General features: G+C 49.8%; 2 protein-coding genes across 25 annotated transcripts in view; both read right to left on the bottom strand.

Annotated features, from left to right (window-relative positions):
- The window catches only part of DNMT3A (DNA methyltransferase 3 alpha), a 115074-nt gene extending 2536 nt beyond the window's left edge, over nt 1–112538 (bottom strand). The window contains exons 1-23 of one of the 4 annotated variants that reach the window (XM_045580644.1): nt 112434–112538; nt 71309–71571; nt 62882–62986; nt 47192–47462; nt 40257–40300; nt 39691–39837; nt 15621–15836; nt 15204–15362; nt 14705–14812; nt 14298–14454; nt 13831–13980; nt 13676–13720; nt 12591–12670; nt 12036–12148; nt 11708–11891; nt 11368–11452; nt 9281–9426; nt 8475–8565; nt 8157–8305; nt 7165–7250; nt 5368–5437; nt 4334–4452; nt 1–3659 (exon numbers count right to left, since the gene is read on the bottom strand). The exon at nt 1–3659 is cut by the window's left edge and continues 2536 nt beyond it. In XM_045580644.1, coding sequence (XP_045436600.1) covers nt 3518–3659; nt 4334–4452; nt 5368–5437; nt 7165–7250; nt 8157–8305; nt 8475–8565; nt 9281–9426; nt 11368–11452; nt 11708–11891; nt 12036–12148; nt 12591–12670; nt 13676–13720; nt 13831–13980; nt 14298–14454; nt 14705–14812; nt 15204–15362; nt 15621–15836; nt 39691–39837; nt 40257–40300; nt 47192–47462; nt 62882–62986; nt 71309–71371 — 2730 coding nt within the window. In that variant the 5' untranslated portion in view covers nt 71372–71571; nt 112434–112538 and the 3' untranslated portion in view covers nt 1–3517. Of the gene's footprint in view, nt 3660–4333; nt 4453–5367; nt 5438–7164; nt 7251–8156; nt 8306–8474; nt 8566–9280; nt 9427–11367; nt 11453–11707; nt 11892–12035; nt 12149–12590; nt 12671–13675; nt 13721–13830; nt 13981–14297; nt 14455–14704; nt 14813–15203; nt 15363–15620; nt 15837–19477; nt 19614–39690; nt 39838–40256; nt 40301–47191; nt 47463–62881; nt 62987–71308; nt 71572–98206; nt 98391–98840; nt 99007–112433 lie in introns of those variants that run through there. The other 3 variants (XM_036435031.2, XM_036435030.2, XM_036435033.2) reach the window with 3 other exon arrangements.
- A 10900-nt stretch (nt 112539–123438) lies between these two features.
- DTNB (dystrobrevin beta) lies at nt 123439–269768 on the bottom strand. 21 transcript variants are annotated; one of them, XM_045580622.1, is made up of 21 exons: nt 269631–269768; nt 252172–252239; nt 250398–250478; nt 245404–245617; nt 239207–239292; nt 233725–233879; nt 221981–222086; nt 216104–216270; nt 200598–200722; nt 177927–178004; nt 170173–170262; nt 166775–166862; nt 157906–157991; nt 157017–157130; nt 155240–155336; nt 149707–149727; nt 133456–133615; nt 132362–132451; nt 128738–128791; nt 125297–125329; nt 123439–123608 (listed from the first exon to the last, which is right to left on the bottom strand). In XM_045580622.1, exons 2-20 carry the CDS (start codon nt 252236–252238, stop codon nt 125325–125327), a joined length of 1884 nt encoding a protein of 627 aa, XP_045436578.1. In that variant the 5' UTR covers nt 252239; nt 269631–269768; the 3' UTR covers nt 123439–123608; nt 125297–125324. The 21 variants fall into 21 exon arrangements, with proteins under 21 accessions (XP_045436578.1, XP_045436580.1, XP_045436584.1 ...); XM_045580624.1 differs by having other exon boundaries at nt 128738–128788; XM_045580623.1 differs by having other exon boundaries at nt 123595–123725.
- Nucleotides 269769–288358: the final 18590 nt, after the last annotated feature.

The following is a 288358-nucleotide window of genomic DNA, read 5'->3' as shown; positions in this document are numbered from 1 at the left end:
CCCCACGAGTCCCCCTACGGGTGGAAGTGCAGGAAGAGCGTCCGGGCATGGCCAGTGGGCATGTCCGCAGGGTCCGCTGCACTCACCACGTTCTGCTGTGGGGCTGAGCCCACAGGCTGGCTGGTGACGAACTCGCATCCCTGCGAGGGGCACCTGGCCCGCCCCAGGGCCCCGCTGGGAGGGACAAGCGCTCTTAGGGGTCAGCACAGCGCGCCTCCCTGAGCAAGCTGGCCGGCCGCACCGGTCCTGGGGCTTGCCACGTCCTTGGCTTCCAAGCTTCCTCCCACCCCGCCCCCTCGGGTGCAGCTTGGGCCACTGGGAAAGGCGACCGCCTTCGCAGGAGCCGCGGATCTAGCCCCAGGAGCGCCCGAAAGGCTGCGAGTGTTTGCAGAGGGAGGCCTGACCCGGGGGCTGGGAAGACCTAGCGCTGGCCGGCGGGGGAGGGAGCACCTTGGGCTGCGAGACAGCCCTCCTCCCCCAGCCCTCCCCGGGGCGCTGGTGGCCTCCAGGGGCAGAGAGAGCCGGCTGGAGCGCGAGGGGACATGCAAGCACCCGTCAGGACAGGGACTCCAGAGAGGGGGGGGCAGAGGGAGCCCCTCCTGGCCACTCCAGCCCCCTGGGGGCCCACCCGCGCCACTGGCCACCGCGTCAGAGCTGGCGTCACAGAGCTGGCGGGATGCAACTGGGTATGACCTCCAAAGCCAATCTGACAAGGAAAGGAGTCGATGGGGGTCCAGAAACCACGCACCCCTCCAAGGGGGGAGGGGGGAAGCTGACTCCTGAGCCATGAGCAAGGGATCCAAAGCCTCGGTTTTAATTTTGTCACCAAATTACGGATTTGCTTAATCCAAACGTGAGGTTCACCGTCCCATTTTTTAAAAAATTTTTTATTTATTTTTTTGGAATGGAAGCCCCTTGGCCAAGACGGACCTGGAGTGAATTGCATTTTGGTGAGGGGAGAATAGGTAGGGGGAGTTGAGGGCTGACTTGACTGGTGCCTGGAGTTGCAGGTCAGTATCACAGTTGCTAACAGAAGAGTCTTTTGACATCACCAGGGGGCAAAAGAGAGAGAGAGAGAACGCTACCTGCTAGAGGAGAGCACCTGCTAAAATAAAACCTCCTCCTTTTCCTGCCTTCAGCACCGAGCAACTTCTGGGACTGACAGTCTAGCTGCGATCAGGGCAACAGAGGTAAAGAGCTGCAGGGCCGGCTCCACACAGTCCTGACTCCCGGGGGAGCGGAGGGCGCCCCCTGGCTGTGAGTGCCTCGGACAGCACTGCTCCTGTTCCTGCTCCTGTGTAATGCGTGTGGGACTGACCGGCGCGGGGCTTCCGTCTGCAGCGGGGCCTGGAGCTCAGCGTCCTGAGCCCCCCTGCCTCCCGCCCCACTCCATAATATCTCTTTTACGTGACCCTATCTATTTATATAGCGCCTATCACCGTAGGCCATTTCTTTCTAGGGATGCGAACTCGGGACCATGTGCTTGGCAGCACACCTCCCAGCCCTGCCGGTCCCAGGAGGTGCCATCCCCCCTCCCATTATAAAATATATATCTCTATATGCCACATATCTACACCCCATCTACCCAGGCGGGCATCGGCCCCTGGGCCCTCGCCCCGGAGCCGCCAACACGGGGCCGCTCGCCGCGGTGGCACCCAGTGTCGCCGCTGCCGCCGCCGGCTAAGAGCACAGCCGCCACCAGACCAAAGCACTAGAAAAGAACTACACACCACTCCAGCCACACAAGCGGGAGGGAGACACCGGCCGCCCTCCGGCCCTGACACGCGCACACACACGGCTCCAGAGGAGGGGAAGGAGAAGAGAAGAGGACGCACCGGAACGCCCGCCTGGTGGCCCACCTGGCCCGAGAGGTGGGGGCCAGGGCACCGGGGCCACCCCTCACTCAGAAGCACCCTGCTCCCCGCACCTTGGTTTGAAACCTTAAAGGGGAGGGAGGGGAGGGGGGGGTTGGGTTTTTGTGTTCTTAACGGAAAGAAGAAGGAAAAAAAAACAACACAAAAATCTGGAAAAACAAACAGAATTAGAACCAGAACCATAAGCATAAGGATTAACAGAAGGTGTCGTCAGCCTCCCAGTATAAAACTGCAGCCTTTGGAGATGACCAAAAACATCGCGTTCCAGGGCCGAGGGGCCGCCTGGTGCACAGAGGGCGGATGGTGGGGCCTCATAAAAGAACACACAAGAGGCGACTTTAGACAGGAAAGCACCAGTACGCTTTGTATGTTTTTTTATTCGCTCCAGGTGGGGCTCTGAGCGGTCACTTTCCCGCACTCTGGGCTAGCTCTGATCCCACCGTGAGGAGCCCTCGGATAACGGGAGAAACGTGGAATGAAGACCCTCCACCTCATCCTGCCATCCTGCTGAGAGGAGTCTCCCTTTTTGGAAAAATAAAAATAAAACATCGAAATCAAAAGGTGGTTATTGCGTGATCCCGGATGAATCCCGCTCTCAGCTGTCCACGGTCCTGACCACCTCGTCTCACCCCCTTTTTGGCAGGGACGCGAGGCCCCCCAAACTGTCCTTCGCCCCGTGGCACAGCCAGGGCGAGAGCCACCCTCTCTCCATCCTCGGTTAAAACCCTTTGCACATAAGGCAACATGGAAGCTGATGTTTTTACTCATCTCGCTGTTTGAAAGCACCATTATGAAGTCAGGATGTACAGTAGTTAACAGTACCTTTTATATATAGAGCTCATATCTATCATATATATATAAACTGTAAACAAGAGGTAACAGCGGCTTCTAGAAACTGGTTTTTCTTCAAGGTTTCCTGTGTGGTAGGCACCTGAAATACTGTATAAAAGGGTCTTGTGGTGTCCTCGTCTCCCTGCTGCTAGTTGGGTTCTGCTTTTCAATGACCGGGAATGGTGCTGGCAGGACAGCTCAGTGGCTGGGAGGGGTTTCGGCCTCCTGAGTGTCTCTACTTTCCGTCCCCTGCTTGTGCTCCTATCTGATCAGGCTAGAGACAACAACAAAAAGATATATAGTAAAAAAAAAAAAAAAAAAAAAAAAAAAATCCAATACCAATATATAGATTTCCATAGAATTTCCTCTTTCCCTTCTCTCTTATCTTTCCGCTCAGCAAGGTATCGCTAGTATGTTTTGTTATTATTTTTTTTGCTGCAATAAATCCTCTTGTTTCAGTCACAGCAAGAAACAAAAACCCAAACAGAAAACCCCTCTGAAAAAAAAAGAGTGGAAAACAAAAGATTTGACCGAATAAAGGAGGGGAGGGAGAAGGGGAAGAGGGAACTCGATGTTGTTTTTAAATAGGACTCAAGATTAACATTGAAAAATCAGGAGATGATGTCCAACCCTTGCCACCAGGCCAAGCCCTCGGTGTTTCTGCCTCTGGTTTTTTGTTTTAAATTCCTTTTTCTCTTCTGGGTGCTGATACTTCTCTCCATCCTCATGTTCTTTGTGTTTTGTTGTGTTTTTTTTGTTTTGTTTTGTTTCTGTTTTGTTTGTTTAACTACCTCAGTTTGCCCTCATGTCCCTTACACACAAGCAAAATATTCCTTCAGCGGAGCGAAGAGGTGGCGGATGACCGGCACGCTCCACGACCGGCCCAGCAGTCTCTGCCTCGCCAACCGGCTCATGTTGGAGACGTCGGTATAGTGGACAGGGAAGCCAAACACCCTGGGGAGAAAAGGCAGGGGGCAGGGTGAGCGCGGGCGCAATCTTCGCTCCTCTGTCACCGATTCAAGACTCGGGCGGCCCGCTGCTTTCTGTGGACCTGAAGCTAAGTGAGAGGACTGCAGCCTAGAGATTTACTACACAGTGGAAGCACCTCCAGGACAGGCAGCCCCCGAGATTTTAGATAGACGGTGGGTATCTGAGGTCTGAAAGTAATGACTATGCATCCCAAACACCTTCACCCCCCAAGAGGGAGGAGGGCTCTCGCCTGACTCCACACCCCCAGGAGTTCCCGCTTGCTCGTGGCTTGTGTTAAGTGGTCCGTGTGGCTGGCTAAGTGGCAGTGACAGTGAGAATGAAGAGGTAATCTAGTCCCCCAGTCCAGTTTGTACCAAATCAGGGGGCTCAGGCTGGAAGGCCCCCCTGGTCCTGAGCTGCCCCGAGATCAGATGCTCCTGAGCTGCCGTGTTTCCTGGAGCTCCGCAGGACCCAAGGACCCGCGCACTGACCCCTAGATGCCTCGCTGTGGGACCATCCCCAGGAATTGGCCACGTCAGGAGATGCCTGCGTACCCACTGTTCACGTGGCATCTGTGCAAGACGCCAGCCTGGCCGAGAGACAGGGACCCCTCCCGCAAGGACAGCCCGAGACCCAGCCCCGCGACCCCAGCCCGGTACCTTTCCATTTCAGTGCACCATAAGATGTCCTCTTTCTCATTCATGAAGACGGGGAAATGCTGGTCTTTGCCCTGCTTTATGGAGTTCGACCTCGTGGTAATGGTCCTCACTTTGCTGAACTAGAAGGGGAGGAAAGAGGGACGAGCGCTCACTCGCTGGTCATGCGTCTGCCACGTGCTTGCCAGGGACCGGCCATACGGGCCTCTGCAGACCCCGCCGCCTTGCTCTTCCTCCTACTCTGCAGTCGCCCACCATCCTCAGTCCAATCCTGATGGCTAAGGGACTGAGATACGGCAGCTGGAGCCGCTGTCCTTCCTAAGCCCTCCAAGAAGAGTGGCTTGCAGGCAAAAAGACGCCAAATTACTCCGGCTCAAGATATAACATTGCCGGCCTCTGCTCTCGGGAACCACTCGGGGTGATTATTACAGAGAGAAATGGGGCTTCCACATCACAGGAGAGTCTCTGCTGTGGAAACTCCCGCAATAGGTCCTGGCCCAAAAATGTACGCACCCTTGCAGAACTAGGGACCTTGGCAAAGGCTCCTTCGCGTCTGCCTCCTGTGGGGCACCAAGCAATGCTTAACAAGGGAGGGCAGAAGGCCAGCAATGACTTCAGATCTCTCTCTCTGCCTTCTAGACCTTCCTCTAGATCACATGTGTCAAACACAAGGCCCGCGGGCCAAATCCGTCCCGCCAGGCCTTGCAATGTGGCCCGCACCGCGCTGTCATCACTGCACTCCGCTGCGTTTCCATCACAATGACAGTTTATGACTGTTCAGTAAACCATTCGGCCCGCGATTTAGGCTGGATTTTGGATTTTGGCCCCTTCTCTGATTGAGTTCGACACCCCTACTCTAGATCCTCCCCTCAGGCCAACTACATGAATGACCCCGTATCACCCCTAAATCACACACCCCATGCTAGCCGCACCCAAAGCCCCAGAGGGCAGGCTCACAGCCCTGGTGGCTGCTCTACTGCATTCCGCCCTCTGCCCTTCTTCCCAGTGGCCAGCAGAGGGCTCCGAAGCGGGCTAACCTTGGCTATTCTGCCATGCTCCAGACACTCCTGCAGCTCCAGCTTATCATTCACAGTGGATGCCAACGGCCTAGGAAGCAGAAAGGAGAAGGTGACAACGCGATCCGGGAGATGGGCAGGGACATGCCCGGCAGTGCTGACCCAGCGGCCATCTGGCTCCCACAGGTGAGCAAAAGGGGGGGGTCCTGTCTCCCAGCGTGCTGTAAGCCCTTCAACCGCCTCTCCCCCCAGAAAACACACATACACGGCAGCCACCCACGGACACAAATCCACCAGGTATTAACCCTGAAAAGGTCAATTCAAAAGTGGTCTCCAGCTACAAATAAGCAGGTCACACCTGCCCAGAAAGGCAGAAACCCAAATGTTTTTATTTTTATGTCGGTCATTTTAACTGAGTTTTAAAGGTACCCAACCAAGCAAGTCTGGGGGTGACAGAATGCTGGGCACCTTGGTTATAGTGACAGTTATGACATCTCAATTATGGTGCAAACTGGATGAAATTCACTAAACTGTGCACCTTAAATGTAAATTAAAAAGACAAGCTCTGCACAGTCCCCTGAACACTTCCTGACTTCAACCTTTCAACTGCCTTCAATCATCACCAGATCACGGAACACGGCCGCCAGCACAGGCCTTTCCTGACATTTAGAAATCCTCAAGGAGGGCTTCACTGAGGTCACTATCTCCGTGTAGGAACCACGGGACCCGCATCCAACCGCGTCTCCAGGCTCCTCTCAGTTAACGCGTGCACACATACATGCACACACATGCACACGCTCACACATATGCGCGTTTCTACCTGGTCCCACCTGGTCTCCCTGCTCCTCCTGGAAGCTCCGAGTTCTAGAATTTTGGAGTTGGAAGAAGCAGATGGGAATAATCCCCTAGGATCGAGGTGTGTGGCTTCATGGAAATGCTAGACTGTACAGTCTGTCCATTTTCCCAATGCACACATCCATCTTGGGAAGTTTAGGGGGACACTCAAGAGTTTTCAGATCAGCTGCCTCCCTGGCCTATCTCCTCCTCATCCACAAACCCTTGCAAAAGACAGCAGCCTTGCTGAACAGGGATGGGACCGAGGAAGTTCCTACAACTTCATGCCAATGACAGAGAGGGTGGTTACACAGCTGAGGCCAGATCAAATGATGTTTCCAATTTTCAAATAAGTACTCTCTGGGAGGCTTAAAATCCACACTCAGAACATTCTGGAAAATACTTCCCTCTGTCATAGATGTCCGGAGTGGGTGGGCCTCATGCTGCTTTTCAAGTGCCTTCAACCAGAATTCCTCTCCTCACAGGCCATTTTTGTAGTGCAATTATTGCACAGAAGAAATGAAATTTTCTTCATTCCTGGTTATTAAAACCTATCTAGATGACCTGATGCAGCATCCTTCCAGCAAAAGACCTGAAGCCAACCGAGTGCGGACAAGTGAGGTGGGGCTTCAACCCTGCACGGAGCTGCTTCCAGATTCCCTCCCTGGACATGGTCCTTCCCATCCCCAACCCCTTTCTCCACAACCTGACCTCAGACCAAGGGCCAGCTGACTCTAAAGACATCACCACTGGAGAACCAGCACTCCACTCGGCAGCCCGCTGGTTCTCCCTGTGCAAAAGGGGGTGCACTTTCAAAGGCCCCATTTCCCACCGCTCGGCGTTGGTTTCTCAGGCAAGTACGTTCTCTCCCGACTCCCCTCCCTCCAGAGCAGGCCCGTGCGGGCCCGAGAAGCCCCCTCTCCGGGCTTTCCTGCCTGCAGACACCAACCCGCAGCCGCCCCGGGCCTGGGCGCTCTCACCAACCTGTTCATCCCAGGAAGGTTCCCCCAGAAGTAGCGGGCCCTGTGTGCAGCGGACACTTCTTTGGCATCAATCATCACAGGGTTGGACTGTGAGACAGGAGAGAGTGCACGGTGAGCGAGAGAGGACTAGGACAGTGCCGGGGATGTGTGCGAGCCTGGAAGCTCGAAGGCTTGGCCTTCTCTCTGAGGAGGCCGCACACGGGGCGGCCTGAAGCCAGCAGGAAAGCCAGAATGAGACATAGCCACGTCCCACCGGCTCTTACCGGGACCTCCGAGACCAGCACGCCCAGCAGGACATTCTGTGACGGTGACAGGGTCCTCCGTGTGCACTGCTCACCAGCAGTCCCTCCCTCCCCTCCCGCCTCGGGGGCTAAGGAGCCCCCGATGTGAGAGGAGTGTGACTGAGGGGTTTTAACGTGGCCAATGGGGCTCTGTGAGAGAAAGTTCCAGCAACGGTGCCGGGGTTTGCTGGACACCCTGACTGTGAGCCAACAGACAATTTGCAGTGACAGTTCAGCGTCCCGAGGCCGGGAGCGTGGGCTTGAGCTCCTGGGCCGCCCACCCCCGAGGCTGCCTCCGGGCTGAAGCCCTCTGTGCATGGCTCACACCGGGCTCAGTGCCGGCCGGACCCACGCTATGAAACAGGTCCTGTGTCCTTCCCAGGCGCATAGAGCGTCTGTCACGCTGCTGAGCAGCGAGGCTGAACCATCGATTTTGGCATCTCCTAGGTTTCCCCCCCGTGAAACACCACACAGAACCCACCCCGAGTGGACCCTCCCACCCTCTTTACACTCCGGTCCTTCAAGTCCTAAGCCGTACGCCTCCCCGGAGAGAGACAGACCCGGAGTTCTTTCGGGGCGGGCCTCTCACGATGCTTCCTCCCAAGCTTCCCAAACGGAAGTCCCTTCGCAAAGCACAAGTCCCCTGCCCCCGGCTGCATGATGCAGAGGAGACAGACAAAGCGGCCGCCCAGACCAAGGGTGCCGGCGATACCTCGAGAAATCGTGAGATGTCCCTCTTGTCACTAACGCCCATGGCCACCACATTCTCAAAGAGCCAGAAGAAGGGGCGGTCATCTCCCTCCTTGGGCCGCGCGTCATGCAGGAGGCGGTAGAACTCAAAGAAGAGCCGGCCAGTGCCCTCTGGGAGGCGGGAGAGAAAGCCGTCAGCGGGGCTGGCTGCAGAGACAGCGGCGTGGCTGGGGCGCGGGGTGGGGGAGGGAGGGCAGGGCCGTGGGGAGTGGCCGTCCCAGGGCAGAGATGACCGGGTAGGAAGCCCACGTGCAGAAGCGCCGGCCGGGGAGGCACCCACCGTAGAGGCCCTTGCGGGCGGGGTTGACGATGGAGAGGTCGTTGCACGGGCTGCCCCCGATCACCAGGTCGAACGGGCCCCACTCCTGGATCTGAGCGGACAAAGGGAACGGAATGGGCTGACTGCCCAGAGACGGAGGCAGAGAGGAAGAGGGAGACTGTCTGTGGACTTGACATGGGGAGAGGAGACCCTGCTTTGTACACTCACCGCCTACACACATTCACACACGTGTACCATGCACACGCACACGCACTCTGTGCAGCCCTGGGCCGGTCGCCCAGGCCCTCGGCTCCGTTTCCTCCACAAGGAAGTGAAGGGGCGGAACCGGACCACCCGAGGCCGGCAGGGTGGCCAGTGCTCCCGGCAGGGGAGGCAGCCGCCGGCGAGAAGGCCGAGCGTGGAGGCACCCTGCACTCTGCGTGCCCTTCGGGACTCCCGCGCGCCCACAGCCTCAGGGGCAGACACAGACACCAGAGGGGCAGAGGGGGACTCAGTCAGGACCCCTCGGACACCCTGAGGACCGGAGGCTGGCAAAGCTGCCGCCCGAAGGGTGAGGACTGGCACCTCACCCCCATCCTGAGCGCTCACCTAAAAAGGGAGCCAGAGAGCAGCCTGAGCCCCAAGTTCCCATCTCACTCTGCCCACCAGCCTCGAGACAGGGAGGAAACGGAAGAGGGACAGGGAGAGAGGCTGGGGGAGACATGGAGAGGAAAATAAACGAACGAACAGAACGAAAGGGGGCTGGTGCTGAGTGTGAGATGCAGAGAAGGTGGGACGGGATGGGACCCCAGCACGGACTGACATACATGCTTCTGCGTGACGCTGCGGACGTCCCCGACGTACATGATCTTCCCCTGGTGCCGCACCATGCCCACCGTGATGGAGTCCTCGCACACCTCCGAGGCGATGTAGCGGTCCACCTGGATGCCCAGGTCCTTCAGCACCAGGAGCCCTGCGCCGGCCAGGGAAGAGCTCGGTCACCGGCCGCCTCTGGCAGCAGGGCTGTGCCGGGAGCCCTCTGCCAGCCCTCGGGGCACACGGTCAGCGATGGCCTGAGCCCTGCCCTGCCCAGGAAGCTGCCTGAAATCCCCCGAACCAACTGGACATCCACGGCAAAGACACCAAGGCTGCTTCACGTCTAGCTCGATCTCCTTCAAAGGCAGTCAAGGCCAAGGCCAGGACAGACCACCCGGACAGGAGGCGGCTTCAGGATCCGGGGAGAACAGCAGCCGAGTTGCGGTGGCCTCCTCTTCGCTGCTTCTCCATCTTTCACACACTGGTCCCTCCTTATCGCTCCTTTCCCCAAAACAGCACATCCTGCTTCAACTCCCCCCGTCCTTCAAAACCCAACGTGAGTGCTACCTGCTCTAAAAATGGTTTACCAACGCCCTCCCCTCCTCTGTAAGCCCCCAGCACTCTGCGTCCCTCTCCACCTCCTTGGAGCAGTGAGTATTCCTAACTCAGCTTTCCTCTTGGGCTACAAGAGTCTTTAAAAAGACAGAGTAAGAGTATGAGGTCTGCCGAAACCGGTGTGGCTCAGTGGATAGATCATCAACTGGACTGAAAGGTCCCGGGTTTGATTCCGGTCAAGGGCATGTACCTGGTTGCGGGCACATCCCCAGTAGGAGGTGTGCGGGAGGCAGCTGATAGATGTTTCTAACTCTCCCTCTACCTTCCTCTCTGTAAAGAAAATCAATAAAATATATTTTTTTTAAAAAAAGAGTATGAGGTCTCATCCAAGCGTTTCCTCCTGAACTCACTACAGGTACATCCTTACCACCCCCGCTCCCCCTGGTGTTGCTAAATTAAGCCAAGGAAACAATGAGAACAGACCCCGCAGCTCCAGGAGAAAGGGGCTACTGTGCGGCCCTTCCTTCCCCGAGGAGCTCGGACAGCCGCTTGAGGTGCCACAGGGTCTGAGGCGGCCTCGGGGGTCCAGCCTGCAAAGCCACAGATGCGCATGAGCCTCCGTAGGTTCACAGAACATCGGCACCGAGATGAGAACGTCAGACAGACGTCTGGCCTGGTGCTATGCCTATACCAGCCCTCTGGCCAAGGCCCCGGGGCCGGGACCGTCCGTCTCCCTCGGGGCACGTGAAGGCAGGTTCCGAGGAGAGTGTGTCCTTTCTGAAGGATGGAGCCCAGCCCAGGAGCAGCCCGGAGGGGGAGGGCGTCAGCGCCCCCTTCTGGCAAGGTCCAGAACCCCATGAAGAAGACAGTACCCGCACAGGGGCCCAGCGCCCCCCTCACAGAGAACAGCTAAAGTACAATATATACGAGTGTGCACAGGGAGGCCCGTCACAGCACAGGATTAAAGAATCATGTGCTTTCACGCAATAGCATCCTACGCGGCTCTAACGGATAAAGAAAGTGGTCCTACGCTGACTGACATGAGAAAGTCATCCCAACGTCCTGAGTGAAAAGGCGCGTTGCCTTTCACCATCCCTTTGTTTTATCTACGTGTGATTATATAAACACACTCACGGAAACCTAAAACCACGTTCACCAAAACACTCATCATAGGCTTACGGGCCTTCTAAATAGTCTCTGCTCTCACTCACCGAGTTTGTGTCTTTACTGCGACTTAAAGTGAAAACACACAAGTGCCGTGTTTTTGTTTTGGTCGCCGTCTCGTGAAAACCACCTCAATCATCTCTCAGTCACTCCGTCCTCGGCTGGGAAGCTCCCTGGTTCAGACAAGCCCCCCGGGGGCAGGCTGCCCTGCCCCTTACTTTACTTCCCACGGAACCTGTCCCTCCGGGGCGATGCTTTCGCAGCGGTGGCGATGCTCACCGACTGCAGTCTGGTCCGAGTTGAATACCCGCATTCCCAAACAGGCTGCCCGCCCCCCAGAGGGGGGGTGCGGCCTCGCTAGGACCCGTGCTGCTCTCACCTGTAGCGATTCCGTCAAACAGAGACAGCACCCGGATAGGCTTCCTCTTCTCGGCCGGGACAGGTGGGTAAACCTTCGGAGGGTCCTAGGCAGGGAGCACAACAGGCCAGGTGAGCAGCCGGGCATGCCCTCCAGCCCCGCACGCCCTCCCGGCCCACGGTGGGCGCCATCGGTCGGCTCTCTGACCCCGCACAGCCAGCGCCCCGTGGCTCGGGCACCCCTTGCTCATCATCGCCCGGCCCCACGACCCACGGAGGCGGCATGGTGGGCCCGCCCTCCAGCCCCGGCGGTGGGGGTGGGCGCACGGGGTCCCGGAGCAGGCCCAGCCGGTGGCACTCACAAACTCCTGGTCGTGGTTGTTGGCGAAGAACATCTGCAGCCGCGAGGGCCAGTCGTCCCGCCTCCGCAGCAGCCCGTAGGTGCCCTTGTGCCCGCACATGTAGCAGTTCCAGGGGTCTTCTTTAATGGCGGCCTGGGCGGCGCCGGGCCCCACCAGGAGGTCCACGCACTCCACGCAGAAGCACCTGAGGAGGCCCAGGGTGGCGGTGGGACGCCCAGCCCCGGCCGGTCCCCGGTGGAGCAGGGCTGGGCGGGCGGGCGGGCGGGCGGTGGCGGGAGCCCAGGTGCCCACCCCGGAGGGCGGGCGGGCCCAGGCGGGGGCCCCTCACCTGCAGCAGTTGTTGTTCCCGCACATGAGCACCTCGCGCCCCCCGCAGCAGATGGTGCAGTAGGACTGGTAGCCGTCGTCGTCGTACTGGTACGCGCACTCGAGGAAGCAGTTCTGGAGAGCAGGGGGCCGTCAGGCCCTCCCTCCGCTAACCCGGGACCCCCGGCTCGGCCCTGGAGACACGCCCCTGCCACCCATCCGACCAGGGTCCGGCCTAAACCACAGAGCAGGGAGGGGCCGGCAGGTCCCCTGATCCCAGCCGCGGACAGCAGCCAGGAGGCCTGGGCAAGGGCTGGGGAGGGAGGAGCGAGGCACCCTTTGCCCCTAGCTCCTCCCCTGGGCTCTGAGGTGCAGCAACCCACTGGCCGGTCCGCTGTGTCCTCCCCTGGGGACTGAGAGGGATTGTACAGGGGTGGAACTTCCAGGAGGAAGAAGAATGGCAAGTCAAACACTTGAAGCCAAAGGTCTGTTTTATCTGAACTTGCTGCTTCCACTGCTAACATGAGGGGGTGGGGGGTGGTCAGAGGTCAGCAGGTGGCACCCTCGACAGCCCCACCTTGCAGTTTTGGCACATTCCTCCAATGAAGAGAGGGTGTTCCAGCGTGACGTTGAGGCTCCCACAAGAGATGCAGATGTCTGGGAAGCAGAGAAAGTCGAGTGAGCGGCACTCTGGGGGAGGAGGGGAGGCGCACTCCCCTTGCCTTCGACCAAAGCCCGTTCCAGAAAAGCTACAAAGAGCCGAAACCGGTTTGGCTCAGTGGATAGAGTGTTGGTCTGAGAACTGAAAGGTCCCAGGTTCGATTCCGGTCAAGGGCATGTACATTGGCTGTGGGCACATCCCCGGGGGGGGATGTGCAAGAGGCAGCTGGTCGATGTTTCTCTCTCATTGGCGTTTCTAGCTCTCTCTCTCTCTCTCCCTTCCTCCTCTCCGTGAAATATCAATAAAACATATTTTTTAAAAAAAAGCTACAAAGAGGGGATGTGCTGGAGCCGCCTCAGGCTACAGGGAGGGCCCTGTGGCCCCAATCTCAGAAGCCCTGTCCTCTCTGAGCATCGATGCCACCATCCAGGAGTGGCAATCTGACAGAGACAGGAACCCACCCAGGAGAACAGGGCCCTGCCGTCCCTGGGTCTGGAGGTGGTCCTTGGCAAGAGCCTTAAGTCCTGGGCCCCTGCCCCCATCCTCTCAGACCCCAGGCCTGAGGGCTCTGAGCTTGACACACCATCACTATGGAAAAAGGATTCCATAGGCCTGGCAGGCGGACCCTCCGCCCAGGCCCAGCATCGACAGGCTTGGGATGCTAATGGCCACTGGCTGAGAGAAGGTGATGAGAGATGTGAGGCCCAAGGGTGAGGTTCGGGCAAATTCAATCAAATACAAGAGGGGCTCCCCTCGGGAGTGTCACCGATCCCAATGCCAGCCGACACCATGGATAGGTCAGTCGGGGCAGCCGAAGGCAGATGTGTATGCGCTGCCGACCGGAGGTGGTGACACGGGCAGGCTGACCCCGTGACTGCGTGCTGATGTTCCACGCCGTTCACACCTTTCCCAGGAGCCATGCTCTGCCCCAGGCAGCCCCCTGCGAGCCGGCCCACCTGCCCGTCCCAGGGAGCCGGCGCCCGGTGCCCCGCTGGACTCACCCTCGATGTTCCGGCACTTCTGCCGCACCTCGTACACCAGCCGCTCTGCGGAGGGAGGGAGGGAGGCCCAGCATCAGAGGCGGCGAGGGGGCCTCCCCCACCTCCTCTGAGTGCCAGCCTCGCCACGCCACTCTCTCCACAGCCGGGCTAACTACCTCTTGTGCGTTCGTCGATAATCTCCTTGACCTTGGGCTTCTCGGTGGTGCTCTTCCGGGGCTTTTTGGCTGGTGGGGGCGGAGCGTAGGCAGCTGCCTCGGGTTCCACCCACATGTCTGTGTAAACTTCTTTGTAGGGGTTCTTCTCCTCTGGATGGCAGAAGCAGGGAAGAAGGTCACGGTGCCCAACCGACAAGGGAGTCCCAGCTCCCTCTCCTCCCCCGTTCCACCCGTTCATCACGGGGTGCAGCCTGGTCCCCGACGTGCTCCTTGCTCTCCACTCTCTGGAGCCAGCAGGCCAATGGGGAGCGAGTTATTCTGAGTCCCAGAGCAGGACAGTCCCTACCCGGCCCCAGGGGAGGGAGACCATGGCCCATGGACGGAGGCCTAGGCAGCCCGCCCTCAGCATGGCTTTCCCAGGCCTGGCTGGCAGGGGTCCAGGAGGCCAGGCTGGGCCCCCGCGTTACCTTCTGGTGGTTCCAGGCCCTTGGGGCCAGAGGGCTGGAACCCTCCCAGGGCCCATTCGATCATCTGCTTGTTCTGCACCTCCACGGCCTTGGCAGTGTCGCTCTCATCGCTGTCATGGCACGCTGGGAACAGCTTCCCGGCGCGGCTGCTGGCCACCTGGGGGGGGGTAACATGCAGGGGGGGTTAGAGGGAAAGGCCAGGGGGCAGACTCCCCGTAGCGAAGGTGGGAGAAGGTGCAAGGAAGGGGAGGACTGGAGGAGAACACGCCTGAAGAGTGTAGGAAGGAAGCGAGTGAGATGGGGAAAAAGGAGTCCGTAGGCCTGGCAGGCGGACCCTCTGCCCAGGCCCAGCATCGACATTTCGGCTTCTATGCCGCTGGCGGTCCGGACCCACGACAGGCACTCACCTGCAGCACTTCGTAGATGGCTTTGCGGTACATGGGCTGCTTGTTGTAGGTGGCCTGGTGGAAGGCGCTGCAGAAGGAGCTCAGCGGCATCAGCTTTTCCACGCACACCTGGGGGGACGACCACGGCCCTCGTTGTCCCTCCCACACTCACCAAGAAGCCCCACCCGGTGCCTAGCAACAGGCCAGGAGGCACCAGGAATGGCCGCCGTCCCTGAGAGGACCAGATGCCTCACTAAACAACTGCCTGATGCAAAGGACCTGAAGGCCAGTGGGAGGGATGCTGGGGAAAGGGTTCCCGGAAGGCAAACACTCGGCAGGCATCCCAGCTGTGAGGCACCAGTGCCGCCTCCTGGGCTTCCATGGCCACACACACAGCGCGGGGGCCAGCAGAGCCCGCTTCCACCACCCAACCCCACACCAGGCCCCCCGGCCAAAACTGAAGGCCTGGGGACCGAGACCCCATCCCCCCGCAGACTAACCGCCAAACCCCGAAACTCACCACCGAGAACTTGCCGTCTCCGAACCACATGACCCAGCGGGTGCCTTCCGCCGCTCGACTCCGGCCGGTCATCCACCAGGACACGATGCGGCCGGGCCACCAGGAGAAGCCCCGCAGCTTCCCCCACACCAGCTCCCCAATGCCAAAGCCCCGGCCGTCCTGGATCCCCGAGGAGCACAAGTCATTACACGGCAGTCACGAGGCCCTGCCTCCCTCAGTGCCCCCGGCCCCCACGGCCACCCCAGGCCTGGGCATCTGAGGGTCAGGACAGCCGGGAGGGAGCTCCATCCGAATGGACCGAAACGGAGCAAACACTGGGGGTGCGGAGAGGCCCCCAGGGATCAGGTGGGGAGAAGCCGGCAGTGGAAGGACCCGGGGCAAAGCTGGACGAGGCAGCGGACGAGGCAAGCCGCTCACCTCGTACTCCGGCTCGTCATCGGCCGCTTTGGTGGCGTTCTTGTCCCCCGTGTCGGCCCCCACGGGCTCAGGGGTGGTGGCCACGGTGGGGGACGCGGGGTCGGTAGGCTGCTGCACGGCGGGAGGGCTGGCCTCCTCCACCTTCTGAGACTCGCCGGAGCCCTGGTTTTCTTCCACGGCGTTCATCACGGCGATCACCTTGGCTTTCTTCTCAGCCTGGGGACACAGGAAGCGGGCGGTTACCGGGCCTCTCCAGGCATCGGCAAGGCCTCCTCACCCCGAGGGAGCTCCTCTCAGCCTCGTTCTGGCCTGGAGACCGTGGTGGGAGGCCAAGGGCTGGAGAGAATTCTCCCCTCATCCACTCAACTGGCCTGCCGTGGGAAACAGAGAGATGCGAACTTTGAGAGGCAAACTCCAACCATCTGGCTCAACTCCAGCCTTCTCCCCTGCCTCTTCGGAAATCCCCCTCCCTGGGCTGATCTCTCCCGGTCTATCACCATTATCACTCGCCCACCCTCTGACGTGGAAAGAAAGTTCATTCTATTCAGATACGAGACGTGCTCCTTCATTTAGGCTCCCTCCTCTCCCATCGTATTTCTAAGTCAGAACTGGGCTTCTCACCCTTTTCCCCACAAGTTCCCTGGGTAGCCAGGAAGATCTGGGTGGCTCCTAGACCACGACGCTGGTTCTGGGGTCAGGTCTGCTACGAGGAAAATCACTGCTGTGTTTCCTTCCCCACCTGCTGAGCACCATGAGAAGCCCCATTCGAGCTTGTCTGCTTCCACGCTGGAGTTCTTAGGATTAAATCCACTGCACATTCTGTTACCAGATTCACCCCTCCCTTCGCTGTGCCCCTTTCAGACCCATATAGAAATACACTTATTCTTCCAACACTTACTTCCTGAGCACAGGTCTCTCTGCCATCCCACCAACAAACTCAACCAAACCCAATCCCTGTCCCCGTTGGACAGCCTCCATCCTCTCGTCATTTCAAACTTCACTGTTCAGACGCTGCCCCGTTCCTTCTCACAACCTGCTCCAGGCTTCCCTCCACCCTACAGAGGACCATGGGATCCTTGAGACACGCTCTGAGGGCTGGCCAACCTCATCTCACCCCAGCGACCGAATCTACAACATGCGGCCCTCACACGCAAGGCTCCGCACCCATTTCCGCCACACCAGATCCAGAGAAAGGAAATCCCATCCGTATGCCTTTCCCTAGGAAGCTCCTCCCCAGAGCTTATGAAAAAGGGAAAAACCTCAGGAAGCAACACGGAGTCCCAGAGCCCTAAGCTGGAAGGCAGAGCATAGACCTCTCTTTCTTAGCCTCCACCTCACTCACAGCTGACTCTGAAGCAGCCCCTTCTCTTCTGAGCCGCTCCAGCCGAAAAAGGCGCTAAATGGAAGGGTTTCGGTTACCCTTTTCTGACTATCAAGAATTCCAGCCGGGACCGGTTTGGCTCAATGGATAGAGCCTCGGCTTGGGGACTGAAGGGTCCCGGGTTCGATTCCGGTCAAGGGCATGTACCTTGGTTGCGGGCACATCCCCAGTAGGGGGTGTGCAAGAGGCAGCTGATCGATGACTCTCTCTCGTCGATGTTTCTAACTCTCTATCTCTCTCCCTTCCTCTCTGTACAAAATCAATAAAATATATTAAAAAAAAAAAAAAAAAGAATTCCAGGGGTGCGCCAAAGCCCGATAATGAGCCCCCCAGATCCCGGGGTTCCAGGTTAAGAACCTTGGGTCTTAAAGGCAATGGTCTATGCTTGGCGGTTCGTTTCATTCAATCTTCAAGTCTCCGTTTCCAGGCCGATCGGCTTCCTGTAACGACTCCTAAAACACCAACGGTGGAAGTCCTAGTTCTTTCTCTGACTCAACAAACTCTAAAACGGGATCATTTATCCTTTGCCCCCAGCCCACAAACAGCTGGGAGAACGAGGCGGGAGAATGCCAGTCATTGCTCATACCATCCTAGCCCCGCTCCCACCTGGCACCTGGCGGAACTCGGCCCCTCCTTCCTACTACCAATTACCCACACCGCCTCCCCACAAGGTGTGACTAGGTAGGCACTCAGCCCCAGGGGGGAGGAGGACTCTCCTCTAGAAGCGTCAGCTGGGGCTGCCTACCCCGGAACCAGACCCCTTCGGATGAGCAACAGGGCGATAGCTGTTTCTGCTCCCTTCCCTCTTCCTCCTCCAGCTTCAGTCACGTTGGCTGATCTAGACCAGGGTGCCACCCTGGACGACCCAGAGACCCCGTGCATGGGGGTGACAAGGCCCCTCGGCCAGAACAAGGTGTGTAGGTCGCAGAGGGCAGGAGGGAGGGAGGGAGGGAGAGAGGGGCCTTCTGAGGGAAGGAGCTGAAGTCACTTCCACAGCGAGCACCAAGGGGGTGGGGGAGTGAGGGGGCAGGCGCTGGGCTCCCCAGTCTAGTCTCGAGGTGAGTAGAGAAAGGGTGAGTAGAGTCGTGCCTGACACCACCCTTCGTCCTCCCCCACAGCCCCTTTGTCTCTCTTCTCCATCCCTCCACAGTCGGTTCCTGAACACGCTTCTTCCCCCACAACTTCCCCCGGCGTGTCAGATGCCGCTGCTGACGCCTAGGAAGCGCCCCCAGCCCACTAGGTGCAAGAGAACATGCACCCCTCGCAGTTTCTTGGCAGGCGGAGGAGGAGGAAGGGGGCCTCCATCGTGGCACCGCCGGCTGGGGCAGGGGAAGGAAGAAGGGGTGGGTTCGCAGCAGGAGGCGAGAGAAAAGGGGAAGAAGGGGCCCGGACGGTGGCTGGGTGGGGGAGGGGCCTCACTAGAGGAGTCTGCCCAAGGTAGTGAGGGAATGAATGCCTGTTTTCCCACGTTCACTCAAACCCATCTCCCCCGGGCAAACAATAGGAGAAAGAAGGGTTAACTCAACCTTGGCATTGGGGCTAAAGGCTCCTGCCCTCAGCTCAGAAGACCCCACTCCAGGTGGCCTAGAGATTGGGCATGATCAGAGAGACACTACACTCTCCCACCCCCACCACCACCACCACCACCACCACCACCACCACCAATGTGGCTCAAGGAAGCCACTTTGCCTGGAGTTTTGTCCAGCCTGGAAAGCCACTGCTAACTCCACTCTGGGGGAGCCGGGCCTCCTCCGGATCCAGATCTCTCTCCTCCGGCAGCTGTCCCACTTCCACCCCCCTCCGGGTTGCTGCTTCCTGTTCCAAAGGTCAGAGGTCTGGGCGCCCATGCGGACACCCTGCTGCTGCTGCTGCTGCTGGTGCAGCAGACCCTGGGCTGTCCCAGGAGCCTCGCGGGCCCGAGTCAGGCTGATCCCCGGGTCCAGGCTGCACCGCTCCCTCCATCCCAGCACCACTTCTCCCTGGCAGCCTGCCCGGCGGCTCCCAGGGACACGCAGGAGAGGAAACTATCCCTTCTCAAGAGGCTGCGAGGTTGGCAAGGCCGGAGGACAGCACGGCCCACCGGCCAGGAGCACACAGGTCAGCAAGGCAATGCCAGCAACCCATCTGCCAGCCGGCTCAGCAGCTGCGTGGCTCCCAGCCCGACCCCTAGGCTCCCTGCGCCTCGGGCGGCCAGGGCCTGCTCCCGGGCAATCACAGCCGCTGCCCCCGGCTCTTCCCGGCCCCTGAGCCCCAGCCAGGTCCCCCGTTTGCAGCGAGGAGCGGGGCTGGGGCTCCGGAGGAGGGAGTGGGTGGGACGCAGGAACTTAGCATCTCAGCACGCGGGCCAGGCAGGGGAGCCAGCCAGCTCGCGCGGGCCAGGGACGCAGCACACTTGACTCTGCCCAGCCCAGCCTGCAGCGGGGCCCGGGATCCTCCCCCCCGGCCGCCCGCCCCCGGCCTCCGTCCAGGAACCTACCCATAGGGCCAGGTGCAGCCCCTCCGCGGTCCGGCTCAGGTGTGAGCCCCGGCCCGCAGCTCCGTAAGTAGCCGCCCGCCCGGGGGGAGGGGAGGGGGCGCTGGGGCCGGGGCGGAGGGGGCCGGAGGGAGGGGGAGGGGGCAGGTGGGGGGGAGGGAGGGCTCGAACATTTTCTTTGTCTACAACTCCGGGTCACGTGGGCCCCGCTGGAGTGCTTGGTTGGCTGCGAGCGGGCCGGGGGAGGGGGCCGGCCCTGCGACGCTGGCGGCGGGCCAGCCCCTCTGCTCCCGGCCGGGGGCCGCGGGGGCCCGGGGCGCGGCGGGGCCTCGGCGGGTTCCCAGGGCCGGCCCAGCCGGTGGAGGCGGGCCCGCCCCTTCCTCCCGCGGCCCGCCCCGCCCCCGCCCCCCAACTCCGCGGGAGCTCCGATCGCGGCTGGGGGGGCCGGGGGGGGGGGGCGGAGGCGGGGAGCCCCCGGGCAGCGCTGCAAGGGGAGGAGGGCAGCCGGGGGGTCAGGTGGGAGCGCAGGGGAGAGGAGGGAGGGGGTTCCGGACCGTCTGAGAACCAGGAGAAAGTTGTTAAAAGTGAGTCTCAGAAGCACAGCAACAAAAAAAAAAAAAAGGAAGGGAAAGGAAAAAAAAAAAAAAAAAAGCTTACAGATGAGCGAAGCAGCCCAAGAAGTTGTAGGGAAACTCCGGGCGCACAGAGGTGGACGGAAGGCGCCTGCACGGGACGTGACGGGGTGGGGTGGGGTGAGGGCTCCCCTCACACTGCAGGTGGATGGAGGGGGGCGCCCTAAACAGCTGACAGCAATGCAGGCTTTGAAAGCCTCTTCCTGGCCAAGGCACTGTGACTCCTAGGTCACTCTGTGCGTTTGAATTCCTCCCTTTCTTGTTTGCAAGGTGGGGGGGGGGGGGTGCTGGTTCAAAAGTAGAATAGTACCACCACCACCCCCACCCCCACCCCCGTTATGGGAGTTGCGGAACTTTGTCCAAGAGGAAACCTCCACCCCCCACCCCCATTGGTGCCTGAAACCTTGGATAGTACCCAACTATGTATACTGGTTTTTTCCTATACGCACATGCCCACGATGAAGTTATAAATTAGGCCCAGTAAGGCATTAACAACTAATAAAATAGAGTAATTATAGCAACAGACTTGTGAATGATCACTGCAAAGATACTGGCCCGGCCGACGTGGCTCAGTGGTTGAGCTTTGACCTATGAAGGAGGTCATGGTTCCATTCCCCATCAAGTGCCCGGGTTGAGGGCTTGATCCCCAATAGGGGACATGCAGGAGGCAGCCAATCAGTGATTTACTCTCATTATTGATGTTTCTCTCTCTCTCTCTCTGAAATCAATAAAAACCTAATTTTAAAAAGCAATATCACTGTATGCACCCTTTTCCTTGTGATGTAGATGGTAAAATGCCTCCATAATGAAATGAGGTGAGGCATGGTGACATAGTGGTAGGCCACTACTGACCTTCTGACCATAACTATGTCAGAAGGGGCATCATCTGCTTTGGGTCATGGAGCTATGGCAATGTGGACGGTTGGGGAAATGTATTATTTTTGGACTGTGGCTGACCTTGGGTAACTGAAACATAGAAAACCAAACCCCAGATAAAGGGGAGAACTACTGTACAGCAATTCCTCCCTTCTCACACATCTGCAGCCCAAGACCACATTCCTCTTCTCCGGGAGCCTCTAGCTGGAGCCTCACGGCACGGTCTGAGCCGTTTCCAGCTCCCCCCTCCTCAGCAGAGGCCCCAGGAGGACAGATACGCAAGAGGTATGGACAGATTCAGCTAGACTTGGAGAGACAGGAGAAGCCATTGAAAAGCAAGCACCCGTGAAGATGACTATCATTGGTACCAAGCTCCGTGGGCCAGGACGGGTTGGAAGCCAGCAGACACTGGGTAGTAGGGATGGTCAGTGAGGTGAGAGAGGTTGGTGCAGAGCACAGATGGGATCGGAAGGAGGAATCAGATTTGGAATGAGTTAGGATAGGCAGAGAATAAGAGATGTTAGTGGAGGGGCGGGGGGGACTTGTCTACCTTCCCCTCCAACCCGACTAAAGCTGAAAGGTGCAGGGAAAGGCCAATGGTTAGATCCCACGGCCGTGAGGAATCACGGCAGCTTTTCTGACAAGAGGAGATGAATGGGAAGTCTGGGAAGGGGGGCAGCCGGGGGGTGAGGTGAGTCCGTTGGCAAGACAAATCCGAAAGAGCAGAGGAGCCGAAGGTGCATGCTCCCAGTGGGAAGGCTGTCTGGCCAGTGGCCCCTGTCAGAAGGTCTGGACTTGGGATATGGTTCCATCATCAGGACCTCAAACAAGCCAGGTAACCCCAAGAAGTCTGCTTTCCTATTTGCAAATTAGGAGTGATGACACCTGCCCTCCCAGGACCTGGGATAACGGCAGCTCTTAAAGAACACCAGCATCTCTTAAGGATCACCGAATTCCCCGGGATGCCTGGCTTCCAGCCACAGTCAGCTGGCACGTTCCAGCTGGAACCGGTGCTAGTAGGATGAAGTCAAGAGACCTGCTGTGAAGGAGAGCCCTCCATCTCCTGGGGCTCAGCACCGTTCTGAGCAAGCACGCAGCTCTGAACAGAGAGGAGGACTCCACGTCCGAGTGCCTTCTCCAAGTAATTCTTGGGGAGCACAGACTTCCCTCTCCCAGCCCCGCTGAGACCCATACAGCAGGGAGGAGCCATTACAAAACACAGATCCTCCTCTGTTCCAACGCATCCTTCAACCGAGTCAGAGTATTTGCATCGTACACTGTCCCAGGAGGATCCCCAAGCAGAGATGAGCAGCCCCGAATTTAAGCCTCTTGCCTGCTCCCATACTTTCTGGGATGGAATATGACTTGGTTATTAGCCGCTTCTCTCACAGCTGCCTCCTCAGCACCCAGGCCACTCAGACCTCACCCTAGGCCTCCGCTCAGCATGAAGTCCGTATTCCGGCGTGGCCGGCTCTCGTGGATAACACTGCCTCCTCTATGGCATCTCCTTTTCCATTAGAAGGCGAAACACCGTAGCTTCTACATCCTGGGGGTGCTGGGACGGCTTCACCCGGGGCACAAAGTGCCAGCCCAGACCAGACCACAGCCATCAGTTTCACTTTCTCTTGGCGGACTTAAAAAGTAGCCTCCCTCCCGCTGCCAAACTTCCTCCTCCTCCTCCTTTATTTATTTATTTTTTTAAATATATTTTATTGATTTTGTACAGAGAGGAAGGGAAAGAGACAGAGTTAGAAACATCGATGAGAGAGAGAGTCATCGATCAGCTGCCTCTTGCACACCCCCCACTGGGGATATGCCCGCAACCAAGGTGCATGCCCTTAACCGGAATCGAACCCGGGAACCTTCAGTCCCCAAGCCGACGCTCTATCCACTGAGCCAAACCGGTCTCAGCCCTCCTCCTCCTCCTTTAAAGCGAAGCTCGCCTCTCACGTCTACGGCACAGCTCCCATCTTCAGCAAAGGGAAGCCCAAACTCAAGGGTGTCCCCTCCCAACCTAGGGTACCGCCCTCTCCTGTAGCTATCGGGCAGGAAAGGTTACCCTTTCCTATTTTTGTTAAATATATTCTATTAATTTTTTTTACAGAGAGAAAGGGAAAGGGATAGAGAGTTAAAAACATCTATCAGCTGCCTCCTGCACACTCCCCACTGGGTATATGCATGAAAGCAAAGTACATGTCCTTGACCAGAATCGAACCTGGGACCCTTGAGTCCGCAGGCCGACGCTCTATCCACCGAGCCAAACCGGTCAGGGCTGCCCTTTTCTACTCTATCAGAGACGTGTGCCTCTGTGCTCAGCAGGCAGAGACAGGGCCCGAAGCAGGAAAGATGCCAAGATCTAGGGCAAGGGGAACGTTAGTAAAAGGTCAGGAAAAACCCAGGGCAGCCTGCAAGGACCTTTAGGTCACATTTGTCCTCAACCTCCCAGTGTCACCCTCCCAGGCTGACAACGGGGACAGAGCTTTTGACTGAGATAAAGATAGTCAACCTAAAAAAAGCAGGGCCGTAAAACAGCCAAGTTCTTGAAAATGTCATAAAAAGTATGCTGAAAGGAGGAACTCCTGGAGGAAAAGAGGATCTGGTGGATGTCAAGAGCCTAAAAGAAGTGCTGGAGAGGAAGCATCCAGCGTGGTCCAAGAGAGGGTGACCGAGGGAGAGGGCACATTTCCTGTTTGGCAGGCAGGGAGCAGTGACTCAACAGGCCGGCTGAAAATGTCTCTGAAGGACACCTGACTCTTCGCCCTGAGCCTGTATTCATCAAGCAAACTTCTAATTTTAATTACATTTTCCAGTGACTCTGATATCAGTGAGTTGCCAGAAACGGCAGGACAAAAACAAACAAAAAACAATACAGCAGGACAAGTACGGGGATCTACATGTCCTGCCCATTTAACATTCTGGTATATCTGGTATGCCTCCCACCTCTCTGAAGAGCATGATGGTGATAAAAGTTGATCTGACTTCCCAGCTCTCAGAACTGAGGTGCTACACAGCCATGATCCCCCACCAAAGGGCAGTCATTTCCCCCGGTTCCCCATTCCCCAGGTGGGAAGGCCATGACTGCCTGACTGGTTTTAACTCCAAGTTCAGCGTTCAGCGTCTCACGCTCTCATGAAATCCCGGGTTCACAGGATGTGGGCAGGTTACCATATCTGACTTCCATCAAACTGGGCATTCACCAGCTGGCTCCCTTTACTCAAAATCAGAGAAGCCACAATCCCTACGAAGCCATCTGCAAAGCCACACACGTTGGGAAGACGCTGTGTGTCTTCTGCCCCACAGATATTCATACTGACCTCAAGGCCAGGGGACCTTATCCAGACAGAAGACCATGAGATAACTAGGGATGTCTATTCTGATCCTGTCCTCCCACCGACAGCTGGACAGCCTCAAAGCTACACACTAGACCTCTGACTACCTCCTGATTACGTCAACAGTCTGCAGGGCATCCCTGGCCCCCACAACCCACAGCACTTACGTCATGTATCACACTCCCCACACTCTGTCTGCCTACTTGCTATCCCCCAAATATGTGGGGGTTCTGTGCCTTTGCTTGCCCCCTTTCAACTCCCATCAGCCCAAATCCTACCTATCCTTCTGGCCCACTTCACCATTACCTCCACCATGAATAGTTCTCTAGACCTGAACTGTCCAGTAAGGTAAAAATAATTCAGTTCCTCCTCTGTGCCAGCCACATCCCCAAGTATCCAGAGCCCCTTTGGGGATGGGGGCTCCTGTAGGGATGGCACAGGTTTCAGAACATTTCTATCACTGCAGCCAATTCCTCCAGACAGTGCTGTGCTGCTCTGGTCCTCCCCCTCATCCTCGCCTGCTGGAAATGATCCAGGCCCTCCTCCTCCTCCGTGTTCCCACAGCACTTTGTAATGCCCTCTTTGCACCTGCCAATCTTTGCCCGTGCTAAGGTGACTATGTACTCATCTTTCTCCTCCACTCGATTAAAAATCCCTGGAGGGCAGGGACTGGGTCTTATTCAGCTGCGTGAGGAAGCGGTGTGGACCAGCACTCCTTGCACACTTAGGGCAGCAGTCGCCAACTGGTGGTCCGCGGACGAGGTCCAAAAGGTTGGCAAGTTGAGGATCCAAGACGGCTGCACAGGTAAATACCTAACCGCAGCCGCACACAAAAGGTTGGCAAGCCCTAACAGGTTTGGCTCAATGGATACAGCATTGGCTGCGGATAGAAGGGTCCCGGGTTCGATTCCAGTCACAGGCACATCCCAAGTTGTGGTCTCAATCCCCAGTAGGGGGTGTGCATGGGGCAGCCGATCAGTGATTCTCTCTCATCATTGATGTTTCTCTCTCTCTCCCGCTTCTCTGAAATCAATAAAAAATTAAAAAAATAATAATAATAATAAAAAGGTTGGCGCCTGCTGCCGCGGAGGACTAAATCAGTCCTGTGTGCCGATGAAACCAACCTTGTCTCATCCAGAACCCACTGTGCAAGTTCCTGCCTGGGGACAGACACTTTCCACAGCAAAATGCTAAAGGGGCTAAGAGGTCCGGCCTAGGGCTCCCCAAGGGGAGGGAACCTTTGTTTTCCTATTCCCCTGCAGTCCACATGGAGGCTGCAAGCAAATGACCAGGACTGAGCTGCTCCTGGTGAAGCTAAAAATAGCCACGGAGCCAACACGGAGTTAGCAGGACTTGTTGCTAAGGAGACCGGTGGCAGAGAGAGCCACCAAGCAGGGAGGAAGTATCAGACCTGCACCCAGAGAACAGAGGCCATGGGAGGGGGCTTAGGAGGGGGCACTCGAAGTTGACAGGGGCCCAAGGCTCCCACCTTGAGATGGCCTGACTCCTGGCAGCTCCTGACGAATGCTCTAAGTGGGGCAAATGTTTCCTCTGTCCCTCAGTAACCCATCTCCATGGAAACCACCATGACTGGGGTGAAGTACCAGCCCCTGGAAGGAAGGCCTCTGCCTAGAGCTGGTTGTTATGGCAACACCCCCCCTTTCCGTCACTCTTTCTCCGCTGGCTTCCCCTGTGGGGGAAAGGTGGGGCCTGGCCTGGGCTCAGCCAGCATGACCGGGGACACCTGCTTTCTGGCAAGAGCAACCTGCACGGGGCCCTTCAGAAGCTCCTGGGAACGCAGAGAGGCCAGTCAGGGCAGAGCTTTCGTCTCTTCCCACGGGGCTTCACGGAGCCTCTGGCCAGAAGAATCCCAAACTCACTCAGGTTTAAAGGTATCAGGATCGCCCCAGGAGGTGTGCAAACACACGGATTTCCTGGTGGGCAGGCTTGGGTAGGGCCTCGGGATCTATTAGAACCGCCCTTAGAGAATCCTGCTACTGGCCAGGTGTGGAAACCACTAAAGGCCTGGCTGTCTCTGTCACAATGAGGAAACTGAGGCCCAAGGGGGTTGAGCCCACCCAAAGGGGCAGAGCCATTCAGTGAAGAAGGGGTGAGTGGTCTGGGGAGAGGGGGTGTGGGCAGGGGGGATGCAGAGGGAAGCTCCTTCTGTGCCCGAGCCCAAGGTGAGACCCCATCTCCTGGGCCTTTTCCTCATGCTTCCCCTTCAAGCCAGGACATGCTGCTGCCCTGACACCGGATTGTGATTTAAAACCGGGCCTTTTGACAAGCTGTCCCCTATGGCAGCGGGTGGAAGGTAGAGAGAGGGGCTGGGCGGGCAGTCTGGTTCCCAGAGTGTATAGAATGGTGGCAGCCCAGGCAGATGATTTGGGCTGAAAGAGAAATCCATCCTCTTTTTGAAGAGAAAGCAAAAGGGTCACCATGGCAACCTGCAGTGGGCTAGCCTGGCTGGGCTCCTTGCCATCACCCAGGAGAGGTGCAGCCTTTAGGCGAACACCACGGGCAGGGGGGCCCCACCCACCTTGCCAGTGGCGTTTTAGAACCCAAAGGGGCCATGCTCTACCTTGGAGGGCACCTCCGAGCCCGCCTGAGACACCTCAGCTCCAGGATCCGGGAGCTCGAGGCAGCACGAGCTCCTGGAACAGCCAGGCGGGGGGCGGGCACTGAGGAGGTGGGGGACAGGGTGCGGGAGACCGGCCTCGCCGTGTGCCCAAGACCCATCCCACATGGAACCAGCCCTCATTCGAGACAGCGTGCAATTAGGCAGTAAATTATGTGTTCTCCCAGTGCGGAAGGAGAGCTGGGGAGGCCAGGATCAGCAAAGGCGGGGAGACCCAAGGGAGGGAGCCGGTAAACGAGGGATGGTGCATCTGCTTCCCGGAGGATAAGAACACAGGCCTGCTCCACCCAGGGGAGGCCTCTCTGCGAACCCCACTCTGCCCAAAGTCCCTCCCCCTGCCCCCAGCCTGGAGCTGCTGGGCGTGCACCGTCCCCGTGAGTGAGGAGGTGCAGGCTGGGCAGGGAGTGGGGTAGGGGAGAGGGTGAGGGTGTTGCATGTCCCCAGGCCTCACTTGCTTCTAACCAGGAAAATCAACAGAAGCAGTGGCTGAGGTCCCAGGCTGCTCAGGGTATGGCAGCTGGTGACAAAACCTTCACTAAGGGCCTAGCCTCTTTGGATCGGCTAATGGGACCACAAATATCTGCCGAGTATCACAGATAAGATCAAAGGAAGTCAGCGAGAGGTGGAAAGAACCTTATGACGAGTTTGCTTGAGGACACGTCTCCAGGGGAGAAGTGATCATTTCACACCTTCAGGGGGAGGGGAGATGCCGTCCAAAAGAACCCTGTAAAAACCCCAATGGCCCCCTTGGGCTGCTCTCCCCTCCCCCCCTCCTCCACCCCGTTGCCTGGCTCCGAGGGTCAAAGGAAGGGGCTCAGGGACCACCATTCAGATGCAGGCCTGCAGACACTCTCAGGTTTCAGGGTCCAAAGAGAAGACTCCGGAGGCGCTCAGCCCACGAGCATTGTGCCAAACGAGGCTGAGAACAGCGGGAACGCCCGCCTATCATCTCCATCCCAAAGGAAACATTTGAATTCCTGCACCCAGTCTTTTCCGGTCTTCTGCCCCACCCAGGCTGGGACCGGTCCCCCAGGTCTGCCTGCCTCCCTCCACTCAGCACCCAGCCTTAGATTCCATTTGGAGGAACACCTGGGCCAGGGCCCTTCGCTAAGCTCCAGACCTGAGGGCTAGAGAGCAGGGCCCAGGCCGTCGCAATGACAAACCCCCCGGAGGATGCCGGTGTGCAGCGAGAGCTTCACTGTGGGTGACAGTCATGGCACCTTTGGGGGACTCTTTTCTGTGCCAGATCTGGCGTACTTCAAATCACCCAAAGCTTAAATGTTCTCAAACTTTCACAAGAATCATCTGCATGGGGCAGCTACCTTCCCTGGCTACAAAATCAGGTTTCTCAGGACCCACTCCCAGATTCTGGCCCCACTGGTTCGGCCTGGGGCCTGGGAGGGCGCCTTTCAGTGCACTGCCCAGAGTGATGGAGCAAGACACAAACTCCCCTCCCCTAAGAAGCACGGGATTCTGGGGGACCTTCGGTATGTGTGAGACATGTCAACTCCATTTCAGTTTTGTTGATTTTTTTTTTTCTTTGCCCCACAAAGTTGCCTTGTAAACAAGCGTCTAGATTCAAACCTAGAAGCGACTGAACTGCTTTATTCCTATTTTTACTTAATCCATCTGAGTTGGAAGTGAAACTATGTATACTGCCCACCATTCATGGACTAAAGGTGAATGGGGCCAGGAGTCATATATGCATGTGTGGAGGATATGAAAGAATGCCAAGTGGGAAGAGGGGTAAAACTCACGCACGCACACACTCAGTTGGCCGCGTGGGGGTGGGGGTAGGGGAGGGGGGGTGATAAATTGAGCGGGGAGGGGGTAGAAAGGGCTCCACCGACAGGTGAAAGAGGGGAGCTTTCGTTCAGGAACTCCTTTTGGAGTCTCTCCTGATCGCCAGCTGCTCCCAGACCCCCAAGCCTCTGTCCTCCTGTCCTGCCCCTCCCCATGCGGGCTGCTCTCCTGGCTTCAGCAGGTCCCTCCCTGCACACAAGCCTGCACTTGCCCTCCGCGTCCATGACTCCTTTTGAGCTGCCCGCGCACCCTCTCCCCGAGGACAGCCGACCCGCTGGCTTCTCAAAAGCAGCTTGTCCAAAACCCAACCCCAAGCCCTCCCCATTCTAAGAGGACATCTTCATGATATTGAGGTAGGCAGGGAATTCTTAGAGATACACACACACACACACACTAACCAACAAAAGGGGGGGAAGGGTAAATTAGATTTTACTAAAATTAAAACCTTTAGCTCATCAAAATACATCCTTAAGAGAATGAAACGTCCACGTTACCTTCCTGTCCCAAGCCTGCTTTTCCTCCACGATTCTCTAGTTCAGGTCATGATACCCTCTCCTACTCCACAAATACCAGGCAGGTTTCCCCCTTTCCTTCAACCGGAGACAAGATCTACCCTTTCTAGCAAGCCTGATTCCCATGACCTGGGCCCTGACAGCCAGAGCAATGCCCTCACTGGTCCTCCTTCCACACGTTGCCTCTCTGGGCCTTCACAGCCCTGCCAGGGCTGTCCTCCTGTTATACACACTCAGTGCTCTCACACTCCAGCTGCCTGCTGCACAGCGAGGCCTAACTTTCTCCCTAGGACAATCTGACCGAACATCTTCCTTTGTAGTGTTAGCTCTTCTTCTTATACTTTCTCCCCAACGCCCACACCCTCATTAGCAGATCTCTTGCTGTTCCTAAACAACCCAGAAGTCTCATGCCTTCTCCTATGTGAGTCCTCAGTGGTTCCTTTCCCTGAAATGCCTTCCTTATTTATCCCTATTGGAATTCCCAAAGGACACGTACCCCATAAGTTCTCTGGCCCTCTGACAGTGCAGCTCATGGTGAACACTCCCACCTCCTCCACTTGGCAATGTGTGCCTCTCGCACAGCGTCCAGCGCCAGCACCGTGCTGTGTGTATTTAGTAAGTACTGAATTCAGGTCTGTTAAATCCTTCATCTCGTGTCCTGGCTCCTCACAGAGTCAGAGGCCAGCCTCCCACCCAATGCATGAACACCCCAGGGACCTCCTTGACAAATGCTCAGGTTTTGAAAGCAGAGAAAGCATTACCATTGAATCTTTTCCGTTGTCTGCCTCCTAGAAAGCACCATGAGAATGCTTCTAAAAGCTGCACTAGCCCAGTAGATAGAGTGTAGGCCTGTAGACTGAAGGATCCCGGGTTCGATTCTGGCCAAGGGCACCTGCCTGGGTTTCGGGCTAGGTCCCCAGTGGGATGCGTACCATTCGATAATTCTCTCTCATCATTGATGTTTCTATCTCTCTCTCCTTCTCCCTTTCTCTCTGAAATCAATTAAATATATATATATATATATATATATATATATATATATATATATATATATAAAATATAAAAGCTGAACTAAATATGCAAGAAATCTGAAGGTGCTCTAGGCTCCAAACTCTTAGACAGTTTCTTGAACCACCTAACCTTAGGGTCCCCTCAATGCCCCTCCCTACAGTCCCTCTCAGGCATGATGTCCCTTCTCTGGCAAGCTTCCCCAAGGTCCTGGGCAGGGCTGGTCAGTCGCTCCCATGGCCCCATTCCTCCTAGTCCTATAACAGCTCTTTCTGGGTTTCAGCAGCATCATTTACTCACCCACCTGGCATCCCAGGGTGGGGTTCTGAGTTCCCTTTACATTTGTTTCACTGCCCAGGAGAGACCCAGACACTTCCCGTGTTATCTTGAAGCCCGAGCACACAGTGTTTGCTCAGTTAGGGTTCAAGAACTCTTTGAAAGAAGGAACAAATGATGGTGATTAATGAGAAGAAAACTGGCAGGAAGGAGCAGATCCAAGCAGATCTTTCCTGACCAGAGCCGGAGGCAGGGCTGCGGATTCTGGAGCCAGGGAAACGCCACGGGAACCTGTGTGTGCGGGAGGTTGGGCGTATGTTGCATCGCCTTTTCAGTGATGAATTCGAGCCTTTCCCTCAGGCTTAGACCTAGTGACTAAAGGTGAGCACCATGTTCACCTTTCTGTCCCAGGCACAAAATGACAGGAAATGGGAACAGTAGTGAAGAGGAAAGGAACACTAGGTTCTAGCAGCAAACGTGAATTTTATGAACTCTCCCTCCCCAAAGAATCCTTATAAGGATGCTTTATGCATGTGCCTCTAGAAGAGGCATTTAGGAGAGGTCTGAGATTGCACTTAAATATTTAATTAAGAATTTATGGACAAGATAGTGAAGGAGACAAGGGGAGCCACGGGCCAGGATTCCAGTCCTCTCCCCTCAAATTAGGAAATTCTAGCATCTCCGGGGTCTTCTAGCCTATTTCTGTCACATTACTAGTGAGAAAACTAAAGTGCAGAAGGACTCCCTCCGATTGATCAGGGGCAGAAGCGGAGACCAGCACCCAGGCCTCCTGAATGTCATTCCAACGATACTCGTAACCCAATCTCACAACGTCAAACATACACTCGCATGAGAAATCAGCAGTTCAACCCCCAGGGCTCGGGACCAAACAAGTGGAGCAGGGGGACTGTGCCGAGAGCTTTTAAGGACCCAAAGCTGGCACCCAGGGAGCAGCAGGAATACCTGCAGCCAAAGAGGAGGCACCTGGCGGGAGGGAAGGCCAGCTCCACCCTCTTCCAACCTCCTACCTCAGCTTCTGCAGAAGCAGAGGCTGCATGCCAGGAAGATTTGGTTCTTGTCGGGTGATTTGGGTGCAAAACAGAAGCAGCACGAGACCTGGAGCCCAGATCTGCCCACGCGCAACCTCTCCACAAGGACCTCCCTGTGGCTCTTACCTACTTGCCTCCGGAGAATCTTAGTTTCCTGATAGTAAGGTTAGGGATAAATGCAGTTCTTAGAGTCATTCTGGATCATGTGTCAAATGACAAAATTATACAACCTAACGATGCGTTTGACGGCAAGGGAGAACAATCCAGGAATGTGGGGGGAGGACAGGGCCTCCCCAGCAGTGGAACCTTCTCCCAGAGGGGTTTTGGGGGCGCTAGCAGAGGCAATGGGGAACCGGGCAGGGCTGGCTGGGAAGTCGGGATTTCCTTATGCGGCCAGCAGGCCTTAGAGTGAGGTGAGCCGGCTCACGCTGAGCTGGAGGGTTGTGATTGGTGTATGTTCGGTTTCCCTGTCAGGTGTCCCCCGTAAGTGACTGTGACGTGGGCCGGCCTCCGTTTCGTGGGCCCCAAAAGTGTGAATTAGCTTGCTCACAGTCTGGGATGCTGGCGAAGGTGGCGCTCCTGGCACAGTGCCCGCCACGCGCGAGGCCTTCCCCTGCGGCCCCGTGCAGGCTCCGCTGTGGCCAGCGGCCGCATCCTCCTCGGTGAGTTACGGCCACCCTCCCGCCAGCCACTTGTTTACTCACCACCCAAACGTGGGGGTTGTCCTAAGAGCTTTTCTCCGAGATGAAGTGATCACTCCGGTGTGCAAACAGCCCGTCCACTTAAGAGACAATGGGGCGCCTCTCTTCCCCAGCGATCCCGATCCGAAGGGCCGGCAGCCCTGCAGGCACCGCTGATTACAGGCTGTCACCGGGGCGCCCTGACACGCATGCGGCCTTCCGGGGAAGGGCACCGTGCTGTCCTGCCTGCTCCAAACGGCGCCGTCTCTATGAAGGCTGGTGCTGTTTTCTGAGGCCGCCCGATACTAACTACTGTGTTTCCCCGAAAATAAGACATCCCCCGAAAATAAGACCTAGCGCATGGAAAGATAAGACATCCCCTGAAAATAAGACCTAGCACAACTTTGGGAGAAAAAATTAATATAGGACACTGTCTTATTTTCGGGGAAACAGGGTAGTTCAGGTTTTCACTAGTTTACATGTGGCGAGTGGGGGAAGAAGGCCTGCCCGTCAGAAAACCCTAACGCTGCTACTTTACATATTTTGCCGATAATCTGGTTTTAGTCCTTCATGGTCTGCTTTGTGCTGCCATGTCTCGTGCCTCCTTCCTTATACTTTCGAAAGCCGCAGGATATCACACTTAATTCATCTATTCCTGAAGCCCCCTTCCTCCCCCCACACACAGTGCCCCCTCCGCAGCCGGGGGTGGCGAGGGCTTATTAAATGGGATATGGCGCAGCGGGGGACGACCCGCTGGACATTCCCAGGCTGGCTCTTCCCAGGGCCGACAGGAAGCACGGTCTGTCGAGACTCCAGGGCCATAAAGCGAGAGGAAGCAACATTTGCTCAGCTCACAGAAGCAACAGCGCAAATGGCCAATAAACATATGAAAAGATGTCTAGCCTCACTTATTATCTGGGAAATGCCAATTAAAATCATAACAAGATGCCATTTCCCACCCATTAGATTAGCAAAATATTGATGCTGGCCAAGGTGGGAGTCTTCTCGCACCCGGTTTATGGGAGCGTAAATTGGCGCTGCCCTCTGGGAGGGCAATTTGGCAGGTTTCATAAAGAGCGAAACGCACGTTCCCTGGGACCCCGCATCTCCCTTCCCGGAGAAACGCAGATGCACGGAGGCTCGGCCGAGGATGTTTACGGTTGCAACGGTTACGCAGTAAAATACTGTCAACAGCACAAATGCCCAGGCAGAGAATGGTTAAATAAAATCATGGTAGTCCATATGGTGGGAGAGAACGGTAATTACGTGGCTAGATTGCCCAGACGCATTGTAAGTGAAAAAAAAAAACAAAAAACAAAACCAAGCTGTAAAATGAAACTACGGTGTGGTACCCTTAAAAAAAAAAAAAAAAAAAGGGGAAAACAACAACTGTGAGCAAAATTATATATTTACACACACACACACACACACACACACACATACACGGATGGAAAAAAAAATCATGTCATATGTACACCACACTGATGGCATCAGGTACCAGTGACGGAGGAATTAAAAAGGGAGGGATTTTTACACTAAGGAATGTATCTGTGTAAAACTTACAGAATTTAAAATTATATTTTTTAAAGAAGTATCAAGCGGCTATGACATGCTAGTCCTGTGCTAGGAGCTTTAAATGCTAGGAATTACACCTTATGAACCCACACCACTCTTCAGTCAGCACCTCTCTACCCAGTCCCTCCCAGCGCCAGCCCCCGGGCGGAGGGGGCCGAGGGGCGCAGGTGCCGCACAGAACAAGCGCGGGCTGGGGAGAGGCAGGGGACAAACAGTGAGCGCGCTCCCCCAGGGGGAGACGGGCCTGGGAGAGGACAGCCGAGCCTAGCCACGGCGGCTCAGTGACACCTCTGGCCCCACCGCTGGGAGAAGGCGAAGCCCGCATTGGAACTCGCCCCCAAACGCCCCTTCCCTTCCGGACTGTGAAAGCTCGCTCCCCGCTGGGCGGGAGGGAAGGGGAGGCTGGGTCTGAGTGTTGGGGGAGGGGCGGGGAGAAGAGACGACACTGGGGTCACGTAGCATTTGTTATCATCACTGCTGAATTTGTGTTAAGCATCTAATGTGTGTAAGGATGCATGAGTTCCTCCCTTCAGGGTGGGAGCTAGGAAAGAGGCCGGTTCCTAGATCCGCAGGACATGGGATCTAGACTTGAAATAATTCAGAATCAGTCGTGTTGGGGTGCAGACATCGCTGAGAGAGCCGTTCCATCACCGGGCTACGGCTGAGTCCTAAATCCCTGAGTGGACAAATGGAGTCCACAGCCCCTCCCGCTGGCTGGATGGCTGGTCCGGCTGCTCGGCTAGGCCTCTGCTCGCAGTCTGAGGACCAATGAAGTAATACGAGCGAGAAGCCCTTCCTGAGCCCTGAGCACTCCCGCGGGTCCTTCTGTGCTGATGATTAGCAGGAGCGGGATCCTAGGACTTGCCTTCCTTCGGGAGGAGGTACTGCCTCACCTCTGCCCTCCCCCCTGCTGGGGTCTGGCCAGTTGTCCCAGTCCAGGGAAGGCTCTCCCGGCTCAGGCCCAGCAAAAGCCCCACCTCACCTGTGGGACCTGCCCACACAGTCCCCTGGCCCCGTGCTAGTCTCCGGTCCAGCTGCCAGCACCCCTGGAAACCAAGGGCTGAGCTCCCTGAGAAGGTGTCCCACATTCACCAACCTCCCAGCTGCTTAGCAACCAGTAAGTATTCGTTGAGCCTATTCTCTGTCCAGTACCAGGCTGGGTACAATGGGATAAGACATGATGAACACATTAAAAAAAAAAAAAATGGCGCAAAGCTACTCTATGAAACTGTATTATCAGTGAGGGCTACAGGGCTGCAGAGAGGGGAAGAGGTCACTGGAGACTAGAGAAATCCCGGAGAGCTTCCTGGAGAAGGCAGCAGCTCTTCAACTCAACCCCGAAGAATGGATAGGAAAGCACAGTATGAAGAAAGGCAAGGAGGAGGGAAGGAGCATGGCCAATATAAAGGGGAGGCTGGTCTCTCAGAGAATGGTGGTGAAGTGGGGTGGGGTGGGTGGTTGTGGGGATCACGGTGAGGGCTGAAGCCTAGAGGAACCCCCACAGGATTTCTGACGTGAAAGGGGAGACAATAGGAAGCCACTGTCTTCTATAGCAGGGCCTGGTCATGATTAAAACAGTTTGATCCTTAGAAGAATGAGCAAAGAGGTGCAAAGAATAAGAGCTGGGACAGACAGAAGACAGACAATAGCTTCCCTGCCCCAACAAGAACTCCCTCTGCAGCCTCAGGAAAGGAAAAAGTGCCCCGTTTTCCTCCCCCACTTATTTTAAACTTCATTCATTTTGTGATACTCCATGCTTTCTTTAAAAAAAAAAAAAAATTTTTTTGGGGGGGGGAGCAGGAGAGTCTGGGGAGCAGGTAATCTTAGGTGGGCAGAAAAGTAAAGAGTAGCCCTCACCTAATAATTGTGGACTAACTGACAAGGGTGCCCACTGGAAAAGGAAACTGAGCAGAGGAAGAAGACCCCAAGGGGAAGGGGCAGGTGCAGGCCAGAGTCTGGTGGGAGCCCCAGAGCAGGGCACACAAGCCCTGGCCCCAGCCCCCATTCCCTGTGTCCCACCACCGCCACCTTCCTTTCTTGTGTCTTAGATCCTGCAGGCCGTACACCTCTTGCTGCAATGCCCGCCCTCCCCTCCCTACCCTTCCCCCAAATCCCAACGCATCCCTCAAAAGCCAAAAGCCACCTCTTGCTGATGTATGATGACCCCAGGCAGAGTAAGTCCGAGTCTCTTGGGGCGTTGCTCTTCTGCGTACCCCGAACCCTCATCCTATCCTGGGACAACTAAGAGTCCTCTCAGTGTCCGAGCAGCCTGGTATCTGGCACAGCACTCGGATGTGGGGGGCCTCTGGGAGTCCGCTCAAAACTGTGCTCTGCAGGCTTTGAAGAGCAGGTGTCTGGTTCCGAGGAGGAAATGCTGGCTGGACCTGCCAGGGACACTGCCTGGGGAACAGCAGGAGGGGAGCTGCTCTGGGGGGAGGAGGGAAGTCAAAGCGTCTATGAGAGCACAGGAGCAGCTGGGGCAGAGATGGGGGGGGGGCAGAGATCTGGGTGTGCCAGGGCGGAGGGACAGAGGAGGACCCTGAGGAGACGCCGCTGAGGAACTGGGGAAGAACCTCAGGGTCAAGGGCAGGAAGGCCCTTGGAGGCAGTTTCGGAAGAAAGGGTCAGATGTCAAAGAGCCACCAGAGACGGGGGAGGGAGGAAGGATTCACCCTTGCTAAGTAAGCCACTTCGGAAACGAGACCAATGGGGACAGTGACTACTCTTTAGTCTGAGGGGAACCTGGGAATCTTGAAAGCTACCTGTGTCCCCCCAGCATCCTTGTTACCTGCAGCTAGTCCTCCCCCAGCCCCTGGCAGAGCCCCAGAGGGTAAGTGTGGTCTTCCACCCCGCCCCCCGACGTGGCAGTAGGAAGCCTGAATTCTAATCCCATCCCGTCCCATCCCATGTGCTGCGTGAGCTTGTGGCCAGCGTGCAGTTCCGCACCCCGGACTCCTGGCCTGAAAATGAGGGGATATCAGTTCCGACGCTTGTGTGAGAAGTCATGCAATTGTTTACAGACACCTCTGGTTATAGCCTATGAATAGAACAATTTTGCTAGCAGAAATGTAGTCGAACATACCTAAAACATTTTAAATTAAATCAACTTTTGAGGTTTTATTCTTTTTTTTTTTCTGTTAATACTCATTGGTTACCTATACTGGCTGGGTTTAAGATTTTCTAGAAAAACTTCTGATGACCGTTGAAGCTGGGTGATATAGGCTCATGGGGGATCATTATACTACTCTCTCCTCTTCTGCGGGGGGGTCAGAAAAGGTTCATGATAAACAAGTCTTTAAATTTTGTAGAAAAAAAAATTTTAGTAGAAAACAAAATTGAGAAAAATGTATCTATTAAATATTTTTCCAGCAAATTGAGAAAATACTTTTTTTATTTTTTATTTTTATTGCAATGGAGGGCCTTCCAGGTAGCACAGTTTGAGGACTGGAGAATTTCTAGAAGCTTTCTTAGGTCTAAAAATTATTAGGTCCCGGCTTACAGCCCAAGGCTAAGGAAGGCAGAAAAATCACCATGCATACATAACAAGGGGTTGGAACGCAAAGCCCCACCCCTGGTCCCAGGGGGCCGGGAGGAGGGCCATTGACCAGACAGGTGGAATAGCCCGTCCCCAATTTCCATCCCAAAGATCGCACTTAAGGCTGGGGGCAAGCCCCTCTCTCCCCCAGACTGGGACTGGCAGCCCTTTCTAGGCTCTTCCGGGGAAAGTAATCTCTTCCTTCCTGGGTCCTGAAAGAACTGGGAACAATCGAGTCGACAAACCCCCCACCCTGTTGTGACTTTCTCTAGAGCAAACCCTGGAACAATGCGCTAAGGACAGTGCCTTCCGCGGTAGGCCCCGGGGCCAAGGCAGTGAGAGTGAAGGTGAGGTGATGCCCCAGGAGGTGAGGCCCCGGGGCCAAGGCAGTGAGAGTGAAGGTGAGGTGATGCCCCAGGAGGTGAGGCCCCAGGGCCAAGGCAGTGAGAGTGAAGGTGAGATGATGCCCCGGGGGGTGAGGCCCGGGGCCAAGGCAGTGAGAGTGAAGGTGAGATGATGCCCCAGGAGGTGAGGCCCCGGGGCCAAGGCAGTGAGAGTGAAGGTGAGATGATGCCCCAGGAGGTGAGGCCCCGGGCCCAAGGCAGTGAGAGTGAAGGTGAGGTGATGCCCCGGGGGGGGGGGGTGAGGCCCCGGGGCCAAGGCAGTGAGAGTGAAGGTGAGATGATGCCCCGGGGGGGGGGTGAGGCCCCGGGACCAAGGCAGTGAGAGTGAAGGTGAGATGATGCCCCGGGGGGGTGAGGCCCGGGGCCAAGGCAGTGAGAGTGAAGGTGAGATGATGCCCCAGGAGGTGGCGATTCACCGCCTCTCACGTTTCCACGCCGTTCTCTGCCAATCAATCCCAGGAAGAGCCAACTGCGCTTCCCTGGGTCTCTCCCTCCCCACCGCCTCCCCACCGCTCGCTGCTGCAGCCCTCCGCCACCTGACCCCCACCGAAGCTTCTCTCAGAAACGTCACCAGCCACCTCCAGTTCGTCAGATGCAAGGGGCACGAATCAACGAATTCAGCTTCCGCAGGGCAGGTGGCCACTCTCCCCGGAAAACCTTCTCTCTGAGACTCACACTCTCCCCCTGGCTTCCTCCCAGGCCCCTGCTCTGTCCCCACCCGCCACCCTTCTCCAGAGGACCAGAAATGCAGGGGTTCCTGCAGCCAGACCTTCCTCTGCCCGGGACCCAGGCCCCTCAGAATCGCAGCAGGAACTCTTGATTCCCAAACCTGTTCCTCCCTAGTCTTCCCTGTCAGAGGACAGGGTGCAACCATCACGGCATTCAGTGAGGCCAGACCCCTGGGGGCTGTCCTCGAGTCCTTCCATCCCCTCCTGCTCCCGCCCACCCATCGGCACACGCTGGTCCCATCTCCAGCATCCAGCCCGGATCTGTCCTCGGTCTCCACTGCTGCCCTGAACCCACTGCACATCTCTCCTCTGCACAGAGACCGTCAGTGGCATCCCAGTGTGCTGAGGACTCAGCAGCTTTCGGAGGTGCTGATGATTGGACCCCCGGTCATCTCTCAGCCTCAGCTGGCCCCACTTTCTCCTCTGCTCATTTCACTCTGGGCGTACTGGTCTTTCATTTGGCCAAACAAGTCAGGGCCTTCCTTGCCTGTGCTGTTTATCTGCCTGGAACTGTGGTTGGCAAACTGCGGCTCTTGAGCCACATGTGGCTCTTTGGCCCCTTGAGTGTGGCTCTTCCACAAAATATCGGCCTGGGCGGGTCTATTTCGAAGAAGTGGCATTAGAAGAAGCTTTAAAAAATTTGGCTCTCAAAAGAAAATCGTTGTACTGTTGATATTTGGCTCTGTTTGACCAACGAGTTTGCCGACCACTGGGCTAGAACGTCCTCTCCCACCCAGATCCTCACAGAGCCAGCGCTTCCGTTCCTTTCGGTCTCCACTTAAAGCTCACTTCCTCCAAGAAGCCTCTCCTGGTTACCCCACCCACCAGAGCAGCCCCCCCCCCGCCGTGATCCTCTACCTCAGCCTGTTGACTTCTTTTCTGTCCGTCTCCCCCATCAGAATGTCAACTCCATGAGGACAGGAAGCACATATGCACAGAGCCTAGCACACTGCTTGATACCGGCTAAGCATTCCACACACATTGTGGAGAGAACAGAGGAACCAGTTACCAGCTAAGGAGCACGCAGTTCCCTGCCAGCACCAGCGATGGACCCGAAGGGGACACGGAGGCTCAGCCAGGGCCTGACCACAGCTGCAGCGGGTGGCTGAAGCGGGTGTCCCGTTTCCCGGTGACGTGGGGCCAGCCGGGGCACAGACCAGAGGGCTCCTCACCTCCCTTTTCCAGCGTGCCAGCCACTCGTCCCGCTTGCGCTTGCTGATGTAGTAGGGGTCCCCCGCCTGGAAGGTGAGCCGCGGCATGGGCCGCTGGCGGAGGCTGGACTCCCAGCCCAGGCCCCCCCGGAGCCGGCCCCGGGAGCCCTAGGACAGAGAGAGAGACAGACTGGCATTAAGATGGGCCCCCCCTGCTGCGTTGGTTCCCGGGGAGGGGATGCTGAGGAGGCACTCGCCTCCAACAGAACACAGGAGCTCTGGCTTCTGGACTGAGATGCCACCCTGCCAGTGCTGGGCAAGCCCTGGGTGGGCTGGAGACGGAGGGACTGGGGGGTCGGGGGGAGACTCATGGGCATAAGCCAGGAGGGGAGGGGGACTAGATGGCTGCCTTGAGGGACTTCCAACCTCCACGCCCACTTCCTCTCCTGCTCTCAGAGGGATGGGTAAAGGAGGGGCCGCGGCCGCCTCAGGCTCCCCTCACGCACACACGCACGCTCGCCACGGCTGGCTTTCTCCTCCTGGGATCGGGGTCCGCAGAGCCCCCGGGGGCCGAGGAAAACACTTGCCTCCATTTTCATAGACTCGATGTTGGTCTCCTTCTGCTCTTTGCCTGTGGAGAGAACACAGGGGCTGTGGGCAGAGTTACGGGAGAGGCTCCGAGGCCCCGCCTCGCGCCTGGGCGCCTGCTCTGCGGACAGGAGTCCTCCGGCCGCCGAGCTGTTCCAGGGTCCAGCCTGAGGCCCTCGAGGTGCCTGGCACCGTGCCGGGCCGGAGGACGCGGAGCATGGCCAGAGCGGGAAGGGCCCGGGCCAGACAACAAGGGCCGGGGCTGCGGCTTCTAGCCCAGTGACCGTCAGTCCCGGGCACACAGAGGGGCCACCTAGAAACCGCCCCACAGTTCCTCCCGGGAGGAGGGGGCAGGCGGCACGGCCTTCCTTGGCCCTGGAACGGAACTGCTTCTGTGCGTGTGTTGGGGGGGGGGGGGAGGAGGGAGACAGCAGGGAGCAGTGGGGTGGTGCAAGGCGGTGGTGGAGCAAGTTGGTTTCTGTGAGACCCGGTTTCCTCGTCTGGAATGGAAAGCTGCCGGAGGTGATTTCTAAGGTTTTCCCGCAGTTCCCGGGATGATGGTTCTGTTATTCATAGATGCCCCCGTACCCCATTCCCCTCCCCGTTCCAGGTCCCTGAGCTCAGCCTTTATCCGGTGGGATCTCTGACCCTCTCCCAGCCTGCTTCCTCACTGAAGGGAGGTAGATAATTAAGGTGACCAGACATCCCGATTTGGGGACAAATTGTTAAAAAATTGTCAAAAGTGGGACGTCTTGCCGAGACCGGTTTGGCTTAATGGATAGAGCGTCGGCTTGGGGACTGAAGGGTCCCGGGTTCGATTCCGTTCAAGGGCATGTACCTTGGTTGCGGGCATATCCCCAGTGGGGGGTGTGCAAGAGGCAGCTGGTCAATGACTCTCTCTCATCGATGTTTCTAGCTCTATCTCTCTCCCTTCCTCTCTGTACAAAATCAATAAAATATATTAAAAAAAAAAAAGTGGGACGTCTGGTCACCTTATAGATAACCTTTCTAAAATTTTTAGGTTCCTGGGAACGTTAAATGTCTAGAGCAAGGCTCGGCATACAGTAGGTGCTCAATAAAAGCTAGCTTTGCTCCCCTTCCCTGAGGCAGAAGTTCCCTGTCATTCCTCAGCTGGATCCTGAGGCCAGTGGCTGGAGGAAGGCTCCCTGGGGGCAGCAGCCCAGCAGGGCTGTCTGTGAGAGAGCCCTATCCTCTCCCTGCCCTGCTCCTGGCCCCAAGCAGAATAGCCCTGCCCAGCTCCCCTGGTCCTCCCGGGGTCCTCCCCTCCCAGGTGCCACGTCCCAGCCCAGCCCCACCGGCAGCGGCCCTGGCTGTGGCGTTGGGTTAACTATGCCTTCCTGAGCTTCCGGCAGGAGGAGGGCAGGGGGAGTAGCTGGGCCCAGAACGCCTGTCTCTGAAGCCAAGAGCACTGAGTGCGGGCCCGGAGGCAGGAAGGTCACTCGGGCTGGTTCCTGGTGGCTGGGGGGCGGGGATGGGGGCGGGCAGCGGCGGAGGGGGACACAGCCCAAAGCGGAAAAAACAGCCCGGACTGCAGCTCCGGGCTCCGCTCCGAGGCGGAAACCAGCCACAGCTCTGCAGGCCCGAGTCCTCAGCTCCCGGAGGAGGCTCTGTCCCCGCCTCTCCCCCGGAGAAGACCTGGGATATGTGTCCGCGTCTGCCCCAGGCAGGGGCCGGCCGGCCAGCTCCGGGGTCCAGGGACCCAGGGCCCTGGGGGAGGGGGAGGGGCGGCGGGCCCGCACCTGCAGGAATGGGAGCGAGGGAGGACATCCCGCAAGCACGGACACCCGGGAGCACCGTGGGCCGCTGCACCCGCAGGGCTGGGGGCGGGGGAAGGGGGGGGGGCGGAGGCGCGCAGCCTGCGGCGGGGGCGCGCGGCGGGGCGCGCACGTCCTTGCGGACACGCTTTGCACGCGGCGGGCCTCGGGAGGCTTTTCTCACCCGGACACTCTCTCTCCTCCAACGTGGTTCCTTCTGGCCCTACGGTCTCACCACTGCCCGCTCCCCAGCATTCCCGAGGGGCTCCCCATCCTGCCAAGCCGCTGGCCCTCCTCCCTTCAAGGCCCTCCTCCCTGAAGTCCTCCCTCCGCCCTCTCCGACCTGCACAGTTTGCCCGGCGAGGCTTGGCGCTGCCGGAAGGGGGCGCCCGCCCTCGGAGCGGATGCACCCTTAGGACCTCAAACAAACGTTTCCTACCCGGGACATTGGATCTACGGAAAACCGTTTGTGCGTGCAAATGAAAGGGAACCGGCCGCTGAAAGACAAGTAATGTGAGGATAATGGAGTCAAGCTCCCGGCCCCTAGGTTTGGTTTGGCCGCTGGGGAAACAAGCCTGGGGAGTGGGCTACGAAGACAGCCAGCCCACGCACTGCACCATCTTTCCAGATGTTCCCTCTCCCGTCACCCCCGGCCCCATGGGCCCTATGCTCCCCAAACACAATGATTCTTCCGTACATAAGTTGCTAACTTCCTTCTTTCTGGAATTTTTCTCCCTGGCGGCCTCTGCGCATGCCCAGCTGAGTGATATCACACACACACACACACACACTTGAGCCCACAGAACAACACCCTGGGCCGCCTCAGAATGCTGCACTTGTCCCGAGTCAAGGAGGGGGAGCGGCTCCCTCAGCACTCCGCCTCAGTGTCCGTCTGCTCCTGGCCCAGACCCAGGCCCCAGGCCGCGCCAGGTGGCCCTGTGCCTTCCCGGGTGGCCCTGGCAGGCCTGGAGGCCAGGGTGCTCCTAACACTCCTCTGTTGGCCTGGGACTGTACTCGGCAGGGGGCCACCCCAAATTCCCTTTCCAATGCACCTAGGTCTCAATCATGGAGGGCAGTCGCTAGCCTGGCATGGAGGAGGGAGGAGCTCTGTGCCCACCCTAAGCTGGTCCTTCACCAGTTGTATCCACTCGGGTAGGTAACTGAACTCTCCGAACCCTCAGTCTCCCCATCTGAAAAGTGGGGATAGCCTGGCTGGGTGGCCCAGCTGGTGGGAGCATCATCCAGTGCACCAAAAGGTGGTGGGTTTGATTCTGGACAGGGCACACCCCCAGATTGTGGTTAAATGTCCAGTCGGGGTGCATAAGATCAATGCTTCTCTCTCACATTGATGTTCGTTGTTATTTTTTTTTTTCTCTCTCTCTCTCCCTCTCCTTCCTCTCTTTTCAAACAAACAAACATATCCTCGGGTGAGGATTTAAAAAAACAATGGTGGGCCTAAACCGGATTGGCTCAGTGGATAGACCATTGCTCTGCGGACTTAAAGGTCCCAGGTTCGATTCCGGTCAAGGGCATGTACATTGGTTGCGGGCACATCCCCAGTAGGGGGTGTGCAGGAGGCAGCTGATCGATGATTCTATCTCATCGATGTTTCTAACTCTCTATCCCCCTCTCTTCCTCTCAGTGGGTCTAGGATGGGGCCTGCGAGTCTGCATCCCTCACGTCTCAAGTGATGCCAGGGGATGGATGGACCACTTGGGAGGAGTGAGGTTACAGCACACTCGACACAGTGAATCACAGAAAGCCACGCTGGCACCGTTCCTGGTAGCACCACGGTGTTCACGCCCGGAGGGCAGGCGCCTTCTGAAGGCCACCACCTGTGTGTCCAGGTGGCTCTTGTCCTGATGACGCATCCTCTCCCCGGTCCCTCCTCCTCTCTCCTGGCTGTGCTCTCAGGAGCTGGGCTCCTGCGGTACATCCTGGAGGGGGCCCAGGCCGGAGGAACTCTGTGTGAGAGCCTTCCGTTTCTCCTGTATGGGACCTCAGGAGAGGGGTTCCAGGAGAGACAGATGGGGTCCCCTGAAGGGAGACCTAGCATGAGGGGAACTGAAAGAAGACCACAGCCCAGTTCCTTCCTTGCTGGGGCCTTAGTCTCCTTTCTCCTCAGAACCAAGCAACCAAGTGCGTATTCTGTGTGGCTGATGCAGGAACAGTGGCCAAGCCCCCAGGAGGCCACTGCCCACCCCTCTAGGTAACTCCCCACCAGGCTCAGCATCAGGCAATGCCCAGTGCCCTTCAAGGATCCTACCAGCTGTAGCCCCTGCTGCCAGCACCTCCCTGCCCTGGCTGCTGCAGCCTCACAGGAGTGCTCTGAGGCCAGACTCTGGAGATCAAGGAAACGAGCGTCTTGCCCACCATGCTCAACGCAAAGCTTCCGAAAAGATCTGACTGCCGAAGTCACCCCTGAGCATCTGCCCCCTTTTCTCTCACGTTCCTGGCACGTGTCTGCCTCTATTCAGTTCTGCTACCTCCTCACTCATCAGAGCCCCGCGCCTCCCCTCTCTGTCTGTAGCATCTGCAGTAACTCCTAGGCCTCATCCTGCCTCTGGCCCCTCTGTTCATTCCGTTCCAGGATCCAGATGGCAAACTGATCTTTCCACAGTGTGCAGCACATTATGTCAGGGAGGCCCTGCCTGCTCTCTCCTCACCCCACGCCAGCCTGTGGGTTTCTGTCAGGTCCCTGCTCCCTCCCACCTGAGGGCCCTATTCCTGTTCTCCTATTCCTGCGGAATCTTCCCCTTTAGGTGGGACAGCCAAGGCTCCTCGGTTACAGTTCCTCATGGAACCATGTTCATTTTCCCCTAGAGAACGTAACTGTGTTTAATCACACCCTCTTCAGTGCGGATGTCTCATGAATGTCTGTCTCTTCAGAGGACTGGGAGGTCCTTAAGGGCAAGAGCCAGGTTTTTGTTCATGAGGATTTTCCCAGATCCTGGCACAGACCAGAGGGGTGTTTAATAAATACCTGTTGACTGACTGAGGAAGGAGCTCCTGGAAACAGATAGAAAGGGAGGCAGGGAGATCCCAAACCAAAGCAAACCTCAAGGTGAAAAGCAGCCCGAAAGGACTGCCGGGGCCTGGGGCAGCAGCTGGGTGCCATGATGGTGGGGTCCCAGGAACCGGGGAACCAGCCAAGACACGCCCTGGGGACCAGCACACGTGGTGGGAACGGCTGACGGGTTCCGTTCTGCACACCTGGCCTTTCTCACAGGAGGATGGGAGCTACTCCCTCCCCTCCTTTGTTTTACTCCACGTGGGCCCCCTGAACACTCCCACCAAGTGTCAAGACCCAGCCCAGGAGGCACTGGGGTGAGGCTAGGGGCCCTGGACAGGTCAGGGTGCAAGCCTCCCAGCCGCACTGCAGAAGAGGAGGGAGAGTGGATGGGCACCCCGACTCTGAAGCCAGAGACTAGGACAGACTAGATCCTGGACCTGCCACGTACAGGTTTGGTGCTTCTGAGCAAGTCACCTCTTCTTGGCAAGCCTCAATCTTTTCCACCTTAAATTGGGGACAGTGATTCCTCGTGAAGGAGACTGTTTGGAGGAGTAAGACACTGAACAGACTCTCAGAAAACGCTTTGCACATAGTGGGAGCACCGTAGACATCAGCTGAGTCATAAACGCCCAAAGGATTCTTTAGTGAATCTGGAGATCTCTTCTGGAGATGCTCTCCACCCGGCATGAATGTGAGGTTTGGATCCGCGCAGGAAGAGTGATGCCAATTAATCAATTTACTCATTCCATCACACACACACTTGGAGGGGAGGCTTTTTAAAATTGAAATGCACATATGCAAAGCGACCTGGCAGGGCCCTGGGAGGATCAAATGTGATAATGTATGAGAAAGCGCCTTGTAAACTGTGAGGCCCTGTACAAATGCTAGTTGTGCTCATTACTAACGTGTTTACAGCTCGGTTGGCCCCAAAATCGCTGGCTTAACCTGAAAGAGAAAAGTGGGCGGCTCTCCAGGACTCCGGGGCCAGGCCAAGAAGCCCTCGGAGGAAGAAGAGGCCTGGACCCCGCAGTGCCCCAGCCACCTGCCCCTCCCCGTCTGTCACAACCACAGCGCCGTCCAGTCATCTAAACTCTGGCGGGCCCAGGACATCTGTGCTGGGAAGGCTCACTGGCTTTTCATGCCCACAGGGCATCTGCTGCCCTTGGGCACCCATGCCAGGGGGCTACAACACAGCCATCCCCAAGAACTGAGGTCTCATGGGCGAGCAAGTAGGCCAGGGGGGGCTGAGGGAAACAGGTGCACAACCAGCCTGATTGGGAGGGAGGGGGTGTGCACAAAAAAGGGGAACAGCCATCACCCCAGTCCAGCAAATGTTGGCATTCTGTAACCCACTTGGTCTAGCTGTTTTATTTTCTCACAAGAAGCCAAAACTCCAGATTTTTTATGTGAAATGTCTCGAGTTTAAATATTGGCAACTAATTAAAAAAAAATGTTTAAGCTTCACAGTTGGCAAATCTGGATTACAAAAGAAATAGTGAGACACACTCATTAATGTAATCTAGAGAAATTTTCCTCCGTGGCAAAGTCAAATGCTAGTACTAAAAGAAAGCATTATTTAGGACTTATTAGTCCCTCAACCAGAATAGTTGAAGTAATAATGGTTCATTTTAATGTTTACCAGATCAAATGTGCATTTCTAAAATCAAATGCCATTACTTACTGACTTCTTAAGGAGTGATATTTAAATGAATGTCATAAATCCAATAGAATATGCATTGGAACTATACAAACATTAATTGCATTAGTACATTATTTATGTGTCTTTAGAGGTATGATCATTTTAATAGTTCTCACTGTTATTTTCAAAAACCACATAATAAAATGTCTCATAAATAAGAAGTGAGGCTACATATGTGATGGTCCAAGGTGTTATCTTGAAATTAGCTTGTGAAAGTTAATGGTCAATAAAACTTTTTTCATTCTAAAAAAAAAAAGTTTAAAATACGACATGGGCCAAATAAAACCTGTGGGTAGGCTGCATCCGGCCAGTAGCCTGCAGGGCACACCTGGGCGAGGAGGCCTTCAGCTACCACGTCCAGCCCCCGCCTCCAGAGACCCATGGGGCCCCGAGTCTCCAACATTCAGGGGAGCCCCAAAGAGGTGGCCCCTTGAGCCAGGGACTCACCTTCTTCTGGGGGGGCTCCTCGGCCGTCCTTGGGGGTGCAGCAGCCGTTCTCCACGGCGCGGGAGGCTTCGGGCGGGGTCTCGGCGGCACCCTCTCCCTCGGCCGGGGCCCCGCCCTTCTGTCCTCCGGCAGGGCTCCCCTCCTCTGGCTGGGGCTCACTCCGCTTCTCCAGGTCCCCGTTGGGTAACAGCTCGGAGGGGCCTGAGTCCTGGGCCATGGATGGGGACTTGGAGGTCACCGCAGGGTCCTTCGGCGTGTCACTGCTCTCCACCTGGTCATGGACAGACACGGAGAGGGTTAGTCCAGGGGAACTCTGGTGGAAACGCTCTGTCCGGATTAATTTTGTTCACATAAACGTGCATGAGGTTTTGCATGACCTTCATGCATTCGAAATTTTGCTCCGTTTCAAGGGGTTTACGGGCTTGATCTCCTGAAGTCAAGGGATCTATGGACTCCAGCTGAAGAAACGGGAGAAGAATCCAGCCAGGTTTGCCAGCTGGTTCCACAGCCCAAGCTGCACCCCCACACACACACTCACTGGGGTGACATAGGGCCCCTCCCCCAGCCTTGTGCAGCCTCACCACATCCCTCCTTCGGAACTGGACCAGCCTGGGCTGATCCGATTTCCCTGCCTCAGCCTGCCCAGCTTTCCCCTGGGTCTGTAAGCCCAGTGACGAGCTGCCGGAGGGTCAAACACCCCCCGCCCCCCAACTCTCCAAAGAAGCATTCCTCTGAGCCCCAGAGTCCAGCACATTCTTTCCCTCAGCTTTGGCCTCCACGGGTCTCCCAGGTGCTCAGACGCCAGGACAGCCAAGGCCCCACCAAGCAATTCTCGGTTCATACAGCACACCCTCCCAAATGCAATGCTTTGTTCCCAAGCATCTGAGAACTCCCTACAGGTAAACTATTAACCGTTTGGCAGGTACCTGTCCTAGACTTTTCCCCTATGTCTCTACCATCACGTGTAAGTTACATGTTTATGCATATGCACACACTGGTCCAGAATTGTTTTTTCTAAAGGAGATCATGCTCTCATCCTGTTCTGCACCTAGCATCTTCACTTAACAAAGCAGGGTGGGCGTCTCTCCCTCCCTGTGCACATGGTGGGCCTTTGGGCCGATTTGATTTTTATTTTTTTAATATATTTTATTGATTTTTTTACAGAGGGGAAGAGAGAGGGACAGAGAGTTAGAAACATTGATGATAGAGAAACACCGATTAGCTGACTCTTGCACACCTCCCACTGGGGATGTGCCTTGCAACCAAGGTACATGCCCTTAATCGGAGTCGAACCTGGGACCCTTGAGTCTGCAGGCCGACATTCTATCCACTGAGCCTAACAGGTTTCGGCCTATTTGATTTTTTTTTTAACATATATTTTTATTGGTTTCAGAGAGGAAGGGGGAGGGAGAGAGAGAGACATCAATGAGGAGAGAGAATTATTGATCAGTTGCCTCCTGCACACCTCACACTGGAGACTGAGCCCGAAACCCAGGCATGTGACCTGACCAGAAATCGAGCTGTGACCTCCTGGTTCATAGGTCAAAGCTCCACCACGGAGCCACGTCGGCCGGGCCTGATTTGCTTTCTGCTGAGAGTGAACGCTTGCCCGGAGAGCTCGGTGCATCTGCGGATTCCTGCAGGCCGGAGTCCCAGAGGTGGGCTGGCTGGGGTGAGGGCGGGCCGGTCTTGGTGTGAGTGGAAACGGCCAGCCCTCCCATGTGTTGCTCCACTCCAGTGCACCCAGAAAACCTCGGGGAGCCCCGGTTCCCGTCCCCCCTTCCCCTCCCCCACAGTCCTGCACCCTCCACCGTGGCTTCTGCTCTTAGGGTCTCTGATCTCAACTCGGAGCCTGCTATTCTTTGGTGACAAACCCCCACGGGTGGCAGATAGAGCCTGGGGCCTTGGGAAAAACAATAAAAACAAAGACGAAAAACAGGACTACACCAGAGTCCTCCCTGGGCGAGCCTGCAGACGCAGGGAGCAGCGTGAGCGGAGGGAACTCCAGGCCCCCTGCCAAGCTGTTCTCCTGGCCGTGCGGCAGCCGGCGGGCGGCGGGCGGGCGGTGGGCCTCCGGGAGGAGCACCTCCCATGGAAAGCTGCAAAGGCGCGCAGCCCGCAGCACGGGGGCGGGGACGCTGCAGCCAGGGGGAGAGGAGGCCTTCGGCGGAAGCGGAAGCTAGGAGTCCACCGCGAGGTTTGGGCACTGAGGGCCAAAGCCAGCAGAGCCGGGAGGTCAAACGCGGGAATGCAGGTGGAGCCAGAGGCCCTGTCTCTCTCCTCAGCTGCCGTCCCACGTGTCGAGACCCACACGCTCTCTGCAGGGCTCGGACAGAGTGTCCCACCTCCCCGCTCAAACCTACGGGGCCCCCTGAGGAGGCCCCTCCCTGGTGGGAGTCCTCTTCCCCCAAGGCTTTGTCGTAGGCAAGGAAGTCAGGGGGCCCAGCAGCTGGAGAGGGGGGCACGCCTGGGCCCCCACAGCCACCCGGGTCTGGCTGTGCCAGGCGCCACCGTGCTCCACGCGGGGCACTCCGGGGAGGTGGGCGTGGGATCCCGCAGGCCCACTGTGTAGGTCACAGCCCATTCCTGGGCATGGCGGCGTGCTTCTTTCCTAAGCCTCTTGCTGCCCCACAGCCCTGGCCCCCAAAACTGCTCAAGACAACCCCGCTGCTGTTTACTTCCTGCCTGGGAACCACGCGGCTCCTTCCCACCCTGGGACTCACTTCCTGTTGACAGTCAGGAGCACCTGCTCCCAGACCTCACCCACCCAGGCTCCTGCCCGCCCCCTGAGCAAGCTCCCCTCCCAGGCAGCCCTGCAGGACCCTGTCTGAGGCAGTGCAGACACACCATCCCCTCAGAGGCAGGCGGAGGAGGCGGAAGGGGGGGGGGTGCTCTGCACAGCTCCAGCCCCAGGGTTAACACTTCCCTTCCCACTCGTCCCAACTGGGCCATTCCCCATGCCCGCCCACTCTGGTCCTCGGTGAGCCTGCATCACCCAAAGCTCTGGGATTAAGGGGAGCCACTGACTCCGGCTGTGGACCCCTCGATCCACCTTATGCATTGAGAACCCACCCTGAGCCCCTCACCGCCCTCTCTGTGGGGCCCAGGGTCACTGGGCAGATCACCAAGAGGGAGGAAGGAGGTCCACAGGCAACTGGACTGAAGCAGTTCTTCCAGTCTCTGAGGGAGGAGCTGGGTGCTCCCTACAAGGGGCATCTCAGGCGAGAAGAAAGCATAACCCACACCTGGAAGCTCCTAAGACAGGCCATCCCAGCCAGGCCCGGGCACTCCTGCCCCCACCTCCACGCCTTCCTCGCCTTCCTCGCCGCTGCCTCCTCTGCTCTCCTCCCCTCCCCCCTGTCGCCATTAGCTTGTGCCTCTCGGAGGCAGGACCTTTGTCTGGTTAGACTCAGCGTGGAGCGGGCACCTGGCAGGTGCTCAGGATTCACAGTGGCTTCCTTGCGGCTGGAGGCCGGGTGCGGAGCGAGAGCAGCCTGCTCCCACACCGAGGGAGCCTCGGCTTTGCTGCACGCCCTGCCTGACTGTTAGAGGCTCAGCATTTGTTTGCTTTCATTTGCCTTGAAAGGGGACACAGCACACCCCGAGGCACTCGTTCCCACGGAGAGAGGAGAAGGAGCAGTGGCAGGCGCTGGCCCCTTTGGAAGGCGCCGCCCACCTGCAGCTGGAGGTGACAAGTTCATCTTCCTTTGCTTCTCACCTTGGGGCTGGGGCCGGAGAGGGGCATGGCAGCCGTGAGCTCTCTCATTTCTCTCTTGGGTGAGTGGGGGCCACAGGTTTGAGACAAGCTTGATCTTGTCACCCATTGTGCACCTGCCCATGCCCATTAGGCCTCACTCTGGATCTTTTTTTTTTTTTTTTTAATATTTTATTGATTTTATTTTTATTATTATTTTTTTTTACAGAGAGGAAGGGAGGGGGATAGTTAGAAACATCAATGAGAGCAAAACATCCATCAGCTGCTTCCTGCATACCTCTAACCAGGGATGTGCCCGCAATCAAGGTACATGCCCTTGACCGGAATTGAGCCCGGGACCTTTCAGTCCGCAGGCCGACGCTCTATCCACTGAGCCAAACCGGCTAGGGTGTCACTCTGGATCTTCAAACCCTGCCCGCCGCCTCCTGGGAGCCCTCAGGATTTGTTGACTTTTGCCTTCCCGGCAAGACCCCTTCACGCTGAGACCACTGCCTCCTGCTTCTCTACCCCGCTCCTCGAGCTTCCTCTGTGAGCAGCTTATTCCAAGCTGGTGAAGGCAGTGGTTCTTAACAGAGGGGGGCGGGGGGGGGGTGTTCTTTTGCCCCAGAGAGCATGTGGCAACGTGTCTGAGACATTGTTGATGGCCACACGGGGCTGAGGCAGATGGCTGGCTTCCTGTGTGTAGGGGCCAGGGGAGCTGCTAAACACTCTGTACGATACAGGATAGCAACAAAGAATCATTTATTCAGGTCAAAATGGCAACGTCAACACGTGCTGTTGTTGAAAAGCCCTGGTCTGAAGGGAGGAGCACTGACCAGGGGCTGCCTCTTCTCTAAGGACCATTTGAAAAACAACTTTAGCCCCATAGGAGTGGCTCAGTTGGTTAAGCTTCCTGCACCGAAAGGTTGCTGGTTCGATTCCTGGGCAGGGCTTATGAGTGTGATTGTGGGTGTGATCCTCAGTCGAGGAGCATACAGATAGCAACCCTTCCATGTATTTCTCTCACATCGATGTTGATGTTTCTCTCTCTCCCTCTTCCTCCCTCTCTCTCAACATGTCCTTGGGTGAGGACTTGTTTAAAAAAAAAAAAAAGTTAAAAAAAATTTTTTAAAGAAAATACCGTGGTAGCCAAAACCAGTTTGGCTCAGTGGATAGAGCGTCGGCCTGTGGACTGAAAGGTCCCAGGTTCGATTCCGGTCAAGGGCATGTACATTGGTTGCTTGGTTGCCGGCACATCCCCAGTCGGGGGTGTGCAGGAGGCAGCTGGTCGATGTTTCTCTCTCATCGATATTTCTAGCTCTCTATCCCTCTCCCTTCCTCTCTTTAAAAAAAAAAAAAAATCAATAAAATATATATATTTAAAAATACCATGGTAAAATATATATAACCCAAACTTTACCATTTTAACCACGTTCAAGCGTACAATTAATCCAGTGGCACCAAGTCCATCCACACTGTTGAACAACCATCACCACCACCATTCACCCATCTTCAGAACTTTTCATCATCCCAAACAGAAACTATGTACCCACTGAACAATTCCCCACACCCCTGCCCCCAGTCCCTGGCAACCACTGTTGTACCCTGTTTCCCCGAAAATAAGACAGTGTCTTATATTAATGTTTTCTCCCAAAGTTGTGCTAGGTCTTATTTTCAGGGGATGTCTTATTTTCGGGGAAACACGGGTACTTTCTGTCTCCTAAGGAACATTTTAAAGCCACCTGCCTGTCTGCCTCCCTCTCACACGCACAGGGGAGGGCTCTGTGCTAGGCCCTGGGCTTCCGGGACCTCAGCCTCCAACTCGCACAGCCCCAGGGGGCTGGCAGGCAGGCTGCTGGTCCCCCGCCTGGCCCCAAGGAGAGGGGTTAAAGTCCAGGGTTCCCTGCTCCCAGCCCCCTGCAGCCTCGTGTTTACAGAGCACATCCTCTCTCACTGGAGCACTCCCCACACCGCTCCTGATGGTTTGTTTACCGTGTGTCTCTCCCCTAGACAGCGAGCTTTGCCTCATCTATCTTCTCATTTCTCTCCTTTCCAGCCATGCTACCTACGGCAGGCTCACAGTACGGAGCGCAGGACCCAGCATAGATACGCTTACACGATTAGTAGATTTAATGACCACAGTTCTCCTGGTGGGGAGTGTCCGGCTGCCTTCCCCCAGGACACGCGCTCCGGGGCTTACCTCGGGTCACACACCTGCTCGGCGGGGCACGTCCAGACGGACCCGGGGCCGGGAGAGGCCTCGGGAAGCCGGCTCTTGCTCTGGGCCGAGTCTCCGGAAAAGCCGGACCTCAAATCCCCAGGGCTCCCGGAGGAGAGGAGGCTCTGAGGGGCCTGAGCAGGGCCGGGGAAGGCCGCCGGCTGTTTTCCTGGCAGCGGCCACGGGGAGGCGAAGCCAGCGGCGAGGCGAGCGGGAGCCTTCCGCCTGAACCTGCCCCGGCCGAGGCCGAGCCCCCCGCCACCCCTGAGCTGCCAGTCTGGTCTGGACCCCCAAACCCCCATCCGCCCCTCACAGGGGAGGCGTTGTCCCCCCCAAGGCAGGCAGAACACGAAGGTTCCAGACAGGGAAGTGACTTTTGAGAGGCCCTTCACTGTGGCTATATTTACACATAAACCATGAAAGCCTGGCAAACAAGAGGTGAGGGGGACGATGCACGGGGAAATGGAGGCCAGGCATTTGGGGGTCACCTGGGTCCCGTTGTAGAGGGGGAGGCCCGGAGCCCCTGCAGGCAGAAGCCAGGGTCCTGGGTTGGTTCTGGGCCCCTGGTGCCCCTTTGACCTCGGTGATGGGGGACTATGGCCGAAAGGGGTCTTCTTCCTCTGACCCCCAGGGGCCAGCAGACGCAGGGATGGCCCTTCGCCTGCCCATCCTCGGCCTCCCCTGCCCCACCCCCACGATGCTGCCACTGTGCCTTTAAAGCCCTCGGCGGTGCTCAGCTCTGTGCCAGCCGGGAACCCTGGCGCCAGGCCAGCATCGGCCTCTTGATTAAAGCCACACACACACACACACACACACACACACACACACACGTGGTGCACCATCGCCCAGAGGTACCCGCCCACCCCACTGGACCGAGAAGCCACAGAGGGATGTCAACACAATCACAGTCCGCTTCCACTGATCCCAGTTCCTTGCCTCCTGCAGGCCCACCGGCTCCCCCGCCACCCCCTCCTCTGCAAACCCTGGGTTTCCCCAGCTTGAGTCCAGTTTCAGGAAACAGCCATGCAGCCCCGGAAGCAGGGCGGCCCTGCCCCACAAGTGTTGGTGCTGGGCCCCAGCTGCCCCCTCTGCCCCCTCCCCGCTGCCCAGACCTTCCTGCGGCCCGGCCCCGGCAGCCCTCTGATCCGACCGGCCAGAGGGACAGGGAGAGCCGGCGAGGTCCACCCACGGCTCCTTCCAACAGAGGCCCCAGAGGCCTCCCCACTCAGCCTCCGGGAGCGGATGGAGCCAGGCCCCAGCACTCTGGAACGAGGCATCTGACCCCTCCGACGTCCTTCTCCCTGTGGAGCCGCTCAAAGGGCCGCCAGGGGGTCAAGGCACCAGGGACTACCGAGCAGAGACTGAAGGGAGCCAGCCCTGGAGAAGGTGGCCACAGCCGGGCACCTCCATGTTCCACTTCCTTCACCATTGAGCCTGGGGGCTGCCTTCCCACCCGCCCCCAGAGCTCTCTCCACCGTGCTCCATCATGCACGCGTATGCCTGTGTGCATGCGTGCGTGCGTGCGTGTGCGCGCGCCTGGGTGTGTGTGCGTGTGTGCGTGTGTGCGTGTGTGTGTGTGTGTGTGTGCCTGTGTGTGTGTGACTCACGTTCAGAACCTCAGGGCCCAGCAAAGCTTTCGGAGCCGGCCACCCAGCCCGTGCCCCTGCGGGCCGCAGCGAGAAGGCACATGCCTAGCAAGTGGCCGGCCCGCTGGGGGTTCCGCTTCCGGCGGGGACACCTGTCCGCCTGGAACGGGGCCTGGCTGTGCTCTTTGAAGTCAGCCTCAAAGGGTTTCGGGGTGAACTGAAGGCTCCCTTGCAAAAGCCATGGTGTAGGGAAGATGCACGCACTTAAGTAAATCTCGTTTGAAATGCCCGTTTCCAGCCTCTACTGTCCATGCCCAGGCGGCCGGGGTTGTAAGCAGGGCACACACAGGGAAGACAGCAGCTCCTTCTCTGTGCTTCGGGGGCCTTTCTGAAGTTCCTCCTGGGCGCCTACCTCCCCCGACCCCCACCCCCACCCCCACCCCAGCTCTTCCCGCCCCGCCCCGGGGACAGGACTTCATGGCTTTAATCACCCTCCTCCTCGGCCTTTGTCTCTGCAGACTCCAGAGTCCTAATCTCTCTCGTCTGTCCTCGCTTGGCAGCCTTGCTCCCCCTTGATCAATTTAGCTGCCCTCCTCTGGAGCTCTTCCAGCCTGGTTACATCTTCCTTAAGGTGGCAGAACGAAACACACAATTCCCTGGGTGAGGATGATGAAAGGACCCGTGTCAACAGCCCTGCCAGAGGCGTGTGCTGGCGAGTACCTGCCGCAGCAGGAGGTGCAGGTGCAGCTGCTCCAGAGCAGCCCGGAGGCTGGGACCCAGGGGGAGGCTGGGACCTGGGGGGAGGCTGGGACCAGGGGGGAGGCTGGGGCCTGAGGGGAGGCTGGGACCAGGGGGGAGGCCGGGACCAGGGGGGAGGCCGGGACCCGGGGGGAGGCCAGGACCTGGGGGGAGGCTGGGACCAGGGGGGAGGCCGGGACCAGGGGGGAGGCCGGGACCCGGGGGGAGGCCAGGACCTGGGGGGAGGCTGGGACCTGGGGGGAGGCTGGGACCCAGGGGGAGGCTGGGACCCGGGGGGAGGCCAGGACCTGGGGGGAGGCCGGGACCAGGGGGGAGGCCGGGACCTGGGGGGAGGCTGGGACCTGGGGGGAGGCTGGGACCAGGGGGGAGGCCGGGACCAGGGGGGAGGCCGGGACCAGGGGGGAGGCTGGGACCCGGGGGGAGGCCAGGACCTGGGGGGAGGCTGGGACCAGGGGGGAGGCCGGGACCTGGGGGGAGGCCGGGACCAGGGGGGAGGCTAGGACCTGAGGGGGAGGCTGGGACCCGGGGGGAGGCCAGGACCTGAGGGGAGGCTGGGACCAGGGGGGAGGCCGGGACCTGGGGGGAGGCTGGGACCTGGGGGGAGGCTGGGACCAGGGGGGAGGCTGGGGCCTGAGGGGGAGGCTGGGGCCTGAGGGGGAGGCTGGGGCCTGAGGGAATGACTGCCTTTAGCTGGAGGTGGCCCTGGAATGTGTGACTGGGGAAGGGGCCAGGGAGGGATGAAAAGATACAGGGATTTTTTGGAAACAATAAAACAGGGACTTGGGGATTTCACTGAGATGCCCCTCCCTCTGGCAGTCTGGAGTGGCCTTCGAAAGGGCCCCTGACGAATCTGCTCCCTTCCGACGTCTCGCTCTCTGACAATAGCTCTGGCGCCATGTCTGAGGTCTGCAAACATCTGTTCTCACCCCTTCCTCTCCCTCCTCTGGAGCAGCCAATGCTGGCCCAGCGCCGCCGCCCCCAGCGGGCTCTGGGGGTGTTTCCTGGCATCATCCTATCTCCCTGCATTCTTCTGCGCTCAGCCCGTCCTGCTCAGGGATGCCAGAGCCAGCTTCCCAAACACGCCTCCCCTCACTCAGCCCCCACCCCCTCAGGAACCTTCCAGCATGCTTTGCGGGGGATACAGCGTAAACCACTCGCTGTCTGCGGACTGCGTCTCTGGCCAAGATGGACACCCCCATTCTTACAGGAACCCTACTCCACTCAGCCTTCGGGCCTCCCCACGTGCTCATCCCCCTGCACATGTCCCTCAGGAAGGCCCTGAGGTAGGAAAGCCTCCCACTTTCCCACTGATGTCTAAGGTTTCCCCCGACGAAGGCCAAGTCCACATGTCTCTGCACTTGACGCCCAGCCCACGGGCCAGGAGCGGCGGTGCTGGAAGCCATTAGTGGCTGCGGATCTGCCTGATCGGGTGGGGGACGGGCGGGTGAATCTGCAGGGCACAAGTCTCAAAGCCGGTGGGAAAGACAGCCCCATTTTCTCCACACCTCCAGAAACATGGCAACGGCAGTGGGCAGCCGGAGCTGATGCAGGTTCACTGTGTGTGTGTGTGTGTGTGTGTGTGTGCGCGCGCTTAAGGTTTATGAAGGAAATGCAAGTTAACATATCAGCACCAGCCGAAACCGATTTGGCTCAGTGGATAGAGCGTCGGCCTGGGGACTGAAAGGTCCCAGGTTCGATTCCGGTCAAGGGCACCTTGGTTGCGGGCACATCCCCGGTGGGGGGGCGGGGGGGGGTGTGGTGTGCAAGGGGCAGCTGATTGGGTGATTCTCTCTCATCGATGTTTCTAACTCTATCCCTCTCTCTTCCTCTCTGTAGAAAATCAATAAAATATATTAAAAAAAATAAAATAAAAAACAAAAACAAAGAAACAAAAACATATCAGCACCAATACCGCAGGCAGAACTCAGTCGGCTCCGTTTTCACTTCACAGACTGCCTCACACGGGTATTTGTCGGGTGAAAAGTCACCATCTTGTGCCTGACACTGCGCTCTGACTCACATTTCTTCAGATGCCCCCCGGGCGCTGCCCAAGGCGCGGGGCGAATGTGCGGTCATCCTTGCACGGGGGCCGAGCTAAGCCCTCCCGCATCCTTATCGTGTCAGTGTGTGCGCGCGGCCGGACGAGCACGCTTCCAGGAAGTTTTACAAATAAAAACGGGAGGGCACCGCGTCCCCCGGCCAAGGCTCCGGAGTGAGCGAGGGAGGAGCTGCTCTCACCCGGACACAGAGGGGCTCGAGCTCCATCTTAACTGGTAGACGGATCGAAAGGTCATGTCAGGCCATGCAGACTCCCTGCCGCTGAGCTACCCGGTCCCCGGCGGCTCAGGGTCCCTGCCTTCCCACCGTCCGTCCCCGGTCCCTGGCTCTGAAGCGGGGCAGCTTTGCCCCCTGGAACTCACTGGAACCCACTCCCTCGGGCGTCACGCTGGAGGCTCGGAGGGGAGTGAGTAACCGCTGGCTCTGGGCCGGCCTGGCTGAGCTCGGCGCCTGCTCCCAGCCCCTCCCGCCCCTCCTCCCCGCCCCCGCCCTCCCTTTCTGGGTTATTCTTAGCAAGAGGTGACCTCAGGGTGCTCCCACTGAGCAAAATTAACCCTGGAGGGAGGTGGTGGGTATAAATCTTCAGTGAATAAATACACAGCGCTGGTAAAGGGGCCCTGGAGCCCCGAGGGCCGGCCATCCCCATGGGTCTGGCGGGCCAGGGCGGGCACCCTCCCTCCCGGTGCCAGGGACAAAGGCGGCGCTGGGCTTGTCTGGGCTTGTGACCAGGCAGGAACCTGCTTCGGACATCTTCACTGCTGACTCCGGGACGTCCCTGGGAGCTGGCGAACAGGAAGATGCCTCTTCCGCCCGCCCCCGCCGCTCACACCCACACGCGGGCTCACGCTCTCGGCCAGCAGAGACCAGCCCGGCATGCCGCCGTCCCCTCCTCCCGATCACAGGCACCGCCAGCCCGCAGGCCCCGCGTCCAGGTGCCAGCTCCCTCCCTAAGCCCCGCCCCGCCCGGCAGCGGCTTCCTGTTTCCTGTTGCCGGCTCTGATCAAGAGTATCTTGGCTCTGAGGCCAGTGGTGCAGCCGACGCCAGGCCCGGTCTTAGCGGGCCCGCCTCTCACGCCTCAGACCACCACCGCCTTACCCGTGGCCTCCCGGGCTCCCTGGTGTGTGGGTCAATCATCCCCCCCCCCCCAGTTACATTTCCTCTGTATGCTTCTTGGACCAGATCTACACACGTTTTCAAACAGCCCTGCCTTCACATATTAACAATGAAAAATGCTGGAGGGACAAGCACGGTGGGCTCTGCAGATGGGAGGTGTGAGCCTCAGCCTCCTCGTCTGAGAGCGAGGAAGGTAGTAACAGCGGTCCCCACCTGCCCCTCCCGGGTCTGCTGCTGTCAGGGTCACACGTGTCACTGTTGGGAAGGCCTTCGTAGGCATCGCGTGTGGCACAGCGCTGGGCATTTATTCACGCTCTCTGTCCTCAGGGAGGTGGGCACACAGTGCCAGAGGCTCAGCTCAGGGACCACCATGCTGGTGGCACATCTCGTGGGAAGGCAGGCCCTTCCCACCTGCTTTTCCAGCTGGCGGGGGGGGGGGGGGGGGGGGAGGGGGGGGGGGGGGGAGGGGGCCGAGAGGCTAGGTGGTTGCCTTTGCTTTTGCTGTTTTCATTCCCCACACATCAAGAAATGTAACTTTTGCCTAAACCGGTTTGGCTCAGTGGATAGAGCGTCGTCGGCCTGTGGACTGAAAGGTCCCGGGTTCGATTCCGGCCAAGGGCATGTACCTTGGTTGCAGGCACATCCCTGGTGGGGGGCGTGCAGGCTGAACGATGACTCTCTCTCATCGATGTTTCTAACTGTCTACTCTGTATCTCTCTCCCTTCCTCTCTGTAAAAAATCAATAAAATATATTTTAAAAAAAAGAAAGAAAGAAATGTAACTTTTGTGAAACACAAAATCATGCGCTTGGAGGTGGACGTAGGATCAAACGGATATAAACGTTTCTAAACACTTATTCTCAAATTGGATCCAGACAGGGGACGGTTTTGCAGACCGGGGTGAGCACATGCCTTTACTATCTTGGTGTTCATTTTGGTAAATTTTACCAACAGTCCAACAGGGAGAGTCAGTGTGGTGCGTGATGGCGGAGCTGGGCTGCCTTTGCAAGCCAGGCTTCGATGGGCTGGGCTCTGGGGCAGGCAGAGGAAAGAGGCTGTGAAGCGTGCTTGATGTGTTCAAGGAGCAGCAGGAAGAGAGGGTTTCTATGTGTCTGTGGCAAGAGGTGGCTACTGAGCACCAGGACAGGGGCCGGAGAGACCCCGTGGCGGGGGGCCAGGTGGAGCATTCCAGATCTTGTCCCCTAAGAATCCTGGAGATTCTTTTTTTTTTTTTTTTTTTAATATATTTTATTGATTTTGTATAGAGAGGAAGGGAGAGAGATAGAAAGTTAGAAACATCGATGAGAGAGTCATCGATCAGCTGCCTTTGCACACCCCCTAATGGGGATATGCCCGCAACCAAGGTACATGCATGCCCTTGACCGGAATCGAACCCGGGACCCTTCAGTCCCCAAGCCGACGCTCTATCCATTGAGCCAAACCGGTCTTGGCAGAATCCTGGAGATTCTTGATCGGAGATGTGCCACGGGCTGTAGAAGGTGGAATTATGTGTGGTCTCCTTCCTAGCAGCTGCCTCCGCCCCAGGCCTTCTCTTTCCTAGGTTGAAAGCTAAGTCTTGTTGATCTGTGTGGCCTCCCCCACCCTGGGAGCTGCTCGGCAGGAATGAAGTATTTGTCCTGGGGGAGGAAGGGCTGGGGGTTGGGAAACCGTCCTGGGGTCAGGCCTGGGTGAGGGTGCAGCCAGGAGGCAGGTGCAGGCGCAGGAATGAGTGGAAGGCACCCAGCACAGATAGGCCTCGGGGGCAGAGATTTCCTAACCTCGAGGCCCGGAGGGATATTGAGGACACTAACAGATGTAGCTCAGGCGACCTTTGCACAGACAAAGAGCCCAGCCTGAAGCCAGGTTTTCCTCTCCTGCTTTCCAGCACGTCTCCTTCTGTTCCACCTGTTGGGACCGGAGCCCAGCTCCCTCCCCCTTCCAGCTTAGCTGGCTGACACACACTCAGCTGCTTAAAGCTCCCGGCCAGTGGTTCTCAGGGCCACAGCTGCACCAGGTCCCCAAGAAACCTTCCCTGCTGTGCTCCCCAGCTGGGGAGGGAGGAGGCCAGGTCAAGCACTTGCTCAAGCACGAGTGACCCAGATGGCCTCCAGGCAAGGCGACCATGGGTGGACTGGCCTCTTGCTGTAGCATGGATTTCCTCTTCTGCTACCCAGTCCCCTACCCCCGCCCCGGGGCCTGATGCCCAGGAAGGGCTGTGCTGGCTGCTCTCTTTGGGGTCCGTCTTTCTCCGCTTCCCCAATGTGCAAGGGGTCCTTTCACAGCAGCTGCCTCGGCCCCAGGCCTTCCAACCAGCCTTGCCTCCCCCATGTTCTCTCTCCTCTCTCCTGGGGCCTGTCGTGAGGTGTCACCTAGAACACGGCCTGCGCGTTTGGACTCACTCTGCTGAGTGGCCAGGGCAGGTGTGACTGCTGGTCACATGGAACCAGTACGCAGAAGCTCAGGGTTGTGTCCGTAAGGTGCTCAGGACCACACAGCTGGGATACGATCAACCCAGGGCTGTTTCTCCTGCCAAACGGAGGTTGCTGTGGCCTCCTGAAGAGGAGAGGTTTGGCCAGCAAGGACAGGGCTGACCTCTGCTGAGCACTAGCTCTTTGGTGGCGGAACCCATTGAGTTCTCACTGGGTCTGGGAGGGATGCATGCGTATCATTTCTCTTTTTTTTTTTTTTTTGGAAGGGGGGCCCAAGGCTCCTGGTTACACGGGGGGTGAGTGGTGGAGCCGGATTTAAACCAGGTCTGCCGGACTCCAAACACAGAGCTGTTCTTTCCACACTGGGCCCTGCTTCAGGCTGGGAGCCTATGACGCGCACTGCCCCTTCCCCCTCTCGCCTCTCACATGCACATCTCTGGACACGTTTCCACACACCTCCCTCCTGCCCCCGGGCCTGCACCCCACCTCTCAGCGATGGACCCTCCCGCTGGTTCCAGGGGCTCACAGGAGGGTTGCAAGGTCTTTATTTGCTATTGGTGGGGGCTCTTATCCCCAGCACCCAGTTCGGGGACGGTGGGTCATGGGCACACGTGCAGGTGTGCAATCACCAGTGGTCTCTGACTCAGCCTGCCTCCCCACCCACTCCAGCTGGTACTGTGCCCCCCCCTCCTTCTCCCACAAGGTGCCCTAGGGGTGGAGGTGAACGGAGGGGCACGCTGAGAAGGCACCCCAGGATGCAGCCTGGAGTCTGCTGCGAGGTGGGCATTCCTTTAAAGTCCCCTGCTTTGACTTTCAACGTCATGTGAAATTTTCATTCCAGGCCATAAAAGACTCATGTTTGCGTTAATATTAAAATGCCTAACATTAACAGATAAATGCCCGCTCCCATCCCCTTCCCCTCCAAATCTTCAAGCAGAATTGGGGGTGGTGCCCTCCAGTACCCGGCAGGTTCCCAAACCCCGGGCTCAGGGAACCACCCAGGCCCAGCTGTTGCGGCCCTCCCTCCCTCCCTCCCTCAGCTGTCTCCTTTCACTCCGGCCCTTCACCCTGGCGCTGCCCAAGGGGGTGGGGGGGGTGGGGATCTGCCCTGCTGAGAGCATTTCCTTGAAGGGCAGTTACAAATCCAAGCTCTGGCTCCTCTCCTTACCTTCCTGCCTCAAGTTTCCCATTCTCAGCTGGAAGGGGCTAAAAGAAAGGAACCAGCTGTCTTCGGTGCTGGCGGATAATCACTGCTCTGTCTCAGTTTAAGGCACAGGGAGGCAGGCTATGCCCACAGGCCTTGCCCTCCAGAGCACTCCTCCTCTGGGCAACCCGAGCCCTCCTAGACTCAGGGGCAGCAGCGCCTAGCTGCCCGGGGGGGCTTGCGGGCAGCCTGTGGCCTACACTTCCATGGGACTCAACCAGGACCCAGTTCTCCCCCTCCCTCACAAAGGGCCTTCTTAGCCGGCATGTCTTCCCTACTCATCCTTGATCAGACCCCCCATCTCAGTTCCCTTCCTCAGGTCCTCCGAGTGGGTGTGTGGATGGGTAGGGCGGGGCCTGTGCAGGCAGGTTAGGCAGAAGCAAATGCTGCGCTGTCAGGGTTCTTGCTGCCCTTTCAGAAGGAAGGCAGGAGTCAGGGGCCCTGTTCGAGTCCCTGCTCTGCCCAAACCCACAGTTCCGTGTAGAAAAGGGAAATCCTGGGAGTGGCCGAGGGGCTCAAAGAACGGGGAAGCGAACACATTCGCAGCGTCTTCACGTACCCAGGGGCCCGCAAGACACCCGTCACGGCCTGTGTGTGCGTGTGTGCTGTGGGGTTGCCACGACACTCACCAGCGGGTGCTTGCGCTTCCTCCCGGGCCGCCCCACCTTCCGGGCCGTGGTGCTGGGCTCCTGCCGCTCCTCCTTGCCGCGCGCCTCCTCCTGCTCCTCTCCCTCCTGCGGGCACAGACACAGCCAGTGAGGCCACGGCTGGATCCCACAGGCCTCCTCCCCGCCCCACCCCCGCCACAGCCACACTCCCGGCCAGCGCCATGTGGTCCCCCCATGGCAGGGATGCACTTCATTTACCCCCTTCGGCCTGGAAAAGCTTGAGCCACCCTGGGCGGGCGCCTCGGGGGACTCGGGGGCAGACCCAGATACACCCCCACGCACCGGCAGCCCTCCCTCCTGGCGGCCACATTTCTGAACTGCAGAATCACCGCACGCACCGACCAAGATGGTGTTTTTTGGACGTGAGTTTATTTATATGGAAGAAAGTCTTACGCAGCACAAAATGAAGTCAGGCGTCTATTTAACGAATCATCTTTATTGAAAAAGAATAACATCACAAGGAAAGAAGTATTAAATTTAGTAATGAACATTGGCAGTGCGTGCGACACTTGGAGTGAGGGCTGGTGGGCAGGGGATGTACATATAAAATATATCCTGAAGGGTCTGCCACGCGGTGCTAGCATCGCATATGCCTGTCACCTCCCAGGAGCATCTCAGGGTCGATGCCTTGGCTCACCTTGACCCCCCTCAGCTATTATGATGAGGTCCACTCGGTGGCCAAGGGAAGAGTGACTGAGATCAGACAGAGCGGGGCTCTGGGGGGCCGTGTGGAAGGAAGCATGAGCATTTGCCGTGATTCCAGTGCCACCGGGTGCAATGTGGCCGTTCACACCATCAGCCTCTGCCCTCCCTGCCCCTCATCTAGCAGCACACCTGCTGGTCACCTCTCTGCAGGCCCCGCCTGGGCAGGCCGGGCATGCGGGCGTGTGTGCGTGAGAGTGTGTATGCGTGTGTGTGAGTGGGTGTGTGTGAGAGTGTGTGTGCGTGTGCTGTGCGGGGCCCTGTGGCGGTCCTCGGGCGGTCCTGGCCGGTGAAGCCAATCGGTTTCACTGAGTTTCACAATCACAGGCAGGCCCTGGGAGGCCGGCCAGCCAGCTGGCCAAGGCTGTGCATGCTTCTTGTCCCAGGGGGCCCGGGCAAGTGTCTGGCTAGATGCGTCAAGTTCATCCCCTCTACTCAATCCCCAACTTGAGACATCTGCTCAGCGGATGTTGGGTCGGTAGCATCCGGTGTACGTTCTGAAGGAGCACGTACGTCTGGCTGGCTGGCTTTGGGGGAGGGCTTGGTGGGATGCATCTCTCTTGGCGAGATGGGCACCGTGTCTGGGGGTGAGGCTCCTGGGACAGCTGTGTGTGGACGTGTGCACGTGGGGTGTACCTTTACCGTGGTTTGCCTGCATGCTTATAACTTCACTGTGTGTGTGTGTGTGTGTGTGTGTGTGTGTGTGCGCGCGCACTCGCTCACACATTTGTCAGCAGCACACTGCACAGTAGGGTATGTAGTGGAGAGACCCATAGGCTGGAAATCAAAATATTAAAATTTTTATTCTAAAGTCCTCACTTCCTGGCTCTCCGCTGGTTAGATAATCTCTCTGAGCTTCAGATTTCCCGCCTGCCTAATGGAAAAAGAACAATGCCATCCCTGCTCTCTGTAAAGTGTAAAAGAATAAAAATGAAATAACGTATGTGAAAATGCTTCGCTAATTACCATGGACCACACATTTGAGAGATCATTATCGCCGCAGGCCAGCTTATCAGAACGAGAAGTTGTATGTGACTTAAAATAATCCACCCAGTGAGCGGAGTTAAAATGTAGGTCAAGGCGTAGCCTCAGACGTTGAGAGGGGCCAGTGGTGGCTACCTAATCTAACAAGCCACCGAACGTGGAGGTGCTTTGAAAGCCGTAAAAGAGCTACATGTGTAAATGTAAAGTGACATGCTTATATGTAAGCCTGGAGAGTGCATTGGAGTTCTAATGATCAGAGTGGCACAGGGGCCTCAAGCATGGCTGTACTTGTGCAGGTCGGTGGACTGGCCTGTGTGCCTCTGTGCGAATGGACTCACTTACTGAGCACCTACCACGTGACAGTCACACCCCAAGTGCTGCTGAGCGCCTTCCCTATGTCAGGTGCATCGACCTAGGCACTGGGGATGCCAAGGTGAACAAGACACAGTCTCTTACCTCAAGGAGCTGGTGGCCTGGCTAGGACAGTAGCTGGCAGTTGCAGTGCTGGATGGTGGGCGCTAAAAGAGAAGGACCTCTGAGTCCATTCTACATGGGGGGGATGGGAGGAGGCCCAGGAGAAGGGAATCCAGGAAGCAAGCTGGAAAATTAAAGGTCTGCTGGCCAGCCTGAGGGGAAGGTGGCTGGGACAGAAGGAAGGGTCCATGCCAAGGCGCTGGGGAGGGAAGCAGCCCGCTTTCACACCTGGTGCGGTCTGTTTGCACTCGGGTGGAAGGAAGGCAGTGGAGAGAGGGGGCCTAGGCTGCTGGACAGATCCTGAGGGGCCTTCCCTCACACGGGCTAAGGAGCTTGGCTTGATCCTGGGGGCTCCTGGGAGCCCTTCAGCAGGGGCTTAAGCTCTGCGAGGGACATAATCAGCTTTGCACTTTGGAAAGATGGAGGAGCTCCAGGGTCCCTGAGTATCTCCCTGCAGCAGTCCCAGCCAGAGGCTGGGTGTGTCTGTCGCCCTGAGCTGGGATCTGCACGGGGCAGGAGGGAGGGAGGACGGGGAAAGGAGGGGGCGAGGCACTTTTTGAGAATAATTCTGGTGAGGATGTGCTGTGGGAGCGGAGGAGGTTAGCGATTCATGAGTATCACATGTCAGCTTCCCATGTCTATTACCTCATTCGATTGTAACGTGGCTGCGAGACAGCTATTCTTAGCCCCATTTTGTAGGTGAGAAAAGCGAGGCCCGGAGCGGTTACAAACATTCTTGAAGTTGTTTGTGGTCAAGGGCAGAGCCAGGAGTCCAGCCCGCCTCTGCCCTCCCCAAGCCCACCTAAGTAGACGCTCAGCCCCTCCTGCCACTTCCCAGAGGGAGGATTGACTAATTAGTTCCCTTACTTGACAGATGAGGAAACCAGCCTGGGCTCTCAGATCTGCTCCTGCTGAAGGCCTTACTGGTTTCCAGCTGCTCCGAGGCCCTTGTGGATCAGATTCTCCCCTCTCAGAGTATTAGCGACGCTTCCTAATTCGGCGCTACTTGCAGATTTGATAAGCATATTTTAAATTCCTTTGCTCGGCAAAGATATTGAGGGAAACGGGTCCCGTGACAGATTCGAGAATGAACCCCTTGCTACGCCTCGCCTCCTTGAGGGACGCGGCCCCGAGCCACCTGCTCACCCTCCCCAGGGGGCCAGCCCCGCACCGGCCGGCCGGCCGCGTGAACTCAGCCAGGCCCGGAGCACCAGGGGCCGCTTTCTTCCCTCCTGGCCCTGTGACTCATGACTGCATCGAGGAAGAATGGTATGTTGACCGAGAACAACATGCTTTTCACAAAGCTGTGCCTCGGGGCCTGATGGGAAGGGCCTGGCGTCACTCAGACCCGGGTGCGAGTCCTAACCCAGGCTCTCTGGGACCTTTGGTTCCTTAAGCACAGCCCTGGGGTGCCCGAGGCCTGAATGCTGGACCAGGCATGAAGCACCCTGCCCTGCAGGGGCCCGAGGCACAGGCTCGGCACACGGCAGCCTCCCTGGCGATCCCCACATTCTCTCAACCAGGGCAGGCCCTGCATCAGGGCACTCCACCCCTTCCTCCTGGGCTGAATGTGGCCGAGAGCACATGTGGCCCGAGGTGAGGAATAACAGGGAGGCACATGGCACAGGGCCCCCCAAGGGCTTTCTCCACATGCCAACCTGGAAGCTGGGGCTTTGCTGGTCCTGAAATGTCAAGGGTCTTTGTTGGGGGTCATTTCTGTATGGTAATCGTGGTTCCTTCTTGCTGATCAGATTTTTAAAAAAATATATTTTAATGATTTTTTTACAGAGAGGAAGAGAGAGGGATAGAGAGTTAGAAACATCCATGAGAGAGAATCATCGATCAGCTGCCTCCTGCACACCCCCTACTGGGGATGTGCCCACAACTAAGGTACATGCCCTTGACCGGATTCGAACCTGGGACCTTTCAGTCCGCAGACCGAAGCTCTACCCACTGAGCCAAACCGGTTTCGGCTCGCTGATCAGATTAAGTGGTAAAAATAATAGTGCCTAATTTATAGAGCAATTATAAGAATGAAACAAGAGAATGCAAGCACAGAGCTTAAAAGAGCACCTGGCAGATCATCAGCACCGAATGCGTCTTGGCCAAAAGGGATTGGGAAGCAGCAAGACCGGGACCCAGCCCAGGGCCTTGGATTCCTGGCCAGGCACTGATTCATAATATGGGTATCTGAGGAGGTCCTTCCAGCCCTAAGGCTTGGAATGCTCTTGGTCCTCTTTCCTGTTGCCTCTGCCCCTCTCTCTCCCCTCCACACAGGTGCCCTTCCTCCCTAACCCTCTCTAAGCCAGGACAAAGATTCCTGGCCTCCCTGATGCTCACCTCCACCATCTCCCCTACGGCTAGCTCCCCTCCCTCTGCTGTGGTCCACATGTACTCAACTGACCCACCTTGGCCAGAGCCTAGGAGCTCAGACCCCCCAAAGCTTGCATACTCCCAGCTTCCCCAAGAAGCCCCCCATATGGCTGGGAGGCTGCAGGGAGAAGGGGTGCTGGGCAGATGCCAGGGGGGTACCACATACACAGACCTCTCTGTGCATGCCCAGCCACGGGGTGGCCACCTCAGCCCATCACCCACTGCTCTGCGGCCCACCTCCTGATCCTGGGCTCTGGGATTATTCTCCTGGGAAGGGCCCTTACCCACTCTCATTTTCTTTTCTATCTTACCCACGAAGTATTTCCTGAGCACCTATTCTGTGCCAGTTAGGCCCGGGGGCCCTGCCCTCCCCGGGCAGCAGTGGGGATGGCTTTATCCACACCAGTATGTCTCAAACCCCCTACAGAGCCGGTTACAACATAGAGATGGCTGGGCCTCTCCCCGGAGTTTCTGAGTCAGCAGGTCTGGGGTGGGGCCCAAGCTTCTGCATTTCTAACCTTTCCAGGTGCTGGTGCGGCTGGCTTAGGAATCACATTTTTTAAATCTATAATAATAAAAGTGTAATATGCTAATTAGACTGGATGTCCTTCCAGAAGATCTTCCGGACAAAGCCGGGGCTGTGAGGAAAGCCCAGTCCCGGGTGCCAGAGGGAAGGGAAGCCAGTGCCGGCAGCCAGGGGAAGGCAGACCTACTCTTGCATGAATTTCGTGCATTGGGCCTCTAGATATTATATACGTTTCAAGTGCACATTATAATACGACATCTGTGTACATTACAAAACGATCACCCCCAAACGTCTAGTTGCTACGCATCACCATATAATTGACCTCCCCCCCTCCCCCACCCCGCATTCCCTTTTGCCTAACCCTCAACCGTTTTATCCTCTGGGAACCACCAATCTGTTCTCTGAGTTTGTTTTTGTTTCATTTCGTTTGTTCACTTTCTTTTAAGATTCCACACGTGAGTGAAGTCCTATAGTTTTGTCTTCCCCTTTCTGACTTATTTCACTTAACATTATGCCCCTAGTTCATTGCGGCATTATGCACAACAGCTAAAAAACAACCTAAGCGTCCATCGATGGGCGCATGGATAAGAACCACGTTCTGAGAACCACTGGTTTACAACAAGCTATAATTCAAGGCCGATGAAAGCGAGGGTTTTGATCAGAGGAAATTAGGAGAAGGGCACTGCAGGCAGAGGAAACGGCATAAACAAAGGCCTGGCAGCTCCAGGAAGTACAGGAGTGAAAGGTGCCTGGGGGTGTGGCCTGGAAAGCAGCTGGAAGGGCACGTGGGGCCAGGCGGCGAAGGGGCCAGCGGGTGGCCACACCCCTTCCCTCTGGCTCCCAAGCAGTTGCTTTGTGCCAGGTACCCCTGGCAACTCTGCCAGGCTCCTTGGGCTCCATGCCCATCCTCCCCCTCTGCAGCAACCAGGCACCCCTGCCTACGGCCTGCTGGGGCGGCTGTCAGCGTCTCTACCCGCCGTCCCCAGGCAACTTCCTGGAGCTTCAGGAGCCAGCCCGGAGGTGCCAGGGAGGTGTGCCAGGCGAGCCGGCATGCGTGCTATGGGCGTGCTCCAATCCCAGTCTACCAGCTCACTCTATCTGCACCGGGATCTGGGGCTGGGTATGTGTTTGTTGCCGCTGGAGCCAGAGCAGTCACTCTAGGTAGATAATAATAGCAATCCTAATCCCTCATAATTGGACCAGACTTTGCTGTCTGCAGGGCACTTCCATGCCCGTGACCTCATCTGACTTCCACAACACCCTGCAGAACAGGCACAGCTAGAGTTACCATCCTCGTTCCACAGCTGAGCAAGCGCAAGCCCAGATGGCCTCAAGTCACATCTCCAGGAAGGCAGACTTGGGGCTGGGACCTGGGCCTGCTGACGCCTCCATACCGTGAAACCTCTCTCTGTTCTGAACTCTCTTCACCGAGCGCCCCACCTGCTGCTCTCCCCAGAAGGACCAGCGGCTCTGCTGCCCAGGGCAGCCTGGTCCAGTACCGGGAGGAGTTGGGCCCAGCTGTCCCCACCTTCCCCACCTGGGGGGGCAGCTGACCATCAGCCGCAAGTACATGGACACAGGCTGTGCCAGCACCAGTCAGGACATCAGACCCGGGGAGGAGGGCCAGGGTCCCCTCATCCACCAGAGAGGCAGAGCCAGGCTCAGGGAGGACAGGGAATTACTCACAGCCACAGCTGCCACTCAAGAGCACAGGTGGCCACAGATGGCCCGACCCTACAGTGGCCGGTCTGGGCCTGCTGCTGCCTGAGTCCCGTGGGTAACCTGGACTACCTGTCCTTCTTCCGTGGGGACAGCAGGATGGAAATGACCTGCAGCCCCGAGGAGCCTTGCCCGGTGGGCCGCACAGGCACTTTCTCTCCAGCTTGTTGGGGATGCGCTCCTCCATGGCATGCAGCAGGCTTCCAGGCTGGGAGGGCAGGTGTCTGGGCTTCATGTTCCGTGCATGTGTGTGCACGTGTGTGCGTGCGTGCCTGTGTGTGTGACCACACCAGGACCCACGCAGGCAGGGCCCTGTGGGAAAGGCTCTGATCCAGGAGGAGGGAGGGCAGGCTCCCATCTGGACCCACCACTGAGCTGGGCTCAGCTTCCTCATCTGTAAACTAGGGCCATCTGTCCTTGCCCCACTTGTTCAAGGTTGTCCCTAAAGGACCAAATAGATGGAAACCACCCAGAAAACAGAAACACCCTATAAAACGAGCGAGTCCAGGAAGGAGGGAGGTAGGGAGCAAGGGGCAGGGAGCAGAGCTGCCCCGACAGGGCCGGCAGAGCGGCCACCCCTGAGTGCTCAGGGCCCACACCAGCGCCAGGTGTCCACACTAATTCTAGAAAGATGCCTGTGCTTCATGAATATCCCGGAGACCGCCAAGAACCACCATCCCTTACCCCTGCGCAAGGAAAGAGGGGCAGGCAGAGGGAACTGTGGGGACCACGGCATGACAGACAGGGCACCCCAGGAGGGCCCGTGGCTGAGACAGCTTTCCCAGAGGGTGGTGGTGGGGTTTACTATTCCACTGATGCCGCCGGGGGGGGGGGGGGGGGTGAGGGGAAGGAAGGGGAGGTGCCTGTGGGTGACACAGCTTGGTGAGGTCCCAGGCAGCCTGTCGGGACCTAGCAGGGCCTCCCACCAGTTTGCTGGGAGCCCCTTGATCTGATTGAGGCCCATCCTCGAGTTTGGCAGGAGGGTGAAGAGGTCACCCCTCGTGGAGCTCTGAAAACAAGGAAGTCACCAACTCCATGGGCAGAGGTGCCACTTGCTCAGAGCCTGGGGCCGGGGAGGGGGGACAGGAAATCACTGTCTCCATGACAACCAGTGTCACTCCAGCATGTGCACACCGCCGCCCTGTGCCTGACTGCCTGTGCCGGAGAGAGAGCCCTCCCACGGTGTCACATCTCCCAAGACCCTGACCTTGGCTTTGGCCTTCGGGAAGCTAGGGGACACCCTGGGGAAACAGGTGAAGTGACCCACCTGATGACATAGCTGGTAAAAGGCCAACCCCAAAAGGAATCCGGACCTGAGGCCTCTGCCAGGCAAACCCAACAAAGGGTTTGAACCTCCTGGGATTTGAACCTCCGCTCACATGCCACGGGCCGGGGGCAGAGGGGGTGGGCTGGTCCTGGATCCTGACTACCCGGCTCCAAGCCCCACGCTGCCCCCAGGACCCGGCCTCTGCGGGGTACCAGCCCTCAGCCAGGCCCCGGGCTGCGTGGCATGGTCCAGCGCCCAGCACGTCGGAGCCCTTGTGACTCGGAGGCGGGCCCTCCCCGACCTGGGCTGGAAGGTTCCCGGGCGGGCGGAGCCCGCTGCTCACCTTGCGGTCCTCCTCCCGCTCCAGGGCGGAGCTGCTGGTGTCCCCGGGGCCGCTGGCGGGCATGGCGGGCAGCTGGGCGGCGGGAGGCAGGCTGGGGCTGCACGGGGCTGGGGGGCGGCTCGGCTGCGGGGAAGAGGTGGTCGTGTGGTCTTTGAAAGCGAGGCTTAAAACTCAGACATAGATCCGGGCGGGCTCTGAGGGGAACAGTCGGTGGAGTCTCTGCCTCAGGCTGCCGGTGGGTTTGGGAGTTGCGATGGCTCCACCTGTTGGGGAAGAGAAGAGGGGTCAGTGGGGCAGGGCACCCCAATCCGGGCCCCTCTGGTCCCACCCGCTCCCTCCTCAAGGCTGGGCCCAGATGCTGGCCTGCGAGGACTGGTCCTCCCAACCTCACTCCCCTCCCCAGCTCACCAGCGGCTCCGGCAGCCGAGCCCCGCAGAGAAGGGGAAACGGAGGCACAGGCCCGGCGCTGCCTGGCTCCCGTCGGTCGGGCCCCTCCTGCCTCGGAGGCGGCACCAGGGGGAGTCGCTTCTGGGACTTGCAGCTGCCTCCCGCCTCCTCCCTGCTCTTCATTCACGACTGTTCTTTCCTTTGAACGCTTCCCACACCCCTCCCGCCCCAGCCAGCCGCCCCCTGGGAAATCCCAGAGGTCCCCAGCCCAGCTACATTTTCCTTCTCTTCATCGGTCCTCCCAGCAGCCACCCCCACACCGCTCCCACCCCACGTGGAGGAAGTGAGCGGCCGTCACAGGATGTAGCGAGATGAATGTCACCTTTCGGGAGGGCCCGGCGCGGGCCTGCAGAGAAAGCCGAGGCTGATGCGGGCTGCGGGCCGGAGGCCTAGGCCTGCGGTGCTCGGGGCCAGGACGCGGGGCGGGGAGAGGAGCTGCCCGCAGCCCACGGCCACGTGGAGGGGGGCTGGGAGACTTCTCTCTCTGCCCCCCCATCTGCCTTTCAGACGCCCCGGCCTTGAGGGGGGCCCTCTGAACCCACACTGCTGAATTTTAGGGGATTTTCATCCTCCCTGTCTCAGGTGTGGGCCTCAAGCCAGTGAAGTAACAAAGCCACAGGCCTCGGCTGGGGGTGGAGGTGCAGCAGGCTTCAAGCCTCCTCGCTTGCTCAGACGGGGTTTGCCTGCTCCCCACCCACCAGAAGACGACGTGGGCCAAGCCCCTGCTCCAGAGCCAGCCGGGCCGGGGAGGGGATTGGCAGGAGGACAGGGGAGGCAGGCAGGCGGGATCTGGGCCCACCCACACCCTTCCCCTTCCAGTTCCTGCTCTGCCGCACTGGGCTCCCCCTCCCTCTAGGGCTTCTCCTCCCTCCCCCTCCAGCCAGGCTCCCTGCCTGAAAAAAACCAGGAAGCAGAGAAAGCACAGGCTTGGGTCTCTCTCCAGGGCACAGCCCCTTCCCCAGGGACAAACACCTGGCTGGGAGGTGGGAGCCCAGTCTTGGCTCGGCCCAGGGTGTGGAGGGGAAGCTGGAGCTGGAGGGGGGGCCTCTTAGGACCAGGACAGGAGGGGCCCTGTACGTTACAGGTGAGTGAGGTGTAATGCGCATGTCCAAGCTCAGCCCAGAGCTGGCGCAGTGAATGTCTGCTGCCCCGGCCCAGAGGGTGCCGATGGCGACAGTGAGAACAACTCCATGCCAAGCACTGACAGCCATTGCTCCCTTGGGCAGCTGCTGGTATTATTACTGTCCCTCCACTACAGTTGAATTTAGGCTTGAAAAGGTTAGGACCTGTTCATATGCAGGGTCAAAGCAGAAGCTGGAGCCCAGCCCTCTCTTTAGAGCAGCTCCGTCCCCCAATTTACAGCACCCACGAAACAACTCTTGAGAGTCCAACCCAGAACTCGATGAGACTTCCCTCCATGATCAGCCAGCCAGTCCCCTCACACCCACTCGGCTTATTAGCATAAACATCCCCTGTCGCCCCCCCATCAAACCCTTCCAGAGCGTGAGGACGCTGAGAGAGGCAGCGTCTGGTGAGAAAGAGCACGGAACCTGGAGTCGGCAGGTGTGCGTTCCGGTCCTGACTCAGTTTCTCCGGCTTGTCACCGACCGCACCCCTAAGCTTGGGCAGCTGGACTGGATCTACAGGCCTCTACTGCAGCCCTGCCCAGCGGAGCCCCGAGAGCCCCAGAGTGGGGTGCATGGGGTACGAGGCACATCGTAGCCCCCTGAGGCCTAGAAGCATCCGAGGGGCTTCTGCGAGAACAGCACCTGCAGTGGACCTCTGGCTGCCTGTGAGAAGGGGAAGGACGGAGGGAAAAGCAGGGCATGGCCAGGGGTGGACCCCGACCATGGGGGACGCTGAGAAGGAAAGGAATGCTCCTTCCTCCTCCCCGCCCTCCACACCCCCGGCCTCCCATCTGAGCTGCATACACTGTCCTCAACACGAATGCAACGGACACGGGCCAATCTTGAGGTTCCTCTGTGCTACTCAATGGGGCAGACCTATCAGTCCGTGTCAGGCATAATCACCCAGTACCATCTAAAAGCGTCCAGCATGTGGCCAGGCAGCAGGCACTGCCTCCTCTTCAGGGCCACCCGCTGGGATGGCCTGGGTCCCGACCTGGACACGGTCCTTCCCGCGTGGCCTGAGGAGCTCCCCTTTTTCTCTCACCCCTGCCAAGGGGAGGGACCCGCTCCTGGTCCCACGGTCCCTACACGGCGGCCTGTGTCCACCATGACAGCTCTTCGCCAGGCACGGCCCTGCCGCTCCTGGCGCCGAGGCCTCCTCCACACCCACGCCCAAGGCTGCACCACAAAAAAACGCCACCAAGGAAACATCCTTGCCAAGACCCTACCACCATGAGAGGCCGCTTTTATTCCCTCGCTCATGCCTCTCATGTGCCGAGTGGCCATGAATGATGCTTATGACAACAGCATAAAAACAATTTTTTAAGGAATCCTGTCATGAATATATCTTGGTATCACTCTCATCGCTGGTTCAATCCTAAAACTCCTGTGGAAAAAGAAGTGGGATTTTGACTCTACACACCCAACGTAGTGGAAAGGGTTTTGTTTGTTTGTTTGTTTGTTGTTTTTAATATATTTTATTGAGTTTTTACAGAGAGGAAGGGAGAGGGATAGAGAGTTAGAAACATCGATGAGAGACAAACATTGACCAGCTGCCTCTTGCACACCCCCTACTGGGGATGTACCCGCAACCAATGTACATGCCCTTGACCGGAATCGAACCTGGGACCTTTCAGCCCGCAGGCCAATGCTCTATCCACTGAGCCAAACCGGTTTTGGCTGGAAAGGGTTTTTAATAAGAGGTAAAGTCACAGCGTGGGCTGAACGGAGGGGAGACACCACCATCGGAACTCCGGAGTCTGGAAAGCAGACGCGCGGCGGCCAAATCTCAGGCAGCCCATGAAAACTGACTTATACCCGAGTCCGTGAAAGACACCTGGTGTGACAGCACCGGCACCTCGGGGACCGGGGGTGAAGAGGACGTGTGTGTGTGTGTGTGTGTGTGTGTGTGTGTGTGTGAGAAAATAAAGAAGATGGAATAAAAGAAGTAGAACCCACCTCCCCCAGACCTCCGAAGGGTCATTCCCTGTAGAGCACAAAACAGAGGGTCGTGGTACAAAATGCCGACCAGCCAGGTGAGAGTAAAAGGCAATGGACCCAAACCAAGGAGAGGAAGGTTAGAAAAGGGATGCTGTGTCCTGCCGGCTGCTCCCCCATGGGTCTCCTAGAACCCCGGCAGCAAAACCCGTACCTTCTTTTCAGCCGCAGCGGGAAGGCACCCTGGACCCTCCCAACGAACCTCTTTTCAACCCGACAGGTGTCGCTCGCTGTCCGTGCCTGGCTACCTGGACACAGGACCCAGATGGGTTTGGACACGACAGATGTCTGTCCTGGGTGATGTGCTCCAAATGGGGAAGCAAACCAAGCAAGAGGAAGACACAGGATCCAGAAAACGGGAACTCCAGCCAGAAGGAGGGCAAAGGGAATGGTCAGGATGACCACAAAAGGAAGTCACCAAACAGCAGTGACAACGTGCAGAGAGCAAGAGAATGGGTAACCAACGAATGGAACTGAAATATATAGTACTTGACACGTGTGTGTGTGTGTATTATACAAACACACACACACACGTCCAGTACGTGTGTGTATTATACAAATACAAATATAGCACATGTGTGTGTATGTATGTAGGTGATACTACATAGTATATTAATTTTCTATTTGCTGCTGTTACCAATTAGCACAAAATTAATGGCTTAAAACAACACAAATTTGTTATCTTGCACTTCTGGAAGCCACAAGTCCAAAATGTTTCTCTTCACTGGAGTCTCGGGGAAATCCACTTTCTTGATTCTTTCAGCTTCCGTTGGCTACTCACACTCCTTGGCTCATGGCCACTTCCCACCCTCACAGCCACGATGGCCATCTTCCTTCTCTGCACTGCTCTGGCCCTGCTTCCCTTTCATCTCTTTCGCTGCCTCTCCTGCCCCTGTCTTCCACGTCTAAGGGTCCCTGTGACTGCATTGGGTCCACCCAGATAATCCAGGATAATCTCCCATCTCAAGATCTTTAATTTACATCCACAGGTTCAGGGGATTAGGCTGTGGCTGTCTTTCGGGGGGAGGGGCTAGTCTCCTGCATGCTTACCTATATATTAATATACGCATAAAACATATTCAAAAGAACACTGCCAGGTCCCTGTGAATAGTATGCCTAGGAGAACTACGTAGGAGGATGGCTGGAGAGTGGAAAGGGTGGGCATGTAAGAGAACTAAATTCTTATTTACTAAATAGGAAATGGGGTGAAAAGTATCTAAAATGGAAGAGTCAAAAGATAGACACATTACTCTGCAATGTAAGCGCAAAACTGCTAGAAGAAATGGTTAAAAGGAGTTGCCTCAGAAGCGGATGAGGGTGGGAGTAGGCAACGAACAACTGCATTTGGTGAAGAGGTGTCGGTACTACCTGACTTCTCAAATTATGCGCATGGACTACTGTGAGGAAATGAAAATGGTTTTCAAAAAGAGAGGATGGGGGTGGGAATGAGGGCTCACAGCCAACGGCAGTCCTCGAGCACGGCCTCCAGCCTCCACGAGAGTGCAGCTCAGGCCCTGCCATCTATGAAACCATCACATCCCACAGAATAACCATCATCAGCGCCTCACACCCACACCGAGTTCCGTCACCAGCTATAAAAGTGGTACCTCCTTCCCCACCCGCCCCGCCTCCCCCCTCACGAAATATTTAATTCTTGCAATACGTCATTTCCCCTCAGTCCAGCCCCTGCACAGCGGGATGTGCCTCCCTCACATCCCTCCCAAACTGCACCTGTGCATGCCATGGCTGCCTACATCCCTCACCATGACCGACCGTGACTCACTCATTAGCCCACCTCAGACCAAAGGCCCACACAATTCAGCCATCTCCTGGGGCCTCCAGACAGCCCCTGCCATACCAGCTTCCCCGACACTGTCCCTACATAGTCCCACCTTCCTCATCAACACCGACCCCATCAGCACCCCTCAAGCGGATCACCCTAAGTCTCAACTCCAGGCATACTCCATCCAGCAACAACTCGATTGGCACCCCACCGTCTTACCTCAACAAGGGCTTACAGAGAATTATCTTCTTCCAGAAACAAAAACCGTCACTGCCCACAAACTTGAGTCCTCGCTCCATCAAAAGCAGTCCTGATGTTATTACCATACGAGCCTCTTCCACGCCATCTCAAGTCCTCAATCTGAACTGCTGAAAAACGCTGACCATCGCTTAGCAGCCCCTCTTCTTCCCTTTATCCGAAGTCCACTTTTCTCACAGCGGACTTGGTTTGTTTAAGTCTATCTAGCCACCTTCCCCGCCTTCCCATGGGGGTGTTGGTTTGTTTGTGCTGACCCCAACCCCACTTCAGTCAGAGGGAGCATGCGGCCAGGCAGGGCCAATCAGAGGCCTCCCAGGGAGACCTTGGCACAATGGAAAGATGCTAATATGGCAGGATGTGAGTCAGGAGCTGCTGGCTTACCTGAGAACAAAGGGATGAAGACAGAGGGGTGGAAAACTCAAGTCATTGTCAGGTCCCTACAGCTAGCTGTACCTGGGAGGCAGGGCATCTGTCAACCTCTCACGAAGTGAGTGAATCTGTGTCTTGCAGCGGACAGTCCTGACTCATATGCTAATCTCAACCTCCAAAAATCCTTCCTGGGAGGCCCACTCTGTGGCTTCAAGTCCTGGCTGTTGTGTGATTAGTTATTACCGGTGTGACCGGAGACAAAACTGTGCCTCCGTTTTCTCAGCTGTAAAATGGGGGAAATAAGAGGAGCCACGTCATAGGACTGCTGTGAGAATGAAAACGAAACGCATGGAAACTGCTTACAAGAGAGCATGACCAATAGCACACTGCATACATCTGAGCAATCAGTAGTTCCTGACTGACCAGCCCGCAGTGTTCCCTTCTTTCTTGAAACCACCGGAGCACCACGCGTGCACGCTGCTCCACCAGGAGTGTCTATCGCACTCCCCGGACATGCCGGGTCCTGTGAGGAGCGTCACAGTCTCAACATCTCGCTCACACTCCTGCCAATCCTCTGGAGTGGGCGCTATTTTTATCCCTGTTTTCCAGATGAGAAACAAATGAGGTACAGAGAGGTTAACGAAGCTGCCTAAGGTCACCCAGTGAGTAAGTGATAGAGCCAGGTACAACACCAGGCCCGTCCCTCCCCAGAGCCCAGTTTCCCCTCCACCGTGATCTCCTACAACTAGCATGGGATGGTTGCAGCCATTTTAACTTGCATGGATTGGTCAGAAAACAAAAATTTTCAATTAGTCTCTCCCTTTCCTGGTTAGGTCTGCCATGGGGGCAAGAGCAGGGCGGTGATAGGCACACAACCTTATCATCAGTGCGCAGCCCAAGGTGGGAATCATCCATTCTTTTACTCATCGGCCCACTTACTGAGCGCCTACCAGGTGCCAGGCCCTGTGCTAAAGGGCATGCTTTGTCCTATTTCATCCTCACAATCCTATGATGAGGCAGGTTCTATTGTTATTTCATGGGAGACAATGAGGCTTGAAGAGATGTATTACCTCTCCAAGGTAGTCCCAGTAGGGAAGTCCCAGGGCAGGAGAAGGAATCCAGGTCTGCCTGACGCTGGAGTCTTTACACACGTGTCAACCCTCATCCATGGGTAAGCATGCTAAGCACAGACCCCAGCCCGCAGATAACAGCCTCCGGGCTGAATTTCCCATTGAGCTTGGCAGGAGTGACCAATGAGACCTGTGGGTGGCAGAGGCAGGAGACTATCTGGTGCCCTTGTCACCCAATCATCTGCCAAGGCCTGGTGAGTGGGGGCCAGCAGAAAGCTGAGGGGAGACCTCAGGGCCTCTCAGACAGAGATGCCTATCTGCCACAGCCTCTCGGTCACAAGACGGGGGCTGGATAAGGAGGAGGAAGAAGTCTCAGAGACACTTTCCGACAGCTCATTCTCTCTCAACACGAGTGAGAGGCTCACCATCATACCATCACTCTGACTCCCAGAAACATCCCTTCTACCCAAACCACCAGCTGCCCATACACCGAAGCCAGCCCAACCATCCTGCCATCCTCTGCCCACTTCAAAGCCCATCTGTCTGGCTCCGGAGTCACAGTAGGATGACGTGTGGTTCTCCCACCCCCCTCGAGGCCAGGGCACTGCCAGCGTGAGTATTTTTGGTCACACCAAACCTGCTGCTGCGATGCTGGCCGCACTGGCAGAGACGAGTTGAATCAGACTCTTCCGCTCACGCTAAAGGTTACCGTGACGCAGCCCCAAAACAGGAGAGGGGAGAAAGATGTTTAAATCCAAAATAGATGCCGGCGAGGAGTTGACGCTGTTCTCAGGAGCCAGCGTGAGTAATACAGCCTTTGCGCAGGGGAGCATGTGCTGTTTCTGAGGGTGGCGGGTCAGGAGAAGCCCTGCCATGTGTTCTGTGGCAGTCAGATGGGCTTCCCACACCCTGGGGATCAGGGGCACAGGGTGGCCAAGCGGGCAGCCATGTGAGAATCAGCCTTGTGGACCCTGGTGGGGCCTGCTGTCTGAGGCAACCCATGGTCTACCCCTGTGCGTTTCTCTGCTTTTCCTGCGTTCTTTAAAGAATGGTCCACCCCCGCCAGCTGCAGAGCCTCTTTACTTACCCTCCCCTTGATCCCTACCCGACCCTATATCTCTGAACCCTCTAGGGGCACTGAATGTTGTAATCCCCAAAGGGGATACCACATTCACTTGGCTTTTTTGGCCCTCTAATGCCACTGAACCAACAGACAAAAACAGGAGTTATGCCACCGGCTGGAGTGATTGATCCTGGTTCTCAAGGAGAACTGGGTTGCTGTACACACGAGAAGCAGAGAAGATGGTCTGGAACCAGGGGACTCTCTCAGCTCCCTCTTAGAACGTCCATGCCCAAAAGTAACATTGGAAAATGGAAAACTACAGAATAAAATAAAATAAAATAAAATAAAATAAAATAAAATAAAAATAAGGAGCGGGGGACAACTGAAGATTCAGATCCTTTGAGAATCAAGGTTTGGTCACTCCACCAGGTGAAAGAAGCTAACCTGCTGAGGTCCTGGCTGAGCACAGAGGAAAACAGAATGGGTAATGGGAGAGGGAAGCCCGATACTGAATGTGCCCTTATGAACAAAAACAAAAATGAGAACTGTAGTAGTTTTGCATATTTTCTATTTACTTGATATACACTGAGTGGCCAGATTATTATGATCTCTGAACGCATAATAATCTGGCCACTCAGTGTATATCTTACATAATAAAAGGCTAACATGCAAATTGTCCCCTCGACCAGGAGTTCTACCAGCAGGCAGGCCAGCCAACTGCCCATATCCCTTCCCTCTGGCCAGACCCCATCCATGCAGGAATTCATGCACTGGGCCTCTAACACACACACACACACACACACACACACACACACACACACACACTTAGTGGCCAGCTTATTATGCGTTCAGCAATCATAATAATCTGGTCACTCAGTGTATATGTGTGTGTTTATTTATACATGGTAACTGTTTTCATTTTCCTCCTTCTTCCCATTATTTTATATATGTTGTTGGAAGTTAAGTCTATAATTGGGTCGAGGTAGAATATTCAGTGGGGCTGTAGCTGAATCTGAGAAGTTATTCATGTAGACAGAGATTGACATAATGATTGGTGAGACTCCTCATTTAGGGAAAAGGAAGTCAGAGTGTCCTTCAATAAGAATAGCTGTGTCTTGACAGGTAGAAATATAGCTGTTTTGCAGTTACAGGGGTGCTCACATGTGTGTAAAATGGTGCTGCGGAAGCTGTGTGCCAAAGCAGGCTGTACCAGTTATTCATTCACCCTTCATTGCCTGCTCCGTGAACACAGATAGGCCCTGTGCAGATTTCTCCTCTGCCAGCTGGCACATGAAATGGGCAGCAGAGGGAACTTTATCCAGATCCAGTGTGCTCTCTTGGAGGGCTCCTTCACTGTATACAGCCTCTCCGGGAGCCAGATTCTGCTGCCTCGGTGGCTTCCCCAGTGCCCTGGCCTGGCCTGTCGCAGTTTCTCCAGCACCAGGCCCCTGTGTCACACACGGCTTCTCCAGCGCCAGGCTCCCATGTCACATGGCTTCTCCAGCGCCAGGCTCCTGTGTCACACACGGCTTCTCCAGCGCCAGGCTCCCGTGTCACACGGCTTCTCCAGCGCCAGGCTCCCGTGTCACACGGCTTCTCCAGCGCCAGGCTCCCGTGTCACACGGCTTCTCCAGCGCCAGGCTCCCGTGTCACACGGCTTCTCCAGCACCAGGCCCCTGTGTTACACGGCTTCTCCAGCACCAGGCCCCTGTGTTACACGGCTTCTCCAGCACCAGGCTCCCGTGTCACACGGCTTCTCCAGCACCAGGCTCCCGTGTCACACGGCTTCTCCAGCACCAGGCCCCTGTGTTACACGGCTTCTCCAGCACCAGGCTCCCGTGTCACACGGCTTCTCCAGCACCAGGCCCCTGTGTTACACGGCTTCTCCAGCGCCAGGCTCCCATGTCACACGGCTTCTCCAGCACCAGGCCCCTGTGTTACATGGCTTCTCCAGCGCCAGGCTCCCGTGTCACACGGCTTCTCCAGCACCAGGTTCCCATGTCACACGGCTTCTCCAGCACCTGGCTCTTACATGTGATAGCAGAGGCTGGCATGTCACCCAACCACCTGCCTTGAGTAGTGCAGTAGCAGTGTGCTCCAGCGACATACTTCCTCATGAACAACTTTCCTTGGGACCCAAAAGGGTGGATTTCCAGTGCGTTCCAGAGGACAGGTTTCCAGTAAGTTCTGCCACATGGCACCACAGTGCCTTCCCTGTCATGCAGGCAGCCATGGCCATGTCCTCCCCATTAAGGTCAGGATCTCGGGCCAGGGGAAGGGCCTCTTCCTAGGGCACTCCATGGCAACGCTGGGGGTAGGGGCTGTTCTCATATATGCCGCTTCCATATTCTTTGCCACTCTTTTTACTTACCAGCCGATCGCTCATACACCAACTGCCTGTTACAGTTAAGACCCTGTTTCCCTGAAAACAAGACAGTGTCTTATGTTAATTTTTGCTCCCAAAGATGGGCTAGGTCTTATTTTCAGGGGATGTCTTATTTTTCCATGAAGAAGAATATGGTACACATTTATTGTTAAATGAAAATAAAGGAAATTTATTACCTGTATACAGTATGGTAGTATGGTAGTTGTCAATACAAACCAGACAAATGTGAATCCTACAGTATCAAGAATTTACTCATTTATTCAGTGACAATCATGTCATCATCTTCTGGAGCATCATCATAACAATCCAATTCCTGAATTTCCTGGTGAATTTCTTGTGACTCCATTTCTTTCAGAATCAGTGGACCAAATCTCTCATGTTTAGCCTGGGGGGGGGCTTATTTTTTGGGGGGATGCCTTATATTTCACTCAGAAGGAAACCTGTAAGTAGGTCTTATTTTTGGAGGATGTCTTATTTTCGGGGAAACACGGTAAGTCTTTATATTAAACTTTTCCTGTTCAGATCGCCATGTGGTTTCCGTCTCCTGAATGCACCCGGGCGGATACAGTCACCCACGGCTTCAAATGGCCTTTTTCCGTCCGCAAGGTCCTTGAGCTCAATTCAGCATCCTTGCCAGATAATCACAGTCTGCTTCAAGCACGCCCTCAGCAGTCACGCATGGCGTGCAGCTGCGGAGCCGGGTGCGGGGCGGAGAGACCCCTGCTCCCGGAGCTCACAGCACGCGGAGTCTCTCTCTGGGAGTCCCTGGCTCTCTCCCGCTGGGACTCCGTTTGGCTCCAGGCTGTTGGTTCTCTCCTCCCGTCGGGCTCCTCTGCTCCGTCTTCTGGGCTGGCTTCGCTCTTGCTCCCACGACGGCACAGTGGGTGCCCCTCACAGGTCACACTCTGCCTCCAGCTGTACCCTAAATTCTCCTCTGCTGAGTCATGTGGGCTGACATTCATGCAGTCCTCCTTCTGCAACACCTCCATCTGTATTTCTGGACATCGCCAGCTGGGCGACCTGCAGTCACCGAAAATCCTCTCTCCTAGAACCGGATGCCTCAAGTCTCTGCTGGCTTCTCTCTACGTGGAAGTGGTATCACCCTCCCGAACTCTAGAGAGAACTAAGGTCCCACCTACCCCTCATCCCCTCCTCCATCAGACACCTGGTCATCCGGCCTCTGTCCCGCCCCTCCCACAGGCCCTGAGCACTGCAGGTCTAGAGCTGGCAGTTGTTCTGCCTCTGGACACTCCACCTGCACCCAAGCCTCTCAGCAAGCTCCCCTGCACACAGCTTCCTCAGGCAGAACCCAGGATGCCCGGTGAAGTGTTCTCATCGATTGTGGTGGCGGTTACACAACTCCGTGAAGGTGCTACAAACAATCGAATTGCACACTTTACACGAGTGGATTGTATGGTATGTAAATTATATTTCAATAAAACCTTCGTTTTTAAAAGAAGTGGGGGGGAACTACGGTGCCAAAGATGTTCAAACACGGTAAAATCTAAACTCTGGCCTGGCCCCGCACCCCTGTCCCAATGGCCTCAGCAGACTGCTCAGACCTTGTCCCCCACCTCTCCCAGATGACCCCGTCATTCCGGGCCAGTCACAGTCCCCAGCTTCCATCCCTTCTTTCTACGCTTGTGTCTACACTCACACCATCCTCTCCTCCAGAGGGCTCACCAGTTCCCTCAGGCCCCTTCCTTTAGCCACCCCATCCCCCTCCATCATTTCTCCTCACCGCCCACTGCCCCCCCGCCCAGGGCTCTTTAATCCACGCAGTCCTGTGGTCATTTAGCTTCTCATTTGTATGTAGATGTGTCTGTTTCCCCACACAGATGAGATCAGAGTTCACGTCTCACACCTTGCTGCCTCTGAAAGCTCAGTGCTTCTCCCTCGCCTGCCCTGTCCTGGGTGACCCTGGAGGCAGAGGGGACTGTGTGAAATCACTCCCAGGCAGCTGCAACATCCCCAGCACAGTGCTGCGGTGCCCAGAGTGACTGCCCACAGCCCCCATTCTAAGGGCCGCCTGGTAGAGTTCCCCGAGGCGCCACTGTGCCAACGGAAAGGCCCTAGGCCAGGCTGTCCACCTGCTGTGGGGTGTGCAGGCCCCCCAGCACCAGATGTCCCAGCAGGAAGGGGGTCATGAGGGTCCTAGGTCAGGTGCCAGTGGACCAGAAGAAGCAAGGGGGCTGGACTCCCCCCTCAGGCCTTTTGGGGCTGAGTCCCTGACCAGCCTGTGGCCACTCTCTCCCCACACCATCCCCGCATCTGCTCCCCACACCTGCACCTTCTCACCCTCTTCCCTGACCCAGTGACCACCAGCTGACCCACTCCCAGGCCAGGACGAGGAGGTTCCCCAAAGGGTCTCCAGGACCCGGGAGTCGCTGTGGGAGCACAGCCCTGCCCTGCCCTGCCCACGGAGGCAGGAAAGAGTCTGCTGCCCTCAGAATTACCCCTGGCTGCCTTCCTCCTCACCCTTTGCCCCAACACAACCAAACCCGACCCAACCCAACCCAACCCAAGCCAACCCAACCCAACCAAACCAAACCAAACCAAACCCAACCCAACCAAACCCAACCAAACCCAATCAAACCAACCAAACCAAACCAAACCCAACCCAACCCAACTCAATCAAACCAAACCCAGCCCAACCCAACCCAACCCAACCAAACCAAACCCAGCCCAACCCAACCAAACCAAACCCAACCCCAACCCAACCCAACCCAACCCAACCAAACCCAACCCAACCCAACCAAACCAAACCCAACCCAACCCAACTCAACCCAACCAAACCCAACCAAACCAACCAAACCAAACCAAACCAAACCCAACCCAACCCAACCTAACCCAACCCAACCCAACCCAACAAAACCCAACCCAACCCAACCAAACCAAACCCAACCAAACCAACCCAACCAAACCCAACCCAACCCAACCAAACCCAACCAAACCAAACCCAACCAAACCAACCAAACCAAACCAAACCCAACCAAACCAAACCAAACCCTTGTGGAGGGGTCAGGGGAGGAAGAGCCCCCGGGGACTGGGCAGCACATCCCAGAGTCAGAGCCGCTGGCCCGGCAGCCCTGGTGCCGTTCTCCTACCCCTTCTGCCCTAAGGAGGCTCAGCGGGACCCCACCTCAAGCCCTGGCTCCTCCGCTCAGAGATGCGGGCCTTGCTTTCCCAATCTGTACAATGGGGTGAGACGTGGACCTTGCTTTCCCAATCTGTACAGTGGGATAAGCACCCAACTCAGAGAGAAGTCTGTCTGAGTTGGGTGCTTAGCACAGTGCCTGGCACATCTAAACATCAGGATTTTGGTGTGTGTGTTTTTTTTGTTTTGTTTTTTTTAATATTATGTGATTAATCAGGGCAGAAGGCCAGTCAAGTGTCCTCAGGGAACCTAGACTCGAGCTCAGACCGCACCCAGGAGTGGCTCTCGCTCGCTCCTGGGAACAGCTGCTGTGGCCTGGCCCGGAGTCCCCTCTCTTAGCGAATGCCCAGAGCCTCCTCCTCTGACGCCCCAGCCCGAGGCCCCTCGCCACCAGAAAGGGCAACCTCTTCAGTTGAGCCCTTAACCTGCCATCATGGCCGCTAGGGGCTCTCAGAGCCACACACACACACACACACACACACACACTCCTCCCCTCCGCTCCTGCTCAGGCTCGGGCTCCAGGGGAGGATTGCAGGCAGGGCCTCCCGCACATGCGCCGCACATCCCACCTACGGCATGGGACAGAGAGGCAGTTGGAAGCCAGCTTGGGAACCTCATAACCATTCATAACATTGTTCTGAGGGAAAACACAAAACATCCCCCTATAAACAAAACATTTGCAATAGAATTCCTCCAAGACGAGGCATCGCCTGGGCTAGGAAACTACCGGAGCAGGACGAGGAGAACCACATAAACTTCGTTTGCCTTTGAAAATTAATACCCATTGCAAAAAACATTTATGTGAACGGCTTACCATTTACACTTAATTACCATGCAACACAATTATGTATACCATCAGAGTACGCCAGATTAATTAAGCTGTGCATTTTGTTTGATGATACCCCCACGCCCTCGGTCCATATACGCCCAACTTCCAGAGGGCTGGCCCTATAACGGGTATGTGGGCAGGTCTGTGCCAACCAGAGAAATGGTTTTCACACTCAAATCGACAGTGGTTCCCCCCAAACCCGCACCCACCCACCCAGGGGCGGCCTGATGTGGGCCCAGGCCTTCTTGCCAGCATCACCACCACAAGAGCCCTGGTGGGAAGCCAGCTTCCCCCAGGCCTCCTCTGGAAGGCAGAGACACTTCAAAGGTCTCCCCAGGGGTGTGGCTCCATGTGGCAGGAGCCACCCTACAACCCAATAGCCACCACATGTGCCCACTCACAGAGGAAGCTGGCTTCACTGTTCAGACCAAGGTAGACCCCAAGCTCATTTCTGAGACCCCTCAAGGGCCCTGTACCCGGTTCTCCAGTCCCTGGCCCCATCTTTACCTGCCCCATTCCTCTTCCTTGATGCCCTTGATGCCAGCTATGGGGCAAGGTACCAGCTGTGGTCCACCCAGGATTACGGGTTCAGGGCCTCCTCACCTCTCCCTCTGCTCTCCACACTGCCTTAGATGGGCAGCTCTGCAAACACCACCCCCTTTGTTAAAAAAAGGAAATGATCCCCCCCTAATTCCCATTTAGCTTAGCAGATGCTATTCAAATACACGGGGTTATCCAGGATCGGGGAACAAGAGTCAATGCCAACATGACAAATGGACCTTCCCAGGAAGGAGTCGCTCACTGACTGAGGGCCAGGCAGGTCAGGCCTCCCGGGAGGCAAAGCAGGCAGCAGTTCAGGGAGAGAAAGAAGGGGTGTGTGGGTGTGCGCCTCCTCAGTGCCAGACGGGGAGCATGCATGGCTGAACTGTAATCCGCAAACACCTGTGAGGCCAACTGCACGAGGATTCTTTTAAACGAGTGACATAAAGTATCCGGGGTTAGCGCAAGAGGCAGTGTTTGAAACAAGCACACGAGCAAAAACACCAGCCTGGGAGGTTGCCTCCACTTTGCAGATGGCAAAACTGAGGCTGAGAGAGGCTAAGTGATCTGCCCAAGGATACGGCTGGGAGGGGCCAGGGCTGAGGGGCCATGCTGTCTCTGGTTCCAGTGATGCTGACCTGGCTCAAGCCATTTTTCTAGAAATTCTTTCAAAACTGCCTTTCCTGCGTCACTCAAGAGACTCATTTCTATTTTAGGGAAACGATCTTGTTTATTTCTTTTCCGTTTGCTTACCCAACCTGCTGCCCTCAGCGTCATCCCCACCTATCTCAGTGGACCTGCCTATCCATGGAAGGTGGACATCCGTGGTCATTCCCATACCATTCTCGGAGGGTGACAGGACGTGCCCCAGGCCATGCAGGTGGCGGTCCAGGCATTGCTCCTCATTGCGGGGAGCCCCCGAGAGGCCCCAGCTCAGGGCCCCAAATGATCAGCCCCTCTCCTGCCCGTGGGACAAACGCCTGCTTAAGTCACTTCCCTGCTCAGAAACCTCCACGGGCGGCTTCCACTTAGGGAACAAAATGTGCCTGTCTTTCTCAGCCATCACGCTGGATCCTGCCCCTCCCTGGCCTCCACCTCCAGGCCTGGGGACAGGCTCTCTCCTCCTGCCAGCCTGGCCAAACCCAGGCTCCATGGGCCAGCCTGACTGCCCGCAAGTCTTCACCCCACGCCTTCCTCCCAGTGTGAAGCACGCCCAGGTTCTCGAGACTCCCCCCGCCATCTTGTACCCTCACCGTGGATGGCATCTCCACCCAAAAGCTGGTGAGCCTCAAACCAGGCCCCATGGGCAAACCCTCACTGCCTTCAAGTACACACTTCACTCCCCCCGACTCACTGTATCCCCACTCCGCCCCCCAGCTGTTCCTACAGCTCTGCGTCCTATACGCCTCACAGCGCACCCCTCCTCCATCCCACACTGTCGCTCCCTGGACTTCCTGCTCCGGCCTTCTGCCTGGGTTCCAGGCCCCACCTTTACCTGCCCCATTCCTCTTCCTTGATGCCCCAGGATGACCTCTCTAAGTTATAAATATGAGCATGTTTCTCCAAGCCCGACACCTCTCAATGGGTAACATCCCAGCCTTCCATAGTCCAGCTCTGGCCCAGCCCCCCAGCCTCACATCCCATCATTCCTCAAATGCCATCACTCCAGCCACATCAGGCCAGAAAATGCCCTTGGCCACCTGGCTGACTGCTCCCCACCCTTCAAGACTCCACTCAAGCGTCCCCTCCTTTAGAAAGCCTTTCCGGATCTCCCCTTCGCCCTGAATGAGATGGCCCTTCTCAGAGTCCCTATCCCCCACCCCTCCTCTCCCCTCCCACGTGCTGCCGGATCTCTCCACCCACCAATGATGTAATGGCTGCCCTCTCCAGGCTCTCGCCTCTGCTGTGGGCTCCTTGAGGATCAGCTAGTCCCTTTCACCTTTGTAGCCAGTGCCTGGCACATAGTAAGTCTTTAGTTAAAAAGATGAACTTTAGCCGAAACCGGTTTGGCTCAGTGAATAGAGCGTCGGTCTGCGGACTGAAGGGTTCCAGGTTGGGATTCCGGTCAAGGGCATGTACATTGGCTGCAGGCACATCCCCGGTTGGGGGTGTGCAGGAGGCAGCTAGTAGATGTCTCTCACTCATCGATGTTTCTAGCTCTCTATCCCTCTCCCTTCCTCTCTGTAAAAAAATCAATTATATATATATATATTTATTTTTATTTTTATTTTTTATTTTTTTAAAGATGAAATTTATTTGTGGGTTTGAAGCAAGGGACCTCGCAAGAGGAAACCAGAGGGCTGCCAGGCCTGCCGCCTCACTAGCGGAGTCCAGGCTGCGTGGAGGGTGTTGACAGGAGAAAATGCAGAGGAACTGCCCAGCCCCACTGGGCTTCCCAGTGGAGCTTCCAGTCCCAGGCAGGCCCTCAGGCCACCCGCGCGAGGCTGGGACCCCCCGGCCTGAGAGGATGGCAGCAAGCACCACACTGCTGCTGGAAATAAAGCCATCGGGAACCGGTGCCGTGTTGCCAGCTGCCAGCTGTGGTCTGGACCCTCCCATGCCTCTAGGCCAGGGGGCAGAGCCAGCCCTGCCAGCAGGCCCAGAACCAGAGGAGAAGTCACTGTTGGCTCCGGGCCCAAAGAGACCAGAGGGCAGGGAGGGGGAGGGCTTGGGGCTTGGGGGACCTGCTGGGTCCCCAGTGAGAGGCTGAGGAAGCACATCAGGATGGAAGGCCCGAGATCAGATGGCCAGGTCTGGGGACTGTGATCAGCCAGCCAAACCCTGGCTTCACGGAGGCGGGAATGGCGGCTCCAGGGCTCCTAACGAGTGAGGAGAAGGACAGGCGACATTTGTAGGCTCTTACAGTGCACAGGGGCCTTCACGGGGCCATCACACATGGTCCCTAAAGTCACATAAGACTGAACAAAAACTGTGCACCTATGGATGAGGACAATGGGGGGTGGGGAAAGGGCAGAGGGTGGGGTGGGAACCTGGTGGAGGGGAGCAATGGAGGGGGGGGGGGGAAAGAGGTACATTTGTAATAATCTGAACAATAAAGATTTATTTTTTAAAAATAAAATAAAGTCACCTGCCTGCAGTCCTGTCATGTCCCCATTGAAAGAAAAGGAACTCAAACTGCCCGAACACCTACTATGTGCCAGGCAGAGCGCTGGCTGTTTTCCTAACATATTTCATGTGACCCAGGTAAGATGTGGATGCTCTTCTTATCCTCGATGGAAAACCTGCAGCTCAACGATGTTTGTCTCCAAGTGATTAGTAGTGGGGAGGTCCACAGAGAGGCCAGCTCTATGCTTGCTTCCATGCTCCTGTCCTTTTATTGACTTTCCTACCTTATGCCAGGGCAGGGCCAAACAATGATACATACCCTTCCTCATGTCATATTCGACAGGGGCAGCCCCAGAGGGGAAAGCAAGCTCCCAGAGAGTACTCTCGGGTGGGGACTGGGCTGGGGGAGGGGATTGTGGACGGGGAGGTGGATCAACAGGCAGAGGAATTACTCTCTGTCCCTCCTCACCTCTCCACCCTGTCACCTGGGTCTCTACCACCTGCTCGTGGCTCCAGGTCACCGAGCCGGGTACAGCTTGAGCCCACACGCCCGAGAGTTCCCCAGGCCTCCCTTCCACTCCCGGGTGGAGCCTCCTGAGACCCCATTTGGTCCCCCATCCATCAGCCTATGCTCCGCACCTGGCCCGGGCCCTGGTCACACCTTCAGTCCCCAGGGAGCCACAGATTGAAGCCTTTGGTGAAGATCCTCCATGATGTGTTTCCCACCCTGGATCAGAACTAGGAATTTCCAATCACCGTCCTATAAAACCAACTTGGTACGCCGCCCTGGTATGTACCCAGGTGCAGCCAGCTGCCTGCTGGCCACGCTCGCCCGGTCCCTCCCAGCCCAGGCCTCTGCCTGGAGGCCTCAGTGTCTGCAGTGCTTCTCCCTGCAGCCTTCCCAGAGAAGACAAACGCCCGAGGAACCCTGCCCTTGGCTGTCAGTCTCCAAGCCAGGTTTTTATCCGTCATAGACAGAATCCGTCCTTCCAGCCCTAGGGTGCCTCACATTCCTTTCATGTTCTTATCCAGAAGCTTTTATTTTTTATTTTATTTTATTTTTTTAAATATATTTTATTGATTTTTTACAGAGAGGAAGGGAGAGAGACAGAGAGTTAGAAACATCGATGAGAGAGAAACACCGACCAGCTGCCTCTTGCACACCCCCCACCGGGGATGTGCCCGCAACCAAGGTACATGCCCTTGACCGGAATCAAACCCGGGACCTTTCAGTCCGCAGACCGACGCTCTACCACTGAGCCAAACCGGTTTCGGCCTTATCCAGAAGCTTTAAAAAAAAAAAAAGTGACTTTATTTTTGTTATTGTCATTAACAGAGTAACACGTGTGCATGTACGGTTTTTCAAAGGTTACAAAGCATATAAAGTACACAAAGTGAAAAGGCAAAGTCTTTGCTGACAGGTTCGCCATGTCCCCCTCGACATGGCTGTTTCTATGTATGTACAGCCTACAAATGTATAGATTTGTATATACTTAAAGATCTACGAAAACAAGATTATACGCTGCATATATTTTTTTGGGGTAATCCAACCCCATATCGTGGTCATCTTCACGTCAGAATAGACATGCTTACCCCCCCCATTTTAAAGGCTTTGGGGAATCTAAACAGATCCCCTTTATCCATAAATGTATTCCCCCTTTCAGAGTCTGTCATTCTAATCACACAGGCCAGTCCTTCAAGGGGGACTGGCTCTGCTTGGCGGGCGGCTGGAGGACCCCGCCCCTGGCACAGGCCGAGCATCCTCACCAGCTCCTCCCTGGGTCCTCGGGGAGCCTCTGTGGGGAAGCTTGTCGCCGGGTCCCCCAGCAGGGGGCGTTCCCCGACGGTCACTATGCCTGGGCCCACATGCAACCCACAGTTCAATAACCCCCAGAGCTGAATTACCACCCCATAATATCCCTCCTAAGCATCTGTTAACCTTTTCAAGTGAGGACACGGGAAGCCTGGGACCTGGCTGATCCATTAGGTCTAGAATGTCTTCGGCACTGACCTCCCCCGGCCCCGTAGCGTACCCAGTAACACTACGGTAAGAGCACAGGAGCCGGGACGCCCGAGTTCCAGCTCTCCCGTTTCTGGTTGTTTGAGACGGTCCTCTATCCCCTCTGAGCACCCAGACAGGACAGCGAACGGCCGGCTCAGAATTAAAAATGACCTTGACATTTGAAGCAGAGAGGGAAGATCGATAGGGATGACAATGAGCAGGGCCATGACCGCAAGGAGAAAATAGGAAGCTGGTAATAGATGCAAATAGGCTGGGAGGCAGGAGGGGTCAGAGGGGCCCGCAGCAGGATGGGGATGGGCGATGCTCGTTTACAGTTTTGAAAAAATTCCACTCCCCGCTGGGATTTGGCTAGGAAAGCCCCAGGCCTCCGCACCGCCTCCCCCCCTGCCGCTTGCTGTCCTCCAGACAGGCCTGCGATGTGACCAGCAAGGGAGATGTGGCCTGTCGGGCCCTGACCACTGGCTGTCCTTGCTCTGGGCTGCCAGGCACCTGAGCCACACCTGGGGGCTCAGTTCTGCTGTGCATGAAGGAAGGAGTGGGGAGGGGAGGGCAGGGCGGAGTCAGACTCTGCACCCCCATTCACAGCCCCTTGCAGGAATATTCTGGAAGCTGGGGCACCTCAACCTGGGGGAGGGGGTGTAAGTGGGCCATGGACACCATGATGCAATCCCTGGCTTGCAGACCTTACCCTGGCTGGTGTTCCCTTAATCACAACCCCCGGGGGTTGGTGTAATTTAAACCCGGCTCTGTTTCTCTCCAACTCTGAGCTCTTACGCTCCAGTCTACAGACTATAAAGAAAGCATCAAGATTCTAGACCAACAGCTCTTGGCCTCTTCCCCTCTCTCCCTTTCCTCCCTCTATCTTGTCCCCCTCCCCCTTCCCCCCCCCCCCAAGCCACCACAAGCAGATCCGTTCAGGGTGATTCTTCACAGGCTACAAAGGAGTAACAGAGCACAGGGCCCACTCGCCCCAAATCAATACAGGGCCTCAGACTGGCTCCCAGCACACCCGAGGCTCTGTCTCCCCAGTGGCTCCCCCACACTCCAGCCACCCCATCCACCCCCAGCTACCTAGCTTCACCCTCTCAGCCTGGAAGCTGAAGCCTATCTCACATGCCACCTCCTCCAAGGAGTCCTCTCAGATCCCCTCGGTTGGCTGTGACCTATCCTTTATTTCCCTCGGTCCCGTGACCTTGCTCGGTGGTCATTAGCTGGGCACATCTGAGACTCACTCTGTGTCCCCTCAAAGCCTCGCCCACAGCCTAGCCCACGGGAAATGCGTAGTAAGTCTCTGGAAACAAATGTACTGCGCTCAGAACAGAACCAGAGTCAAGAGCTGAACCGGCGGGGTGAGGGATTGAAGGTGAACACAAAGACAACCTGTTGACAACGCGACTTGTTAAACTCGGCAGCAGATTGCTAAGTGGCTCTGAGGAGCCGCCCGCCTCCGAGGATTTTTCAGTCAGAAGCAGCGTTTCTTTGTCACCCGTCCAAGGTTTTGCAAAAGAGGCAGGAAGGCGGACAAGACTTCTCGGGGCACTTCCTGCCGTGCCCATCCGCGTACGCTGCCCACACGACGAAAGTAATCACGGCCACTCACACCGCGCACGCCCACTGCGCACAGAATCCGCTCAGGCCTCACCACCTCCGAGGACAGCCGGGCCTTCTTTCCCGGGGACAGGTGAGGGAGCGGAGGGGAGGTGCGTGGCCCCCGACCCCGCAGCCGGGAAGCGTCAGAACGCAGCCTCCTCTGACTCCCTGACCCTCCCTTCCGGGGCCTTGAAACAGGCTTATGTCTACGCAAGTCGGATCCGTGCGCACCCGGCTGCACACAGCGCACACAGATAGATGTGTGCACAGAAACATGCACGGGGGCCACGTGCACCGCGCCCTGTCCGGCCCATGCAGTTAGCCGAGCGAAGGCAGGCGCGGCCACACACACACATCCCCCACCCCGCAAGGGCCTCAGGTTTTGTAGTTTTAGGGACTACGTCAGTCAAAGGCAGAAATGACGGAAAAGGAGCCCCCAGGTTCTGAGGGGAGAGGAATCTGGCACCTTCCTGGTGGTTTGCTACTGGCGCCCTGCAGAACAGCAACGCGACTCACACAGGCCCAGAGACGCCCGCCCGGTCTCAAAGGGCAAGCAGGCTCCAGACAGGCCCCGCTGCCTGTCACACACCGCAAGGGAAGTAGGGAGAATAGGTTCTGCAGCCAGGCCTTGGCCCTAACTATTGCCTGTTCCCCAGCGAGAGGCCGGTGATGCCCTCCCCATCCCTGGGGCACCAGGTCGGGGACCCCACGCCCACACAGGGAGAAGGGAGCAGGAAGTGCGGAGGGAAAGGAGCATGTGACAGGCTCACAATGGCCTTCCGGCCTCGGGCTCAGGGTTGCACTTGGAAGGAAGGTGGCCTAATCTCACGTGCAAACAGCCCCCCACCCAGCTCCAAGGACTCTCAGGGCTCAAAGTTCTCTTTCAACCCTAAATGCCAAGGCTTCGATTCTGATGGTAAGATTTCAGGCCCAAGGATGGGGAGAGGGTGGTCTATTTTTCACCCCATTAGAGAACCAGCAAAACTGCTCTCAGGGTCGCCTTTTTATTTGGTCCCCCCCCCCCCCCCCCACAACCCCCAAAAAAGGAGCCTTGAATACACTTGAGCCTAAGGAACTAGCCTAAAGTAGGCGATGGCCATTTGGGGAAGGCGGAGCCACAGCAAGCAGAAGAGAGCGCGGCCCCAAACCCTCTGCCACTAAGGACAGGACAGAAACTAACAACACGTGTGCAGCAAGCTTCCCGCCGCTCAGCAGACACCCACGGAGGCTCCAGTGGGGCAACGGAGAGGCAGCCGAGGCAAGGGCCCTGTCCCACGGACACCACAAACTGGCAAGAGAGAAGACGGGCATAGCGGCAGCCCAGGAGAGCGGTGCAGGGCACCAGCCCAGCTCCCCCTTCTTCCTGGCCAGGTCACCCTGGGTGAGTGTTTTCCCGCTTGTCCTGTCTCCCTGCCAGGCATTTACAGACCAGTGGCACCCATGTGTGTGTGACTGTGATAGCAAAACATTCCTAAGAGACACAAGTGCTTGCTCTAAATTGGACCTGGGAAGACAGCTCAGAAATTATGCACACACACAGAATTACACATCACCCACGGAAGGACACACACGTCTGCAATCTTAACTGGAAGCTGAACGTCTACGCCGCGAGTTTGCCATGCTTGTGGAGTCAGATGTGACAAGCCTGTATCCGGCTGGGTGCCTGCCCCTCGTACCACCTCTGCTTTCAGAGGTCCATCCCCCAAATTGGGGAGGGGGGGGGAGGGCTGTCCTCTCACAGACCTCTTCCTGGGGGAGCCTTCCTTTTTTTTTTTAATTAATATATTTTATTGATTTTTTTACAGAGAGGAAGAGAGAGGGAGAGTTAGAAACATCGATGAGAGAGAATCATCGATCAGCTGCCTCTTGCACACCCCCTACTGGGGATGTGCCCACAACCAAGGTACATGCCCTTGACCGGAATTGAACCTGGAACCTTTCAGTCCACAGGCCGACGCTCTATCCACTGAGCCAAACCGGTTTCGGCTGGGGAGCCTTTCTTGATTACCATTGTGTAGTGTAGGGGTGTCGAACTCAATCAGAGAAGGGGCCAAAATCTAAAATCCAGCCTAAATCGCGGGCCGAATGGTTTACTGAACAGTCATAAACTGTCATTGTGATGGAAATGCAGCGGAGTGCAGTGATGACAGCGCGGTGCGGGCCACATTGCAAGGCCTGGCGGGATGGATTTGGCCCTCGGGCCTTGTGTTTGACACATGTGGTGTAGTGGGGGGATAAAAGGGGGGGGTGGGGTGGGGGAGACCACCCTTCCCCCTTCCCTGGGTCTGAAATTCCACCATGAGAATCAGAGCTATAGAATTTAAAAGTTGGAATGGACCTTTACGCTCCAGTCCAACCTCCACCCCGCAGAGGAATCCCGTCCATAGACACCCTGACAGATGGCCAGCCGTCCTCTCCTATGCTTCTCCGGTGCCGGGGGAGTGGTCCTGGCCCCGGGGACTTACTGCTGGAAGAAATTCACCTTTTCTAAGGCTGGCCTCCTCTGGCAGGCCCAGGTGCCGGGGAAGGAGAGCGAGGAGAGCGAGGAGAGCGAGGAGAGCCTCCGTCGGCCTGAGCCTGGAGCTCTGCCTCTGATACCGTAGCTGACGGCAAGCACCCAGGAGCTGGACAAGAGGCCAGAGAGGGAGCCAGGGCCCAAAGTGGGGCCCCCGAAGGGAGGCAGGCAGGCAGGTTTGCCTGGGGCCCCTGCTGGGTGCAGCACATATGCACACACACACACACACACACACACACACACACACGCACACGGGCACACAGGCTCACACGGCCTGTCAAACAGACCAATCAGGCTCTCAGCGTGACCTGGGGGCCGAGGGGGACCACCTTGCCGCAGAGACCAAAGCTTCCAAGCTCAGGCAGCTGCTGCAAACCACCAGGAGATGGCCCCGCCACCAACGCCAAAGGAGGGGGGCAGCCCAACGAGGGCCTGCCTGACAGCTGGGCTCCCCCAAATCCCACAGGCCAGCCCTCACACTTCAGCTGAGCTTAAGGAGAAAGCTTCCCTGGCTGCAGGGAAGGCTGCAGCTGTCACATCTGCCAGGGCGGGAGGGAGGGAGGAGGCACCACTGCGGGCGCTCGCTCGCAGCACCTGATCCCAGGATCCCTTCGCAGCCGCCAGCCCAGGAGGCCGGTTCAGCCGCTGGCAGCCCGGGGTGAAACCTGAAGACCGAACAGTCCCCCAGGGATGCTGATGGCAGCCTCTGGGCGAGGCGGCCCGGGGCAAGCTGGGTCACAGGGCAGAGGGCGCTTCTCCGGCGGGCGGCTCCGGTGCCCGCCGTTTGCGGGGAGGAGGGCCGGGCCCAGTGGTGCAGTTCTGGGCCAGGGCCTCCCTCCGGCCTGCGCAGCCCGAGCTGCCCAGCGGGTTCCAGGGCGCCATCTTAGGTCAAGGTGCAGTCACGGGGGGCTCCCCTGGGGAGGGGGCGGGCTGGGAAGGGAGCCCCTGAGAACCGATGGGCCCCACTCCCCACCTAAGGCGCCAACACCTTCTCCGCAGGCTTTGCAGAGGAGAGGAGACGGAGGACGGACGGAGGGGTTGAAGCGAGGAGCGGGGGGAACGGAGGTGGGGTGGGAAGGGAGTGGGTTCCCCAAGAAGGGAGGGAGGGAGGCTCCAGGAAAGCTGAACGAAGTTTGGCAGCCGGAGGACGGCGGGCCCCAGCGAAGAGGGGCTGGGGGAGGCGGGGAGGGCCCTGGACCCACGCCAGCTCGGTCCGCGCCGAGGAGGAGGAGGAGGAGGAGGAGGAGGAGGAGGAGGAGGAGGAGGAGGAGGGTGGGCAGGGCGGCCTGGGGGAGGGGAGGGGAGCGGGGTGAGGGCGGGACACGGACCAGGGCCGCCTGGGCTCGGGAGCTCCGGACTCCCCGGGGCGTGGGGGGTGGGGGTACTCGGGCCGGAGACCCCGATCTGCAGCGGCGGCGGCGGCGAGGCCTCGTCCTTCACGGTGCAGATGCGAAGCTTTCAAGGACACGTCTGCACGGCCCGGCGGCGGCGGGGGTGCGTGTGCATGAGTGTGTCCGCGTGCGTGTGTCCGTGCGTGCGGAGCGGGTGCTCCTGCTGCCGGGGGCGACCCCGGGCGCCTCCCCTCGCGCGGCTCCGGTCCACCCCGGAGCCTCCACCACCCGCTTTCCGCCCCCCCCCCATCCCGGCCCCCCCCCCAGGCCCGGGATCTGCGCCCGCCCCCGCCCCGCCCCCACACTGCGGCGCCGCCGCCGCCACCGCCGCTGCCACCGCCGCCGCCCCGGCTCCCACGGCCCGGCGGGGGCAGGGAGGAGCCAGGCAGGCGTGCCCCCCTCCCGCGCCCTGGCCAGCCTTCCACAGGGAGGTGTGCCCCCCCAAGTGGCACACGCTCCCCACCCCCGATGCCCCTCCCAGCTCCGCTGGCAACCCGCACCCCCAGCCACAGGTGGCCGGAGGAGGATCGCTGCGCAGCGTTCCGCGGCTCGGCCCCCCTGATTACTCCTCCAACCGCCCCCATCCTCCCGGGGGGCCTCCCGGGTCCCCACCCCGCCGGGCAGAGGAGGGCCGCGAACCGGGGGGAGGGGCGGGGGGCCGGGTCGTGCCAGGCTGCCATTTTCTGCCGCCGCGGCGGAGCCTGCGCGGGGCCGGCCCCCGCCCCCTTCCTCCGCTCCCTGCGGGCGGGCCGCGGCGGGAGCCGATCGTCATTCCGGGTCCCGGGGTCCGCGCCCTCCGGCGCCCCGGCCGCAGGCCCCAGGCGGGGCTCCGGGGCTGGGGCCGGGCCGGAAGGCGGGGGTGGCCGGTGCCGAGACCCTGCGGCAGCACAGAGCGGGGCGCCGCGGCGGAGGCCGGCGGTGGCCCCCCCCACCCCCCGCAGGCGGCATTGTATGGACTTGAACTTGAGCCCGGAGCGCAGCGGGGGCGGGGAGGGGGCTCCGCGCCGGGAGCAGGCGGGACGGGAGGGGGCGCCTGCCGAGCCCGCGGTGACATAAACAAACCCTCGGACGCTCCGCACCGCCCCGAGCCCGCCCGGCCCGCCGCCTCTGCCCGCAGCCCGAGCCCCGAGGAGCGCCCGGCGCCCGCCGAGTTGCCAGGGTCCGTCCGGGAGCGCGCCCCGAGCGGGCAGTGCCCGCCGCCGCCGTGCCCCCAGCCCGGCCTGCCCTCCTCCCTGCCCGCCTCCGGCCGGCCGGCCGCCGGGACCGCCGGCAGCGGCGCCCATTACCGTGTGGCCGGAGGGGTCAGGCCGGCCCGGCTGCGCGCCCTGGAGCCGCGGCGCCGCGTCCCGGTTCGTCCTCTGGTCCTGACGCCGCCGCCGCCGCCGCCCGCGCGCCCTTCCTCCCTCCCGGCCCGCCCGCCCGCCCGCCTGCCTCCTCGCCCCCTCCCTCCGCTCGCTGTCGCGTTCCTTCTCTCCGCCTCCTCCGCCGGGTCCCCCCCCACCCCGCCTCCCACCACTTCTCTCCGCCTTCCTCCTTCCCTGCCTCCGGCCGCCCGCGGGCCCAGGCCTCCGCCCGCCGCTCGCCCCCCGCGGCCGCGCTGGCCCGGGCCCCGGCGCTGCGGAGCCGGCCCGGGAGGCAGCGCCGGCTGGGGGGCCCGGGGCGCCGCGGCGGGAGCCGCCCGGGCGCGCGGCCGGTCCTAGCGCCCTCGGTCCGACTTCCTGGCCTCTGCGGCGCCCCGCGGGGGGTCCCCCGCACGCTGCTGGGCAAGAGGGCTGGACCCTCAGCGCCCCGACCCTGCTTGGCCTGAGCACCGCGCCTCGGTCGGGCTCCGCGGGGCCACTCCTCCACCGGGCCCCGCACTGCAGCCGCCACCCACCCACCCACCACCCACCGGCCCACCCCCGCGGGGCGCTCTGCTACCTGGCGCAGCCTCAGCGCTGGGTCCCCGCATCCAGCACTGGCCGCAGGGACAGCGGCCCCTCCTCTCCCTGGCCGTGTCAAGTGCCTGCCTCCCTCCCCGCAGTCCGCGGAGCCCCCGGCAGCCTTCGCCCTGCAGTTCTCCCGGCCTCCGCCAGAGCCCACTGCTCTCCGCCCGCCTCAGCACTGGGGCCGGGGACAGCAGCGCCAGCCCCGCGGCGCCGCCGCAACTCCCACCCCGCCCGCCCGCCACCCCGCCCGCCAGGTGCCGCGGGCCAGGGGAGGCCACGCACTCCACCGGCCAAGGTCGGGGCGCCAGGCCTCTCTATAGGATGAGCCCTCCTGAGCGCAGTGAACTCCCTGTACCTTGAGGTGTCCAAGGAGTGCCCTCGCTTGGGCAGAGGAAGGCTGGAAGATTTCACGGGAGTTGGGAGGTTGAACGAAATGACATTGACGATCCCTTCCGGGTCTCATCAGATTCTGTGCGCACCTACACTCAACCTCACCCTTTCCCCGTGGCCGCGGGGGCTGTTTCTATTTCCCATAGAGTTTCTCAGGACGCCGTGTTTCTGATTTGGGGCATCTCTGTCTACTTCCAACAGCACAGTCACTTTCTGTTCATTTCTCTCTCAACTGCCACTTTGGGGGCTTGGGCCCTGGCCCCCCACCCGTCACCCCTGGTCTGGCTTCTGCTTTCATCGCTACCAGCCATCTCCCACTGGGCACCCCCATTCCACCCAGCACTTCAGCCACATGGAAGTGCCCTGAGCTTCCTGACCCAGGACATGGTGTGCTCCCTTCCCCAGGCACCCACCACCCCACTTGTGGGCAGGGGCGACTGCAGAGAGCACCTAGGACATTGCTGCTGAGAACAGTGCTATTTTCCCTCCCCGCCCCTACCCCCACCAGCTCCACCCCTGCGAGGGCCACAGGAACAGAGTTACCAAACTCTTTGGGACATGGAGCTGACCTTTCATCCAAGAGGCTGTCCTTCCGGAAGCCCATGCATGCTTCCAGGTCCTTTATTCTGTCCCACTTCCTGAACCTCAAGATCACAGGCCACTCAGCACACAGGCTCCTGGCTTTCTTCGGTGTCACCTGCACTCACGTGGTCGCCCTATGCCACTGACGTTTAGCCCTGCTACCCATGATCTCCATCTATCCGGTTCCGGAGATTCACCTTGTTCTTCCCATGAGGACCTCCCCTGCCATCCCTACAGCCTAGCCCTCAGCACATTTTGGGCTCTCAAGAAATCTTGGTTAAAATGAATATGAGCTCTGCAGGCTCTTGCCACCTTGTTGTTGATGTCAAGATGGGCATCCACAGACACTGCAAAACCTGGCTACGGGGACGACCATGTTTAGAAAGATGGCTGCTGTTCCTCTCCCTTCCCCCAGGGCTTATGTAACACTGCCTCCAAACAGCAGCGGCTGCTGCGCAGCGAGTCTCTCCTCCGTGACAGGCACCTGAGGCGGCATTTCCCCAGTAGGCCTTCCCATCCCTCCCAGGTAGTTTGTATTATCCTCGCTCTACAAGATAAAGAAACGGAGGCTTAGTCAGAGCCACACCACTTGGAAGTGGTAGAGCCAGGATTAGAAATGGGCGATGCAAGTTTCTGTTCGGCAGAACTATTAGTGACGAAATCACGGGGGCGCCCAGGATGCGTGTGACCACGGATATCTGTGTTGCTGGGGTCAAGCAGTACAAACTGGCCATGTTAAGGCATCTGTGTAAGAAGCAACCATGTGGTTACAGGGCTAGGCTCCAGAGCCTGGCCCTGATGAGGCTGGCATGAGAAGGACCCTCCGGGCGGTGCTGAGAAAAGGCATATCAGTGCTGGCTACCCCTCGTGGGCCTTCCTCACCACACATCACACTGGGTCCAGCCTAGGCTGGTTTAGTCTTTGGGCTCCTCTATACCTCCTTTATTTGTGTCTGCCCCACTGCGGCCTGACCAGAATCAACCAGGATTCTAGACCATCTGGGATAGGGACAGGCCAGGCTAAGGTTATCCAATGGTAACACACAACCCTAGGTCTTGGTGACAAAAACCTACAAAGGTTCTGTGGAAAACAGTATGGGAGTCCCCCATAAAAAAGTAACCATGTAATTACCATGTGACCCAGCAATTCCACTTCCAGGTGAGAGAACTGAAATCAGAGACTTGGATAGACACTTGTGCACCGGTATTCATAACAACACTACTCACAACAGCCAAAGGGTAAAGACAACCCAAATGCTCCTCGACTGCTAAAAAGGATCCATTCAGTGTGCCATATACACAACACTGGAATATTATTCAGCCTTAAACAGGAAGAAAACTCCGACACATCCTACAAAATGGATGAAGTTTGAAGACATGCTAAGTGAAGTAAGTCAGACACAAAAGGACAAATATTGAATGAGGGACCTAGAGAAGTCAAGTTCATAGAGACAAAGGAGAACAGTGGCTACCAAGGACGGGGGAGGGAGTAGTAGGGAGTTAGCGTTCAATGGGTACAGAGTTTTAGTTTGGGAAGATGAAAAAGTTCTAGAGATGACGAGTGGTGATGGCTCACCACATGTGAATGTATTTAATGCCTCTGAACACTTAAGAATGGTTAAAACGGTATATTTTATATTATATATGTTTTACCATAATAAAATAAAGCATAGTACAATTGTAAAGTAAATGTATTAAATATATTGTTAAAAACATGAAGTTTAGTTTCTTGCTCCTGTTACCTATCTGTGGCCGTCTGCAGAGGGGTTGAGCTCATCGAATTTTCTGGGACTCTAGCTGACAGGAGAGCCACCACCTCAAGGAGACCACTGGAGGGTATCACATTGACAACCACAATTTGCCACTCACTGGCTGGAACTGGTCACACAGCTCCACTCAACTACAAGGATTCAGGAAGTAAATGCTACAACGGCCCTCAAAGTGGGGAAAACCAGACATACGTAGTAACCAGCACTCATGACTAGCACAGGGGTCCTTCCAACTCCTCCTCCAACAACATGTTCCTACTAGAGGTCTGATGCATGAAAATTCATGCACTGGAGGGGGCTGTCCCTCAGCCCAGCCTGCCCCCTCTTACAGTCCAGGAGCCTTTAAGGGCAGGAGGCAACTTGGTAATCAGGGGAAAGCAACTCCCCATCATAGCTCTGCTGCTGCCACTGCTGGCAGCACAAGCCTTGGCCGGCCCTGGTTACCTGAGCCCCAGGCCGGCCCAGGGCAGCTAGGGGGGCTGAGAGGGCTGGGGGACTCTGGAGGTAGACCTGGGGGTGGGCCCGGCCATTCCATGCACCTTTAGTGTCGGTGGGCTGAGGAGACTGGGTGCCACCATCTTGTGGCTGTGGGCACCGCCATCTTTGAGGGTGTGATGGTCAATTAGCATATCCCCTTTTTATTACGTAGATAGGATGACAGCCTCCACCCAGAGACTCTAGCATAGGGGTGTCGAACTCAATCAGAGAAGGGGCCAAAATCTAAAATCCAGCCTAAATTGCGGGCCGAATAGTTTACTGAACAGTCATAAACTGTCATTGTGATGGAAACGCAGTGGAGTGCAGTGATGACATCGCGGTGCGGGCCACATTGCAAGGCCTGGCGGGACGGATTTGGCCCGCGGGCCTTGTGTTTGACACATGTGCTCTAGCAGAAGACTCAGTCCCCACACTTCTGACTGGCATGCCCCTTGGCCTCAACACCCTGCTAGACCTCATGTCCTCTCCATCAGTCAGCTTCTGAACCACTCCACTTGCCTCTGCCACCCCTCCTCTCTGACTTCCAGGCCTGGCTCACCTACCACCCTGCTCAGGGACTTCAACCCTGCAGTGACTCACCACCCACCATCTTAGGCACTGCATGTCTCACCCACTGGGAGAGCTACATCTGGACCACTGTCCATGTAGGTTCTCCATCTCTACCAAATGGGGATACTTTCTTATGTTCAGGTGCAGTGGTTCTTTTAGTGAAGACTCAGTTGCAAGTGACAGAATCCCAGTCTAAACTAGCTTAAACAAACAGAGGGATCCAGTAGTTTAGAGTTTAGACAATAGAGCTGGGGGTTCAGGAATGAATCAATCCATTACTTGCTCTCCGTCGCCCTCCTCTGCTTTCCCTCCTACTTCAAAAAAACTACAAGATGGCAGCCCGCAATTTAAGGCTTACAGTCTCCTAGTTTAGAATGCCAGTGGAAAAACATCATTTTCCTTTTCTCAGGAAACCCCCTAATGCTTCCAGGACATGGAGCTCTGTGTCCTTAACAACACCACTGCCCCCACCACCCCCCAAACCTGAGCCTCAAGGCCTGAGACACATAACTGTCCTGTTTTGTCTTTCAATGTCATCCTCACTCAAGGGGTCATGCCCAGCAGAAAGGCCCTGAGGATGACTTCAATTGTTCTGGCTTTGATCACAGACTCACCCTGACACAGGTTTGACAGCCAATGGATAGCGTGGATCACAGGCCCAACCCCATACCTGGGTGCAGGAGGTGGCCCTGGGACTGACATGAGTTGGGGAAGGTTTGTTCCCCAAAACAAAGGGTGCTGGACCCATACATGACATTCCCCCTGATGGCACCCAGCATCCATGTGTACACTCTTTCCCTGTGTGTGCACTTTCAAAATGCAGACCCTTTGGGATTAGGATGAGTGCCCATATGAAAAAGAGCAGAGAGCATGTGGGGACACAGAGGAACGAGGGCTACCTCTGAACCAAGACGCCCTTACCACACATGATTTTGAACTTTCCAGCCCCAAACTGTGAGAAATGAATATATGTTGCTTATAAACCACCCAGTCTGGTACTTTGTTATAGAGGCCCACATGGACAGGGACAGGATTTGTCTGATGTCTCCTCAAGATCAACTTCAGGTGACGCATCTTTGGCTGGAACATCATGGAAAGGATGCTGCGTTGTTCTCGCTGCATCCTGTGAGGCGGTGCACCACATCCATTTGACCCGTTACTCATGATGTTAACCTCGATCCTTTGAGCAAAGGGATGTATGCCAGGCGTTTCCATGGTCAAGTCCTTCTTTTTTTCCTTTGTAATTAGGAACTATTTTATGGGGAGCTACTTTGAGATTAAGTAAATATCCCAATTCCTCAATAAAGTTGCAGTTGATTCACCGTATTTATTTAAAACGATGTGGACTCATAGATTCCTGTTTTATTCAGTGGGTTATATCCTGCTGGTATCATTATTTATTTTAGTGATCAAATGTCCCCATATTTTGCTAGTAGGAGTCCCTTCTGAATCCCACCATTCTTTGAAATGTGACATATTCTGGACTCATCTAGTTCCTTGCTTGACCCAACACTGGAATCTGCCATTTTCCCAAAGAAGCTCCAGTTCCTTTTAGTAAATAATGGTATTTAGAAACCAAGATTTGGGAACAGGGTGTATTCATTGCTACTGAGGTTTCATTTCTGGTCGGTGGTCTCAGTAGACAGAAAAGGGGAATATATAGGATGTCCCCCCAAAATGTATAATAGTACACACACTTTGCATAATTATAAAGGCAGTGTTTATTAAAATAATTTAATCTTCAAAATTGAGCTATCAGCTGTTATAGTGTGGAAACATTTTTAGAACACCTTGTATGTTCATACATATAGACGTGTGTGTATATGTATACACACACACACACACCACACACACACACACACACACACACATATATATATATATATATATATATATATATATATATATATATACTTTTTACATCAATATTTATTTCCACATCTGTCAATATACAGGGTGAGGCTCAGACTGGAGTGAGAGGCAGAGGCTGGGGTATCTCCTGGGGATAGGGGTTGAACCAGCATCTAGAAATGGGGTTAGTTTATGGCAGTTGCTGTGGGAAATCCAACAAGAGGGTAAAAAAAGAAAAAGAAAAAGAAAAAAAAGGAATTGAATAAAAGAACTATGTTCTGGCCCACATAAAACTATACAGAATAAATTTTGTGTCTTTCTGATTTTCTCTGTGAATGAGGATCATTGCATTTCATGGGTTACAAAGCACTTTCATACCCACTTGGTCTTAATGCTCACAGCTTCTGTGGTGGGCACACAGAGCACCCACCCAGCAGCTTTGGGTCTTGGTGAAGCGAGGTAGTTACTGGCCCACGGAGTTCTCAGGAAGTGAGCTGACGGGCGGCTGGCTGAGGTTTTAGGAACTCCAGGGTCCAGGAGTCGCCATCCCCAGAGCCAGGGATTACTCAGCCTCTGAAGGAATCCCCAGGAAGCCATGACCATATCGACATGGGGCTGGCCTTCCCCAAAGAGAACTTCTTCCCTGCAGGCCATCAGGCACAGCCACAGAGGACAGTGAATTATTAAAGATTCTCCCGAAGCCAGACCAGGACCTGGCTCCACCGTGGAGAAGTGAACCCTGGCTCCCAGGCCAGCGGCAGGTGGGGTGGGCCATGGACTGGTGACCCCTGAGTGCTCTTTCTCCTCTCCCCTCTTCCAAACTCAGTCTTCAATGTGGATAATCTAATTTCTCTTCACTATCATAGATCTGGTATTTTGGGGAATGATTAGATTTACAATCCAGCCACCATTACTATCCATTAGTGTGGATAGTAAGAAGCCACACTGAGAGAGAGGCACATCACTCAGACATCCTGAGTTTAGAACTTGTCATGACTTGGATCACCTTCCTTTGGGAAGAAGAGTGACTGCATTTTTAGTTGTAGATGACGCGGGTTCTTTATTTTATTGGAAATAGCAGGAACATTTAAAAAAATATCTTCTTCATTGAGGTGAAATGCACTGAGGTGAAAAGACCATTTCAAAATGTACAATTCAGTGGCCTTTAGTACATCTGCAATGTGTGCAACCAGCACCTCTATCAGGTAGCAAGACATTTTGAAAATGCCTACCTGGGAAAGAAGGCACACATGGATGCACACCCCATTCCTCCCATTCCTTAGGGTGCTGGCTGGATAGACCCAATGCCACCTCCTACACCCAGTTGGACATGTGCTCCAGGCTATCCCACTGGCTGTAGAACCTGGTGCAGGGTGGGCTTGTGATCAAAGTCGGAACAATTTAAGTGATCCTCACCTGTTGAAGGACATCTGGAGTGTTTCCAGTGTTGTTGTTTTTAATATATATTTTATTGATTTTTTAAATATATATATATAGAGAGAGAAAGGGAGAGGGATAGAAAGCTAGAAACATCAATGAGAGAGAAACATCGATCAGCTACCTCCTGCACACCTCCTACTGGGGATGTGCCCACAACCAAGGTACATGCCCTTGACCAGAATCGAACCTGGAATCCTTGAGTCTGCAGGCTGACGCTCTATCCACTGAGCCAAGCTGGTTAGGTCTGTTTCCAGTTTCTAACCTCAGTTAGGAACTTGAGGTCAGGGACCGGGTGTGAACCAACTGGCGCCAGGGTACACAGGCAGCATACAATAAAACTGGCATTCAAACCCTGGTCTGTTTGCTATAGTCATGTGGGGCTACTGGTGGGAAACATCCCCAGGTTCAATGGCAAATATGGAGACTTGAGAGTCGCTGATGGGCTGACATTTTGAGAGTCGCGGTTAAAGAAGGTAAGAAGGTGAGTCTGAGGCAGAGCGAGGCAGCTCAGCGGTGAGCAGGTTTGTGCTGAGCTCCAGCAGTGTTTAGGGAAGCGATGAGCTGCCTTCCAAAGGGAACATCTATTGCTGACTGAAAACAGGAATGACGAGGAGAAACATTCGCTGATTTAGGTTGTTATAGTAACATCCAGATAAAATATATATTCAGGGGCTGGAGGAGAAGAGGAACTGCACACAAATGAGCTGGTGGAATGGGGAAAATGACTGCAAGGATGTCACCACAGACAGGGTTCTGACTACTTCTCTAAACCATGAATGATGCGCGCTCTCTCTCTCTCTCTCTCTCTCTCTCTCTCTCTCTCTCTCTCTCTCTCTCTCTCAGAGACCAGAGATGCGGGGGTGGACCAGTTTGGGGTGGGCAGAGGTGATGGCAAAGCAGAGAGAAGGAGGTTCAGGAATCCGTGTCAGGAACCTGTGGGTGGCCCAGTAAGGTTCTCTGGCTCAGGGCCTTGCACAGGCTGCAGGCCAGGTGTCTGGCTACAGTCATGTCAAGGTCTGATGGGGGAGGACCATTTCCAAGCTCACTCACGCGGTGCCTGTGGACAGGGCTCAGTTCCTCACGGATGTTGGACGAGGGCTTCCAATCAATGCTGGCTGTTGGCTGGACGCTGCCCTCAGTCCCTCGGCATGGGGGCCTCTCCATACGGCAGCTCACAGCCTCCTCCGAGGGAGGAGCAAGCAGGAGATGGCGAAAGAGTGTCAGGGAAAGGTGGGAGACGCAGACTTATAACCAAACCTGAAAAGCCTTCGCCTTATTCTCTTTGTGAAAAGTCACTAGGGCCAGCCTGCATGCGAGGGGAGAGGATGATTACTAAGGTTCTGAATCCGGAAGCCCTCTCAGAAGCTGCCTACTGCACGGTGCAAAGGCAGGGTGGCCTGGGAGTGAAAACTTGACAAGAGGGTGCAAGAGGCAGAAGACGGAGCAGAGGGAAACAGTGGTGGTGCCCAAATCTTAGATGCCCAGCACTTCAGGGAGACATGGGCAAACTCAGGGCCTGCACCCCACAGTTCACAGGAGATCCCAGCTCAGGCATTTGCCTGCGCCTGCCTCTTCCACTCACCTCTCACCCCCAGCAGAGCAAAGCCACCTGAGCACGCAGTGCCTGGCTCACCACCTCCATGCCACCCGCTAACACTCGTCATCAAGGCACAGGAGGCTTTTCAGGACTTGGGGAGGACAGGGATCCATTCCCTGGCCCTCCCCACACGCCAGGACCAGCAGCAACCAGCTCCCGGTCCCATTGGGAGAGCAATCCCCCTTCCCCTGGTGAGTTTGGCCAACAACCTGAGCCGTTTCCCTGTCCCCACTCCAGCGTGGGGCTGCCTGGCTCAGAGGTGATGGGCCCACTTGGGAAAGGGACACAGAGAGGTGCTGAGAAGGTGGGCACCAGGGAGGCGGGAAATGGAGTGAAAGGGAAACCCTCCAAGGATAAGGCTGAGGCTGAACTCAGACTTTTGGGAGGTGCAGAGGACAGAGTAGCAGATACATATATAGCTCAACCCACATGTCGGATGCGTAGGAGACGTCACAGTTTTTAAAAGACCCATTTGGGACAAGGAGCATGTGGCAGGCAGAATAATGGCCCCCAACGATGTCCACATCCTAATCCTTGAACATGTGAATGTGTTAGGTCACACGGCAAGGGGAATAAAGGTTGCAGACGGAATTAAGGTCATTAATCAGCCGACCTAAAGATGGACAGGTTCCCTGAATTATTGGGGTGGGTCCAATGTAATCACAGGGTCTTTAGAACTGGAGGAGGGAGACAGAACAGTCAGTGCCAGAGTCATGCAATGTGAGAAGGACTCGACCCACTGTCATTGGCTTTGAATATGGAGGAAGGGGCCACAAGCCAAGGAACGTGGGCAGCAGCCTCTGCGTGTTGGCAAAGGCAAGAAAACGGACTCTCCCGTAGGACTTTCCGAAAGAGCCACAGTCCTACGGATGCTCCTCTTTTCCCGTTCTTTCCCCAACTGCTCCACCGTGAGGCCTGAGCCCTGGGATCTGAGAGCCGCCTGGTCTAAGGTCAGAAGATCCGGATTCCAGCCCCAGCTCTGCCTCTAACTTGCTCTTTGACCCTGAGGAGTCATTTGACCGCATTTGATCTCAGCTTTATGCAACATGGGCTTGGTAACAGGCTCCCTGCCACCCTCAGATCACATGTAGGGATGCTTAAAGGCTGAGAAAATCCTGAGGCCCACTCCAGGCCTGACTCCCTTTTGTACTTTAAAAAAAAAAATCTATTTTTCATTGATTTTAGAGAGGAAGGGAGAGGGAGAGAGAGATAGAAAGATCAATTATGAGAGAGAATCATTGAGCAGCTTCTTCCTGCATGCCCCTTACTGGGAATGAACCCTGTAACCCGGGCATGTGCCCCGACCAGAATCGAACCCGGGACCCTTCAGTCCGCAGCCAGAGTCAAACCAGCAAGGGCCCTTTTGCACACACACACACACACACACACACACACACCGCAAACCAACATAAGACCAGGGCCAAGGAGACAGAAATGACCAAGGATCTGGCAGGGGGCTGGGAAAGCAAAACCTCTTGAAAAAGAAGAGACAGAGGACCAGAGAAGTTAAGTAAGTAAGTTGCTCAAACAGAGAGGTGGATGAAGACTTCCAACTGAGGCATTTCCCTTGGAAACGTTAGTCCCTGGATGGTGTCGGGGTGCAGGGCAGGATGTTTGTTCCAGGAAGATACGGATCTGAGTGCCAGCCTGGCCCCTCACCAGGGGCTGTAAGCTCGGGAGTACCGGCATGGAGAGTGGTGATCCTGCCTGCTCCGTGCAGTTGTTGGGAGAACTGAGTGAAACAATGCTGAGTGCCCGGAGCAGAGCCTGACATGTAGTACGGATTGCTCACACGTCAGCTAACAGTACCTTCAGTAACTGCCTCCTCACTTCCCTCTATCCCAGGTCTCATAAGAGGAGAGGAGAGGGAGAAAAATTCCCTTAGTACAGTGGTTCTCAACCTTCCTAATGCCGCGACCCTTTCAGACAGCTCGTCATGTGGTGGTGACGCCCAGCCATAACATTACTTTCGTTGCTACTCCATAACTGTAATGTTGCTACTGTTAATGAATTATAATGTAAATATCTGTGTTTTCCGATGGTCTTAGGCGACCCTGCTAGCAGTTCTCAACCTGAGGGTCGCCAAAGACCGTCGGAAAACACAGATATTTACATCACGATTCATTAACAGTAGCAAGATTACAGTTATGGAGCAGCAACGAAAGTAATGCTATGGCTGGGCGTCACCGCCACATGACGAGCTGTCTGAAAGGGTCGTGGCATCAGGAAGGTTGGGAACCACAGCCTTAGTAGGACAATAGTGCTCCAAAGGGCTTTCAGGTTGAGCTCTCAGGAGGGCCTAATCACAAACCTCGAAGGCACAAAGGCCAGCAACTATTGTGCCCATTTTAAGGTCTCTTGGCAGGTCAGGGGCCGAGTCAGACCAGGTCAGACCAGACCTGGACTCGCAGCTCCACTCGGTGCCCACGTGGAGCTTCCCAGAGGCGCCGGGGCCGAGATGGCTGAGCAGTGGGCCCAGGCGTGCCCTCCGTGTGTGAGACTCTGGGCTCACAGCCCTGCTGCTGGGCAGACCTCACCCTAGCCCTGTCTTTGCAGTCTCCTCCCTCCATAGTACCCCAGGTTCCCAGCATCCAAGAGCATTTAGAAACCCACCTATCCCCTTTATGTAGAGAGCACGCCTTTTATTCCACAATTAGAGGCCCGGTGCACAAAATTCTTGCACAGGTAGAGTCCCTAGGCCTGGCTGGCCATCAGGGCTGATCAGGGGGGCCTTCCTTCCTCCAGCTGTTGGCCACCATCTGGGAATGGACCCTGCATTCCTTGCCATCCCTGGTGGTCAGCACACATCATAGTGAGCAGTCAAACTCCCCGTTGGTCGAACTCCTGAAGGGACAATTTGCATAGTAGCCTTTTATTATATAGGACTAATGAGTTCCCGGGAGCTGAATGTGACCTGTAGGCCTGGGGATATTGGGGGCCATGAACAGGGCAGGAGAGCAGTGGAGAGAGAAAGACAGATAGGCTTGGGCAGGAACAGGTTGGGTGGGGCGGGAGGAGTGGGCAGTGGGAGAATTTTTCCTTACCAATACTGGGCTTCCATGCTCCTGGGGACAAGGGAGCTAGGGGTAAATTAGAGCTAGGAGAGGAAATAGAGGCCAGGTGCTCAGCTATACAGAGAGGGAAAGGATATGCCTCAGTTTACCTCCAGCCCAAGCTACTTTATTTCGACACTCAGGGGGTCCCAGGGTTTGGGGCCTCTCACTCGGGGAGTGGCAGGACGAGCATGTCCTCGGTGTCCGGGCGGCTGCTGGCTCTGCCAGGGCCAATGTGGGCGCCTGAGAAGCAAGTCCTCTCTCTCTCAGCACCATGGCGGTCTTGGACCACGTGGCTCCCCCGGCGCTGGAGCCATGACTCAGCACATTGTCTGAACTGGTGGCTGGCCCACACCTTCCCGCCCCGGTAACCAGCCGGGCCCAGGGCCCAGGGCCTATGGAGAGGCCCCGTCCATTCCCCGCCTCCAAGGGGCACATGATCTCGGAGCTTCCAGGGCTAGTTTTTGAGAAATCTCCAGCTTTTTTCCTCACCCACCAGCGAGAGGCCTGGACCCGTATTTCCAGTTCTCACAGTTCCTCTGGGGCTAATCAGACCAGCATCTCTGGTCCCTTCTAGGTGATTTTGGTGTCAAACCTCGGCCTTTTTGTTCTGTACCCATGACTTCCGGTTTTGTTTTGTTTTTTTGGACACAGACAAGAGAAACAGGGCCAACGGGTAGAAAACGAACCTAAAGGGATATTCCCCTCTGTCTAAAGTTAACGTGACATCCACGTGAGATATACATATATTTTTATTTATTTATTTATTTATTTATTTATTTATTTATATTTCTTTTAAAAAATATATATATATTTTTTTATTTTGTACAGAGAGGAAGGGAGAGAGATAGAGAGCTAGAAACATCCATGAGAGAGAGTCACCGATCGGCTGCCTCTTGCACACCCCCCACCGGGGATGTGCCCACAACCAAGGTACATGCCCTTGACCGAAATCCAACCCGGGACCTTTCAGTCTCCAAGCCAACGCTCTATCCATTGAGCCAAACCGGCCTCGGCTATACATATATTTTTAAAGCCCTATTCCTGGGCCTTTGTGAGGAAGGTGCTTCCTGGTCAGGAATTTAACATGAGCACGTAGTAGGTGCTCAATCACATAAAAAATGTCTCTCCCCCACCATCCCCACTTGGGAGTGCTGAGAGCACCTCCCCTGCCACCCAGCCTGACTGAAGCCCCATTCTTCCTCCCGAAACCCCGATGCTGCGGAGGAGGGCAGGCGTGTGCTGGGCCTGGGCTGGGGCCACCGAGCGGCACAGAATAACCCTCCCTCCTGGAGCCCAGTAGGTCTGCAGCGTCTCCAGAGGGGATGCTCCCCAGACTTGCTTTCCGAGTAGGAATGGGGACCATGAAATGCATGCTTATCTCAGGTCTGTGCCCTGGCCAGCGAGGAAGGGCAGGGCTGCTGGCCACCAGGCAGACCTCGGCGGTCTCCGGGCCGGTAGGTGGAGGCGGGGCAGCCCCTGCACCCCAGTCCCAATGCCTGGGGACCAGGGAAGGGAGCCACCCCTCTCTCCATCCACCTGCTCCGTGGGCCCCAAAGACATGGTTTGAGCCACTGGTTTCCTCATCAAACCCATCCTTCTGGCCCAGGGGTCGGCAAACTCATTCGTCCACAGAGCCAAATTATCAGCTGTACAACGATGGACATTTCTTTGGAGAGCCACATTTTTAAAACTTAAACTTACTTCTAACGCCACTTCTTCAACATAGACGCGCCCAGGCCGTGGTATTCTGTGGAAGAGCCACCCTCCAGGGGCCAAAGAGCCGCAGTTTGCCGACCACCACGAACAGGGATCACCGAGGACAGAAAAGGGGGGAAAGTTGTAGGGGAAACTCACTTGAGTCAACAGGTTGAAATCGCCTTCGGCAGCTCCTCGGCGGCTCCGCCCTGCGCGACCCCGCGGCGGCCCCTGCGCGGTCTGAGCTGCGGGCGGAGGCCGCATCCCCGGCCCCAGCGCCGCCCCGGTGAGCCGCTCCGCCCGCGGGGACGCTCGGCGGCGGCGCCCGCGCTCCGCACCTCCGGGTGGCGCCGGGCTGGGGGCGGGACGTGCCGTCTGTCACCCGCGGGGGCGTGGCTTGAGAAATGGTGTCTCCTGATTGGTTGGGCTCGGTCTGGCTCCACCCCCCGCATGCAGAGCAGGTCTTGGGGAAGGCTCCCAGTCGGGTGGTTGAGTTCCTGGAGAGTGAGCTTGTGTAGCGGGTGAAGGTGTGGGGGCGGAGGGTGGTGGTGCTGTTATTTTTTAAAATTTACAATTAAAATTGAGTTTCCATTTAAAAATATATACATATTATTGATTTTTTACAGAGAGGAAGTGAGAGGGGTAGAGAGTTAGAAACATCCATGAGAGAGAAACATCGATCAGCTGCCTCCTGCACACACACACACACACACACACACACACACACCCTTACTGGGGATGTGCCCGCAACCATGGTTCATGCCCTTGACAGGAATCGAACCCGGGGATCTTTCAGTCCGCAGGCCAACGCTCTATCCAATCAGCCAAACCGGTTTCGGCTGAGTTTCCATTTTATTTTATATTTTATTTTATTTTTTAAATATATTTTATTGATTTTTTACAGAGAGGAAGAGAGAGGGATAGAGAGTTAGAAACATGGATGAGAGAGAAAGATCAACCAGCTGCCTCCTGCACACCCCCTACCGGGGATTGCCCGCAACCATTATACATGCCCTTGACCGGACTCGAACCTGGGACCCTTCAGTCCGCAGGCCGATGCTCTATCCACTGAGCCAAACTGGTTTTGGCTGAGTTTCCATTTTAAAAAAATATATATTTTATTGATTTTTTACAGAGAGGAAGAGAGAGGGATAGAGAGTTAGAAACACTGATCAGCTGCCTCTTGCACACACACACACACACACACACCACTGGGGATGTGCCTGCAACCGTTTTTGAACCCAGGACCTTTCAGTCTGCAGGCCAACGGCTCTATCCACTGGGCAAAACCGGTTTCTGCTGAGTTTCCATTCTTTAAAAATAATTTTGTAAGACGCCTCACAAGTGAACACACCAGGAAAATAAAGAATCCTCAGTCAGATAGATTGTTTAGAGCTGGGGTGGGATGTGGTGGAGGGTTGGTAAACTTCGTCCCTGGAGGAAATGGCCAGAGAAGGACGGGCAAAACCAACAAACAAGCAAACAAAAGCGCACCAGTCTGGGAACCACGGCCTGGAGTCCGGGACACCGTGTGGACTGCAGAGGGAAGAAGGAGAAGGGAAGAAGGTGCTAGTTGGAGGCTGGATCAGCTGCTGGGGGAGTCTGGCCTGGGAGGCCCCCAGTGACATGACCTAGAGGGTCACAAACTGCTAAGACGAAAAAAAAAAAAAAAAAAAGCCACCAGAGGGACTTCCTGCTGCAGATAATTGTGTGTTTTTCCTTTGTTCGCCTAAAAAGTTCCAGTGAAGAGCTCACACGGGCCCTCATCCCCATGATTCACTCTCTAAACCTTCCCCAGACTCCCTCCTCCCGCGGCTGTTACACAATCATTTTATCTGTGTCTCCTGCACTGAGATGTCACATCCCTGAAGGCAGGCACCTGGTCCTTCTTTGCTGTATCCCCAGGGTCTAGCACAGTGGTCGGCAAACTGCGGCTCGAGAGCCTCAGGCAGCTCTTTGGCCCCTTGAGTGCGGCTCTTCCACAAAATACCATGTTCCCTAATTAAGTTAATAACAATGTACCTACCTATATAGTTTAAGTTTAAAAAATGTGGCTCTCAAAAGAGATTTCAACTGTTGTGCCGTTGATAATTGGCTCTGTAGACCAATGAGTTTGCCAACCACTGGCCTAGCATATGTCTGGCACCTGGGCGGTGCTCTCCAAAGACTTGTTCAGCGAATGAATGGTGCAGATTCTTGGTCTGGAGAGAAACCTCCCTCAGCCTAAAGGTAGACGGTGCACAACCCTCTCCAGCCTGGGGCCCACAGCCTCTTTGTCCCGAGAAACGGTGGGGGGGACCCTGGAGTTTCAGAGGTTTTCGTCCATAAGCACTCATTTGTGTCACCAGGGATGTTGGGAAACATTATACTACACGTTGTAAGGAGACCTAAAGACATATGTGGCCAGCCCTGTCCTCAGGCAGCTGGTAGAACGTGTTAAAAAGTCCCAAAGCTCAGGGTCCTCTGGGTTAACTGAAAGGTGACACGGAACATAAACATGCTAAGGCAGGGGCGTGTCCCGGCTCCGTGGATGTTCACTTCACGACTGCGACAGTGCCAAAGGGTCCCTCGAACCCTCCCTCCCCTGTGTGGTCTCCTCACACCACCTCTGCCCTCCTGCCCCCAGCCCAGGGTGTTTCCTGGACGGTCATGACCATGGCCGTCACCATGACGTGGCCCAAGATCACACCCTAGGAACAGCGCCGTTTGCATTTGCCTAGGCAAATTTTGCATTGACCGCTGCTGAGCAAAAATAGGCCCCTCTGCTTACAGACGGGGCTATGGGCTTTTGCTGCTGGAGTTCCCCTGTGCTGAGTGATGGAGGCAGAAAGCAGGTGCTGGGAGCAGCTGACTAGGCCAAGGGGGACTGTCTTGGACTCAGCATCGAGGCCCCTCGAGGGCCCCCTCTGGCTCTGCACAGAAGCAGCATGGTAAAGGGGGTGGACAATGTGGGTGTGGATGCTTTCCCCCAAGTCTGTGCTCCCAAATCCAGTCGTCTCAGTTCTTAGTAAAAAGATTTGCCCTGGCCGGTTTGGCTCAGTGGATAGCGTGTCCGCCTGCAGACTGAAGGGTCCTGGGTTTAATTCCGGCAAAGGCACCTGTCCAGGTTGCAGGCTTCGTTCCCCAGTAAGGGGTGTGCGGGAGGCAGCTGATCAAAGATTCTCTCTTACCATTGATGTTTCTATCACTCTGACCCTCTCCCTTCCTCTCTGAAAACAATAAAAAAAATTTTTTTTTAAGGGTTTGTTTTTCTTAGAGTCAGAGGGGTCCTCTGCGGGCGGTTTGAGAACAGCCAGCTGTGGGGTTCTCTGGCTGGGGCTCCCCAGGATGCAAGGACACCCCCGGGAGCAGGAAGAGCCCAATAGTTCCCCGCCCCAGCTGATGCTCCAGAACGTTCGGGCCTGGGCCGTGAGAGAGGAGGCGAGAGCTTCAGAGGGCCTTTAGCCGATGTGTTGCCATGGGAAACTGTGGGGCCAGGTTAGCCAGATATCCTAACGTCTCCAGAGAAGCCATACATGCGGATCTTTATGAGATCTTCTGAAATCTCACAACCCCTGAAATTATTTTTGAAACGCTTCCCGAATCAAAGGCAATACATACCAATTTAGACCCAAACAGCAAGCAGAGTGTCTGCCTCCTCAGTTCCAGAGGGCAATGTTGGCAAAGGAAACTGGGCCAGGGGAAAGACCAGTGTCCGCGCAGGGTGCCCGCTAGCCGCTACCCCGTGAGGTCTCAGCCTGTGGGAGGCTGAGCACCACCCTTCTCTGCCTCTGGGCACACAGGGTCCGGGCCAGACACCCTTCCTGGCCTGGCGCCTGCAGTGGCGAGAGGAGGCAGCAGGTGAGGGAGAGGCTTTCTCATTAGCTCCCCCCCTTCCTGGGCCCCATCTTATCCACCCTGTGGCCAGGACACTGGCTAATGCTGCCATTTCTCTGACCCCTGTTTCATGGGGGTGGAGGGGGGGAGGGGGAGCCAGGATAAATCCCCTCCTTCCCAGCAGCTCTGCGGGCCCTCTGCATCTTGCCTTGCCTTTGTCATTTTAAAGGTAAATCTACAAACACACCCGACTCATTTCCTTTGTATGCGTTTTAGGGGACTTGGTGTTGTTAGGACAGGTTGCTTCAAAATGAGATTGACCCTTTAGGAAATCAAGGTGTGAGAGCTGTTTGCTCAGCTTCTGCTGGAGGGGTTTAATGAAAAACACACCCGCCTCCAGACAGAGAGAGACCTGGGGTGGGGGGTATGAGGCGTGCTGGCCCCGAGGGCCTGGGCAGCTCCAAAAGCAAGAGCCAATGAGGGGAGAGTTTATCTCAGGAGGAAGGCTTTGCTTCAAAAATAGTGTTTAGCTGAAACCGGTCTGGCTCAGTGGACAGAGCGTTGGCCTGCGGACTGAAGGGTCGCAGGTTCGATTCTGGTCAAGGGCACATCCCCTGTAGGGGGTGACCAATCGATGTTTCTAGCTACTCTATCCCTCTCCCTTTCTCTCTGTAAAAAAAATCAATAAAAATATATCTTTAAAAAAAAAAATAGTGTTTAGTGTGTGATTCTAAAAAACGAAGACGCCAAAGTTGCTGACCAGCATATTTGAAGACCTTGGACATGGGAAACAGGAACAGACCCACTGGATCGCTGTCTGGAGGCAGCCCTGGGCAGGCTGTGTGAGCACTGAGGGATGCCGGGGAGTAAGAGGCCACATGGTTGCTGTTACCTCCTATCGGTGTCACTTTACTCACCTGTGAATCTTCTTCCTCCCGGCTCCCCAGCCCTTTTCCGCCCGCTGTTCGCTGACGAACACGCACAGCTCTGTGAATAAAATCGCTCCTGCCTTGGGCTGCAGGCTCTCGAGGGCATGGCAGCCTTTCCGACGGGACACTCTGCGTCCTCTAAGTCTGCAGGGGCCTCGCAGCCAGGAGGTGGCCTCCTGTCAGGTTCATTCAGGCCCGTCCCCGATGACAGGGCTCCCGGCCGACCTGCCTCTGGCGGGTGAAGGCGGGGTGCGGGGGGACTGTCCACCCCGGGGCTGGTGATGAGACAGAAGCATCGTGACGGCGAGGACGCTTTGCCGGGTGGCTTAGGCAGGGAGAGTGGGCTGAAGGCCCCTAAGCCTAGCGCCGAAGTCTGAAGTGAAGCATAGTGACCTCATAGTGTCTCACCGGAAGTGTCCTTGCCTCCCTGTCTCAAGGTCAGGATGATCCTCAGCAGCGGGACAGGTTCCCCAGATACACGTTAACAGAAGGAAGCCTGAGGACCTGGCACATCCCTCCAGGGGCCCCTCCACCCCCTCCCGTATGCCCTTGCCCAGAACCATTGGATGCCCTTGGCATCAGCTTCACACTCTGGAGCTCTCTGCATCGCCCTAACCCTGGAAGAGCAGTGGGGCTCCTTACGTTCCTGTTGGTGCCCCTCTCCCCCCATATCTCTTGTGGGGGGGGTAGGATTCTGCCACCCAGGGCTGTTGGTGGAGCCCCTATACATGTCTTTATGCCGGGGGTAGGCAAACTGTGGCTCTTTGGCCCCTTGAGTGTGGCTCTTCCACAGAATACCACGGCCTGGGCGAGTCTATTTTGAAGAAGTTTAAGTTTTAAAAAAATGTGGCTCTCAAAAGAAATTTCAATCATTGGGTCCTGTGGATATTTGGTTCTGTGGACCAATGAGTTTGCCGACCCCTGCGTTAGTGTGAGGCCTGGTCAGGATTGAATGCAACAGGTGGCACAGGGGGTCTTCCCAAACTTGCCCTGCGATGTCAGGGTGGAGGCCGGGGAGCCCCAGACGTTAACCCTGTCCGCCGGAACGCAGTGGCCTCGGGAGGGACCACACACCCCAGGCAGAGGCTGGCCTCGCTGCCTCTCCTCTCCTACGAGAGTGAGATGGTCCGGGAGGGCACGGCAGCGCCAGGCCCGGCCGTCTTGCTCAATGTCTGCTGGCCGCGGAGGCAGACAGGTCAGTGGTCAGGAGATGCCTTGGAGACGGTGTGTCCCCGGGCAAAATATTACTGCTGCTGTTCCCGCTGCCTCCTCCGTCCACAGGCATGACGGGGCTAGTAGTTCCTTTTAGGGAATGTTGTGGGATGAAGCCCTTGTGTTTAGAACGGTGCCTGCACGTATGAGTGTGTGTGTGTGTGTGTGTGTGTGTGTGCGCGCGCGCGTGCGCGCGTGCGTGTGCACGCACCATTCATGTGCTGGCTCACACTAGTGATCCTACCCTCTCTCCTTGCTGGGTTTGCTTTCATGGAGCCTATATTTTGGGGGAAATAGACTTAAGTGTCTATGACAGGAACAGGAGCCATTAGGAATTAGACACTCTCTTGGTTGTTTTAAGATTAAAAAAAAAAAAAAAAAAAAAAAAAAGTCCGTAGACCTGGGTGGTCACTTCTCCAGGGTGGTCATTTCTGAAGCAGGCAAACCAATTACTCAACACTCCGCTTCCCTCCATAAGCCTTCTCCCAAAACTTGGAATGTTCTCCTTTTCCCTTGAAAGTCTGCCCAAGTCCTGCGGGGTCAGGGGTCTCACAGGGGAAGGAGTTGCATCCCATTGAAACAGAGGTGCCTTCTCCTGCCCTGCGTGTGTGACCTCTCAGAGCCTGTTTTCCTTTTTCCTTTTCTTTTAAAAAATTTTATTTATGGATTTCAGAGAGGAAGGGATAAGGAGAGAGAGAGAGAGAGAAATATCAATGATGTGAGAGAATCATTGGTCAGCCGCCTCCTGCATGCCCCCTACTGGGGATTGAGCCTGCAACCCAGGCATGTGCCCTTGGCTGGAATCAAACCTGGGACCCTTCAGTCCACGGACTGACACTCTAGCCACTGAGCCAAGCCGGCTATGGCTCAGAGCCTGTTTTTCTGTGACTCAGTAGCACCCACACCCCAGCTTTGTTGATTGCATGACACTCAATGAGGTCACATACGTAAACACATCTGGCACATAGTAGGCACTTGGCATCCTCGCTCCTTTCCCTTCAGAGCAAAGCTCTGAAGGAGCCCACCCGGTTCCCATCACCCAGTGATGTCAGCAAGCCCAACGCCTGTGAATCTCAGAGCAGCTAGGTATGCATGCGCGTGATCTCTTGGCTGGTTTTCTGTCCTAGTGTCTCCCTCCTGCAGTCCCTCCCAGAGGTCTTCAAGCAGCCTGTTGGCTGGCTTCTCTTTTCCTCCCTCGTACCTCTCCACGGGGCCTGCGCGGTGCCCTGCACACCCGGGCAGCGGGCTGGCTGTGGCTTCTGAGTTCCGGCTGGCCGCCCGGCTGGAAGTGAATTCCCGGCTTGGGTGTGCCTCGGTGTGCCGAGCTAAAGGGCCTTTCTGAGGTTCTGTATGCACAATACAGTGAGAGGCCGACCTTGTGCAGGGGCCGTCTCCCTTGAAAGAATGTGTAGGGGAAGAAAGGCCCAGCCTCCATCATAAAATGGGAGCGGGAAAAGCCCAGCGAGGAACTGGGCGAGGTGGGCCGCGGGCAGGTCAGCAGGGTAGGGGCCTCAGCAAACAGAAATGTTAAACAAGGGCCTCTCCCAGCTCCACCCCAGCTCTAAACCCCACCGTGTGCAGCAGTTTGGCTCCAGAGGCCTTCCAATGACCCCGGTCTAATTCCCCTCCCCAGCAATGGCCAGAGGCAAGAAGATAAGCTACTCCTGGAACCAGACGACCCCAGGGGAAATTCCATCAGCCCCTTTGCGGCTGCAGCTGAGCTCCAGAAACCTGGCCGGTCCTGCCGGGCTGTGGAGGGGAGGGAGAGGTGGAGAGATACGGCCTCCACCTTCTGGGCCAAGGCCTGCGCCTGGGCAGGGGCCAAGAAAGGGGTTAGGGATTCCAGTGGAGGGTTGAGAAGGTTGTGCAAGCACGGCCCCCGGCCTAGCTAGAGGCGGGAAGCCAATGGGGATGTCATTAGGGTAAAGCCTGGGCCTTGTGAGTTGTGGCCACCACGGGACAAAGGGATGAGGAATGAGGAGAGTCCACCGACCCAGCCTTCACCCTGCTGCTCCGTCGTCCTCCGTCCTTGTTCTCCCCTCCTCCGAGTGGGCTCCCAGGGTGAGGTGGGTAGCAAATGGCGAACGGAGACGGTTGCCTAGGCAATGAGGAAAGTAGGACAAACACCCGACCAGCAGCCAAGGGAAGAGGGGGACCCGCAGAGGCTTCAAGCCTGGAGGCCTCCTTCCTCACGCTCCCCTGTCCAACCCGACTCCCACCACGAGGAGCTGGTCCTGGGGAAGACAGCTCAGGCTGACTCCCTCACAGTCAACTTCTGCTGGCTCCTCCCTGGCCAGAGCTGCTCCTCGGCACCCATCCAGGGGGATGTCTTTGTTATTGGCCGTTGGGCACCAAAGAGAAACGGTGTAGGACCAGCGCCGGCACCCGCCCCTCAGGACCCCGGCCGAGAAAAGTGCCCGCGGAGCCCCTACCCCCTTCCTTCCTCCCTTCCTCTGGAACAGACGGCTGTCTTCCTCCCCGGCTGGCCATGGCTTCTTGCCCAGGCGTGGACGCTTTTCTCCGCTTCCTAAAGGGTGCAGTGGCCCTGCCAGGGTGGTCTGGACCCACAGCAGCACCACCACACCCCGGGGCCTGTCCCAACTGCAGACTGGCTGGCTCCACCCCAGCTACCGAGTGAGAAACTCTTGGGCAGGGACCCAGGTGTCCACATGGAAACCAGCCCTCAGGGGGTCCGAGGGGTTCCTTGTGTGTGACGGAAGGGCCCCAGGTAGGAGACCGGCCTCCCTTGGTTTTCTGACCCCCCCCCCCCCCCCCCCAGCACAGAGGACCTGCCTGGTGGCTTGTGCCGATAGAGAGCACCTTCCCGGGGAAGACGGGCCACCTCCAGCCCTCACTTCCCGTCACCGCCGGCCAGGGAAGGCGAGATTTGGAATCCACCGAACGGCTTCTCGCAAGCCCCTTTCTTGCAGAAGGTGCAGCAGGAATTCAGATGGCTCTGGGCATTGCCATAGCAACTGCACCTTCCTGAAGCTGTCACGCTACGGGAGCAGGGTGGGAGCGATGCAGAAGAGGGGGGTCTGCCCGTGGGGAAAGCACACCCAGCAGACGAGGCTGCGGAAATGAGCGGAACCTCAGCACGGCTGGGGTTTAGGGGCCCAGCCTGGTGGGGCCTCGGGATCTCTCCAGGGGTCTTCACAGCCACACAACAGCACCAGCCGGCCCTCAGGGGCCCGTGATGTTGACAGCACATGCCAGTTATCTCAAAAGAGCATCTACTCAGGTTCGTTTCCGGTCCTAAAGCTCACAGGCTAGGGAAGGAAGTGCCCCCCTCTAGGATGGCTACTGGTTCTCAGTCAGGGTTGACGCATGGGACCCGGCGCTCAGCTTGATATCAATCGGGTGCTGAGAAGTCAGAAGGCCCAGGGGGGGGGGGGGGCTTAGAGAACGGTGGGTATTCTAGCCTCACAGAAACCGAATGTCAGCAGGACTTTCTGTGAAAAAGGAACTCCCCACGCACCGTCATGCGGGCCCCTGGGTCCATCCCGTGGCTCTCCTGCAGGTGCTCGGGGACAGTGTGGGGCTGGCAGTTCCGGCCTCTCCTCTGCAGAGGCAAGCACCCAGCGGGAGCCCGCAGGGTGGCACTCAGCCTTGCCAGCCGGGCAGCCTCCCAGGTGCAGAGGGGCAGGCACCGCCCGGGGCCCACGTGCACCTCTCTGGCCGGAGCACCTGGCAGCTCTGGCGCTTGCTCCTGTCAGGGACATGGCGGAGGTGGGGTCCGGGTACAAAGTGTGAGAAGTCAGAGCTGCGGGGGAAGCACAATCACCCAATGGTGTCATCTTTGAGGTTGAGTCACAGCCCCCCTCCCCCCAGTACCAAACCCCCATTGTTTGGCACTGTCCCCAGAACTTTCCCTGCGGGCACACTCATCCTTGCCCTTTCTGGGCCTGCAGGCAGGCCGCATCCCTGCCTCCTGGGTGTGGGGCACATTTCACCCTTGGCTCTCTCCTGCCAGGGCCCCTGCTGGCTGGCTCTCCAGGGCCTCCTCTGCTGGCCACTGTGATCAGAGGGAGCACCCGAGGGCTGTTGGGGGTGGGGGGTGGGGGTCCAACCCTCCACCAGGTGTGGGGCTCCTTCTGAGGCTTGGAGGGGACGAGACCTTACACCCAGGCCCCCCCTTCCTCCTCGCTGTCATCAGCGGGCGCAGGCTCCCTGGCACCTGGCCCTCCTCCGGGGAGGAGGGAGGTGGGCCTCGAGGGCGCGGCTCTCCCACACACAAGCCGTGCCCTCCTCCGGGAAGAGTCATCGAGGGAGCAGAGACCTGGGAGGGGGAGGACGAACCCCGCCCCGTCGCCCCCGGCTGCTCGCTGCTCACGAGGCTCCCATGTGACTGGCTCCGCGCAGCCCCCCGCGGGCAGCGGGCAGCGGGCAGGGGTCTGCAGAGGCGCGTGCTGGGGGGCGGGGAGGGGCGCGGGGATGCGAGAGCCAGCTGCGGGGCCTCTCACTTCATTCCAGTCGCTGCCCTTTATAAATATTTATAGAAGTTCTTCTACTAAAAATAACATCCTGGAGCCCAGGGAGGAGAAAAAAAATAAACGCCGAGCACCGAGCACCGGGGCTTGGGATGAAGATCAAGTGTGGCGGCGCAGGATGGAGCCCCGAGCGGAGCTGAGCGGGAGGACGGGCTGCGTGTGCGCTGCACCCGGGCGGGGCGCCCCCTGGCGGCCACGAGTCGGGCGCCTGGCGACCGGCCACCAGCACTGCTCACAGCACCTCTGGCTGCCGGAGAGGCACGGGGGCCGCACCGGGGCTGCACCGCAGAGCTCTGCTCCCCCTTCCCGCCCCGGCTGCTCTGCAGCGGCATCAAACGGGGCGGCGGAAGCCTACCCGAGGGAGGGAGAGGAAGGAGGCTATTTTTAGCGCTGTGGCCGGGGCGTGAAAGTCTCTTTGCACGACAGAGGGGAGAAAACCTGTTTGTTTTTAAAGGTCAAAGGTAGGGAGGAAACTTGTGCCCCTACCCTGGGCGGGGGGACGGGGAGCACCCTAGATGCTGGCCAGAGGCCAGCAAGAACTCCAGGCCACAGACACACACACACACACAGGAGGCTTGTGCTGTTTCTTTTCTCTTTCATCCCCCCCATAGGTTCCCCGGGCAGCCAGGAGACCCTGCCCGAGGGGAGAGTGAAGATGCGAGTTCATGCAGGACTGGGCGAGGGGCCGCCCGCCGGCGGGGCACCAGGCGGCCTCCCACTCCCCACTGGCTCCGGGCTCCCCTCTCCCCGGCGGGCGGGCGGCGACATCTGGCAGCCCGCAGGCCAGATCCAGGTGTGCAGTGGAAAGACGGACAGGAATGCGCCTCTGGGGCAGGGCTCCGCCTTCCTCGGGTCCATGCCAGCTCGCTCCGCGGCTCCTCCGGGGCCTGCGCAGGGCAGATGCGCTGTTACTGCCGGGCACTGCGAGAACCTCGGAGCAAAGGCGGCTAACATCTGCTGGGATGAGACTTGGTGCAGGGGCGGGTCCAGGGTGTTTCCTTCGCCTGGGAAGGAAGGGTGCAGAGGGCTGACAGTACTCACACCCCCCACCCCTTCCCCAGGGGCACCTAGACTCTGTGGAGTCCCGCTTGGGTTACTGGGTTGGCAAATATTTCCCGGGCAGAAAACAAATCCCGGGTTGGCAGTGCCGGGTTTGGAATGTGACTGAGCAGAAGGGCAGGGAGGTCAGAGACATGCCCGTGACACGGAGTGGGAGGGAGCGGGCCTTAGCGTCTCTGCAGTGCAGCCTCCTAATGTCTGGCAGGGTCAGGGAACAGGGCCAGGAGCGGAGGACCCGGCTCCAAATCTATTTCTGGCACCAAGTTCGGGGTGGTGGGCCCCGTGTCCTCTCTGCAGGAACAGGGTGAGCCAGATGGCCCTGACTCCCTCTCCGTCTCCCAGGTCCAGTGCCGCAGGGAGGGGGCTCTGGCAGCTCCTGAAGGGCAAGTCGGCTCCTGACTCCCGGGCTAGCTGGGCAGCCTGGGGCTGCTGCCGGGAAGGGCCTCGCCTGAGTGTGCAGTGAGTGTAAGTAAAAGCCTGCCCAGGCCCCCGAGGCCCTGTGATTTTCAAGGCAGCCAGCGAATTTCTGCAGCTTGGGCGCCTGCAGGATCCCTGAGTCAGTGCAGGCTTCAGGGCCGGCAGGCAGGTGCGTGGGGGTCAGAGCCCCTCGAGGGCCTGGAGGGTGGAGGGAGAGTCAGGAAAAGGGCCTGGAGGCTGCTCCGGGGGAGACTGCTCGGAAGGGCCTGGGAAGGCTCCTCTTCTGAATCACGGGCCTGCAGCCCTGGCTCTCCTGCCGGAAAGATCTGTAACTGAGCAAGATGGCCTAGCGCGTACACACGGTGGGGGAGGGGAGGGAAGAAGAGACTGAAAAACAAAGAGACCTCTCCTGGCTGTACCAGAGGCATCTTCCTTGAAAGAAATCATTTTCCGAGCATGCCCGGTAGCTGCAATGTCTTGTCACTCAGCTAGGTAAGAATTAAGGCCCTACGACAAAAAAGGGGAAGACTGATTCCTAAAGGCCATGGGCATTTGCCCGAGGGCCGCCTGCACTTTCGTTCCTTTAGGGAAGCGAGAAGGTGTGGCGTAGGGGGCACCGCGGTAACGGAGGCAGCGGGATCCTGCGGTGAGACAGGTGTCTGTGGGGGGAACGGCGGCAGGTGACAGCTCCAGGGCCGGGCTCTCGGGGACTCGGGGGCTGTGGTTGGGTCCCCCGGGAGGAATGACAGCGGCCGGAGGAAAACAGGAGCAAGGAGGCAGAGGCTACGCCAGGACGTAGGCGGCTCAGCTGACCTCTGAGGGCGCAACCCGGTCAGCCAACTGCATCCTGACGCAGGTGTGGCCAAGCCCTGTAGCGGCCCAGGCCCAGGCCCAGAGGGGCCAGGACAGGGACGCAAGCCCAATGGGTAGGCTGGTGGGGCTTGGCAAAGGGAAGAGGCGCAGTCCGGCTCCGCCTACTTTGGGTCTCCACTGTTGGGTCTGGCTTGGGAGGTGCGGCTGAAGAAGGGGAGGAGGGAAAGGCAGACCACAACCTTGAAGGGAAGGGCTGTGGGGAGAACAGAGCAGGCTCTGTACTCACCGCTTCCTCTCTGTCCCCGGCTCCTCCGTTAACCTGTGCAGCACGGACACAAACAACACACCGAGGTCACCACCAGGGTCTTCTCACCCCTGGACCTTTCCCCAGGGGCCCCCTGACCCCCGCACCCATGGGCCTCTGCCTTTACTCACACCACCTACAGCCAGCGGCGGCCACGGCCATCAAAGCCGGAGACCAGGCCTCCCGGGAGGACACACGAATACTGGAGTGGGAAGGAAGCCACTCACAATCTAGGGAGTGGTCCCGTCAGGGGGAACAGGACCTGCTGTCCTGAAGGTGAACTTGGTGAGAGTGAGCTACACTCAGTGGGGCAGCGTTTCCGTCCTGCGGGCGTGTCCGCTTGGGGATGTGAGGCCATCCTCGCGCTCGCCCGCCCTGGACTGGCGACCACTGCCTGGCCCTCGCTGTCTTTCCTCACGGAGGCCAGCGCCGGTATCCAGACCCGCCCAGTGTCCTCTGCGTGTGCATGCTGCCCTTACAGCTCTCAACACCGGGCGTGGCAGGTCCTGGGAGATGGATTCTGAGGCGTCCAGGGGCACGAATGAGACCCGGGAGCAGCCGAGACAGATTTAGGCTCTGGAGCAACATGGGGAAGTGCTGCCCGTCTGTGCCATGTGAGCGGTCTTGGTTAAAAGTGATCACCATTCAAGGGGAGGAGGGAGAGGATGCCAAGTGGAAAGGGCACCCCAATAGAGCAGAAGCATTCCTCAGGATGCAGCCGGACTGAGAGCCAGGGCAGGGCAGGGCGCGGCCGGAGCGGGGGATGTGGTCAGGTGTGAATTCTTCGTGAGTGTCCACTTGACTCTCAAGTGTTTGCACTGAGAGACTACGTTCGCCTGAGAAGCCATGTTTATATTTTGTTAGCACGATCCCAACCCCAAAGAAGCAACTCTCTCTCTCTCTCTCTATGGCTGAGAGTTCCTGCTCCCCAATGCCTAGGGGACAGTAGCTGCTGCAAAGCCTACAGCAAAAACTCACGCCCAGGTCCCGGCAGAGAATCAGGAGGTCTACCCACGAACACACTTGGTTTTAGAACCACAGCCACGTAACAGCTTCACTGTAGCGACAAGGGCATACATGTCCGAGGACCTGACAAGCGTGGTCCTTACAAGCATGTCAAACCCGCAGCCGCCGGGCCGCACGTTTGACGTGCTTGCTTACAATGTTGGAAGGCAAACGTTTTTCTGAAACTCTATCCATCTTTAACCCCAACTCCCATCACTCTTCCCCCAGGGATGGCACCCAGAAGCCACAGCAATAGAAAGGCAGGCGTTCTCACAAAAAGATTTCACAACATAAACGTTGGTATATGCACCGAGAGACACAGGAGCAGACACAGAGAGCGAGAGGGACAGGAAGAGCTGCTGTGATAGGGCCACACCGGTGTCCAGACAGAAACCCTGAAGCCGGGAGACCCCGGGCCAGGGGACCATCCCCAGTCCACATGTGAGGTGCAGCCTACGTCCAGCCTAGAACCAGAACTTCTGGCTACAGCCCACGGTCCGGGCGTGCCCCAGCGGCCAGGGCAGTGTGCTCTGGGCTCTAGGGACCAGAGGGAGACCGAGGAGAGGTGATGGGAAAGGCGAACGGAGGAGGGGGGGGTCTGTGGGAAGAGAGGCCAGAGCAGCAGCTGTTACGTCTTCAGCCAAGAACATTCCACACAAACGCTGGGATCTGGCTGGACTGTGTGCATGCGTGCGTGCGTGCTTGTGTGTGGAGCATGAGTTTACATAAGTGTAAACTTATCTTTGTGTGTCTGCTTTTCACCTCTAGTACCGCAACCCTCCTGCCTTCTTCCTAAGTCTCCGGTTGGCACAGGGACACCAGTCTTCCCTACATTCCTCTGTAGCATTTTTAGATGTTTCAACCACCACTGCCCTCCACTTCTGACCTCCAACATCCATCCAAACCTGCCATTCTCACCCACTCATCCCCGGAGTGTCCACCTCCTCCCAGGCCTTGCTCTGGTCACTAGATGGTTTCAGCACCTGTCGGAGGTGTCCTCTGCCCCCCGTTTCTTGCCCTGGCCAGTTTGGGTCAGTGGATAGAGTGTTGGCCTGCGGACTGAAGGGTCCTGGGCCTGATTCTAGTCAAGGGCACATGCCTGGCTTGTGGGTTTGAGCAACGGATCAATGTGCAGGAGGCAGCCAGTCAATGATTCTCTCTCATCATTGGTGTTTCTCTTTCTCTTTCTCCCTCTCCCTTCCTCTCTGAAATCAATAAAAATATTAAAAAAAATAAAATAAAATAACAGCTCTTACATGTCCCAAGAGAATTTTGTTGTCTGTTCAGTGAAATAGAGAAGCATGAAGATTAAGAACATGGAGTTGGGCCGGGACCGGTTTGGCTCAATGGATAGAGCGTCGGCTTGGGGACTGAAGGGTCCCGAGTTCGATTCCGGTCAAGGGCATGTACCTTGGTTGCGGGCATATCCCCAGTAGGGGGTGTGCAAGAGGCAGCTGATCGATGACTCTCTCTCATCGATGTTTCTAACTCTCTATCTCTCTCCCTTCCTCTCTGTATAAAATCAATAAAATATATTTAAAAAAAAAAAAAAAAAAAAAAAAAAAAGAACATGGAGTTGGGAGTCGGAAGGACCCAGGTCAAACCCAGTATCTGCCACTTAATAGCTACACGGTCCAAGTTCCTCTGAGCCTCTTTTCTCATCAGTAGAATGGGACGGTAGTCTCCGTCTCACAGGGCTGGTAAGGATTAAGTGAGGCTGGGTGTGGAAATCACTCGCACATCTCTTCACACCTGAGTATTAAGTAGCTTTTACATTATAGACACACCTTTTACTGCGATTCCCTCTACAGTGCTTCCCAGATGCTGTTTTTTTACAAACGGAAGGCAAGAGCCTCCACCTGCAGTAAGATGACTGGCTTTATGACGACCCTTGCTTCACTGTGCTCCATGTCACTCCCTTCAGAGATGCTGAGGTGTGCCTACACGGACCTTTGCTGATGCCTCGATTGCTTTTCTGCCCACAGTCCTCTCTCCCTTTTCAGAAACCTTCCCTGTACGTATAATCATACACTCAAGGTTTGATGATTAACTTTTCCTGGCACTTCATTTTGCCTCCTGTTTATTTTGCATCTTGCTTTCCTAACTATATGAAAAACTCCTTGAGGTGAGGGGTCGTGTTTTGCTTCGCTGTTTGTCTAACTTCCTGTATCCCAACCACCTGTCACTGCACCAGAAACCAGGACGCTTTGCTTTGCTGATCCACGGACACTACCGCTTCTAGGGAAACACTCAGCGACCAGCGGGGACAAGTAGGCGGAAGGAGCTGAGGGTCTGGAAGCTTTGGGGAAAGGTGGCAGCAGGAAGAAGAGCAGAAACAGAAGGAAGGGGGAGTGTGTTCAGGGGCTACATACACGGCTCTGGCTTCCATTCAAACTAGGGGCCCTGAGCTGCCTTTACCTCTGTCTTTCCCACTCTGCATCTTCTCTTCTTCGTCCTCTGCACCTTCCTCTGCTGTGAAAACAAGTCCGAGGAGCCCCGTGAGCCTTGAGCACAGGACAAGCACAGAAGCGGGTGAAGGGAGTGACATGGAGGCTTGGGATGAAACCCTAGCTAACGGCTCATGGCTGCAGCCTCCACGCCTCACCTAGTCTGCACCCTGTGGGGTCCAGTTCCCCCGCAGTGTTTCCTAGGATCTACTCAGAACCCAGAAGCACCCCGAGCAGGCTGATGTCCCCTACATGGCTGCCGGCTTCCTGGTGACCGAGGTGGGGTGGCTGCGTCTCCTCTGGGCCCCTTTTCCCTAAGGCGATGACATCTATTCGGGACATACCTAATAGCTTGCATTCAGGTTAAAGAAAGTAACCACACAAGTGCATGGTTTGTTTTCACTGGCTTCCATGAAAACAAACAAACAACTAGCGGTTTTAGCTGACAACCATCTTAGAATGACTGAACAGCGCAGTTGGCTGCGAGAAAAAAAACGAGCGGCATCTAAGGTTGCTTCTGCAGGGGTCTGCTGGGGAGGTCACCGTTCGCTGAGCTCTGCAGGGAGAAGTGTGCTCAGCCCGGGAACTCACTCTGAACTGGGGCCCTGAAGCCCTCGGCCATGGCCCGGCGTGGGCACGCAGGAGGGTCACGTGACAACGGCACCGCGTTAGGAGGGCCTGAAGGAACCCCGGGCAGCTGCCTACAGAGGAACAAGGCTTAGGGCGAGCCTTGTACCTGCTGCCAGATACGGGAAAGGCGGCATGAGGAGGAGGAGCTGAACGGAGCCTGGGTAGCTTCAGAGGGCCGAGGGGGGACCAGTGGGTTACAGGAAGGCAGACTCTGGCTCCCTGATGAGGAGGAACTTCCCAGGGATGAGCTGGCCCTGAATGAGCTCAATGGAAACATTCAGACAGACGACGTTTCTATCGGGAGGCAAACTGGAGCAAATGACTTCTAAGACCCCGGCCAACTTGGAGAGTCCATTATTTGTGAAAATATTTAAAAAATAAAAATAAAAATGAGGAGGGCCAGCCGGGGGTGTAAACAGTGGGTCCACGCTGTCTAGGACATACGAAAGGGTAACCTGGACATCTGACCCCACCCTGCCCCCAGCTCCACGGTAACAGTGAGAACGGCCGGGCGTGGGGGCGGCCCTTCCGTCCACTGAGACCCTGGCAGCCTTGCATGCTGAAACGTTTATTCCTGCGTTTTGTGGAGATGCTCGGTCCACATCGACTTATGGACTTCAGTGTTGAGCGAGCAGCGCATCAGTGAGGGGCCCTCGTGCGGCTGCGGGTTGACGTTCTGCCCTGTGTGGGAGAAGGGGCAGTGGGATGGGCACCGACTTAGGTCCTGAAGCCCTCAGTTCCAGGGCCAGCTCTGCCCCTTCAAGCGGCACGACTGTAGGCGTATCACCTTCTGAGAACTGCTCGCTGCATTTTTAAAGTAAGTGATCTCCAAGGTGCCTTCCAGACACAGGACACAATTTCTGTGGACACGGCCTTTCCTGCTGTGAGAAGCCGCCCAGCTCCTCCCAAACCAGCGTTCGCCGACCTTTCGGACCTCACGGACCAGCAGTGGTCCACGGACCACCGGCTGGCGACCGCTGTCCTACACGTGCAGTTTCCGTGAAGCTGCTCGGCCTGCATGTGCTTTGTGTTTAACGATGTCCGGTTACCCGTCATCCAGTGTGATGAGCTCATGGGCCACTTATTCTGCAAAAGAGGCACACGCGTGGCTAATTTACTGGGCCCGAAATCCCTTAAGAAAGTCCCTTTAAAAGTGGTATTTCAGCCGAAACCGATTTGGCTCAGTGGATAGAGTGTCGGCCTGTGGACTGAAAGGTCCCAGGTTCGATTCTGGTCAAGAGCATGTACCTTGGTTGCGGGCACACCCCTGGTTGCGGGTGTGCAGGAGGCAGCTGGTCGATGTTTCTCTCTCATCGATGTTTCTAACTCTCTATCCCTCTCCCTTCCTCTCTGTAAAAAAATCAATAAAATATGTTTTTTTTTAAAGTGGGGTTTCTGAAACCCGCAGGCAGCTCTAATAAAAAGGCACTTTTTCTTTCTTTCTTTCTTTCTTTTTTTTTAAAATATATTTTATTGAATTTTCACAGAGAGGAAGAGAGAGGGATAGAGAGTTAGAAACATCGATGAGAGAGAATCATCGATCAGCTGCCTCTTGCACACCCCCTACTGGGGATGTACCCGCAACCAAGGTACATGCCCTTGCCCGGAATCGAACCTGGGACGTTTCAGTCCGTAGGCCGATGTTCCATCCACTGAGCCAAACCGGTCCCGGCAGGAAGGCACTTTCTAATCACGTGTGAGGACCTCTCGGACGCAGTCACTGCTTCTGTCTATGGGTGCATGGAGCTGGTGCTTTGGAAGGGACTGAGAAGTCGCACCAGAATTGAACGGTGCTCCCATAATGCTCCCTGCACAGGAGGTCAGGATCTTAACTGCTCGGGAAAAACCAGCCCAAGCCACACGTGTATCCTCCTCTAAAAGACAGCAGGCAGGTTCGGGGGCGAAGCCATGGCCGGATCCTGGCTGGTCCCTGACACTAAAGACATGGCACCAGCAGGCCGGCCTTCCTTAAGAGCACAGGCCGATGGTTTCGATGTCTGCGTTTGAACAGTCCGTGGAGAAACGACTTTGCATTTCTAACGAATAGCCTAAGCTACTTCAAGGCATGTAAAGCATCACATTAGGTCATAAGAAACAAAAGAGCCATATAGATGAGTGGCCTACAGCCTTTCGGAAAGAAACCGCTTGGTTAAGACACAGCGTGGGGATCTGACTGCCGTAAAGAACTTAGCAAATCTCTGGCAGCGACTGAACTGATGGAGTCATAGGATTCTTAAAGATAGGATGGTATGGGAACGGCCTTTTATCTTCTCTCTTTCCTGGTTATTTTTTTGTAAGGGGAAAAAAAAATGCCAAGAGGAAAGGGTCTTTGGAAAATCAATGAAATAGCCAAGGGACAGGGAGACTGAGAGTGAAGTCACAGTTGACACTGAACTTGAGGAGGGGAGGAGGCGACAGACCCAGGTCACGAACTTCAAGCGGAATCAGAGCCTAGTCATGGACAAAAGGAGAGAATAGGGTTTCAGAACCAAATCAAAGAGCGGGAGCAGAAAGGCAGCTGGGAGCGAGTCCAGAGGCTGTGTGGCTGGTCCAGCGCCAGCCCTCCAGGAAAGCTGCAGAAAGAGCCGGGGTCAGGGCCTAGGAGAGAGCTGGGGGGGAGGGCTGGAAGGGGGGGAGGGAAGAGAGGGCGGAAGGGAGACACACTCAGGGAGGAGGCGCCTCGCTGGACTCAGAGGCCTGAATGTCAAATTCTGCACTGTGTGTGCCCCTCTCGGTGCACGCCTAAGAGAAACCTCGTGTGTAACTGTCTCTCTGTGATCACGTGTGGGAGAGAGACTCCCGGGGAGAAGACGTCCGGTGTGTCCCTAGAAGGCAAAGGATGGGGTGGTGACAGAAGGCTGCCTGTGCCCCTGATGCCGCTTTACCACGTGGTGAGGAAGTGGGAGGGGAGGCGTGGGGCGTGGGGCCTGGGGGGGGGGGGGCGGGGGGGAGCTCTGGGCGTCACCTGCGTGGAGCTCCTTCACCAGGGATGACATGGTGTTGGTGATGGAGTCGGCGGCCACCAGCAGGTCATTGCGGAGGTTTCTCCTCGTACCTGCGGGGAGTCAGAGCAGACGGCGAGGCCGGGTGGGTGGGCGTGGGCATGAGAGAGCGGAGCCAGTGACTCGGGCCCGGGGACAGTGCGGAGGGCCCAAGGGGCCGTGGGCCGCGGCCGCTGCCCTGCACCTTCTCCGCCCGCTCCTCCTCCACCCGAAGAGCAGGGCCCTGTCCGCGCCACGCTCCGTGGCTGCGATCGACGGAGCCGGGTTCCAGAACGAACTACGTCACTCCAAGGTGCTCCTCGGTCCCGGGCAGGGCCTTCCTCTCCTGTGCGCCCGCCTCCCTGTGTCTGTCTCCACTAAGGCGACCAGACGTCCCGCTTTTGGCGGGACATTTTTTCTTTAACAATCTGTCCCGAGTCCCGGGGTGTTTTAAAAAAGTCCCCATTTTTGGAAAGATTCTTTCCAAATGTCCCGCGTCCTGTTAAAAAAAAGTCCCGATTCTTTCCAAAAATCGGGACTTTTTTAAAACGCGGCGGGACGCGGGACAGATTCTTAGGAATCGGGACTGTCCCGCCAAAAGCGGGACGTCTGGTCACCTTAGTCTCCACCCCAACAGGACTCCTTAGCCGCTCCTCTTCCCCCCCAACTCCGGACACGCCGGCTGCCGGCTGCTCAGACGACCCGCGGTCTGGCACTGAATGCCCTCAGAGGGCCCTGCGGAGAGGGCCGCCCTCCCTCCTCCGGCTCGCTCTAAAGGCTTCCAGGGCAAGCGCGTGACTCTGGGAACTCTTCCAGCCAACTGCTCTGGAGGAAGCAGAGTCCAGGGGACAGGGCGCTTCTCGCAGCCCCGCAGAGAGCACAGAGACCCAGGGAGAGCCCGCAGCCGCAGACCGCCCCCTGGAGCCCAGCCCAGCGGCTGGCTTATTTGCACTGTATGTGAAGACCGGGCACTGAGGCCCAAGCACACCGCAGAAGCGACAGTGGAGAAATCTCAGTGAGCGCCTGTTCCCACACCCGCGCGGCCCCCGGCGGTCACGTTCCGGCTCCCGGGACTGACCTTGTGCGAAGGCCTCCTGCATGTCGCCCCCGCCTCCGCCCAGGGGCTCCTGCGGGCAGTGGGTGGGCGTGGAGCCGGCCGAGGTGGAGCGGACGGGCATGGGCATCGGGCGGCTGCCTCCGTGCGTGGGCGACGTGTGGGGCGATCCTGTGGCCTGGGCCTGGGAGGACCGGAGAGATGAAGTGTTATCGTGGGCATCTTACCTCTTGGAGGGAGGGGGACGCCCTTCTCCCCGGGCAACATGAGCCAGCCTGCGGGGCCTTCGGTTCCGGGGGCAACGCAGGGCACGGGCACATTGGCCAGGAAGGAGTCTGGGTGCCTCCGGGGCTGGAGAGAGGAAGAAAAAGAAAGGAAGAAAGGAAGAAAGGAAGGAAGAAAGGAAGAAAGGAAGAAAGGAAGGAAAGGAAGAAAGAAAGGAAGGAAGGTAGAAAGAAATAAAGGAAGGAAGGAAGGAAGAAATAAAGGAAGGAAGGAAGGAAGGAAGGAATGAAGGAAGGGGGGAGGAAGGAAGGACGGAAAGAAGGAAGGAAGGAAGGAAGAAAGAAAGAAAGGGAGAGGGGGAGAAACAAGAAGGGAGGAGGAGAAGAGGGAGAGAAACATGGGAAGAATGGGGGAAAGTGGGAGGAAGAGCGAGGCTAGTACAAAGTGGTGGGCAGGCAGAGCAGAGCAGCTGTGGAGGGTCAGAGAGCAACTCAGGTCACAGCTGGGAACTAAAACACAATATTCTTTCTTTTTTCTTTGCAAACACATTCATGGGTATTATCTCATTCCACCCTCACACCACCTTGTGAGTAAGAAGCACGTATGTTTTTGTATTCATTTTACAGAAGAAGAAAAAGGGTGCAACGGGAAGAGCTTTCGGTGGGAGACGCGGGGATAAACCCTTCCACTCCGAGGGCAATCCTGCGATGATGCGTCCGTCCGTCCTCTGCGGCTCCCAGGCCGCACGCAGCCGGTGCCTGAGCTTGGCCCACGTCCGAGCTGGTGCGGCAGGAGCCCAGCAGCTGCTGCTTCCCGGGGCAGGGCCGTGCGGCCGGTCACACGGCACGTGTCGAGCACGCATGCTGGGGTCTTTGAGGCCGTGCTGCAGGGACGCGGCGGGAGCGCCCGCATGTCCAGTGGAACCTGAGCTTTGCTCGGGAAGGCTCTGGTGCAGCTCTGGGGAAACTTGGAGCAGCAGGATACGATTTAAAGACTCTACAGGGCGCTCACTGAGGTCTGGGCTCTGTGCTCTCCAGGGCATGGGAACCTGCATGTGGCAGGCGGACCAGGGTTTTCTGCAGAGGCAAAACTGGAGCAACATGAGCCTACGTGCACTAATGAGTTCAAATGAAAATCACGATTATTCTGAGATCTAGCTTTCCCCCTAACCCCCAACGGAATCTGCCTGCGCAGGCTGACGGACCGGACCGTCTGCGCAAAGCCTCACCTCAATGCTGCCACCAGTGAGGGCGCTGGACCAAACAGACCAGCTTGTTCTCCATGGTCCTGCTTTGATCCGCGCGCGCGCGCGCGCGCGCGCGCGTGTGTGTGTGTGTGTGTGTGTGTGAGAGTGTGTGTGTGTGTGTAGAAAAATGTAGAATATAGAGGAAGCTAAAAAGTATAACATGATATACTGCCCAAACTAATACCTATTGACATGGTATCAAAATCATTTCAGCTTAGAAATACTGCGATAAATCTGAAGACCCCTTTCATCATCAATTCTTTCCAGTCCCAGTCTCCGCATCTTATTCCTTCATAGGCAACCATTACCAAAGATTCTAGTGTGAGAAGTTTTACCTGTGTGTATATTAGTCTATGTAACTATGAGTAATATGTGACAGTTCATGCTTTTAAAGTTTGTATAAATGGTGTCATGCTGCACATATCATTGTGCAATCTGCTTTTACCACTTAGCACACTTTTTGAGATTTTTCCATGCTACAAATAAATGTGAACTTAGACCCTTACCTCATATTATATATAAAAAGGGGTCAGACTAAATACAAGAACTAAAACTATAAAACTCTAAGAGGAAAAGATTAGACAATGACTTTTTAGATATGACAAAAAGTATAGCTACAAAAGAAAAAAATAAACATCAAAATTAAAAACTTTTCTTCAAAGGACTCCTTTAAGAAAGTGAAAGGACAACTCAGAATAAAAAAAATGTTTGCAAATCATACATCTGAATAGTGACTTGTATCTAGAATGTGTAAAGAGCTCTTACAATCAATAACAAAAGGAGAAGTAACCTAATTTAAAAGTGGGCAAAGGATCTGAATAGGCAATCTCCAAAGATATACAAATGTCCAATAAGCACATGAAAAGATGCTCAAGATCATTAGCTATTAGGGAAATGCAAATCAAAACTACAAGAAGATAGCAAGTCACACCCAGAAGGAGGGCTATAATAAAAAAGATAATAACAAGTGTTGACAAGGATGTGGAGAAATTGGAACCCTCATGAACTGCTGGTGGGAATCTAAAATAGTGCAGCTGCTTTAGAAAACAGTTTGGTACTTCCTCAAAAGGTTAAACATTAGGTACCACAGGACCCAGAAATTCCACTTTGTACACAGGTTTTCATAGCAGCATTATACATAATACTCCTTAGTGGAAACAATCAAAATATACATCAACTGATGACTGGTTTAAATAAAATTACTTGACAATAAAAAGAAACAAAGTACTGATACATGCTACAAAATGGAGAAACCTTGAAAATATGGAAAGTAAAAGAAGCCAGTTACAAACAACCACATACTGTTTGATTCCACTGATATATAAGGTCCAGACTAGACACACTTATAGAGATAAAAAGTAGATTAGTGTTTGTCTGGGGCTGGGGGTTTGGAAGGAATGAGGAATAGAGTGCTAAGGGGTATGGGATGCTGTGTGTGTGTGTGTGTGTGTGTGTGTGTGCATGTGTGATAAATTGTTCTAAATTTGGTTGTCATGATAGTTGCACAACTTTGTGGATATATTAACACTGAAAAAGGGTGAGTTGTATGTTATATAAATTCCATTTAAATAAAACTATTATAAAAAAGACCTTAATTAAGAAAAACAAAAAGATACGTAAGCCATATACTGAGGAAAATATTTGCAAATTATATGTGATAAGAAACTTGTGGGTATTGGCAATAATTTTTTTTTTTTTTGATCTGACACCAAAAGCAAAGGCAACGAGAGCAAAATAAACAAGTGGGACATAAACTAAAAAGCTCTACCCAGCAAAGGGAACCATCAACAAAATGGAAAGGCAACTTGAATTCGAGAAAATAATTGCAAACCATATACTATATATGATAATTAGTTGATATTGAAAAACATATTAAGAACTCATACAACTTAACAGCAAAAAAAACATTCCGATTAAAAAATGGCAGAGCAACTCGACAGACCTTTCCCAAAGAAGACACATAAATACCTGGCCAACAGGTACATGAGAAGGTGTGCAACATCACAATCACCAGGGAAATACAAACCAAAGCCACAGTGAGCTGCCACCTCCCACCCGTTAGAAATTATCACCAAAATGGTGAGAGATAGTGTTAGTAAGGACACGGAGAAAAGGGAGCCCTTGGGCACTGTTGGTGGGAATGCAATTTGGTGCAGCCACTGTGGACAACAGTGTGGAGGTTCCTAAAAGCATCCACCCTTCTGGGTAGATAGGCAAAGAAAGTGAAAATGGGATCTTGAAGAGGAATCAGTACCCGGTATTCACGGCAGCATTCGTCACAATAGCTAAGACATGGAAACAACCTAAATGGAGAGAGATGGTGTGGTGTGCACGCACAAGGGGGTCTTATTCGGCCCCGAGAAGGAGGAAATCCCGCTGTGTGTGGTAACGGGGGTGGGCCTCGAGCACATTATGCACAGCAAGTGGAACGGGTCAGACAGAACACGGCGGATACTGCACGTTATCAGTTATACGTGGAATCAGAAATACATCTCATTCATAGAAACGGAGGAGGAAAGTGGTTGCCAGGGGCTGACGGGTATGGAAAATAGGGAGAGGATGGTAAAAGGGTACAGACTTTCAGCTATTAGGTAAGTAAGGTCGGAAGATTGAATGTATAATGTGGACACTGTAGTTGATAACATGGGATTATACAACAGACATTTGCTAAGAGAGTAGAACCTACATTTCATATACACGTGCCAAAATATATATGTGAGGTGACGAGTCTTTTAACTAACTAGGTGGGGGGAATCCCTTCATGATGTATCAATATATCAAATGACTACCATGTACCCAATTATAAGTATCTTATACTTTTGTGTCAATTATACTTACATAAAGCTGAAATAAAAAATATAAACAAACAAAAAAATCCACAATACCCCTGTATTCAGGACACATAACGAACTCTTACAACTGAATCAGAAGACAAACCACCCGATTACAAAACGAAGACTTGAACAGACACTTCACCAGAGACGACGTACAAATGGGCTAACCATCCGCGTGAAAAACACTCCACACGAGGAGTGATGAGGGAAATGAGAACCGAAATCACAGCGAGACACCCCTCACCCACTAAAAGAGTGACCAGAAAAGGGACGACCGGGCGGCGGGGAACTGGAACCCGCGTACCCCGCAGCCGGGACTGTGAAAGGGTGTCGCCGCTGCCGCCTCGGAAAACACTCCGGCTGTTTCTTAAAGTGCTCAACATACACGTACCATATGTCCCAGCAATTTCACTCCTGAGCATATACCCAAGAGAAACGAAAACATATGTCACCCAAGATCGTGTACACAAATGTTCATTAGCAACAGTTTAACAGGCCAAAAGTGGAAATGATCCAAAAGTTCACTGACTGGCGACTGGGTTAACAAAGTGTGGCTTATCCAAACAGAATAGAACCAGGGGATTGATAATTCTCAGGGGGAAAGGGGTGTCTGTGTGGGGGTACGGGAAGAGACTGGGTAAAAATCATATATCTATGGATGAGGACAGCAGGGGTGGGAGTGTGGGGAGGTAAGGGCAGAGGGTGGAGTGGGGACCAGGTGGAGGGGAGCTATGGGGGGGGGGGGGGGAAGGAAAGGAGAAATAATTGTAATAATCTGAATAAAGATTTTTTTTTTAAAAAAACACACAAATAGAATAGAATACTACAAAATCTCTTTTTGCTCTTTTTACCACTGCTTAACTTTCATAATTTTCTAATGACAAGTAAACATGTTCTATCTTGCCGAAACTGGTTTGGCTCAATGGATAGAGCGTCGGCCTGCGGACTGAAAGGTCCTGGGTTCGATTCCAGTCAAGGGCATGTACCTTGGTTGCGGGCACATCCCCAGTAGAGGGTGTGCAAAAGGCAGCTGATCAATGATTCTCTCCCATCGATGTTTCTAACACTCTATCCCTCTCTCTTCCTTTCTGTAAAAAATCAATAAAATATCTTTAAAAAAAAAAAAACCCAACATGTTCTATCTTATGAAATATATATTTTTTTTAAATCAGTGGTTGTAAAACATTTATTCTTCTTTACTTTTCAGGGTATATATATCTTTTAATACTAGTTTAAACACACAGTAGGAATACTGTTTTGGCTAGATAACATTATCATCTTTTAATCGCTGTCTTTTGTGGCACCACCTCTACCTTTTCCCCTATAATTACCATCACCCTCTGTTCTTTGGCCACCTTTATGGGAGCAGGGGGAAATAAAGCACAAAACCCACACTACTCTGGGAAGTGCTTAGGAACAGCCAGATCTAGTAGTGTCAGCCCCAACCCAAATTAGACAAGGGAGCTGGGAGAGAAGCTGCAGGCAAGGAAAGGAAGCCACTGGCGCGGCCCGCCGTGCGGGAAGACCTGTGAGCCTGCACAGTTTGGGATGCGGGAGGTCACAGACATGGTGGGCACTGGCAAGGCGGGCTTTCCTGGGCCTCCGAGGGTTGAGGGGACCAGAATAAAGGTCGATGCCCAGGTTGCTTGGGCAGCCTCAAGAACGGTCCCCATGTACCGAGTTAATAAATATTAAACAAATCCAGGTGCTCCTTAGCTCCTCCCGGGTTGACGGTCCAGTGCGGCTGGTGGTTGGAAGCCGCCCTGAGCTCCCCGCCATGTGGGCTCCCCCCAGGGCAGCTCGTGAGATGACAGCTGGCTTCACCAGAGGGGAAAACCCGGAGAGCACGAGAGAGGCGGGGTGGGGGAGGCAAGCAAAACCGAAGTCACAGTCTTTTATAACCGAGTCTCGGAAGTAGCATCCCATTCCCCTGATGCGTTAGAAGCAGCCACTGTGCCCAGCCCATGTTCAAGGGGAGAGGATCACACGGGGTGAGAGTTAGAGGGCAAGGGGTCACTGATGCCCTCTCTGAGGTCTGCCCCCACTCCACACACACACATACATGTGCTTATCTGGTCAAAGCATTTCACAAGCAGCTCCATTGATGACCAAGCATGTATAGACCCGAGATTATTGCTTGCTCTGCCTCCTCAGTTAAAGAAGCTCCGAGTTAATAAATATTTGTTCTTCTAAGCCATTAGGGTAAGTTATTATGCAGTGATAGGTGACCCATAGGGTATGGCTGATCTCTGTCTATATGCAATAATCCATCAGTCCCCTCTGAGGACTCCTGATTGAGGGAGGGCTGAAGGGAGAATTTGGGGGCATACGAAACCAGGCCGAGAGGCTGTCATGAGGCCAGGAAAGAGGCCAGGGATGAGATGAGAAGAAAGGTAAGGCTTACGACCAAGAAAGCCTTTCCGGATCTGACTGTGTGCCTGAGTCCCGGAGTATTCGTTTGTCCTGACACTGGAAGTCTCAACCTTCTAACTTTGTCATTAGTTACAGGACCTGAGGAACATCCTCAGCTGCGAATCCAGTGACTCAGAAGAGGGAACATTGCAGGCGCTGAGCCTGCACCTGGCTCTCACCTCGGGGAGAGCGTTTAGGGGGGCAGCATGATGCCGTGGGAGGGGCCCCGAAGTCAGGGGGTCCCCGGTTCTCCTTCTGACTAGCACACGCGCTGAGATTTTTATGGGGCTCAGTCTTCTCGTTTATAGACTGAGAGGCATCAATGAGCTGGTCTCTGAAGTACTTTTCAGACATAAAGTCCTACAACTGTATGATTCCGCCGAGTTATCGAATCTCAGAAACGCCAAGTAATCGTGGCTTTGCTTCAGTCATGACGACAGGACGGTGATGGATCCTCCTCTGAGGGTTTCGGCAGCCGCCTCAGGGGCACAGAGGTGGTGTTTTCTATATTAAATTACCTTCTTCTCACAAGTGGAGTCAACGACAGAGAGGATGCCCACCGAGGCCTCAGGCACAGGAAGCCTGTGAGGTGGCGGTACAGGGAGAGGCTACTGTGCAGGGTGGCGCTATTTCAGGAGAGACAGAGTCTGAAATAAGGTCCTTCCCAGGACCCAGGACCCCTGACTTCTAAGCCATGCCCCTCCCACTGGACCACACTGCCCCCTTCAACATACAAAAGCGTGTGAAGCGCCGGTGGCTCCAGCCAGTGCTTGAGGGCAGAGCCATGCCCTCCGCAGGCTGAGAACCTCCGATGAGCCGCGCTGCTTTTGCTCGGTCTTTGCCCTCTTGGTGGGTCAGGCAGGGCCAGAGGGGCACACTGACAGTCAGGCTGGGGCACTGCCGTGGCATCGCGCCTCGTTGCCAAAGCACAGGTGGGCTTTCCGTCCAGAGGGGCAGGCCCTCCCCACGGGGACTGCCAGGCCCTGCCCTCCATGCAAACCCATCGAGACGAAGTGGCACGAAGGAGGCCGGGAGCATCACAGGCGGGACCTTGAGATTATGGGGAACCTGAGAACCACACAGAAGATGGCGAAGGTGGAGGGACTAGTCAGGTGGCTCTGGGATGGGAATCAGCTCACCAACTGATCAGAGGCTATCAACCACTGTGTGCCTCCGGGTTTCGGCTGCCAGGAGCCGGGCAGTTAGCCTGGGAAGCAAGGAAAGCCTTGCTACATGCTACTTGGTGTGTCAAGGTTTCCTGATGCAGGGACAGTGGGATCTCATTGAAACACAACCTGCAAAAAGGCCTGAGTACAGCACAGGCCTCCTCCCCTCCTCCCCCACGTCTCTAACCAATAACTACACACAATAAACACCCTGTAACTCAGGTTCCCTGAACACAGAGGTCCCTTGTAGTTGGAAACAATTCTGCTGAAAACACAGAGCTAGAGACATGTTATAATCTGAGAAGTTCTTTAGTCTGCTGGCTCTTCACTTCTGAATCAGCAAAAAAAAAAAAAAAGAGAACTGGAGCATCTAAGAAAATAGCTCAGAAATTATGCTTATAACTTCAAAGGGTTCATGACCCCAGGAAAAGAGTCTGTGGTGTAGCCCACCCTTCATTTTTATATTTGAGGCGGCCGAGGCCTGCCGAGGCCATAAGGTCACAAGAGGATTAGAAGAAAGGCTAGGACTGGTGCCAGGGCCTGAGAATCGCCTCACACAGGCGGGCAGGGAGCACCGTGCAGTGTGTCTCTGAGCCGAAGGGACACAGATCAGTCCAGGCGTCTCACGGCTGAAGCTCTCCCTGAGCTGCAACAGGAGAGCCCATTTCCAATAAGAGTGAGGAATGTGAGAAACATAATTACGCCTTGGCTTCTCGTCTAGAACACAAGCTTCACGCTGGAGCCAAACAGGGCCAGACAACGCCAGAGAAGGTGACCTGAGGACACGGATCCTTCCCCACAGCTGGCACCAGGGCGGAGACAGGGACTCACAGGCGGAGGCAGAGAGAGAGAGAGAGAGAGAGAGGCGCCGTCTCAGCGGGAGGCGGCACGCACTGTCCTGGGCCGTGTTTAGGATCCCCGGCGTGCTGCCTGACACACGGGAGGGCTGCATCCCCTTCTTTTCCTTACGGAGCGGGAATGAATTTTTTGAAAATCTCTTTGGTGCCCAGGATGGTCAGGCAATCAAGCCCAGAGAGGCTGTGGCACAGCCTGGTTCTGAGACGACGCCCTGGTGAGCCAAAACGAACGGCACGGCCCCCTCCAACCTCTCCCCACCACAACTCCGAGCCGAGCGGTGATCATGGCAACAGGAGGAGACCCCAGAGTCTCCACTTCTCTCTTCGACTCGTGGACACCTGCCAGGTAGCAGATGGCCCGTGCGGACAATTACCCTCACTTTGCTGCGGTGTAGTTAAATCCAACAGGGGCCGCCCATCTTCAGAGGCCCTCTCAGAAAAACAAAAATGAAACAAAACAAAAAACAACAACCAAAAACAGCCTTGGGGAGAAGGAGCTATAAGCCCGAAATCGAAGCGAGGCAACACTAAAGGTAAAGAGAACTGGGAGGTATAAGGAATGGACTTTGCACATTTTTCTTTTTCGAGAAAAGGTGAAGAACAAAACCACCCACGTACTATTTCGAGCTGGTGCTGGCTGGCTCTGCCGGGAAAATGCAGCCGTCTCCTCGAACACACAAGTACCAGGAGAGAGAGAGGCTGATCTGCTGCTGCGCTGGCTGTCCTGCCGCAAGATGTGAAAATAACGGCCTGACGCGACGGGAGTCAGGAGGGCTGGGGTCAGGGCCAGGGTGGAAGCCAGGGGGTGGTGGACAGCAGGGTGCAGGAGGTGAGGCAACTGCGCGGCAGTGAGCAAAGCAGCAGGCCATGGCTCACTCTGGGATGAATTAAAACAGGTAAAGGCCTGGCCGTGTGGCTCAATGGCTCAGTGCTGACCTATGAACCAGGAGGTCATGGTTTGATTCCCGGTCAGACACATGCCCAGGTTGCAGGCTCAACCCCTAGTATGGGGTGTGCAGAAGGTAGCCTAAAATGATGTCTGTCTCTGTCTCTGTCTCTGTCTCTGTCTCTGTCTCTGTCTCTCTCTCTCTTCCTGAGATCAATAAAAACGTATTTAAAAAAAACACAGGTAAAGAACATGTCTGGAGACCTTCCTGCCTTAGCGAAGGGGCCCGCCTGCAGGCTTGAGTGCAGCGCACATTTAAAGGTAAGCCTGGCTCTGAACCCCGGGAGAAGGGCTGCAGAGTCTTACGATGTCTCTCTTCTCCTCGTCCCCGTTGATACACATTTATCTATTGTGGCTGCCGAAAAGTTTGGCACCAAAGAGTGTGCCTTGAGGTCCTTCCGCAGAGGGCTGACACCTCTGTGTTCCCACACCACTTCAGGAAACTGGGTGCTAACACACAACCTGTGCCTCTCTGTGGCTGTTTGTGGGGAAGGCGGCTGCAGACAGGAAATAGCTATGGCAGGGCCGCTGGAAGGTCAGTGATCGCACCGTTGGCAACCAGTGGAAGTTCTGGTCCTCAATCTTCATGATTCTGTCCCTATTGAAGTCAAACTGCTAGTCAATTAGATACAAGACAAGGCTTACTCCGAGGCTTACAGGGGTGGGGCAGGGTGTCTGGTTATCTCTCTAAGTGGTAGAGATATTAAGCTCTTGAGACAAAGAACAACCTATTAAAACTCACCATAAACCCAAAGATCAAAAGGAAAGTTGAAATGTTAACTTTCAGATAGGGAAGCTCATAAAGTCCAAGGCCAGAATTACCCTCTTTCTGTTTGTTTCTCCGAGTTTACCCCGCTCTGTTGAAAAATGGTGTCCCATTAGTTCTCATTGCAGGATTTCAAAGCCAGTTCTTAGCAAAATGATTAGGAACTTCATTACAGGGAAAACCGCTACAAAGCGAACACCAGACACCCCAATTGCATATTGGAAACAAGAAAACAGGCTCCCGAGAGAGCGTGGTCCTTATTCAGATAGCTAAATCAATGATCCCGTATGCAGCCGGAACCTATCAGTGATATTATAAAATTCAATGAGACACGTTTATTTATTTAATCCTCACTCGAAAATATTTTTTCATTGATCTTTTAGAGAAAGTGGAAGAGAGAGGGAAAAACAGAGAGAAACATCGATATGAGAGAAACACATCGAATGGTTGCTTCCTGCACACACCCTGACCAGGGCCAACGCTGGGGAGGTGCCTGCAATGCCCTTGATCAGAATCGAACCTGGGATCCTTTGGTCCACAGCCGATGCTCTAACCACTGAGCCAAACCGACTAGGGCTCACTCAAACAAATTTAAATGCCTTTTCTTAAAAAATATATATTTTATTGATTTTTCATAGAGAGGAAGGGAGAGGGATAGAGAGCTAGAAACATCGATGAGAGAGAATCATCGACCAGCTGCCTCCTGCACACCCCCCACCGGGGATGTGCCCGCAACCAATGTACATGCCCTTGACCGGAATCGAACCCGGGATCTTTCAGTCCGCAGACCGACGCTCTACCACTGAGCCAAACCGGTTTCGGCTAACTGCCTTTTTATTTAAATTTGGAAGGCCGAACCTGCGTGGTGTGGTATGGCACCCTTTCCCAACACTACCACTCTGCTGAGTCCCTGGGTATACATAATGTCATGGCGGAGCCCGGGCTCTGCAGGTGGTTATCTGAGTTGGATTCCAGCTCTGCCATTTACTGGCTGCGTGACCTTGGGCAACTTAACCTCTCTGGCACCTCAGATTCTTCCTGTGTAAAACGGAGAGATATTGGTCTTTTAACCTGCTGGTGAGGAAGAGCCTTCAATGCTTCACCCACCTGCTCAGAATACCACCTGCCGTTATTCTATTCTGCAAGGTGCTGGGGGAGGGGAAGGGGGAATGTCTCTGCTAGGCAGGCTCAGGAGCTCCGGGGGCAGTTGGCATGTATGCAGGCAGCGTACACAGGAGGAGGAAACCTGTACCTACCTGGAGGGACAGAGGAAATGCAGCACGGGCACGAGAGGGTATAACCCTGGCCTCCTGCAACAGGGTCAGGTTTCATGAGGTGGCACCTGAGAGTACCTGAGGGCTATAATTTCAACAGGCGGACAAGGCGCAGGGAGGGCGATCCAGGTGAGGCAAGAGCATGAGTGAAGGTGCGTGGGTTGAGAGGGGGCTGTGCCTGGGGGAGGAGTAGTGTGGGGAGCACGAAGCCATGTGGTGGGAAAGAGAAGTGAGGGCCACCATCACGCAGAGCCGTAAATAAATGGTCCTCACGTTTATTCACTACGCCACATAATGGCGAACTATGGCCCATGGCCAAACCCAGCTCACCACCTGTTTCTTTGCAGTTCCTAAGAAAGAATGCCTTTACTTTAAAATTATATATATATATAATTATATATATATAATTGATTTCAGAGACAGGAAGGGAAAAGGAGAAAGAGCTAGAAATATCAACGAGAGAAACATGGATTGGTTGCTTCCTACATACCCTCTACTGGGAATCAAGCCCGCAACATGGACATGTGCCCTGACCAGGAATTGAACTGGTGACCTCCTGGGTAGACACTCAACCAGCTGAGCCATACCAGCCGGGCTGGCTTTCCATTTTGAAATGGGTGTGAGTGGTTATATAAGTACTTATATAATAGCTCTGGTTTTGGCTTACAAAGCCTAAAATATTTACTATCTAGTCCTTTAAGCGAAAGCTCGCTGACCTGCTCAGGCAGCGGCAGAGGGAATGATGCGGCCAGTGTGCTCTGTCCTCAGGAATCTGCACAATGTGAAGGAGGGACGGGAGGCAAGAGACGGGACAAGGAGGCGTATGACCAGGTGACAGATGATGGAGGCTGGAATGAGGAGTGGTGATGGAAACTGAGAGGAGAGAGAGATAAGCAGGCCTTTGGAGAAAACACTGACTGGACCAGACAGCTGCGTAGGAAGAGCAGAGCCTGGAAGAGTGCGTGCATGGAGGGAGTGTTGGCAGGGACCCCAACACAGCGGGAGATGTGCAGAGGCGCTTCCTGTGGGGGAAGGTGCCTGGGGATCTTTTGTCATCCATCCCACCTCAGAACAAGGGATTCTGGGAGTGCCTGGGGGCTCATAGTGGTGTCACAGAGAAAGGTTCTCTGGGCTTGGGTCAGTGCTTCTTAATTGGTAACTTTATTTTATTATTATTTTTTAAAAATATGTATTTTATTGATTTTTTACAGAGAGGAAGAGGGACAGAGAATTAGAAACATTGATGAGAGAGAAAAATCGATCAGCTGCCTCCTGCACACTCCCCACTGGGGATGTGCCTGCAACCAAGGTACATGCCCTTGACCAGACTCGAACCTGGGACACTTGAGTCCTCAGGCTGACGCTCTATCCACTGAGCCAAACCGGTTAGGGCTTAATTGGTAACTTTAGGTGCTAGGGACCTGGGGATGGGGGTAGCTAGCACTAGAATTTAGGAGGTAGAGGTCAAGGATGCTTCTGAATATCCTACAATGCAGAATCAGCCCCTTTGCCCCACACAAAGCTATCTGGCTCCATACGTCCACAGAGCTGAGGATAAGAAACCTGCCCTGAGGGTGATTCAGGGTCACAAGGTCCTACAGAGGTGGCCTGTCCAGGGCTACTCTTCCCAGGTGGTGAGCTGCTGTGCACAGAAGGGCGGGCCACCAGTAGCCTAAAGACCAGGTTAGAACTTCCAAGGGCCCAAGAATCAACCGGTCCCTTCTGCACATTTGGGAGATGTCCCGGAGGGCAGCTACGGGCCCGAGAGGCTCCTAGATTCTCTCTTGATTTCCTGAGGTTTGAGCTGGTTAAACATAGGAATTGAAATACGAATCGTGAAAGCAATGGATATCTAGCGAATGTTATACATTTTGAAGTTAAAAAGAATATATAATAATAAAAGCACCAAAGGATTTGTGGTTAGCCAGCTTTGTAGAGCAGTGGTGAGCTGGTATGGATTCTTATTAAAGGTACCACTTTAGCTGCAGTAAACTGTCTCTCTGCATTGCCTCTAATTTTAGAAAACATGCCTCTCCCTCCTTCCCTCCCTCCATCTCGCTTTCGTTCTTTTTTTTAAGCATTGGGACATCTATACTACAGCTCCAAATGAGAGTAACTCTACTTGCCAAATTATGATTAACAGAAAATGAACATGAGTGGAAAATAATCCATCGTACCCTTTGTCACATGCTTCTTTCAGCTGGAAGTAAGCAGATGTCCATTTCCGTTAAGGACGCTAGGCTCCCTACCTTAGTCTTGGTGCTAACACGGAACATCAGAACCAGCCTGAGGTCAGCTACAGAACTCTCGTCATCGGTACAGCACCAGGATTTGAGGAAATGCCTACGGACACTCTCAAAGTGTAGTGTTAGAGGTCCAAACCCATGCCAAGACAGGATGGTAGACTGAGGTCTATCAGAAAGACAGCACTAGGAATTCCTGTCCTCCCAGAGATAAGCCACAGGGGTGGGCTTCATGGAAGCAGCCAGCGCCCTTCTCATGGGGTGCATTCGTTTTTCTGGAAAAGTGGGAGGCAGATGATTGGCGTCAGTACACCCTGGGGAAGGAGATGGTTGCTGGAAGAAAGTGCAGACAGTGAAGTGAGGACCAGAGGGTTTCAAAGTTGCCAAAGGACACGCCAGTCCTTGGAGACTGTGAGGACTGGACCTGGAACTCAGGACCTCGGCCATGGAGGACTCCCAAGGCATTCACACAAGAGTCTGGGTCCAGCTTGTCATTGTGCCAACTTCAAGGGGAGGATGTTCTTACATGGAACCAAAGGTCGCTGAAATCAACGTGTGATTTAATCCCTCGTCTGCCCAAGGTCAGCTTTAAATTGACCTTAGAAATGATACAACAGTAGTATTGATTTCTGGTTCTTGGATTACACAGTAATGCATACAATTTTAAAAAAATGAAATGTCTGTTGGAGGTTCTACTGCTACCATTAAAATAAATACCCATAATGCCTGCCCTTCTGAGAGAGAGCTATCAGGAAGGTACAGGGTGCTCCCAAGAATGTGCTGCCCTCTGAGCTGGCACGTTTAGAAAGAGTGAGTCTGGGCGCATTGCTGGCACGTTCCCAGCAAGTGGTTTTGACGGTAAAGTGTATCTCTGAGGTGTAGACGGGTGAGGAGAAAGAGGGGAACACCGGTGGTCAACAACCACAGGTGAGGCGATCCCCCTTGTCAACAGGAAGGGTACAGTCATAAACAGCAAGGGGATGAGACTGCCAGGGAGGGAGTGGAGAAGGGAGCAGGAAGCAGAGACCCTCCTCTCTGCTTCTGCTAAGCAAACTGGAGGTCATGTGACTTGCTTTGGCCAATGAGATGGAGTGGAGATGATGTGTGTCACGTCCAGGTAGATGTGTTAAATTGATGCACTTGACCTACCTTCCTGGCCTTCTCCTGCCATGCCCAGGTCAGTGTATCTATTCTATGGAAGTGCCACAGATCAGCAGGAAAAGGCGTCAATGAAGAAAAACAAACCCGCTACAGCTTTACATGAAAGCCACTGGGATTTCTGTATCCTTTCCTGTTCTGCCCTCTTTCTCACCGTCTCACTCTGGCACTCCTTTCTTATCCTTTCCTTCCTTTCCTCTCCTCTTTATTCTATATGTCCGCTGCTCTCCGAACTGGAAAAAATAAAAAACATGATGTTTTATATTCCCATTCTTGATCTGAAACATGGGTAGATTTGGTTTTTGAAGAAAGAAATAATTAACATTTCTGAATTAAACATTTCATATTTCTCTCTTAAAAAAAAAAAAAAGCCCCGAGGTAAATTAAAAATCAGCTTTAGCATATGTAAAAGATAGATGCTTTGAAAACCTTACTACATTATATAAACATATGGTGCTACTATTGCACACAGGCTCTCAATGGCGTTTCCTGTGTGGGTTTGTGGCTATCAGGATAAATAAAAACAGACATAAACCTCCCCTGAACACTGCCACAGCCGCCTGCGGAGAAACCACAGCTCCCTCTGGAGTGGGCCCTGAACGGAAGGGAACGCATGGCGTCATCAGCCCCTCCCTCCCTCCTCATTGGTAACTTTGTTAAGAGGCGACTGGAGCTGCAGCGCCCAGAAGCCTGTGCGAGATGAGAGCACATCTGAAGTCATCACCAGAACTGATTTCCATGCAGTCACTCAGGACACAGTGCTCAGACCTGAGCTCACCCCCACGGCTCCACGTGCTGTTTCAAGCAATTAAAGTCACTCCAGACAGGAAGCAGCAGAGAAAGCAAGAGCAGGAAAATGCAATTGCGGCCTGGAGAATCATGCATACTCAAACAGGGCAGATGTGTACAATCTGAAAAACTACTCAACAAGCTCTGGTTTCAAACAAGAACATGCTCTACTGGGAAAACGTGATGGATGGGGACTTTCAGGCCGCTGTACAACACCATGGAGAGCACTCGAAGGTTCCACACACAATCAGATGACCTTGGGCAGGGAGGAGAGGGGGACGTCTATGCCAGTTACACGAGGAGAAGGAGAACATGCAAAAGGAGCAAGAACCAGACGGAGAATTACGAAGTTCACTTACTGCCTGCTTTTGCTCTTCCTCCTAGAAGTGGTGAAAACAAACAAAACAGGTAGAGGAAAAAGGAGAGAGATTAATGCCCATCACCACAAACATCTGGAAGAAATGACAGAACAGGGCCCATCAGGCCAGGCCCCTGGGTTCGGAGATCAGAGCCCTGACCACCTCAGCACATCATGAGCTGATAGAGCCAAGGGGGGAACTCGGCCCCATCCAGCTGATTCAATGGGAATGTCTAGAGTTTCAAAGAAAGAGCCTCAAAAACCATCCAGTCCAACTTCTTCATGGTATGCATCAAAAAGACTCAGAGAGCTTGACTTGCCCAACTTTTTTCTTTTTTAGGGTTAGAGTTAGGGCTAGGATTAGGGTTAGGGCTAGGGCTAGGGTTAAGATTAGGGTCAGGGTTAGGGTTAAAGTTAGGGTTAGGGTTCTTGCCCAACATTTAACTATTTAGGGTAAACCTAAAGCAGAAGCCCAACCATGACTCAAAAGCCCAATCACCCATTTCACCCTTCACAGTATTCATAGGTGTTTAGGCACATTGATCCCAGTGGCGGGCCTCAAAGTGTGGGATACAGACCAGCAGCAGCAGCAGCAGAACCTGAAAAACTGTCAGAGATGCAGATTTTGGAACCCCACCCCAAAGAAACTGGCTCAGAACTCTTGGGGTGGGGCACGATAGGTATTTAATGAGCACACTGATTCCATGATTGCTCGTTTGAGAACCACGGCTCTAAGGGGTTCCATATATCCATGAGTTCATCTCCAGAGTAGTCCCCTCCCCTCCACTTGCTTTGTTTTTTTAAAGATGCACACGCCCCTCAAACCCCGCAGGACACTGGGAACTGCTTCAGGGCCCTGCGAGACCTCACTGTCTCATTAACTCAACGCGGGTTCACTTAGTACTTCCTACGCATGAGGCTCTGGATCATGAGATGGTCTCTTTTACAGGCTCGCAGCGAGGGTGCACGGAGCAGGCACCTGCTAACCACCCAATCTGAACGCACCACCAGGCGCTACAGAAAGATGCACGGCGAAGAAGAGGGACACACTTCCACCCTCCTCTCTCCTCAGCCCGTTGCTCCTCGGCCACTCTGTCTTCTGAGGGATGCCTTTGCTTCCTTCCTGTGCCCCGTCGTGGGGAACTGTGGTCAGGGAGTCTCTGCTCTTTGGCCCAAGGATTCACATCCACAAGCTGTTGCACCGGTTCTATTTAAATTGGATCCATCCGGGCAGTCTTTTTAAAAATATATATTTTATTGATTTTTTTACAGAGAGGAAGGGAGAGGGATAGAGAGTTAGAAACACTGATCAGCTGCCTCCTGCACACCTCCCACTGGGGATGTGCCTGCAACCAAGGTACGTACCCTTGACCGGAATCGAACCTGGGACCTTTCAGTTTGCAGGCTGATACCCTACCCACTGAGCCAAACTGGTTAGGGCCAGGCAGTCTTTTTAAAAATATATACATTTGTTATTGATTTCAGAGAGAAAGGGAGAGAGAGATAGAAACATCAATGATGAGAATCACTGACTGGCTGCCTCCTGCACGCCCCCTACTGGGGACTGAGCCCGAAACCCGGGCACGTGCTCTAACCAGCAATGAACCCTGACTTCCTGGTTCACAGCTCAATGCTCAACCACTGAGGCACACCGGTCGGGCCAGGCAGACTTGACTAAACATATGGAGGAAGCCTCAGGAAAGGATGAGGGCTGCTCAGTGTGTAGATCTGGGTGCAATGGTTTCGGTAAAGACAAGAAATTACAAAAGGGAGAGAGTAAGTAAACATTTGGAGAAAATAATGTTAATCCTGCAAGGGAAAAACGTGGACTAGAAATTAAACGGGCACCAAAAACTTTCCAACTCGACCCAGGACGATGTTCTCATAATCGAAGCCAGCTGCGAGATGCCTGGCCAAACCCAGACTCACGGGAGCCAGGCAGAGTGGGCCAGAGCATAGCCGAGTCGGCCTGCGAGGCTGGGGTCTTGAAGCTTTTACTGCGGCATTCGTGGTTCTAGCTAGGAGGGACTCCAGTTCTGCAGGTAGGAAGCCAGCTCCCTTCCTAGCCAGGCTTCCTAGGGGGTGGGGTGAGGCAAAGAGCCCTAGGAGAGTTAGAAAACAATTTTAAAATGTAGGGTTTTTGCTGGCATTAGTGTTCAATGGAAATTGAGATGGTGAGGGAGGGATGGCGCAAAACCTTAGAGACTGACATGGCATCTGAGGGCAAAAGACCAGCCTGTAATTTCTTAGAACTGTTTCTAAGTCACCTCCCTATTCTCGCAGTTTCTCCAGGTCTGGGATTGGGGAAAACATTGCTTTGCTTCAGCAGAACAGGGAAGTCTCACAAAGCAATGCTTCACTTTGGCGATGGTGGTGTGCAGTTTGTCCAAAGACATGAAACCATTAAAACCCGTCAGGTGAGGATGGGGAGGTGGACAGGGCGGTGTGTTGAGGACTGAGAGGCCCGCCCATGAGCACGGGGGTCGGGAGAGGGTGGACTTTGGCCAAGTCTGTTACTTAGGACAGCGTTGTATGATTTGAACTCACAAAAGTCCTTCAGATAATGCCTTGAAGGCTCTGTCAACACGGAAAACAGGCCAGATATAAGGTCTTAGAACGTTTCTGTTAACGATTGGTCATTAGTGTCGGTAAACACTGGCCGATGACAAGGCCTAGAAGCCAACTTGATTTAAAGGGGCAATAACACCTTCATTATAGAGCAGACATGTAGAGCTGTTGTGTCACCTAAAACATGGGAGACTCTTTCACACAGGGAGCGTCTGGCTGGGGGGCCAGTGAAATGCCACTGTAGTCACCTGTAGAAAAATTTATATTCAAAACCTCACTTCCAAATTCAAAACTGCAGAATTCACCTGGTACACCCGTTTCAAAAACAATAATGGAAAATGAGGTAGAAAATTACTGGGAGCATGGTTCAGAAATGGGAACATCAACACACAACCATTTCTAGATTACAGAAAATGTATAAGGCAGAGGTTATCAATATCCTCATTGATTGGGGTGGAGGGAATGTAGGGGAAAGATACATTCTGAAACCTGGGTACCTGAGTGTCATCTGCATTACGTCATTAAAATACCAAGACAATAAGAAGGTCCCTGATACTCCTTGGTGACGGGAATTGAGTCTTATTCATCATTAATGCCAAATACCTAAACACTAGGATTTCAATTCCTTTTTAAAATTAAATAAATATATGATTAATTTTTACCCAGCCTTGTTTCTCCCCTCTCCCCTCCCCCAAAGAAATAAAAGGATTTAAGATTTTTGTTTAATGAATTCATATACTGGGGTGATGCTTCTTATGCATGCTTCTTTCCAAGTATAGAATATTTTAGGAAAGGGGAGGAAAGAACTCCCCGTGAGCTGGGAGCATGCGTGGTGGGTTTTCACTGATGAGTACCCCAGAGCACGGGGCTTGACTGTCCGTTTGACTAACCGCTTACAGCTGTTTTATGAGAGAATTAAATGCTAGCAGGCTGAACGTCAACAAAAGCTGGATGGTCCTTTGAAATTAAAATGAGAACGGTAAAGGGCACTTCTATTACGCACTGGTGAATATGTATTTTTTTAATAGTAGGAAAACATCTTTGAAATTTTAATGGAAGCCAGTGATTCCTAGGTATGACCTTTTGGGAGTGTACATACTACGCAAATTAAGACTGCCATCCTTTTTAGGGAGCTGGATCACTAAAGGAATGAGATTTCAACTGTGAATGCTAATCAGTGGATACCAAGACAACATCCCTGGTGTGTCTGCAAATTCCTCCTCCCCGTCTGAGTGGCTCAGCCTGTCAGGAGGGTAAAGGACAGGTGTTTAAGAACCTGACAGGGGATCCTACAAAACGGGCAGCAGGGTCCCGCTTATTTTACTGAAATTGTAAACGGAAGCCAACAGCGAGAAATACAAGGGACCCGAGTTCCAGGCATCAGCACATTCTGCTTAGCCCCCGAATACAAGCGTCAGAGCCGAACTCAAGGAACTCAAGGTCACAGCAATGCAGGCGAGGCTCTGTGCCAGGAACCCTAAGTGAGGAACCCTGAGGGCAGCCAGCTGACGGGAAAGGGCACAGTGGTACTTAGCGGAAATTCATCCCGACTTCCCTTGGCTTGTATAAACCTTTCACCTTTTTTTTAAAAAGGTCAGCCCGGGGTACCTCCCCATCTGCCTGTCTGGGAGCATCTTTCTGAAAGGGAGGCTTGACACAGGGAAAGAGGGGAGGGGGGGCAGGTTATCTCCTGACCTACTGGTGGACTAGCCTCCCGGAGTCAGGGCTCCCAACGCCCCCGCGGCCACAGACATTCCACAGACCAACGAGTCTAGGACTTCTCTGCCGTGTTGAGTGGCTGATGGGTTGCTTAGCTGCATACTTGACAATGACTGCAGGGATCTGGGCCAGGTTTTATGCATAAGGCGTTCTTTAAACGAGACCCGCTTAGGACTTCAAACATTTCGCAGAAGTCCTGTCAACGGGGATAATGTAGAAACACGTCTAGGCAAAAACAACCCCAACACCCAGGATCAAAGCAAGAAGCACACTGAGCTCAAGACCAAAAGAAGTGCCTGAGCAAGCCAAACGCATCTTCCCGAGTCGCTAACACCGCTGGCTTCCTCTCAAGGGACGGGTTCAGAACGGAGGAGCTGAGGAAGAGCTGGCATTTCCCCAGGTGGTTTCCCAGGGCCACTGTCTGGCCTGGACCCTGGTCACTTCCAACCTGGGTGAGCTCAGCAGTCTCCTGTTGTCCTTTAGTTCCTCCCCTTTCTCACCCATTCTGCACAGGTTCCTATTTTTTTCAAAACCTTCAGAGATTCCCTTATCCCAGGATGAAATCCACCCCTCAGCCTGCTCTGAGGTCCTCCGCATTTTGCTGTTTCCACGCCGGCTGCTAACTTTGTCTCCCACAAAACACCGCGGTTCCAGGGCACAGACCTTGGGAGTGAGCAGCATGAACGGATGTCTGGCGCCTCTGCTGCACAGCTGGGCAAACACTGCTTTCAGTGCCAAGAACACTGCCCGGGTGGGGACACTCCCATGCCAAGCTGCCTTTCTCTGCTCTGGGGTGTAGGTGTGGTAATATATTCTTCAACAAAAATAGATAGCGAGGCCTGATTATTCCAGATTTAGTCAAGCCCCGATTCACCAACCCTAGAGCTAACATGCTATTTTATTCCTCCCAATATAGTGATCGATTAGAGTTTGGTTGATGATTGGTGTGCTTCCGCGATACTTACTAAAAAAGGAATTTGTAGGTGGAATCTCTGAATATTTGTCTTAAAAGAAACTTTAAACAGTTGGGAAATAGTCACTTATCCATAGCTAATATGCTATTTGTAAACATTAATAAAAGCAGCTATTCCTGGACATTACTCTGGCTCCAGCTATCGACTTTTCCTTTGACAGCCAGGCTTTCCGCTGATGCCGGTGACTGTTACACGGAACCTGACTGCCGCTGAGGAGGTGTAGCTGGAAACTGGACGAGGCAGCAGCAGGTAAGCCCGAGAGCAGGCTCTTACCTTCAGTAGCTTCATGAGCCCCTCCAGCTGAACCATCAGCTCCCGCCTGCTCTCCTGCAGAGCCGACATCCGCTGCTCCAGCTCATCCTTCCGTTGCCTGGCCGAGAGGAGAGGCCCATCAGAAAAGAAACTCGGGGAAAAGGGCCAATGGCCAGGGAGCATCACTTTTGGACCCGGTTCTGCTACTTACAAGGGTATGAGACGCTGAGCAAGCCATTTAACCTCTGATGCCTTATGCACAAAGGAATGATGGATCTATTTTGCCCACTTTACTGCTGTGAGAATAGCATGTAAACATGCCCTGGAAAGTATACATGGCCATGGAGAGGAAAAGTACAATATAATTATGAAAATAACTGAAAAAATTCATCAGGAAGTTGAATACTTCATTTAGAGAAATACACAGAACCAGTCCAAATTTAAATGAATGGTGGAGGAAAGGTATAAAAACTGCGCAGGGAAGACGAGGTTCAGTAGGCGGGGCTGCCAGCACCAGACAGCAGGTGCTAGAAGCGCGAAAGACTCAGGAAGGCTGTGACTACGAGAACTCTGCTCCCTGAGGACAGTTTCATGTCAACTCCAGCTCAGTGTGTCCAAAACGAACTAAGACTTTCCTCCTCCGATGGTTCTCTTTCCCAACTTCGTGGTCTCTCACTTTTTCATTCCAGTTGTCAGAGCTGAAAAACTCCGTCCTCTTTGATATTTTCCTGTTTCTATACTATATTCAATTAAGCCACCCAATTCAGATAATTCTTTTCTAGAAATGTATGTCTATCTTTCTATCCTCACTTCTCCCACTTTCTCCAAGTGCTCCTTACATCACACACACACTGGTTTCTTAGCCTGATTAACCCTGATTTCATCTATGATGGTGAGGCCTACTAAATAGGCAGCCTTGATCATGCCACTTAACCTGTCTGAGCCTCAATTTTCTGTTCTGTATAATGGGACTAATAATCAGTAACATCAATATTTTGAGGAACACTTAAGATAATGACTATGAAAGTGTTTTTTGAAGTTTGCAATCCTACTCAAAAGAAAGCTGTATTCATTTCATCATCTGATGCCACAACCTCAAGAGAATGACTAGCATCACTGAGTCTTGCCTTGCACAATCTAGACCTTGGCTCTCCAATATGGTAGCCAGGAGCCACATGTGCCTACTCAGCACCTGAAACATGGCTAGTCTGCACTGATGCACTGCATGTGTAACACACACACACACACACACACACACACACTGGATTCAAATTTTTCGTGTGGACAAAAGAAAGTAAAATAATTTATTACTATTTTTTTCAGTATCGATTCAATGTGGAAATGACAATATTTTGGCTATATCAGGTCAAGTAAAAAAATAATATTAAAATTAATGACTTCTATTTCCTTTTAGCTTTTCCCTGTGGCTGTTAGAAAAGTTGTAATTACACATGTGCGTCACTGTATTTCTATTGGAGAGCACGGCCCCAGACCCACCTTCAATCCTATCGTTAGCACCCCGCCTCCTAGTCCCGCTGAGGTCTGGACCTCCAGGTGGTTTACTTTTCCCTAAACAGACCCCATACATTTAGGACTCAGAGCTATCCCACCCCCTTCCAAATACTGTTCCCTCCTTCACGTCCCAGCGCCTGAAGCAGCCACAGAGCGCGGACTGCACCGGTGTCTGCTCTAACATGACTAACTGTTCTGATAAACGGACTCTCTCTCACTCACTTGGTTCCCAGAGACATAAACTCCGACCGAGGCAGACTGTAACTCCATGCAGATCTCCACTCACCTCAGCAGCCGCAGCTCGGCCAGCAGCGTGGGGTTCTGCTGGGCCTTCTCGGGGGTGGGCTGGGAGGCCTGCTCGTGCTCCAGGCGAAGGCGCTGGATCTCCTGCAGGATCTCTCTGCAGGGGATGCAAGAAAGGCAGATGCCACACTGGCCTCCACACCCTCTCGCTTCCTGCTGGGAGTTCTCACTCCAGTGGTGCAGCCTCTGCCAGTCTTACTCTGATGGCTTCCAAATGACCAAGCTGTGACACGGACACCCTCCTAATTCTGTGCCCCTTATTCAAGGAAACAATCCTCTGTGGCAGAAAAAGCCACAAAAATACTCAAGAACGTGAAGAAATCTCCATGGAAGGAACATGACAACCAAGATATCCTGCTCCTCTCTAGGGAAAGGACCGGAGTTCTGTGCTAACTCCCAAGTCTTCCCCTGACCTCCGAGAGATGAACAGCTACTTCTATCAATTTCCGTTTCGTTATGTCCAACCTCCCAGGCCTGGTTTCTACCCGTCAGTGCACGATGGTGTGCTGTCGGTCTCCAAGCCTTTAAACGACCAGACAGTCACATGCAGCCTAATCAGCCAGAACGGGTGACGAGGTAGAGGAAGAGACTGCTGGGAGTGAAGGAGGAAACCGTGTGAGGGGAGCCCAGCTATGAAGGGGAGAAGGCCCTGGGAAAGAGTCTTCCTGAGGCTCTGGGACCAGCACAAGGGACGCCCTGCAGATACGCAATGCAGTGTCCGGGGGATTTTCTGGACCTGGGCTGGCCTATATTCCCTGAGGAGGGAACTTCCTTTGTGGTCAGAAGCCACCTGGTCTGCAAGGAAAATGAGAACTAGACACTCCTGTGATGATCTTGGACTTCAGAGCCTGGCTTGGCCTCTCCTTGCTCACCTGTTTTTGTTTTCCAGTTCTGCAATAAGCTGTCTTTGCTGCTTGTTGGCATCGAAGTTAAAGCTCAAGTCAGTGGGAGGACGGGTCTACAGTGAGGAGAAAGAAAGGTTTGTTGGTATGTGTGTGTGTGGTTTTTTTTTCCTGATTCAAATATATCCAGAATCCTTGACAGACTGTTGATATTTAAAAACAACAACAACAGATTTTGAGGTAAAAATTACCTACCATAGAATCCACCCATTAAAAGTGTACAATGAATTCAATGACTCTTAGTAAACTTAAATAGTTGTGGAACCAATCACCATAGACCAGTTTTGGAACATTGTCTATCACCACACACACACACACACACACACACACTCACACAAAATCCCCTTGTTTGTGATCAACTGCCATTCCCTCCCACCCCCACTGCAGGCAACCACTGGTCTGCTGCCTAGCTTTGTCTTTCCCAGAAACTTCACACACATGGAATCATAGAACACATCATCATTGGCTTCTAGCTTCCACTTAGCATGTTTCTGAGTTCCATTCACATTGTTCCATGAATTAGGAGTTCCCTCCTTTTCATTGACTCAGCTTTGGGCCATTAAATGAAGTGGCTTTGTGTTGATGTACGTTTTTGTTTCTCTTGGGCTAGCACCTAAATGTGGAACTCCTTAGTTATATGATATAAGTCTATATTTAACCTTTGGAGGAACTGTCAAATTGTTTCCCCAAGCGGCAATGCCACTTTAGAATCCCACCAACAACAAATCAGGGTTTGATTTTTTTTTTTAAATATATTTTATTGATTTTTTGCAGAGAGGAAGGGAGACAGATGGAGAGCTAGAAACATCGATGAGAGAGAAACATCGACCAGCTGCCTCCTGCACCCCCCCCACTGGGGATGTGCCCGCAACCAATGTACATGCCCTTGACCAGAATCGAACCCGGGACCTTTCAGTCTGCAGACCGACGCTCTACCACTGAGCTAAACTGGCTTTGGCCAGCGTTTGGTTTTCAACATCTTGTCAACACTTGTCACTGTCTTTTTGGTCTTAATCATCCTTGTGGGTATGAAGTATCTAACTGTGGACTTTAAAAAAATGGATATATAATTTACACAACATAAAATCTAACTCTTGAAAGTGTGCAATTCAGTAGTTTCAAGTATATGTATGAGATTATTAAGCCATAATCACTAATTGCAGAATATTTTCATCACCCCACAAGGAAACCCCTTACTCATTAGCAGTCACTTCCCCTTGTCCCCTCCCCAACTCTGACTACTACTAAGCCAATTTGTCTCTGTAGACTTGCCGATTCTGAATATTTCATACAAATGGAATTACATAATATGTGATCTTTTATGTCTGGCTTCTTTTACTTAGCAAAATATTTTCAAGGCTCATCCAGGTTGTAGCATGTATCAATATCTCATTCTTGTTTTTACAGCCAAATAATATTCCATTATGTGGTTATACCACATCTTGTTTACTCCACAGTTGATGGATATTTGGGCTATTCCCATTTTTCTGGCTAATTTGAATAATGCTGCTATCGACATTTGTGGACAAGTTTTTGTGTAGAGACATACTTTCATTTCTCTTGGGCATCTTTCTAGAAAAGGAACTGCTGGGTCATACAGTAATTGCCATTTGAAAAATTGCCAAACTTGTTTCCTAAGTGGCTGCACTATTTGACATTCCCACTATCAACATACGAGGATTCCACTTTTTCTCATGTCCTTGTCAACACTTGATATTGCCCTTTTTTTTAAAAAAAAATATTTTTTTTATTGATTTCATAGAGAAAGGGAGAGGGAGAGAGAGACAGAAGCATCAATGATTAGAGAGAATCATGAATCGGCTGCCTCCTGCACGTCCCCTCCTGGGGATCGAGCCCGCAACCTGGGCATGTACCCTTGGCTAGAATCGAACCTGGAACCCTTTAGTCTGTAGGCTGACGCCCTACCACTGAGCCTAACAAGTGGGGGCTTGCCTCCCCCCTTTTTTTTTTTTATCACAATCATCCTAGCAGGTATGAAGTGCTATCTCATTGTGGATTCTATTTACGTCTCCCTAATGACTAATATGCTGGGCATACTTTTACGTTTTATTGGCCATTTACATATTATCTTTGGAGAAATCATTGTAGTCTTGATTTTGCAAAGTCCACCGATGTTTCTAGTGCTATTACCCCTTTAAGAATATGGAAGCGAATCAACACAAGCGCGGAATATGGATGAATAGGTGATGCTTCCCCTTTATTAATTAACCAGGAGGAAAGCTCTCCAGAAGGCACTTCGATGGCTACGCTTCACTCTGCACATTCTTAAGTTCTGTCCAAAGCATGACCTATGATGACGCAGAAACCATGTTTCCTCCCTGAAGCATGAAGATACGGTAAGTACAATAAGAACATCTTTTCACGTGGCACTTCCTAAATAAACAGGGCAAAGCAGCATAGAAAATCTGGGTGGGAGACTTTTTAACCAAACTACCAAATGTTTTTCTTCTTAGAGAAAAACAAGGTGATTTTTCTTCCTCCAGAGAAGAGCGAACCAGCAGCTAATTCAGCAAAATTTCTGTATTTTATTAAGTCTTGTGAGAGCCAGAGTTGAACCTGGGGAAAATGGCTTGCCTGAGATGGAACCTGCTATGAATAACAGGTTTACAATTTCTGAAAACTGGAGTTACAACTAACGGCTCCTTATTAGAGTGGGGCCAGGGAGAATGATGGATGAGGAATGATCTCTGAAAGGAATGTGCTTCATATGATAGAAAACAAACAAACAAACAAAAAACCCACAGTATTTCACTGGAAACCTCTGAAGGAGCTTTTCAGTTTTGAGTGTCTGAAGGAGGTTAATACAGCAATCAAAAGTACCATCCACAGTGACTCCTGATCGGCAGGCAACTTTGGCACCAAGTGCTACTCAAATACAGAGACAGAGGGCTGCAGGGGCAGAGGAAGGTTCAGATCCCAAGGCAGCGGTTCCTCCTGGGGGGCGTGCAGGGAGACGCACTGGGAAAGCCTGGTGCTGAGTGTCCTCTGCTGGCTTATCTCACCAGTCAGGCTGTATCCACAGTCAAGTGCACTGATTAACAGATGCACTTAGAATTTTATTTATTTACTATTATAAACACCATGCTGCTCCTTTAAAATATAAAAGGGGAGATATCTGTAATACTATCCACAATAAAAAATATTTTTAAAAAAATATTTAAAAGCTAGGTTATCCTTTTTCCTAAAATGCCTCCAGGACAGTGAAGAGAAAAAGCCAGAAAGGGAATTATTAGATCATAAAGACATAGACTACTTAGGCAAGAAGAGATCTCAGGATGATTTCCTTCAAATATTAAATATTTCATTCTTTTATTCAACCAATATTTCCTGAGCATCCACAATGTGTTAGATACTGTTCTAGAAACTGGGGATGTGTTAGGGGATAAAAAAAAAGAAAGAAACCAAATATGTATGGCCTGTTGTGATAAATGCGATGAAGAAATACAGGGTAATGAAACAGTGAGCTGAGACAGAGACTCTTTTTAAATGAGGTGGTTGTGAAACTGCTCTCAGACTCAATGAGATGGGGAAGCAAGCCACAGGAAGGTCAGAAGGACCAGGATGAGGTCAGAGGGACCAGGGGGAGGTCAGAGGCACCATGGGAGAGGTCAGAGGCACCAGGGGGAGGTCAGAGGCACCAGGGGGAGGTCAGAGGGACCAGGGGGAGGTCAGAGGCACCAGGGGGAGGTCAGAGGGACCAGGGGGAGGTCAGAGGGACCAGAAGGAGGTCAGGGGGCGAGCCACTGGGCAGAAAGAAGGGCAAAGGCGGAGGCTTGCTGCTGCTCCCGCATGGTTTTCTGAATCCACCATAGGACTCTAAACAGAAAAATATACCAATTCCAAGTAATGCATGAACATACCCTACGCTCAAGGAGGTGAGCCTAACTCCTGTGGGGCCTGTCGATAGTGACTTCCTTTCAAAGAGAACAGGTGGGAAAGGGGGAAAGAGAAACGATGTTGGAAAATGCTGACAAACACTTCCTCCGCCAGATGAGCAATGTCAACATTAGCGGTGATCGATAATTTTAAATACTACGTGCCCTCGATGTCATGTTATTATAGAAAAAGGGCACTCACCTTTTCTTCCTCAAATCCTACAGTCCCAGTCTAATCAGGAGAAAGACATCAGACTAATCCCAATTAAGGGCCCTTCTACAATACTTAACTAGCACTCTTCAAAAAAATGGTCAAGGTCATCAGAAAACAAGGGAGGCCAGAGAAACTGTCACAGCCCAGAGGAACCCAAGGAGACATGACAACTAAGCACAAAGTCATGTCCTGGATGAGACCCTGGAACAGGCATTGGGTAAAAAACTGACAGGGCCTACACAAAGTACGGCCTTTCATCAATAATAATAGATCACTATTGGCTCAGTAATTACAACCAACATTCCAGACTAAGGTGAGATGTTAATAACGAGGAAACTGAGTGTAGGCTATAGGGAAACCCTAAGCACTAGCTTCACAATTTTCCTGTAAATCTAAACCTGTTCTATAATAAAAGTTTATGACAGACAACACTGCTTCAGCTACCAGGTGGAGAATTTACAGAAGTGGGGGAAGAATGGAAGTAGGCAGACTAAGTTAGGAATCCTAGGTTTTACTACTTCCTTGCCATACACACCCTGAGTTATTTTGTTTTACTATACCTTTATTTTCCTGTCTATAAAGTGGAAGTATTTACAAAAAAGACAGCGAAGAGGATCACTTGCTTTGTTACACTAGCTTTCTCTTAGGTTTGGTCATCTCCCAGAGCTCCACCATCTTTAGTGAGATGGAGAAACCTCTGGAAACACACAGGATCAGAAACAAGACCCCTGTGACTAAAACCGGACAAATGTTATACAACCAAGACAGGCCGACAGTCAGCAAACTGCAATCTGGTGACATGCGTGTCTGCAGATCCTAAAAATAAGACGGGCCAGGCTGAGTCCCAAAGAGATGCGCCTGCTATTAACCAGACTTCTTGTATCCCAGGGGAGGTCCTGCCATCGTCCCAACCCCACTTAGACTGACTGGAGGGATGTGGATTATTAATCTCTCTCTTGTCTCTCAAAAACCCAATAACGCTTTTTAGGGTAGTGGTGACAAAGCTAGCTGTGAATAAGAAGATGGGAAATTTTTTTCTTTTTCTTTTTTAAATATATTTTATTGACTTTTCACAGAGAGGGAGAGATATAGAGAGACAGAAATGTCGATGAGAGAGAAACATCGACCAGCTGCCTCTTGCACAGCCCCTACTGGGGATGTGCCCGCAACCAATGTACATGCCCCTGACCGGAATCGAACCTGGGACCTTTCAGTCCGAAGACTGACGCTCTACCACTGAGCCAAACCGGTTTCGGCTCTTTTTCTTTTTTTTAACATACAAATCAAGAGATCCCCCAAACCCAGAGATTCTGATTCAGTAGGTCTGTGGCAAAGTCAAGGATCTATATATTTTTTAATGCTTTACACGATTATAATATGTAGCCAGGCTTTACAACTATTATTTTATGGGGCATTTTGAGTCATTAAATGTGTGCAAGACACCACATGGATACCATGGGTCTTTCACTCTGAGCAGCTGTGGGGAGACTTCGGCATGGCGCATGCCGACACATGATGAGGCTGTAAGGGCCAGAATGGGTCCTCTGAAAAAAAAAAACTTCTCAAAAACGTGTTCAAGTTTGGTGGCATGAAACTACGCTATTTCCCCTTCCGTTCACCGTTCTCCCAAGTGCTCCTGTATGAGTGTTTCATTTTTTCATAAAGAAAAATGACTTTCAAAGCAAACCCAAAACACCTCATTATATCTAACGCTGATGACATTTGTGATAAAACGTTAAGAATGTGCAGTTACTGCTGAAACCGGTTTGGCTCAGTGGATAGAGCGTCGGTCTGCAGACTGAAAGGTCCCAGGTTTGATTCCGATCAAGGGCATGTACATTGGTTGTGGGCACATCCCTGGTGGGGTGGGTGCAGGAGGCAGCTGGTCGATGTGGCTCTCTCATCGGGGTTTCTAGCTCTCTATCCCTCTCCCTTCCTCTCTGTGAAAAATCAATAAAAATATTAAAAAAAGAATGTGCCATTATTATTATTATTATGATTTACCACACACCGTAGTTTTGTTTTTTAAAGGTGTTTAGGCACTTCAGAAACGTAAGTTAGTTCTCCTGGCTGGTCTAAGGGAGCTAGCGTTTCTTTATTCCGGGGCGAGCATGAAGAGGTGTCAGTGGCCAGGTGAGCCACCCGGGGAGACAGGAGGGCTCGATGCTGAGGCACTCCCCGGGGTGTAATGCCGACTGCTCACATGATTTAATGGTCTTTCTTTGTGGAAGAAGGTTTTTGAAGAAAACAAAACAAAACAAAAAAAAGTCAATACAAAGCCTATCTGGCAGGCTATAAATAAATTCTTCTGAGCGCTACACCCACTTTATGCAAAGCACCTGTATCAGGGGGAGATTAGCAGATTAGGAGTCTATTTAACAGAAGTCTAGTCAAGAAGAATCCTGGCTGAGAGTCCAATATTTGTAAGACAGCTACCCTTTGAAAAACACACTGAAGATGAAAGGGACCCTATCAGTATTTAGTCTCAAGCCCATTCGAATGATCCTCATTTTCACACGAGTGAGGACTGATATCAGAAACTATCAGGTGCAAACAGACTTATCTTGTTTGCAGTGAAGGAGAACTGCAATCTCCTTGTGAGGGTCAAATGGCTTCAGAGTTTTAATTTACAGCATAAAAAAAAATACTATGTAAAGTCAACCAGATGATAAACGGCATTAAGTAGACTTAATTTTAAAAATTCGACCACAACTGCTCTCCCTCTCAACAAATTCAATTGATTTTATGTATAAATTTTAATTGCTAAAATAGCTTGGAAAGTTGTGACTGATTGAGGGTATGCGTGAGGTTTAACCGATGAAACAGAATTTTGCTTTTTTCCCTATTCTGTTCTATTTCACTAACCTTTAGAGCTGTAATGTTAAGAGTCTGAGGCAGTACCTAATATCAGATTTTTCAAAGAAAATATTTTGAATTCTAAACAAACCCAAAGGAATAAATTACTTTTTGAGGAGGAAAAACAAAGCAAAACTCTCCATTGGCAACTTTCATAAATCTACCTTCTTATGCAATGTAAATATAAATTGGTACACATTTCTGTAATTAATATACTGTGTTTCCAGAATACGGTTCCGGGAGAGCTGGCCTGCCTGCCCAGCCTAATTTCACTCCAGTATTGTTCTCTGTGAAGTCTCTAACCTCAAGGCCTTTACACATGTTGAGACACTCCGTAGGCATACATTGCATTTCCTGTATGTGGACAATGCTTACATAGTCTGTCATTTTGGCTTCAGATCATTCCTTCCTCCTTTCATCTCACTCTTGGCTTGTATTTGATGTTCTTTAATGTTATAGTAAATGATCTTTTTCCTAAATCTAATTGTCTAAATGTTCACTGCAAGTAGATAGAAATAATCAACATTTTTATATTGACTTTGTATATCTTGCAACATTGCTATAAAGTCACAATTTATTCTAGTATTGTTTTTGTAGATTCCTTAGAACTTTCTATATAGTCATGTCATCTGCAAATAATAACGGTTTTACTTCTTCCTTTCTGGTATTTCTGCCCTTTTCTTGTGATGTTGTACTGGCTAGGCCCTCTGATATGACTCTCAATAGGGGTGGTGAAAGCGGACATCTTTGTTTTGTTCTGAGTATTAGGTAGGGAACATATTCCAAAATTTAATCTTTAAGTGTAATATTAGCTGTGTATTTTTTTGTAGATATTCTTTATCAGATTGAGAAAGTTTCTTCTATTCCTTGTGTACTGAGTCTTAGCATAAATGGGTATTATATTTTGTTACATGCTTTTTATGCATCTATTGAATGTAACCTTATAATTTTCTTTAAACTCCTAATATAGTTGCTTTTGTATATTAAATACATTAATATTCCTAAAACAAATCTCACTTGATCGTGGAGTATTATCCTGTTTGCATATTGGGGGATTCAATTTGCTAATATTTTGTTAAGGATTTATTTTATCCACGTTCATAAGAGAATATGATCATCAATTTTCTTTGCTTGTGATTACCTTGTATTCTTTTGGTATCAGTTTATAGGGGCCTGATGAAATGACTTGGAAGTGTTCCTTTTTCCTCTATTTTCTGTTAGAAAATAGGGTTCTCGTGTAGTATGCCAGCTTTATGTCAGATTGCTAGAATTTCTTCTTTAAAAATATGATAATATTTAACAGTTAAGCCATTGGTGCTTAAAGTTTTCCTTATGAGAAGTCAGTTATCAATACAATTTCTTTAACAGGTTTAAGAATGTCTAGATTTTCTATTTATTTTTATGTCAGTTTTGTTAAGAATGTCTAGATTTTCTATTTATTTTTATGTCAGTTATCTTTCAAGGATTTTGCCTATTTCACCTAGGCTATCAAATTCATTGGCAAAAAGTTGCTCATAATATTCCTTTAGCATCCTATAATGGCTGTAGGATCTGTAGTGATGTCTCTTTTACATTTGTGATATTGGTAATTTGTGTTTTCCTTTTTTCTCAATGATTTTTAGGGATTTATTAATTTTATTGATCTTTTTAAGAACCATATCAACACTTTGATTTTCTGTTCTCAATTCATTTTTTTAAAGAAATGGAATATTATAGATAAAATTAGAGCCACTGTAATTCCCTCTCTAAACCCATTCCTCTCCTGTTCCTGAGATTCTTGCTCTCCCGAGTTTCATGTTTACTGTCCCCCCACCACTTGTATATTAAAGCAATGCTAACTTTTGCTATCTACGGGAATCCTCTGATTACTCACCACGTTCCCTGCCTCTGCAGCCAGCCGGGCAGCATAGCGAGCTATTAGCCGGTGTTCCTCATCCAGTCGGCCAGGACTGTCCAGGACACTGCCAAGGAGATAAAAATTCAACAAGTGTCTATTAAACATCCCCTATACTTACTCCTCTTAGAAAGACAGATGGGAGATAAGCTTGTAAAAAAGAAAAAAAGAAGAAGAAAAAAGAATGGTAACAAAAGAAACAGAGGCCTGGGCCATAGATACCATTGGTCTTTTGACACCAAGGGGATTTAGAGAAATAAGGCCACATGTGTCATTTCTCTTCAGCAGCACATCCAACCAACCCTCTTACACCACCAGAAGGGCATGTCTTTTTTAATACAAGGTCTGAGAAAAGACAGGGCATTTCAAAAGTCTGAGAGAGGGATTTCTAATCAAAATGTTTTTAAGAACTCATGACTTTTAGACATAGGTCTTGAATTAAAAAAAACCAAGCATCATGAAAAACAGGGCCTAGAAAAATTAAAACTAATACTGGCTTGGGCAGGCCCAGGTTACAGTAAATGTGGAGATCACATGGTATCAAACATATTCTTTCAATGCCTCTTTTTCTTTTTACCAAGCTTGTCCCACAAATATAGCCCCATCTTAGAGTGAAGTAATTTAGTTCCATTATTCTTTAACAAGAGTTCCAGCACGATAAAAATTTAAAGACCCACCTAGGTGGGATATCAGGTAATGCTACACCTGGATAAAAAAGGGTTCTTGTGTAGGATGCCAGCTCTATGTGATGCAATGGACTTTAGATGAACTAGTGTCTCCATTACTCAGCATGTGACATCCACTGTCCTTTGTTCATACCAGGGCACTCCTAGATTAATAAGGACCGTGGCTATAGAATGCTCTTTAAGTCTGACAAAACATGGAAGATAGCAGAGTTGATGATGACTGACCAGAGATGGCCGTTGTGGCTTGCTTTTACTTTGGCCCTAGGTTCGTGGAGTTCTGAAAGCCCTTGATTGGAATTAAGCAATATGGTAAGGAATATGAAAAAATTTAAAGACATGAGTTTAATACTCATCAAATCTTGTTATAGTTATCGAGGGGAATCTGGGAAAGGTGAAATTAAATTAACAAAGATCCATCTGGCCTTTTCACATACACAATCAGCTATATTTTTCCTAGATTTTTTTTCCTTCACTTTTCTATATTTCTATCTCTGTGGCTAATCCTTTAAGTTTAGTCTTTCCCTCTAGGATGAATATTTTTTAAATGTGCCTATGACACTTCTGAACACTTTATAATTTTAGATGTGCAAATGTCAGCTTCCAGCACATGTAATCATCCTCTCAAGAGATGATCTTATAATAAGAACATGCTACCACCAGTTGACGTTAATAGGTTACTGTCAAGGCTGCAAGGTCTGGGCTGAAATATATTTGTGCCTTAAAGGTGTTTGTCTGAAAAAAAAAAGAAAGAAAAAAAGAAAAAAAGAACTATCTTTATCTTAAAAAAAACACATAGAAATGAACATTTAACAGTAAAGTAGATAATATTGTGGAGGGACTGGCAGCCTAAGAAGTCTGGCAGAGGACACAATAGGTTCCTCTGTGCAAAAAGAGCTCCTTCTCTGTTTCTTTCCATCTCCCAGGGAAGGCTAAACTGGTTAGTCATTTATCCCCAAGTGCAGACCACATGGTTGCTTTCATTAGCTTTGTTTTCCAACCAGAAACTAGAACGTTGCATTGATGAGAGGCTTTAAGGTCAAGAAAAACTAGAAAGATTCCCTATTCTTCTGCTTGAACTGACTTTCATTTTCAGAACTAGCCACGGAATTTCTCATTTCTTTGTGGAAGTGGGAAGCTCAGTTCCTCAGTCTGGAAGTCAAGAAGAGATGTAATACTCACCCAGTCTTCATGTTCTCCCAGAGTTCCCGGCCACCAGTTCTTGAGCAGGGAGGGAGCCTTATCGCTAAGCCAAAGACTTGAGGACCTTGACTACACCTACCACAAAACTTCTCGGGCTGGGATATCAGGTGGCAGTCGCTGTCCAACATGCTGTTGCTACTTGCACCATGGAAACGTTTAATCACCGGCCCTGACTGGCTTCCAGTGAGCTATCCTGCCATGGTGAGACAACTCGATTCCTACAGACCCAGGGGCTGGGGCAGGGCACACAGGAATCCTCTGCGGGATGAGAAGACTCTGGGATACAATGCTCACATGTCAGGCCTTCCTTTTCTCCCCTAGGACAAGTCTATCACACATAATGGGAAGCAGGAGAACCCTACAGTCTCTTTTAGGTTTTAGAGACAGTAAATGCCAAAGATAGCAATGCCATTTAGTCATACAGGGAAAACTATGGGAAATGGTATAAAGTATAATGGTATAAAGTATAATAATATAATATTAAAAGGAGTCCTTTTAACATGTTTTTCTCATTATTGTTAGGTTTTTGTTATCATGGGAAATAAAAATGACCTTCCCCTGGAACCATGGCATGCTATAGGCAAAACGAAGATCGAAAGGTAAGGTCCAGCCTCTCTCAAGTGTTTAGTCTTTAACTCATGGGTTTTATTTTCTCTGAGAATAAAAATCTCGAGTTGTCTGGCACAGAGGCTCCTCTCTGCTGCCACGCAGGGTGGCTAGAATGGCTATTAATTCTTTCAAACGGTGAACTCTGCTGTAGTCAGTGGCTATCCAACGTTTTTCCATCCTAGCCTTGAATCTGGAGGGATCGTCCTATTTCCATATTAACACGGGGTCACTACCAGAGTAGTTTTCAGGGAAAGGGGTAGGTGGGGCTACTATAGTATAAATAATTATTATGATATGAGGAGATATATTATCATTTGAATAAAGTCCCTTAGGCGTCAATGACCTAATACCACTGTTGAAAACCACTGGTTTAAATAATCAACAATGATAGATCTTGGGGAAGAGGTGACGACGTAACATGTAAAGATGTAACAGGGTGGTGGTATGAAAGATTAGACAACGTGAGATGTCTGGGGGATGATCAACCCCTACACTTTGAATATCAACAGAAAGATCTCATTGTCTAGGCGAGAATGAACAGAAAGAGGTTGCATCCAACACTCCTGTGAGTGTACACCTTGGGTCTGCCCATCTCTGAGATTCATACACTCTCTACGTATAATAGAACCTGAAGGACGTGAGTTGCACTTTCAAGGGGAATTTCTGACCCTACGGCTAGGGAGGTACCTACGCGTGGGAAGGCTCCCTCTTCTTTCAAAGAAGGCTTTGGAAATTACCTAAACTCTGCCTGACATAGCTGGCAGCTTCTCCAGAAAACCCCCACTCGCAGAGCGTTTTTCTCGCTGACGACCCCAGGTTCCACAGCTCTCCCTCCCTTTGCTCAGCCCGTGGACACCCGCCTGCTGCCGCCCTACCACTGACCGTGCACAGTGCTGAAGACGGGCCACATAGGAGGCTATCAGCGCGTGCTCGTCGGCCAAGGGGCTGGGTGTGTCCTGGCTATACTGTAACCTGGGAACAACGGGGGCAAAGACAGCAAGCGCGACACAAACACAGACACAGCGAGAAACGAAAATGAATTAAAATGGGCAAACGTCAAAGAAATATAGAAAAATAATGAATCAAGATAAGGAAAATAAAAAATTGCAAAGCATAATGGAATATGGTGTTAGAACTTGGGACTATATCTACACAGATACTTTGAACAAAAGCAGTCCCTCAGGAGACAGCTTTGGCCAATGGACACTACAGCCCCTGAGAAAAGAAACCAAGGAGGGTCTCCCAGGAGCCCTGGGCACCGTCTTGTCCAGGTTCTGGGCACGGATGGATGCACCTTAAGGGGAATGCCCGCTACCAGGAAAACAGGCAGTGGGTCTACTTAACACTATCAAGTGGCCCCGAATGCTTTTATAGCTTTTGTCTACCTGTAAGAGTTTTCAATGTTACCTAATGATCCCAGTTGAACCTTTTTATTTCTATAAGGATAGTGTCTTTAGCATCATTCTGTTTTCTCCCATATAACTGGTACTTAAACCAACTTGTTAGAATTGTATCTCATTGTAAGACTACACTATACATTCTGAGTGAGGCCCTATCTTGTAGATACATGCAAGGTCTTTGAACATTCTTTCTTAAAAACAAACAAACAAAACTTTTTATTATGGAAATGTTAAAATATGTGTAAAACAGAGAGTATTCTAATGACTACACTTCATGTACCCATCACTAAACTTCAACAAAAATCAACACTTTCCTACTTATTTGATCTATTTTTTCTTCCCCTAATATATATATATATATATATATATGTGTGTGTGTGTGTGTGTGTGTGTGTGTGTGTGTGCGCGCGCACACACACACACACACACACACACACACACACATATATATTTGCAGGAAGAAATGGTTATAGCAAATCCCAGGCAATTTATTTTTTTGGAAATAATTTACATAACCTCAATGCCATATCACACCTGAAAAATTAACAAAAATGTTGTAATAACTCAGTTCATCTGAAAATTACCTCAGTCTTTTTTAAAAAAAATCCTTTTAAAAAAAAATCAAGATCCAAACAAAGTTCACAAATCTTGCATTTGGTTGGTTTCTGTTTTTAAGCTTTCCCCTTCTGCCATGTCATTTATTTGTGAGAAAAACAGGTTATCTTGTAGCATACCCTCCTGTGATCACAATCACAGGATTTAACTGATTGTTTCCTGTAGGGTCATTTAATTTGTTTCTTTATAGCCGTTAGTTAGATCTAAATGCTTGATTAAAGTTTTTGCTTTTGCATTGCTCTTTGTAAAGGGGCTAGAATCCATCATAGGTAACACAGTATATGTATACATCAAATAGGAGACACTTAACGGGTTATAAGTACTGATCAGTGGACACAGATGTTATTGGTTATATTTTTCCATTACAAAGTCCCACATCAACTTTTCACCTAATGGTTTTAGCATTTACTGATGTTCTTGACTAGATTCATTATTTTTATATGAATCATAAAAAATAATGAATTTACGGTACAACTTTCTGCATTTACGGTACAACTTTCCTCTATTTGTTTGTCTTGAAATACTGTTCATTCAGGAAAGGTATAACAAATGGTTGGTATTTTTTTTCTAATAATCTTTATTGTTCATATTTTTACAGTTGTTTCTCTCCCCCCACCCCCTCTCTCCCCCATAGCTCGCCTCCACCTGGTTCCCATTCCCCCTTCCCTTAACCTCCCATCACTGTCCACATCCATAGGTGTACGATTTTTGTCCAGTCTCTTCCCACACCCTTTTCACCCTGAGAACTGTCAGTCCATTCCCTTTCTATGCTCCTGATTCTATTATATTCACCAGTTTGTTTTGTTCATCAGACTTTTTTTCACTTGATTTTTAGATTCACTTGTTGATATGTTGTATTTGTTGTTCATAATTTTTGTCTTGATCTTTTTTTCTTCTTCCTCTTCTTAAAGAACACCCTTCAGCATTTCATATAATATTGGTTTGGTGGTGATGAACTCCTTTAGCTTTTTCTTATTTGTGAAGTTCTTTATCTGATCTTTAATTCTGAATGATAGCCTTGCTGGGTAGAGTAATCTTGGTTGTAGGTTTTTGCTATTCATCACTTTGAATATTTCTTGCCACTTCCATCTGGCCTGCATAGTTTCTGTTGAGAAAGCAGCTGACAATCATATGGGTACTCACTTGTAGGTAACTGTTTTTCTCTTGCTGCTTTTAATATTCTCTCTTTGTCTTTTGCTCTTGGCATTTTAATTATGTTGTGTCTTGGAATAGTCCTCTTTGGATTCCTTTTGTTTGAAGTTCTGTGCACTTTCTGGACTTGTAAGTCTATTTCTTTCACCAGGTAGGGGAAGTTTTCTGTCATTATTTCTTCAAATAGGTTTTCAATATCTTGCTCTCTCTCTTCCTCTGGCACGCCCATAATTCTGATGTTGGTACGCTTGAAGTTGTCCCAGAGGCTCCTTACACTATTTTTTTATTTTTATTGATATTTTACAGAGAGGAAGGGAGAGAGATAGAAAGCTAGAAACGTTGATGAGAGAGAAACACCGACCAGCTGCCTCTTGCACACCCCCTACCGGGGATGTGCCCGCAACCAACGTACATGCCCTTGACCGGAATCGAACTCGGGACCTTTCAGTCCGCAGACCGACGCTCTACCACTGAGCCAAACCGGTTTCGGCCTTACACTATTTTTTGGATTCTTTTTTCTTTTTGCTTTTCCGATTGGGTGTTTTTTGCTTCTTTGTATTTCAAACCTTTGACTTGATTCTCGCGATCCTCTAGTCTGCTGTTGGATCTCTGTATATTATTCTTTATTTCAGTCAGCTCTGCTTGCACCCTGCACTGGAGCTGGGCAAATACCTCTCAGCTGGAGGCCTGGACAATCACAGCGATCTCATTTGCTTCTCATCCCTCAGAGATCAGCCCTGCTTTATTATTTACTGTCTAATTTCTGAAAAACGTTGTTATGTTCAGACCTGTTTTCAGTGGAAGTTTACAGTGGAAGAGTCAAACTGATCATATCTCGCCTTTTCTTAAGATTCATAGCAATTGGTAACGATTCAGAGTTAGTGACTCTAATATTTACCTGTTCCCACCCAAAGATGGTATCATGTCCCAACACAATGCACCTAGCTTCTGGCTCCACCATGACCCGAGTGGAAGTTCTCTTTGTAGTAACTCATTTGTAATTGGTCTACTTAAAACTATTTGAATTCAAACTCTTTTCTTTTTTAATACAATATTAAAATACACACACACACACACACACACACACACACACACACATATATATATATATATATATATATATATATACACACACACATACTGTATGTATAATGTATAATATAGATGTGTATATGCCCAAGGTTTTTGTTTGTACTAACCCGAGTTAGAACTGCTGAAGGATTTACCTTAAATGCTTGAATGGAAATGGAATTTAATCTCAACCCCGAGCAGTTAAAAATTGGAGGCATGCCCAGGCTATCAGATGGGCTTTGGAAATCTGCCAGCACTGAGGACCCTGCAGGTCCATAAGATTATGTGTTAATTTTCAATTACTCTGCCTTTCTGTCTTTAAAAAAAAAAAAAAAAAAGACTTAGGAAAATAATGCCTGTGTTGCCCTGGAGAGAATTTCACAAATTCATACAAGCTAGCTGTTTCATGACCAGGCTGAACCCTCGTGACTGTGCTTTTTCAACCAAACTCTGCTTCCTGATTTCACAGGAAGGAAGAGAAGCAGCGGCCTGACTCCACAAATGGCCAGCTTCTGGCTCGACTGATTTTGTTTTGCCCCCTTTCTCGGCTTCCCCGGCACCTCTTTTGTTCTCAGCCTAAAAATACGGCGGATTGTGGCTTCTGTCACGTTACAGTATTCACAGATAACAAGATAAACTCTTTACCTGGCACCCAGTCAGAAAGCCGTTTTAATACGATTACAGCGCAACTCAGCTCTTAATTTGGTCATGTTTCTACAGCTTAGAAGTAATATTTTTTTACTGTGAGATCTTCTGGCCTTTAAAAACTGCTTTTCCTTCTTGTAAAGAATGTAAGTAGAAAAAAAGCTCTAACTGATAATATCTCGCCTTTTCTTAAGATTCAAAGCAATTGGTAACTATTCAGAGTTAGAGACTCTAATATTTACCTGTTCCCACCCAAAGATGGTATCATGTCCCAATGCAATACATCTTCATAAACCAAACGGAATAGAAAGCATGACTTAACCCTTGAGAGAAATGGCAATGAGGTGGGAGAAAAAGGGTCTCTTGAATTAAGCCTATGCAAACGGAGATATGATATGACATAATATACTGACACATACTTTTTCCCCCCCCCCCGAAATGATTAAAAAAAGAAGCCTACAGCTATGTGCCTCAGTACATCTACCTTCCCCAGGGGACAGTAGACTCCTTCTTTTGGAGAACTGACCCCCACCGATTCTGGAAAACCCTTGGGTAGGTAACATGATCCAAGACGGACCACACAGAACTTTCCTTGAGAGTTTTGAATTTGGAATAACTACCATCCCTGGGATCCTGGGACTTAGTTCTTGTGCCTCTTACGACTAGAGTTCCTGAGGAACTCTACTCTAGGGTGTAGCAGTGATCTCCTTAAGTCTTCAGTGTGTTGTTGCAAGGGCGAGAGGTTGTCTGAAAGTCTACTGCCTCAGCCCACCAAGGGGTGGCTGATTAAGACATTGAGGGTTTTTATGGGAGTCGCACTGTTCCAGAAACTCCAAACATAAACCTCAACACTTTGGCAGGGTGGTGTGGGGTGGCTGCCCCGTCATGGAGACAACCTGAGGCTCTGAGACAAACGAACAGCCAGCCCTCTCATCCCCTCTTGGAGCCTAATCCCCAGAATGCACTCTTCCGGGCTCCCCTCATCGTCCGCTCAGGCTTTCGATTTTTCCAGTTTGTAAAATCGGTGACCACTCGGCCATCTGCTTCTCTGGTTCCAAAATGTAGCTGCGATAGTCTCCTCATTCGTTTTTCTTTGTTCTTGTGGGTTTTTGTTTAAAGAGTCTTGGCTGTCATTTCAGTGGCATTCCAAGAAGAAACACAGGCAACTGTGGCTTAACTTGCTATTTCTGTTGATTCCACTTCCTCTCTTCTTTAAATTACAATTATCCTATTTTCAGATTTCCACTTTTGTACAGTGGAGGTTTGGGTGCTTAAAATGTCCCATTCAATCCACGGTTAGAAAAGGTTAATGAATCAAAGGAAGACACACCTAGACCTGATCTGGACGCGCGGACATAACCCAGGTTTCTGGGCCCCTGCTGTCTACAGGAGGCGATAAGACCCCTGGGAAAGGCGTGCGTGCTTTTGCAGATGTACATGGAAAGAGCTATTATGTAAAGAAGGAAAACTCCGGAAATAGGAGTGTGGGTGTGAGTATGTGGCATGGACACACTTTTGCACACATCTGTGTGCTGGGTAGCAAAACAGTGGTCTGCCAACAACCGCTATTATTTCTCCTTCCCAGGATTACTCTCATCTGTTCTTAACGTTGTAACCCATCACATACACACAGGATGGGTGTCATACAATCCTTGGAGTTTTCCCATCCACAGGGGACACACAGCCCTACAGGTGACAATGCTATGGAGGTGTGTGTGTGAAGTGTCGGCAGTATTGAGAAGTAGCTGCGGCAGGAGGAGCAAAGGAAGACCAAGATAGGCAAGAGGTGTAGGGCACCCTGGTGGTGTTCCAGTGGCTTTTGTGACCCCTGGACACGTCCTCCCACCCCTTGTTGCCTTTGTGGGTTTGTGCCTTTCTTTTCCTTGTTACTGGAGTAGGAACACATAATAGGAGATCTATCCTCTTACATGTCTGAGGATACAGTAATGTTAACTATTAATTATGATATAAAGGAAATCATTAGAACTCTTTCATCCATCTTGCTGAGAAGGGAGAGAGGGAGAGGGGGGGGGGGGGGGGGTAATGTTCTAGAACACTGTACCATTCAACTTTGCCCAAAAGAAGTGGTTTGGCTATTCCCCTGCTAGAAGTATTTCAGCAAGACTGTGGGCAAGCACTCTTACCTGGTCTTGAGTCTCCAAGAGAATACTCTGTATTATCAGGTCACTATGATTATTAAATCCCTAAATCCTCTATTCCTGGGTAGTCACAGGGCTTCCTACTTAGCTTCTCCCTAAGGCTATTTTCCAAACTTCCCTGATGAAAGAATAACCTGGAATACTTGTTACAAGTGTAGCTTCTCGGGATCTCAGGATTCTTTGGTCCAGAGGTCCTGAGACATAGTCCCAGATAGTTGTGTTTTTAATAAGGGACCCAGGTGATTCTTCACAACAGATGTGGGAAAGCTTGCTCTAGGAGTTGTGGCCAATGGGAACAAACGTAGCTGATGGTAAGTGTTATACAGCCAATCCTTAACGTGCGGTTCTCACAACTGTGGGGAAACTATGCACAATGAAACCAATCTTACTGTAGGCTGACGGATAGAAACAAGACAAGTTCCTACAGCATTTCATCCATGTTATGAGGAAATGACATTGAACGAAATGATGCCATTCGAGGACTTGCTGCATATTATTAAGTCTAAGTATTATTAACCAGATGACGTTTCTATAGCTGAATTACTCCAAAGCAATCAGGACATGTGGTTTTCTCCGGGAGGGAGTGGAGAGTGAGTCGGAATGCCTTTGTTGTTGTTGTTTCCTTTCTGCGTGATGACGGTTAGAAAGAATTCTTTAATGGCTAGGCCCCTGAGGGAGTTTCTGCATTGCTCAGGTCAAGGAACAGCTTACATCAAAAAGAAAGCAAGCATTTTATATTCTTTTCAGTGCTGCCTAAGAGAATTTTGGAGAAAATTAAGAAGAGGAGAGGAGACACACAGTTCTAGTTCCTTGACGGTCCCTAAAGGAAACTGCTTGTATAATTAAGAGAGGGACTCGTGCGTTTCAAGTAAAATGTTTTTGTGTGTGTTTTTTAATTCACTGAAGGTGGGTTTTTTTGTTTGTTGTTTATATATTTTTTTTTATTGATTTTTTTAATAGAGAGGCAGGGAGAGGGTTAGAGAGTTAGAAACATTGATGAGAGAGAAACATCCATCAGCTGCCTCCTGCACACCTCCTACTGGGGATGTGCCTGCAAACAAAGCACATGCCCTTGACCGGGATCGAACCTGGGACCCTTCAGTCTGCAGGCCAGAGCTCTATCCACTGAGCCAAACCGGTTAGGGCTCAACTTAAATGCTTATGAATCATATACAGAATGACTTAGGAGAAAAATAAAGGAATTAATTTAATTTACACAGTCTAATCAGGACACAGAATCCATCCCTGACACTCAACTCAAGTGCAAAAGTGTTGAAATTCATGATTATCAAAATGTTGTTTAATGTTTAAAACAAAATATCTCAAACATGCCTCCTTTGTTTTGACACTATGTTCGCTGCTTGTCACAGATGCAGAGTTTCCACCTCAAGGCACCATTCAAAGCAGACTCCTTCAGCTGCTATATGTATGAGTTAGTAGGGAAATAAGTAAAATGTAAAAAATAATATTAAAAGACCGGGAAAGGAGGAGAAAGCAAGCCAGTCCTCTCTGCCCCATGGAATCCTCTGCTTCCCAGGCCAAAGCCTGTCCCCAGTCTGAGTGGTGACAGAAGCGCAAGCCGTGTGGCACATACCTCTTGGTGGGAGTGGGCGCTCCGGAGGACATGTGGCTGACCATGGTGTCATTCATGTTGGACAGGGGGCGAGGAGGGCTGAAAGAAAGGACATTTACATTATATTAGTAATTGCCAACGTGACTGGGAGGAACAAGTGATAGAATGATAAGGGCGAGCTGAAACCGGTTTGGCTCAGTGGTAGAGCGTCGGTCTGCAGACTGAAAGGTCCCGGGTTCAATTCCGGTCAAGGGCATGTACCTTGGTTGCGGGCACATCCCCAGTAGGAGGTGTGCAAGAGGCAGCTGGTCGATGTTTCTCTCTCATTGATGTTTCTAGCTCTCTATCTCTCTCCCTTCTTCTCTGTAAAAAATCAATAAAATATATTTAAAAAACAAACAAACAGAAGAATGATAAGGGCGAGAGAATGAACTACCATTCCTGATATGCTCAGAGGGACCCACGGGCGTGGGGCAGAAACAAACCAACACCCCAGCCTGCAGCACGTTCCCCGGGAGGTTCTCGCAGAGCAGCCAGAGGACACAGGGCTGCGAGGCACCGGGGGGAGCTCCTCCCCGCCAGGTGCAGCCACAAAGGGCTTCTTGCCTTTGGAGCCACGGCTACTGCTAACTATTCCTCGTGGGAAATCTCTTACTTCCTCTCTGAAATGGAAAGAAGTTCTTTTAGAGAAATTGGTCCATCAGAAACAGGAAAGTGAAGCAGCAAAATCCTTCTCTTATATTTACGTATTTTGGTACCTATACCTCGTTTCTCCTATCTTTAAGAGCTGAGTTAACTGTGTAAAATGTTTTTTGTAGAGGTTACACTTAGCAAGTCTTGGTAAATATGAAGGGACCAGAACCTTTATTATTTTACAGATTTGACAGTACTTTTATACATACATGTATCAGAGAGGAAGGGAGAGGGGGAGATAGAAACATCAATGATGACAGAGAATCATTGATCAGCTGCCTCCTGCACACCCCCACTGGGGATTGAGCCCATAGCCTGGGCATGTGCTCTTGGCTGGTCTTGAACCTGGGACCCTTCAGTCCACAGGCTGATGCTTTATCCAATAAGCCAAGCTTGCTAGGGCTCACAGTACTTTCTAAGAAAGGCTCCAGGGACATTTTTTCAGGTAGAGCCAAAGAACCGAGAGGAAAGGTTAAGAGGAATGGATGGGTAGATCTCTACATCTGTCTACCTATCCACTTCATTTTTTAAAAAACCAATCTCATTTCTGGGTAGGGAAACCTTTTTAATAATTTCCCATTTAATGAAGAGGATCCAAGATAGAAAGTAATTTGCAGGGAACAGATTTAGGCCTCTTGATTTTTAAGCCACAGCACTATGCTCACTGTTACACATTCTTGCCTGAGTATGACAGGGCCATCAGTCAGACATGCAGAATTAAAGCATGCCTTTATAGGCTAGACTTCACATCCACATTACTTACCTCACTACCTGTCTTCCAGACAGATATCCCCTTCTGCCCCCACGCTTTCAAGTCTATGAACACTATTGGCTTTGCTGAGTTATAATAAATCAATTGTTTTAGGTTGATTAAGAATGGAAATGAACAGAGATTGGGTTGATTTTAGTCCTAAATTTACATTTTTTTGCCAGTGGCTCTCTTAAATCAATTGTCCAAATGGAACAAGGAGATAATTCCTATGGAAGAAACAAATCCAGCATCATAACTTTTCATTCTTGAGGGCACCAGAGGCATTCTGGTCCTTGGAAATAGAATGGATTTTTCTTCTCTGATATACTATTATTAGCAACCCATTTCCTATCTAAGATAAGGATATGTTCATGTTGCTCTCAAAACTAATGCAGTTACCTAGTGCGTGCCAGTATTGAAGATACTGTATTCAATTTCCTTTCTGACATTCTCAGAGAAAAGAATGACAACAGAAAAAAATTTAATTCCTTATACAGGGATCCATGTGATAAAATATCATGATCTGTAGCATTTTGTTTGATCTGATGTCTCCAAAGTCTTTAATAATCATCTCTATCTCTTGGCAAATATCATGACCAATTATTAATGATAGCACACATATGAAAGCCTCTTTCCTAATATTCAAAACCAGACAATAATGTAAGCTGTAAGCTATTTGCTAACTGCCCCAAATTTCATACTCCTTTTGAACTTCTAGCATATTTGATAGGGAAATGGGTATGTGTTTGCAGCCCAAGATGAAAGAGGCATTTGAAAACATAAAGGGCACCTTTACTACAATATCTACCACTAGACCCATAATTCACTGTGAAGGTCCGCAGCTCAGATGCTGTCTTAGGGAATTAATACACCAAAATGCTTCTGCTTTAAAGAGTCTTCACAGTTCCTGTAAGGCGTCGCTGAAAACAATGCTTCTAGGTGTGAAGACAGAAACTTACAAAGCAGAACTGACACCACTCATCGGATCGGTCTTGTTGATCTTCTTTGACACCCAAAACCTGTTTAAAAACTTCCATGTGTCGCCAGATGTTCAATATTTGCCTTTGGTGAAGGTCCACTTTTATCTGGTTCCAAAGCTACTGAACAGATCCAGTCCACAGACTCACCGTCCTAACCCCGGCATCTCTATTATCCAAAAGTTTCAGATTGGAGTTTTCAGGGAAGAGTAAATTCTCAAGTTGGAGAACCTTTGCCCACTTTAGAACCAGTCTAAGTTGAACTAGCCTGGGGGAGGGGAGGGATTCACTTGCTGAATATTCATGACTCAGCTTCGCGAGAGGTGAGGAGCAGCGGGCTCCCAGGCCCCTGGACTGTCGCCAGGACATGGACGTTGGCTGTTATTTTTGCTGAGATCTCATTCTGAGTCCGGGTCTATACAGATCTCACAGCTTTGTAGGCTGAGCGAGAAACAGCTCCTGCCTCTCACACCGCAGCTTCACCATTGCAGGAAAAACCTCTTCCTCATTCCAGCCTGAAGTTGCCAGAAAACAAACACTCAGGTCTGCCTGGAGTCATCGGCCCTGGCCCTCTCGGGTAGACCGAGGGCCCGCTCCTGTGGTTGGCAATCCTCTTAGCAAAACATGGTCAGGGCGGGGGCAGGACCAAGTCTCCAAAGAAGAGGCTACTGTTCCCAGGAGAAAGGCTGCAGAGAGCGACTGGGACCCAGGCCCTGCCGGGCCTCTGGATGACCAGCCCGGTGCACACAGCCTTAGAACAAAGGTTTCTCTCTTCAGCGCGGCTTCTCTTCCTACTCACTTCCCGCCCATAAACCCGGTCACAGATGCCGACATTGGCGCTCTACAGGATCTGACCAGAAAGCCGGCCTATCTAACAATGCCATTACGATGAAGACGCACAGGATGTGGACGGATCTGTGATCACGGCCCACTGCAGCTCTGGTGAAGTATCTCGGAGGGCAGGTTCCGAGTTCCCTTTCATCTACATAATTCTACCAGTCCCTCCACAGACAAGAGGCATGACAGCGGCGGACCATTTTTATCCTCCTCGCATCGTGTGATGCTCCGCTCTCTATCCCGGTGTACCAGACCAACCACCTCCTGTCCCTCCATCAGGTTCATGGTTATCGGACAAAGCCAAAAAGTTAAACAAACAGGCAAACAAAACTGCCTTCTGGAAAACCGTAAGGCTAAAAAAAAAAAAAAATAACAAAATAGTACTGTAAATGTAGATCAACACCATGTTACATATTGACGATGAGGTTTCTCAGACTGCCAAGGAAGTACATTTTACATTATTGGCCATTTACAATGAATTAATCAACAGAAGAGATTTAAAAATTCCAAAAGGAACTACTAATCATGTGGCAATTAACTAGTTAATGTAAAAAAGACCTATTGGTAGGCAGACATGTCTCACTTCCTGTTTCTTGCAGTTTAGGAGAGCCATTTGTGGTGTAAGACTTACAATGAACTATGTCTCTGGAAGGAAAAGGTTGACCACAATCGAATTCTTATGCAGAAGATCCACCATAAAACAGCACCTAGAGACACTCAGAGGAACCCAGGTTTCTCACTCTAGCTCTAAAAAAGGATAGAATTGTAAAGTGAGACGATTATTTGCAAATTATTTAGTAGCACCACTCAGTGTAATATTATAATATTGAGGAAAAAAAAGGCAAAGGGCCTTACAAAACAGAGAAAAGTCAACAGGAATGTACTCTTTTATTTTAAAAGCCTGTCCACAATGAATAATTCCTTTGTTCTCCTTGCTCGTTAAACAGAGAGAGGAAGTTGTCAATACTTTATATGGACACTGACTCTTGTGTTTCTAGAAAGATGAGAGAAGATGACAACGTAAATATTTCAATAAGTCACTGCTCAGGGAGAGAGGTCAATGAAATGAACGACGGAAGGTCGTTTTCTGACCCCTTTATATGGTCCGTACTGAAACTCGTTTTTTAAAAAAATGGAAACAAACACATTATTACAGAAAACAAGCTGACTCTTACGTTTCATACCATTAGCCACACAGAAAAAGATACAGCGGAATTTTTTTAAATAATTGTCTGAGGAATTGCAGAGGCTCTAGAATCCTACCCCAAAAAATAAATAAATAAACACAACCATCACTAGCCCAGCAGCTCATAAAACATAAAGACATGAAAAGCTACCAAACCTTTACATTCTGTAGCAAGTGCTTCTTCTTTCTCTACATATCTGGCCTCTAATGCATTACGCTGCTGTTGTCTCTAAGGAAACAGAACAATCACATGACGAAGAGTCTTCTCTCCAAGGTAGTTTATCCCACAGAGCATTTGGGGCAAGAGCAGGTCTGAGGGAACAATTGATTGGAAGTAAGCATACGTCTGCACCCTGTCAGCCAGTCCATCAAGAGGTCCAAGGCAGCCAATTACAGGGAGGCAGATGCAGCAAGCCGAGCAGGTACCACTCCTCAGAAGCTTAAACATGAAGCACACCCTCCTGCAGCAGAATCCAGTGGCCCAATTCACTGGGACAGCAATTCCATTCTGGTAGGGACTTCAGGGAGCGACCCCCTCCTCCTCTCCCAGGGCCTCTCCTAATTGCCAGCTGCTGGATAAGAAAGCACCTGCACTACTGTCTGCCAGGTAGGGAGCGACTGGGACGTATGCTGGGAGGGGTAGTAAGAGTTGATTTTTTATTGTTGAAGAGGAGTTCACGGAAATGCAAGCAGAATGAAGAAGAAAATAGGACAGTGGTGGGTGCCCACCCTTTGATGCAAAGAGCTCCTTCATTCATAAAAGCAGTTCACCAAGGGGCAGCTGAAACAGACCAGCCAGCCAGTGTGCACTGCTGAGTGACAGTTCAGGGACCTCTTGCAGGGCATCCACAGGATGAGAATGCCCGACCCTCAGAGTCATCCTGTGGCCTCTTATCATCCTGAGGCCCAGTGCACGAATCTGTGCACCGGTGGGGGTCCCTCGGCCTGATCTGCGGGATAGGACTGAACCCGGATCTCTGACATCTCCTAAGGGGTCCTGGATTGTGACAGGGCACAGACCAGGCTGAGAGACCTCACCGGTTGGCCAGCCAGGGAGGAATCATGGGAGGGCTCTAGGGCGTGTCTGGCCTGTTTCATTCAGTTCCTATCTGCCGGAACCCAGCACCAAGCTAACCTACCAATCAGAGCGTCTGCCTCCTGGTGGTCAGTGCATGTCAGAGCCACTGGTTAACCAGTTGACTGTCTGCCCCCTGGTGGTCAGTGCATGTCATAACAAGCGGTTGAGTGGCCTTAGCATATCATTAGCATATTATGCTTTGATTGGTTGAACGGCCCTCTGGACAACGGGACACTTAGCATATTAGGCTTTTATTATATAGGATCTACATCAGTAGCTCTTAAACCTATCTCCCTGGTCTCCAGCTCCACTGCCATCAGCACATGTCAACCTGCCATCTAGTGTAGCAAATAATTCAAGTTTTTGACTAGTCCACTGTCCATAAAATCTTTCCATTGTCACTGGCCTGATTTCTTATGGCCACAATTGCTTTCCTAAGCATGGCTCTCATGTCACCATTGTGCCCCATGCCATCAATTCTCTACCAGTCTCCCAAATTAAGACTAACATCTTCCTCTCTGTGGCCACTGCCTACACACTGCAGCCTCAGCTTCCCACTCTGTCCTAATGTTCACTGCTTCCTTATACTTTCTGAGTATCCTGGGCAAATATGCAACTCTGTTCAAACACAGGCCCTTGGACTTTTCTGCCACAGTAAAACAAAACAAAACAAAAATGGCAAAGGATATCTAAATATTTACACTAAAAACAGGGGAAGTCTAAATGAAACCCAGACTAACAACCCAAGGGTCTGCAAAAGAATTCCACCATTTGCTTAGTTAAGTGAGAGGCGAAAAAGACAACCCAACCCACCGGACAGCTAAGTAGATAATATAAACACACTGACATCCATGATAAAAAGCTACAGAATAAAACACTAGATGCAGGTGTTAGGATGCTTGGCAGAAAAATGAAAGAGTGGATTTAAATGACATTGGAAATACAGTAAAAACAAAATAGTGGCGGGATAGTATCTTTCAAGGCGACACACTCAAAGGATATTGAGGGTGGGGTGTGGCAGGGGGGAGAGCAGAGCACAGAACGTGAAGGGCAACGTAAACAATAACGGGCAAACTTAATTTCATGAAGAAAAAACCCTACGGGACACTTGAGACTGAAATACCTCCCCTTTGGAATAAAAAACACACCAAAGGGGCCGAAGAGGCCGCGGAGAGGGGAGAGAACACCCGGGGGGAGGATCGGGTCCTGTTCCCGCCTGGTGCTCGGCAGATTCGGCGGCCTGGACAAAGCGGCCCTTTGTGCCGCGGCGGAGTGACCTGGAGAGGAAGAGGGCCGGTTCTAGAACAGTGGTTTCACAGGTGGTTCCCCGGGCATCAAAGGATTCCACAGACTGCTTCAGTGACCACAGAGGAGAGCAAGTCCCCGGGCCGGCCGCCGCCCAGCCAGGGCAGCGCCCCGTCTGACCGCACACAGCTTCGCAAGGCGCCGTGCTCCGCGGCTGCTCTGACTCGGCGTTTTCCCCCCGCCGTTTGTCCCCACGGCCTTTACATTAGCAGCCTCGGCCATCCTGACTCATCGTGCCTGGCTCCTTTCTTTCGTGGTCCTTTCACAATCTGCAGTTACATAGAATCAGTGTTTGCTTTTTAACTGGTCTCCCTCAAGCTTCCTGAAGGCAGAGCCCAGGGGTTGGTCCCACCGCTGTGTTCACACGTGTACCTACATCAGAACCGCACGCAGTGGGTGCTCAGCAATTACTGATTCGGTGATGACATTTTATGAATTTACTTCCCATTCCAATCTATTTAAAAGTGCAAACTGGGGAAGGCCTCCCCTGAGCTGAATTTTAAATGGAAAAGATGTTCTAGCAAGGAATTCTAAGGGAGATGGCTAACAAGCTAAAATTCTTGAGTGGGAGGGTAATGATGGCTAAAGAGCTGAATAATATTCTCAGGAAGACACCTGAATACATGACAGCAACTTCTCAGATGGGCCAAATGCATCAGGCCGACTCTGCCTGTAAAATCAGTCTTGGTATTTCATTTCTGGACCAAAAGAATCTAAAATAAATTTTAAATGCCCTAACACATTTAGGAAGTTTGCCAAGGGAATAAAAAAAACCCACACACACCATCTCACTGAATGTCTACCTAAGTCTCTGTGTAAAAGGCTCACAGAGACCCTCGGAGACGGTGCTATGACAGTGAATTTTAAATTGGTTGGAGAAGCGGTTGAGGAACTTCTTGTTCAAGGTGGCAGACTGAGGACATGCTAAGAGCTCACCCTCCTGTACAAAGAAAAATGGTTTAAAGTTATAAAAATAAGCTAAGACATGCATAGCGAGAATTAAAACAAAAAGGCCTAACTCCCTTTAAGCCTAATAAAATAAAGAAGCATTTATTCCCACACCCCAAGGAAGAAAATCAACAAGAAGCCACTGTGGTGTGGTGTCCAGGGCCGCCTATGGGGAGGCTGGGACTTAACCCCCTCCCCCCCCAACACCCAGAGAAAACAGAGCATCTAAAAACTCTTTAAAATGAGTATACTGAATATCCTCAGACACCCAAAGGGCAGACTAGCAACCATAAAATGTTCTGAAAAATAAACTAGGGATTGAAAAATGAAAATTATAATTATTGAGATTTTAAAAACTTACAGATATGCTGAATATAAGACTAAGTACAACTGAAGATTGATAGTACATTTTGTTTTAGTTAAGACACGTGAGAGCTAAACTGTGTTCTAAAGTTTATGTCTCAGAGTTCCAGAGAGACCAGAAGGGTTGGAGAAAAGGCAATGGCATCTGAAACAGACAATGGCTGAGAATGTTCCAGAACTGAGGAATGACATGAGCCTACAGAGGAAGAATCTTCTGAATATTAAAACAAAATAAACAGAACAACAACAAAAAAAGCTCACATCCTGTAAATATAATAAAACTTCAGATTACCTGTGCTATAAAGAAAATCCTAAAAGTTACCAACAAAATATGAGAAATTCAACAGAAAGAAGGGAGAATCAGGTTGTTATTAGCAAATTTATTACAAGATAATAGAAGAATAATATCTCCAAAGAATGAAGGGAAAACAACTTTTGCTAGACTTTAAATCCAGCCCGATTACCATTCAGCAGTGAGGGTGGATAACTGTTAGGCAAGCAACGGAAATAAAAGACATCCAAAACAATCTTCAAAAAGAACAAAGATGGAGGATACGTACTTCCTGATTTCAGACTTACTACAAACCTTTCAAAGGAGTCTAGCTTGCTTTGCGTTACGTAAAAGGTCGGAGCTATTCATACATACTCTCTCTTGCTACACAGAAATCCCTAATTAATATCTGAAATTAGTGCCTCTGAAAGTTTCTCAGTCTAAACACTGTGCAAGAATTGATCAATAGATTCTTTTTAAAAAATATATATTTTTACTGATTTTTTTTTTTTTTTTTTTTTTTTTTTTTACAGAGAGGAAGGGAGAGGGATAGAGAATTAGAAACATCAATGAGAGACATCGATCAGCTGCCTCTTGCACACCTCCCACTGGAGGTGTGCCCACAAGCAAGGTGCATGCCTTTGACCAGAATCGAACCTGGGACCCTTCAGTCTGCGGGCTGACGTTCCATCCACTGAGTCAAACCAGTTAGGGCATGATCAATAGATTCTGAAGGCTTTCACATCAACTATCTAGCAGGTTTTCCTGCCCTGCCTGGAGCTCCATTCCACAGCCATGCCTCCGTGTTCATTGCAGCGCTGGAATGCCCAGAGTAGAGGTACAGCTGACAGTGGTTCTCTCTCTGCTTCTCCACTCTTCACTGTCCTCCTGTCCCCATAGAAAGCTGGGGGAAATGACAAATGGACACAGTCCCAGAAAGCTAACAGATGCTGCTGTGAACTGTACAAAGCGACTTTGATGATGTATTAGAAGGGGTCTACAGTATTTTTTTATGTCAAAGATGGTAAACTCTTGGATCCACTAGTACTTTTTCATTTAACTTACCCCAGTGCACCTACATCTGACTTGCTTCATTTACGTTGACATGATCAAGTTCATTTTTGGAGACCTTTCTTGGGGAAAAAAATCACCTTATATTTGGGGTTGCTTCCCCTAGTTTTAAAAAGGAAAGAATATATAAAAGCTTGCGGCCATTTGTACAATATTTATATTTATCCCATTTCTCTTCTTTCTTCGTTGCTACTTCTAACATTTAAGATCACAACAAGTCAGGGGTGTAAGGCCCACGAAATCATTTGGTCTGGCCCGGCCGAGTTAATTAAATGTTTGATCAAATATAGCAGGCTAATTTTTAAGTTGATAACTTTGTATGGCCCACAATCATGTTCTAAATATCCCAATGGCCCTTGGTAGAAAACGGGTTCCCCACCCCTGCAATAAATTATTGATAAAAATACCATGTTTTCATTTTCATGACTCAGTGTCATCCAAACTCTTTAAATGCATCTTTGTCATCACTGTCATTGATGTAACTAAAGGTTCTCTAAGTCATCACACAGTCCTCCGGTGGAGTGATGGTCATTTCTGCCCAAACTACTTCCAAACAGTGACTCTGTAGCTGGTATCTCAATGGGAAACTTACCACAAGCTTCTCCTGTTATACGAAGGCAGCTGGCATTTTCATCTGTGATCACATAATGCCTTTTTATTTTTAAAATTGAATTTAACCCTTTCTACACACATAATTAATAAGCTTGATCTAATGGGGATAAGGGGAACACTGCACTCAATAATCTGAGAATCTTTTTAAACATACAGAGAATGTTTAGAAAAATTGTTCAGACGCTAGGGCAGAAAAAGAAATCTCAGCTCTATCAGGATATTCAATATAACCCCTGAAAGTCTTATGTGAATATTAGGGAAACAACTGGAATCAGTTAACTGAACAATCATTTAAAGAAGTAAGACACTAAGTAACAGGGTTTGATCCTTACATGTTTTCTCTATCTAAACATCATCTCTAAGTTGCCAATATTTCCAAGCTGCACATGTCCCATGAACGCCTTCTAGATTTATATCTGAGCATAAAAAATAAAACAAAACAAACAAACAAAAAACTCAACAGGTCCAAAATGGAGCTCTCATTCTATCCAAACTATAGATTTCCCCATCTCTATCGTTCCAGCCATTCAGGCTCAACTGACTTCTCTTTTTCTCTAATATTCCACATCCAATCTGCCAGCAAGATTATTATCCTTCCATTTTATACCAGTTTTATATTTTTAAGCTCTCAGAAGGGCTGAGCTCACACAGACAACATCCATCACAGTTTAATCAATTTCCCAAAATGAAGAGGTTCAATATTCATCTCAAGAAATTCTATGGAGAAGCTCTTAATAAGAACGTTTTTCTCCCTGGCCAGTGTGGCTCAGTGGTTGAGTGTTGGCCTATGAACTAGGAGGTCACTGTTTCCTGGTCAAGGCACATGCTTGCATTGTGGGCTTGATCTCCAGTGTGGGCATGCAGGAGGTGGCAGATCGATGATTCCCTCTCAACATTGATGTTTCAATCTCTCTTTCCCTCTCCCTTCCTCTCTGAAATAATTTTTTTTAAAAAAAATAATGTTTTTCTTATAATAAACTGGACACTGAAAATAAGTGAAAAATAACAGTAGGGCTTATAGAGAATTAAACATGAGTTGGCGACAACTTGGAAGAAATGACTAAAGAGAATAAAAAAGTCATTTAAATTCCAAAAAGAATTCTGCTTAAAAAAAAAAAAAGTGAAAAACTAAAAAGGAAGATTATTCAATACAATTTAGCAGACTATTTCCTTGAATTCATGCTTGGAGGCACGGTATTCAGTTTTATCCATAAGATGGTTCCATTAACATTATCCAAAAGGGAAAAAATAAGTAAGACAAAAGGGAAAGGTTACTTTACCAAAGGAGAAGATAGCTTATTTTTACCTCATCTTGAGCTCTAGGATATTTTAAAGTTGTAACATAAGAATTTTGCCCCAAAAGCTCATTTTGAAAAAATACAGTTTTTACAATGTGAATGACTTCTCTTTGATTGCCTTCCAAAGCTTTAGTAAGATCAGCAACGTCATATCAAATAAACCAGCAAGGCCCTATACTGTGACCTTGAAAAGAGGGGACTACCTGAAAATCGCCAAATTTAATGTCTTTCAACTAGAATTTACCACTGTGCTCCGTGCTGTGGAAGCACCAGTCAGTAGAGTTAGTCCCACAAATACCTAGAATATGCCAGCACTGAGAACACACAGCCCCAGGCCTCAGGAAACTGATGTTGTGAAGGACATCTTCAGGATGCCCAGGTCCAGTACAGACTTAAGAAGTCCTTACAGAAGGAGACGGCCTTTCCCTGGGTGCCCAAGTGACGGACAAACCAACCAGAGCTAAAGGAATTTAGGGAAGGAAAGACAAGATCCATAGGAGTTAGCTGCTTCTAGGTTTCTAAGGCTTTATGGATAGGACAGAATTTAAGCTTGGGGTGTGGATATACAACACGTGGGAGTCTAAAAGAGGCAAGAAGGGCATTCAGGAAAAGGGGTTGTTGGGCTAGGACTGTGGTCGGCAAACTGCGGCTCGAGAACCACATGCGGCTCTTTGGCCCCTTGAGTGTGGCTCTTCCACAAAATACCACGGCCTGGGTGAGTCTATTTTGAAGAAGTGGCATTAGAAGAAGTTTAAAAAATTTGGCTCTCAAAAGAAATTTCAATCGTTGTACTGTTGATATTTAGCTCTGTTGACTAATGAGTTTGCCGACCACTGGGCTAGGACATCATGAGCTAGCTCAGAGGGGCAGGCAGGGATATAAGAGTTTTAAAGGGGAGAAAGAAGGCAGGTCTAACCAGAGCCGAGGCTTTGTACCACATAAATTTAGCAGCAGAAGATATGATTTAAAAGGCAAGGTGGTCCCAGATACACAGGGCCTTGAATACCAGCAAGAGCAGTGCCTCCTTAATTCTATAGGCAGTGAAGTGTTGTGGAGTTTTGAACAGGGAAGTAATATGTCAAAGGCAGTGATTCAAGAAGATTAATTTGGTAGAAATATGTAGACCGATTTGATATTTAAGAATAAAAGGACAAATTCAGTAGGTGGTAAACTCATCTGGGCAATATAAAACCTGTAAGGGTACTAAGAAATATTCAGATTATTCTTAATTGGAACAAGGTCACAGGATACTCATCCTATTAAGAAATTCCACTCAATGAATATAATTCTGAGGCTCAATGCCCACATGAAATTACATTATAGGTATACCCTAGGTTTGACTAGGGAAGAAATAAAGCTTAAGAAAAAAAGCAGATTTCTCCATTATTAAGAATTATTACTTTTCAAAAATACATTTTTAGTAATCATAATGAACTGGAGTACTATGACTTCCAATTCCCAATTTTTTTCACTTTAAAAAAATAATTGAGATAAAATTGGTATGTAACATTATATAAGTTTCAGGTGTACAACATTATAATTCAATTTCTATGTACACTACACTGATCATCACCAAAAGTCTAGCTTCCATTCTTCACCATACAACTGAACCCCTTAATTCATTTCACCCTACCACCAACCCTCTTCCCCTCCGGTAACTACCCATCTGTTATTTGTATCTAGTTTATTTTTGTTTTATTTATTTGTGGGGTTTATTTTAAAGATCGCATCTATATATATGAAAGCCTAAGCAACCGTCCAACCATCTGACCATCTGACCAGTAGCTATGACATGCAATGACTACCAGGGGGCAGACGATCTGACTAGTAGCTATGATGCACACTGACCACCAGAGGGCAGACGCTCAATGCAGGAGCTGCTCAGCTGCAGTGACTTGGCAGCTGCGGTTCTCAGTGACGCACGTTGAGCCAGAGAGGAGGGAGCCTGATTCTGGGGTGTGTCACCCGAGAACCGCCCTCTCGAAATACGGGACCCCTCGGGGGATGTCAGAGAGCTGGCTTTGGCCTAATCCCTGCAGGCCAGTCCGAGGGACCCCCACCAGTGCACAAATCACTGCACCAGACCTCTAGTACATAAATAAATAAAACCATACAGTACCGGTCTTTTTTCATCTGACTTATTTCACTTAGGGTAATACTAATAAAATCCCAATAAAATATGGAGTTCAGTTAATTATAATATCAATGCTGGTTCTCTCCCACTCTCCCTAAAAACCAATGGAAACATATTCTCGGTTGAGGATTAAAAAATAAATAAAAATAAAAGCAGAGTGCTCTAACGTGGTAAACAGAGAGAGAAAAATCCCCAAGGGAAGGGTAAAGTGGACCAAAGCCACAGCCACTTGTAAACAATTACCCTCCTAGGACTAAGCCTTGACTTCTGTTGAATTAAGTAACGCTGTTTCTCCTCACTGCATCATAATCAATCATATGACACATGACATATAAAAGGCTGTTCAATGACACTAACCATAAGAGAAATGCAAATTAAGCCACAACGAGAGCCCTGGCTGGTGCGGCTCCATTGGCGCATCCTCCCGGGCCCCATGCACCGGAAGGTCACAGATTTGTTTCCATCAGGGCACACGCCTGGGTTGTGGGTTCCATCCAGACTGGGCGTGTGTGTGCGCGCGCGTGGAGTGGGGGGAGGGGGGGGCTGATTGATGTTTTTTTCTCTCTCTAAAATCAATTAAAAAGAAAACCAATGACATCACATCACACCTGTCAGAATGACTATCATCAATAAATCAACAAACAACAAGCATTGGCCAGGATGTGGCGAAAAGGGAACCCTCATGCAATGGTGGTGGGAATGCAGATTGGTACAGCCACTGTGGAAAGTGGTATGGAGTTACCTCAAACAATTAAAAATGGAACTGCCTTCTGACCCACTCACTCCAAAGAAATCCGAAACACGAATTTTAAATAATATATGCACCCCTATGTTCATCGCAGTGTCATTTACAACAGCCAAGATTTAGAAGCAGCCCTAGTGTCCATCAGGAGGTGAGTGGAGGAAATTACACAATAGAATGCTACTCAGCTGTAAAAAAGAAGGGAATCTTATAGTATTATGGTAAGTGAAATAGTCCAGTCAGAGAAAGACAAGTACCATATGATTTCACTTACACATGGAATCTAATGAACAAAACAAAGTGACCAAGTAGAGACAGACTTGAGGATACAGAGAACAGACTGACAGCTGTCAGAGGGGAGGGAGCTGGTGGCTGGATAAAGAGGGTGAAGGGATTAAGCAAAGAAAAGAAGACTCAAGAGCACAGATAACAGCATGGTGATTGCCAGAGGGAGGAGGGGGGTGGAGGGAAGTATGAGAGGGTAAGTGGGGGATAAATGGCGGTTTAAGGAGACTTGACTTGTGGTGGTAAACACACAATACAACATGCGGATGGCGTGTTGTAGAATTGTATATCTGAAGCCTATATAATTTTATTAACCAAGGTCACCCAATAATTTCAATAAAAAAAGAAAGGTAATGGTGATTAACCACTAATTAAATAAATGAGGTATAAGGACTATGTGGTTAGATAATTAGATCTTAAGCAACAGCAAATTGCTTGAAATTAGGTTAGCAGAGAGTCTATCAGAGACATCAAGAGCTGAAAGTTTTATAAACATATTTTGAACAAAAGAAAAACTAATTTCTTCCAGAGACTTAGAAGCAGGGAAAGTTGCTCGAGTGTTGATGATAGCTGCACTGGTTTTGTCTGAGATTTATTTGACAAACCTTGTTTACTTAATATTCTCGACTCTCCATGAAAATAGCGCAACAAACTAATCAAGGAAATATGCCTGACATCTAGTGGAAGCTTTAGGTACTGTAGGTATGTGACTAATTGTCTCTGAAAAAACCTAAAAGGGTGGGTGGGTGGGTGGGCTATATGGCTGTTTATGACTGCATATAAATCACAATTAGTGACATTCAATCATTCAATGTATTTTAGTGTCTACCATGCACCAGGCACTAGTCTAGGCACCGGGAATTCGGTGAAGAACAAGACAGAGTCTCGGCTTTTGTGAAATGATTTACTTTATCCCAAGGGAAAGACTTCAAAAGTCTAGAACACAGTGTTTATGGCATCCTAACCTCTTAAAGCATCTTCAGACACATTATTCTTAACAATATCCTGAGATAATTAAAATAAATTTTATTATCACCAGTTTCACAGAAAAGCAAACTGATTTCTGTTGATATATAGTGTGTGTGTATATATATTTTTTATATATTTTTTCTTCTATCATTTCACATTGTGTTCCTTCTATTTTTCAACCACCAAAATTATAGTCATTCAATGTTCTCTCTCAATTGTAAAACTATCCACAGAGTGCAAACAATGGTTCCATTACTGTATGTTTCCATAATAACGATTTTTCAGCATGTTTGGAAACTGAGGTGCATGGGTTAGAGTTATACACTCTAGTCCCAACCTCGATATATGATCTCACTAATGCTGTTTCCTGCTCTGTTACAGATTCGTGACACTTATATGGCAAAGGCTGCTGTGAAGGCTGCTGCAAAGGTTAAGAAAAAGGTGAGCAAAGGACTCAAAACACTCTGGCTGACCCATAAGTATAACGAACTCATGAATCTCAAATCCATGAGGCTCTGAATAAATCTCTATGTCAAAAATGAAATGTGAGCAGTTAATACTGCAATATACTCTACCCCTGAGGTTCAATTCCTTTGCCAAATTTTCATTTAGGTTTTAATTTTGTTTCTGGGTATGCAATAATGGTAAGACCTATAATTTTTTTTTTTTTTACATTACAGCCTTCTCTCCATCTCCATTCCCACCATGATCATTCAGGCCACTCTCACCTCTCACCTGGCCAATGGGGAAAAAACAAACAAAACCCTAGGTGGCTCATATTTTTCACCCTTGTCCCACTGCCTATTTCCACACCATAGGCAATAATTTTTCTTAAATACAACATTCAACCTGTCCCTCTCCTATCTAAAACCCTTCAGTTTGGCATAATGTCCAAAATCTCTGGTGACCTTCACCTCGTTCGCAGCCTTCCTGTTGCCCTGGGTCCTAGCTCCCCTCTCTGCCCTCCACCTGCCTAACCCTATTCATCTTTTAAGCTTCACCCTAAATGTTATTTATCACAGAAGCCTTTCTTAAACTGCCAATAAGATTAAAAAAAAAAAAAAAAGACATAAGGTAAAGACTTCTTGTTAGAAAATTACACAGAGAGGATTTATATAATTTCTCAGAGCTTCCAGGTGAGTATCAATTGCTAAAAGGAAGGCAAAATTAAAAATGCAACAAAGTCATCAGAAAAATAATGGAGCAGGGACAAATGGCTACCCATTAAAAAAATAAACGTAAATTCTATCTCATATCTGACAACAATAATAAAAGGGGGAAACAGAAATGAGAACTTTTTTATAGGCAGATATTTTTATTACCTTGAGGTAAGAACATTATTTCAAATATGAAAGGGAAGCCACAAACCATGAAGAAAAACTTTTAACAAATTTGACCTTTAAATTAAAAATTTGATTAAGAAAAAGTTGAGGCATTTACAAATTCAGATAAATTTTGCAGCATGTATTCTAATAATACTGAATGTAAACTATAATTAAGAAATATATTTTTTTTAAATCCAGCTTACAATTTTCAAGAAGCATACTTGAAAACCCAAGGACATAGAAAGGTTGAAAGTAAAAGGATGGCACATACCTAGCAAAAAATATTAAAAGACATTACTAGCAGATAAAATAGACTTGAGAATAGGATTATCAGGAATAAAGAGAGTTACTACATTAAACTAAATTTTCCATTTCCTAGTGAAATGTATAATTTGAAAAAAATAAATAAGGCTATAGAAGATTTGAATAATGTAATTAACAAAGCTGACTTCATAGATATATAGTTGTTTACTACAAATTCTGCACCCAACAAGCACAGAATAAGTGCTATTTTCAAATTTACTTGGAACAGGATAAAAACTAGATTATATGTTAGATAATAAGTATGTGTCAACAAATTTAAAATAACTAAATAATGTAGACCAAAATGAAATTAAACTAAAAATTAATAACAAAAAGGGAACTAGAGAACCTCCATATATTTGGAAAATAAGGAAGTATACTTCTCAAAGAAGAAATCATAACAGACCTTAGAAACATTTAGGACTAAACAAAAAAATTATATAACAAACCCTGGGACACCAGTCAGATAGTGCTTAAAGAAATTAATAGCCTTAAATGTGTATATCAGAAAAAATAGCTTGGAATGTATTTAAAGAAGTTAGAAAAAGCCTAAACCGGTTTGGCTCAGTGGATAGAGTGTCGGTCTGCGGACTGAAAGATCCCGGGTTCGATTCCAGTCAAGGGCATGTACCTTGGTTGTAGGCATATCCCCAGTGGGGGGTGTGCAAGAGGCAGCTAATCGATGATTCTCTCACGTCGATGTTTCTAACTCTCTATCCCTCTCTGTAAAAAATCAATAAAATATATATATTTAAAAATCTTTCCACAAAGAAGGCTAAAGGGTAAATAACTCCAATCTTAAACAAGCTCTTCTAAAAGATATAAACAGAGAGAATGCTCCTCAAGTTTTTGGAGAAAGCCAACTTTGTCCTAAAGAAACAAACAAATAAACAACAACAAAAACAAGGGAAATTACTGAACCCATAAACGCAGGAAAAAACTAAATAGAATATTAACAAATGAAATCAAATAGTGTATTAAAAGGAGAGTCAATTTATATTTATTCCAGGGTTGTCTAAAAAACAGCAATGTAATTCATTACATTAATAGAATAAAGAAGCTCATAGGAAAAGTAATAAAATTTAAAATCCATTCATGACAAACAGAAAGCAGTCTTAGTGAACTGGTAATGAAAGGCAACCTCCTTTACCTGATAAACAGTTTATACAAAGACTACATCACACAGCATTCTGAAAGCATTCTCTTTGGGATTAGCAATAACACAAGAATGCCTATTAAACTGCTTCTGTTCAATACTGCCCTGGAGGTTCCAGCCAGCATTCTAAGACCAAAAGGCGGGTGTGGGGGGAGAGTATGATTAATGCTTAGAAGTATAAGGAGTGGGAAAGAGGAAACAAAGCTGTCACTGTTTGCAGGTGATATAATTATTTAGTGAAAACCCAAAAGAATCTGAATACAAATTACTAGAACTAATGAGCAGGTTAAGCAAGATGACTGCATAGTGGATTAAAATACAAAACCAATTTGCAGTTCCATACACCAGAAACAAATAGTTAGGACACATAGTTTCAAAAAGGGTACCATTGGCACAACCATATACATTTGCCAAAACTCAGAGCATGGTACACTTAACGTGGATGTATTTTATTGCATGTAAATTATATCTTTAAAAAACTGTAGGAAGCCGAAACCGGTTTGGCTCAGTGGATAGAGCGTCGGCCTGCAGACTGAGGGGTCCCGGGTTCGATTCTGGTCAAGGGCATGTACCTTGGTTGCGGGCACATCCCCAGTGGGGGGGTGCGGGGGGCAGCTCATCGATGTTTCTATCTCATCGATGTTTCTAACTCTCTATCCCTCTCTCTTCCTCTCTGTAAAAAAAATCAATAAAATATATTAAATAAATAAATAAACAAAAAACAAACAAACAAATAAGTAAATAACTGTAGGAAAAGCATTATGGAGAAAGATAGTTGGAGAAAGTCAGTTGGAGAAAGATAGATATCACATGATCTCACTCATTTGTGGAATATGATGAACAACATAAACTGATGAACAAAAACAGACCCAGAGACAGACAAGCATCGATCAGACCGTCAGAGAGAAGGCAGGGGCGGGTTGGGGGAAGGAGAAGAGCTCAACCAAAGGACTTGTATGCATGCATATAAGCCTAACCAATGGACACGGACACTAGGGGGGTGAAAGCATGAGTGGGGGGGGCAGGGGAGAGAAGGACACATATGTAATACCTTAATCAATAAAAAAAATTTTTTTAAACTGTAGGAAAAAAGGTACCATTTGCAACAGCAAGTGTAAAGTATACAACAATTAATCTAACATATATAAGGCCTATCTGGGGGAAATTATAAAGTTTTATTGAACCCTAGCTGGTTTGGCTCAGTGGACAGAACATTGGCCTATAGGCTGGCAGATTCAAGGTTCGATTCCGTTTAAGGGCATGTACCTCGGTTGCAGACTCAATTCCCGGCCCTCGGAGGGCAAACCAATTGGTGTGTCTCTCTCATATCGATGCTTCTCTCTCAGTCTCTCCCCCTACCTTCCACTCTCTCTAAAAAAAAAAAATCAATGGAAAAATATCATTGGGTGAGGATTAACAAAAATAAAAATTAAAAAATAAAGCTTTGCCGAAACCGGTTTGGCTCAGCGGTAGAGCGTCGGTCTGCGGACTGAAAGGTCCCAGGTTCAATTCCGGTCAGGGGCATGTACATTGGTTGCGGGCACATCCCCAGTGGGGGGTGTGCAAGAGGCAGCTGGTCGATGTTTCTCTCTCATCGACGTTTCTAGCTCTCTATCTCTCTCCCTTCCTCTCTGTGGAAAATCAATAAAATATATATTTTTTAAAATAATAAAAAATAAAGCTTTATTGAAAGACATAAAGGGATGTGTTTAAATAAATGGAAAGATGTAACATATCCATGGAATGAAATATTTAATACTCTAAGAGGTCAATTTCCCCAAGTTGATCTTTAGATTCAATTAATAGCTGATCAAAATCCAATAAAATTTTATGAGGAACTCATTAAATTGATTCTAAACTTTATATGAAAGAGCAAAGGACAGACACGACACTCTTTAAAAAAGATTACTGCCCTGACCAATTTGGCTCAGTGGAGAGCATCAGCCTCTGGACTGAAGGGTCCTAGGTTTGATTCCAGTCAAGGGCATATACCTTGGTTGGAGGCACATCCCTAGTAGGGGGTGTGCAGGAGGCAGCTGGTAGATGTTTCTCTCTCATCGATGTTTCTAACTCTCTATACTTCTCCCTTCCTCTCTGTAAAGAAATCAGTATATTTAAAAAAATTAATTAATAGAATAAGAGATTACTTACTTCCTTATGGTAATTAAGATAGTGAGATACTGGCATAGGGATAAACAATTTAACCGAAGGAACAGAAGAGCGAGCCCAGACACCACACCGTGTATATCTGGAAACTTAACTTATGGAAGTGGTGACACTGCGAGTGGGGAAATGATGGGTTATCCAATAAATGGCTCTGAGACGAGTTATTACTCAAAAGCAGATAAAGAGACAAAGAGAATTACATATTCTAATTACACTATACATAAAAATCCACTTCAGATGAAATAAAGACATCAGTGGATAGGGACCATCTCAAAACATAAAAAGGAAAAAAAGAGAGAGAGAAAACACCACCACACTACAATGTTGGGATAGATAAGGACTTTTTAAAATATAAATAATGCAATATAAAAAGAATACTGACCAAAAAGGGGAAAATTTAACCCCAAAAATGGATTAAAGCAGTAAGTAAAATTCATTGAGGAACACAGTGGTGGGGGAGGGGAGCATTTTTCCCCCAGCGAGAAGCAGCAAGCAAAGGGAAAGTGGAGGAAAAACAAGACAGAAAGTGGATGCAATCCTGAAGTCAGTAGGCATGTTTTGAGCCATCAGTGTTGTGTAAGAGAGAAGCTCCCATTGAACTCTGAAGAGAGAACAAGTGCACACATCATAAAACTGGAACTACACAAAAGAACATACAGAATCACAGCTCACTGTCTGACTGTAATAATGGCATTAACTGTGAGTGCTGCAATATGGTGTTTAACATTTGAGTTTAATCCTTACTAAATCTCTGAAGGTTGACATAGATGGGAAACGGACAAAGAAATAGCACCAGTTTTGACAATAAAAGTAAAGGCAAAAGAAGACGGGAGAAATAGAAGCTATTAATTTCCTCTTTTTTACAGAGAAAAGAAGTTATAAAAAAATAGAGGTTTAAGAATATTATTTAAAATTATAAAATTGACCAACTTAAAAAAATGGTACTATAATTATTAAAAACTGGAGTGGGTTGATATATACAGTTATAAAGAAGGTTGGTTCCTTATACCACAGAAGGGGTTCAGTAATGTCCCAAATTGGTAAGTTAAGAAATGATGCTCTACTGAAACCAGTTTGGCTCAGTGGATAGAGCATCGGCCTGCAGACTGAAAGGTCCCAGGTTCAATTCCAGTCAAGGGCATGTACGTTGGTTGCAGGCACATCCCCAGTGCAAGAGGCAGCTGATCGATGATTCTCTCTCATTGATGTTTCTAACTCTCTATCTCTCTCTCTTCCTCTCTGTAAAAAAAATCAATAAAATATGTTAAAAAAAAAAAAAAGAAATGTGTTTTACATGTATTTATTGTTTAGAGATATGGAGGTAACCACTTGTAGATCTAAAAGCCAAACAAAAGTCAGTGAAGAGGGGAGGATGTGCTGCGTTTCATTTTAAGCTCTTCTGTATCACTGCATTTTCAAACCACGTGCTTGTATTAGTCTACCATCAGGGAGGTAAAATAAAATAAACATCTACTCCAACAGAAAAACTTCTAACACCTGATAAAGACTCATGACCAAAGAGCATACCAACTTTATCCAACTCAGTAAACTTAATATCCTTATTCAATTCAGAATGAAGAGATCATAATAGATCGTATATGAGATCATAATAGAGATCATAATAAAACTTATATAAGATCATAATAGAGATCATAAGAATAATCTTATTCTTCTTTGTTTCTTCTCCTCCTTACTTGTACTAACATTTTTGGTCCCTTTAGCTTTCTAGCATGAATAATCAATTAAAAATACACACACACACACACACACACACACACACGTTTTGTTTATAAAACAAAGCCTTGTGTTTCCTCATTTTCTCTCAACACAGAGAGAGTAAATCAGATTTTATTTCCATGTAGTCTACAGTTAAACTAAATTTTAAAACCTGTGGGCATTGCCGCTGTAGAGAAGAAATTACCTCATCCGCTGATTTACCAACAACCCAAGACAACCTTGCAAAACCCAGCCCAGTAACTACCCTTCCATGTGTTCATCTTTCTGTTGGAGACTGCTATACGTTTCTTAGAGTTCAGGACTCAGGAGCTAGGTTTCCACGTAGACATGTATGGCGATGTAAAGAGACGAAAGCTTGGAGTCTAAGTTCCCCCAAACCAGAAGGTTAAATGTTTATGTTAGGTGATATTTAATTTTGATCCAAGAGAATTTAGCAAGGTCTCCAGTTCAGTCTCATCCGCATCCATACCCACGTCTGTACTTACACTATATTTGCAAGGTCAAGTGGTTTCTCGGGTTGCTCAGGAAAAACAGGATGCGGGGGTTCTCTGGTGGGTACACACCCCAAAGATTTACTAATTGCATGGCTCAGCTTCTTTGCAGGGGATTTCTGTGTCAAAGCAGAAAATAAGGAAATAAGGAATTAAAGAAATAAGGAATTAAATCTTCAAAGGCATGAGAAAGAATTTCAAAAGAAATGGAGACAAGAGCTATAGGAAAAAAAAAAAAGCTTTTCAAACACGAACTATGCCTCATTATAACCAACATCAATGAGTTCTACAGAAAGGAATCTACTGTTGTCGCAAGGTCATCTGTGGCCCTTCCCGTCTGTGCTTCCTTTCTCATCTCTACGTGCAGACATTCTGCCAACTTAATCTTAACTTTCCTTTTGAACAGCCCTATGCACCCTTTGCATGAAATCCCTCTTTTTGGTACGATGTTCAATTCCTTCACTGGAGTCAGAAATTATTTTTTGCCTAAAATGCTGAGAGCTCATGGCTTTTTAATAGTAGCAAATTATCTGACCAACCACACGGCAAAATGTGCCTATGAAGAGACTGTTCCCAAAATAAATGTGAGGCAGAAAACTTGGCGTTAAGGGTCCGGCTGTGAGTACAGACACAAATGAGTACCCTCACAGGCAGGCAGTGCACGCCAGACCTGTGACCGCATTACAAGATGCTGAGGTATGACAATAAGTTGGCGTACTGTTATATTTCTGTGGAACATAGAACAATACTCGCCAAAGCCAAAAAACGATCAAGTCTAAGATTTAATAGTAAATATGCACCAGGTAAGCAGTAGGCCATAATTACGTTTTCATTACTTATCGGAGGCTTTTTATAGGATACTGATTTTGATGTCCACCCAATTCCCTTTAAATAACACTGTTGTCTGAGATTTTCTTGGCAGGATGTTAACTGCAGAGAAGTTTAAATACGTCATCCTACTGCCTCTGCAGTGTATGACTGTATGCACCACCTTGACTGGAATATGGAACTTGCTTGTAACTGTAGACCTCATCCATACCATGTCTCCATTTAACTTTCATACGCTGCTTGAGTGTATTTTAACACAAAAATAAGCAAAAACCCGTCTGCTTTTAAGCAAAGTTAGGCGAAGTTGGTTAATACATTTGTTTAAAAAAAGATGGGATTAATATCAATTTCTTCAGAAATTTCATATATTGACTCAAAATCACCTACCACTATTCCTTTCAACCCTTTAGATTCTGGGGAAAGTCTAAAGGCAATCTAATTCCCTGAAAATCACACAAAGCTAAACAAAGCAGAAGTTCTGAAAATGCCACTTCCCTCCCCCCAACGGCTGTCCACTGGCCCTGAGCCCAGTGACTAACGGCAATGTGACTGACTGCTCCTCCTCGAACCCATCACCGACACTGCCCCAGACATGTCAGTCTTCTGCTCAAAATCGTTCGAGGCTGACAATCATGTATAGAATAAGATCTAAATCAATGCCATCATAGTTACAGCTTTCGTACCTGGCTCCTGCCTCACTCCGCACCCTTCACCTCACACCAGCATGAATGACAAGTCCTCCTAGCTCTCGGCATCGTGGCCCCTGTCCTCCTGAGGGCTGCCTTCCCGGCCTGCTTCTCTGTCAAAGTTCTGCTCAGCTCTCAAGGCTGCTTGGGGTGCATCTTCCTCTGTGAAGACTTTCCTCGCTGCTCCACACGTCAGCGCCCACCTTTCCGAGCCCCCAAGGACCGTGGACGGATTTCCACTGGTGCACTTCCATGTTCTAGCGCACTCTTTCACGTACATGCCTACCTCTGTTAGACTGGTGCTCTGGAAGGGCAGGCTCTATGTTTTAGTCACTTGTGTATTTCTAGAACCTTCTCTGTAACAAAATATGTTATTTGAACAAATCATTTGCCTCGATGAATTTTCTAGTTTGAGTTTTTTCCTGAGCAAAACACATATGCTTTACTTTTTTGAGTTACGATACAAGGAGGAGACAATCAGAGGACATCAGAGAAGATCTAAATTCCCCTCTACAACTAAACACCACATCTGTAAGCCATGTATTAATTTCATGACTTTGTGCTCTATCTGGGAGCCACCTGGACCATTATTCATGCAGACTCTGAGATGGATTAGCATATAGACTGCTTTAGCCGCATCCTGAGTAATCACAGCCATGAAATCCCAGGTTCCACACATACATTTTACAATAAACATTAAAATAACTACATGACTGTTAAAATAAAAAATGGTTCCCTTTGCCCCACCTCATATTCTCCAGCAGGATGCTTGTGTGCTTTTGGAAATGCTGCTTCAAGGCAAGGTTTAAGAATAGATCCAATCTCAAGTCTCAAAAATATAGATAGAAAGGTAAAAATCAACACAACACAGTCAATTCTAAATTATTAGAATACTTCAAGAGAGGCCTGATATGTAGGTAAGGAAAAAAATTAGAAATAAATATATATAGGAATGAGAATATTACCTGTGGGCTAGCACCAAAACAAAAAAAGGTGTTACCCTGGAAACTTCAAAGATGCGCATCCAATTAGGTTGTCTAAACCTATACAGTATATATATATATATATATATAAAAGCCTGAGCGAACAAACCACCAGTCACTATGATGCACACTGACCACCAGGGGGCAGATGCTCAACATAGGAGCTGCCCCCTGGTGGTCAGTGCACTCCCACAGCCAACCTCCTGTGGCCAGCCAACCTCCCGGGGTCCCACCCCAAAGCCTGCCCCAATCAGCCCCAATCGCTGGCCAGGGAAAGGGGCCCCACCGGTGCATGAATTTGTGCACCAGGCCTCCAGTAGACAAATAAATGATTTCCTTACGAAGATCTCAAAGACGGGATTCTGATATAGACCTGAAGTGAATTTCACGGTGGAGTGCAGTTAAGAGGCTGAGAGTAATGAAGCCCGCTGCAAGGTTCGAAAACTGCTGCAATGGCAGGATGGAGGCATCGCCTCACCTGCTCCTTGGTCCCTAGTAGAACACCCGCACTTGGTAGCCAGTCACTGAATCTTTACGGCTCTGAAGGAGGGAGTGAGGCAGGAGGAAAACAGCCAGGCCGAGGGACTGGGGTCTCTCACACCTCCTTTGTGCTCCTCTGCCTCCTCCTCACTCAGACTCTAAAACTGATATAGGAAGAAGCCTTACCCTAGGAAACCAAACCTCCTCCAAACACTTTCAGGCAATGATTTTCAACTTTTGTGCATTCTCAATACCCTAATCTACTTCACCTAATTTCAAAACAAGGCCCACCATCTCTTAAATTTTTAGACTATATGTTTTTACAATTAAAAATATATCAGAGTGTATAAAACATACATGTACAGTTTTAAAAGTTATAAAACATATATTCATCTACCCACTATTCTTCCCGAGAAATAGAACATTCTAGTCAGTTTGGAGCCTCACTATGGGTCCTTACCTATCAGCCCACTCCCACCGCCGGCTCCTCTCCTGATAATCAGAGTCCTGGATTTTGTACTTATAGTTTCCTTCCTTGTATTCTTTTAGCAATGATGTGTAAATAATATGATTCATTTATTACATGTTTAAAACCTATATCGGCTTACATTTTTTCCTGCAACTTGATTCTTTCACTCAGAATTATGCTACAATTCATCCATACTGACATATGTAACTGTAATTCTTTTTTTTTCCAGCTTGATTGTACTTCATTACTTAATTACAGCCTAATTTATATATTCATTCTACTGCCAGTGGACATTTGGGTAGTTTCCACTTTCCCCCTGGTTCATAACGCTGCCATAAACTTTCTTGCCCGTGACTCCCGGTGGCCACATGTGAGACTTTCCTAACAGTGGGATTACTGGGTCATGAGTTATGCACATTCAGTTCCACGAGGCACTGCCAACTTGTGCGCACGAAGTGGCTGCAGCGACTTCCGCTCCCCTCCACTGCGGGAGAGACCTCCCGCCTCTCCACATTCTGGCCAACCCTGGTTCCTGTCAGACATTTTAATATTTGCCAATCTGGTGGGTGATAAACAGTATGTGGTTTCAATTTGTAATTCCTTGATCACTAAGAGACTGAGAAACTAATGGGCCATTTGTGTTTCTTCGTCTGAAATTCCTGACCCTGTCTCTGGCACCGCGCCTCGCTGGGCTGCCTCTCTCTCAGTGATCTGTGAGAGCTCTTTATGTCTACTGTGTGTTAATGCAATGAAAGTTATGACTTGTAAACAACTACTTTAAGGCTTGTTTTTCACTCTGTTTGTTCTTTATGAAGTCATCTTTTTTTATTATAATTTTTAAATAAATCTTTATTGTTCAGATTATTGCCATTGATAGCTCAGTTAATTTTCATTCGTTTTCAGGCTTAACTGATTTGAAATAATGGGGGAAGCCAGACTAAGCTTTGAACAAAGAAAAAGTATCCTAAAGAGTCACTAGACTTTTCTTTTTTTTATGGGGATAAAAGATAAAGTTTACAGTAAAAAACCATCAATAGTCAACAATCTGAGGGCGCACAAAATGATTCTTGATGTTGGCGATTCCATTACTTCGTGTTATCAGCAGTATCTGGACCAGAAGGGTCATCAGTTTGAAAACAGGCATTGACAAAAAAGGTATTCATTTCTGTAGATCCTTTTAAATTTTGAAAATGAACTGAATGTTAATGACTTTATAATCAAAGTGTGTATGCATTTTTGGGGGACACCCTAGATTTTGTACTTTTGTATTTTAAGAAATATTTCCCGCCCCCTAAGATTAGAAAGTCAGTGTTCCACACTGTCTTCTGAAGTTTTGTAGTTTTTATATTTCACATTTAAGTTTCAATCTACTTAGAAATGCTTTATTTTATAGATAGGAGGAAAGAGTCCAACTTTATCCCATATGGATAATCAATTGCCTCAAGATCATTAAATAACTATTCCATTATTTTCCAACTACATACTCTATTCCTATCCCTGTACTAGTGTCAGATAATTTAGTTTCATTTTTTCCCCCCCATTTTAATTTACTTTTGGGGGCAACCATAGTCTTTAGTTGACTGTCCCATTTCTTTCCCCCCTCTGAAATGAATGTTTATTAAGAAATTATTGTCAGGCCCTGGCCAATGTTGCTTCTTAGGGTTAGAGCATCAACTGGCGCACTGAAGCACTGTGGCCTCGATTCTCAGTCAAGGGCACGTACCTGGGTGGTTGGTTCAATCCCGCGCTTCATCAGGATGCATTTGAGAGGCAACCAATTGATGTCTCTCTCACATAGATGTTTCTCTCTCTCTCTCTCTCTCTCTCTCTCTCTCTCTCTCTCTCTCTCTCTCTGTATATATATATATATATATATATATATATATATATATATATATAAATCAATGGAAAAATATCCTTGGGTGGGGATTAACCAAAAAATAAAAATAAAAGGAATTAGTGTCAGGCACCCAGTAGGTGCTTTGCACACATACACATACATAGGCTCATTTAACCCTCCAATAGTCTCATAAATTCGATGTTAATGGTCTCAGTTTTTTGCGTGTAAAAACGGACAATCATATAAATAGGCCCATTTGACTCCTCTCGTGGTACAACAGGCCCTCAGCATGTAAAATTACTCAGAGCAAGAGCTCAGAGGCCAACTACACAGAAGTTGGAGAGACAGCCTGAGACAGTGAGGTATTCTTGCAAGGAGTCAGAAATAGACGAGCGACACCAGTACCACGATGGGAGTCATAACTGGGAAACTGGGCTGAGTTGGGTGTGGGGACACAGAGTTTCCAACTGAGGGGCAGACTCCAAGGTGGAGGGCGGGAGGTGACTCATGCTGTAACGGCGGCAGTGTGTTCCTGTGCCAGGGCTGAAACTTGTTTTCCTCGCATTACCGTGGGCCAGGCACTAAGACACTCTGAAATAGAAAGTTTGTTTGAGCTAAGATGACTGTATTTTCAATCAGCCTCGAGCCAGTTCCTTGCCAAGCACAGTCTTCAGCCCAGGGAACATGCTGGCAGGCCCTGACACTCGGGAGCACAACAGCCAAATGGAAAAAACTCGGGATCGGTGCCATTCCTGCCATGTTCACTTCAAATCACTCTCTCTGAGTGCATCTTCCTGAGCACCAAGCCGCCATCTGAGGGGATCGGGTAGAAACATAGGACTATGAAGTCCTCAGACAAGTCGGGAACCTCCTTGTACTATTTTAGTATGAACACTGACCACAATATTAATCAGCATCTGTAACTTAAAATCCTATAGCTCTAATCATACCTCAACTATGTTCATGTCATAGTCGGTGAGTACTTTAGTTGCATCTTATTTTAAGCCCAACAACATTTAGTCGTTATTTTTTTTATACAGGATGCTTAGTACTTAAACTTATTCACATTTACCAATTCCACTGTGTCTCATTTCTTCCTGTATCCCCTTTCTGCCTCATTAATTTCCCCCCCAAAGTACATCCTTTATTAGCTCCTTCAGCAATGCTCTATTGGTAGCAAACCCACTGAGACTTTTTCTGAAATTATATCTTTATTTTTCCTTTGCTCTTGAACAGATGAGCTAGGTACAGAATTCTAGGTTGATCTTTTTCGTTTTATTCTTCAAACGCTTTAATCATCTTTCACATTTTCCCTTTCCCTATATCTGTGTTCAATATTCTCTACCCCAGTTAATTCCTTCAGATCTATTTTCCATTCCATAATTTTTGCTGAAGCTGTCTCTAATTTGCTATTTAACCCCTCGACTGAGCTTAACCTTAGTATTTTTATTTCTAAAAGCTCAATTTGGTCCTTTCTTCATATTGGCTTGCTCCTTTTTAAAAAATGTCACTCTTTTAAACTTAATTCTATTCAATACTGCACTGGAGTTCTAGCCAGCATTAAGACCAAAAGAGGGAAAACGTATGATTAGTATTTAAAAGTACAAGGAGTGGGAAGGAGGAAACAAAGAAAGCTGTCATTATTTGCAGGTGACATAATTAGTATAGGAAATCCAAAAGAATATGAGTACAAATTACCAGAATTAATGAGCAAGTTACAAAAGATGACTCTCTAGTGGATTAAAATGCAGAAATAATTTGCATTTCTTATACCAGCAACAAACTGTTAAGAAACATATTTCAACAAACTGTTAAGATACATATTTCAAAGAAGATAGCATTTGCATGACTATACACATTTGCCTAAACTCACTGAATTACATACTTAAAGGGGGTGCATTTTATTGCATGTAAGTCACATCTAAGAAACTACAGAAGGAAGGCACCATTAGCAACAGCAACAACAATGTCAAGTACATAAGAATTAACCGAACCTATACGAGACCTTTCTGGTAAAAATTATAAAACCGTGCTGAAGCCCGGAGGCAGCAGCTGAGTCTCAGAGGCTGCACAGAAGTCGGAAAGGGGAAACAACAGCTTCAAAGGCATGGAAGTAAGAAGACGGGGTGAGACAAGCAACTGCAAATAGTTCCATATTGTCACAGTGCTGCCTGTGAGTGAGAGAGAAATGAAAACCCCAGACCAAAGGTGTAACTGTAAAAGCTCGCAGAACATTACTCCTCAGGAGTAAACGTCAGGGTGTTATACATCATCTCTGATTGAGAAGCTGCTTCTAGCACTCACGGAGAGGTAGTCTCTGGCTCATGTGAAGCAACAGTCTGCAAAGCAGGACGGAATGAGGGAGAAGTGTGACCAATAAATCCGTCAGGAGCTGGCAAACACAGGGTCTCATCAGCTACCAATGAAAGGAGCAGAGCCCAGGTGCACCATGAGTATGTTCATGGGCAGCCAGAGGCCCAGGAGAGGCTGGAGGCTGGGGAGAGCCTGAAGGCTGCAAAGGCAAGACCTGCAGCTCTCTGCCTGACCTGAAACGCAACAGGCAGCAGACATGTCTCCTGAGGGAACACAGGGCAGGAAGCTCCTTGCCTGGTGTAGACTGACCGCCGTCTGACCACCCCTGGGTACACAGGGATGCCAGTGCCTGTTGCAAATACTGCCACAGGTCAAGACAGACACAGAGCCGGTGGTCCATGTCACACATGATACAGGTACACCAGCCGGGAACCAAAGGCAGCCACCGTGATTACCAGCACTGCTCTGAAACGGGGTTTCCCCAACTTGCCTGAAGATAAAAAAAAAAATTCCTGCGGTGCTTGTTTAAAAAACAAAGCCAAACAGAGCAGCTTCTTTTGCCTCAGCCCAGACCTACAAGTTATACTTCCCAGGAGAAGAGGCCTGGTACTTGATGTATTTAAGAAGCTGCCCAGATGACTCTTCTCAGGCCATTTTTGGAAGCACTTCTCTAAAAGTTCCTGCCAATACAAAGAGGGTTTTTTTAAAAAGGAAAAAAAAAAAAAGATATAGCTGAAACCAGTTTGGCTCAGTGGACAGAGTGTCGGCTTGCAGACTGAAAGATCCCAGGTTCGATTCCGGCCAAGGGCATGTACCTTGGTTGCGGGCACATTCCCAGTAGGGGGTGTACAAGAGGCAGCTAATCGATGAATCTCTCTCCTTGATGTTTCTGGCTTTCTATCCCTCTCCCTTCCTCTCTGTAAAAACTCAATAAAATATTTTAAAATAAATAAATAAATAAAATAAAAAGGTACAAAGACTAGAAAATGACTAAGCTATCTCCTATAGAGGATGTAATTATCTACCTAAAACACCCCCCCCAAAAAAAAACAAACAAAAAAACAAAACACAGACTGAAAATGTATTAGAATAATGTATTGCAGAAAAAACAGTGAAATTTCCAGACAGAAATGTCCCTAAGACCACTGGATATAGGCGTCTCCACCTAGACGGAAAGCCTGGCTGGCATTTAAAATAGCAGAGATTTACTGGCACCCAGAGGGTCATCGCCAACCTGGAAGTGCGTGGAAGCACTCCGGGAGGGGGCACTACCGACAGGAAGAGAGCCCCGGAGAGAAGGCGGGAGCGGAGCATCTGCTGTATCGGAGGTAATCAAAAGGTTTAATGAATAAACAACACAGGAACGCTGCATAATTGGACATTTTGCAGTCACTAAGTGGAGATAAAATTTAATGAGTATACAATGCACATATGTTAAGTTTACCTAGAGAAACAGTTCTACCCTGAACCTGTACCTAAAGGTCTCACCAAGTTCTAGGTCACCAGGTAATCGTCGCTGAGGTATCCGAGTTAACACAGAAACAGACATGCAGCCCTCGCTGGTTTGGCTCAATGGATAGAGCGTCAGCTTGTGGACTGAAGGGTCCTGGGGTTCAATTCTGATCAAGGGCACAGGCTTGATCCCCAGTAGGGGGCGTGCAGGAGGCAGCAGATCAATGATGCTCTCTCATCATTGATGTTTCTCTCCCTCTCCCTTCTTCTTAATAAAAAAAAAAATTAATAAGAAAATGTATTTTTAAAAACAAAAGAAACATTAATAAAAAGAAACAAGCAGTTCCCAGTGCCATCTCACAGGGAGCCCCAGCCCTCCCACATGGGAGAGAATACACACGATCCATCCAGGGCGACTCTGGCGGCCACCTGCAGGCAGCGGAAAAGATCTGAAGCTGGAGAAAGGGCTGTGGCTAAGTGACAAATGCTGGAGGAAATGGCTCAGGGGAAGAGCTGCTTGGTTTGGGTGAAGCAGTCATATATTTCCCTGCGATGGAAAACTTCCTTGTCATCTCTCCGCTCTAAGAATAATCAGAGGACAGTTGGAAAAGATGCCTCACTGCTTCAGAAGCCACACACCACTGCTGTCTCTGGAAAGCATCCATCTTTTTAAGCAGCTGGGTCCGGTTCAAACGGTCTGCCTTCTAGCTCAGCACTCGTGCAGCTGTAAATGGGCTCAAGAATCAATAGTGCATCCAAATACCACCGACAAATGGGGCCAACGCTCAGATGCTAAAACGAGCAATATTTAAAACCTCCCCCTCAGCCGTTTGGCTCAGTGGTAGAGCGTCGGTCTGCGGACTGAAAGGTCCCAGGTTCGATTCCGGTCAAGGGCATGTACATTGGTTGCGGGCACATCCCCGGTAGGGGGTGTGCAGGAGGCAGCTGGTCGATGTTTCTCTCTCATCGACGTTTCTAGCTCTCTCTATCTCTCTCTCTCTCTCCCTTCCTCTCTGTAAAAAATCAATAAAATATATTAAAAAATAAACAAACAAACAAAAACCCTCCCCCTCAGCCTACTGACGAGGACGACGGGTGCTGTCGGGACACCTCTAGCCTGTTCCTCCGTCTCGCGGGTCACCCCGGAAGGTCCGTGGTTTCGGAGGGCGGGCCTGGGCCGGGGGACAGACAGGTTAGCGGTGGGCCGGCAGAGCCCTAGGCCACTGCTCCCCAGGCCGTCAGACCCCACTCCCAGGAGCAGGGAGAGGTGCCAGGGCTCTGCCCGCTCCCGGCAAAACCCTCTCCGAGCCACGCCTCGCAGCGGCAGCACGGTGACCTGCCCTGGAGACTGTCCGGGGCCAATTCGGGGAGGAGCGAGAGATAAAAACATCAACTAGGAGAGAGAATCACTGACTGGCTGATTGGCTGCCTCCTGCACACCACGCAACCCGGGCATGTGCCCTGACCGGGAAGCTAAGTGTGACCTTCTGGTTCATAGGTCGATGTTCAACCACAGAGCCATGCTGGACAGACACGTTGAAGATCTTGAGAGCAAAATTTTTCCCTGGATTATCTTAGAGGGCCCCAAACACAATCACATGCGTTGTTGTGAGAGAGAGACCCAGAGAACAGAAAGAGGAGGAAGAGGCAATGTGACCAACGAGGCAGAGCCTGGAGTGAGGTGGCCACAAGTCAGGGAATGCCAACAGCCACCAGGAGCTGGGCAAGGCCAAGGACGGTGTGAGGGATAATGTAACTGTCAACGTGCCCGGGCTGTGGGGTACCTAGATATCGGGTCAAACAGTATTCTGAATGTTCCTACAAGGGCGTTTCTGGTTGAGACTCAGATATAAATCGGTAGAATAAAGCAGGCTTCTCTCCCAAATATAGGTGGGCCTCTGTCCCATCAGTGTAAAGCCAGAATAGAACAAAACGGCTGGCCCTCCCCTGAGCAAGACAGATTCCCTCCTTCCTGCCTTCAAACTGGGCCACTGGCTTTTTCCTGCCTTCGGACTTAAGAGTGGACACATCGTCTCTTTCTGGGTCTCAAGCCTGCTGGTCTCGGGACCAAAACCACATGATCAGTTTTCCGGTCGAAGGCCTTCAGACTTGGCCTGGATCTACACCATCAGCTTCCCACCTCAGCCTGCAGATCTGGAGACTTATCAGCCTGCACAGTCACGGTGCCAATTCCTTATAATAAATAACTCTGTATTCATACATCTCCTCGTGGTTCTGTATCTCTGGAGATCACGGCTGCCCTAAGACATATTCAGGTGTCTTCAAACTATGGCCCGTGGGCCACATGCAGCCCGCAGAGGAGTCTGATCCGGCCCGCCAGGTTTTTTGGGCAGTGAGCGCAGCCGAGGTGTTACAGTAGGAATTAGTAGTTCATATAGTCCGGCCCTCCAGCTCTCTGAGGGACCGTGATCTGGCCCCCACTTTAAAAAGTTTGAGGACCCCTGGATTGGTTTCAAATGTGGGGCATCCAGAACTGTGAGAGGATAAATCTGCTTTAAGCCACCAAGTTTCTGGTAATTTCCATGGCAGTCCTAGAAAACGTGCACACCGGTGTTCACTGAACTCCTCTCCCTCAGCAACCCTTCCCCGGCTCCACCCGGGCTGCACTCCCCAGGCACATCGCAGAACATTCTACTGTCACACCATCGAAAAGCACAACTCTGGACATCCCACTCTCATACCAACGTCGAGCGTCCTCGTCCTCGCTGCCTCCGAGCACCCTGGCCTCCAGCCGCAGAGGGACAGATTCTCCCCTGAGCGCTACCTTTAACCCACCCCTGGACTCCTTCATTCTAAACAACCCACCTTCTTTGTATTTTAACTCATTTCCCTGTAGTTTACATTCCCACCAGCAGTGCAATAGGGTTCCTGTTTCTTCACATTCTTGTCAGCACTTGTCATTGTCAGTCTCTTTTTCCCCCCCTTTAATCCTCACCCAAGGACATTTTCATGTATTTTTAGAGAGGTATGTGCCCTGGCCAGAAATCAAATCCAAGGATTTTCGGTGAGAGGGATGGTCCTCTTCTCCACTTAGCCACAGTCGCCAGGAAAATGTCAGTTGTTGTTTTGTTGTTGTTGTTGTTTTGATTTTAGTCATCTTTGTGGGTGTGAATGTCACTGCATTGTGGTTTTGACCAGACATTTCCCTAATGACGACTTCTGTTGAGCATCTTCTCATGTGCTTATTGGCCATTTGTGCATCTTGTTTGGAAAATGTCTGTTTAGAACGTTTTCCCATTTTCCCTCCAGTTCATTTACTTTTTTGTGTGTGCGTGTGGTAAAAAATTCATGACATAAAATTGATCATCTTAACCGTTTTATTATTTATTTATTTTTATTGTTGTTAATGTTCACTCAAGGATATTTTTCCATTGACTTTTCTTTCTTTTTTTAAATTATATTTTATTTATTTATTTATTTATTTATTTATTTATTTAACAAAGAGGAAGGGAGAGGGATAGAGAGTTAGAAACATCAATGAGAGAGAAACATCGATTCAGCTGCCTCCTGAACACCTACTTAGGGCTGTGCCCGCAACCAAGGTACACGCCCTTGACCAGAATCGAACCTGGAACCTTTCAGCCTGAAGGCCGCACTCTATCCACTGAACCAAACCGGTTAGGGCTTTTTATTGATTTTTAGAGAGAGTGGAAGAGAGAGGGAAAGACACATTAATTGGTTGCCTCCTGCAGGAGTGCGGACCAGGGCCCCAGTAGGAGAGGAGCTGGCAAGCAAGGTACCTGCTCTTAACCAGAATTGAATCAAACCAGGGACCCTTTGGTCCACAGGCCGATGGTCTGTCCACTGAGCAATACCAGCTAGAGCTTATCCATTTTATTTTAATCCTCATCCAAAGATATGTTTTTTAAAAATTTGTTTTGGAGAGGGAGAGAGAGGCATCAAAGTGAGAGAAGCACTGATTGGCTGCCTCCTGCATGTGCCCACGTTAAGTTCATTCGCACTGTTATGAAACCCATCTCCTGAACTTTGTCATCTTGTAAATCTGAAACTTTACACCGATTAAAAAACAATTCTTCCTCTCCCCCTCGCCCCAGCTCCTGGTAACCACCATTCCACTGGGCCTCTGCCCATGTTTACATTGGGCTACTTGGTGTGTGGTGTTTTTTGCTCTTTTTGAGTTGTAAGGGTTCCTTATAATTCTGGACGCGTCCCTCATCAGATATGTGATTTGCAAATAGTTTCTCCTTTTCCATGGGTTGTCTTTTTACATTCATGACAGTAGCTTTTGATCATCAACATCTTTAATTTTGATGAAGTTCAATGTATCTGTTTTTCTGTTATTGCTTGTGCTTATAGTATCATGTCTAGGAAGGCGCTATACACTCCAAGGTGACAAAGATGTTCTGTCCTAAAACTCTTTTGGCAAAAAAAAAACAAAAACACACAAGTCAACAATCCTGACTGTTCCAGGTCCATAACACCACGATTTGTTCTGATTTCTTAAAGGAAATGGTTTAATATCACGAATGCCCAAGCAGCTACCGTGGACACTTATTAAAAAGAAGAAAAAATAATAACAGATTGTTCAATACATCCAAACACTTCCTTGTGTATAGTAGACTCGGAGAAAAGGAGGAGCAGCTTGTTCAAAGGTGAAGCCTGCCCTCTGCTGGGGGGAAAGGGGACATTTTCACAGCACCCGGAGTTCTAGAACTACCTCCAGGAGGCCATCGACCAGCAGCCTGTGCCCGTGCTCCTCACGTCACCAGTTCCTCTCTGTGTCTCTCGCTCTCTTTCTCTGCCACAGAGTGACCAAGGGGAATTCAGTCAAAGTTCTCTGGGTAAAGTGAAGACGGAGTAAGCAGAGTCGGCATGTGAGGCACCGGGTCAGAGAACGGGAACAGGTTTATTTCCAGCCTCTTTGTGTATCGAGAAGGGGTGAAGAGTCATGTCTGTTTTACCATAATTACCAGGAAGGAAGGAAGGGAAGTGGGATTAACTGGGTCTCCTTCTCTGTAGGACTCCACCAGGCTGCCCTCTGCCCTCCCTCCGTCTTCTCCGCTCCCTCCTCTCCCAATCAGAGGGGTGTGTTTAGAGAGGTAGTGACCACGGCTGGCTCGGCCCCTTGCCCTCCCGGGCTCCCTGGGAGCCACACCTCCCCACTCCCAGGGCCTCAGGGCTGAGGCTCTGCTCCCTGCTGGGAAGGCCCACACTGGGTGGGCGTATCCAACTCAGGGGCTACCAGTAAGTCCAATTGCTGCCTCACAATCAATTTAAAAAATTTTAAATAACTCTTCAGAAAAATATTAGCATTTACAATGTAACAAGGCTCAGAATAGGATATTCTATTTAATAAATTTTATGGTTAACTGTAACTGAAAAACTAATAAAAAAAATTTTTTTATCTCTAACACATCATCAGATGTAGGAAATAAAGTATAAACTTGGGTTGCAGTCTGTTCTTTTTTAAAAAACAACAAAACAAAAACACCACTAATCTCTGATATAAACTTACTTGCTTTTTCTTGGTTAAATTTTATGAAAGCTAACCAAAAAAACAAAACAAAAACAAAAAAACACACAAAAAAAACACCACACACACCACTTTTTTTGTTCCTTAATACTTAAAAGTCCAGTAGAATGACCAGGCTTAACAAGCCTGATCTTGAATTATACTAATAGCCAGGTGTCTCAGAAAATGTATATAGACTTTAACATCTGATAGTTCAATTTTGAAAATGAAATGTATTTTAATAAACTCTGCCTTTAAAATTATTCAAAGTGTGTGTATATACTTTTGAAAGACACCCTATATTTTTCTACCCTTTAACCAACCAACCAACCAACCAACAAATGAAAAAGGTAAAAACTCTGGGAATAAATTGAAAGGGAAGAAAATGTATTGGTACTAAGCTTGTTACGTGATTTATAAACACAACACAAATATCAGACATCAGCCTCTGCCTACATAGTGAATGTAAAGACTACTTTTGCAGTAAGGACACCAATGTGGTGGTTGTGAAATACAGTATTTTCCCAACCTTAGAGGAGCAAAATGTAACTCCTTTATATGGTGCAGCTTTCTTTGCAACATTTAAATTAAATTTGCCAAAAGGAAGAACTTTAAATCTTGTTGAAAGCTCATAGCATAAGGATTGAGAGGGATACCTTCTAGAATTTTAAAATAAGAAGAAACTCACTTTTTACTTTGGGATGGGGGCACTGTAACATTCCATCTTACTGACTTATTTCAAGTGTAATACCATCTCCATCTCCTAGAACTTTTAAAATTCTGCTTTTAAAAGTTAAAATACGACATATTTGCAAACCCAGTCCTGAATGTCAGTATTAAGATCTTATGACACCGAATCCTCATTTATAGGCATCTGACCGGAAACAGGCCCACGCGCTGCTACTGATGAGACAGACGAACGGTGGGGGCCCCAGACCGAAAATAAAGCAATTACCCAAGAGGAATGCTCCTTCATCTGGTGCTGGTTGCTGTGAGGACCGCTGGCATGGCCACGCCAAAAGCAGTTCTGGCAGAGCTGGTAGCTGTGGCACTGCTGGCATCGGTACCGGAAACCCATCATGCTCTCACAGTGGCAATAGGAGCACTCCACGGGGTGGAAGACTTGTGGAGGGCGGGAAGGCGGGGGCGGGAGAAGGGCAGAGGACGAGGAATGGGATAAAAGGGAGGAAAAAAAAAAATCATTTTCATTTGGGGAATAAAGTGAACACAGTAGAAAACCTCATCTAACATTTAAAAAAAAAAAAAAATTAGAACTGAAGACTCCAGGTTGTCTCCTAGTTCATTTAACCAGCCATTTACTAAAAAAAAAAAAAAAAAAAAAAGGGAAAGACATTAAATAAGAAAATAAAATTTTCAACCACCTTAGAAAACAGCCAATTTCTTTCTTTAAAATGAAACTCGGGTTTCTCAAGGGGAAGAGATCAACCGAAGGACTTGTGTGCATACATATGGGCCTAGCCAGTGGCCATGGACAACGGGGGTTGGGAGAGGGGCATATCTAGGGAGGGATTTGGGATGGGAATGGTGGAATAAGGACAATTATGTGAGACCATAATCAATAAAATAAAATTAAAATTAAAAAAAAAAAGGAAACTCGGGTTTCTCAAAATTTAGATAAATATAGAAGTGAGGAGGAAATCGGAACCTTCACTCCAAAGTTTCTTTTCCAGACCTCCTGGTGTTTGAAGATATATATCACTGCTGGTTGTATGCAGGTTTCTTCCTTCACTAACATCAAACCCGTGAGAGCCAGGGCACATACTATATGTCACTGTTACCTGCAAATGGTATTTCACACAGTACCTTGGACTGAAGACCTGCGAATGTTCGTCGAATTAAATACTACTACATAGTTGGACACAAACGGTGACTGGTAATAACGCTAGACATGTTAAAACAGCAGCAGCAAAGAACTAAAGTCCTCTAGATCAGTGGTCGGCAAACTCATTAGTCAACAGAGCCAAATATCAACAGTACAACGATTGAAATTTCTTTGGAGAGCCAAATTTTTTAAATTTAAACTTCTTCTAATGCCACTTCTTCAAAATAGACTCGCCCAGGCCGTGGTATTTTGTGGAAGAGCCACACTCAAGGGGCCAAAGAGCCACATGTGGCTTGTGAGCCTCAGTTTGACGACCACGGCTCTAGACCACTGAAGGGACAGTGATCGGAGGGAGGGAAGCTCAGTGATCTGCGGCTCTTCTCTCCACCTCATTGGGCGTCTCACCGGTGAAAACTGTCAGGTGGTGTTCAGGACACCTAGAGATTACTGGGTTCTCATAGCCTGAAAGTCCGGTTCACTGAGTGGGATGTGGACCCTGCACAGCTGTGTGTTCTAGATTGCTGGTCATACTTTTATTTATTTTTAATTAAACTTCTTGGGTGACACTGGTTAATAGGATCATAGAGGTTTCAAGTGTACATTTGTATGTTATAATATCACTATATTGATTGCACTATGAGCCACCACCCAAAGTCAAACCATCTTTTGCACACCATATAATAGGCCACTCCTAACCCCCACTATTTATATTTTTACTAATCAATGTTGGTAGCATATTCATTCCCTCTGGCAAATCAATTCTGAATGGAAGAAGTGAAAGTCAACGGGAAAGAGGGATACAGTATTCAAATCTTCATCTGAATGACTCTTTCTAGCACTGTATATCCAAAGCCAATCTTGTTTCAATTTTAAGAATTTTTAGTTCTGCTTCCAAAAATATATATTAACACATTGTGGATCAGTAGTTTTATTGCTGGTTTTACCCAGGGGCCATATAAGTTTCTATTAAACAAATACAAAAAATTTTACATAAATGTTAAAGGCACGCTTTAAAGTTAAATTCCCATTGCATTTTGAAGTTATTTATTACATGTTCTTACAAGCTAATACCTTTTTATAGAATTCTCATGATTGGCCACAAGCCTTAGAACAGAAAACACGAGAATTCTTAATGATCCGTCTGCAATGTGTTAACTAGGGTACCAAGGGTCAAAAATTAAATAAATTGAGCACTAGGTAAAAAAACACAATATAATAAGATCACTAAAGACCAGCCTAGCCGGTTTGTTCAGTGGATAAAGCGCTGGCCTGTAGACTGCAAGATCCCAGGTTCAATCCCGGTCAAGGGCCCCCGCCCTGGTTGTGAGCTCGGTCTGCAGTAGAGGGTGTGCAGGAGGCAATCAATGATTCTCTCTCATCATTGATGTTTCTTTCTCTTTCTCACTCTCCCTTCTCTGAAATCAATAAAAATATATTTAAAAAATAAAAATGAATAATTTTTTTTAAAAGATCACTAAAGACCGAAAGAAAAGCACAATACAAATGAGCGATACAAAGGACAAACTTCCTCTAAAAAATTCAAGCTTTGGACATCAAATAATTTCTGAGGAATCATGAAAATGCTGGGTCGGTGTTCCAAACTAAAGCTACACAACGTAGCAGAGTTCTGTCAGACAACACCCTCCCAAATCAATCTAGAGCTAACGTCAGTGCAGTCAGCACAAGCACAGCCAATGCTCATAATCCCATAGGCTTTGGGGTCAATATTAAAGGACATATGTACATCATATCAAATTAGCAGATATATTCCGATAATTCTGATTGAACATGTATGTCTATGTGATTTTCCCTCCCGTACAAACCAGTCGAGAGCCAGCCATTGCTTAGTCAGTGGACTAGGTCAGTGGTCGGCAAACTCATTAGTCAACAGAGCCAAATATCAACAGTACAACGACTGAAATTTATTTGGAGCTGAAAACCCACTTCTGCACATGAGTCACGAAGTTTCAATCGCACTGTACGTGCATGCCCACACATGGTATTTTGTGGAAGAGCCACACTCAAGGGACCGAAGAGCCACATGTGGCTTGCGAGCAACAGTTTGTCGATCACTGGACTAGGTGACCAGGTGGAAAATGCTAAAAACCAGAATGAGGAAAAAACCAACATGTGCTAGGTCCATAATAAATAAGATTAGGTTTTGGTAAAGTATTCTTTTTTGGAAGAATGCATCATGTGATAGTTATCTTCTGATACACGACACACTTGAGTTAGTAAGCCAGTATAAAAAGTGCAACTTTTGCTTAAGCAAATAAATATCTGTCCTCATGAATAGAACTTCAATACAATTTGAGTAATAAATTTCAAGAGAAGGAAAAGGCCCAACAACAAAACACTAAAAATAGCATAATTTAATTTATTTCTCACCATAAATATTAAGATATGTAGCTAAATGTTAGTGTGATAGGTAATGTTTTATTTTCTATGTATTCCAATAATTTCATATTTCTCGGTCTCTAAAAATATCAATAACCACATAAGAATGTAATCAATAAATAATATGAAGTTGCAATAAAATGTTCATGTGAATAATAATACATCAGACAAATCTACTATTCATATGATTTTATGAAAATGAACTGGCTAGGAAACTACTAAAACACTTAAAGGCTCGAAAAGTAATGCCTCTAAAAGAACCAATAGTACTGTAATAATTAGTAGTATAAATCTCTATCCAAAGACCTTATTAAAAATGTTAGCTGTTTTGCCATGGCTGGTGGTTAGAGTGTCAGCCCATGCACCAAAGGATCACAGGTTGGATTCCTGGTCAAGGGCATATACCTAGATTGCAGGTTCAATCCCTAGATCCAGTAGGGGCGCATGTGGGAGGCAACCAATCGATGTGTCTCACACTATTATTTCTCTCTCTTTCCCTCCCTCCCTTTCACTCTCTAAAAAAATAAATGGAAAAAGTATCTTTGGGTGAGGATTAACAAACAAACACACACACAAAAAGATAGTTCTTTTATTCCAGTCAAGAGATTCTGGATCTTTAAAAAAAAAAAAATAATCCTGAATCTAAGGTACTTATAAACTAAAGCCACAGTTAAAAAAATAAAAAAAGTGCCTGGCCTATGTGACTCAGTGATTAAGTGTCAACCTATGAACCAAGAGGTCATGGTTCGATTCCCAGTCAGGGCATACACCCAGGTTGCAGGCTCAATCCCCAGTGTGGGATATGGAGGAGGCAGCTGATCAATGATTCTCTCTCATCACTGATGTTTCCTCCCTGAAATCAATTAAAAATATATATTAAGTATGGGTAGCAGAGAAGTCTCAATAAAATATAGATGTGTGTTTCATTCTTAGGAAGGGAAAAAAGAGGCCTCTGCTTTTTAGTGCCTTTCAGCTGCTACCGTTCTCTGTGAGGAATGAGGAGAGACAGGAAGAGCCCTGAGGGGAGGTTACGCAGAAAAACCACAGCCTTCCCTTTAATAAACTCAAACAACCTACATGAGGAGATAAACTGATAGTAGCAGCAGAAAAAATTGAGATGTTGCTAAGAGATAAGTGCCATTGCAATGCCAAGTGGAACAAAGATTTAAACCAAATTACTAGAAAGAATACTGAGAGTAACTCAAGGTAAAATAAAAATTAAAGGAAAAAATGGAAGATGTGTGAAACCCAGAACTAAATTCTATCTTAGCTACTTTCCTTCAAATTATTAAAAAGTAGTTTTAGTTTTAGTGGTTGATATTGAATATATCCAATGTTTGACCCATGAGTTTTAAAAATTAAAGAAAAAAAGAAGCATGGCTAAGCCAGGTGGACTCAAGCCAGAAACAACCCCCTGGAATCTCAGAGGAAAAGCCTGGAGTTTGAACCACAAACTCTTATGACCTGACTAGAGACCCAGTGCACGAGATTTGTGCACTTGGGGGGCGGGCAGCCCAGCCTGCACCCTCTCCCAGCCCAGGAGCCCTTGGGGAATGTCTGACTAACAGGGAGTGGGCCTAAGCTGGCAGTCAGACATTCTTAGCCACTGCCGCTGCACTCACCAGCTGTGAGCCCTGTGGAAGTGCACTGACTACCAGGGGGCAGCTCTGGTGTTAAGTGTCTGCCCCCTGGAGGTCAGTGTGCATCATATCAACTGGTTGTTCTACCATTGGGTCAATTTGCATATTACCCTTTTATTATAATATATAGGATACTAAAGGTCAGGTGCATGAAATTCATACAAGGGGGCGGGGGGGTCCCCTCAACCCAGCCTGCACCCTCTCCAATCCGGGATCCTTCAGGGCCTAAACCAGAAGTCAGACATTACCCTTTTATTATATAGGATACTAGAGGCCTGGTGCATGAAATTCATGCAGGGGGGGGTCCCCTCAGCCCAGCCTGCACCCTCTCACAATCCAGGAACGCTAAATCCTAACTGCTTGCTGCCTGATCATCCCCATACTGGCCTGGTCACTCCTAACTGTCCTCCCCTCCCCCCTGTCAGCCTGATGACCCCTTACTATATCCCTGCCAGCCTGGTTGCCCCAACTGCCCCCTCTGCCAGCCTGGTCATCCATAACTGCATCCCCCGCCAACCTAGTTGCCCCTTACTGCCCCTTCCCTGCCAGCCTGGTCATCCCTAACTGCCCCCCTACCAGCCTGGTCACTCCCAACTCCCCCACCTCCTTCCTGCCAGCCTGGTGATCCCCAACTGCCCCCACCCCCTGCTGACCTGGTTGCCCCACACAGCCTGCTGTTCGGTTGTCTGTCTGGTCATTTAGGTCGTGACAGCCCCTGGCTTTTTATATATTAGGATTACTACCTCTTGGTATTCTATCTAAGTAATAAGACCCCCTCCACTTCTTTATTTGAGAAACAGATATTCTTTTGAAAGCTAAAATCACAAATTCAAATAATAGAGTACCAGCAAATGTCAAATACAATTTCAATCACAGTAGCTGAGGACATTATAAATACTCAGTTCACATACTTCCTTATAGCATAGGAACGAACAGGACAAGTTCTGCTTACCATTCTCGACATGAGCAAGCCTGTGCATGAGAGGCAGCCAGACAAGGCACTGGGGAGGAGGATCGGCCATCATTGTGTCTAAGAACGTATTTAACATGATCTTTTTCTGTGGAGAGAAGAAAAACAGATATACTTTATATTTTTCAAATACCTCTGGACTCCAAGATTGTTAATCTGGGGCTTTCCCAACCAAGTTAATGAATTACATGTGGAATTTAATTGCAAAATAAAATATTTTACATTACTACAGACACTGCTACACACTACCGTACACTACTCCTGGCTTCAAATACATTTCCACATACATTATTTTATCTGAGTCTTAAAACTACTATAGAAGTTAAATGGGTTAGATATTACTATCTTCATTTTACAGATGAGACAATGAAAGAACCAAACATTTAAATACAGGCAGTCCTTGGGTTACGTCGGACTCAATGTACATCGTTTCATGGTTACGTCGCCATCTCCCATTTATCTATATAAAAAACAAAAGTTCTGTCATTTCAACATATGTACGCATGTATGTATGTATGTGCTTTATGTTTACTATTTATTTACCACAAGTAAAGGTCAGGAACTGTTATCTTTCTTTTAAATTTTTTTACTGTTTCATTTCATTACTGCTGTGCTCCATGTGAATGACATAGGTGCTTATGTAGGAGGGCTCTGACTTACGGTGAAAATTGTGACTATGACGATCCATAGGAATGGATCTCCGACGTAACCCAAGGACCTCCAGTACCTTGTAAAGGCCCTGCCCAAATCGGATGCGAAGCAGGACTAGAACTCAGATATCCTGCCCGTTAGTACTAATCCCAGCATGCATCGTGGAAGCACCACCCCACACCCAACTATAAGGCATCCATGGGAACAGGAACTGTGGCTGAGGGCTGTCTACCGCGTTTCCCGCATTCACAACACAGCCAGGCACAGCAAGCATTAATAATTGTTGAGTAAATAGCAATGTGAGGGGCAAACACTCAGACACATCATCTAACAACCTTCTCATTTGCGTAAGAGAAAACTGAAGCTCTGAGTAGTGAAGTGATGGGACCAAACCGCAGAAATAGATAGAAGGAGGATGACATCACAACCTAATATTCAAATGCCCAGCACAGTACGCCCTCCACTGTCCCATCTCCTTGGCTGGGTTGCTTTTTTTTTTTTTTTTTTTTTTTGGTCTTATCTTTGTTCCTCTCTTTTAAACAAATATATTGTAAGCTTCCACTGTGTGGGAGACACTGATAAAATAATGTCCCATGTGGACATAGAAAATTATTGGACAGCCTAGAAAAAAAACAGTCAGGTGATGTAGATAAAACAAGTTCTCCACAATATTTCTAATTAACGAAACTCCTCTTTATTTTCTCTAACCCACAGAACACCTTTCCCAGCTCTAGAAAGGGAAAGGAGGAGAGGGCAGTGCCACACGACCGGTGTAAAAGTCTGTAACTGTAACCCGGACACCGAGGCGCCCACTTCAAACTTTATTCCAAACGAAGAGCAACGACAAGAGGGCAAATACAGGAGAAACGGAGGCGCACAGCCCAGGAGACAGGCCTTTCCCAAGCCCTGGCTCACAGTTCTAAGTCTGAGGGGTTGGGGAGACACTTAGTATTAGGGGTGACGCCGAAAGGCACCTTCCTCTCCCACGTAACTGCGTTCTCAGTGCCACCACTTTAAGTGAAAAACGGGATAGAAAAAACATGGTGTTTCCCCAAAAAACTTTAAAAGTTTTAATTTCAGAAAGGAAGGTAGAAAGATAAAAGTGGTCAGAGCTGACAAATACTGTGCCAGAAGACTACAAAATAACAGACTTTGACCACTAATGCGTTCAGCACAGGGAAGCACAGAGTGCGGGCAGTTCGTCAGGAAGACGGGCCTCCGTTTTCCCATCTGACCCACCATGACACAATGGTCCCATCACGCAAACGTGTGTGACCACCCACACTGAAGTCTGGGTATCTTTTTGGCAACTATGAGAATCTTGACTCCATTACAGGTAAATTAGAAGTCATTCTTATTGAAAACAACCTTTCAAAGAAGAAACTGATATACCGGGGAGAGAAGAAGAAGAAAAAAAAAAGGTACAGTAGGTGGCAGAGCAAGAAAGAAGCTTTTGCAATTAAAAACCTGAGAAATATGAAGGGGAGTCTCAGGCCAGCACCGAGCCTGCAGGCCAGCACTGCCTGGGGAGGGAAAGGTTCTGAGATCCAGGTAAGAGGGTGAGAAGAGTATGAGGTCATCAGCTGAAGACCCTCTCTGTATAGCTGTGCCCTGGCAGTGAGGTGTGAGAAATACAATAGCTACTAAAAATAAGTCAAAGATTTCCAAAGTGTTTTCCATCTCAGGCACCCAAGTCCATAATTTCCAAGGCCTCTGGGAGAAGGAGTGAACAACGTTAAAGACAAAACCAGAAAGTCACCGAACTTCTGAAGCAAAGTCCAGACGTGGAAAACGCCTGATTGTAAAGAGGTAAATAACTGTTACAAACCAAGATGAAATTAAGAATGCTTCTTCAAATTACCAACAAGGAAGATGCTAGGAAGTTTTAGCTCGTAAGAGGTGGTAAACAAATTAAGCTAGCATGTCATTTATTAAAAATGTTTAATATTTCTACATCTTCTATTTGTTAAAAATTACATATTTACAAATCCACTCGTAATCATAATGCTACTTTCTCTGAAATAGTTTTGGTTTGCCTATCATTGAGTTTAATTTTTTTTTTTCATCTTCAAGATAAAAAGGAACTATCAGTTTTGCTATCTCAGAAGACCCTCAGAGTCAGTTTGCCAAAGTTGTCCTGAGGGAGGTCACGCTGTCACTTGAAGCCCTCTGCGAGTGAGAGAAAGGAAACCAGACTGGGTCCCCGGGCTCTGTCTTCCAGTAACCATGTGATGTGGGGGGAAATCACTTAACACTGGTTTTAGTTTTCCTCTCTCTCCAGGGCAGTGGTTCTCAGAGTACTGTGAGAGGCTCTCCTGAGAGGTCCTGGAAACATTTTTTGGAAGTCCATGACGCCAAACTACTTTCATAATAATGCAGACATTATTATCTATTTCAAACTCATTCTCTCATGAGTATACAGTGGGCTGTTCCAGAGGCAACGAGGCATATCCACAATTACCTGAAAAAGCTATTACAATACTCCTCCCCAGAACCGGCCTGCGTGGCTCAGCAGTTGAGTGTCGACCTATGGACCAGGAGGTCATGGTTTGACTCCCGGTCAAGGGCACATGCCCAGACTGTGTGCTCAATACCCAGTGTGAGGCATGCAGGAGGCAACTGATCAATAATTCTCTCATCATTGATGTTTCTCTCTCTCTCCCCTTCCTCTCTGAAATTTAAAAAGAAAAAAAAGTATTTAAAAAATATATTCCTCCCCTTTCCAACTACATATCTGTATGAGGCCAGATTTTCTTCCTATACTTTAACCAAAACATATCATAACAGACTGAATGGGTAAGCAGATATGAGACACCAGCTGTCTTCAACTGAGCAAATCTGAGATTTGCAAAAATATAAAACGACATTCTCATTAAATGTTATGGTTTTAGTATAGCTATTTTTTCATTAAAATACATTATTTTAATACTAATACTAATGTAATAGGTTTATCACGGTTATTTTCAAAGACTTAAAAGTACTTTTTATAATATGAAAATACTGATATTTGTAAATCACATAAATAAAAGCTCGATGGGGTCGTCAATACTTTTATTGTAATGAGGTCCTGAGATAAAAAAAAAAGTTTGAGAACTTTTGGGATAGAATTCCAGCTCCAATCTGTGAGTTACTAAATAATTATGTGAAAGATAGGCTGACTCATTTTTCTCCCTTTTTGTTTTATTTTCTCTTGAGTTAAACATTCATTGCATTTCTCATTTTTTGTTTTTAAACATTTTATTTTGAAATAACTTTAGATTATGAGTTGCAAAGAGGGTTCTGGAATGCCCTTCTCTCAGCTTCCCGTTTTTGTTTTTGTTTTAATCTTTATTGTTGAGAGTATTACAGATGTCCCCCCTTTACCACCATTGCCCACCTCCATCCTGTTTCTACCCCACTCCATGCCTTCACCACCTCCTGTCTGTGTCCAGAGGTGAGATATCTGGTTAATATCTTCAAGCCCCTCTCCCCTCTTCCCTCTTCTATTTGCTGGTTTGTTCCATGCTTCCATGCCTCTGTTTATCCACCAGTTTATTTTGTTCATTAGGTTTCTTATTTATTCTGATTTTACATTCCGTTGTTGATAGCTATGTATTTGTTGCCATTTTATTGTTCATACTAAAGGCCCAGTGCACGAAACTCATGCACTCATGTGTGTGTGTGGGGGGGGGGGGGGGGGGGTCCTCAGCCCAACCTGCATCCTCTTGCAGTCCAGGAGCCCTCGGGGTATGTCTGACTGTCGCCTCAGGCCTTAGCGCTGCCATGGAAGAGGCTCCCACCACTGCCACTGGCTCGCCAGCAGTGAGCCCGGCTTCTGGCTGCATTGAGCATCATAATGTGCATCATAATGAGCATCAGTGCACATCATAATGACCGTCATTCTGCCACTGGGTCAATTTCCATATTAGCTTCTATTACACAGGATTTTTTCCTCCTCCTTCTTAAAAAATCTAAGATCCTTGAAAATCTCACTAAATCCCTCGAAGCTCTCATGCATTTCCTTGAGTAACATTATAACCATGGTTTTGAACTCTGTATCCAGTAGTTTGCTTGATTCCATTTCTTGCATTTGTGACATTTCTTTATTCCCACATTTTGACTGCTTCCCTGTGTTTGTTTCTATGTATTAGGTAGAGCTCCTATGTCTCCTAGAATTGGATGAGTGGCCTTAAGTAGTAGGTGTTCTGTAGGGCCTAGTAGCTCAACCACCTGAACATTCTCTCCTAATTTTTATAGCACAATAACATTTATGACAAAAACTGTAACAAATTGTAAATTACGGAAATTTCTCCCCACAATTCTCATTTTTCTGTATTTCCCTCCAAGTGTATAAATGTTTTTATGTAATTATGTGCAGAATGTAGTTAAAATATATAAGCTGTTTTTTCACTTAACATTTTATTAAATAGTTTTCCTACAAGATCTTTATTTCTAATCATTTTAACAGCTGCCTGATCCACTGAGCAAAAACACCATGATTTGTTTATGTCTTCCTCAGTGAAACACTGAGAATGTTTCTCTTTGTCCGCATTCTCATATTTTTCCTTAGAATGGTTCTGTTTGTCACCTACATCACCACCCTCTGTCATTCTGAATCTCAGTATTGACAATTTCTTACCCTAAATGCCATTCTCACTTTCCTCCCTATAACCTTGGCTAAATCTTTGCTGTTTTAAAAGGAGAGTAGAATCATGTCTTAAAAATGAGAAATCCAGTATTACATGAGGAAACAAGTAAAATAATTTAGCATGAGGTCATTATAACTGCAATTTCCAATCTCATCATCTCCATTAAAAATTCTTGCCTGGTTGGTGTGGTTCAATGGTTGCATGTAGACCTATGTACCATGAGGTCATGGTTTGATTCCTGGTCAGGGCACATGCCCGGATTGCGGGCTTGATCTCAAACTAGTGTGGAGCGTGCAGGAAGCAGCCAATAGATTATTCTCTCTAATCATTGATATTTCTCTCTCTCTCTCTCCCTCTCCCTTCCTCTCTGAAATCAATAAAAAATATTTTAAAAACATAATTCCACAATAAATCACAATTTGGAAAAACAACTCTATTTCCTTATGGGCAACAGGTAAATATTTCTTATCCAGTGCCCTCTTACTTGGTAATCAGTTCAAGTATGACATCTAGTTCAAACTTGAAAACAACACTTTAAAAAACTTTTAAATGTTTTTAACTTTTGTGTAGAGTTATAGAAACACTTTATCTGACAAAGATAGGCATGCTGGTTATTAAAAAAAAAAAATAGTTATATGACTAGTGCTATGGGTGAACCTTTCTATTTATTAGACATGAATTTGTCCATATCCACAGATTTATTTTGGATTTTGAAAATTAGAGTACTTTGTAATAACACAATATAATGTTGCTGCACTTTTTATCAGAGTTATTTTATTTATTATACCTAAAAGGATATTTGGAAAAACTTCATTTTGTTCTCTGCAAAGATTGTTTCATTTGAGAAAATCATGGAATAATATCAGGGAAAACAAGGTTGTAAGTATATACATGAGCTTTAAGCTTTCTATTAGAATTCATACCTATTTGATTTAAAATCCTTACTCGATCAATCCCACAAGTACCCAGTAAGCACTGATCATTTCCCAGACCCTGTTGTCATGGCGATGTAAGGTTGGAGACCAAGGTGCATCCCTCCAGGGCAGGCGTGGGCTGGATGGAACATGCCCCGGGCTGCAGGAGAGGAGCAGCTAATCCCACATGAAAGACCCAGAGCATCAAAGGGGGGATGTGTTAGCTGGGATTTGGAACTCGAGGCCCTAGTTGGAAAAGGGGGTTCATGGTTATTGGCATTTCAGCTAATAGCATAAACTAAGACAAGAACTGTGTTAAAGATTCACTCAAAATGCACGTTATGCAACACAATTTTAAAAAGGTAACATTTTTCACCTATCAGATGGGCAGAAACTCCTAAGTGTAAGAACATGCGCTGTTGGCAAGGCTGGAGGGTCAAGGGGTGCAGCTCCTGGGGCCTCAGCAAGGTCTGAAAGAGCCCAGGGCACAGCGACAGCGTGGAATGCAGGTGAAAGCGAGGCTGGGGTAAGAGTGATAAGCACCATGGTGCAATGATAAGAACCTCATCCAGCCTGGCCAGGGTGCCTCAGTGGTTGGGCATCGGCCTATGAGCCAGGAGGTCACATTTGATTTTTGGTCAGAGCACAAGCCTGGGTTGTGGGCTAGATCCCCAATAGGAGGCGTACAGGACGCAGCGAGTAAATTATTCTCTCTCATCATTGATGTTTCAACCTCTCTCTCCCTCTTCTTTCCTTTCTGAAATCAATGGGGAATTTTTTTTATTTTTATTTTTTTTAAAAACCTCATCAAGTCCTAACTGGTTTGGGTCAGTGGATAGAACATCAGCCTGCAGACTGAAGGGTCCAGAGTTCGGTTCCCATCAGGGGCATGTAGTTTGGTTGCAGGCACATAGGGAATGTGCAGGAGGCAGCTGAATCGATGTTTCTCTCTCATCGATGTTTCTTACTTTCTTTTTCTTTTTTTTTAATATACTGTATTGATTTTTACAGAGAGGAAGGGAGAGGGATAGAGAGCTAGAAACATCGATCAGCTGCCTCCTGCACACCCCGTACTGAGGATGTGCCCGCAACCAATGTACATGCCCTTGACCGGAATCGAACCTGGGACCTTTCAATCTGCAGACCGACACTCTATCCACTGAACCAAACCGGTTTTGGCTGTTTCTTACTTTCTGTCCCTCTACCTCTCTTTTCCACTATGTGAAAAATCAATAAAATATATTAAAACAAACAAAAACCTCATCAAGTAGGAAATAGGAGTTAGTCATGTGTGTTTTTTTAAGCAAAATCAGGACATCAACTAAACTGTATTTTAAAACGATGACTCAAATTTGCTTACGATTAAAATAAATAATAAAACAAGCTGTATCTGAGGAGGCATCATCCTCTTCTTTAAAGTGCCATTAGGCCACTAAGTAAAGTGACTAGACCAGGGTCCTCAGGTTTCTGCTTTGCCTGAAGACCGGTGAGCCATACGGCTCTAGGGTAGGAGGGGACTTGGAGTGAATAGCATACTATGCTTATCATCCAGCTTCAACAGCTGTCACCAGAGGGCTAATTTGTTTTCATTTACACCTTCTCTCTCCCTGCAACCCAAATTATCTTGAAGCAAATTTCAGAAGTATTCCCTCTTGAATTAAATTTACTCCAATATTTTATTATGTGGACACCTCGCATGCGTCTGAGGCTTAGAGCATTCTTATAAGAGTCTTTTTGTGGACATACCTTCTACATCACGTGGAGAAAGTCTGTTTAGGTTTAAAACAAACCTCCAGGGCTTCTTCCAAAGAGGCTTGTGAGAGTTCCGGCTGCTCCAAATCTTTGCCATGATTTGGTGTGTCACTGAATTTTAGCTATTCCAGTAGATGCATTCTGTTGAATTAACTTATAAATTTTGGTTGTTGTTGTGTTTTTAAAACTATTAAACTATATGAAAATATACCCCTTACTTGGCTTAGTTTGTGAAAAGCAGGCAAGTTGTTTTTATAAAAAGTATCTGATGGTGTATGAGCTAACTCACATTAAAAAAAAAAAATAAATAAATAACCGCCTATGGGGAAACAAACCATATGGGAAAAGAACATTTTAAAAAGAAACCCCAAGCGCACTGAATTTAACTCCTGCTGCATGAAACTCTGTCCCAAGTCTCGTTTTGTTGTTGTTGTTGTAGTTATATTCATAGGCCAAACACAATTCAACTTTCCTGTGGATGAAGATAAGCCTTTTTGAATTTTCCAAACCTGCCATGTATAAAACCAGACTGAGTTTTTTTTTTTTTTTTTTATAGGAATCGGAAGCAAGTAAAAAGCAACCATTAGGTTGTGAGTTCAAAGGCCTGACAATCATGACACAGGTAATTTGCAGAATCCTAGATAGCATTCTTAAAATTAACAATTAGAATTTTAAAAATATTCTTCAAATTTTAAACCATTATCCCAATACTAGAGGCCCAGTGCATGAAATTTGTGCACTTGGGAGGGGACTGTCTCCCAGCCCGGCCTGGGACCCCCTGGAGGACATCCCTCTGGCAGTCCAGGGCTCTCACAGTCCAGGACCCCTTGCTCCTTGCCGCCCGTCTGCAGTGGAGGTGGGAGAGGGTCCTGCCACCGCCATTGCACTCGCCAGCTATGAGCCCGGCTTCTGGCTGAGCAGCACTCCCCCTGTGGGAGTGCAATGTTGAGCGTCTGCCCCCTGGTGGTCAGTGTGTGTTATAGCGACCAGTTGTTCTGTCATTCAATCAATTTGCATATTAGGGTTTTATTATATAGCATTAGCTTCTCATTATAATATTCACATTATAAGTAAATCGAAGATTACTTTAGATAGTACCCCACATAACTGTCAACCATTGGTCAAACGTTGCTCTTCAATGGTACTTCTTTGTAGAAAGTCTCCTTCCCATTACTTTACTTCACAGGAACATTCCATAACCTGATCAGTTTTTAGCCTGGCCCCCAGGAAGCACCTGTGTAAAGAGCTACATGGACATCAGATACAAGAGTACCTCCCCCCAGCATGGTGGTGTCTTCTCCTCATCATCTCAGTTACAGTTCTGGAGGGTGTTTTAATGCCTGCTGGACACTTAACGCCAGGATATAATATGTCTGGGCAGCCTCGTGTTATTTGAAAATGCATATTCAGGGGGGAAATGCAAACTGTGCTTTATTAGAATAAATTGAAGCACAGTGATAGTCTTAACACACTAAAAGCTGATGTTGCTATTTATGCAGAGAGAAAAAAATGCCGTATGGAGGCTAACTTCCACAAACACAATGAGCCAGGTGTGCACGAACTGGGAAGAACACCTCCTCAGAAGCTACTAAAAATAAACTCTTCTATATTATGGGTGCAACTTCAATGCTGAGGCTGAGAAGCTCTACACAAACCACAAAAGACTGCTGGAGAGATGAATTCAGATACGAATGAACTCTGAACTTTCAATGTAAAAGCGGGTGTGTGGGTGCTTGTTTTTGGTTCTTCTGTGAATGAAAGTATCACAGGTCAGGAGGGTCTGTTCCTTTTATATTTTGACCTTTCGTTTAAATCATTTCAGACTTACAGAAAGGTTACAAAGGACTATTTTAAAAATTATATTTGTCATCAAACTAGATTCCTCAAATGTTAACACTGCAGTACAGATACTGTCTACCCTTATATATTTATTTGTATTTATTTATTGTATTTAAAAAAAATTTTAAATGTTTTTTGTTGTTTTAGTATCACAGATATCTCCCACTTTTACCATCCCCACCCCTCCTCTCAGCCACACTGTATTTCTTAAAAACCAGGGTATCCTCTTAATTCAAATAGCAAAATCAGGAAATTACCATTCATTGACAGAATACTGTTGTCTGGTCTACAAGCTTCCTTCAAATTTTCCAACTGTCCCCTCATGTCCTTTATCAGAAGGACAACCCTGGCTCACGGGCTGGATTCAGCCTTCGTGTCTCTTTGGACCCTGCGGTCGGGACAGTTCCTGTCATTTTTTTATCTTTCGTGACCCTGACATTTTTAAAGCTACAGGCCAGTCATGTTTCAGAAATCCCTGCCACCGGGAGGTGAGACTCGGGTGTGCTTCCCTGGCAGGAGGACCAGGGGATACTGGGAACTTCTCAGAGAACCTTACCCGGAGGCAGCGACTGCAGCCTGTCCCGCCCCTGGTGACAGGGATTTCGTCACTCGGTTCAAGTCGTACCTGACACGTTTCTCTGTGGAGAGCGGCTACAGCGTTCGGACAGGTTCAGGCCTTGGGCTAATGAGAGGGCATGGTCCTCTCGCGGCAAAGCCGTGTGCAAGTCCCAGCAAGCCTTCCCAGCACAATGATAGCCAAAAGCTATAGTTGTAAGCTTGGCCTTCTGGCCCAAACCTGTGGTCCCAGGTGGCTAAGTGAGGTAGGCTGCGGGAGGTGCAGCAAGTGCTGCCAAAACAAAGCTTGATAGAGTTCAGGGGCTTGTAACCGAGTAAATCCAAAACCTGCGAGAACATGGTAAACATCTTGACCAGCCCTTACTTTGCCTCGTGGAATCCTACTATGAAATAGACTTGGCTTGCAGCCTGTGGCGCTGTCTCTCCATCCGAGGGCAGCGTCCACCCAGCCCCAGCTTTATTCTCTGTCTGTCTGCTTTAACCCTTCACCGCCCCCCACTCGGGTTCACCCCTGGCCGCGCTGAGCACGGCACATTTCTCCACTGCGGAGTCGTTATGTTTCCTTTGCAATTAATCAATATTTTATGGGGAGACACTTTCAAACTATGTCCACTAGCCTTTTTCCATTAATTTTTCACCCATTGGTTTTAACATGGATTTTCCCCCCCCGAATTCCCTGCTTTCCAGAACTTTCCAAGTGCAGCCTGAAGTTCCTTTTATCTCATTGCTACCTGAAAAAAACAATGGATGCTATAGCCAGCGTCCACTCTGCTCCGAGTCCTTTGAGGCCTAGTTAATGTCTTAGGAATATGCTCCTAACACTTCTAGGGGACTGCCACAAAGGGACCCCCACAAATAAAGAGGAAACCAAATCTATCTTTCTTGCCTATGAAAATGGCTGTGTGCTCGGAGGGACCGTGGGCGGCAGCTGAGAGCAGTGCTGCTCTGCTTGTCCTCGGTGTTCAGGAAACAGCGACCGAGCACCTGCAGAGCTGCATGTCCAAGCTCCTGTGCTTCCGCTCAAAGAACTCGTTGCGGAGAGTGGTGTATGTTCAGTAGCAATAATATAGGCATCTCATCATGAATGTTTTCTTTAAACTTTTAATTACTTAAAATTCATCATGTTATTTCTTCAGAAAAGACTCTCCTCCTCCTCTTTCTCTATCTCAAAAAAAAAAAAAAAAAAAGAGTTCTCAGGTGAATTTTTTATCCCCCCCTTCCACCCTCCCAACCTCCCCACCCCGGCATAAACCTTTGTTTCTTCCCTGCCCAGAACCTATATCCTTATGCTGAAGCAACCTGGGAAATCCTGAGAAAACGAGGTGGAGTGAGTGCCCCTCAGTCCTCAGCTGTGACCCGCCCTTACCTGCTGTGGGAAACAGGTGCGGACTGAGTGCTCGGTGTAACCGAACGATGGCCCCTCAAAGACCGCTGTCGGGAGCTTCAGCACTTCCTTCAGAAACTGGTCAAACTTGCTAAATACCATTAAGCCATTGGAATCTGACATCTGGGAGAAAACATCTATGAGAACAAAACCAAATAAAGTCAAACTATCAAGAAACATCCACTTTCGATAAACGGCTCTATGTCATTTGTATCATTAGAAAGATCGTGAGGTATCATTAGGAAGTACCATGAAGTTAGCACGATTTGTAGTCAACATGGACTCTCATTTTTTATTAACATTGCATGGGTACTCTGTGGATGAGGCCCACCTACTTAACATTCATACTAAACCTCAAACCCAGTAACCACTCAGGCATGTCCACCTACTCCTTTTCAGTGTACAGAACTAGATGATACATAATTTTTATTTTTTTATTAAATTCATATCAGCATTTTTTTATCTCTTAACATTTACACATGTATTTATATAAGACATATGCATGTTTGAGTGTATGACTATATTAGCATATTGGTGATGAGGTGTGAAATAAATTGTATTATATTTGTATGTTCATATACTAATGATGCAATGTATTCCCATGACAGAATAAATTGGAAGGAAGCACACAGCCATGTTAAAAATATTCCATCTAGTGAGTTCCAAAGTAGAATAAAGAGAACTCAGACAGCCTGACTGGCATGGCTCAGTGGTTGAGCGTCAACCTATGTACCAGGAGGTCATGGTTCGATTCCCAGTCAGGGCACATGCCTGGGGTTGCAGACTCGATCCCCAATGGGGGGCATGTAAGAGGCATCCAATCAAAGATTCTCTCCCATCATTGATGCTTCTATCTCTTCCTCTCCCTTTCTCTCTGAAATCGATAAAAAACATTTTTTTAACACATTAAGCGCCCAGCCTGTTTTGTCTTCTGGATGGAAAGTATAGGGTCAGTCACCGGTGACTGACACGGCGCTGAATGTGTTAAAAATGTTTCAAATTAAAGGCACAAATATTGGTTAAGTCATTTTACAGGCTATCTTACCATTAAAACAAGAAAGAAAACAAAAGAATCAAAGAAAGAAGGAGAGTAGGCAAAATTATAGGAAAAAAATATAAAAGAAAAGGTAAAAGCAGAAAGACCAAAATAAAAGGAAAGAAAAGCAGAAACACTAAGGCATATTCCATAAACTAGAAAACCTAACTTAAAGGAACATTAATGGAGGTAACAGCAGCGAGCACCTTCAGAGGCAGGAAGATGGAGAAACTCAGAACAACAAAGACAACGGTGCCCAGGAAGCAGGCAGGAGAAAGTGAACAATCAGATATGATTGGTGTGACAGCTCACGTTCCTGTTACTCAGCCACCCCCACGAGGCAGAACACAGAGGGGACCAGAAAGCCAGGGGACAGGGATTCTCCCAACAGCCCAAACTGCCAGTCACACGACAAAAGCTCGAGAGCTTCTCTCATGATTACAGGTGCTCGGGATGTCCTTCCTCTGAGAAGAATGCTGGGAAACGTGGCTACATTTCCTCTGTCCATAGTCGATCCAAAGCAAATCAGAAGCAAAGCGAGATTCATAGAGACTGGTACACTGAGAATACCATCACATTTACCAGTGATAAAGGACAACCAGCATCGCCATGGCCACCAACAAGCACAGCAACAAACACTCAAGAAATGGAAAAACCACACACACACACAAATGTCTGAAAACATGAGATGGGACAAATAACCCAAACCTCACAATTAGCCCTAAATGCACCCGAGGATGACATTCCTCAGAGATGAAGACTGTTTACATTATGATCAGAGAGCTCCATTTAATATGAGGGCCAGACCACATCTAAGGTGATCTCTGCCCTGAATGATTAAAATTGTAAAGAGTGGAGGCAAGCTTCAATACCTGAATATTTTATTTATGTGACTCATCTCATTCTCTAGCTAAGATATTATGATACAATAAGAATAATGGAACAGTGACAGACGGTAAAGCAACTATAGTTTTGAACATGAAAGAGATAATCAAGCCATATTTTTAAATCTATCTGAATAATATAAACGTGGTAATGAGAAGCCTTGCATGGCATGTAACTAACTCGTAAACCTATATACAGTGTGCAATGGCCTGCCATTCTGAGCACACTTAACCTGCCACGCTTGCCTGGGCGTGCGTACTTTAGTGCTGCTGGAATACAGGTTAGTGTGCGCCTCCAAGAAGTGCAAAAGCCACATTAAAATAAAAAAAAGGCACTAAAGAAAAAGACAAAAGAAAAACAACCAAAAACCTGTTATCACATACGTACCTTCCAAATTTCTCTTACTGCTAAGATTTCTACCTTTTCACTAACAGATCCAATAGAGAATTTCAGTAATTCTGTACTCAATCAACAATTTGTACTTAGTAAAATCTTAGCACTTATGTGCCAGGTATCTGCTCTATTTAGAAGTAGCAGATGTAATCATAGAAACCTATTAATTCCAGAAACATCTAAATTGTGCATTTTTATATATAATCAACTTTCTATTATCAACCAGTTTATTCAGTACTAATTAAATGGTGATTTATATTCACTGGCTAGCCACTTTAAAATATTTTATTTTTTCAATTACAGTTAACATGTAATATTATTTTATATTAGTTTCAGGTGTATAACATAGTGATTAGACATTTATATAATTTGCAAAGTGATCTGCCAATAAGTCTAGTACCGACCTGGCACCATACATAGGTATGGCAATATTACTGACTACAATAATATTCCCTATACTGTACATTATATCCCCATGACTATTTTGTAACTACCAATTGTACTTCTTATTCCCTTCATCTTTTTCACCCATGTTGATGTATATTCTTTACCTGGAATCATCATCATTAAAAACAAAATCCCAACTTTCTTTTTCTTTCTGTTTGAATAAAGAATAATTTCATCTATATTATATTATCTTGCCGGGACCAGTTTGGCTCAATGGATAGAGCGTCGGCCTGCGGACTAAAAGGTCCCGGGTTCGATTCTAGTCAAGTGCATGTACCTTGGTTGGGGCACATCCCCAGTGGGGCGTGTGCAGGAGGCAGCTGGTTGATGTTTCTCTCTCATCGACGTTTCTAACTCTCTGTCCCTCTCAATTCCTCTCTGTGTAAAATCAATAAGAATATTTTTTTAAAAAAAAATATTATGTTATCTTCCTCAGGAAAAAGAAAATGCTAGAATTAAAAAAATTATTAAGAGCCTGGCCAGAATGGCTTAGTGGTTGAGCATTGACCTATGAATTAGGAGGTCACGGTTTGATTCCCAGATTGTGGGCTCCAGCCTCAGTAGGAGGAATGCAGGAGGTGGCCAATCAATGATTCTCTCTCTCCCTCTCCCTTCCTCTCTGAAATCAATAAACATATCTTTTTAAAAAAGAATTGTTAAGGAATTTCAGTCCAAAAGAGTAATATTACCATGTTAAAAAAAACTCAAAAGAGCACTTACATAAAATGATACTTTCCACTACCAAGTATTTGTTTTACACGGCAACTGTTTCTGAAATGAAGACAAACTGAGTGACAGTTTGACCAAAAACATCTAAGACCTTTAGAATATCAAAATCCATTTCTAGTGAGCCATCTAGTTTTCCAACTTTCAGTGTCATGGTAACAGGGAAGCATCGATCAGACTGTCAAACCTCAGAGGCAAGGTAGGGGAGGGGAGGGGTAAGGGGGAGAGATCAACCAAAGGACTTGTATGCATGCATATAAGCCTAACTAGTGGTCACGGACAACAGGGGGGTGGGGGCATGAGTGGGGAAGGGTTTGAGATGGGAATGGGGAGATGAGGACAAATATGTGATACCTAAATCAATAAAGAAATTTTTTTTTTTAAAAAAAAGCACATGTTGGTGGGGGTGGGAGGATGGAGGAATTGAGCAAAAAATAAAAAAAGAGAATTCATGAACATGGACAATAATGTGCTGATTGTGGGGGGAGGTGGAAGAGGGCATAGAGGCGACAAAAGGTAATGGAAAAAATTAAATTATTTAACTAAAAATAAATTAAAATGAATAGAATAGAATGTTACCCCTAGCCAGGGAAGTATAGATTTCACTTTGTGAAAGATAATCTAAGCACTGACTCCTAATGCACCTAAGAGCTTGTACTTGAATCTGAAGTTTCTATATATTTCAATTAAAACAAAAAAATGCAGGGCACAGAGGAACATCATGGGGTCAAAATCATCAAAATCCTATCTATTAGAAATGCTACAAGACAAATGACCTATTTTCTTCAACAAATCGATTCACAGGGTATCTCAACATTTCATTAAACCCACAGCTTCTATCTTAACTCCCTGAAATCTGAGTTCCTCCCTCTATGGGTGCCTGTAGGATGGCGCTTTGATCCCGGTACAGAACCAGAAGAGAGGAGCATAACCAAGTAGCTCAGAGCAGGGCTCTGAAGCTAGACAGCCTACTCTCAGTTAACTCTTCTATAAAACGGAGAAAATACCACCTGCTGCTCAAAGACATTTTAAGGATTCAGTGAGAAAATATATGTAAAGCGTCAGGCACAATGCTTGGCATATCTTAGGCAGTGAGTAATTATTAATATCTAGAGTGAATGAATGAAAACCATCAGCAGAAAGAAGTAAATAAGTGTGCATTTCACCTCCTCAGACTTCATCTAACCACCTTTCTCTAGTACCTAGTGAACACTAAAATGCCAAAATGGCCAATAGTAAGGGGGGGGGGGGAATAGGAAAGATAATTGGAAAAACATGCTGCCAATTTTTAAACAACTGAGCTTGACTCCAAGGTACTCAGGAACATTTACGCAGAAAATACAACCTGATGAAGATGGGAATTATTAAGAAAAGGACTGCCCCACCAGTGTGACTCAGTGGTTGAGCGTTGACCTATGAATCAAGAGATCATGGTTCAATTCCCAATCAGGGCACATGCTCAGTTTGCAGGCTGCATCCCCAGCAGGGGGTGTGCAGGAGGTAGCTGACTAATGCTTCTCTCTCATCACTGATATTTCTATTTCTCTCTCCCTCTCCCTTCCTCTCTGAAATCAATAAAAATATACTTTTTTTAAAAAAGAAAGGGCTGGCCTTGACCAAACCTGGTAAAAATAATCAAATTTATTTTCTAATTAAAAGTAATCAACACAATCATCTTCAAACACAATAATTTTTTTAAAAATATGGAAAACATTTTTTAAAATGTCAACATTACTGCTCTGAATCTCAATTATCTTGCTTTAAACTAAAAAATGAATAGTATACACATTAATTCAACCAACTTTTCCATCTGAACATTAGGTGGCATAATTTACTACATACTTTGAGTCAGGTAAAAAAAAAAAAAAAACGATGTTCAATATAGAATCATCCAAAATTCTGAAAAACATTCATTTAAAACTGCTTAAAAGTTCTAATTTGAAAATAAAATATTTCAAATAATATGAAAATACTTACATCTCAATTTGTCCAGCATTTTTCCACCACACATAGTTGCTAGCATAGCTTTAACTGAAAATACCGTCATTTTGCCTCGGCCCTCACTGGAAAAGAAATTATATTAGAAATAATTGTTATATGGAATCACAATAGCAATCAAATGTATTACTAAACATCGGGAAACCAGTAAATTGAACCTTACCCTTTTCTGCCATATTACTTTGGATAGCTAGAAACCTTGATCTTTTTTTTTCCTTTGTAGAATTAAGACTTCATCTCAGCAAAGTGAATAATGCTAGAAATGAACCCAAATTATTTAGGAACTAGAGGCCCAATGCACAAAATTCATGCAAGGGCCTTGGCCCCGGCCCTGGCCCCCGCCTGCCACCATGGTGGCTGGTCCTCTGCTGCAGCCCTCACCGGCTGCAGCTGTCTGGAAGGAAGGATGTCCAGTCTAATTGGCATATTACAGACGAGTTTTATAAACATTCTGTAAGGCAATTTCTACTGGCTGTGTAGGCAGAAACCATCAGGGTGAACCAGAAGTAAATTTCTCATCAACTTAGCCCATTAATTTCACAGCTGCAATGTTTTTAAGTATTTAAAACTGAGGCACCACTTGTTTTGAACACTAAGTCAGAAATGTGTCTGTCCATCAGGGCATTACAACAACAGTTCACTGCTGTGTAATAAACCAACAGGGTGCACACCGCTATAAAGATTTTATAGTACATTCATCTTTTTTTATTTTTACTGTAACAACCTTCATATTCCCAAGTGTTTATTCTAAGAAGCTCAATCATACCTGTCTCAGGTCTTCCCATATCACAACTGTGACAAAAGTGAAGGAGAAGGGTCATTAATAATTCTTTTTAGGAATTGGAAAGATGGAATGGAGAATAACATGGATGAACTACCCAAAGTAATGCTGCACAGCCCCACAATATCAGCAAGGCCCCTGGCCCAGCAAGCGCTGGGCTCCATCCCATCAGCTACGCCCTGGCTCACAGCAGGTGAAAACCCCACCAGCCAGTTTTTAAAGTCATCATACGTAAGTAAACAAGGGCTATTGTGCTAGTTTTATACAGCTGTGCTCACGGAGTGTCATAGCAACTTAGTAAAATAAACACCTTTGTAATGATGAGAACGATGTTATCTTAGTTTTATAAAGCAAGTGTCATCCTATTTATATTTACTAATGGCCCTATTACATTTACTATTTACATTAAATATATATATATATATATATATATATATACACACACACACACACGCACACACACACACACACACACACATACACACACACACACACTATACTATACTATTTATATTTACTAATGGCCCTATTACATTTACTATTTACATTAAATATATACACACACACACACACACACACACACACACACTATACTATACTATTTATATTTACTATGTGTCTCCCATTTTCCAAACCTTCTTTGTATACAGTAAGACTATATCTGGAAAAAAAAAAAAAAAAAGGCAAATTATCTATAAGGTTCTCAGCGAAAGCATCTCCATGAAATACCAATGTTAATCTGGTTTTTAACTATTACATCTAATTAAGTTTATTCATAACATAAAAGAGAAATCCCTAGAACTCGTTAAAATTGGGATGGGGTGCCGAAACCAGTTTGGCTCAGCGGTAGAGCATCGGTCTGCGGACTGAAGAGTCCCAGGTTCGATTCCGGTTGGGGGCATGTACGTTGGTTGCGGGCACATCCCCAGTAGGGGGTGTGCAAGAGGCAGCTGGTCGATGTTTCTCTCTCAGCGACGTTTCTAGCTCTCTATCTCTCTCCCTTCCTCTCTGTAAAAAATCAATAAAATATATATTTTAAAAAATTGGGATGGGGTATTTTAAATATATAATTTATATCCCTGATGAACATAGATGCTAAAATCCCCAACAAAATTCTAGCAAACAGGATCTAGCATTACATTAGAAAGATCATATACCATGACCAAGTGGGTCTTATTCTAGGGATGCAAGGCTGCTACCATATCCAATAAATCAATAAACGTGATGAATCACATAAACAAATTGAGAGACAAAAATCACCTAATCATACCAACTGATTTTGAAAAGGCATTTGACAAAATCCAACACCCTTTTCTGATAAAAACGCTCAGCAAAGCGGGAATAGAGGGATCATACCTCAACGTAATGAAGCCATAGATGACAACCCTACAGCCAACATCATACTCAATGGGCAAAAACTAAAACTATTATTTCCCCTAAGAACAGGAACAAGACCTGGGTACCCGCTTTCATCCCACCTGTTCAACATATTACTGTAAATGCTAGCCACAGCCATCAGACAAGAAGAAGAAATAAAAGGCATCCAAATTGGAAAAGAAAAAATAAAATTGTCATTATTCACAGATGACATGATACTATACATAGAAAACTCTAAAGACTCCATCAAAAAATGATTTACAAATACAGATGCTGCCGGGACTGGTTTGGCTCAGTGGATAGAGCGTCAGACTGCGGACTGAAAGGTCCCGGGTTCGATTCAGGTCAAGGACGTACCTTGGTTGTGGGCACATCCCCAGTGGGGAGTGTGCAAGAGGCAGCTGATCGATGATTCTCTCTCATCAATGTTTCTAACTCTCTATCCCTCTCTCTTCCTCTCTGTGAAAAATCAATAAAATATATTTTTTTTAAAATGAAAATACAGATGCTGTGTTCCTGTCTCAGTACCTGGCGTACAGCACCTGGGAATGATAAGGAGTATCCCTATGTCAAATATCACTGCATTGTATGAGCAACACCAGTGGCTGTAAAGAGCATCGATCCTGTTAAAATGCATGGGTTTCTAAGACTGATGGAGGCCTTTCACAGTGGACATTTCCTTTTGGTCACCAATACTCCGAATGCTGAGTCTACCTTGAAGCAGACCCTACTTTATGTGACAAGTACTCTTCCCACTAACCAAATATTGAAAAAAAGAAAAACTCAGATATCTGTTTTCCCATCTTTCTTCAAAACTCAGACACGGGCACATGACACAATCTCCACCAATAAGACGCACTACACAGGACTCCAAATAGAAAACGATGATCTTTTAGCCGGTGGAATTCCGAACAGTCCACCTGGAGGGATGGCAGCTGCTGGAGTGGTGTTCCCCCCCCCCCCCCCCCCCCCCCCCCCCCCCCCCCCCCCGGCGTGAGGCTGCAGAGACAGGGACAGGCCAGCATCAGTGGTGTTTGGAGCACAAGCAACAATATCTGTGCCCCGACGGGTGGCAGAAGTGCCCTGTGAGACCCTTTTTGTGTGACATGGAGCTTTCTCCTTGGCAGTAGGATCTTCAAGCTTACACGTTCCCCACATGCTCAGGGAATCTTTAGTAAGACCTCCATTCTTTTAATCAATTAGCCAGAGAGGGTTTCTACTGCTTACGACTGAACACTCGGAGGGATGCAGCTTCTTTCCTGAAGGAAAGTGGTCCAGAGAGATGAAGCAACAAGAGAAAACATTCCTGAAGGGCGAGGAGGCATGCCCCAGCGGCCGGCAGAGTGAGGATGAAGGAGTGCTCACACACAGAGTCAAGCTTTGCTACACAGATCAAGACATTTTTTAAGGCAAATGTGCTCAAAACATTTTTTGCAGACACGGATTTCATGATGCAAGAACATTCAGGAAATTCCACAGGACAAAGTAAAAATTAACCTGAGAAGAGACCTCCATAAAAATCAGGATGCTGGTTACATCTGGGAAAAGAAAGAGGAACTTCCGGGGGAGGCAGCATTCTATCCCATGGCCACCGTGGTACTTAGATTTGCTTTATAACAACTCATTTTAAACTACATTTCATTTTCTGTATTTCTCTGTAGTTGTTTTCTATTTCTCAAAAACAGCTGTTTTAAAAAATGAATCCTGAGAAAATAAAGGTTACCATTACTGGACAAAGCTAATGGTTTAAAGGAAAAATACTAAAGGGGAAACCTGGGGGTTAAAAGACACCCAAGAGGCCCTGGCCGGGTGGTTCATTTGGATAGAGTGTTGTCCCAAGATACCACGGTGTGGGTTTAACTCGGCGTCAGGATACATACAAGAATCAATCAACGAATGCATAAATAAGTGGAACAACAAATCTGTGTGTGTGTGTGTGTGCGCATGTGTGTGTGTGTGTGTGTGTGTGTGTGTGTGTCTTTCTCCCCTTTTCATGCTGAATGCTAAAAACAATATTTTTTTAAAAGCAAAAATAAACCAGTACAATCATCCAAAGTACTTGTATGCATGCATATAAGCACAATCAATAGACATAAGACACCGGGGGGAAGGGGAGATTGGGAGGAGGTCAATGGGGAAAAAAAGGAGCTATATGTACTACTATTTATAATACCTTAAACAATAAATTTTTTAAATGAAAAAAAAATAATAAAATTAAAAATAAAACAGTACATTTTAAATTCTGAATATAGCAGCCTAATAACCTATGACTATACCCTTTACCTAATTAAATCTTATTTCTTGAAAAAAAACTTATTCTTGATCCTTCCCACCATATATCCGAATTTGATCTATAGACACTGGCCAAGTAACACTTAAAACTAAGAGTTAGCTGCCTCGGCCATGGCATATACCACCTCACCCACATTCATGTTTCCAGTGATTCCAAGGTAAAGTGCAGGTTCATACCGGAATCAATTCCCTTCAAACAAGATTTGGGAAAGATCTGGTTTCGTCAAAAAACATGGGTCACTTAATATTTGGCCTGTGACAGCTCAGAGCTGCTTAGTAGGCCAATATTTAAGATGTGACACAGTGAGCAGTGACGATGAACCCCACATGTAGACACTAAAATGAAAAGGCGAGCAGGTAATAGTTGCTGAGAATGACAGGAGGGACGAAGCTGGTTATTTTAACCCTGCCCAAACAGAAGCGTTCCGGGGAGCACTCTCCCTCCATAAAGAGAACGATTTTCTTTCTCAGACATCTCTGCATGATTCATTTCCAGAGACCTATCATTTTACAGGCTCACAATAAACCCAGCACATGAGTTCTAGAAAGGGTTCTTCTTATCCAAAACAGAAAACACAGTGATCACCTGGGGGCCAAGCTAAGCAGACAGTGAGTCACCCTGAATAAACACCTGTGTTTGAACATGCAGGTAGGGACCTCGGCCGCCCCGCAGCCCTCACCTGTGCCCTCTGCTTGGGAACTGCTCATTTCATTGTCACGTCTCAAAGGCGGCCTGCGTGTTCATATTTACACTCACCTCATCCAGGTGATGTTTACAGCTCTGCTCTGTCTTATAATAAGAGAGCTTGTTGTTCAAATTAATACTTTAGAAAAACAAGATTATTTTTTTTACTTAAGAAAACAAGCTGTTTTTACATCTTTAGCAAACCACTGTGGATGCTGCCAGCTATAATTGAGTGCTTCTCTCATGAAAACACTTCTGTTTTAGAAACATCATTCCCATTTATCATGTGCGGCTAAAAGGAATGAGAGCATTTCTCTTTGATTTCCAAAACTCCTATTTTTCCAATTAATCCCAATTAACAAAACTTCCAGTGGATGGATTAGGCAATAATCAACTACCAATCAAGAATCCATTTGGCAAATATCAAATAGCTTCATCAAGTAAAATCAACAACAAAAAAATGTTATTCCATTTTATCATCATCAGAATGCCTGATGATTTTTTTTACCTGCTAATTTTCATTCCAACTTTATAAATATTTATTAGGAATCCAGGGCTGCACTTGAGAAATCAAAGACATGCAAAATAGAATCTCTGCTCTCAAGGATTTTCCATTTTATCTGTACACGTAGGAAGCAGTTCAGAGCATGAATCTTCAGAAAGGACTTACATTGAATAATTCCCTTCCCAACTGTGACTCTAAGTTGACAACCCGCAGCAAGAAAGTATGGGAGAGGGACAATTAAGAAACAAACACTTTTGCTGAAATCAGTTTGACTCAGTGCATAGAGTGTTGGCCTGCGAACTGAAAGGTCCCAGGTTCGATTCCGGTGAAGGGCATGTACCTTGGTTGCGGGCACATCCCCAGTAGGAGGTGTGCAAGAGGCAGCTGATTGATGATTCTCTCTCATTGATGTTTCTAACTCTCTATCCCTCTCTCTTTCCTCTCTGTAAAAAATCAATAAAATGTTAAAAAAAAAAAAAAAAAAGAAACAAACAAACACTTTTACTTAAGATTAAGCAAGCATGTAAGGTACTAGCCTGTCGTAGGCAGCCACCATGAAGTTGAGGAGGAGGCTGATGGACTGGTCCACGCTGATCTGGTGGGTAGAAGGCAGGCGCTTGTTCAGCTGGTAGTAGACGGATGAGATGACCGTTTCGAGGCGGGACACGCTCATCTCCGCGCTATGGTCCAGTGTGTTAAGGCCGTTGTCTCGGAAGGCTTCGATCATGTTCCAGATATCAACGAGATGGACTGACACACAAAGAAAACAAACCGTTAACGTCAAGTTTTAACTAGTCAGAAAGACATACAGATTTTACATGTAACAGGTCCGTGAAGAGTGGCAGAATGTGCCCCCCAAAAAAATGCCACTTTGGCATAAAGATTGTTTTGAGAGACCTGAAAAACAGCCGTGCCAGAAAGGGCACTTGGTATGTGGATGCTTCTGTACGGGGTGCATATATGTTTACCAGAGTTATTTCTTCCTGCTGGATTGCTCCCTTTGGTATTGTGAAGTGGCCTTCCTTATCACTTGTTATGTCCTGCACTCTGAGACAAAAAGGGCCCTTGGACCCTCCACATTTTCTTCCGGGCGGCCGGAAATAAAACCCTCGTGTAAAAGACGGCTTTCTTATTCCAAGGGGGGGAAAACATCCTAATCACAGAGACAGTGGATTGGGGCCAAAATTAATCTGCATAACTTGTTAAAATAACTCTTATCTTCCTTTAGTCTCCCCATATACACATTTCAGTTACTTTTCCACAATTGCTGTCCTTTATGCATCCTAGAATATTAGACTTAGACCCCGTCACTTCTTTGAGTCTTCCTTTTCCTACGGGGCTCCCAGGCACATGTAAAAATGTATATGTTTTTTCTCCTGCTAATCCGCCTTGTGTCGATTTAATTCTCAGGCCCAACCAAAGGTCCTGAGAGAGTAGCCGTGAATTACTGACTCCTCTACCATAGCCTCAAAAATATATGATGCAAAATCTAACTAAATGTCAAAGAGAAAAAGCCAACAAGCTTTGAGGGAAACATTAACATACCTCTCTTAGTGAGAGAGCAAACAGACAGAAAGTAAAATTAAACTTCACAACAGATAGAAAATTAAACTTTACAACAACAGAGTAGCAGTAATGAACATTGTATGAAGTATTGTCCCGATGATTAAAAAACGTGCTTTGTTTTCTAGAAAACACTAAAGACAAGTATAGAAACTGATCTTATCCTGAGTCATAAAACTAATTTCAACAAACTTCAAAGGATATAAATCATATTCTCTGACCAAAATAAAACTAAGTTGGAAATCATTACCAACATTACAGCTTTTTAAATTAATTTGATCTCTAGAAAAGAAGAAACACATCAAGGAATTTCCTTACTCTTATTAAGGGAATTTACCAAAAACCTGCATCAGACATATTACTTGATAGTAAAATGCTGAGAGCCTTTCCTCTGATGTTGGGGATGAGAACAGAAATGCCCACTATTGCCCTGGTCGGTGTCACCCCATAGATCAGAAGGTGGCAGGTTTGATTCCCGGTCAGGGAATTATGCGGGAGGCAACCAATCAATGTTTCTCTCTTACCGTTAATGTTTGTCTTTTTCTTTTTTTTTTCCTCCTTCTCTATCTCTCTTAAGTCAATAAAAACAACAACTTTAAATTAAAAAAATAAATGCCCACTATCATCATTTCTATTGTACTTCAGGTCCTAAGAATATAATGATGCAGTAATTATTGGTATAAGTATTGGAAATAAAGAAATATAACTGTGATTATTCAGAAATGACTAAATTAGACACATAAAAATAAAAACAATTCATGGATAAATTATTAAATTTAACATTTGAGTTCAGAACGATTGCTAGACATAGATCAAGACATAAAAGTCATTGTATTTCTAGGTATCAATAACAATGAAATTTTAGAAGTATCATAAGTCATCAAAGATTTAGAAATAAATCCAATGAAGAATGCGTAAAATCTCTACAAAAAAGTCTATAAATACAATTGGCAGACATAAACACCTAAATAAATGGAGGAATATACTATGTTCACATGAGGAAATCTCAATATTTGAAATATGTCTACTCTCCCAACTTGATCTATAGATTCAATGCAATCCCAACAAAACCCCACAGGGCTGTACATTAAAAGGATGAATTATATTGTATGTTAACTATACTTTACAAAAAAGAAGAAGACAAAAATCCCAGCAAACTTCTTTGTTTTATTTTGTTTGTTCTTAACAAAGACTGACAAGCAGAGTTTAAAATATATATGAAAATAAATGTAAAAAGGCCAATCTTAAAAAGAAAAGCAGAACAAAGGAAGAATACCTACTCTACCTGATATCAAGCCCTATTACTATGAAGTTGTAATAGTTACAACTAGACAAACAGACCAGTGGAACACGGGGTCCAGAAGCAGCCCTCACATACAGACACCGATATAAACGTTCTCATACCTTTCTCCAAAGAATGTGAGGAAAAGATGCTGAGCAGGAAGAAAAAGGGTGATCTTTCCAATAGACAGTATAGGGACAACAGAACACACATGTGGAAAAAACTGGAATTTTTTTCATGTAGGTTCAATAATCAAATGTTACAAAATAAAACTTCTAGAACAATGCGTCTTTTACTTTACTAAGGCCATTAGCCTGGTTATGATTCTCAACACTTCACTTACAGACTACCATTTCCCAGGAATAATTACAGGGAGAATTACAAAAACGTAGGTTCTTTAGAACAGTGGTTTCCAAAGGTTTTTTTTTTTTTTTTTACCACAACCCACAAAATTATATTTAAATCATAACATACACACACACACACCCTCCAGACATAAATTTACTAAAGTTTCACAAAATACTTATTAGATTTACAATATAAGCTGTGTTCTGATTTTTCTTTTTTTCTCTATCACATGCTTTAAATTCTGTCCAGTGTCACCAAAATGATTTCATAAGTCATTAATGGGTCACAATCCATAATTTGAAAAACAGTGCTTTGGTACACCAAAAAATAAACATGACTTCAGTCTAGGATGGAACAGTAAACTCTTCAGAAAGTATTTTAAGCTAGGATTTTTGAGTAAGATTTACAGTAGGGTAGAAGTATTTAGCTGTAAAAATGACTTTCCCAAGGCATGTGTTTATATTAAACTAGTGACCTGGTGCAAGGATTTGTGCACATCAAAAGGAAATTAATTACAAGGTGGCCAGCAGGGTGGGACTGGGCAAGATGGGCCAAACACGCCTCCCACGGTCCCTCCCCAGAGTCTATGGAATGAGTGGGGTCCCTGTGGCAGTTGGGGTCCTTCGTCCTGGCCTGTGGGGATCGGGCCAAAACCAGCTCTCCAACATCCCCCAAAAGGACCCAGAGTGCGAGAGGGCACTCTGCAAAGCTGCTGTCATACAGGGTGTGGAATGCAAACACAAGTGTGCAGTAAACCAGATTCAGTGCCGACGGTGCCCCAGCAACAACATAACCCACGGCCGAAGGTGGAATCACACGGCCTTGAGAGAAATCGGGTTCCCTCCTCCCTGGTTTCAGGGTGTCACCTGAGAACTGCCACTGCCAACTCACTGCAGCTCGGCAGCTCCTCCACTGAGCGTTTGCCCCCCTGGTGGTCAGTGCATATAGCAACCAGTTGGACAGGTGCAGGGACACTTAGCATATTTGCCTTTTATATATATAGATGGCAAAACCAGGATTAAAGCTGAGGTGCTTCCCCATTCTACGCCTACTGATCTTTCCGTTATACAAAACAGTTTTTCATCAATACACACATACCATTTATGAGAAAAGGACAATAATTCTGTCATAAGTTAATTCATCTTCGTGGAAATTAAGAGAAGAAAGATTCTTGCCGAAACCGGTTTGGCTCAGTGGATAGAGCGTCGGCTTGGGGACTGAAGGGTCCCGGGTTCGATTCCGGTCAAGGGCATGTACCCTGGTTGCGGGCATATCCCCAGTAGGGGGTGTGCAAGAGGCAGCTGATCGATGACTCTCCCTCATCGATGTTTCTAATTCTCTATCTCTCTCCCTTCCTCTCTGTACAAAATCAATAAAGTATATTAAAAAAAAAAGAGAGAAGAAAGATTCTTATATATGCCATGTGTATACATGCACATTTATAAGTAGCAATTGTAGTAGCACCTGCTTACAAAAAAGACTGATTGTTATTATATTAAGTTTAATTCTTATTATATACTGGAGGCCCGATGCACAAAATTTGTGCAAGAATAGGCCTTCTTTACCCCAGCTGCCAGCACCAGCTTCCCTTCGGCATCCAGGACCCAGGCTTCCCTCTGAACTCCAGGAGGCACCCGGGATCCAGATTTCCCTCTCAGAGGGAGGCCCCGCCCGCCCACCAGAGCCTGCCAGTCAATGGCCTGGACCTCCCTCTATGGAGAGATCGTGGAGGGAGGCCCCTCCTCCCAAACCCCCCCACTCCATCCCCCACCCCGTTGATCGGCCCACCAGCCTGTGATCTGGGCCTCCCTCTGAGGGGCGATCATGGGGCGATGGCTGAGCCCCCAACCAAGCACACTGCACCCGCCTTGGCTGGCCTGGCACCAGTGGGTGGCACAGTATGGCCCCGGATGGTCGTCCGGAAGGTTGTCAGGATGGTCATTCTGCTGTTTTGGCCGTTCGGTTGATTTGTATATTATGCCTTTATTATACAGGATACTTTTATCAAAATATTAATGTTTTTCTTTTCCTCCAGAAGCTAATAAATTGTATTAATTCTGCATAAAATTTTTCATTAAAAAGTGACATGGAGAAATACATTTCCCCATTTGAAGAACATAAATAATATGCCAGCCTCAAAACTAGTTACTGTTGAGTTTATTAAATATTTTGAGGGAGACACAGAGTAAAGTGCCAACTTCTTTCCATTACAAAGTTTATATTCTGATAAATATGATAAAATAACTCCATTAAAATTACAACAAGACTAAAAGGTATTAAAATCTTTTATCGATATATTATTGAGAGTTCTATACAGCTACTATAGAAATGACTTACGGTTGCATCGTTTTTGTACAAATCGTAATTTGCAAGCTGTTCTGTAAGTTGATAGTCGTATGACATCAAAGTTCTGAGCACCTGAAAGAAGGGCAAATGAAACACATTAAGTGGACTTACTGGCTAATTTCTAAATGCTGGGAAGAGACGCAATTCCATAGTGTTGGCATACTGAGCTTTCTGATAGAGCACAAAGGCAGGAGGAAGGGTTAGGGTGCACTTCCTCGGTGCCCTTCCATACCAGTAGTTCTGCCTACTTATCCCATCTGCTAGCCTAAGAACGCTCTGAGGGAGGAACACTCATGATTTGCGTTAATTAACTCTATCTGTCAGGAAGTGGGTAAGGTGGCACAGCAGGAAAGACCCTAGTGCAGAGTAAGAGACGTATTAATAGATTCCAGCCCTGGCCTGACTGCCACCCACAGAACATGGCCACAGCCACGTCACACGCCTCTCCTCAGGCTCAGTGTCCTCCTCTGTGAAATGAGGGAACAGGACCCGCTGATCTCGGAGTTCCCCTCCCAGGTCTGTGGCTAACAGAATGCCCAGTGCACTGTCCCTCCTGATCAAGAACTGACGGTTCTTTCCCTCAGCCTGCATCTGAGCAGGTCACCGTGACGGCCTGAGGAGGACTGTGGCAGACGTGACTGCGTGACTCTGGAGATGGGTGGTAAAGGGTGGTCAGCTTGCCCCTGCTGTCCTGCTCTCAGGATGCCCGCCCTGGGAACCCAAACTGGCTTTCCCTCTGAGAGAAGACCTCAGGGGCCATCCCAGGCTGGGCTCCTGCTCCCCTCTCCAGCTTCAGCTGAGCAGCACCATTTTATCATAACAAAATGCTTATAAAAGATTTCACAATCGCTGGCCCAGACCAGTAACCCTATTTCAGGCAGAAGAATTTGAAGACCTGCAAGTATGTGTGCCTTGGTCAAGGTCACTCAGTCAAGGTCACCTAGACAAGAAGTCACAAAACAAAACAACCCTTCAAATACTGCGAGCTGTCCTGCTCCTCCTAGCCATCGTTTTTCTTCATTCAGTCTTACATAATAATATAACTTTTAAAAAATATATCTTATTGATCTTTTACAGAGAGGAAAGGAGAGAGATAGAGAGTTAGAAACATTGATGAGAGAGAAACATCAATCAGCTGCCTCCTGCACACCCCCTCCTGGGGATGTGCCCGCAACCAAGGTACATGCCCTTGACTGGAATCAAACCTGGGACCCTTCAGTCCGCAGGCTGACACTCTATCCACTGAGCTAAACCAGTTAGGGCAATACTGTAATTTTTAACAGAAGATTTAATACTGTATAGTAAAGTAATATACCAAAGTACACATTCATGCTATTAATTTTTTCTCCTGCTCTAAATGTTGGCCTGTCAGTCTTCTCAACCTCCGAATTTGTATCTAGTGCAAGGTAATTTATATGATGTATTAATTATGCATCAGCACCGGCAAGCTCGCGGTAACAACGGAGTCACAGCAAGAGGTCTAAATTGACTGGCATGCCTTGATCTTACAGACATTCTAGGAAACATCTCTGGCTCATTCTTTATGGTGTGGCTTAAAGAAAGCAGTTCAAATCAGCTCAATTAAAATAATAAGGTCTGCCTTGAGGTCCTTCAACTCCACGATTCTTGAACTCACCTTTTTCCCTTTCTAAAACCTGTAACTTAGAACTTCTGATTGAAGTTGTGACTGATCAGAAGGAGGGGGGGGGGGGGGGGAGCACTCCCACACAGATACACAGGGACGCCAGAAGCACTCAGGACTCACGCATTTCTATGAACAGCTGCCGCTTCTCTGCCATCGTCTTCCGCTTATTCCCACTTTCCTCAATCATCCTAGAGACAAAGAAGGACACAATAAAGCACTGTGCAATTTGGCAATTCAACCACGTGCTTATCATTCTATTGTGAAGAGAGCGCCTCAGGACATCAAGTTGCAAATGCACATACTAAGACAGTATCAGTGAAAGTAAAGTGGAACCTGATACCAAAGAAAGTAAATCCTTATTTCTTTATTTGATAATTTCTATAATAGAAGTCAATACTTAACTGAGCTCACACATGCCTCCTGTGATGAAAATTTGGGCTCTATCTTAGTTCTAACTCTGATTATTTCCTCTGCAGAGTCCTCTATTAGGTGAGATACAGGTTCCCATATCCCTCCTGCTTTTCATGAACATGTTACTAAATATAATTTGGAAAATAATTATAATGAAAGGCTACAATAGAGAACATAAAAACACTGAGCTTATAAAATAAAACATATATATATATATATATATATATATATATATATATATATAATAAAGAAATTCATTCTCACACTCAAAGAACTCCTAAATGAACTTTTTATCACCTGATAATAGTAGTTTACACTGACAGACTTAGGCTATGCCAGTGACTGTTAACTCTCTCCATGAGTTATCTCATTTAATACTCCCATCAATACTCAGTTATCTCATTATACTCCCTACGTGCTAACAGTGTAACTATTACATTATCCCCATTTTATTGATTAGGAAATAGTTACCTAGAAAAGAACACTAACTTGCTCAAGGGCACACAACCCAGAAGTGGTACAGTGGAACCTCATCCCCTTCATTAAACTTCTTACATAACTGCAGCTTTTAGACGGATCTTTTCAACATCTAGGCCTAAAGAGCTAGAACACAAACAGCCCATTGCATGGACCTATTGATGCAAAGTTCGTGACAATTTTAGCTGAACTTTGCCTTATTCGATGAAGAAAATATATAGACAAACAGCATAAGCCAAATGATTTCCCTAAGCAGATTACTCTATTGTAACTCATTCTCAAATATGTTAGAATCACAAATTAAATAAGTCATGACCACAGGAATTCCATAGCCACTAAAGCAAAGTGACTGAAAAAAAAAAAAAAAGTTTAGCTGTAAATATATCCTAAAGAAAATTTAAAATGAAAATATATTCCTTAATATTTTGCCATTAATATTTTGATGATTAAGACTGGGTCTTTTCCAGATCACTGAAATGTTACCAAATAGGCTGCAACACATGTGATGGTTTCTTAATAATTTGCTCCCAAGAGGAAGAAATTTTAAATAGAAAGAAAGTCAAAGAAAAAGCAACCAGAAACAGCAAAACAAAACAAAACACAAAACTAATGAAATCTTGGTCCTAGAGAAAAAACAGGAGTTGATCCAGTAGCCTGCGATTACAAATAAAAAATATATATATTCAAAAACCTGCTCCCTCCTCCCCAATCTAGGTCTCTCACTAAATAATACACACAGACTAAAAGAGAGTATCATAATGCCCTGTATAATACATCTCATTTATTATCTTCTTTTTCTATTTCTATTTCTTTACACCCTTTTTTCTCAAAATAGGGTCTAAGAAGTCCCTGAGGTCATGACCATTTTTACAATGTTGTCTCTACTTCCAGATTCATCTTGAAAAAGTTAATACAAACATATTGAGGGTCATCTAGATGGCCACCTAACTAAGCAATGCTAAGCCATTTCGGGCACACACACCTGCATGCGGGGTTCCTGCAGCATTGGAAGCAGGAGACCCCCGAAAGTAGGGGAGACCAACAGGAGAATCCATACTATCCTCGGCCAGAACTAACCTGCCGCCTGTTTCTGCAAATGCAGTTTTACTGGAACCCAGCCATACCTCTCCATTCATGTGTCCTCTACAGATGAGGATTTGCAACAGAGCGCGCCTGGCCTGCAAAGTCTAGCATCGTTCTCTCTGGCTCTTTAAGGAAAAGCATGTCGACCCCACCTAAAGCAACAGTAATTCATGCAGCATTACTGCACGTCTGGCTGCAATTAGACCAGCACGACCCCCCCCCCCCTGTTAAAAGGACAATGACCATCCCAGATGGTCAGTAAGGTTTACTCCTCATTGCTGAAACAGCCTGAAAATTATATACACTTCACGATGAACCAGTCACTGGACAAATACAAGCAGCTCTTCTATGGGAGGCACATCTAGATGAACTAGAAATACTGCAGTGAATGGGAGATGAGGTCCCCCACCTTCGTGTAGCTTCTTGAGCAATGGGATCAAAGGCAGGCGTTCGTTTACAGTGCCTGGGCCAAGGTAAGCACAGGACAGATGGTAGCTGCTATTCCTATGATTACAATTATTATTATCACTACTACTGTGACACAGGTAGTTTATAAATCTAGTGGATTAATGACATCACTTGTAATTAATGATACTATGCTAGACATGAATGGCATGTATTTACTTTTAAGAAAATCCTTGGGCTTTTGAAATGAATAAGGCACAAAGTAAACCTTTTAGAATTTGAATGATCTAAACTGACAACACGACGGTATCTTCATGTCCCACAGGCAGTTATTACAAACCTGAACCAACCAATCCCTGAAATCCTGCATCAGAACAATCCGAGACGACAAATGACAAGGTCGTCACGCGGATGAGCCAGTAAGAGATCTGTTTCATAAATCAGATTATTTTCATTATGTTATGGTTATTTTAAGCTACCCAAGTTTTAAAAACACACGGTGGAATTGTAGCATGTTTACATTTGACTAACACAAACTCAACTGCGTCAGAAAGAGACGTATTTAAACGATGGGCCATCCCACGCCAGGATCACCTGGGCTCGGTTCCCTCTGGCTTCTGCCGGGCCAGCCCCCCTTTCCTGTTTCCTAAAACACAATTCAAGTGAAGAAAAAAGTAGCCAGTTACAACGTGAAGAAAAACTAGCTGCGCTAGACCTCCAGCTCCTTGCTACGTGGGCCCCCACCGCAGCTCAGCTCGTTCCTGGGGAAAATTCAAAAGGAATGTTTACCACCTTCAGGCACTCACTGGCTTCAGAATCTAACTCTCAAGTAAAACTGGACTCGGGTGTATGAAAGATAACCAAGATCTGCCCAACTATAAGGATTTGATACAAATGTTTCAGAAATAATATTTCTAATGTTTCAATTGCTTTAGGAAATCATATTCATGTAACTACTTCCTTAAAAGTTCACAAAATTGTTCATACTACAGAAAAATCCTCAAGATGCAGAGCTATCGCATAAGGCTACCCACGATTATAAAATAATTATGAAATATAAGCAACATGTCTAGCTACATATGGTGCCAACAAAAATTAAAATATTATATTCATATTGCAGTACCAATTTAACCATCAGATATGCATATGACTAAAGATTAGAAATAAATTAAAAATGAAAATGTATTCATAAGATATGGGGGTTTTTTTCCCCCGAAAATTTTATTTTGTCGCTGTATTGCCTGGCAGTTTTTAGAAAGTTGAATATGTTGGATGGATGTACTTAAAAGTGTTTTAAAATGTCTAAATATGTTTCCTGGGAGACAGACACTCTTAGTGGTGAATATATACTTACTGACACGAGTATTGTGGATGGCAATTCCTACCAAAATTTTAATGTATGCTACCTTTGGCCTAGTAAAAATGTCTCCTAATTTGTTTAAAAAGGAGAGGAGAGGAGAGGGAAGGAGAGGAAAGGGTAAGGGAGGAATGGAAGCAGAGAGCAGGCGGAAGGAAAGAAAGGGGGATAAACAGTGTAAAACGGCTTAAATAACTTGCAGCCCAGCCATCCTCTGAGGATACAGTCCACAGAGGTTAAAAAGAACGAGGCAGGTAAGTGCAGTTTATGAAAAGAGGGCCAAATGCAGGTAAGGACACAGCATCACGATGCAGCAGATGCTGTTCGCCCTGCCAAGGCACCCTCACCGGCTGCCCACCGCGCCCAGCTGTGCTCTTGGCTGAGAATGGCCTTCAGGGGAGCACTCTGGAAGCAATGCCCGGGGACTACTTCACCCGCTGCAGGGCCCCTGGCGACCGGCAGAAACGGTACGAAGCCCAGGCCCGGAAGTGCTGGACCCAAGTACAATGGAGTGAGCACACGCCAGCCTCACTCTCCCGCCGAATGCTAAGCCCGCACAGCGTGTGAGCTGGAGTCATCGGAGCTCCGGGAACAGTCAACAGCAGCAGGTGGACCGGGGAGAACACAGAACTCACAGAACTGCTGAACAGATGGCGCGTCTGCCCTTTATCCCCTCGCGCATCACCTGGCCTCACCCCAACCCAGCGCGAACTCCCAACCTGGGAATGTGGTGCCCGCACAGGGAAAGCCCCAGAGCCCTCTCCTTCTGGCTCTCAGGAAAGCCAAACGGAAGCCCAGAGACAGCGAGAGACACTCCCCGGGTCTTCTTCTCCCTCCTTCCTTTTTCCTCATGTTCTCCCACCACGGCCGGCAGGCAATCCCACAGCAGAGGTGCCGCTGGCCTGGGTAATGGCAGAAATAAAAGATGTGGAGAAAAAGAACCCTCTGTTCGTCACTTGCTGCTGGGGGGGGGGGGGGGGGGGCGGACACTGATTGATTCTCTCTCCTCTGTCATTGCGGTGCAACTGCAGGAGGGGCCGTGTCTGGCCGGAGAGGGACAGGGGAGTCCAGAGAGCCACAGAGGACCAGGCGCTCAGGGAGCAGCACAGGAAAGCAGCCCGTCCAGCTGTGTATGAAATACTGGGACCTTCTCCAGCCCGCACACCAGGGATCTGAGGGCCACCAGCATGCCAACGAGCTCCGAAAATTGACCTCAGGGAGAGACCCCACAGCAAGCGCGCTCTCTCTTCCTGCCCTCGGACTCCTGGCGCTCTGCCTTTTCTCGGCCTCCTCATCCGGAGATAACCAGGCCTCCTATCACTCCCTTCGCATACCGCTCTCACTGCGAGCCTGCACTTCCTTCCTCATAATCACTCTCATATCCACCCTTTCCCACTTCGACTGCCAAAATCTTTGTCCACGCGAACCAACAATCGAAACCCTCTGACGGGCGCCATGGCCTCAGGACTCCGCGCCCCTTCTTCCTGCCGGCCATCCCTCGGACACAGAGACCCCCACGAGGTGGATTTATTCACACATGTTCAATCGACGATGGATCCTAATCGCCCCTCAGAAGCTTCATTCCACACAATTAAAAAAAAAAAAATCAGAGCACGAGGTGAAATATTCCGGAGAAAGACAAATATTGTGGCCCCACTCACAAGGGGATCTAAGGATACACAGAAAGAAAAAAGTCAAACCCATTCTGGAAGTGGAGTAGAAGGGTGGTAGCCAGGGGCTCGGGGGCAGGGAAAATGGAGAGAGGTGGGTCAAAGGATACAAACCTTTAGTTATAAGATGGGAACTGAAAGTACAACTTGGTGATGACAGTGGATAATACCACACCGTATACCTGAAATTTGCTAAGAGAATAGATCTTAAACATTCTCAATACACACACACACACACATCACTATAGATGCGATGGATGTGTGAATAAACAAAACAATAGAAATGGCAAAATGATCCGTGATCGACAGAGATTTAGGGGGAGGGGAAAAGGGGTGAACAGACGAAGCGCAGACTTTTGGGGTGGTGAAACTTCACTACAGCGGTGGCTACATGACCCTATGCATTTGTCAAACCAAGAGTCATTTACAACACCCAGTGGAAATGTGTGTAAACTTTCATTACATCCTTTAGGGCGTCAGAGGATCCAAGGATGAAACGCAGAATGTGACAAAACAATCTGTGTTACAAACGTCTGAAACAGCCTCACTGAAGGGGGTGGGGCGGGGGGATGGAAGTGACTTTGGGAATGAATGGTGTCTGTATGACTAAAAAGCAAAACAACATATACCTAAGTCCTCTACTCCAGTTTCCCATCGGTCATACGGTACTAGTTCTAACATAACAATTACAGAACGGCAGCATTTGGTAGAGTGTGAGGTTACAGAGAAGCAAGATGAGAAGCTAGAATGATCCATGTGGTAATGGATTACAACCGCAGACATCGGTATAAGATCACGTTTCTCTTAATACAGATACAGATAGCTACATACAGAAGTAATTACAGATATGTGTGTATGCATGGGTTAGTATATACACAAATGTCCTTGCTCTCTCAACTGAGATGTAGAAACAACAACATCCCTAGCTGCCATGAGTATGCACCTAATGCCCCAATGCTGGTTTATAACACCTGAGCTATACGAAATGAACGTACCTAGTCCAGGGGTTGGTTTATAATACCTTTCTTTCCCCAACAAAAGGAGCCTTGAGAAATGAGTGAGACAGGAAATAATACAAGATGAGCCTGGAACATCTTGTAATTCAGGAAGTAAAGAAGTTGTGGGAGAAAAATAAACCATATGACAGGGGTATATAAAAGGCACTCAGAAGCCAACAGAAAGCTCCCAAGAGCCAAAGTTGGAACAACCTCAGCGACAAAATAAATAAGGTAGTACTGCATATCCATCAGTCAACACTGACATAAATGAGTGACTATAACAATACATGAAGAACAGACAAAGACCCTGTGAAGAATTCCAAATAATTTACCGGTATATCGATACTCAGCCCTGAAGAAAGCGAAGCACAACTTCCACTCCTTCAGTGTCTTCCTTACAAAGACACAGCATCGGCAGAGGGGGGGCCACGTGCGAAGTAACTGGTGTAACTGGATGGCGGAGAAACCTGGTCAGCACCACCTCAGACGGTGCAAGTTCCACATCGTAGGTAAGTCACGCTAACAGTACACATCCTTGACACGATGTGATGAAAATGGCATTTTACCTCTATTGTATCCCTCCCCCAAACCGATAAACCCAGTTTAATCATGAGAAAAACATCAGGCAAATATCAACTGGGGGATAATCTGCAAATACCTTACCAGTACTCCTCAGATTATGCATCAAAAACCAGATCAGAAAGGTCTGAGAAACTGACAAAGCCAAGAGACATCTAAGGAGACGTGACAGCTACGGGTAATGTGGTATCCAGGGTGAGACAATGGAACAAAGGCCATTAGGAGAACCCTCAGGAAATCTGAATAAAGTGTGGATTCTGGTAATAATGTACCATCAGCCCTAACCTGTTTGGCTCAGTGGATAGAGTGTCGGCCTGCGGACTCAAGGGTCCCAGGTTCTATTCCGGTCAAGGGCATGTACCTTAGTTGTGGACACATTCCCAGTAGGGGGTGTGCAGGAGGCAGCTGATAGATGTTTCTCTCTCATCAATTTTTCTAACTCTCTCTCCCTCTCCCTTCCTCTCTGTAAAAAAAAAAAGTCAATAAAATAATTTTTAAAAATAATGTACCATCATTGGTTCACTCGTTGTAACAAATGTACTAATGTATGAGGTTAATAACAGAACAGAGAATGGGTTGCTATTATTTTCCACTTTTCTATAAGTTTAAAACTGTTGTAAAAAATAAAGTTTTAAAACTTTTTAAAGACAGTACAAACACATACTAGACAAATCCACACTTACACGTGGAGACGTCAACACTCCTCCATGATCAGCACAAGCAGAAAGTCAAGAAGAACGTGGAAGGGCTGAACAACACCCTCAGCCTACGAGACCTAATTGGTATTTATGTCAACCAACAGTGACAAATACAGGTTCTTCTCCAGGGCACACAAGGCATGCACCACCCCATTCAGAAAATGATGCCCCGTTTGCACCTGCAGTCAGTGCTGGAGGCCTCGCTCGCACCCTCTGCTGGCGCCCGGCCCCAGTCCCGACTGCTTGGCACCATCAGCGGGTGTGAGTGGCGGCTGCTGCCCCAATTGCCCCTTAGGAACAGGGGGAGATGGAGAAGCCCTCAGGGGCGATCAGGGCCAACAGCCACTGCTCACACCTGCTGATGGCGCCTGCCCCAATCGCTCCGCACTGTCAGCGGGTGGGGTCAACTCGTGGGAGAGGGGCTGCCAACAGACAAGTGACCCGGCTGCGGTGGGAGGGGCTAGGGAGTGTGGAGGATGGGCCGAGACCCGCCCCTGTGCCCACCACAGCCTCATGGCCCACAGTTCCTTTCAAGGCGCACAAATTGGTCTTCTGGGCCCCTAGTATATAAATAAATCCTTATAACACATAGTATTTCTAACAACTTTAAGGTGTTGTTTTTACTGATTCCCCTTCAATCTCTTTAGATCATTATTGTTTTTGTACTTTGCAATTGACTGACAACAAGCCCATAATAGATACAGAAGTGTCGGCTCTGCTTTATCTTGCAGTTCATGTGTCCCGGCATTATTATTTCCATCCTCAGTTGAATCTGAAACTTCAATCTGCAGTGTCTTTGTAGGAATCTTTTTAAACGCTTTGTCTACTGAACAAGGTTCATTTCATTCCAATCAGATAATAGAATCTGAAAGACCACTAAACCAAGCAGCAGGGAACTGCAATGTGTCTGCACAGAATGTGAGCAGATAAATATGGGAGCTCACATAGCAGCCGCTGCAGGCTGCGGTGTCCCCACTCCCTCCTCTCAGCTTACCTCGCTTACCAGACCTGCTGTGTATCGTGAGACACACAGATGGGAGTCAAGGATCAACCTATGAATTAAATATTAGTAAAGTTAACTGTCCACCCTTTCTTGCTATATAGCCTACCGACAGCAAGGTAGGCTATAGCAAAAAAAGAGGATCATTTTTGCATGCCTCCCACTTTGAAAACCATTTATCCTAAATGAGAGAGAGAGAGAGAGAGAGAGAGAGAGAGAGAGAGAGAAGAAGAAGAAGAAGAAGAAGAAGAAGGAGGAGGAGGAGGAGGAGGAGGAGGAGGAGGAGGAGGAGGAGGAGGAGGAGGAGGAAGAGGAGGAGGAGGAAGAGGAAGAGGAGGAGGAGGAGGAGGAGGAGGAGGAGGGGACAGGGCTGTGCCTGGCTTGAGGAGAAAATGAGGAATATGGATGGTAGAATTATTTAAGTAAATTTAGAGCCTAAGTGGTTAGTTAATGTGGCCTAAGGTTACAAAGCTTGTGATTTATGGATTTAGGCAACCGATTTGACCCAGAAGTCCCCTCTTTTCCCGCTGTGCCACATCGCCCCCTTCAGGACAAACACTAGGATTCCAGGGACTGTGGAGCTGGATCAGAACTTAATTCACAGTTAAACAGGGCCTGCAGCCTTGTTAGTCCCACCAAGGAAGCAGCGTGAGACAGGCTCCAGAAAGGTCCCCAGCATGTCTCTGTCCTGCACCTGAGTGCCCAATCCCCTTCACTTCCCTGGAATCTTTCTGTTCCTGTCTCAACCCTTCCAGCTCTCCTTACTTCAAAGCATCCAGCTATCAACGCTTCCCGTGCACGTTCACTGTGTCCCCGCAAAACTGCGGTCAGGTTTTCTCTGGATGCCCCGATGGTGATGAGGAAATCGTTCATTACTAAGCCCTAGTACCGAGCTGCAACTAGTCAAACGTCCCTGAAGGAGAACATCCTTGCTTATTACAGAAAAATTCTCCATTGTCCTTCCTCTAATACTTCTTCTTCTCTCTTCTCTTTCAGATTAAAAAAAAAAAAAGTACATGTTTTTAAGACCATAGAGATATTCCATTTACAAATCTGAAAAACTTTCTAGGTTCCAATAAAAAAAATTCAAATACATATTGCACTTCACAAGTACAAAGAGCTCTGAACAGCAAAAAGAACCACTTAGGGCTGAAGTAACAATTAAATAAATTATGTAAAGCTTTTAGTACAAAGCCTGGCACAAAATAAGAGCCTAATTAAAAAAAAAAAAAAAAAAAAAGGCCCGTGAAATGTGTTCCAACCTAAATCAAATTATTTGTATTTCTTTTCCACCACAAAAGCAATGTGCAGCCTTCACATCTAAATCCTGAATATTAACAAGAATCCCTTTTCTGAATTCTCATAACTTTAATTTGAGTTAACGCATTGGTAGTAATGATTAGGAGCTACAGAAACCACAAGCACAGCAAGAGAGGATCTCAATGTCAGGGCTCAGAAATAACCTATCCTGGACCCCACATTTTATACCAAATAAAGATCTTGGCTCAGCATTTAACTGAACTTCACCATAAAGCAATGACTATAGAAACCCAGGACCGCTAGCTCCTGGTCCATTACAACAGCTTTCTATACGCAGACACCAGGATTATTTTTTTGTGCTCGTGATCTGTAGGGAAATTTTATAAACAATAAATTAAAACCACAAATGGATCAAATCGTGTTTTTTGAATGTTTTAAAAGACAAGCCATACACTGGAAGAAGAGATCTAAGCGAAATATGAGAATCCAAACTGTAGTAAAGCCAGGCCAGCATGGCTCAGTGCCTGAGTGCCGACCTAGGAACCAGGAGGTCACAGTTCCATCCAGGCCAGGGCACATGCTGGGTTGCGGACAATCCCCAGTGTCAGGCTTTCTTTCAGGAGGCAGCCAATCAATGGTTCTCTCTCATCATTGATGTTTCTATCTCTCTCCCTCTCTCTTCCACTCTGAAATATATGTGTGTGTTAAAGAGCATATTTTATTTTTTTAAATATAGTAAAATTAAAAACCAGCTGGTGTGGCTCAGTTAGTTAAGCATCATCCCAGGCACCAAAAGGCTGCTGGTTCGATTCCCATACAATGTATGTTTTGCTGGGTTATCAGGAACTCAGAAAGGTCTCTCCTACCATTAACATATTAAAGAGAAAATAATAATTTCAACAAATGCCCCCCCCCCAAAAAAAATCCCTTGATACAATTCAACACCCAATAAAAACACACATCAAGGACAGAAGAGAACGGCCTCAAGTTGACAACGACATCTAGCAGAAACCTTCAGGGGAGTGTGCTGCCTCACGGTGAAACCCTGGAAACGCTCCCGTTTGGGAAGAAGATAAAAGCGCCCATTATCACCGCTGCTATTCAGCTCCTGCTCGGAAGGGTCTCGGAGCTGCAGTAACATAACACGAAAACAGCGGTGTCGAGTGTAGAACGAAGGCTGGCCAGTTAAGTCTTCATGTCAACGCAATTCAGAAAGTAGACAGCTGGATGCATCCCTTCTCCTTCAGACACACAGGGATAAAATACGTTCAAATGGCTTAGGGAGGTTCAACAAGAAAAGCCTTCATTTGGATCAGAAACAGAACAGACACAAAACCGGGCGCAAAGCAGACGCTCCAGGCCTGCGGGACCCCGAGCCCCAGAGCAGGTGACTGCTTCCTGCAGGGCAACGGGGACACAGAGCAGAAGACCCGCAGACACCGGAGACGTCAGCGCCAGCTCCCGGCTTAAAGCCCAGGATGAGGCCGGAGCAGAGAGGAAGCTGAAACGTGCTCACGCCAGTCTCTGCCTGGAACTGCAGTTTATGCAATGCTCTGGGCTTAAAAATGTGGGAAGATAAAAGCAGACGCGTGACCAGGAACTGAACCAGAACATTCACTTACTCTGCGAGTGGGTCTAAAAGAGCCCCAATTACCTCAAAATGCAGGACCCCTGACCCACCTCTATCGTATCTAGTTTATTAGGTCCCCGCAGGTCAAGAAAAGCTCCTAGAATATCACCACACAGAGAAGGGTGAGCACAGAAGTGAGAACAACATGAAAAGCACTAACACTCAAATGAATTTGTCCATCAACACTTCAAAATACACAAAGAAATATAAATGCTAAGAAAGATGGCCAACAAAAGCTACAGCTGGAATATGAATCCATTCCGGGTGAAGTTCATATCACAGAACAGTTTGACAAATACTTACTTTTTAAGTACATTTAAGGTGCTAGACTATACATTTTTTAAATTATTGAAAATGCAAACCTGTACAGCCACCTTCGAAGACAAGCAGTTTCTTACAAAGCTAAACATTCTCTAACAATATGATCCAGAAATCATACTTGTAGGTACTTATTCAAAACAGCTGAAACTTCATGTCCACGCAAAAAACCTGCACATAAATATTAGCAGCACCTTTAATCATAATTATCAAAAACTGGAAGTAACCAAAATGTCCTTCAAAAGTGGACAAACCGTGGTACTTTCATACAGTGGCATATTATTCAGCAATAAAAAGAAATGAGCTGATGAGCCAGCCAAAGACATTGAGGAACCGTAAACGCACAATGCTGATTGGTGGAAGAAGCCCGTCTGAGAGGCTGCAAACGGAATGATCCCAGACAGAGACATTCTGGAAAAGGCAGAGCCAGGGACACAGGGAAAGGGTCAGTGGTTACCGGGATCGTTTCAGGAGAGGAGAGGGAAGAACTGAGCAGGTGGAACATAGAGGGTGTGTAGGACGATGAAATTATGCCGTGTGACATCCATGAAATGTCATGTAATGATAATTACGATGCCTGGCATTCAGCTGTGAAAACCTAAAGAACTGCTAGCATGTGACACACTGAGTGAAGCCTAACAGAAACCATGAGCTAAAGTTAATAATAATAACAACAATCAATATGGATTCATCAGTTGTAGCAAATGTACACTCACTAAAGCAAGACATTGATAGCAGGGGAAACCACGTATGGAGAAGAGGGACTGCATAAGAACTCTGCACCATCCGCCATTTAGGCCACCTTCAGTGATGTACTAGCATGTAATTTTTTAAACTGGCATGGACAGTTTCACTTCTGGATATACATGGAGTGGCCAGATTATTGTGATCTCTGAACACATAATAATCTGGCCAGTGTATATCCTATATAATAAAAGCTAATATGCAAATTGTACCCTCAACCAGGAGTTCGACAGGCAGGCAGGCCAGCCAACTGCCCATGACCCCTCTTCCTGGCCAGGCTTGGCTGGACCCCATCCATGCACGAATTCATGCACACTGAGTGGCCAGATTATTATGCATTCAGAGATCATAATAATCTGGCCCTTCAGTGTATACACAAAATAACCAAAAGGGACTTACACATGTCTCGACACACCCATTTTCACAACAGCACGATTCACAGTAGCCAAAAGCTGGAAAGAACTACATTGCCCTGCTGGGTGAAGGAGTAAACAAATGTAACATATACATACAATGAAATAGTATTCAGCTTTAAAAAAAAAAAAAAAAGGAAGCCGAAACCGGTTTGGCTCAATGGATAGAGCCTCGGCTTGGGGACTGAAGGGTCCCAGGTTCGATTCCGGTCAGGGGCATGTACCTTGGTTGCGGGCATATCCCTAGTAGGGGGTGTGCAAGAGGCAGCTGATCGATGACTCTCTCTCATCGGTGTTTCTAACTCTCTATCTCTCTCCCTTCCTCTCTGTACAAAATCAATAAAAATATATTTAAAAAAAAAAAAAAAAGGAAGAAAACCTGAGGATGTCATGCTAAGTTAAATAAACCAAACGCAAAGAGACAAAGATAGTATGACTCCACTTATATGAGGTACCAGAGTGGTCCAATTCATGGACAGAAAGTACAGTGGTGGTCGCTGGGGCTGAAGGGAGGAGAGAACTGGGAGTTAGGGTTGAATGCGACGAGTTTCATGTTGGGAAACGTGAAAAAACTTAATGCCACAGAACTGTACACTTAAAAATGGGTATAATGGCCGAAACCGGTTTGGCTCAGTGGTAGAGCGTCGGTCTGTGGACTGAAGGGTCCCAGGTTCGATTCCGGTCAGGGGCATGTACATTGGTTGCGGGCACATCCCCGGTAGGGGGTGTGCAAGAGGCAGCTGGTCGATGTTTCTCTCTCATCGATGTTTCTAGCTCTCTATCTCTCTCCCTTCCTCTCTGTAAAAAAATCAATAGAAATATATTTTAAAAAAAAAAAGTAATAATAACCGTCTAACCATTAAAAAAAAAAAGGTATAATGGTGAATTTTATGTTATGTATATTATATTTTGCCACAATAAAAAATTATGAGGAAAAGTGCTGAAAAACTGGTTATCACAATTGAAAAATAAATTATATCTCTTTATTATACAATCTAGAAAAAAGCAAAACTTTTTTTTTTTTTTAATCCTCACCGAGGATATGGTTTTTTAAGTCCATTTTAGAGAGAGAGGAAGGGAGAGTGAAAGAGAGAGAGAAACACGGGTTGTTTGCCTCCCATATGGGCTCTTGAACAGGGAACAAACCCAGGTAAGTGCCCGGTCAGGGCATCAAACTCGCAACCTTTTGGTGGATGGGATGACGTCCCAACCAGCTACCTAGGCAAAACTTACTTTTTTAATTTTAGAAGGACATACAAAAATATATAATTCAGACCCTGGGATAGAGAAAATGTACTTAGCAAGATGGCACACACACAACTTTAATTTATGGGAATTTCTTTCACAAGTGTAACACAAACATTTAAAACGTGTCTACAACGAAAGACACTGTGAACAAAGGGAAAAGGCAAGCCTCAGACTGGCAGGATGCATTCACAACACACAGACCATTAAAAAAAAAATTAGTACCCACCGTCACCTAACCGTCCCCCGTGAGTGAAAGATACATCAACCACTGAACACACTCCGGCAGTTAAAAATAAATGAACCAGATCCACAAGGAGCAGCGTGGTTAAATCTCCACCCATTTAACATTTTAAACCTGCTCCCTCTTGACCCAGCAAGTCTCCTTTTCATTCTCTGCAGCAATGTCTGCAACGACAGGACAACACACACTTCGTGAGAGCGCGCATGGCCAGGAAGGACCAGGTAGAACCGTATGTTTCACCACGGAAAGCTCTCTGACGCTCTGTTCCAAGACAAGCCGCCGGTGTCAGAGCGCGGGGAGCCTGGGGAAAGCCTGCTTTTTCCTGCATTACTGTACGGAGGTGGAAACGCACCGGGAAGGGCCAGGAAGGGTCACAGCGAACTGATGACAGCTCTGGTGGAGAAGGGAGTGGGCCTAGGCGGCTTGTATTCCGTCTGTGCCGGCCGTGTTGTATCAGAGTGCGCACTCTGGGCCATCGGCACAGCCGCAGCTCCCCGCCACCCGGGCTGAGCAGGACTGAGCACCGCACAACCCCGGAAGCGGGCATCCCCAGGGACTCTGTTACAAATGGCGTCTCCCAAACCTGGGCCGCAAGCATCCTGCTCAAGCAGACACCACAGCCCGGAAGCTTGTGTGACTAGAAATAAGTTAAACAGGGGGGTGGAGTGAGCCCCAGCCAGGTGGCCCAGTCAGAGGGAGTGTTGTCTCCTGAACCAAAAGGTTCCTGTTTTGATTCCCCGTCAGTGCACGAACCTGGATTTTGGGTTTCATCCCTGATAGGAGCAGGCAACCAATTCTCTCACATTGGTCTCTCTCTTTCTCTCTCTTTCTCTCTCCGCCCCTCTCCCCGCACCTCTCTTACCTAAAATCAATGAGCATGTCTTGGGGAGGAGGTGAGTTTCTCTGTCCTGACTGCGATAGTGGCTGGACAAAGAAACGCACCTTTTTAAAACGCACCCACTCTACCCAGGTACCTATGCATTTTATTATATGTAAACTACACAGCGATGAAGTGGATGTTGAAATAAATATAAATTAAGTTCCTAAATAAAATACAAAGATCACTGGGAGAACCTGGAACAAAGTGCCCAAAGTTACCAGACCCAACACAAGAACCGGTCGGCGCCTGCTGGGTGCACGCTGATGTACATGGCAGTAATACCAAAGAGAAATTTGTTCAAGGGTGACCACACAATGCCAAACTTGGATTAGTACGGCCCTCATTGTTTATATGAGGAAGCAAAGGCCCTGGGAGAGTTCTAGAAAGTGTCTAAAATAAAGGGTACCTTGCCATTCCACCGGTCAGCCATCTGGTTTTCTAAGCAGAAATGTGTCTCTCACACTCCGCGGGCGCTCAAGAACCGTCTGCTTTCTGCTTTGGCTACACAACCCCCTTCAGAGGTGACTCCATGTGTGTATGATAAAAACGCTCACAGAACTCATAAAAGGTCAAGTTTTGATTTGGCAGACAAAGTAACCCAACAGGCACGGCAACACCAGGGCCTGAAACGGCAGACCGGAGCGGGAGAGTCCAGAAACCTAAGCGAGGCAGCCAGCAGGCAGAGTTCCAGCCCCACAGGGACTCACCACAGACCTGCCGTCCACCGACCAGGACAAGAAGCAAAAAACACAAAGAGTATGAAAGTACTCTTCTTCCAGGGGCAGCGAAGAGGAGATCTGAAGCCATGGCACACGGAGCAAGTTCTAACAGCTAACCTGCGATAAAGACGAGAAAGTGGCACAATGGCCACAGAAGGCCACTCCGTCATCTCAGCCACGGTTTTCAACGTTCAGACCTATGGCCCTCGGTTACCTTACAGGGCGAACAAAAAAAAAAGGGGGGGGGGGGGCGGTGGAGGTCTTTAGGAACAAAGGAAGTCCATCAGCCACCCCTCCCGGCGGAGTGATTAACACTGCCCTGGGTAATATCCAGCAGAACCACGCTGGTTCATTCATTCACGCAATAAACATCGCTTGCAGGATTACTGTTCTCCTCAGTCACTGAGAAGTCAGCTGGCTGTGATCATGCAGCTTAATAACAGTTGGGAAGGAAGGAAACTTCTTTTCTCCTTTCCAGCTTTTTTTATTATTATTTTTCTCTCCCTACAAGAGCCTTCAAGACTCTCCTAAGTTGCTCCCACGAGCTCCCTTGACCCTCCTGCTTTATCCCCAAAACCAAGCCATGTACGGCTCTAACTTCCCAATCTTGGGAGGAGTGGGGGGTGGACAAGAGGCCTCAGGTGAATAAGGTGTGAGACAAAATGCAATGTTGCTTTGTCTTTCATGTTCATAGCTTCACAAACGAATGGTTAGCTCCTGCACAGTAAATGGTGGATGTGTTTGACACTATTTTGTGGCCCCAGTGCTGACCCACGGAGGCTGGCTCATCAATAACGCCTGCTAAGCATGCTGGCGGTCTCCCTAATCCCGAGGCCTGGCCCAGGGACTGGACAGCAGGCACTGGTCAGTCAGCTGCATCCTCCCCTCCGGCACACTTTCCCTCCACGGTGACACGGCGCACAGGTTCACGGTTAGGCGCCTCGGGAAACGGTGTTTTGGGGCGATCTGAAAAGAATTCCATTCCCTCTGCCAGGGCCTGCCTGCCTCACCTGCCCTCTGCCAGGACCTGCCTCCCGTGCCCCCTTCAGCACCTAACGCAGAGCCCGCGCCCGGGGAACCGGGCTCCGGCGGCATCAGCCCGGCGCCCGCACCCGGCTCCGCACCGACGGCCGCGGCGCGCTCGGAACGCCGGAGACCCCCCCATCCCGGGCCCGGGGGGTCCCGAGCCCGGCGGCGCCGGCCCGGGCTGCGCTCCATCCCCTCCGCGCGCGCCCCCAGGGCCGTGAGCCCTGAGCGCGGAGCCGTCTCCCCTCGCAGCCGCGCGCGGTGCAGCGGCCCCGGCTCCCCGCCGCTCCGGGCCCTGCGCCCCCGCGGGCTCCGGAGGTCCGGGCGCTCTCCGCGGGCTCCGGAGGTCCGGGCGCTCGGCTCCAGCACCGCGCACCTCTCCCGCAGGCGCCGCCGCCGCCGCGGACCCCCGCCTTACTCACTTCCCGGCGGGCACAGGGGGCGTCCGGACGGTCTCCGCGGCCGCAGCCGCCCCCGCCAACCTCCGGCCCGGCGTCCGCGGCGCAGGCGGCGGCGGCAGCGGCGCCCGCTCAGGCCCTGGAGCCGCCCCCGCGACGAGCGTCCTCGACTCCCGGCTCGCGCCGCTCCCCCGCCCGGCACGCGCGGCGAGCCCGCCCCCGGCGCGAGGGCGCGAGGGCGCGAGGGCGCGAGGTCTCCGCGCTGGAGGCGGGCACGCGCCGCCGACGTGAGCGCGCGTCGGGGGCGTGGCTTCCGCCCGATGAGGGGCGTGGTCAGTGACTTGCCCCGCCCCCCAGTTCGCCCCCATGTTCCCAGCCTGCATGCGGTTGCAGCTCGGCCCCTCTCGGTCGACTCCCGACTCCCGACTCCCGCACCCTGATCAGGGCCCGCTGAGGTGCGTTTCAGCGCCGCACGCATTTGCCAGGCCAGCTGGAGGCTCCGCCCGACGTGACTCGGAGGTAAAGAATGCGAAGAACCACCCATGAATCATTCATCCGCGCCTCGAGCGAGCGCGGTCTCCTCCCCTGGATTGTTTGGCCAAATGAATTCCACTCCGAGAGCGTTTGCGGAGCTCTGACCGGGTACCCGGCGCCGCGTGCGCCCACCTCCCCGGTCACGGTCACGGTCCCTGGCCGCGAGGAGCGCATAACTTAGTGCAACGGCAGCCGCGTCAACAGCCCCGGCCGCTGACCCGTGCAAAGCCAAGGGGAGGGCAGCGGAGGAGGAAGGGATGGCTTCCGGCCTGGGCGGTGGGGACAGGTTCCTGGAAGAGGTGGCATTTGTGTTCGGCCTTGACGGGAGAAAAAGAAAGAGGCTTTTAGGAGGAAAGGTCGAGGGCATCAAAGCCTAGGGAAACAGCTCGGGCAAAGGAAGAGGGAAGGTGGACCAAGGTCTCCCATCTCACCATCCACTTTTTCCTTGGAACAGAATCCATTTTTGATAGAATCCTTTCCAAGCCATGTGAAACATAGGAGATTATCACAAATTAGGAACAGCTAAGCTTTTTTAATGAATCAAAGAATCTTTTTTTTTCTCTTAACGTTATTTAAGATTGAAAAAGCAAGTATCCTTCAAGGGCTGTTGTATGTGAAGTATGTTACATCCCTAAGCGAAGAGACCCAAAGCCAGTGTTCTTGGATCTGGTTTTTCACTGCTTTTTGGCACCTTGTGTTAAGGCAGATCATGCCACTTCCTGCTGCCTGCCTGCCTGCCTGCCTTTAGAATAGGGGTGTCGAACTCAATCAGAGAAGGGGCCAAAATCTAAAATCCAGCCTAAATCGCGGGCCGAATGGTTTACTGAACAGTCATAAACTGTCATTGTGATGGAAATGCAGCGGAGTGCAGTGATGACAGCGCGGTGCGGGCCACATTGCAAGGCCTGGCGGGACGGATTTGGCCCGCGGGCCTTGTGTTTGACACATGTGCTTTAGAACATCCTCCTCCTCCTCCTCATCTTCCTGTTTTAAAACTCCTACGGTGAAGGAAAAGCTGGCAACCCACTGTAAGCGAGAGTAAGCACCGCTCAGGAACAGGTGTCACCTTTCACACAGGATCTTCGCCACCATATTGCGTGCCTGGAGGACTAATTCACTTGTATGCAGGGCCTTGGCTGTGTTCTGAGTATGTTAAGATACTCAGAACACAGGTACGAGACGTGTTCATTGACCACCTTTGAGCACCAGCTGGAGGAGGCATTGAAAGGGTCCTTTGGAGGAAAGATGTGTATTTGATGTAAAATAAATATGTAAATATTACTTTAAATATTCACTTGGTGTAAAATAAATATGTAAATATTACTTTGAATATATAAATGTTTGCCCTATTGGTTGAACCCAAAGTAATGTCAATATGTGGGCCAGACTGTTATGCACCATTCTGGGAACTGACTACTTACTGTACTTACACTCACATTAGCATCTCCCCATCTTTGTTCTGCATTTCATCCCCTCTCATATGCTCAGAGAACTTATTTCAATCATTCTCCTGCCCCCCCTTTACCAAAATCATCAACTCCTCTTACCTACTTGTCCTATTCCTTCACCTTCTGTTCATGTTCAGGCTTTTCCTGTGCTAAAGAAAAAGGAAGAAACCCCTCTGTCATTCCAGATAGTGCTGTGAATTCTCTTCCAAGCACCTTAAAGCACTTTATCTCTGCCAACTCAGCTGCTCCTCACTCCTCACCTCACGGCTCTGTAGCTTTTGCCCCCACCACGTCACTACACTTCTCTCAGTTATGAATGTCTGTTCAATCCTCAATGCCACCAGCCATTTCTGAGTCCCTTTTCCTAGAATTCTCCATCGTGTTTGACAATACAGGGCATCCCACTCTTTTTGGGACACCCTTTGCCTTCACAACATGACTCCTCCGCTAACTCCTCTGGCCAGCCCTGTCTCCAGGATTCCGGAAGCCATGTGGAGCAGAAAACCACCCGACCAAACCCCACCTGAATCCCTGACCCCAAAGATGGTGAAATAATAACTAAAATTGTTCTTAGTTTAAATCATTACTATTTAGGAGAGGTAGTTTGTTACGGAGTCTGTTGACCAAAATGTTTGGCATCAGATTTCTCAAGAGCAAACCAAGGCAGTAATGGTGCGGCATTTTCTGAAGACTCGAGGAAAGAAGATGCAAGGTAAGGGTTTTATACCCACCCATCATGCTGTTTTTCAAACACCATAGGCTATGGAAAAAAGGCTTTTTAAAATGCAAAGAACTATGCATGTAAGCCCATCCTAAGTACTATAGCAGGGGTCAGCAAGTTTTTTTTCTAAAGCACCAAGATAGTAAATATTTTGCTTTGCAGGCCCAACTTGTAGCACAAAAGCAGCCATAGGTAAAATGCCAGTAAGTGGGTGTGGCTATGTCTCAAATACACTGAATTGACCAAAATAGGCACTAGACTAGATTTGGCCTATGAATTGCAGTTTGCCACTTCTATGCTAGAGGAAATTATTTCTCTCCAAAAAAAGCACAAAGTCCATATGACTTAAGAAACATATTCCACCGGGACTGGTTTGGCTCAGTGGTAGAGCGGACTGAAAGGTCCCGGGTTCAATTCCGGACTGAAAGACATTTCTAACTCTGTCCCTCTCAATTCCTCTCTGTGTAAAATCAATAAAATATATTAAAAAAAAAAAAAAGAAAGAAAGAAAGAAAGAAACATATTCCATGACCAAGTGGGGTTTGTGTATTTGTTTGCTAGAACTAGCATAACAAAGTACCGCAGACCTGCCTAAAGAGCAGAAATTTATTTCCTCACAGAACTGGGGGCTGGAAGTGCAAGATCAAGCTGTTGACGGCGTTGGCTTCTTCTGGGGCCTCTCTCTGTGGCTCATGGATGACCTTCTCCCTGTGTCTTCACGCGGTCTTCCTTTGTGCGGTGCGCTCTGTGTGCTAATCCCCTCTTCCTATAAAGACACCAATTATATTGGAGCCAGGCCCACCCTAACGGCCTCCTTTTAACTTAATTATGTCTTTAAAGGCCCTATCTTCAAATACAGTCACGTTCTGCAATACTGGTTAGGGCTTCAACTATTTAAATGTAAAAGCTATAACAATAAAACGCTTAGAATGGATATAGGACTTAAACATAAGACGGGAAACCATAAAAGTACTAGAAGCATCCACAGGCAGCAAAATCTCAGACATATGCCAAAAGAACTTCTTCACTGATACTGCCCCTAGGGCAATGGAAGCTAAAGAGAAAATAAACGAATGGGACTACATCAAAATAAAAAGCTTTTTTACAGCAAAAGAAACCATCAACAAAATAAGAAAGCCCACTGTGTGGGAGAACATATTTGCAAATGATACCACTGATAAAGGTTTAATCTCCAACATCTACAAACAGCTTATACAACTAAATAAAGGGAAGATGAATGATCCAATTAAAAAATGGGCAATGGACCTAAATAGAATCTTCTCAAAAGAAGACAGAAGGAAGGCCAAAAGGCACATGAAAACGTGCTCAAAGTCACTAATTATCCGAGAGATGCAAATCAAAACAACAATGCGGTACCATCTCACACCTGTCAGAATGGACAACATCAACAAATCAACAAACGACAAGTGTTGGCGAGGTTGCAGAGAAAAAGGAACCCTCGCGCACTGCTGGTGGGAATGCAGACTGGTGCAACCACTGTGGAGAACTGTGTGGAGTTTCCTCAAAAAACTGAAAATGGAACTCCCATTTGACCCAGTAATCCCACTCCTAGGAATATATCCCAAGAAACTAGAAACACCAATCAGAAAGGATATATGCACCCCTATGTTCATAGCAACACAATCTACAATAGCTAGAATTTGGAAACAGCCCGGGTGCCCGTCAGCAGATGATTGGATCCAAAAACTATGGTACATCTACACAATGGAATACTATGCTACCATAAAAAAGAAGGAATTCTCATCATTTGCAGCAACCTGGATGGAATTGGAGAACATCATGCTGAGTGAAATAAGCCAGTCAATGAAAGAGAAACACCACATGACCTCACTCATTTATGGATAATAAAGAACATTATAAAATGATGAACCAAAAGATAGATGTAGAGACAGTAAAGCAACAAGCAGACTGTCAAATTGCAGCGGGGAGGGTAGGGAGATCTGGGGGAGATAAGAGATCAACCGAAGGACTTGTATACATGCATATAAGTACAACCAATGGACACAAAACTCTGGGGAGGGAGGGTATGTATGGGGGGGGGCAATGTTAAAATATGTACACAGATAATAATTTAATAAAAAAAGGAAAATTACATTTCATTAAAAAACACACACACAATAAAATGCTTAGGGGAAAACATACATGTAAATCTTCACTACCTTGGGTTTGGCAAAGCCTTCTTAGATAAAACATCACAAGCACAAGTGACAGAAGAAGAAACAGACACATTGTGCTTCATCAAAAAGTTTAAACTTTCGTGCACCAAAGGACACTATTTAAAAAGTGCGAAGGCAGCCTACAGAATGAGAGTAAATACTTTCAAATAATACTTGTGATAAGAAATTTATATCCAAAAAGAAAAAGAAAAAAAAAGAAACTTATATCCAGAATATATAAACAGCACTACAATTATAAAACAAATAACCCAATTGAAAATGGGGAAAGTATTTGAGCAGACATTCCTTCAAAGGAGATTCATAGATGGCCAATAAGCACATGGAAAGATGCTCAACATGATTAGCTATTAGTAGAACGTGAATCAAAAACACAAGGAGATACCACTCCAACCCCACGGGGATGGCTGTAATGAAAACCACAGGCAATGTGTTGGTGAGGAAGTGAAGAAATTAGGATATCGATACATCGCTGGTAGAAATATAAAATGGCGCAGCTGCTCCAGAAAACAGCTGCAGTTCCTCAAAATGTTAAACATGAAGTTCTCATATGACCCAGTCATTCTATTTCGAGATGTATACACCCAAGAGACTTGAAAATACAAGCTCACATGAAAACCTATGCACAAATGTTCATCATGTCTGCTTCGTAATAGCCAAAAAATGAAAACAATCCAAAACTCCATCAACTGATGAATGGATAAACAAGATGTGATTAATCCATTCATACAATAGACTATTATTCGTCAATAAAAAGTAATGGAGCACATGCTATAACATAGGTAAAACTTGAAAACAAAAGAATCCAATCACTGAAAACCATATATTGTACTGTTCAATGTGGTACATGAAATGTCCAGAATAGGCAAATATTTAGAGACAGAATGTAGACGTGTGGTTGCAGGAGTTGGAGGGGTTGGAGAGATTGAAAAAGGACTACTAATAGGTATGAGGCTACTTTTCGAGTTGATGAAATTGTTCTAACGTTGATTGTGGTGATGGTTATACAACTCTGTGGTAGACTGAAAACCACCGAATTGTACACTTTTAAATAAAGGAAGTAAGAAGTATGTGAACTGTGTCTCAATCAATGTGGTTCTTTGAAAGAGGAAAACCATAAGACAATCCCGAAAGACACAAAAGCATACTTGAACAAGACATTCCTTGGTTTTGGCTAAAATAGCTTAACATTGTTAACACGGAGGTTCTCCTTATGGTCTTTAATAAAGTTAATGATTCCCCTCCCCCCCAAAAAAAAAAAATAAACCAAATTTTCTTCTGTAGCTAGATAAATGGGTACCAAAGTTTATATGGAAAAAAATAAACACTCAAAAATAACTAGTAAAACACTGAAAAAGAAGAAGTATGTGGGGTGACTAGCCCTAGCAAATACTAAAACATACGACAAAGCCGTTTGAATGAGAACACCATGGTGCTGGCACAGGAACAGGCAGAGCAATGGAAGGTGCAGGTATCAATCCAACTACGTAAGCAAATCCACTATCTGCTAAGCAGTTCAATGGCTGAGGCAAAGAAGGACTTTTTAACAAATGGTACGAAGGCAAACTGGACAGCCATGCACAGCCTCTCTGTGTTGGTAAGGTTATAGGGGAACAAATATTACTAAATGGAATGAAAAATATGCAACCTCCTGCCCTAACTGGTTTGGCTCAGTGGATAAAGCATCGGCCTGCGGACCAAAAGGTCCCAGGTTCTATTCTGGTTCAAGGGCATATACCTTGGTTGCAGACACATCCCCAGTAGGGGGTATGCAGGAGGCAGCTAATCGATGTTTTTCTCTCATCAATGTTTCTAACTCTCTATCTCTCTCCCTTCCTCTCTGTAAAAAATCAGTAAGATATGTTTTTTAAAAAAGAAGGAAAAGTATGCAACCCGTGTGGAGGAGGACTTGGCAATATCGAATGAAACGATGCATACATTTAACCTCTCAACCTAGCACTCCAACTAATAGGAATTTACCCAAAAGGCACCTCCAAAGATAATCTGTACTCTTACATATGAAACCTCCCGCATTGTACCATGATTTGCATTTGCAGAATATTGGAAACCACCTAAATGCCAAACATAGAAGACTAGTTGAATAAACTCTGATCCTTACACATATTTGACTGCTAGAGAACACTAAAAAGGAGTTAAGATGATCTTTGTGGATTGAGATTTACGTATTGGTAATTGCGAAACAGTCAGGGGTGTTACGTACTGCATAGAAATAGAGTCAGTACTATTGTGATGGCTCTGTATGGTGCCAGGTGGGTCCTGGAAATATCAGAGGGAACACTTGTAAAGTATATGAATGTCTAACTGCTATGCTGTACACCTGCAACTAATACAAAATCATATGGAGCATGAACTGTAATTGGGGGGGGAAAAACTTTTAAAAATAAAATAAAATAAAATCTTTATGAACGGAGATACAGTAGTTTCCAGGGTATATTATTAAGCAAAACACAAAAGCAAACTTACGTTACCTTTTGCTTATTTTAGTAAAAGGAATCACCAGAACAATAAACCAGAAAAAGAAAAAACTATCGCCTTAAGGAAATTGGTGAGGGAACAAGATAGAAAGTTTAGGGGAGGAAGGGACAATTCTGAATATATCTTATCTTTTGGTGTAGTTTTAGCTTTTGGAAACATGTTAATGTTATACACATTCAAAAAAGATAAATCAACACGCATAGGGAAAAGTTGAAAACCTGTAACTAAATACAAACAGAAACAAGTCCAATTGTATGTCAAACGAATGACAACCACAATGAAGGGAAAAGAAGTAAACCAAGTAGTAACACAGATGACACATAAATGTGTGAAGTCCTCAATTTCACTAGTAAATGTATGCAGGGAAATGCAAGTTACTACTACAATATTATATACCTTCTTAGAAAGGCAAACGTTTTAAAGTCTGATAATGTCAGATGCTGGACAGAAGATTAATCACCTGGGACTCTCTGCACTGATGCTAGGAGTATAAATCGGAGCAATCATTCTGGCACTGGCTCACCAAGTTGAGATTTCATACACTTTTTCCCCAGCCATTTCCCCCCAAAGGCACCCAACAGAGGCACCCAGAGGCCTGGACAGGCACTGGTTATAATGGCCACCTACTGACATCAGTCAAAGGCCCAGCCAGAGAAGGAGTGGATAAATAGCGTCTGTCTCCGCAATGGAAATATCAAACAGCAGCAGAAACGAAAGAACCACCTCTACGTAACACAACCCGGATAAAGGGAACCAATGTGTTTTTTGAGCAAGAAAAGCAAGAGACATATGATCATAGAATGAAATCATTTTTTTAAATATATTTTATTGATTTTTTTAGAGAGGGAGAGAGGGATAGAGAGCCAGAAATATCAATGAGAGAATTATTGATCAGCTGCCTCTTGCACACCCCCCTCTGGATATGTGCCAGCAACCAAGGTACATGCCCTTGACCGGAATCGAACCTGGGACCTTTCAGTCCACAGGCCAACGCTCTATCCACTGAGCCAAACCGGTTTCGGCTGAAATCATTTTTGTAACGCTTAAAATCAAGTAAACCCCAACAGTCTGTAAAATTACTTTTATCAAGCAAGGGGAATAATAAGACCCAACTTGGAGAAAACAATCACCCTGTGCAAGGAAGTAGTGGGCTGGGAGAGCACTCACATGACAATTATTGCCAGCCATTGCCTAATGTCTTATTTCTTGTTACATATCTTCTGTATCAAATACCATATTTTTTTAGTTTCCAGTTACAGTCAACATTCAATATTACATTAGTTTCAGGTGTACAGCAAAGTGGTTAGATATCAAATATCACATTATAAAACAATGAAGTGGAAGAGGGTGTGTGTGTGTGTGTGACACTCAAGCACTGAATAAAGAACTGGAAGAATATAAACCAGGGATTTATTCTGGGGGTATCTCTGGGTGGTAGGATTGAGAATGATTTTAATTTTCCTCGCATTTGTTTATATTTCCAAAATGTCTTAAATGAACATGCACTTTTTTTTTCCAGAACAGGAAAAAAAATGCTTTTTTAAAAATCTATGCTAGGACCTGTCCCATTCTCACTCTGCAGCATGAACGTCCAGGTCTTCCTTTCCACGGTTAAAAATGGTCCAGGAAGGGGAGCACCGTGAGTCCCCAAGGTCGCCTGTGACACCCCGTTGGGCCAGGTAGTCGCTGCCAGCTGGACAGGACGGGTGCACAGAGCTGGTGGGAGGGCCGACATCTGCCCGCAGGAAGGTTGGAACAGCTCAAGGAGAATAATCTCATGAAGCTGAAAACCCATCCCCTGAAGTCAGGAATCCACTGCCCTGGCCGCCGCCCCCACCCCCAAAACCCTAACACCATGCGGGTGAGAATACTGGAAAGTAAATACCACGACTTCATCCTTTTAATTTCGGTAAGTGGCACCAGAATGTGTGTCACTCTGTCCTCTGGCACGTCCAGATGACACGATGGGACTGGAAAGGGTCCAACAGAGCCTCATTAACAGGGAGGCAGGAAGGGTGTGCCCTGCAGGCTGACAAGCAAAGCGCAGACCTGGCCGTCGGAGGAGGAGGAGAGCTCAGACGTGAGTGCCAGCGGGGTGTGCCGTCGGAACACAGAGGCAGTCACCACACCCGGCGAGGCCAGCAGCGAGGGGCAGCTGTCAGGTCTGGGGGGAAATCCCTGGGAACTGCTCTTTGGCACAGTGGGCAGCAGTTTGGAAAGCGCTCCCCTTCCTCCCAACCCCCCAAACCCCGCCAGGCAGGCTCGTTGGTTCTCAGTCTTGTCTGACATGGCAGGAAGGCAAGCAGCGAGGCTCTGGATGGGGACGTGTGGCCAGGAAGAGAGGCGGAGCTGGGACAGGAGCATTCGGAGTCTCCGGAGCAGCTTGTGGGGAGGCCCTGACACATCGCATGGAAACCCTCGATGGATGAAACTCTGTAAGATTCACATGTCCTTAAGCCGTCATGACCTTCCACAGAGCTGTCCTTGAGCGCCATGCTGGAGACGTCACTGCACAGGTGGCTGCAGGAACGTGGGTGTGCGCGCCCGGGGGCTGCTGTGTTTCCGTGCCGAGAGGAGCTCAGGAAGCCAGAGCTGAGGGCACCCCCAGAGGTCCTCCGGAATGACCCCCATAGGCAGCCCAGAGGCCGCAGTGTCCCAGGAAGGATACCTCCCAGGCGCTGCCGGGTCACCAAAGGCTGGTCACGTAGGTGGGTTTTTCAGACACCTCCAAGATCCCCAGGGTCTCTGTTGATGAAACTTGCTGCCCTGGGCAAGATTAGTAACTCCACCGGGACCGGTTTGGCTCAGTGGATAGAGCATCGGCCTGCGGACTGAAGGGTCCCCGGTTCGATTCCAGTCAAGGGCATGTACCTTGGTTGCGGGCACATCCCCAGTGGGGGGTGTGCAAGAGGCAGCTGGTCGATGTTTCTCTCTCATCGACATTTCTAACTCTCTGTCCCTCTCAATTCCTCTCTGTGTAAAATCAATAAAATATATTAAAAAAAAAAAAAAAAAAAAGATTAGTAACTCCAACTGTTCTCAGCCAGGTGCATTGGCAGGGGGGGAAGCTACCGGCGAAGATGAACTGGATTTTTTTAAAGCGCCCCGATTGATATGGTGTGTGACCAAAGCGGAGAGCCACCGAGATCTCCATCTGTTCCAGTTAATGATTCGGAGAGCTGGCTGCAGCGCGGGGGCAAAGGGCATGGGCGCACCGGCTAGCGTGGAAGAAGGACAGCTCTGCCCGCTCCCCCGGCCCACAGCGCTCCCACGCTGTCCAGGCTGCTCTTGCAGGGGCGCTGGGGTGGGGAGTGAGCTGCTTTCCATTCCAGAAGGTCACCAGACTTAGACGTTGGGAACAGAAGCCTCGCGGGTCCCCGTGATGGTGTGAGGAAGGTGAGAGAAGAGAGCTATGGGTTCCCCTTCCTCTCTGGGCCCACCCCTGGGCTCCCCTCTCGGACCTGAGAGAGGATGCGTGAGGCCAGCACCTGCAGCCGCGGGAAAGCGCTTCCTCATCACCAAAGCGGAGCTGTTCCTCCTGCGTTGGCTCCTTGGCGCTCACCGGTTCCCCTGTCCTGGGGTCGGCCTCTTCTGCCCCAGGTCTCAGCACACTGCGTCCTCGGCTCAGCGCCTCAGAGCTCCGCCTGCAGCGGCCTTAGAGGTTCCTGCAGCCATATGTGGGCCCTCCTGGCGACACCATCCGCGGAGCCTCCCAGCTGACCTGCGGGACTGAGAAAATACTATTGCTTTAAGACTCAAAAAATTATAAGCAACAAGTACATGTCTATCAACAAGTAAATCTAAAAATCAAGTGAATAAAAAACCCGATGAACGGAATAAACTGGTGACTGTAATAGAATTAGGGGCATAGAAAGGAAGTGGACCAACAATTCTCAGGGGAAAGGGGGTCGGAGGGGTGCGGGAAGAGATTGGACAAAAATCTTACAGCTATGGATGGAGACAGTGGCGAAGGGTAAGGACATGGGGTGGGGTGGGGTGGGGAATCAGGTGGAGGGGAGCTATGGGGGGAGAAAGAGGAACATATGTAATAACCTGAACAATAAAGATTTATTTTAAAAAATAAATTAAGTAAGTAAATAAATAAATAAGACTCAAAAACCTTGGGGTGGGTTGGTAGGCCACAACAGATCGTGCGCAGAAATGGAGGCGATGCCACGACAAACATATAAACATGTAGCCTTGGCTTTGCATTGTGTGGCGAAAGGGGCTGGATGTGGCACGGAGACTGAGCGCAGCCTGGATGTTTCGGTGGGGGAAGGAGGAGGGGGGGGTCGTTGGAAGGATAGCCGCCTGGCTGTGTCTTACAGCAGCAACACGATTGCAGCAGGGAAAGCAGAGCTGTCAAGCCGTCCCCTCCCGTCCGTCCGTCGGGAGGCAGAAGGCACACCTAATGAGCTCGGGGATCTGGCTCAGGACGGTCCCGGCAGCATGGTAAGTGTCAGTTGTCTTTTTTCGAAGTCCTGACTGGAAGGCACGGCGGGAGTGGCTGTTCCATGTGCCAGGGGGATTTAGCAGGACGTGGCAGGTCGGCGATGCGTTGTGGGATCCCAAAATGAAACATGTCACCTCCCCAGTCTCTCTGACCCACCAAAGGCTCTCAAAGACGTGGCTTCGGAGGAAAGGTCAAACGAAGCCCACGGCTGTGGCTCTGTTAACACCAGAGAAGTTTAAACTGATGCAGGGATGCCAGGGCCGGTTTGGCTCAGTGGATAGAGCATCAGCCTGCGGACTGAAAGGTCCCGGGTTCGATTCCAGGCGAGGGCATGTACCTTGGTTGCGGGCACATCCCCAGTAGGGGGTGTGCAAGAGGCAGCTGATCGATGATTCTCTCTCATCGATGTTCCTAGCTATCTATCCCTCTCTCTTCCTCTCTGTGAAAAATCAATAATATATATATATATATAAACTGATGCAGGGAGACCCTTTCTGAGAGGAAAAGAAGCTTCTGAGAACCTTGGGCCATTGCCCCATGGCTCTGCGGCTTACTAGCCCTGCACACCCTACACGGAAGGAACGTCTTCAGGCCAAACCAGCAAGAGGAACCTCTCAGCCAATCTGCAGAATCTATGATGGGAAACGACAAATCATTGTTAGTCTAAGTCAGTGGTCAGCAAACTCATTAGTCAACAGAGCCACATATCAACAGTACAACGATTGAAATTTCTTTGGAGAGCCAAATTTTTTAAACTTCTTCTAATGCCACTTCTTCAAAATAGACTCGCCCGGGCCATGGTATTTTGTGGAAGAGCCACACTCCAGGGGCCAAAGAGCAGTGTGTGGCTCGTGAGCCACAGTTTGCCCACAGGATGGGTTAATAAGGCAGCAGTAGATAAATGATCCATAGGAAGATGGGAAAAGCCTTCATGGAGGAGCTAATACTTGATGATCAGAGAGGGTGAGCCCGTGGAGGGCCAGGGAGAGGGCCTCATGGCATTGCAAGAGAGGGTGGGCAAAGGCCCGGGGGGAGGGGAGGGCGGGGCCTCCTGAGCCACGTCACACCGAGCATGCCTCTGTCTGCAGGACCTCCTCCAAGGAGGGGGACAGGAGCCCCTTTTAGGAAACAGCACCAGGAAGCCTTTCACTGCTCCACAGAGGTCTTGGCTGAGCCAATGGGGACTTAAAGGTCCAGGGCTTTCCCACCTCTGCTGCCCTAAGATACCCAGTGGAAGAGACTCTTGGGATCGTGGTGGCCAGAAGACAAGTGTGCAGTGTCCTCTCTCAGCTGTGCCTTCACAGGGAGCGTGCAGACAACCCGGAGACACAGGGTCCAGGGGCTCAGGTTTCCTCTCGACGTGCTTTTGTTTTCAGACGTGCAGCACGAGCGTGGTACATAATTCCTCTGGGTCGCATGTCTTCGTCTCTAAAATGAGCAGATGTCTTCCAACTCCGAAAGTCTCAAGCTCTAGGAAGGGATTTGAAAGCATAAGCAAATAGGAAAGTGCTTCCCACGTAATAAGCAGACGAATATGTGTAGAATCTGAGTAGGCACCCAGTAAAGTGGACTATGGTAGCACTGAAATATTACCTATATAAATAAAAGCCTCAGGGACCGGTCGACCGGTCACCATGACACACACTGACCACCAGGGAGCAGATGCTCAATGCAGGAGCAGCCCCCTGGTAGTCAGTGTGCTCCCACAGCCTGTGGACCCGCCCCTCAGCCAGCCAGACCCAATCAAGATGGGGCAAGAGCGAGATGGCTGCCATCGGCCGCAATCACAGGTCAGGCTGAGGAATGAATTCGCGCACTGGGCCTCTTGTTATCTATAAATTAGTACAACCCTTTTGGAAAGCAACATGGGGATAAGAATCAGGAGCCATAAAAATGCGTGGCCCTTGACTTGTAATTCTATTCTTGAAAATGTAACCCATGGAAATAATTAAACATAAGATAAAAACTATAATACTTCACATCTAATGTAAAAAAAAAAAAGTTAGAAACAATCTAAAGTTAGAAACAATAAAAAGTTAGAAACAATTCTGTGCTGTCTGGAGCTGATGCTTGGGTCGCTTCCACCTTTTGGCTATTGTGACTGGTGATATTATACTATGAACAGTGGTGCATAAATCCCTACGAAATCCCTGGTTTCAATTATCTTCTTCATTTTCCCCAGGGTGGAATTGACCATGATATACGTAAAGGAATAAAAATAGATCCATATGACTTTGACCAAAATGGGTACCAGCATTCCTGCCTGGACAGGGCTGACGGCATCCCCGATGCTCAGACCCATTTTCAGAGCCCTCGACTTTTAGGATTCGAGGCCTGGCTCTAGTCAGACACGTGGCTATTTCAAAAGCACACACGTGGCTCTGTGAATCAGGAGGACCACAAGCAGCTGTGGTTTGGGCACTGCTGATAAGAACAGAGCCGGTCACTGGTAAAAATAAATCCACGTTTGGGTTCAAAGCTCAGGCCTTGCAGTCAAGACAGACTCTTAGTGACATCTGCGCTCCACTAGCCTTCACTCTGTCATCTTAGACAGGTCATTCTGCCTCCTTGATTTCTCAGTTTCCCCGTCTGTACATTGGGTAGCGACCAGGATGAATGAGGTTTGTCGATGTAAGTGCTTAAGACAGAATCTAGCCCCGAGCAGGCGCTCAGTGAATGCCGGCTTCCTTCTTTTCCCATCTCAGTGGCTTCCTTCACTGCCCTCCTCCGCTCTTAGAACTCTCTGCTGTCTGGCACCTTCCCAAGTAGTTTTAAGCTACCGGGAAAAGAAAAAGGGCAGAGACTCCACTCCTTTGCCTCCTCGTGGTGAAAGACGCCCCTTGGAGGTACATAAACACATTACAGGTTCACACTTTATTGGCTGATGAGTCAGCGGTCAGCTGTCATTTATAAATACGTATCAGAGTCGTCAGCCATCTATCACTATAACTAGCGTCTAGTGTGTACTATTATGCATGATTAAATTCTATCTAGCAGAATAATTACAAGGCGCCATTAAATATGTCCTGTAATTCTTAGGCCCCTGACCTACCATTCCGGGGGTGAGGACTAAGGTCTATCCTTTCGGTGCTCCACCCCAAGGCGACTCCTATTCCTCAGCCTGTGGCCTCTCGCTCGGCCAGCAGCAGGAAGGCCCAGGTGCTTGGGCGGGGCCGGGTGGCTGCAGCTTTGGGGTGAAGGGCTCCGGAGCAGGAAGTCCGTACACTACCCACCTCACAACCTGGAGCAGAACCACCGGCGGCAGCCTTCTGGTCCTGGGGCCCACAGCAGCTTTATCCGGAGCGGAGCAGTGGGCTCTGGCTGTGGGACCCTCATAGGCCACCGTTCGATCCGTGTAGTACAAAAGGATGACACTTCCCTCAACATCTGTTTTCCTGGCATAAGGTTTTGTGGGTTTTGTTTGTTTGTTTTTCAAGAAAAAAGCACAAGTTGTCCACAAGCTGTGTGGATTTCCTGTAAAAACCGAAATATCAACAAGCAAGGCATTAGGCAGTCCATGAAATCATCATAAAGGTTGCACAGGAACCTAGGAAACACTTATAAAAGAATATTATATAATATAATATGTTTTAGTAAGTGTAGAAAATGAAACATCATTAGAGCTATACAAATATGGAAAATAAAACAGTATGCGGAAATGAAATTGTGAGAGTAGTAACCATTTTTTGTTTCCTTAAGACTTTTTATTTTTTTACTTTTATTTTTTTAATATATTTTTATTGATTTCAGAGAGAAAGGAAGAAAGCTAGAGAGAGAGAAACCTCAATGATGAGAGAGAATCATTGTTTGGCTGCCTCCTGCACATCCCCCACAGGGGGGTTGGGGGCGGGAATCGAGCCCACAATCCAGGCTTGTGCCCTTGGCTGGAATTGAACCTGAAACCCTTTAGTCCGCAGGCCCACGCTCTACCCACTGAGCCAAACCAACTAGGGCTTAAGAATGTTTTAGAATGTGTTACCGTTATTAAAACCTGTTTCTTTTGTTACTGATTTTTTTATTTTTTTAAATTGATTTCAGAGAGGGAGAAACATCCATGATGAGAGAGAATTGTCGACTAGCTGCCTCCTGCACCCTCTCCACTGGGGGTCAAACCCACAACCAGGGCCTATGCCCTGACCGAGAATTGAACCGTGACCTCCTGGTTTACAGGTGGAGCCACACTGGCCGGCTTTCTACTGCCCCTTTGTCTCTGTGAATGACAGGATGACAAGCCGTAGTCAGGACTGAGCCCTCCAGGAACCACTGAGCCGTCGCTAACCTTGAAAGGTCAAAAGTCCTCCGGGGTGCGGTGGCAGTAGGGGGCTGGCGGCTCTGAGCACAGCCTGTTCTCAGCGCGGGAGCCGCGCTACCTGTTTAAGCAGCTGGTTCCTGGCCTGGTGCTGCGGAGGCCAGCGGAGGCCAGCAGCCCTGACAGCTGCGTGGGCCGCCGGCGGGCGATGCTGGGACAGATGGCACCGGGAACTCTGTGAAGCTTGGAATCGGCTCTTTATTGCACTGTGTCTGGTTGAGCTATCTACACTGTGAGTCGATGCATGCTTGGTCCCCTGCTCTGCTGCAGGCCCTGCCTCCGCCTGTGCGTGGATGGAGGGAGAGGTGAGCTGGGAAGTGCGTCTTTCTTTCACAGCCTGCGAACTAAGCAGCTCAGAGAAGTAACTGGATTCGTATGAACTCTCGAACCTACGATATCAGGGCAGAGTCTGTTTGGGTGTTTACCCAACATCTGCCCCCCTCCCCATTTCTTCCTCAACAAACAGAGCCCCAGTGCTGCAGGGCCTACTTGTCAAGAAGACAGCCCTGTCCCCATCTCAGAGATGAGCCCCATTCGTCGAAGCCAGTCCAGGAACCCCATTCCTCTTGCCAATAACTGGTTCGGGGATGGGCAAGTGAGGGAAACTCTTGCCAATGGGTTTCTTACCCTCCTAAGGAGGTTTCCACATTGTTACAGCTCACCCTCAAGCTGGGACTACCCCCGGCTCTGTGTGCTCGGGAGGAAGGCCAAGGTCAACGCTGCGATGCTGAGGATGGACAAGTGCACACGTAGGAACACCAGTTAGAGCAGTGGTCGGCAAACTGTGGCTCGAGAGCCACATGTGGCTCTTTGGCCCCTCGAGTGTGGCTCTTCCACAGAATACCACGGACTGGGCGAGTCTATTTTGAAGAAGTGGCGTTAGAAGAAGTTTAAGTTGAAAACATTTGGCACCCCAAAGAAATTTCAATCGTTGTACTGCTGATATGTGGCTCTGTTGACTAATGAGCTTGCCGACCACTGAGTTAGAGGCTTTGCAGGCGGAGGCGATGGTGTCTTGGCCAGACTGGTGACCGTGGGGGTGGGGAGAAATGGCTGGGTGGTGGATGTATTTTGAAGATCGTGCCCAAAGGATTTGGAGGCTGGAGGTGGAGTACAGTCGTTCCCCTATCTATCCCTGCAGCATTAAGGGAGCAGCTGGTGCGAAGCTGAGTGAGCACCAAGAGGGACGTCCTGTTGGGCCGGTGTGTCAGACGGCAGCTCTCCCTGTGTGTGTGTGTGGGTGGGGGGGGGGGGTGAACTTCACCCCATGCCATCGCCCCGTCTGCCACCCCGACCTCTTCGTGTCCAGTAGGCATGCTCCCTGTCCAGGAGGAGCCCAAACCCCCGATCATGTCTGAGGCGGGGGGAGGGCTGGCACCGCCTGCCCATGTGGCCTGTGCTTCTGTCCTCTTTCCTTTCCTTCAGTCTCCGTCCCCCAAAGCAGACCAGGCCTCCTCCCCGCAGCGGGGTCCCCGGTCCGGAAGATGGAGTCCCTATGCCCGGGCTCCTCCCTGAATTAAGGCTGCAACCATCTCCGCTAGAAACGTCCGGTGTTCAGCTTCTCTCACCGCCGGGCTCCCGGTCTGCACCGTCTGGCACCCCTCACGGACGCACATCAATAACCACCCCGGCGACCACACAACCGCCCAAAGCGTAACATTTCTTCCAGAACAAGAGAGCGCCAGGAAAGGATCTACCCCGCCCTAACCGGTGTTGCTCAGTGGATAGAGTGTCGGCTTGTGGGCTCAGGGGTCTCAGGTTCGATTCCGGTCAAGGGCATGTACCTTGGTTGCGGGCACATCCCCAGTGGGAGGTGTACAGGAGGCAGCTGATGGATGTTCCTCTTTCATTGATGTTTCTAGCTCTCTCTCCCTCTCCCTTTCTCTCTGTAAAAATTCAATAAAATAAGAAAGGATCTACCCCTGTGCCAGCTAGCTCTCTTCCCCGCAGACATCCGCACACATGTGTAACTCACCACGCATGCTGCCCAGCATGGCAGGACGCCAGGCCTCCTGCTCGGGCCTCCTCAGCAGGCGGTGACCCGCAAGGCCCGGTCCACAGGAGTGCCGAGCGGGTTCCAGACCCGGGTCCTGCCTCACCTTGCTCAGCTCCACAATCCATGCTGCGTGTTTGCCTCTGCCTGCTCTTCCCGGCCAGCCCGGTCCTGCCTGCTCCTCTCCTTGGCATGCCTGCTGCACGCCAGCCTGGCACAGCTTGGAGGCTGTTGGCTCCAAACCAGGCCCCGCTCCCCGGCCCCTCCCCAGCCTGCGCCACAGAGAACAGAACCCCCGCCCTGAGCCATTCCGGGAACTGGAATGCAGGGGACGCGGGCATGGCCTCACCGGCTCTCACCGGAAGAGTAGGTGTGTCTGTCTGTATGTCCGGCAGAGCACGGAGTCAGCCCAACCTTGCTTGGTTCAAACCTCTGGTTCCCACAAAGCAAGCAGGCAGCCTCTCGGGGCCTCCGTATCCTCATCTGTACCATGGAGGTGACTCAGTGAACCCCCCCGCAGGGTGACGGGTGGGGTGAAAAGGAGGTTGGTCTTGTGAAAAGCTAGGGCGCGGGTCAGAGAAGTTAATGGAACGGCTGGGACCT

Source organism: Pipistrellus kuhlii, unplaced genomic scaffold, assembly GCF_014108245.1.
Source record: "Pipistrellus kuhlii isolate mPipKuh1 unplaced genomic scaffold, mPipKuh1.p scaffold_m20_p_13, whole genome shotgun sequence".
NCBI lineage: Eukaryota > Metazoa > Chordata > Mammalia > Chiroptera > Vespertilionidae > Pipistrellus > Pipistrellus kuhlii.
Note: the sequence above shows the minus strand (reverse complement) of the source record. Positions and strands in the feature narration are given on the sequence as shown.

What these genes read in the sequence shown, in the direction of transcription:
- DTNB (XM_045580622.1), bottom strand. Translation starts at nt 252,238, where the DNA reads ATGATTGAGGAAAGTGGGAATAAGCGGAAGACGATGGCAGAGAAGCGG. An exon ending in GCAGCTGTTCATAGAAATGC is followed by an intron (nt 250,479 to 252,171) that starts GTGAGTCCTGAG and finishes CCCTTCTTTCAG; the next exon opens with GTGCTCAGAACTTTGATGTC. An exon ending in GAACTGGAAAACAAAAACAG is followed by an intron (nt 157,131 to 157,905) that starts GTGAGCAAGGAG and finishes CATCCCCTGCAG; the next exon opens with AGAGATCCTGCAGGAGATCC.